The 272,724-nt window shown below is 48.2% G+C and overlaps 21 protein-coding genes, 1 long non-coding RNA gene and 1 other non-coding gene across 56 annotated transcripts; 12 read left to right on the top strand and 11 right to left on the bottom strand.

Annotated features, from left to right (window-relative positions):
• Positions 1-97,550: 97,550 nt before the first annotated feature.
• Positions 97,551-108,060, top strand: LOC119037244 (dehydrogenase/reductase SDR family member 4). 3 transcript variants are annotated; one of them, XM_037129354.2, is made up of 9 exons: positions 97,551-97,716; positions 98,723-98,900; positions 99,691-99,786; positions 102,630-102,731; positions 104,607-104,677; positions 104,780-104,831; positions 105,130-105,264; positions 105,873-105,928; positions 107,434-108,060. In XM_037129354.2, exons 1-9 carry the CDS (start codon positions 97,586-97,588, stop codon positions 107,546-107,548), a joined length of 936 nt encoding a protein of 311 aa, XP_036985249.2. In that variant the 5' UTR covers positions 97,551-97,585; the 3' UTR covers positions 107,549-108,060. The 3 variants fall into 3 exon arrangements, with proteins under 3 accessions (XP_036985249.2, XP_036985251.2, XP_036985250.2); XM_037129355.2 differs by lacking the exon at positions 99,691-99,786 and having other exon boundaries at positions 97,553-97,716; XM_037129356.2 differs by lacking the exons at positions 99,691-99,786; positions 102,630-102,731.
• Positions 108,061-108,792: 732 nt separating this feature from the next.
• On the top strand, positions 108,793-125,193 carry CARMIL3 (capping protein regulator and myosin 1 linker 3). Its single transcript, XM_037129345.2, is given in 41 exon segments — positions 108,793-108,867; positions 110,352-110,446; positions 110,752-110,802; positions 110,899-110,958; positions 111,043-111,158; positions 111,378-111,475; positions 111,716-111,786; positions 111,885-111,958; positions 112,163-112,238; positions 112,320-112,408; positions 112,854-112,948; positions 113,181-113,267; positions 113,476-113,585; positions 113,723-113,800; positions 114,360-114,436; positions 114,518-114,622; positions 114,718-114,787; positions 115,243-115,324; positions 115,451-115,547; positions 115,692-115,746; positions 115,825-115,997; positions 116,205-116,273; positions 116,483-116,576; positions 116,669-116,767; positions 117,149-117,277; positions 117,445-117,558; positions 117,951-118,126; positions 118,911-118,998; positions 119,132-119,269; positions 119,529-119,592; positions 119,709-119,917; positions 120,292-120,392; positions 121,002-121,317; positions 121,655-121,783; positions 122,412-122,478; positions 122,560-122,649; positions 124,086-124,204; positions 124,288-124,468; positions 124,622-124,743; positions 124,856-124,963; positions 124,965-125,193. Coding segments are annotated over 41 exon segments (4,266 nt in total). The 5' UTR covers positions 108,793-108,827; the 3' UTR covers positions 125,019-125,193.
• On the bottom strand, positions 116,761-117,955 carry LOC119037245 (uncharacterized). The gene is made up of 3 exons (XR_005080168.2): positions 117,755-117,955; positions 117,416-117,565; positions 116,761-116,883 (listed from the first exon to the last, which is right to left on the bottom strand). It is a non-coding gene; the product is annotated as an uncharacterized LOC119037245 (long non-coding RNA).
• Positions 125,194-127,129: 1,936 nt separating the features above from the next.
• On the top strand, positions 127,130-133,766 carry CPNE6 (copine 6). Of its 3 annotated transcripts, none has more exons than XM_037129466.2 (17): positions 127,130-127,579; positions 128,410-128,581; positions 129,006-129,185; positions 129,518-129,592; positions 129,765-129,839; positions 129,971-130,054; positions 130,144-130,233; positions 130,583-130,687; positions 130,919-131,005; positions 131,230-131,289; positions 131,552-131,685; positions 131,765-131,819; positions 131,910-131,961; positions 132,308-132,441; positions 132,578-132,814; positions 133,003-133,198; positions 133,299-133,766. In XM_037129466.2, the coding sequence occupies exons 1-16, from the start codon at positions 127,539-127,541 to the stop codon at positions 133,138-133,140; spliced, it is 1,719 nt and encodes a 572-aa protein (XP_036985361.2). In that variant the 5' UTR covers positions 127,130-127,538; the 3' UTR covers positions 133,141-133,198; positions 133,299-133,766. The 3 variants fall into 3 exon arrangements, with proteins under 3 accessions (XP_036985361.2, XP_053510871.1, XP_036985362.1); XM_037129467.2 differs by lacking the exon at positions 127,130-127,579 and adding an exon at positions 127,910-128,281; XM_053654896.1 differs by lacking the exon at positions 130,144-130,233.
• Positions 133,767-135,176: 1,410 nt separating this feature from the next.
• On the bottom strand, positions 135,177-139,678 carry NRL (neural retina leucine zipper). Its single transcript, XM_037129376.2, has 3 exons — positions 139,489-139,678; positions 137,432-137,839; positions 135,177-136,536 (listed from the first exon to the last, which is right to left on the bottom strand). Exons 2-3 carry the CDS (start codon positions 137,810-137,812, stop codon positions 136,204-136,206), a joined length of 714 nt encoding a protein of 237 aa, XP_036985271.2. The 5' UTR covers positions 137,813-137,839; positions 139,489-139,678; the 3' UTR covers positions 135,177-136,203.
• Positions 139,679-150,253: 10,575 nt separating this feature from the next.
• Positions 150,254-159,871, top strand: PCK2 (phosphoenolpyruvate carboxykinase 2, mitochondrial). Of its 2 annotated transcripts, XM_037129402.2 has the most exons (10): positions 150,258-150,480; positions 152,556-152,801; positions 153,296-153,480; positions 153,574-153,777; positions 154,137-154,324; positions 154,654-154,816; positions 155,082-155,300; positions 156,995-157,132; positions 157,410-157,505; positions 157,712-159,871. In XM_037129402.2, exons 1-10 carry the CDS (start codon positions 150,452-150,454, stop codon positions 158,164-158,166), a joined length of 1,923 nt encoding a protein of 640 aa, XP_036985297.1. In that variant the 5' UTR covers positions 150,258-150,451; the 3' UTR covers positions 158,167-159,871. The 2 variants fall into 2 exon arrangements, with proteins under 2 accessions (XP_053510855.1, XP_036985297.1); XM_053654880.1 differs by having other exon boundaries at positions 150,254-150,480; positions 153,296-153,777.
• Positions 159,872-165,853: 5,982 nt separating this feature from the next.
• On the top strand, positions 165,854-174,823 carry DCAF11 (DDB1 and CUL4 associated factor 11). 7 transcript variants are annotated; one of them, XM_053654868.1, is made up of 15 exons: positions 165,854-166,173; positions 167,395-167,574; positions 168,449-168,576; positions 169,047-169,174; positions 169,444-169,508; positions 169,779-169,879; positions 170,065-170,211; positions 170,423-170,477; positions 170,831-170,899; positions 171,221-171,278; positions 171,377-171,562; positions 172,031-172,184; positions 172,617-172,769; positions 173,762-173,868; positions 173,961-174,823. In XM_053654868.1, exons 2-15 carry the CDS (start codon positions 167,420-167,422, stop codon positions 174,090-174,092), a joined length of 1,638 nt encoding a protein of 545 aa, XP_053510843.1. In that variant the 5' UTR covers positions 165,854-166,173; positions 167,395-167,419; the 3' UTR covers positions 174,093-174,823. The 7 variants fall into 7 exon arrangements, with proteins under 7 accessions (XP_053510843.1, XP_053510842.1, XP_053510844.1 ...); XM_053654867.1 differs by having other exon boundaries at positions 167,371-167,574; XM_053654869.1 differs by lacking the exon at positions 165,854-166,173 and adding an exon at positions 166,661-166,762 and having other exon boundaries at positions 167,371-167,574.
• A 2,201-nt stretch (positions 174,824-177,024) lies between these two features.
• Positions 177,025-178,465, top strand: FITM1 (fat storage inducing transmembrane protein 1). Its single transcript, XM_037129453.2, has 2 exons — positions 177,025-177,460; positions 177,826-178,465. Exons 1-2 carry the CDS (start codon positions 177,195-177,197, stop codon positions 178,436-178,438), a joined length of 879 nt encoding a protein of 292 aa, XP_036985348.1. The 5' UTR covers positions 177,025-177,194; the 3' UTR covers positions 178,439-178,465.
• Positions 178,466-179,691: 1,226 nt separating this feature from the next.
• On the top strand, positions 179,692-182,478 carry PSME1 (proteasome activator subunit 1). Of its 2 annotated transcripts, none has more exons than XM_037129452.2 (11): positions 179,692-179,856; positions 180,457-180,489; positions 180,634-180,696; positions 180,816-180,926; positions 181,014-181,056; positions 181,177-181,274; positions 181,533-181,601; positions 181,687-181,754; positions 181,854-181,908; positions 181,988-182,074; positions 182,256-182,478. In XM_037129452.2, the coding sequence occupies exons 1-11, from the start codon at positions 179,818-179,820 to the stop codon at positions 182,334-182,336; spliced, it is 747 nt and encodes a 248-aa protein (XP_036985347.1). In that variant the 5' UTR covers positions 179,692-179,817; the 3' UTR covers positions 182,337-182,478. The 2 variants fall into 2 exon arrangements, with proteins under 2 accessions (XP_036985347.1, XP_036985346.2); XM_037129451.2 differs by lacking the exon at positions 179,692-179,856 and adding an exon at positions 179,892-180,202.
• EMC9 (ER membrane protein complex subunit 9) lies at positions 182,477-185,069 on the bottom strand. The gene is made up of 5 exons (XM_037129454.2): positions 184,654-185,069; positions 184,435-184,511; positions 183,048-183,117; positions 182,860-182,960; positions 182,477-182,713 (listed from the first exon to the last, which is right to left on the bottom strand). Exons 1-5 carry the CDS (start codon positions 184,849-184,851, stop codon positions 182,533-182,535), a joined length of 627 nt encoding a protein of 208 aa, XP_036985349.2. The 5' UTR covers positions 184,852-185,069; the 3' UTR covers positions 182,477-182,532.
• Positions 185,070-186,080: 1,011 nt separating this feature from the next.
• PSME2 (proteasome activator subunit 2) lies at positions 186,081-189,335 on the bottom strand. 2 transcript variants are annotated; one of them, XM_037129487.2, is made up of 11 exons: positions 189,222-189,334; positions 188,890-188,922; positions 188,386-188,448; positions 188,074-188,160; positions 187,939-187,969; positions 187,756-187,853; positions 187,132-187,200; positions 186,916-186,983; positions 186,711-186,765; positions 186,301-186,387; positions 186,081-186,208 (listed from the first exon to the last, which is right to left on the bottom strand). In XM_037129487.2, the coding sequence occupies exons 1-11, from the start codon at positions 189,267-189,269 to the stop codon at positions 186,128-186,130; spliced, it is 720 nt and encodes a 239-aa protein (XP_036985382.1). In that variant the 5' UTR covers positions 189,270-189,334; the 3' UTR covers positions 186,081-186,127. The 2 variants fall into 2 exon arrangements, with proteins under 2 accessions (XP_036985382.1, XP_036985385.1); XM_037129490.2 differs by lacking the exons at positions 186,081-186,208; positions 186,301-186,387 and adding an exon at positions 186,418-186,482 and having other exon boundaries at positions 189,222-189,335.
• Positions 189,336-189,406: 71 nt separating this feature from the next.
• Positions 189,407-200,586, top strand: RNF31 (ring finger protein 31). Of its 2 annotated transcripts, none has more exons than XM_037129430.2 (21): positions 189,407-190,533; positions 190,619-190,765; positions 190,915-191,070; positions 191,293-191,340; positions 191,454-191,529; positions 191,998-192,175; positions 192,676-193,063; positions 193,239-193,526; positions 194,024-194,272; positions 194,390-194,575; positions 194,685-194,891; positions 196,164-196,337; positions 196,421-196,519; positions 196,608-196,697; positions 198,142-198,256; positions 198,370-198,488; positions 198,766-198,879; positions 199,025-199,082; positions 199,784-199,880; positions 200,175-200,343; positions 200,456-200,586. In XM_037129430.2, exons 1-21 carry the CDS (start codon positions 190,342-190,344, stop codon positions 200,507-200,509), a joined length of 3,204 nt encoding a protein of 1,067 aa, XP_036985325.2. In that variant the 5' UTR covers positions 189,407-190,341; the 3' UTR covers positions 200,510-200,586. The 2 variants fall into 2 exon arrangements, with proteins under 2 accessions (XP_036985325.2, XP_036985323.2); XM_037129428.2 differs by having other exon boundaries at positions 191,293-191,361.
• A 549-nt stretch (positions 200,587-201,135) lies between these two features.
• IRF9 (interferon regulatory factor 9) lies at positions 201,136-206,134 on the top strand. 3 transcript variants are annotated; one of them, XM_037129443.2, is made up of 9 exons: positions 201,136-201,231; positions 202,018-202,198; positions 202,511-202,694; positions 202,904-203,034; positions 203,123-203,201; positions 203,301-203,372; positions 203,985-204,326; positions 205,228-205,343; positions 205,695-206,134. In XM_037129443.2, the coding sequence occupies exons 2-9, from the start codon at positions 202,019-202,021 to the stop codon at positions 205,821-205,823; spliced, it is 1,233 nt and encodes a 410-aa protein (XP_036985338.2). In that variant the 5' UTR covers positions 201,136-201,231; position 202,018; the 3' UTR covers positions 205,824-206,134. The 3 variants fall into 3 exon arrangements, with proteins under 3 accessions (XP_036985338.2, XP_053510863.1, XP_053510864.1); XM_053654888.1 differs by lacking the exon at positions 201,136-201,231 and adding an exon at positions 201,256-201,577; XM_053654889.1 differs by lacking the exon at positions 201,136-201,231 and having other exon boundaries at positions 202,074-202,154.
• A 3,385-nt stretch (positions 206,135-209,519) lies between these two features.
• On the top strand, positions 209,520-215,534 carry REC8 (REC8 meiotic recombination protein). Its single transcript, XM_053654892.1, is given in 18 exon segments — positions 209,520-209,845; positions 209,946-210,014; positions 210,134-210,276; positions 210,366-210,441; positions 210,548-210,668; positions 211,615-211,699; positions 212,056-212,135; positions 212,374-212,461; positions 212,593-212,665; positions 212,747-213,065; positions 213,403-213,537; positions 213,869-213,935; positions 214,047-214,210; positions 214,399-214,447; positions 214,693-214,759; positions 214,890-215,021; positions 215,095-215,201; positions 215,290-215,534. Coding segments are annotated over 18 exon segments (1,923 nt in total). The 5' UTR covers positions 209,520-209,789; the 3' UTR covers positions 215,382-215,534.
• Positions 215,498-224,032, bottom strand: IPO4 (importin 4). Of its 2 annotated transcripts, XM_037129427.2 has the most exons (30): positions 223,864-224,032; positions 223,698-223,784; positions 223,519-223,598; positions 223,393-223,434; positions 222,839-222,968; positions 222,571-222,750; positions 222,259-222,324; positions 222,048-222,149; positions 221,882-221,965; positions 221,468-221,632; positions 221,317-221,370; positions 221,045-221,154; positions 220,643-220,751; positions 220,379-220,508; positions 220,065-220,178; positions 219,865-219,978; positions 219,500-219,620; positions 219,259-219,370; positions 219,035-219,150; positions 218,842-218,919; positions 218,707-218,764; positions 218,503-218,608; positions 218,211-218,404; positions 218,026-218,073; positions 217,509-217,634; positions 217,201-217,409; positions 216,974-217,106; positions 216,792-216,896; positions 215,980-216,049; positions 215,498-215,853 (listed from the first exon to the last, which is right to left on the bottom strand). In XM_037129427.2, exons 1-30 carry the CDS (start codon positions 223,930-223,932, stop codon positions 215,723-215,725), a joined length of 3,243 nt encoding a protein of 1,080 aa, XP_036985322.2. In that variant the 5' UTR covers positions 223,933-224,032; the 3' UTR covers positions 215,498-215,722. The 2 variants fall into 2 exon arrangements, with proteins under 2 accessions (XP_036985322.2, XP_053510861.1); XM_053654886.1 differs by lacking the exon at positions 216,792-216,896.
• A 249-nt stretch (positions 224,033-224,281) lies between these two features.
• Positions 224,282-229,689, bottom strand: TM9SF1 (transmembrane 9 superfamily member 1). Of its 2 annotated transcripts, none has more exons than XM_037129439.2 (6): positions 229,571-229,689; positions 228,908-229,269; positions 227,545-228,166; positions 227,080-227,265; positions 225,475-225,748; positions 224,282-224,934 (listed from the first exon to the last, which is right to left on the bottom strand). In XM_037129439.2, the coding sequence occupies exons 2-6, from the start codon at positions 229,250-229,252 to the stop codon at positions 224,541-224,543; spliced, it is 1,821 nt and encodes a 606-aa protein (XP_036985334.1). In that variant the 5' UTR covers positions 229,253-229,269; positions 229,571-229,689; the 3' UTR covers positions 224,282-224,540. The 2 variants fall into 2 exon arrangements, with proteins under 2 accessions (XP_036985334.1, XP_036985336.1); XM_037129441.2 differs by having other exon boundaries at positions 229,595-229,686.
• Positions 229,690-230,261: 572 nt separating this feature from the next.
• On the top strand, positions 230,262-239,639 carry TSSK4 (testis specific serine kinase 4). Of its 5 annotated transcripts, XM_037129445.2 has the most exons (6): positions 230,262-230,612; positions 230,700-230,825; positions 236,485-237,556; positions 237,858-238,072; positions 238,454-238,835; positions 239,263-239,638. In XM_037129445.2, the coding sequence occupies exons 3-6, from the start codon at positions 237,320-237,322 to the stop codon at positions 239,443-239,445; spliced, it is 1,017 nt and encodes a 338-aa protein (XP_036985340.2). In that variant the 5' UTR covers positions 230,262-230,612; positions 230,700-230,825; positions 236,485-237,319; the 3' UTR covers positions 239,446-239,638. The 5 variants fall into 5 exon arrangements, with proteins under 5 accessions (XP_036985340.2, XP_036985343.2, XP_036985342.2 ...); XM_037129448.2 differs by lacking the exon at positions 230,700-230,825 and having other exon boundaries at positions 238,472-238,835; positions 239,263-239,639; XM_037129447.2 differs by lacking the exon at positions 230,700-230,825 and having other exon boundaries at positions 230,262-230,381.
• A 703-nt stretch (positions 239,640-240,342) lies between these two features.
• On the bottom strand, positions 240,343-244,952 carry CHMP4A (charged multivesicular body protein 4A). 5 transcript variants are annotated; one of them, XM_053654843.1, is made up of 7 exons: positions 244,507-244,952; positions 242,916-243,048; positions 242,176-242,440; positions 241,912-242,089; positions 241,386-241,500; positions 241,081-241,216; positions 240,343-240,662 (listed from the first exon to the last, which is right to left on the bottom strand). In XM_053654843.1, the coding sequence occupies exons 3-7, from the start codon at positions 242,348-242,350 to the stop codon at positions 240,604-240,606; spliced, it is 663 nt and encodes a 220-aa protein (XP_053510818.1). In that variant the 5' UTR covers positions 242,351-242,440; positions 242,916-243,048; positions 244,507-244,952; the 3' UTR covers positions 240,343-240,603. The 5 variants fall into 5 exon arrangements, with proteins under 5 accessions (XP_053510818.1, XP_053510817.1, XP_036985215.2 ...); XM_053654842.1 differs by lacking the exon at positions 242,916-243,048; XM_037129320.2 differs by lacking the exon at positions 242,916-243,048 and having other exon boundaries at positions 242,176-242,325.
• A 90-nt stretch (positions 244,953-245,042) lies between these two features.
• On the bottom strand, positions 245,043-246,516 carry MDP1 (magnesium dependent phosphatase 1). Of its 2 annotated transcripts, none has more exons than XM_053654844.1 (6): positions 246,324-246,516; positions 246,147-246,207; positions 245,964-246,074; positions 245,535-245,642; positions 245,333-245,428; positions 245,043-245,252 (listed from the first exon to the last, which is right to left on the bottom strand). In XM_053654844.1, the coding sequence occupies exons 1-6, from the start codon at positions 246,358-246,360 to the stop codon at positions 245,057-245,059; spliced, it is 609 nt and encodes a 202-aa protein (XP_053510819.1). In that variant the 5' UTR covers positions 246,361-246,516; the 3' UTR covers positions 245,043-245,056. The 2 variants fall into 2 exon arrangements, with proteins under 2 accessions (XP_053510819.1, XP_036985216.1); XM_037129321.2 differs by having other exon boundaries at positions 245,343-245,428; positions 246,324-246,514.
• A 908-nt stretch (positions 246,517-247,424) lies between these two features.
• Positions 247,425-256,903, bottom strand: NEDD8 (NEDD8 ubiquitin like modifier). Its single transcript, XM_037129322.2, has 4 exons — positions 256,791-256,903; positions 248,605-248,652; positions 248,352-248,434; positions 247,425-247,771 (listed from the first exon to the last, which is right to left on the bottom strand). The coding sequence occupies exons 1-4, from the start codon at positions 256,806-256,808 to the stop codon at positions 247,675-247,677; spliced, it is 246 nt and encodes an 81-aa protein (XP_036985217.1). The 5' UTR covers positions 256,809-256,903; the 3' UTR covers positions 247,425-247,674.
• Positions 250,479-250,661, bottom strand: LOC119037328 (U2 spliceosomal RNA). Its single transcript, XR_005080175.2, has one exon. It is a non-coding gene; the product is annotated as a U2 spliceosomal RNA (small nuclear RNA).
• A 71-nt stretch (positions 256,904-256,974) lies between the features above and the next one.
• GMPR2 (guanosine monophosphate reductase 2) lies at positions 256,975-265,873 on the top strand. Of its 5 annotated transcripts, none has more exons than XM_037129316.2 (10): positions 256,978-257,400; positions 257,758-257,871; positions 258,026-258,103; positions 260,235-260,318; positions 260,463-260,636; positions 261,725-261,806; positions 261,898-262,004; positions 262,193-262,235; positions 263,273-263,432; positions 263,633-265,873. In XM_037129316.2, exons 2-10 carry the CDS (start codon positions 257,785-257,787, stop codon positions 263,787-263,789), a joined length of 972 nt encoding a protein of 323 aa, XP_036985211.2. In that variant the 5' UTR covers positions 256,978-257,400; positions 257,758-257,784; the 3' UTR covers positions 263,790-265,873. The 5 variants fall into 5 exon arrangements, with proteins under 5 accessions (XP_036985212.1, XP_036985211.2, XP_036985207.2 ...); XM_037129312.2 differs by having other exon boundaries at positions 256,982-257,400; positions 257,984-258,103; XM_053654838.1 differs by lacking the exons at positions 256,978-257,400; positions 257,758-257,871 and adding an exon at positions 258,720-258,858 and having other exon boundaries at positions 258,015-258,103.
• Positions 261,998-267,869, bottom strand: TINF2 (TERF1 interacting nuclear factor 2). Of its 3 annotated transcripts, XM_053654835.1 has the most exons (10): positions 267,363-267,869; positions 267,108-267,212; positions 266,888-266,989; positions 266,702-266,809; positions 266,521-266,617; positions 265,897-266,359; positions 265,741-265,808; positions 265,095-265,186; positions 263,929-264,017; positions 261,998-262,244 (listed from the first exon to the last, which is right to left on the bottom strand). In XM_053654835.1, the coding sequence occupies exons 1-10, from the start codon at positions 267,552-267,554 to the stop codon at positions 262,088-262,090; spliced, it is 1,473 nt and encodes a 490-aa protein (XP_053510810.1). In that variant the 5' UTR covers positions 267,555-267,869; the 3' UTR covers positions 261,998-262,087. The 3 variants fall into 3 exon arrangements, with proteins under 3 accessions (XP_053510810.1, XP_053510812.1, XP_053510811.1); XM_053654837.1 differs by lacking the exon at positions 261,998-262,244 and having other exon boundaries at positions 263,929-263,992; XM_053654836.1 differs by lacking the exons at positions 261,998-262,244; positions 263,929-264,017 and adding an exon at positions 264,734-264,957.
• Between the last annotated feature and the right edge of the window lie 4,855 nt (positions 267,870-272,724).

Genomic DNA, 272,724 nt, shown 5'->3' with positions numbered 1-272,724 from the left:
AGGCAAATGTGAGCAACACTTTACCTACAAAAGCCATCCCTACATCAGCGGTCCATCTCCTCAGCACTGTCCCCAGTCTCAGGAGGGCCTTCCTCCACATTTGCCACTTGAGTGTGCTGAGATGCAGGTAAAGAGCAAGTCTTTGCCTGGGGAGTTAGGGAGGTGGTGGTTAAATGTCATGCTAAATAGCATGGACAACGGCCATGAGCCGGTCCCTCGGAAGGCAGTGGCTCTAAGAGGAGAGTCATTCAGCTGTCTCCTTCCCCACTTGGAAGCCATGGAAATAATCCTGGATTATGAACAATCATCTGAGTTCCTCCTCTGCCACCATTCTTACCTTTCTGGGCCTCAGTTTCCTCAACTGTTAAATAACAGGTTGCAATCATAATCCCCACTCCCTCCTCCTCTGGCCATCTGGCCTTCATGTCACAATGGTGTTGCTGGTTCCACCACCCCTCAGCATGTGCCACTCTAAGACCATCACAAAGGAATAGCCTGTCTCCTAACCAGGTTCCTTTAAGGGCACAAAGAAAGCAAGGGAAATCTAGGGCCCACATGGGATGGTAGCTCACATCCACACCCCCAACTTCACCCACTATGGGGTGAGTTCTTCTGGTCCAATCACGGTCACATTCTGGTCCTTGTCTACCTGCTTCGCTGAGCTCACACTAGCTCCACAGTTTGTCAGTGCCACACCATGACCCTTCCCTCACAGGCTTCCCTTGATTAGCCCAGTCCCCAGGTCACACACTGGTTTTCTTCATAGGCTTTTGAAAACTGCACCACTCTTTCCCCACAGCTTCACTTCTGTTCACTAAGCAATGACCTTGCTGCATACTTCACAGAGGGCAATGGAAGTAAGATGGCACTTGCCAACTGACTTTAATTTGCTTCTATTCTTACCTGAAAGCTCATGCATCACTGACAGATGTGATCTTCCATCTCCAGGGGAATTGTTTGAATCCACTTGGGATCTTATCTTCTCCCACCCGTTTGGACACCTCAGTTCCATAAACCATCTTTTTTCTTATCTGTAGCTTCAACCTCTTCAGAGCATTTTAAACACAAAACAAAACCATCCAACAAACAAAACTCAAACTCTCAAACTCTAGAGCCACCATATTATTTTGCTCCTTCCTGTAGGAGTCCCTCTCTCTTGAGTCTTTTGCAGGTTTTTTCATTATCAATACACTTGCTGAAGTTTTATTTGCCTGCATTTTGGGTGTTCAGGTATTTAACGTGCAAATCTCTGCTGTTCTCCACATACTCAGGTACTCAGTAGGGTCTTCAAGGATTATTTCCCAGTCATGACACCTTTAAGCTATAGCTATTTTATTGTTATATTTTTTCTTTTCTGTTTCAGCTATGATCATTTCTGCACTACTTCTACAACGTGGCTGTCACTGGGCGTTAGTGCCTGCCTAAACACCTATTCTATCATGTCAGTCCTGCTCCAAGGAAGTGTTTTCTGGTTCTTTGGGGGAGTGTGAGAGGAGGTATCTTCCCTGGTTTTTTAGGTTCTGTAGACAAGTTAGTATCACCTTCCAGATGAGCTTCTAGGATACTCTCATGACCCTTCCAAGAGAATTTAAAGTGCACTGTTCTCTTGGACAGCTCACAGAGAAACTGGACAGAGTCTCACTGCCTGATGTTTTGGGGCCTCAGTGGTACATCCCAGGGCTCCAACCAGGCAAAGATGTTTTTCCCTCTCCCCTCATTGATATCTCAAGGCTCTTGAAAGGGCGAACTATGAGGGTAAGGGTAGAGAATTAAAACTGATAAAACAAAAGAAGTAAACAGACTGCACTTTGTGAGGAAGGCAGGGGACTACTGTAGGATAAAATCAAATTCCTAGGAGTTGGGAAAAGTTGTGGGGGAAGGGAGGAAGAGAGGGAGAGACAGAGAGAGAGAGAGTCAACATAGCTGTGTATATGTAAGAAAATACAGTTACATGGAACTTGAAGGTTGCTTGGGGCCCAGAGAGTGAGCAAATTTGCATAAGGAGCCCAGGAGTCTTCTGAGAGGAGGAATAAAACACATATCCCTTCTTGGGGGACTTGAACAATTCATGTTACTGGAGTCAACTTGGCCAAGACCCAATAAATCTTCCAACATATAATATATGAGAATATGTTCATGATTTTCTGGTAGGGAAAGATTTCTTCAACAGGATGCAAGAATACCAGCCATAGAGAAAAGATCAATACATTTAACTACAGTAAAATTAAGAATTTTTTTTATCAAAAGACGTTATTAAGGGACTTCTGCCAAGATGGAGGTGTAGGTGGAAACACCTTGCGTCCTCGCGCAACCAAATCTAAAAACAATAAAGTTTTAACAACAATAAATGCAACCAAACCATACAGAAAATTGACAATACGGAGCCCGAAAACAACAAAATGCTCAGCTAAACCGATAAGAGGGGCGAAGCCAGCAGCAGAGCAGGTTGGCCAAAAAGATCCCCGAGAGGTGGTGCGCAGGCAGCTGAAGGCACAGATCCCAGGTGCTGGCTAGCTACGGGCGGACACAGGGAAGAGGCGTGGCTGGCTGTCTGTGGTCGGTCGAGCATTTGCGTGCAGATAAACCAGTGAAGAGGCAAGCATTCAGACCACACGGCGCAGGGCGGTGGGCTCACACATTTCCGCTCAGATAAAGAGGCGGGGGCGAGTGGTGGGACGGACTGGGCAAGCGGAGAGGACCACCATTGCTCCCTCTCTGACCTCGCCCCCACATACAGAGTCACAAATCAGCGACCTGGGTGGCCCCGCCCTGGTAAACAACTAAGGCTCCGCTCCTCATACGTAACAGCCATTAACAGATCAAAACATGGCTCAAGAACAACTCAGAGCCCCAGAGCACATAACTCTAAGCAATGAAGAAGTAGCAAAACTTTCAGATGCACAGTTCAAAACACTGGTGATCAGGATCCTCACAGAACTGGTTGATTTTAGTCACAAATTAGAGGAACATATGAAAGCTAAACTAATTGAAATGAATGGTAATGCACAGGAAACCAATAGTAATGGAAAGGAAACTGGGACTCAAATCAAGGGAGTAGACCAAAAGGAAGGAAAAAATGACCAAACAGAAAAGAATGAAGAAACAAGAATTCAAAAAAATGAGGACAGGCTTAGGACCCTTCAGGACATCTTTAAATGTTCCAACATTCGAATTATAGGGTTACCAGAAGGGGAAGAGGAACAGTCACGAGTGGAAACCTTATTTGAACAAATAATAAAAGAGAACTTCTTCATTCTGGCAAAGGAAATAGACTTCCAGGAAATCCAGGAAGCTCAGAGAGTCCAAAAGAAGTTGGACCCAAGAAGGAACACACCAAGGCACATCATCATTATATTAGCCAAGATGAAAATGAAGGAGAGAATCCTAGAAGCAGCAAGAGCTAAGGGGACAGTCACCTACAAAGGAGTTCCCATCAGAATGTCAGCTGATTTCTCAAAAGAGACCTTACAGGCAAGAAGGGGCTGGAAAGAGGTATTCCAGGTCATGAAAACCAAAGACCTACAACCAAGATTGCTCTATCCAGCAAAGTTTTTATTTAGAATGGAAGGAGAGATAAAGTGCTTTTCAGATAAGACCAAATTCAAGTTCATCATCACCAAGCCCTTATTATATGAAATGTTAAAGGGACTTACCTAAGAAAAAGAAGATAAAAAAGATGAACAGTGAAAGGACAGCAAACTCACAGTTATCAACAACCGCACCTAAAACAAAAGCAAATTAAGAGGACAGCTAGATCAGGAGTGAACCATAGAAATGAAGATCACGTGGAGGATTAGCAACAGGGGAGTGGGAGAAGGAGAAGGAGGGAGAAGGTACAGAAAATAAGTAGCATAGACAGTAGATAGAAAATAGACAGGGGGGCCTGGCTGGTGTAGCTCAGTGGATTGAGCGCGAGCCTGCGAACCAGAGTATCGCAGTTCGATTCCCAGTCAGGGCACATGCCTGGGTTGCAGGCCAGTTCCCAGTGGGGGACACATGAGAGGCAACCATACATTGATGTTTCTCTCCCTCTCTCCTTCCCTTCCCCTCTAAAAATAAATGAACAAAAAAAATAATAATTTTTTAAAAAGAAGAAAATAGATGGGGGGAGAGTAAGAATAGTAGGGGAAATACAGAATCTAAAAAACTTGAGACACGTGTTCATGAACTAAAGGGGGGAATGGTGGGGGAGGGGTGTGCAGGGCGGGGGGGAACAGAGGGGGGAAATAGAACAAATGTAATGGTGTAATCAATAAAGAAAAAAGACGTTATTAAGAGGATTGGAAAGTAAGCCACAGAGTGGGAGAAAATACAACCAATAAACAAAAGAAAATGGACAAGAGACTCCAAATGGCACTTAATAAAACAGGATTTCCAAATAACCCATAAACATATAAAAAGAGGTGTTCAGCCACATTAGTAATCAGAGAAATTCAAATAAAAAACACAATGAGATACACCAGAGAGTTAGAAAAAGCCTGGCAATATCAAGTGTTGGTGAAGGTGTGGAGCAACAAGTGAGCTAATACCCTTCTGGGGCAGTTGAAATGAGTGCCACCACACGGAAAACAGTGTGGCATGGTCTACTAAAGCTGAACACTTCTTAGGGAACAGCAACTCCACGTGCACATACCACTGTGACAGTGCACAACAGAAATGTGTGCACTGGTGTTGTTTCACTCATAATAGACCTAAACTGGAACCCCTGATATCCATCAACAGTAGAATGTGTAAGAAAATGCTGTTTTAGTCATATGGTGGCATAGTCTACAAAGGTAGAAAGGATAAAAAAGGAACATGGGCTGTTACTGGACAATGAATGAACATACAGTAACATGGACTATGTATATACTCAAAGGTAATATTGTATGAAATTAGCCAGTCACAGAACAGTACATATTTCTTGATTCCATTTATGTGAAGCTAAAAGAAAAGATGCAAAACTAAACCGTAGTGTTTAGGGATACACTGAGGGGTTAGGTGGTAGAAATATAAAGAGGTGCGAGGCAGTGATTGCTATAATGGTCAGAATATTGAGGAAGTGTAGTGGAGGGAAGGAGTGAATGTTGTTTGGGGGAGATGAAAGGGCTTTTACGGTGCTCACAATGGCTGTTTACTGGCCCGAGTGGTGGTTTTGTGGATATTTATCTTGAGGTAATCATTGTGCTTGCTGTACATTTTTGTTTGGGCCTCTTCTTTGTATGTGTGCTCTACTTCATAAATGTAAAGTTAAAAAATTTACTTTACCTTCATAGCAAAGAAGATATAAATGTTTGGAGTAGACCTGCTTGCAAAACTCTGGTAGTTGTAGGTGTGTGTGTGTGTGTGTGTGTGTGTGTGTGTGTGAGAGAGAGAGAGAGAGAGAGAGAGAGAGAGAGAGAGAGAGAGAGAAAGAGAGAGAAAGGGGCAGCCCTTGGTTTCCTGGTATTGCATTTGGAGCCACTTTTCTCTTTGTCTTTCTGTGGAGGTTCTTTAGCACCCATTTGGCAGCTAATGCTGGGAAACCTGACTCTGAAAGAGAATTCAAGGACCTGGTTATCCATCTAAGGAAAATCAAGTCTGATCAAGTTCGGAGTATGTATCAAGGATTCAGGTTCTCTAGATGCAGCATTTTAATCTGTAAATGTTGCTCCAAAGAGTCCATGAAGAAACCAAAGCCATCATTCCAGAGCCCCAGAGCAGCAGTGTGTGGACATGGAAGTTTGTTGTGCTATTACATGGCTACCAATGTTGGTTTTGTTGATACAGGTTGGAATCTCAGATCCCAGGCTTTAAGACAACAGAGTTAGGCATCAAAACTGCTAAAGATGAAGACAGTAAACCATTCTTAAAGGTTGCATGGTCTAGAATTCTTGGAAGTAGGAGCTATATTTTATGTTTTTTCTGCATGATGAATTATAATAACTAGATGTGGAAAGAGAATGAATTGATTTGGCATAATACTTAACATACATCATTAGGAACCATTGGCCAAAAAGATATCCCTTTGTGAATTGATTCTGGCCATGTCATGTTTATACAGTGTTTAGGGGAAACTCTGCAAGAGAAGATTGTGGTCAATTGTTTATACATTTTAAACTAATAGCCCAGAATACTTCTTGTAATCCAGTTTGGGAGAAAGTGATAAATAATAACTGAGTCCTTGGGGGACAGATTAGCTCAAGCAAGTTTATAGGCCATCACATTTATGAGCTATTTTTCAAAACCCTAAACTGTATTTATGGATTATTTAAAAACAAAATATCTGATTTGTACCTAAGCCGAATATTCAGTTTTGTATGGTTCAATTTCTAACAGTCCTATTCTGTTACATATTTTGCTATATATGTTGAAGCAAGAACAGGTTAGAAATTAGGTGTGGCATGAGGTCACCAGTGCCGATATTGCTCCCACAGACTTTTGCTCATCTTGTTTCTTTGTCCTTGATCTCTCTCAGACCATCTTTTCCTACTAGGAAGAGGCACACAGAAGCCCTGTCCAGGGTGCTCAGTTGGTTAGAGTGTTGTCCCCAAACACAAAGGTTGCAGGTTTGAGCTCTGGCCAGGGTGCATGCAAGAAGTAAACAATGAATGCACAAATAAGTGGAACGGCTAATCGATGGTTTTTTTCTCTCTCCCTCTCCCTCCTCCTCCTCTTCCTCTCTCTCTAAAAAATCAATACAATTTTTTTTTAAAAAGAGGCACACGTATGCCTCAAAAAGCTGATGTATTGTTAAAAAAGTATTGTAATCTATCAGTACATGCCTAACTCATCACCTCTGTCATTATTTGTTTTCATATCTACTGAGCTGTATGTGTTTCTATCCATCAGTCATATCAGTGTTTCTATTTATATATTCGTCTAGATAACTAGTAACTTCATATGGTCCAGTAGTTATTTATTCCTTCGTCCACCCTGCTATCTATTCAGGTAAGGACTTGTCCCTCTTACACTCATCTGATCCAGACAGTCATCACCTGCCCTCCTGAAAGGGGTTGTGGAGGGTGGATGGTGAAGGCCCATCTGAGTTTTAGTTCCAGGGCTGTTCCACCTGCCCAGTTTACACCTCAACCTGCCAACATGTGTTTGGCACTGCAGGTGACAAGTGACCAAACCGGAAGTGTCCAGAACAAGCAGGGAAAGATTCACACAGGCCGGATGGCTCTAGGAAGAGGAAGTGAAGGTGTATGTGAAAGGAAAGGGGTTAAGTGAGATTGTCTCCAAACCTCAATTCCCTTTCTCTGTGGCTGGCTCTCCGGATGGCAGGTCCTTATCAGAGGCTCCTTCTGCTTCTTTCTCTTCTGCATTTGGCTATTCCCAGGGCCAAGCAACCACATTCCCAACAACAGGCAACTAAGCTAACAAAAGCCATCATCTCCCCCTTCCAGAATAGCCCTGGTCTTCCTATGCTGACTGAGGGCAATGCTTTCAGATCAACACTGAAACCTTTGTGGTTTAGGGGTGGGGATGCCATAGTCTTAGGGCTTCCCCTTGTCCTTTTTGCTATAAGTGAGGTCAAAGTTCTCATTATGACTTTGGTCAGATGCAAAAGACTAGCCCAATTTGTGTCAAATTGGCCAAAATGCATAGCTAGTTCAAAAGCCTCAAATTTAAGGAAAGCATTTTTGTTATCTTTACTAGTACAACTTTAACAATTGCTGCTAAATCTTATATGTAATCAAGTGGAGATAAAGACTTAAAAAAATTTTTAGATGCTGTAACATTTCTAAATTTTTTCATTAGGGATACATTTAAAAATATTTTTAGGTCAGATGCTTGGTTAAATACAGGCTGCTTATCACAAACTTAACACAATCACATTTTCTTATACAAAATCAAAACATATGAGTTAGAAAATATATGCTTATTTGTGGGGAAATGGCATAAACACTGAAAATGGAACTTTTCTGGGAAACCTGGGTCACACATTTGCATATTCTTAGAGGATCCATGTGCCATCAGCAGAACCCAAACTGCTTAAGAATTTGAGCTTTTGGTTTTTCCTGGGCAACCCCAATGCCTCTGCTGCTCTGGGCTCGGGTGCAACTGAGGATAGTTTGGCTTCAGAAGCAAAAGGAGTGTCCTGCACCAGCAACTAGAAATGTAAATCTCTGATATCATGTTATATATTATATATCATTTTTAGTTGGTAGTGTTTAGTTGGTAGATATAGATCAGATATCTATAAATGCCAAGAGTAAAACAATTCTTCAACATATGTTGTTGTTGCTGTACTTACTTATTAGGCTTGGGTTTTTGTTAATTTACTGGTTCATTTATCAGTTTATATTGAGAACCACATAAGTGCCAAGTACTGTCATAGGGTTTAGGGATATGGAATACAGACTTGTCCCTGACCTCAGGGTGTACCCAATCTAGTAGGTAAACAGACATACTGACATATCAGAGTGTGAGAAGTGCTATGACAGGAATGAGCTGGGTCTGTGGCCATATGGAGGATAAGCACACAGGAGGAGTACTCCCTCCTACTCTAGGTGGGACAAGAATAGTTGCAAGCTAAAATGTGCAGAAATTAAGCCAAGGAAACAAGAAAGAGAATGGCATTCCTAACAGAGGAAATGGCATGAGTGAAATAACAATGCATTTAGGAAACTTGGTTTGGTATATCTGGGTCTCAGACACAAAGAAGGAGGAACAGTAGGAAATGAGGATAGAGATATGAGCAGAAACCAGAGCAAGAAATCCCTCAATGTCAAGCCATGGATGTTGCACCCAGTCTTGGAAACAATAGAGCCAAAGGAGGGAGTTTTTCTTAACTTTGTTTTATAAATGAGACAACTCTTTATGGCTCCTAGCTTTATGCAAGCTCAGATTGAGTTCTTGGCCATGTTCAGGTCCAAGGCATGATCTACTGTCTCATACAGTTGTTAAAACTCCAGCCTCTACACTTTGAGGAGCTTATGAAGTGTGTCCTTCCACTGCGATGACCACATGTACACAATCAGAGCATAATACATTTAAGAGATTTAAATTATGATGACTCCATCAGTCTTCCAGTAATTATTGAGCTTGACAGGGTACATCATAATAAAATATGTGACTAAAGTACAAATACAAGGCATAGTCTCCGTTCTTATTACTAACGGGATGGAAACACCAAATAGGCACCTAAAGAAAATAAATACAAATACCTAATGAACATCTGTCATATGCTGTATTGGACCTTTTGAATACAAGATTTCTCTAAACATGTGCCATGGGCAGAGGAGGCTAACATCAGATTCATCCGTGCTGGCTGTGTGAGTGTTTTCCTGCCTCTCTCCCTCCTGCTCACTTTAATTCTGGAGTAATAGAGGCAGCGTGAAGAGGGAGAGGAGAAGCCCTGGTTGGGGAAAGAGAGAAGAGGACCTGGTAAATCAGTGCTTCTGGGGTAAAGCCAACTTAAGCTGGAAAGGAAAGAAGCTTTCACAGAATATTTCTTATTACATTGGGCTGGACCAATTAATTACTAAAATGAGACTTCTCTTTTGACTGAAGAGAATTGGAGGGCTTTTACTGTCTAGAAGGAAATTCATCCAGCATCAGTGCTATGCCCCAACTTGAGATCACCACAGCCTGTGAAAGTCAGTTGTCTCTGCTGTTACAGTAGCAGCAAATTGAGGAACATGTGCAGTGCCTGTTTCATTTACTTCTGAATGGAAGTCTTGTGTGGGGTTCTCTGGCTGGTGGAACCAATGTCTGTGTCCTATGCAGAGGAGGCAGTGGAAGTCATTTTGTAGCTGGACAGACTGGGGTTGGGGATGGGGACTCATTAGACAGAAATTGTCCAATCATTAAAAGAGTCTTCAAAGAGCCAGAAGACATTCACTGGTTCAAGTTTTAACATGAATTTTTAAAATGTGTACATGTATCTGGGAAATGTTAGAGACAGTTGGGATAGTACAAAGATCAGTGGTTCTAAACTCAATAAGTAAGAGCCTCGGTCTAGGATCTAGACCTAGAGCTCACACTGAACCCCAGATAGGTAGATGAAATCCTGATTGTGACAACCTAGGTCACAATCAACTGTTCCAGAAAATCTCTGGTCTTGAAAACAGCAATTAGGGACTTCTGGCCAAGATGGAGGTGTAGGTAGACATACTATTCCTTTTCTCACTACCAAAACAAGGACAACAACAATTTAAAAACAAAAACAACCAGAACTGACAGAAAATCGAACTGTATGGTAGTCTGACAACCAAGGAGTTAAAAAAAGACACATTCATCCAGACCTGTAGGAGTGCCAGAGATCAGCAGCAGGGCAGAGAGGACTCATGGCAAATCAGTGGCTGGCAGACCCAGAGAGATGGTGGATTGCAGACTGGGCCATCCCACATTCACACGCAGATAAACTGGGAGAAACAACTGAGGAGTGGGATGAACTGCACAACCCAGGGCCCCAGTGTGGGGAAATAAAGCCTCAAACCACTTACTGAAAACACCTGTGGGGATTGAGGCAGTGGGAGAAACTCCCAGCCTCACAGGAGAATTCACTGGAGAGACCCATGGGGGTCTTCTAGGAATTCTCCTAGAACATACACAAACCCACCCTCCTGGGAATCAGCACCAGAAAGGCCCAATTTGCTTGTGAGTAACAGGGGAAGTCACTGAAATCTGAGAGTGGAGCGAGTTCTGTTGTTCCCTCCAGGAACCCTTCCCCACATACAGTATCACAACACAGCAACATGGGTTGCCCCACCCAGGTGAATACCTAAGGCTCCACCCCTCACTACATAACAGGTGTGTTGAGACAAAAAAAAAAAATGGCCCAAACTAAAGAACAGATCAAAGCTCCAGAAAAGAATACAACTAAGCGATGAAGAGATAGCCAACCTATAAGATGCACAGTTTGAAACACTGGTTATCAGGATGCTCTCAGAACTGGTTAATTTTGGTCACAAATTAGATGAAAAAATGAAGGCTACACTAAATGGAATGAAGGAAAATGTACAGGAAACCAATAGGGATGGGAAGGAAACTGGGACTCAAATCAAAGGAGTGGACCAGAAGGAAGAAAGAAACATCCAATCAGAAAAGAATGAAGAAACAAGAATTCGAAAAAATTAGGAGAATCATAGGAACTTTCAGGACATCTTTAAATGTTCCAACATCTAAATCATAGGGGTACCAGAAGGAGAAGAGTAAGAGTAAGAAATTGAAAACTTATTTGAACAAATAATGGAGAACTTCCCCAATCTGACAAAGGAAATAGACTCCCAGGAAGTCCAGGAAACTCAGAGTCCCAAAGAAGTTGGACCCAAGGAGGAACACACAAAAGCACATCATAATTACATTAGCCGAGATGAAAATGAAGGAGAGAATCCTAGAAGCAGCAAGAGAAAAGGAGACAGTTACCTACAAAGGAGTGCCCATAAGTCTGTCAGCTGATTTCTCAAAAGAGATCTTACAGGCAAGAAGGGGCTAGAAAGAAGTATTCAAAGTCATGAAGGGCAAGGACCTGTATCCAATATTACTCTATCCAGCAAAGCTTTCATTTAGAATGGAAGGGCAGATAAAGTGCTTCTCAGATAATGCCAAGTTAAAGGAGTTCATTATCACCAAGCCCTTATTATATGAAATGTTAAAGGGATTTATCTAAGAAAAAGAAGATAAAAAATATGAACAGTAAAATGACAGCAAACACACAACCATTAACAACCACACCTAAAACAAAAACAAAAGCAAACTAAGCAAACAACTAGAACAGGAACAGAAATGCAGAAAGGGAGATCACACGGAGGCTTATCAACAGGGGAGTGGGAGAGGGAGAGAGGGGAAAAAGGTACAGAGAATAAGTAGCATAAATGGTAGGTAGAAAATAGAAAGGGAGAGGGTAAGAATAGTATAGAAAATGTAGAAGCCAAAGAACTTATATGTACGACACATGGACATGAACTAAAGGGGGGTAATGTAGGTGGGAGGGGGTGTGCAGGGTGGAGGGGAATGAAGGAGGGAAAATGGGACAACTGTAATAGCATAATCAATAAAATATATTCAAAAGAAAACAGTAATCAGGACAATCCTCGCTGATAAATGTCTCTCTTTTCCCGTAAATGCCATTGTAAGCCATTGCCTGATTCACATCTTTGTTTGCCATGTTTTCCTCACGCTTCCCTTCACACACACTGAGCTGAACTGCCAGAGTCCTCTTTGGATGGTCTCCTCATGTCAAGAACTTACCCACCCTCATCTTCTGATTATATCTGACATACTCAGCAGGTTACAGGAAGAAATCCTCACAGACTCTAAAGAAGTGAGATTCATGACAGGTTCCACCTGCTCTACAATTAGCTACACTTACTTACCATCTTCAACAAAGGGAAACCTGTACAGATCCTCTGATCAGTTTGGAAAATGGACCAAATGGTCCAGCTCCCCACATCATTCCTGATTCAGTAAAACAGGGTTCAACTGGTATTCATTAAAATAAGTTCTCCCTATCTGACAAATAACATTCTGTGTGGTTTCTATATATTCAAAAATCTGTTCATCCACACTCTCCTCTTATTCATAATTATAATAATCAGAATCGAATAGGAATTTAAAAAGTAAGAAAGTAACTCAAGAGAAGTTAAATTTGGAAATCTAATTCCCAAATAAGAGGGGTTTCCAAATGTGAAAAAAACAGGCAAAAGGATCAAAATCAATACTTAAAGAAAACAAGAGAAAATATATTATACTTGAAAAAACATTGCAGAAATAACATCCAAAGTCCTAGGCAAAATCAGTAACAAAAGGAACACCATGACATAGTTTCATAAAAATGTAAAACTATAAGAGGAAAAAAAGAATTCTGCAAGTTTCCAAGCAGAAAAAGTAGGTCATTTTTAAAGAGCAAAATATCAAACTAGCTTCGCCTTTGTCCACTGCAATGAGTAGGGCCAGATGACAATGTAATGGCATCTTCCACAGAACAATGGACTACATCAAGCCATTTGTACAGGGAGACCACAGAGGGACATTCTCAGACATGCCCAATCTCGAAAAAAACGTGACAGCTGGGGCATCTTGGAAAAAGATTGCTCAAAGCTACAATATATAGTATGCAAGGTTAAAATTAGAGAAAGAAACTTGAATGGATAATGACTAAAAAATAAACCTGTGATCATTGTTAAAGAATTAAGGATAAATGTGAAAGGGTTATTTCTGATACCAGTATAATTATTTGAAGAAAAGTAAGACGCAGAAAGCGTAAAAGAAACATGAAAGAGAAAAGAGGAGAGAAATATTAAATTTAACTATGAATGGGAACTAGCTTAGATGAGAAAAGTAGGATCCTTTGTCTTCCATAAAGGAGAGTAGGAGAGTAGAGCATACTTTTTTTTTTTTACAGAAAGAGTGAGCAAGAATGCTTATAGGCCGCCCAGAGCTCGCTGCACAGCTGCGCCGCTCTCTGCTCAGAGCCTCAGCACCTAGCTCTACCCATACGTGGCAAAAATGTCTAGCCCTGCAGAGACACAGCGGTGCATCGAGACTCTCGATTGCTGTTTTCCGGAGATGTGCTGGAAAGGATAATAACAACTCTGCACTCTCCAAGACTGAGTTCCTAACCTTCATGAATACAGAACTGGCTGCCTTCACAAAGAACCAGAAGGACTCCAGTGTTTTTGATCGCATGATGAAGAAATTGGACGTAAACAGTGATGGGCAGCTAGATTCCCAAGAATTTCTTAATCGTATTGGCAGCCTGGCAGTCGCTTAGCTGTTCCCAGCCATGAGTCCTTTAGCCGTTCCCAGTACACCTGAGGAGCCCATGGAGCTGGCCTCCAGACCACCCCCTTCCCTTCCAGCTTCCCAGTCATCATCACCTCTTCAGGGACCACATGGACCCTGAGCCCAGTGCGTCCAGCACCTCAGGCATGTCCCTCCTGCTGGTAGCAATAAAACATATTTTTTAAAACACACGCGCACAATGGAATGCTTATGGAGTATTTTCAGACATTGACATGTAGCTTTAAAATAGTTATTTTTTGGCCTCCCAAAGCATTTAAAAAAAATAAAGGGGAAAATATATCCCATATAACCTAAAGACAAATAAAGATGCATACTATGCATTGAAAGGATTAAGATCAAATGTATAAAATACTAGATTTAATATAAATAACCTAAACCACCATTAAAAGCCTGTTTCTGCCTAAATCAATAAGCAAAATTAATATTTAAAAATATTAAACTTAGAAAGGTTAGTCTAAGATAGGTTATTTAAAACAATAAAAAATAAGAATAGACCTGGCTGGTATAGCTCAGTGGATTGAGCACTGGCCTGCAAACTGAAGGATCACAGTTTGATTCCCAGTCAGGACACATGCCTGGGTTGCAGGCCAGTTCCCAGCAGGGGATCTATGAGAGGCAACCATACATTGATATTTCTCTCCTTCTCTCCTTCCCTTCCCCTCTAAAGATAAAGAAAAAAAAAGAGTAAAAGTTTAGAAAAATTAATATCAGATAATAGAGTTGGAACAAAATTGATTAAGCATGATATAAAGTTTGAATAACAAAACTACCAATACCTGATCAAATGAAACTGTAAAATGATAGATATTAGAGATAGAAAAATTTTCCATTGCTTTCTCTTTCATCTTACAGACAACTGAGCCACAAAAGATTATTTTTAATTTTCATTAATTTATCAAAGGCCTTTTTTGGTGATTCTGTGGACAGAAACTAGTTATATAACACAACATATATTTTGGTTATTAATGTGTCTGCATACTTTCATGCTAACAGTACTGTTGTGAGGATCATGAGGCAGACATATACAAAACTTGTATTTGGTGACATTGACTTTGGTAACATTGACCAAAGAAGATTAATCTTGATAAAAACTATTAAGACATCATTGAATTATGTTTACCAGGTTTTTGGTGAACTTGATAGGTATTTCCATTAATTCTGGTTTGGTTTAGTGTAATGGTGAATGTGAATATTAAGGCTGGAGATCATCATTAGGTACTAATTTTCTTATGTGGATTAGTATTGAGGTAAATGGAAAAACAATATCATTAATAGTATTTTTTTGACAGGAGAAGAACATATCCTCATAGGAACAACCCCATTCCACTTACAGAGTTTACCAGAGAGTAGAGATTCTGCAAAAGAATTTGGCCCTGTTCCTCAAAAAGGTACTAGACTAATCGGGGTGATCACTTTGAAAGCTATATAAGAATCTAATCACTATGTGATACATCTAAAACTAATATAATATTCTATGTCAACTATAACTAAAAATGAAAGAAAATTTAAAAAGAAAACCTTTAATTTGAAAAAGCAGATGGCCCAGTAACTCATCATTTAGTAAGCCCTGAAGCATGTTCTCAAATAAGTGTGAATGAAGAAGTCTATCCAGGGCTCTGCATAACAAAGGACCAGGTCTGGCCTAAGGAGGGGTTGGGGAGCTGATGTTATAATCAGGAAACTGGGTCTGGTTATGAAAATTAATTTAGGCTGTAAAGTCTCTGAGAATCAATGTCTGTCTTTGGGAGGTACATGTGTTTTGTAAGCGTGTAGTCAAAAATTACCCACCAGATTTTGGGATCAATGAGAAGACATACAGTTCTCAGGATGGCAGGAGTCTTCAGGAGGGCATGACTTGGAGGTGAATGCTCACCCAACATTTCCACTGGCATTACTGCTAAAGACATTGTGATTATTTAGATGGAAGACTCCAGACTTAGGAAAGTGGACTGCATTATTACTGCATCTCACTGACATAGAGAGAAAAAGATTTAGACCCTAGAGCCAACTTTCTAACTGAGATTCAAAATCCAGAGGTAGTAAAATAAACAAATAAAACAAACCAGGGCTTCTAAGAGAAATGGTTGATTCCAAGACTGGAATAAGAGAAATATAAAAGGAGCCTGTAGTGTTTTATGGGAACAGTAAGTAAGAAATTGGTTTAAAAAAAAAAGAGTTGGTCATATGTTAGTATGTTGAAAGGACACAGAAGCCCATGTGAAGGAGCTTTCAGTGGCCAAAGGTGAAATAATTTCAGCAAAACCATAACTAATGATAGTATTAGAACATAACCCATAGAATAAAGTAAATGTCCATGACTCCATAATAACATAAATAAATGAATGAATACATAAATGGGTGAGCAAAGACAGAAAATGCAATTAATAAATGTCAGAGGAGTGAGGAATATGGAAAGTTATCACTAGGTAAACACCACCATAATAATTGCTACAGGCAAGATCCATTTACCAATGCTAAAAGTAGTGAGTGAAAGTTTGAAGAGGAATAGGATACTTGAAAAGTATTTTTTCATTACTGTGGAGAAATCCAGAAGACACAATTTTAGCCAAATGATCAAAGTTAATATCATCAGTAAGAAGACACATTGACATCAGATACCCCCTGCTAACATGCACTGGGAAAGACACATAATTTTCTGTGGTATTCTTGCTAAAATGCCCAATCTCATTTTAATCACCAGAAAGCATCAAACAAACTCAAATTGATAGGCATTCCACAAAACCTGAGGTACTCTTCAAAAGTATAAAGGTCATGGACTTCCAGTCAAGATGGCAGCATAGGTAATTCTGGCACTTGAATCCTCTCACAGCCATCATTCAGAATCACCTGAAATCTAGCTGAATGGAAGTCCTACAATCAGGGATTTAAAGAAAAAAAACACATCAAGACTGGGAGGAGGGTTGAAGATGCAAAAAGGCTGGTCTCACACCCATGTGTGGCAATTTAAAATTGGAAGGGATATCTCAGCTTTGGAGGTACCCCCTGATGAGTGAGAGGTCTCAGCCCCACATTAGGCCTCCTAGCCAAGGGTTTCAGAGCTAGGAAGAGAAGTCCCCATAACTTCTGGCTGTACAAACCAGTGGGGATTTTGACAAAGTGAGATGGAGGGCTTCTGGAGTCCCAGATAGCTCCTGTTAAAAGTCCTAAGCATGGACTCACTCCCTCAGAGCTTTAGAACTGGGGCAGAGGCTTGAAAGAAGCCAGGGACACACAGGCAGCAACTGAATTGTCTAACATCAGCACAAAACCTTGGGGAGGGGCAGCTTTCTCCCAGACAGAAGTGCTGGCAGAGGCCATTTTTCATTTTCTGAGCCTTCTTTCAAGAGCTGAAAGGGGGGGACCATATCTGAGTCTTCCACCACATGGCTATCTATCACTGTTTGTCCCACTCGGATGATTCCTTGAGACATCACCCACCCAATTCTTGGGCCCACTCAAGCCGTTTTCATACAATTAGCCTCTCTTACCTCATGCTTTGGACTTTCCTGAAATCTCTCAACAAACAGCATCTGGTTTCTGTGTACACTGTACCTCTTGTCAAGTGGCCCCAGGCCTAGCACTAGTAGCAACAAACTTTGGTTCAAAGCATGGCCTCTTATGGACACATCCAAGTCCAGCACAAGTAGCAGCCATCTGCAGATTGCACTGTAGCTTGTTCTGGGTGGTCTCAAACAGGGTATAAGTGGTGGCTGACCTTGCACTGCCCAGGAGTCCCCAGAACCATCACATCCAGTGGATAGTTTCAGACCATGTTGGATTACAAGCCTACCACTTCCAGAATGAGACACTCAAGGAGAGGACTCAGTGAGCACCAAAGACCAACTGAAGCAAGTCCTGCTCCATACAGCAGCTTCTCTTCTGTAGTTGCAGCCTGTCTCAGAAGCCAGTTGGCCTGGAGGAGGGGAGGGCAGTGTCAGTCCCTCCCAGTGATGCCAACCACAATCAAGGCTCAGCTACTACATGACAGTGCACACAGCCCACACAGGGGCACACTTGGAGCACCCAGCTTGAGTAACTGAGGAGGCTGCATCTACTACCCAAGAACACTCTACAAAGTCTGGGAACACAGCAGCTCTACTTAATACATAGAAATGAAAATACGAAAGCTGCCAAAATGTGGAGACAAAGACCCAGGTACCAAAAGAAAGAACAAGAGAAATCTCTGGAAACAGAACTAAATGTTGGAGGCATGCAAACCAGAGGCAGAGTTCAAAACAATGATTATAAGGATGCTTAAGGAACTTATTGAAAACTTCAAGGAACTTAGTGAGAACTTCAACATCATGAAAAAGGACATAGAACCAGTCATAAATGAAGGATACACTAACTAAATGAAGGATAATCTACAGGGAATCGACAGCAGAATATAGGATGCCAAGAATCAGATCAGGAATTCAGAATATATGAAAGCAAAAAAAATATTGGAACAACAAAAAGGAGAAAAAATTCCCCCCCCCCAAAATGAAGATAGTGTAAAGAACCTCTGGAACAACTTCAAGCATTCCAACATTCACATCATGGGGTTGAGGAAGGAGAAGAGAGGAAAACATTGAAAAGCTATTTGAAAAAATAATAACAGAAAAATTCCCTAACCTGGTGAGGGAAATAAATATACAAATGCAGGAAGCACATAGAGTCCCAAACAAGATGAATCCAAAGAGGCCCACACCAAGACACATCTTAATTAAAATGCAAAAGGTTGAAGACAGAGAGAGAACTTAAATGCAGCAAGAGAAAAGCAGTTACTTACAAGGGAGCTCCTGTAAGACTGTCAGCTGATTTTTCAACAGAAACTTTGCAGGCAGAAGGGATTGGCAAGAAATATTTGAGGTGAGGAAAAAGCAAGAATCTACAACCAAGATTACTCTATTCAGCAAAGCTACCATTTAGAATTGAAGGACATATAAAGAGTTTCCCAGTCCAGAAAAAGCTAAAGGAGTCCATCGCCATCAAACCAGTATTACATGAAAAGTAAAAATGTCTTCTTTAAGAAGAAGAAAAAAAGATAAAAAATATAAATAACAAAATGGCAATAAATACATATCTTTCAACAACTGAATCTAAAAAACCAAAATAAACAAATAAGCAGAACAAAACTACTCATAGATACAGAGAACATTTTGATGGTTGCCAGATGGGAGGGGAATTGGGGGAGGATGGGTGAAAAAGGTGAAAGGATTAGGATGTACAAATTGGTTGTTACAGAATAGTGATAGGCCCTGGCTGGTGTAGCCCAGTGAATTGTGTGCTGACTTATAGGACAAAGGGTCACTAGTTTGATTCCCTGTCAGGGACAAAGTACACATGCCTGGGATGCAGGCCAAAACCCCGGTTGAGGATGTACAAGAGGCAACAGATTGATGTTTCTCTCCCTCTCTTTCTCCCTTCCTTCCCCTTCTCTAAAAATAAATAAATAAAATATTTTAAAATTTTTAAAATATGTTTTAAAAACAATAGTCATGGGGATATAAAGTTTAGCATAGGAAATATAGTTAATAATATTCTCATAACTATGTAAGGTGTCCAATGGGTATAATATTTATTGGGATGATTACTTACTAAATTATAGAATGTCTAATCACTGCGGTGTATACCTGAAACTAATATTTTGTGTCAACTGTAATTGAAAAATTAAAAAATGAGTTTTAAAAAGTATCAAGGTTATGAAAGGCCAAGAAAGACTGAGGAATTATTACAGATTGGAGGACACTAAGGGGACTTATCAACAAAATACAATATGGGGCCCTGGATTGGATCTTAGGCCAGAAAAATCTGGTGGAATTTGAATGAGCTATTTAGTTTAGTTAATATTACTGCATCAGTGTCAATGACTTGGTCTTAATCATTTTGTTATGGCTCTGTAAGATGTTAACATTAGGAAAAGCTAGATGTAGGACACATTAACTCTGTATTTTTTGGCCACTTTTCTGAAAATTTGAAATAATTTCAGAATAAAAATTAAAACAAATCTAAAAAAATTAACTCTTCTGATTGACTCTTTAAAACATATTAATATAGTAAGCACTTGTAAATGGGAAGAAGTTCAGAGATATCTTTTTAAAAAATTTTGGTTATTTATTTTAGAGAAAGGAGAAGAGAAGGAGAGAAACATTGATGTTCAAAAGAAACTTCCATCAGTTACCACTCATACATCCTCCAACCAGGGACTGGCCCACAACCTAGGCATGTGCCCTGATTGGGAATTGAACTGGCAACCTTTTGGTTTGCAGGATGTCACTTAATCAAGTGAGCCATATTGGTCAGGGTGAAACTCAGGGATATTTAAACTATTTTTCTACTTCTTACACTTTAAATATGTAGTTCTCTAAAAAATGGTTCTTGGCAAAGCTGTATCAAAAAAATGAATTTAACTGTGAGTTTAATTCATAAGCTTGGTTACTATGAGGTCTGTCTGGAAGGAGTCCAGCCATTGTTAGTATCATGAGAACCATTTCCACGACATCAATGTAACCCAGCAGCCAAGGGGAGTGGACTGGAATGTACATGCGTGAACAATGATGATTACACTGTACTAGTCAGTAGGGGCAGTAGGTGAGCATGTGTACTTTGTGGTTGTCACATTCAAAATGACTTAGCAAGTAGAGCAATAGATCTGCATCAAATTTTTCATTAAGCTTGACTATTCCGCAACAGAAACTATTCAGATGATTTAGAAGGCTTTTGGAGACAATGCAATGAGTGCAGTTCAAATAAAAGTGTGGCGCAAATGTTGCAAAGATGGTCAAGAATCTGTTGAAAGTGATCCACATTTTGGAAGGCCTGCAACAAGCAGAACACCTGAAAATGTTGAACATGTACAGCCTGCAATCAACACAGATTGGTGACTGACAGTACAAGAACTAGAAGCTTATCTGGAGATTCCAAAAACTACTGTGTCTGAGATTTTGATACAGGATCTTGGCATGAAATGTGTCATGGCAAAATTTATTCCATGGTCTCTGCTACCAGAGCAGAAGGAACATCATGCTACAGTTGTTAATGACTTGATAAAAACCTCTACCAGTGAACCAGATTTCCTCGAGAAGATCATAACCAAAGATGAATTTGTGGGTCTACAGCTGTGATCCAGAAACAAAGACCCAGTCATCCCAATGGAAGTCACATGATTCTCCACACCTGAAGGTGTGGCAAAGTTGCAGCAAGATCAAGACCATGTTAACTGTGTTTTTTCATTGGAAAGGTATTGTCCATCATGAGTACTCCCCTCCAGGCCAAACAATTAATAAGGAGTACTACCTTGATGTTCTTTGTCAGTTGAGAGACACAATACAATGCAAACGGTTTCAGCTATGGGCAACTGGTGATTGGCGGCATCGTCACAACAATGTATCTGCTTATGCATCACTTGGTGTGTAGAAATTTTTGGCAAAACATCAAATCACCCAGGTGACTCAGTCCTCCTACAGCCCAAATTTGGCACCCTGCAATTTCTGGCTTTTCCCAAAATTAAAATCACCTTTGAAAGAGAAGATATTTCAGACTGTCCATGAGATTCAGGAAAATACAACAGGGCAGCTGATGGCAATTGGGAGAACTGTGTGAGGTCCCAAGGTGCCTACTCTGAAGGGGTCTGAGGCGTCATTGTCCTATGGACAATGTTTCTTGTATCTTCTGTCTTCAGTGAAGGTCTCTATTTTTCATATTACATGGCTGACTACTTTTTGGACAGACCTTTGCATGTTTTAAGAAGTAAATATTATGCCTTGGCCAGTGTGGCTCAGTTGGCTACAGCATCGTCCCATAATTAAAAAGTTGTGGGTTGATTTCTGGTTAAGGCATATACCTAAGTTGTGGGTTCAGTGCCCTGCCTGGGCAGGTTCAATCCCCTGTCCTGGCATGTGTGATATCTGGTCCTGGCATAAATGGTCCCCAGTCCGCTTGCATATAGTAAGCAACCAATCAATGCTTCTTTCTCTCACATCAATGTTTTTCTCTTCTCCCTTCCTCTCTTTCTAAAAATCCATGAAAAAATGTACTCAGTTAAGGACAAAAAAAAAGAAGTATAAATTACATATCATGTAAATAACCTTAAAGTTTTAATACCAGTAAATTGCACAAGAAACGAGAGCATATAATATTTATAATTAAGGTGTCTTTCTGGACAAATTAAACTGATTTAACAATTTTGATTTAAAAGCAGGTCTGTATCTTCTCCCTGACTTTTACCACGTAAAAACAGTTACATAACAATGCAGGTTATAAAATTCTTGAGATTATTTTCTCAGGAGAAGCTTAACTAAATTGAATTTTCTAAATTTTGTCTACCGGTTTTGTTGGACAAATGAACACCACTTTAAGTTTATAAAATAGCAAAATTATATGTTCAACTACATTACTTGATAATATGTATTGCCTTTATAAAAACATTAATTTTTATGATTCTACAAATGACTTAATGTGTCAAGAAAATATAGTTTCTAGATCCTTAGTTAATTTTCAGAATTTAGGTCAATATGTTTCAACAGATAATCATTGCACAACAGTACAACATAATTTCGAGATACTTACACTTCTATTTAATTCTTCACACAATAGCATCAATTATCAGATGTTTAAATATGCATAATTACCCTTGGGTTAAATACTGCTTATCAATTTTTTATTAATATATAGTTAATGTAAATTTTATAGTAGTTTCTAGTATAAACCTAATTATTCAACATTTATATAGCTAACAAAGTAACTGCCATGCTAAATCTAGTAATTATCAAGAACAGTCTTTACCACCCCAAGTGAGTCCTTGAGAGTAGATCTTCCCTATCTGGAGTAAAAAACAAATTTGAGGCTTTTCATGTGGAGGCTGGGCTTTGGGGAGGATATATAGGTATCCCTTAAAAATGAAGTCAGAAAGCCTGTAGTAATTGGTTGGAGATGTTCCAAAACAAAATTAATTTTGTTTGCATTTACATTATTAGAGTATCAAAGAAGAGATAAGGCCCCTACTATGTGAATGTCAAAGCCTCTCTTCCTGAAAGCAGGTACTGCGCTCCTTAGTGATGAGGAAGGAAGTTATCATAGCTTTTATGAGGAACCATTGGCAATATTTATTCTAATTAGTCTATTGAATGTGCTGGTCTCAATGGGGTGCAAACTGCAGGGAAAAAACACGATATGTATTCATATTGCTACTGTTCTTCCATGCTAAATTGCATTTCCATTTTCTACATTTTAATGAGTAGATTCAATAGCGTTTTTGGTCACTTTCAGTCATTAGTGATAGTCTCGTTTTCGAGGTATTAACAAGTTCGGACCAGTTTCATACCAAAGCTTTACTCTCACCTATTTTAAAGCTTCTCCTCAACCTCTGGCTCAGTCCTGCCTCAGGCTCAGACACCTGAAGTCCAGACAGGGAGTCCTGTTTGGCTTTTTCTTATTTCTGCCTTGTCCTTTTCCTCTGTCTCTCCCTTACTCACTCTGTGACCTCAGGTTCCTTGACAGCTGGCTCAGGGCCAGGGAGGACGGGTGTGGGTGGAAAGCATCTCTGGTCACTGGGATAATTACCCTCTGGGTGTGGCTGGGGATCCATGAGGCACAATGCTGGAGAAACTGCGAATACCAAGGGCCACAGTGCACCACTGGTCACACTCGGGCTGTGATGGGGTGTTTTTAACCCTTCCTCCCTATAGTACACACCCTCTGGGAAGGTGATCAGCTTCCGGTAAATTCCAGTGTCACCTGCTACTCTCATCCTGGACCCAGCTCTTCTCTCTGATCTGAGGCACCAATATTGGTCCTGGTTCTCCTTGCCCACATCCTACTCACACAGTGAATTCTCTTCTGGGTTTTTTGATGTCGGTCCCTGCGATCTGCCTCCTTCAACAAAGCTCCCCCAACCACTAGACATTTCCCTCTATGTCTTCATAACAGTCCCTCAGCTTTTATGGAAATAAATGTCTACAAGTAGATAGGAGGAGAGGTGTCATTCAATCTCCCTCACCTGCAACATCTGAGCTCCATTTGTTGGCCAGCCAGAATTCTGTTATGTGTTCAAAATGCAATGCATTGATCTAATGCTGAAGCCCTACTTAAAACAGAAACCTCCAAAATTATCACTCAAGATACTCTGGCAAGGGTCTATCTTTACAACCTTTCATCCATGTCCCTAATGTATCTCGTGCTCTGTTGATGTGTCTTCAGTCATGAACAGCATCATGCTCCCATGTCTGTTCCTCCAAGCCTGAAATGCTACAGCAGACAGCCAAATGTAGAATGAAAATTCTCTCATTCGATACCCCTGTAGTACTTTGATTGACCTTTAATATTACCCTCTTTTATTCTTGTCACAAATATTCATTGAGCAAAATTATTAAAAATCAATATAGCACAGTGACAAAGAACACTAGAGCTGTATTGCCTGTGTTAACAGCCTGGATTTGCTACTTACTAGTTGTATGAGGTCTGACAAGTTCCCTTGTCCCTCCGACTTCGTTTTCTGGTATATAAAAATGGAGATATCAAAATGCCTCTCTCTTTTGGTTATTATGAGAATTAAATCTATTCTTTTGTGCAAAGCACTTAGGATAGTGCCCATACAAGTAAGTACTCAATAAGTTTTAGTTATCATTATATATGTTTTAAAAACATAGCACCCACTATAAGTTCCCTCCCGATCACTTTTTCTGGGTCAACATATGGGACAAATACAAAAGCTTAATATCTGCCTTTGATCACACCGAGTCCAATGAGCTTTCTTGAAGAATGCTGTAATACCTTCAGTTGTAACAGCTTTTCTCCAGCAGCGAATTGTCCCAGAATTCTTGAGCTGAACACACTTTTTATTTTTTTGCCCAACTGCATCAAGTTTTTCTGGCTTTAGTTCTCCGCGCATTGTAATTATTTGGAACCTACTACACACCAGGGCTCTGCTAGGACTAGATATAAGCAAAATATGTGTGATCCTGTCCTCAGCACAACTTCAGGGAGACAAGCATTAAGTGCATATAAAAATAAATGCACAAATAAATGTATAATGACAAAACTGTGGTATGTGCTTGAAGAAACTGGGCAGAAAGGAAGCAAAACCAGAATCACCTATTTTCACTGGGAGGTTAATGAAGATCCATTTAAGGAAGTGATATTTAATCGGAGAACTGAAGTTTCAGCAGGACTAGGTGAAGAGTAAAAGGAAGAGTCCAGGTGTATGTGAAATTCAGAAGGAAGGGGAGTGTATTGAGGTCAAGAAAATAGATCTCAGCCCAGGGAGTGAATGAGACCGAGAAGGAGGTGAGGCTGGGTCACGTGGGGGCTGGCAGGCCACATCAGGGATCTGTGATTCAATTCCAAGAGTAGTGGGAAGCCACTGAAGGATTTCACTCAGCGGAGTGACAGTTGGATATATATCTTTTAAAGATTATTCTGGCTGCAGTGTAAAGTATGGATTGGAAAGTAGGGAAAACAGATGAATATCATCAATGAAGACAGATGATTCCCAAAACATATCGCTAAGCCAAAAAAAACCGAACCACAGAAGACTGCATTCAGATTGATTCCATTTATTATAAAGGTCTAAAAACAGGCAAAGCAAAGCAAAACATTAAGGATCTGTATATATATGTTATGAATATAAAGACACATAGGAAAACAGTTATCTCAAAACTCAGGGGAGTGGTTACTTCTGGGGTACAATGCAGAGTTTCTGGTGTAGAAGGGGCATATGGGAGACTCTAAGAGCATTTAGAAATATTCTGTTTCCTAAGTTGAGTAGTGAGTACATGAGTGCTTGTTCTTTAAAATGTTCACATACAGGACATGTACCCTTCCCTATGCATAATAAACATTTAGGTTACCCAACTTCAAAACACTGTGTGAAATGTTAAAATATGAAACAATGGGTGATAAATGCATGAGTGCACATTTTATTACTCTTTATATTTTTGTATTTGGTTATAATATTTCACTACTAATAATAAATAACAAAGGAAAAATTAGATCCCAGAAGGGAGGAATGAGGGAGAGCAGTGGGGTGGACTCACTGCACAGCTCCAAGGGCTCCTCGTTGTTTTCACCTACTGGGCAGGTAGGGGTGTGCTCTGCCAAGGCTACACTTACACAGACAGCAATGTGAATTGATGGATTTGTACCTAGTGCCATTTTATTGTTAGACTATTTTCCTCTTTTTTCTTTCTTTTTCTTCTTCTTAAAGCAAGCTGTTTAACATCTGCTGCAGTACTGTTTGGTGTTAACAATCTCCTTTAGCTTTTTTTTTGTCTGGGCAGCTCCTTATTTCTCCTTCAATTTTAAGTGATAGCCTTGCTGGGTAATGAAGCTTTCATTATATGTCCTTGCTTTTTATCACCTTGAATATTCCATGCCACTCCCTTCAGGCCCAAAATGTTTCTATTCACAAATCAGATGACTGTTTAATTGGTGCTCCCTATTAAAGCAGTATGTAACTAACTGCTTCTCTTGTGGCTTTTAGTATTCTCTCCTCATCTTTCAGTACTTACCATTTTGATTATAATGTATCTAGGTTTAGGCCTCTTTACATCCAATTTGTTTGGGACTTTCTGAGCTTCCTGGGCTTGTATGTCATTTTCTTTCACCAGATTAGGGACATTTTGGGTCATTATTTTTTAAAATAGGTTCTTGATCCCTTGCTCACTCTCTTCTTCTGGTATTCCATGATGTGAATCTTGCTGAACTTCGTGCTGTCTAAAATGTTTCTTCAGCTGTCCTCATTTCTTAAGAAACTTTTTTCTTTTTGCTCTTCTTTTTAAAAAAATATATTTTATTGATTATGCCATTACAGTTGTCCCATTTCGCCCTTCATTCCCCTCCACCCTGCACCCCCCTCCTCCACCATCCCCCCTTTAGTTCATGTCCATGTGTCATAAGTTCTTTAGCTTCTACATTTCCCTATACTACTCTTAACCTCCCCCTGTCTATTTTCTACCTACCATTTATGCTACTTATTCTCTGTACCTTTTCCCCTTCTCTCCCCCTCCCATCCCCCTGTTGCTAACCCTCTATGTAGTCTCCATTTCTGTGGTGCTGTTACTGTTCTAGTTGCTTGCTTAGTTTGTTTTTGGTTTTGTTTTAGGTGTGGCTGTTAATAATTGTTAGTTTGCTATCATTCTACTGTACATGTTTTTTTATGTTCTTCTTCTTAAATAAGTCCCTTTAACATTTCATATAATAAAAGATTGGTGATGATGAACTCCTTGAACTTGACCTTATCTGAGAAGCACTTTATCTGCCCTTCCATTCTAAATGAAAGCTTTGCTGGATAGAGTAATCTATGATGTAGGTATCTTTGGATTTCATGACTTGGAATACTTCTTTCCAGCCCCTTCTTGCCTGTAAGGTCTCTTTTGAGAAATCAGCTGACAGTCTGATGGGAACTCCTTTGTAGGTGAATGTCCCCTTATCTCTTGCTGCTTCTAGAATTTTCTCCCTCATTTTAATCTTGGCTAATGTAATGATGATGTGCCTTGGTGTGTTCCTTCTTTGGTCCAACTTCTCTGGGACTCTCTGAGCTTCCTGGATTTCCTGGAAGTCTATTTCCTTTGCCAGATTGGGGAAGTTCTCCTTTATTATTTGTTCAAATAAGATTTCCACTTGATGTTTCTCTTCCCCTTCTGGTACCCCTATAATTTGAATGTTGGAATGTTTAAAGATGTCCTAGGGGTTCCTACCTCATTTTTTTGAATTCTTGTTTCTTCCTTCATACTGTTTGGTCATTTTTTTCCTCCTTCTGGTCCACTCCCTTGATTTGAGTCCCAGTTTCCTTTCGTCTCTATTGTTTTACTGTGCATTTCCCTTCATTTCAATTAGTTTAGCCTTCATTTGTTCCTCTAATTTGTGACTAAAATCCACCAATTCTGTGAGCATCCTGATCACCAGTATTTTGAACTGTGCATCTGATAGGTTGGCTGTCTCTTGGTTGCTTAGAATTGTTGGCTCTGGGGGCTTTGAGCTGTTCTCAATTCATAATGTTTTGGTCTGTTCGCACCTGTTCCGTATGAGGGGCGGAGCCTTAGGTGTTCACCAGGGTGGGGCTACCCAGTCTCTGGGTTGTGACGTTGTATGTGGGGGTGGGGTCAGAGAGGGGCAATGGCATTTGTTCTGCTCTCTCTCGGATTTCGGTTCCCTCTGCTGCTTCGCACAAGCAAACCGGGCCCCCTTGTGCCAGCTCCTGGATGTGTGGGCCTGTGCACCCTCCAGGTGCACAGAACCCTGTGGGTCTCTCCGACAAACGGTCTGTGAGCCTGGGAGCTTCTCCTGGCCCTGGACCCTGAAAGTTTTTCCAATTGGTGCTTTTAGGCTTTAATTTCTGTCTCTGGGGCCCTGGTTTGCGTGGTCTGTCTCACTGCTTGCTCCTTCGCCTGGTTTATCTGCACGCGCGAATGTGTGACCACAGTCAGCCAGCTGCCTTGCACCCTCACTGGGTCCACCCGTTGCCACCCCATACCTGGGATCTGCCAACCGCTGCCTGCGGGCCTGGGTTGGTCTGGCCACTTTTTTCTGTGCAACCCTGCTCCACCAGCTGCTGACTCTGCCCCTCTTACCAGTCTGGCTGAATGGTTCCTTGTTGTTGGACTTCCGTACCGTTCAATTTTCTGTCTGTTTTGGTTGTGTTTTTGTTACTAAAACTTTGTTGTCTTTAAATTTGGTTGTGCAGGGAGGTACAGTGATTCCACCTACACCTCCATCTTTGGCCCCTCTTTTTGATCTTCTGCTTGTATTTTTTCTTCTTCGTCTTCCAAATTACTGATCAATCCTCTGCTTATCTAACTTCCTGTTTATTCCTTCCAGTGTATTATTTATTTATTTATGACTAGTCATTTTCCCTCTTCTTTTTTCTTGCTGTTGAATATCCTTATATTCATTGCTCTAAACTATCTGATGAATTGCTTGCCTCCATGTCATCTAGCTCTTCTTCTGGAGAATTCTCTTGTTCTTTCATTTGGGGTCTGTTTCTTTGTATTCCTGTTTTGGCTGCTTTTTTGTATTTGTTTCTATGTATTAGGGAGATCTGCAAAGAGTCTTGTGTAGGCCTTTGTCAGATGCTGCTTGTGACTGACCCAGGGCCATCTGTTCGGAGCTATCTGCAATCCACAGCATGTGGCTACCTCTGCTTGGCTTCTTTGTGTGCAGAAATAAGCAGGTTGTGTAGAAATTCTGGCCTTTACCATTGTCACCAGGCCTAGTGGAGGGTCTGCTATAATCTCAGGGCTCCCGGGGTTCTGCCTTAGTTGTCAAAGTTAATCAGTAGCCTGATATAACCTCAGGTTGTACTCAGCAGCCTGAATTAAGCTCCACAAGGTACAACAGAGTAATTCCTGCAGGCAGGGGGGGCTATTACTTCCTCTCAGGCTAATGCCACAGGGAGGGAACTGCTTTGCCTGAGAAAGATGACCTCTGCAGTATGGGGATTGACTCAGCACAGAGATCCTTGAGGCTAACCCTTCAACTCTCTCCCCAGAACCACCAATCCTAGACTCACTTTGCCCTCTTATGGCTGGGCCCAGGGTACGTGGCTGCAAATGAAATTTTGTGTGTTGGCCCTTTAAGAGTCTTTCTGTATCTCCAGCCATCTCTCCCTGGTGAACACAAACTCTGCTACTTTTCACTAGGTGTTATCTGGGTTCCTTTCCTGCTCTGGGGCTGTATGTTGGGGATCCCAGCTTAGGGTTTAGATGCCATACTGCTGAGGAGGAAACTACCCCCCAGCCACTGAAATAATCCCTCGGCACTTCAGCTGCTGCCTGTGGTAGCCCAGCTAGCCCTCTCGCACCTCTAGACTCCCCACCAGTCTCATTGTGGTGAGGTGGTTTCCTCTGTCTGTCCTTGCTTATAAGGCTTCTTTCCAGCTAGTGTTCTGTCAGTTATTCAGGATGATTTCTCTACAGTTTAGTTGTAATTTCAAATTGGTCCCAGAAGGAGGTTAGTGTAGCTTCCACTTACTCCCCTGCCATCTTGGGTCTCTATCACTACTTTTTAATATTGTGCAGGACATCAATTTAGTAGGTCAAGTTAAAAAACTCTAAAAATATTAGAAAAGAGACAAATTTTTCATTATTTTCAGATGTTACTATTGTTATCCTAAAAAATTCAAGAAATGAACAAAAAGTTATTAGAGAAATGAGATTGTAACATAGTAACACATTACAAAATAAATATTCTAAAATAAATAGCTTTTTATATATTGACAACAGCCAGTTAGAAATATCTGAGAAGACTCCATTCACAATAGTCACAATAAAATAGTAAAGTATCTACAGTGAGTGTAAATTAAAAAGAAATATATAAAATCTATATGAAAAATAAGATAGTTAAAAACTAACAGGGAGTTATAGGAGAACTCAGGTGTTAAAGAATTTAGCCTTATTTGATAGGCTTAAGTGACTAATACATGTGAAAAGCTGTTATTCCAAAATTGTGAAGCTTCTGAACAAAGACTCCTTTCTTTTATCACCCCCCCAAAAATCAATATGAAAAAAACTGTTTAATATTATTGAAAAAAAAAAGAAGAAAACCTAAATGTGTGGAGTGACGTACCACGTTTATAGACAAGAAAATTTGATATCATCAAGGTGGCACTTTTCCCTAAGTAATTTTTTTTAAATTCAGGGCAATTCCATTAAAAATATTCTAAATTTGAAGTTGTAAAAATTTAAATCTACAATAATCTCCCCTCAATTTGCCTGTCATTAACATTCTGCCTCCTTTGTTTTCTCATACACTTTTGTTTTCTAAACTATTTGAGTGTAAGTTGTAGACACCAATAGCACTTTGCCTCTAAATACTTCAACAGGCATCTCCCCAAATTAAAGCATTTAGATAAAGCCATAGTATCAGTTCCACACTTGAGACTATTAACACATTCTATAACACCATAAAAAATGGTGCTTATTTATACCCTGGCTGATGTGGCTCAATGGATTGGTTGCTGGCCTCCAAACCAAAAAATTGCTGTTCGATTTCCACTCAGGGCACATGCCTGGGTTGCGGGCCAGGTCCTCAGTAGTGGGTGTACAAGGGGCAAGGACACACTGATGTTTCTCACCATCTCTTTCTCCCTCCCTTCCCCTCTTGTCTAAAAATAAATAAATAAAGTCTTTTTAAAAAATGATGCTTATTTAACTTAACTTCATGCCAGCCACCTGGGGATCTTGTCAAAATGCAGATTCTGACTCAGCAGATCTGGGATAGGGACCAAGGTTCTACCTTTCTAACAAGTTGCTAGACGCAGCTGCTGCTGCTGCTACTGGTCAGCAGACCACACTTGGAGTTGCAAGAATCAACAAAGCAGTCCAGATCCAATTTTCACTAATGACTCCCTAAAAGCATTTTTGCAGCTGTTTTTTTTTTCAATTTAGCATCCAGTCAAGTTTCACATATTGCAATTGATTGCCACCTATTATTGGTCTTCTAAAATTTAGAATAGTGCCCCCATTTTTCACTGTTTGGAAAGTATAGGACAATTGTTTGGTAGAATGTCCTGTATTTTAGATTTCTTTGATGGTTTATTGATGAATTATATTCAGTTTAAACTGTTTGGCAAAAACACAGCATAGTTCATGTTACGTACTTTCTATTGCATAGCGGCAGGGTGCACACGTGTCAGACGTTGCTCTGTTGTTTTGTATTCTATTTTAACAAACTTTTAAATTTTAGAATAGACTTAGATTTACAGGAAAGTTGCAAAGATAATGCAGAGACTTTCCCTGTACCCCATACCCATTTCCTCTATTATTAACCTCTTACTTTCATGTGGTTCCTTTGTCACAACTAAGCAACCAATAATAATTTATTATTAACTAAGTCCATATCTGGGTTAATCAAATTGCCCTTTCTTTAATCAATATCTTCTTTTATGTTCCAGAATACCACATTACATTTAGTCATCATGTCTTCTTAGACTCTTCTTGGCTGTGAAAGTTTCTCAGACTTTCCTTGTCTTAAAGACCTCGGTATTTTTCAGGAGCACTTGTCAGGTATTTTATAGAATGCCTTTACTTGGGATTTTTCTGATTTTTTTTTTCATTATTAGACTGAGATCATGGAAGGAAAAGACCACAAAGAGGTAAAGTGCCATTCTCATTATATCATATCATCGGTATATACTATCAACTTTCTCCACTGTGAAGTCACTCGTTTTCTTCCTTTCCATGCTGTGCTCTTTAAAGGAAGTCATTATGCGCAGCCCACAGGAAGTGAAGAGTTATGTTCCACTTCTTTGAGAGTGAAGTATTTACATAAATTACTTGAAATTCTTCTACAAGAGAAATTTGTCAGTATGGATCTGTGGATATTTCTTTTACATTTTGGGTTCAAACGTAATACTACTTTATTTTGTTGCTCAAATTGACCAGTGGATTTATTGTTTCTCTCTCTTTTTTTATATTTTTAATTGTATTTTTCCATTACTATTTATGCCCTTTAAGTGTCTTTATTTTTTGGTGAAAATCGAAAAACATTCTAAATATTGTATAGAATTTCAAATGGCAAGAATAACAAAGAAAACACCAGTGATTTACAGAAATCAAAACATTTACAAAGCTACAATAATTAAACCAGTGTAGTATGGTGCACCTGTAGAAAAATATATCAATGGAAAAGGAGATGCCCAAAAGAGGTCTACACATATATTGTCACTCAATTTATGACAAAGGGTCCACAGCAATGAAGTTCAGGAAGTATGGTTCTTTCAATAAGTAGTGCTGGAGTAATTACATATTCAAGTGGATCTAAATGAACCTATTTCAAACTATATACAAAATTCGATTCCAGATAACTCATATATTAAATGTGAAAAGTAAAACAAGCAAGGCTTATTGAAGATAATATAGGTTCATAGCTGGTGCCTTCTCTCTGTGTCCTCACATCCTGGAAAAGGTGAGGGATTTCTCTGGGGTCTGTTTTATAAAGGCACTAATCCCATTCATGAGGGCTTTGCCCCCATGACTTAGGCATCTGCCAAAGGGCCCACCTCCTAATATCATCACATTTGCATTAGGATTTAAACATATGAATTTGGCAGGGACACAAACGTTTAGACCTCACAGTGTATTTAATGCCTATGAAGTTTTTGGGAACTTAGTATTTCCTTGTATTATGATTGGGCTTATGTTCATTATTTTATTCACTGAGTATTTATTGAGGTCCTATCATCAGCTAGAAGATACTGTATGAGGCATTAAAGATACAATGATGAACAAGTGGACCCCATCCCTGATCTCAAGGAGCATATAGTCTGGTTGTAAAGTAAGGGTCATATGTTAATCAAATGATAACATTGATTTATAAATGACAAACTATGATGATTATGGCTTATCTGGGTTGAGGAGATGAAACTAAGAGTTTGAGAAGACCAGCTAATTTGCAGGACAGGATTGGAGAGGAGAGGGCTGCAGAGAGAGAATTTCACAGACCTATAAAAGGTTCCTCTTGAGTGTTTAGAGGAGTACTGGTTAGCACATGCATGTGAGGAAACTAACCAAGGCTAGGGAAAGAACCACTAGAAAAATACCTGGGTGTTCTCACAAGGCCAAGAACAATGTCTATTCCCATCAGACAGCCTGTAAATCTTATAATTCATAAAGCATTGGGCATCACAGGGCTGTTCTACAATAGTAGAGAATAATTATTATTCCTAGACTGGGCACTGCTCTGATCTCATTTAACAAACCTTAAAAATAAGATCTAAGAGGATCAGTCTGTTCCCAAGTAACTTAACTGCATCCCAGAATAAAATTCGAGAGTATTAATGATAATACAAAAATATCCAGCACACAAGAAGATAAAATTTATAATGTATAGCTTATAATCTAAAATTACAAAGCATGCAAAGCAGCAAGAAAATTCAATAATAAGAAAAAAAAGCCGGTCAATGCAAACTGACATAGAAGTGACACAGAGGTTAGAATTAGCAGACATGGACATTAAAACAGGTATTATAGATATATCCCATATGTTCACAATGTTAGGAAAAGAAATGGAAGATTCTTTTTTTTAATTTTATTTATTTATCTTTAGAGGGGAAGGGAAGGAGAGAGGGAGAGAAACATCAATGTATGGTTGCCTCTTGTGAGTTCCCCTGCTGAGAACTGGCCTGCAACCCAGGCATGTGCCCTGACTCAAATTGAACCGTGATTGTGTGGTTCATAGGCCCGCACTCAATCCACTGAGCTACACCAGCCAGGGCCGGAAGATTCTTTATTAAAGGTCCAAATTGAACTTTTAGAAATTAATACTATAATGCATGAGATAAAAAATGTACTGGATATGGCACTGGCTGGTGTGCTTCAGTGGATTGAGTGCTGGCCTGTGAACCAAGGGGTTGCTGGTTCAATTCCTACTCAGGGCACATGCCTGGGTTGCGGATTGGGTACCCAGTAGGGGGCACATGAGAGGCAACCGAACACTGATAGTTCCCTCTTTTTCTTCCTCCTTTCCTCTCTCTGAAAATAAATAAATGAAATCTTGAATGAAACATATACTGGATACAAATAACAGCAGGGTAAATATTGCAGAAGAAAAAATAGTGAATTTAAAGACAGCAACAGAACTATCCAAGTGAAACACTGAAAAAAAGAATTTTAAAAAATGAACAAGCCCTGGCTGGTGTAGCTCAGTGGATTGAGCACGGGCCTGCGAACCAGACAATCGCGGTTCGATTCCCAGTCAGGGCACATGCCTGGGTTGCAGGCCACTTCCCAGCAGGGGATGCATGAAAGGCAACCATACATTGATGTTTCTCTCCCTCTCTCCTTCCTTTCCCCTCTAAAGATAAATAAATAAAATCTTTAAAAAAAATGAACAAATCATCAGTGAGCTACGAGACAACTTCAGGTGGCATATCTACATATTATCAGAGTTCCCAAACAAGAGGAGAAAAGGGGAGAAACAGGAAAAAATATTTAAAGAAATAATGGCTGAAAGATATCTAAATGTGATGAAAACTATAAACACATATCCAAGTAACTTAATGAAATGTAAACACAAAAAGCCTAAAGAAAATTATACCAGGCACATGATAGTCAAATTTTTCAAAATCATTGATAAAGGGAACACTGGAATTTTCATGAATGCAGCAATCATTCCATTAGCTCTGATCCTTTGGCTACAAATTCTAATGTAACCCAGTAACTCCCAGAATAAGTGTATGGGGGACTTCCTGGCTCCAATATTCAGAAACCTGCCCCAGGCTTCTCAGACTGATGAGGAGCCCTGGGGGAAGTGCTGTTTAGGAAAAGGAAGGAACCTATCTCTCTGCAGTCTTCCATTTCTCACAGGTCTCCTTAGGCTCCCATTGCAGGCAGTAGCTCTCCTACACCCCGCCCCCCTCCAGTGATTAAGTTGTCATAAATTTCAAATCTAGTTGCATGAGAGACCTTGTTTGTCAAAGGGATGTGGAAGACAAACACTATGCATTTTTTATTTACACCTAAGCAGGATCATAAACAATCCAACTTCTAGCCTTACTGGTTGAGTTATGATGATCTGGTTAGAAGACCATTTTGACCTAAATCAAAGCAATGGCATACTTTCCAGCACCTTCATCATCACACTTTTACAAGGAGAACCTGACATTTCCATGTACTTCAATATTTTGATGCACTACTGAGGAATTTGTGACCCAGACTAAAAGGAACCATCATAAAATACCACAAATGTTTTCCTTTGTCCCATTTCTGATTCCACAATGAGACCTTGGGAGCTGAACTGCATACATTGCTTAGGAAACAAAGCCCTTTGAGGAAGGGATTGGATGGGAGGTTCGGGAAGCTAGGGCTATGGGGGGAAGTAGTACTTGTTTACATTAAGAAAAACTGAGATAAAGCACCTTCTTCCTCTTCCCAAGTTTCAGGATGAGATTAGCAAGAAGGGACCATCTCTTTCAAAAGAAATCTCTTTAGAAATAGAGTATGCCCCTCTCTATAGTCATTTTCTCTCTCTTTTTCTTTTTCTTTTACTTATATCTTCAACCTCCATCCCAACTGGCAACCATCAAAACATTCTCAGTATCTATGATTCTGTTTCTTCCTGCTTATTTATTTTTATTTTTAGATTTAATGGTTGACAGCTTTGTATTTATTGCCATTTTATCATTCACAGTTTTCTTCTTCTTCTTCTTCTTCTTCTTCTTCTTCTTCTTCTTCTTCTTCTTCTTCTTCTTCTTCTTCTCCTCCTCCTTCTCCTTCTCCTCCTCCTCCTCCTCCTCCTCCTCCTCCTCCTCCTCCTGCTCCTTCTTCTCCAAGAAGACCCTTTATACTGGATTGGTGGTGGTGAATTCCTTCAGCTTTTTCCTGACTAGAAAGCTCTTTATCTGTCCTTCAATTCTAAACTTTGCTGGGTACAGTACTCTAGGTTGTAACTCCTTGCTTTTCCTCACTTTGACTATTTCTTGCCAGTCCCTTCTAGCCCCCAAAGTTTCTTTTTTTTTTCTTTTAAGAGTTGTGTGTTTATTTATTTATTTATTTATTTATTTTTATAAATTTATTTATTTTTTTTGAATTGATTATGCTGTTACAGTTGTTCTATTCCCCCCTTCATTCCCCTCCACCCTGCCCCCCAACCCCACCATTACCCCCCTTTAGTTTATGTCCATGTGTCTCAAGTCCTTTAGGTTCTATATTTCCCATACTATTCTTGCCCCCCATCTATTTTCTATCTACTGTCTATGCTACTTGTTTTCTGTACCTTCTCCCCCCTTCTCCTCCTCCCACTCCCCTGTTGCTAACCCTCCTTGAGATCTTCATTTCTATGTTTCCACTCCTGATCTAGCTGTCCTTTTAGTTTGCTTTCGTTTTAGGTGTGGTTGTTAATAACTGTGAGTTTGTTGTCCTTTCACTGTTCATGTTTCTTTAACTTCTTTTTCTTAGAGAAGTCCCTTTAACATTTCATATAATAAGGGCTTGGTGATGATGAACTCCTTGAATTTGGTCTTATCTGAGAAGCACCTTATCTGTCCTTCCGTTCTAAATGAAAGTTTTGCTGGGTAGAGCAATCTTGGTTGTAGGTCTTTAGATTTCATGACTTGGAATATTTCTTTCCAGCCCCTTCTTGCCTGTAAGGTCTCTTTTGAGAAATCTGCTGACAGCCTGATGGGGACTCCTTTGTAGGTGATTGTCCCCTTACCTCTTGCTGCTTCCAGGATTCTTTCCTTCATTTTAATTTTGGCTAATGTAATTATGATATGCCTTGGTGTGTTTCTTCTTGAGTCCAACTTTTTTTGGTACTCTCTGGGCTTCTTGGATTTCTTGGAAGTCTATTTCCTTTGCCAGATTGGGGAAATTTTCTTTTATTATTTGTTCAAATAGTTTTTCCACTGGTGGTTGTGTCTTTCCCCCTTCTGGTACCCCTATAATTCGGATATTGGAGCGTTTATAGATGTCCTGGAGGTTCCTAAGCTTCTCCTCATTTTTCTGAATTCTTATTTCTTCATTCCTTTCTGTTTGATCATTTTTTTCTTCCTTCTGGTCCACTCCATTGATTTGAGTCCCAGTTTTTTTTTCATCTCTATGGGTTTCCTGTGGAATTCCATTCATTTCCCTTAATTTAGCCTTCATATGTTTCTCTAATTTGTGGCTATAGTCCACCAGATCTGTGAGGAAGCTGATGACCAGTGTTTTAAACTGTGCGTCTGAGAGATTTGCTATTTCTTCGTCACTTAGTTTATCTCTGGGGCTTTGAGTTCTCCCTGCGACATTTTTGGTCTGTTCTGGCCCTTTAAGTGGGAGAAGCGGCGCCTTGGAGTCCCAGGTTGCTGGGTTGTGATGCTGTATGTGGGGGCGTGGTCAGAGTGGGGAAATGGCGCCGCCGCCGCTGCCAGTCCAACCGCTCACTCCCTCACCCGCGCGCAACCAGGCAACCACAGTCAACTCGCTGCCACCGCCTCCCCACTGTCTCCTCCGTAGTCGCTCACCCGGTGGGCCGCTCGGTCGCTCACTGGGTCCAATCCTGGGTTTGGAACCCGTGCGACTGGATTCGCGCGTCTGGATTCCGCGCCCGGGTCGATCGAGCCCTCCTTTGTAACTCCTCACCCGACGCCGGTTTCGCCCCTTACCGGTCGGGCCGAAGAATTTGTTGTTAGCGGACTTCCGAAAAGTTCAGTTTTCCGTGTTCTGGTTGTGTTTTCTGATGCTAATATTTAGTTGTCCCTAAACTTGGTTGTGTGAGGAGGCACGGCACATCCACCTAAACCTCCATCTTGGCGGAAGTCCCCAAAGTTTCTTTTGAGTAATCAGCTGACAGTCTTATGGGACCTCCCATGTAGGTAACTAACTACTTTCCTCTTGCTGCTTTTAAGATTTTCTTTGTATTTAAGTGTTGCTATTTTAATTATGATGTGTCTTGGTGTAGTTCTCTTTGGGTTCATCTTGTTTTGGACTCTCTGTGCTTCCTGGACTTGTATGCCTAGTTCCTTCACCAAATTAGGAAAGTTTTCTGTTACTATTTTTTCAAATAGGTCTCCAAATTATTGTTCTCTCTCTTCTCCTTCTAGCACCCCCACAATGTAAATGTTGAAATGCTTGAAGTTGTCCCAGTGGCTCCTTACAGTACCCTCATTTTTTAAAATTCTTTTTTCTTCTTACTGTTCTGATTGGTTGGTTTCTGCTTCCTTATCTTCCAAATAAATTGTTTGATTCTTGGCTTCATCCACTCTATTGTGTTTCTCTTTAAATTGTCCTTTATTACAGTTAGTGTATCCTTTGTTGCTGACTGGATATTTTTTATGCTACTGAGGTCCTTACTAAGTTCCTTTAGCATCCTTGTAACCAATGTTTTGAACTCTGCATCTTGTAGATTGCTCTTCTATATTTAGTTAGGTATTTTCTGAAGTTTTGTTCTGTTCTTTCATTTGACCCATGTTTCTTTGTCTCCTCATTTCAGCTGCCTCCCCATGTTTGTTTCTATATATTGAGTAGAGCTGCTATGTCTCCCAGACTTCATAGAGTGGTTTAATATAGTAGGTGTCCTATAAGGTCCACTGGCACCCCTATTACCCATGCTGGGTATTTAAGATGCACCTTCTGTGTGGGCTGTGTATATCCTTCTGTTGTAATTGAGCCTTGATTGCTGTTGACACATCCAAGGTCAGCCGCTACCTATGTTCTGTCCAGGGTCACACACACAAGCTACAAAGCAATCTGCAGGTGGCTGCTACTTGTGCTGGGCTTGGAGTTCCCCAGGTGCAGCCAAGCTGTGAACCAAGGCTGACTGCTGTTACTGCCAGGCTTGGGGTAACTTAGCAAGAGGTATAGGGCTCACTGAGGCCAAATGCTGCTTTCTGAGAAAATTTAGGAAAACCTGAAGCATGGGCCAAGACAAGCCATTCATTTGGAAAAGGCACTGAAAACAGCTTGGGTGAACCCAAAATTTGGGTGGGATTGGGCCTTAGGGAATCATCAGGGTGGGGCAAACAATGTGAGCCAAGTTGATGGAATTTCAGATATGGTGCCCCACTGCCCACTCTGTGGGGGGAGGGATCAAGAAAGGAGCAGTGGCCTCGGTCAGGATTTCTGTCTGGGAGAAAGCTGCCCTCCAGCACTTGCCCTGACACCAGGCAACTGAGTTCCTCCCCGTATGTCTCTAATGTATTTCAATCTGTCCCACTGCTAGAGCTCAGAGGGATTAAATCTGAGTAAGTCTGTGCTTGGGCCCTTTAAGAGGAACTTCCTGAGATTCCAGCAGTTTCTCTCTTCTGTAGCCCCAATCCCTACTAGTTTTTACAGCCAGAAGTTAATGAGACTTATCTTCCTGAAACACTGGAAGGCTGGCACTGGATAACTGGGCTGGAGGACCTGCTACGGGGCTGAGACCCTCAACCCTCAGACATCCCTCCCAACTTTTATCCACCACACAGGGATGTGGGACTAGCCCATTCTGTATCTCCACCCCTCTTACCAGTCTCAGTGTGGTTTCTTCTTTAATTCCATAGTTGTAGGTCTTCCCTTCAGCCTCATTTATGATGAATCTGAATGATGATTGTTCTATAGTTTAGTTGTAATTTTGAAGTGGTTGTGTGAGGAGGCAAGCTGTGTTTATCTGTGCCATCGTCTTGACTGGAAGTCCTCCCTCTCCATGTTCTGATTCCTTCTCTATGTCTTTAAGTTGAGAGAGGCTTTAAAAGTCGTCGAATGTGGGTTTTTTTTTAACATTTACTTAGAATATTATGGTGACTTGGCTTTGGGATTTCTCGTCTATATCTGGATGCTGTTAAAGTGAAATACAAATGGGCACCAGTTTTGAATATTCTCTGAGCAGACAAAACCAATTTAGTCTTAAATATAAAGCATAATGAGGCTTATTTTGCAAGATTAAGTTGAGCTTGATCATTTCTTGCTTATGCCTCTGAAAATCATAAGCAAAACAAAATGATTCCTAAGGTCGATACAAGGTAACCACTGACCAATTGCCTATCATTTAAGAAAATTATAGTATTATAACCAATCTCTATGATGAACAGTCACTGCTTTCTCACTATATAAACTGCTTTATGAAAATATACCCCAGAGCCTCATTCCATGTTTTGGTTTGAATGCTCCTGGTGTGCAAACTGTCTTTTTGGCGCATGCCCAATAAAGTTTTACTAATTACTATTTCAATGATTCCTTGGTTTTACTTTAGCTATTTATGAACTTTTGACAGTGATTTGATCAAAACTTCAATTTTAATATTGTGTTATATGTATGTTTTTAAAATTGACAGAATTACAAGGAAATAAAAGCAAATCCATAAACATAAGAGAAAATCTTAATACATTCTTTGGAAACTGACATCAAATGGACAACATCAGTAAATATATATGAAATATTTAGAAATAACCCTGCAAAAATATGCACAAAAGTCTTTACAGAAAAAACTTTATTGAAAGATATAGGGAAAAAAAGGTAAAAGTAAATAGATGTTTATGTTTCCAGATAAAAAAACTTAACATTATAAACATGCCAATTATCCCCAAAATTACTCTATAAATTCAAAGCAGTCGCAATTGAAACCTCAGTAGGATTTTAGGGAACTTGATTAGACTGTTCTAAAACAGCAGTGGAAAAATAAAGGCTTGTTAATATTTCAGATAAATTTAAAAGAGAAGAACACAGATATATGTGTGCCTTTTTGTCTGCATGACTCCACAGCCTGATAGCCTGGGAGACTTCTTCCTGAGACTTGCTGTTCAGAACAATGGCCTGTTTTCTCTCTGTTCTCAGACCTTAAACACTAGAGATAATTTTGTCATTGCCTTCTCTCTAGACTGGGATTTACACCACCCCCACTTTTCATCTTTTCTCCAAATTCTTCTCTCACACCAGTACATAGGAATTGTCTAGTCTGTTTTATTGGTTTGCATCTTTTCCTGATCTTGTTTGGTCTAAGACCTGTACCATGCTATTTGAACTTAGAAGCTGAAAAACATGGTACTTTATTCAATGAACTTGTCCAACCTTCTATTTCCTCACTCAGTGTGGTTTTCAAATATGTTCAAAATTTCATCGACACACCTTCCTTCATGTGGTGGAGCCAATGCCTGTCCCCTGGAGTGTAGGCTTGGCTCAGTAACTTGCTCCTAATGTATAGAATAAAGGGGAAGCAATGATGTGCAACTTGGGAGAGAGGTCATAAAAGGTACTGCAACTTACTCTCTGTTGCATCGTTCCCTCCAAGACAGGCCAACTGCCATAATGTAAGGTCCTTCCAGCAGCCTTCTGCTAACAGCCGCATGAGCAAACCATCTTGGAAACAGAGACTTTCTTTCGGCCTGGCTCACCTATTGATTGCAATAACTCAAGGGACTGTGAGCCAGATCTACACAGATCAACTGACCCACAGAAACTGTGAGTTAATAAATATACGTTGTTTTAAGCCACTAAATTTTAGAACAATTCATTACACAGCAAAGATAACTAATACACTGAGGGAGCTGGCAACCTCTCATTACATGGCCAGACTGCAGGTGACCAAAGAGAGAAGAAAAGAACATCCAGATTAATATTTTTATGGGCTGAACTGTGTCCCCCAAATTTATATGTTGAAGTCCTAACCCCCATTACCTGAAAATGTGACTGTATTTAAAGATAGGGTTTTAAGAGGTCATTAAGGTTAAATGAGGCCACTGGGGTGGGCCCTAATCCAGTATGTCTTGTGTCCTTATAAGAAGAGGAGATTAGGACAAAGACAAACATGGAGGAAAAGCCATGTGAAGACAGAGGGAGAAGCTGGCCATCTCTAAGAAAAGAAGAGGAGCCTCAGAATGAAACCAAACCTGCTGACATCAGAACTGTGAGGAAATAAATTCCTATTATTTAAGTCACCCAGTATGTGGTACTTTGTTATGGTAGCCTGATGCATGCACTGGCTCACAGTGCCCTCGGCATCGTGGATGAGACATGAGACAAATTCACACAGACTACAGAGTCCTGTGGAGAAAAAGGGACGGCACAGCTACTCCCTCAAGGAGGGAGCACCTTGGAGCGGCCTGGCCACTCTCTTAAGGGGAGAGAGTGCTGACCCTTGCCTACAGGCTTTTATTGTTTTTTGGGGTTTTTTTTTTTTGGCCAGGAGTTCAGGTACAACTTATTAATCATTGTCAGGCAGTAAACAGTAGACAGCATATAAAGAAAAATTAGGGCTTCTTCTGAGTCAGGGTCTATCAGCTAAAAGGCTATAAAACTTTGGGAAACAAACTCATTTTCTGCCCAGGCCTTTATCATTTAACCAAGAACATTCTTAGCAAAGCAGGCCTCACAGGATTTTACATATCCTTTCTCAGGCCTGATCACCCAGGGAGCCCACCATTCCCAGCACGGGGCTATAGCACCCTCTGTCATTGTTTGAGGCTTAAGTCAGACAGAGGAGGCAAATAGCCAAGGAGACTTCTCACGGACTCAGGGGAGTCAGGCTTCGTCAAAGCTGAGGGGCGAGGGTCCATCATCCCCTTTCTCCATAGCCCCCCAAGTCCTTCCCTGGGGCCTCCGTGTGATCATGCCTGTCTTAGGTGGTTCCCTCCTTGGGGAATCTTACCCGTCATTGGCTAACTGATCAAGCATTGGAGGCCAGTTATGAAAAAAGGAGCAGAACTGGCGCTCCTGCCAGGGAAATAAGCTTTGTCTTCTTAGTGGCTTATGGTTGGAAGGCTCACTCAGCCTTAGCCATGGGGGGTTATAGTTCCTGAAACCAGGCAGGGCAGTTCCCAACAGTAGCTTTAGAAGATTAATACAATATTTCAAATTATTATTGCATCACATTCTTTTATTGACAAAGATTTGCCTCCCAAAGCAAAGAACACTTAATCTCCTATAGAAGTTTCAAGCGCCTTTCCAAGCAGATAGAAATTAAATCTCTGTCTAAAATTGCACTATTCAATGCACTACCCACTAACCATATGTAACAGCTGAGAACTTGAAATGCAGCCAATGTGACTGAGAAACTAAATTTTTAATTTTAATTAATTTTAATCTTAACTTAAAACTGGTGCTCAGTTCAGTCACTGGAAATGTTTGGAATAGCTAGGTATGTGAATCTACTTTTTCCAACCATAAATTTTATTTTAAACTTAAATGTATACTGGATATTTTTTAATAAAAACTTGCATCTGAATTGAGATGCACTATCAGTGTAAAATATTTACTGAACTTCAAAATGTTAAGATGAAAAAAATGAATGTATAAAGTGCTTCCCAGAGAAGGTAAAGTTAAAGGAGTTCATCATCACCAAGCCCTTATTGTGTGAAATGTTAAAGGAACTTATCTAAGAAAAAAAAGAAGATCAAAACTATGAACCATAAAATGACAACACACTCACAACTATCAACAATGGAACCTAAAAAAACAAAAACAAATTAAACAAACTAGAACAGGAACAGAATCACAGAAATGGAGATCACATGGAGGGTTATCAGTGGGGAGGAGAAGCATGCAGAATCCAGGGAAAGATACAGGGAATAAGAAGCATAAATGGTAGGTACAAAATAGCCAGGGGGGTGGGGGGAGAAGGTTAAGAACAGTATAGGGAATGGAGAAGCTAAAGAACTTATATGTACCATCCATGGACATGAACTAAGGGAGGGGGAAGGTTGGAAGGGGGAGTGTAGAGCAGAGGGGGAAACAGAGGAGAAAAAAATGAGACAACCGTAATAGCATAACCAATAAAAAATACTTTAAAAACAGTTCTCAAAAAGTCACTGGGACTGGAGAAGAGAAACAGTATCAAGAGGAACATTTTTCTGTATAATCTTAATTTTTAACAAAAACATATTTATGTATTACTTTGTCATTAAAAATACATGAAATTGAATCAATTTTAAAAGAACATATTGTTTCACACTGTGCTGATGATGCCATCTGGGAATCAGACTTTTTTAGGTCTCCTGACTCAGGAGTGTGCCCGGCTGTTTTCAGCCGAGTTTGTCAAGTGAAGTTATTAGTATTTCAATCTATTTCCTATCAGTGCCATTTATCGTCTCCCCTTTGTCTTCTTCCCAAAGTTAAATCCTCAGGCCTGAAGCCCTATAACCCTCAGGATTATATATCCAATCTCCCTTTCTTTTACCTACCCCAACATCATGCCACTTTTCTAGAATTTACTATTTTCAAATTTTTAAATATTCCCAGGTCTGGCTGAGACCTGAGAATATTTAAATATATTCAGCATTAAATATATTCAGCAGTTTTTCTTTTTCTTTTTTTAAAACATATTTTATTGATTATGCCATTACACTTGTTCTATTTCCCCCCTTCATTCCCCTCTACCTTGCACACCCCTCTCCTACCATCCCCCCCTTTAGTTTATGACCACGTGCCTGAAGTTCTTTAGATTCTATATTTCCCATATTATTCTTGCCCTCCCCCTATCTATTTTCTACCTACCATCTATGTTACTTATTTTCTGTACCTTCTCCTCCCTTCTCCTTCTCCCACTCCCCTGTGGGGGCTAACCCTCCATGTGATCTTCATTTCTATGGTTCTGCTCCTGATCTAGCTGTCCTCTTAGTTTGCTTTTGTTTTAGGTGTGGTTCTTAATAACTGTGAGTTTGCTGTCCTTTCACTGTTCATCTTTTTTACCTTCTTTTTCTTCGATAAGTCCCTTTAACATTTCATATAATAAGGGCTTGGTGATGATGACTTTCTTGACCTTGACCTTATCTGAGAAGCACTTTATCTGTCCTTTCATTCTAAATGAAAGCTTTGCTGGATGGAGCAATCTTGGATGTAGGTCTTTGGATTTCATGACTTGGAATACTTCTTTCCAGCCCCTTCTTGCCTGTAAGGTCTCTTTTGAGAAATCAGCTGACAGTCTGATGGCAACTTCTTTGTAGGTGACTGTCTCCTTATCTCTTGCTGCTTCTAGGATTCTCTCCTTCATTTTAATCTTGGCTAATGTAATGATGATGTGCCTTGGTGTGTTCCTTCTTTGGTCCAACTTCTTTGGGACTCTCTGAGCTTCCTGGATTTCCTGGAAGTCTATTTCCTTTGCCAGATTGGGGAAGTTCTCCTTTATTATTTGTTCAAATAAGTTTTCCATTGGTGGCTGTTCTTCTTCCCCTTCTGGTATCCCTATAATTTGGATGTTGGAATGTTTAAAGATGTCCTGGAGGTTCCTAAGCCTGTCCTCATTTTGTTGAATTCTTGTTTCTTCATTCTTTTCTGTTTGGTCATTTTTTTTCCTCTTTCTGGTCCACTCCCTTGATTTGAGTCCCAGTTTCCTTTCCATTACTGTTGGTTTCCTGTGCATTTCCTTTCATTTCAATTCATTTAGCCTTCATATGTTTCTCTAATTTGTGACTAATCAACCAGTTCTGTGAGCATCCTGATCACCAGTGTTTTGAACTGTGCATCTGACAGGTTGGCTATTTCTTCATCGCTTAGAGTTATGTGCTCTGGGGCTCTGAGTTGTTCTTGAGCCATGTTTTGATCTGTTCATGCCTGTTACGTATGAGGAGCAAAGCCTTAGGTGTTCACCAGGGCAGGGCCACCCAGGTTTGTGATGCTGTATGTGGGGGCTGAGTCAGAGAGGGAGCAATAGCAGTCCCCTCTGCTCCTTCCTGTCACTGGGGCCTGCACAGTCTGTCTCACCGCTCACTCCTTCGCTGGTTTATCTGCACGGAGATGTATGACTGCAGTCAGCCTGCCACCTTGCGCCTTCACTGGGTCCGCCCATGGCTACCCCACATCTGGGATCCGCCCTTGGCTGCCTGTGTGCTTGGGTCAGGGGATCTTTCTTGCCCAACCCACTCCACTGCTGGCTCCGCCCCTCTTACCAGTCTGGCTGAGTGGTTCCTTGTTGTCAGACTCCCGTATTGTTCAATTTTCTGTGTTTGGATGCATTTTTTGTTGCTAAAACTTTGTTGTTTTTAGACTTGGTTGTGCAAGAAGGCACAGTGTTTCCACCTACACCTCTATCTTGGCGGAAGTTCAGCAGTTTTTCCATTGCCATTTTTTATGTAACTTTAGAGCAGTGTTTTTCAAATTGTAGGTCTCAGTCAGTAGTGGGTGATAAAACTAATGCAGTGGGTCTAACTCACATTTACTTTTTAAGAAATGAAAGAGAAGGTAAAAATATTTTATGAAATTTTGGGGGGTGTGAGTGTGTGAAATAGGTTATAATGGAAAATGTACTTCTATGAGTTAAGGTAAAGGGAGAAGGAGTGGGAAGAGAAAAAGAAAGTTTTAAAAATACTGCTTTAGTAAAAACATTTAAAAGGAATTTGATGCAATTTACCTTCTTTCTTTCTGATAGTTAGACAGTGTTAGTAGCCAACAGATTCTTAGCTATGAAGACCTAAATTGTTAAATAACTGGAACTTTTACAAATGATGCCATCCATTCAATTGATATTTATTTAGCATGTATTATGTTCTAGACCTCAGTGAACAGTCTTCAGAAATTTCCGGGGAAACCACCCCCAATCTCTTAAATGGAATAATGAATGAAAATAAACAAGATGTTTGCACAGGGATTTAAGTTGTGTTGTAACATGAGGAGCTCAGGGAGGTCTCCACAAGAAAGAACAGGGAGCAATCTAGCATGCTTACCAAGATTCACAGCCTCTGCCTTGGGGCCGGAGGGGGCTGCAAAGGATCGTAGGGACAGAACAGGCCACCATGACGCTAACACAGTTTCACCTCATTGTAGGAGTGATCCCCTCGGTGAGGAATCCAAACCTTCTGGGGCCAGAAAATATTTTCTTCACTTAGGCTGGATGCTACCCCATGTAGCAGTAACTTTGAACAAAGTTTTTTTTGTTTGTTTAACTTTGTCCAGGGAAATTTTTCCTTTAACACAGCCATGGTCTAGCCAGGAGAGAAAAATACTTGGACTGGGAGTCAGGAAGCTAATCAAGGTCCCTGCTCTGCTCAGAAATTATAGGAACTTTGGGGAAAACACTTCACCTCACTGAGCCCCAGCAGCTCTGTTTAGAAGTTGAAAAAGATTTTCTTCAAGATCTCTTCCAGAACCTAGGTTTTTTTATGGCTGGGTGTGCTTCATTGACACTAGGGAGAAGTATAAATGCCCAGAGTAATACAGAGCGATTTAAATCCAGGTGGGTGGTCACAGGAGCTGAACAATTAAAAACATTAAGGGCTAACTGGAGCGTGCACTGTTGTACTGCTCTTTCCTGGTCCTGAGAAGACTGAGAGGGTGGATAAAAGACTTAAACAGAAGTCGTGACACCATGTAAGTCCTATCAGAAAACATTCGTAGTGAAATTTCAGATATCCCATGTAGCAATATTTTTGCCAATATATCTTCTGGGGCAAGGGAAATAAAGGAAAAATAAAGAATGAGACTACATCAAATTAAAAAGCTTCTGCACAGCTAAAGAAAACATAATCAAAATGAAAAGGGAACTGACCATATGGGAGAACACATTTGCCAATGATATATCAGACAAGGGTTTTAATCTCCATAATAAATAAAGAACTCATACAGGGACTTCCGCCAAGATGGAGGTGTAGGTGAAAGCACTTCACCTTCTCGCACAACTAAGTTTAAAAACAACAAAGTTTTAGCAACAAAAATGCAGCCAAACCACATAAAATTGAACTACACGGAAGTCTGACAACAACGAACCCTTCAGCCAAACCAGTAAGAGGGGCAGAGCCAGCAGCAGAGTGGGGTCAGACAGGAAAGATCCACCGGACCTACCCGGGTGCACAACCCAGGTGCACCAGCAGCTGTGGGCAGTTCTCAGGTGTGAAGAAGTGGGAGGACCCACTGAGGGCGCAAGACAGTGGACCCACTGAGGACTGATCAAGGTCACACACTTGCATGCAGATAAACTGGTGAAGAAGCAAGCAGTGAGACGAACTGCGCAGGCCCCAGTGGCAGGAAGAGGCAGAGGGAACCGCCATTGTCCCTCTCTGGTCCCGCCCCCAGATACAGTGTCACAAATCAGCGACCTGGGTAGCCCCACCCTGGTGAACATCTAAGGCTCTGCTCCTCATACGTAACAGGCATGAACAGATCAAAACATGGCTCAAGAACAACTCAGAGCCCCAGAGCACATAACTCTAAGCGATGAAGAAATAGCAAAACTTTCAGATGCACAGTTCAAAACACTGGTGATCAGGATGCTCACAGAACTGGTTGATTAGTCACAAATTAGAGGAACATATGAAGGCTAAATGAATTGAAATGAAAGGAAATGCACAGGAAACCAATAGTAATGGAAAGGAAACTGGGACTCAAATCAAAGGAGTGGACCAGAAAGAGGAAAAAAATGACCAAACAGAAAAGAATGAAGAAACAAGAATTCAACAAAATGAGGACAGGCTTAGGAACCTTCAGGACATCTTTAAACGTTCCAACATCCAAATTATAGGGATACCAGAAGGGGAAGAGGAACAGCCACCAGTGGAAAACTTATTTGAACAAATAATAAAGGAGAACTTCCCCAATCTGGCAAAGGAAATAGACTTCCAGGAAATCCAGGAAGCTCAGAGAGTCCCAAAGAAGTTGGACCAAAGAAGGAACACACCAAGGCACATCATCATTACATTAGCCAAGATTAAAATGAAGGAGAGAATCCTAGAAGCAGCAAGAGATAAGGAGACAGTCACCTACAAAGAAGTTGCCATCAGACTGTCAGCTGATTTCTCAAAAGAGACCTTACAGGCAAGAAGGGGCTGGAAAGAAGTATTCCAAGTCATGAAATCCAAAGACCTACATCCAAGATTGCTCCATCCAGCAAAGCTTTCATTTAGAATGAAAGGACAGATAAAGTGCTTCTCAGATAAGGTCAAGTTCAAGGAGTTCATCATCACCAAGCCCTTATTATATGAAATGTTAAAGGGACTTATCGAAGAAAAAGAAGGTAAAAAAGATGAACAGTGAAAGGACAGCAAACTCACAGTTATTAAGAACCACACCTAAAACAAAAGCAAACTAAGAGGACAGCTAGATCAGGAGCAGAACCATAGAAATGAAGATCACATGGAGGGTTAGCCCCCACAGGGGAGTGGGAGAAGGAGAAGGGGGGAGAAGGTACAGAAAATAAGTAACATAGATGGTAAGTAGAAAATAGATAGGGGGGAGGGCAAGAATAATATGGGAAATATAGAATCTAAAGAACTTCAGGCACGTGGTCATAAACTAAAGGGGGAGTGGTGGGGGAGGGGTGTGCAGGGTAAAAGGGAATGAAGGGGGGAAATAGAACAAGTGTAATGGCATAATGAATAAAATATATTTAAAAAAACTCATACAACTCAACACCAGGAAGACAAACAATTCAGTTAAACAATGGGCAAAGACCTGAACACACATTTTTCCAAGGAGGATATACAGAGGGCCCAGAGACATATGAAAGGATGCTCAACATCACTAGCTATCAGAGAGATGCAAATTAAAACCACAATGAGATACCACTTCACACCGGTCAGAATGGCCATCATTAGCAAATCAACAAACAATAAATGCTGGTGAGGATGTGGAGAAAAGGGAACCTTAATGCACTCTTGGTAGGAATGCAGACTGGTGCAGCCACTGTGGAAAACAGTATGGAATTTCCTCAAAAAATTAAAAATGGAACTACCTTTTGACCCAGTGATTCCATTGCTGGGAATATACCCTAAGAATCCCAAAACACCAGTTCAAAAGAACTTATGAACCACTATGTTCATAGCAGCATTATTTAGAATAGCCAAATGCTGGAAACAAACTAAATGCCCATCAGTAGATGAGTGGATTAAAAAACTGTGGTACCTTTCCATAATGGAATAGTACACAGCAAAAAGAAAGAAGGAGCTCCTGCTTTTTGTGACAGCATGGATAGAACTGAAGAGTATTATGCTAAGTGTAATAAACCAGTCAGTGAAAGACGAACACCATATGATCTCACCTATAAAAGGAATCTAATGAACAAAGTAAACTAACAAGCAAAATAGAACCAGAGACATAGAAACAGGAAACAGACTGACAGTGACCAAAGGGGAGAGGGGAATAATGGTAGAAAGAAAGAGAAGTGACTAGTCAAAATACATGTATGAATGACCTGTGGACATGGACAAAGATGTAGGGGTTGACTGTGGGAGTGGGGGTTGGGCTGGATGGAAGAGAGCAAAGGAGACAAAACTGGGACAACTGTAATAGAGTAACAATAAAAACAATCAATCAATCAATCAATTAATTAATTAATTAAAATAAAGAAGACCAAGAGGCTCTTCAGGAAGCATGAATGTGGCCGAAGGTGGAAAGCCCTGTGTGTCTAGAGCAATGACAGACCCCAAGATGCTACCCATCTCAGACTCCCCAGAGACATTTGTTTCCAAGGTCACTTTGAGGCCATTTTAAACCACTGTGGAGGAAGAAGAATAGCCAGAGCAGAAATGAGGACCCAGATGATCAGTTAAGGGATTGTAATAACCACTTCATGCAACTTAACTCACTGTGCACTTTTACTGTAAACCCCCAGCATTATCAACTCATTCTTCTAAAGCAGAACTGTCATTCATCCATCCATCCATCCAGAAGAAACATTTGAGAACCTATGATGTGCCAAGCACTGAGCTGGGTACTAAGGACAAATTAATATAATTAAGATTCATGGTCTCTGCCCACAAAGACCTTACAGTTCAGTGGGGAGCCATACATTATCATAATTACATAAATAAAAATTATATTTCCGTATGATAAATTTATTGATGTCGCCATGGCTGGTGTAGCTCAGTGAACTGAGCATGGGCCTGTGAATCAAATGGTCGCTGGTTTGATTCCCAGTCAGGGCACATGCCTGGGTTGCAGGCCAGGTCCCCAGTGGGGGGTATATGAGGGGCAACCACACATTGATGTTTCTGTCTCTCTCTCCTTTCCTTCCCCTCTCTTTAAAAATAAACAAATAAAATATTTTTAAAAATTTATTGATGTCATGGTGGGGTCAGAGGAGGCTTCTTTAAATTAAAGAAGTTAAAAATAAGCAGTGGTGGGGAAGATGTGGAGAAATTGGAAAGTGTGTGTATTGCTGATCTGAACGTAAATGGTGCGGCTTCTGCGGAAAACAGTATGGAGGTTCCTCAAAAATTAAACGTAGGATCACCATATGGTGGTGAGGATCTAGCAATTCCTCTGCTGAGTATACATCCAGAAGAATTGAAAGCAGAGTCTCAAAAAGATATTTGTACATTCATGTTTACAGCAGCATTACTCATAATAGCCAGAGGGTGAAAGCAACCCAAGTGTGTATAGGTGGATGAATGAATAAGCAAAGTGTGGTATATACATATAGAGGAATATTATTCAACCTTTAAAAGAAACAAAGTTCTGACACATGCCACAACATGGACAAACCTTGAAGACATTATACTAAGTGAAATAAACCGGTCACAAAGGGACAAATTCATAGAGACAAAAAGTAGAATGACTGATGTCAGGGACTCGGAAGAAGGGAGAATAGGGGTTCTTATTCAATGGGGACAAAATTTCAGTCTGAGAAGATGAAAAAAGTCTTGGAGGTGGAATAAGGTGAGAGTTGCACAACATCGTTAATATGCTTAATGCCACCTTCCTATACACATAAAAATAGTTATAATGGTAAAGTTATGTTACATATCTTGCAACAATTATTTAAAAATAAGGTGAAGCTTAAAAGATGAGTATGAGACAGACAAGGATATGAAGAGACTTGTAGGCAGGGGACAGAATCTGCAGCCTTGGGTATAGAAGGGTTTTGATTATGAGAACGAGAAAGGAAGCCAGTGCTGCTGGAGGCTGCAGTGCTGGCAGAAGGCAGGGGATGTGGCAAGAGATGAAGCCGGGGAGGTAATCATTCTCACCACCAGTCAGTCAACAAACCCCACAGACCCAGCCAGGGAGACCTTCCCTGGATCTACACTGCTCCTGCGTAGTCAAAATTCTAAACTGTGACCAGCCTTAGACTGCTGCCAGTGGGAATGGTGGCACTGAAGGAAAAGGAATGGGGTGTTGGCAGTGTCTGCCACAGTGGTCCCCATGATATAACAAGGCTGGCATGCACTGAGACAAAATTCTCTCTTGGTAATAGAACTAAAACCACCTCTCAACTGGGTGCCTCCTGTCTTCTAGTCTTTCCCCGCTTGGCCACCAATTTACCACATGGAGAGGCAGACGGCCTCCGTGTGAATCCTGGCTTTGCCCCTAGTTAACTAAAACCTTGGTGAATCACTTGGCATCCTTAAATGCCCATGGTTAAATGCGGCAAATAATAGTCCCTGAACCGTTGGGTCTTTGAGAAAATCCGAAGAGCCAGTTACACAGGCAGCATGCGCAAAGCTCAGCCAACACTTTTAGGAATGCAAGAAATGTAACTTTATTCTCCTTTAGTAAAACAGTTTTTATTTTGAGCCATTCTGACAGCTGGTGGAAGTTGATCTCTGTCAACAAAAGGCATATCTGAGGCTTCATTTCAGAGGCTCCCCAGAGCCGAGGTATGGAGCAGGGCCACCTGATCAGAATCTTTAGGGTTGAGAGCGTGTGGTTTATTTCAGAGGTGATCCCAGGAAGCAGCAGCAAGTGAGGGCGATGTGGATCACAGAAGGGATGGAAGCCTTCGTGAGTAAGCCACTGCTTTGAGTTACTGGTAGTTCTGCCAGATAAAACACAGGACTCCTGGTTAAAATTTAATTTTAGATAAACAATGAATAATGTTATACTATGTGTATGCCCCAGTACTACAAGGAACAATATACAAAAAAGACACCATAATTTATCTGAAATTCAAATTTAACTGGGTATCTGCACTTTTTTGTTTGTTAAATCTGGTTTTGGGCTCAGCTGCCCTGAGAATCTCTCATAGAATATGCCCCAGAGTTGGAACATTCCTCAGAGTTGTCCCCAGTGATGGGTGAAGTGGAGGGGGAGTCATTTACCCACTTACTCTCATTCGTCACTGGTCTAGGACTCCCCTGGCATCTCTGGCTTCTCCTGCTCCCAAGCGGAATGTCCCCGGCCAAGTGGAATGTCCCCTGGCCAAGTGGAATGTCCCCTGGCCAGCCAAAGCCCTTGGGCGTAGTCACAGGTGCTTGCCTTAGACTGCTGCCAGTGGGAATGGCGGCACTGAAGGAAAAGGAATGGGGTGTTGGCAGTGTCTGCCACAGTGGTCCCCATGATATAACAAGGCTGGTGTGCACTGAGACATCTCATCCTCATGTTGCCCTTAGTTTCCTTTGCCCTGAAGGCCAACTTCCCCAAGAAAGTATTAGCTCAGATATCGTGCTAAAAACAAAGGCAATGTAGGTCCGTTGTGCTGACCAGGAGGTCCTGTGTGGCACACACACTCACATCTGTGTGCTTGAGGAAACAGTCCCTACATACCCCAAAACTAGAAGTGGACCTCTGCTCCTTTCTTTCAATATCATTCACTGCAGTTATCTCAGACTGCAGCCAAACTGTGCATTAGCCAACCAGCTCATCTTACATGAAGTGCCCTGGTCACACTGAGCTCCAGCAAATGGAAGGCCGTGAGAGAAGAGGCAGTGACTACTGACCCTATTTGTCCTTCTATATCAGGAGTGACTGCTAGTGCACAGCAAGGACCTCTAGTCACAGAGCTGAAGAAATTATCTAGAAGCTGCCTGGCTTACCACACTGACAAACATACCAGGAGTGAGAGCTGTCCACAACCACCATGGTGACCGCCGTCATGAGAGGCGAGGAGGCACTGAAGCAATGTTCTGTCACCAGGGTTCTCTTGGTGAAGGAGAAGCACTTCTGTATTCCAAGGAGAGAGGAAAGTAGCAGCTTACACGATGCCTGGAAGGCCGGGGAAGCAACATGGAAAAGCTGGTTCATGATTTCAGACTGTCAGCTGGCACATTCTCACCCGAAGCCACACAGAACAGAGGTACTGGGAAACGGGGCTCCAGCCCTACCTAGAGCTTAGGGGGCAGTGGAGAAAGGGGCGGGTGATACCGAATTGACACAGACAATCTGGTACAAACAAATGAAGCCAAACACCCTTGCTACAGGTGTTTGGCACTAGGCGGAAGGCACAAGGATGCCATCAAAGCCCATGACTCCTCATGTGTTAGTAAAGAACCTCGTGGACACCATGAGCCGAATCCCTAGGGCAAATCCAGCCCAAGCAGATGTGGTGGCTTAATAATACAGCTAGCTTCTACCTCCCTCTCAAGTGTCACACTGCCTGGAAGTCTCAGATATGGATCTGATACACACATCATTCCATACCTCCTGTGTGGCGCAGGCTATATTTCTCTCGGCCTGTTCATGCCCCCAGCATAACTTAGCCCTTCAAAGCTGAGGTCCAGAAAGAGAAAGGAGTGCCTTTCTCTTTTGCTTAGATTCCCCCTGGGGCACCCTTTTCAGGACCCAGAGCCTGCCTGATAATTGACACAAATATCCAAGGCCATCTGACACCAGAGGGGTATGGCCTGGACCTAGGAGAGCCACATCATTGTGAAAAAAAAAAAAAAAAAAAAAAAGACATTCATCATTTAAGTCATAAGCAAACACAATAGCAAGGGGGTCATTTTGTTACACTCCCAGATGTCTAACAGGTGAGGTGGTGGTATAAAAAGTGCAAGAGAAAATTATTTGGAGGAGGAAGGTGGATTCAGTTGGACAAGCTGAGTTTAAGCTGTCTGCAGGTTAGCCAGGTAGAGGCAGCCAATAGGGCCCCTGAGCCAGGATCCTGTTTGTTCTTCTTGTTGAGAATATGCAAATTCCCTAGCCCTTCCCAGGTTCACTCTTATTCCTTCAGGCATTTCACACCCTGAGGGTCACGCTGCTAAATCATCTCTCCAGGAGCCCTGCCCGTCTGTCTTCCTCATTTCCCCACATCAATAGCAAGTGTTTACCAATAGACTTCATGTTCCAGGCTGAGTGTGATAACTGAGTGTGATGACTTGGTCATCACAGAGCAGTCACTTGATAAATATTTGTTGAATTGATAAAAAAGGCTAAAGTTGTTTAGACCTTTATACCTTAAACTGTTCCCAAATCAGCCGGTCAGGGCCCACCTGAAACAAAAACAAGAAGGGACCGTTTATGTCTCTTTGTGCCGCCCCATCCAAGTCCACCAGCTCACTAATCCCAATTCACCAACTAACTGCTATGGTGCACAGAGAAGATGAGAGGAGAACACTCAGGTCAATTCTAGAGGACCAAGTCCTGGCTTAGAAGGAAACAACTCACTTCTTTCCTCCCCAGCCTCACACACTGGCCTGGTCTTGCTCGTCTAAGACAAAATGTGGTTAGTTTTCTTTGCCCCCTGCATCCTTTTCAATGTGGTGAGAGGGCCAACCCAGTGCTGCTGGCCTGGGTGCAAAATCATTGACCGTCTAGTGCCTGCCTCTTTTGAGGTATGAAAAACATAGGACAGAACTGAGCAGGATAGAACTTGAAAGGTTTAACTTTACCCTGTCGTTATGTAGAGAATCCAACCCCAGTCCAACACCAGTTAGTTATAGTGCTGTGTCCTGGTGGTTTCCTTAGAAATCAGAACTCCAGGCAAAGCTGACGTGCTAACACTTTTTGGAAGGGCAAGGCAGCAAAAGGGAAGAACAGAGGGCAGAGAGGGGGGAGGAGGGCAAGCAAATTCAAAGGGGCCTGTTACAGAGCTGCCCAGAGAAACGCTACCTCTCAAGAAACACTGCTAGATGAAAAGGAATGGGATACCCGGGGCGAAAAGTGAAAGTGTTGGCCTTACTGACAGTTTATCCACTGCAGCAGAAGGGAACACAGAGACCTGGGACCATATGCAGTGGTCAGTAATATTTTTTAGATTGCATCCATATTCTCCGTACAATTGCAAGATCATCAACAAAACATGAGAGAATGGGAGATGTTGGAAAGTTGAGGACCAAGGAGACATTATGAAATAATGATCTACATGAATATGAGAATGCAAATCTACTAGGGAAGTGAAGTGGGATTGAAGAACTAAAGACCCTCCTAAGGTTAGTGGCCATGAATTTAAAGGAAGACCCTTTACCCTTGTTCCACAAGAGAATATCACTTCCTTATTGTACCATCAGTCCCACTTCAATTTTTTCTGTAGCCAATATCATTTGCTGATGTGCTATGGGGGAGTGAATGAAGCGTTAACATACTTATGCAGTTTGTGGGTTTTTTTCAGAAAAGTTCAAGAAAAATGAGAGGGAAGAACTACACATAGTATAGAGAAGTGATCGTAAGAAGGAGTGTAGATTCTAAGCCAGATAAGGTAGGAGGTGAGGACATAGAGGGACAGGAGACATGAAAAATTGGTGGGTCAGTGGACAGCCGGCTCCATTACAACTGGAGAGTGACTGGTTCAGGCTACGGGAGGGAGTTTCACGTTTCCCCACTTGCTAGAAGATAAGTGGTGAGAGAGTGGGATGCCTGTCATCAGGGTATGGAGGGAGTGCTATTATTGGTAATGTGAGGTCTGGGGCATGAATCTGGGAGTGCGTGTGTTGGTGGAGAGAGAATGCTCACTGGGATTGAGGGGATCAGGAACTGATCATCCCTGTGGATATTAAAATATCTAATATTAAGATTGGGCTAGTACTGAGAGGCAATAAACCAGAGCTAAAATCTTCAAGGAATGAGGTGTGATAAGCTAAAGGTTAGATGACTACAAAAAAGTAGGGGTAAGGCCAGGAGACTACCGAAAACATTAGCATTCAGAATATGCAAATAACCCTTAGTAATCAATGAAAAACAGACAAATAATCCAATAAACAGTACACAGAGATGAACAGCCAATTCCCAGAAGAGGACCCCTGGAGTCATCAGATACGTAAAGAAAATTGACATCACTGGTAATCAGGAAAATGCAAAATAAAATGAGATTCTATTTTACAGTATCAGAATGACAAAAATGGAAATGTCTGAGAGCCCAGGCCTAGGAATGATATGGAGAAACAAGAGCTCTTAACAAGTGTAATCTGGCACAACAGTTTTGGAAAACAAATTTAGCAATGTATAGTAGAGATCAGGATACATATGCTCTTCGACTGGGCTTCCCACCTCCAGTACAAACACTAGAAAGAAGCTCACACATGTGTGGTGCAAGGAGATGTGCCCGGGGATGTCTGTGGCAGCAATATATGTAATAGGTTTAAAAACCTAGGACTGGGCATCTGTTCAAGGACCAGAGAAAAGCACTGAGTCCATCTGTCCCTGGTAGGGGTGTCTATTTCCTCCAGGGGTCCCCCTCTCTGAGAACATAGGGTTCTAGAGACCTCTTCTCAGCACAATCTCTACTCTGAAAGTCTTAAGCTTGGCTCTGAGGGGCCCAGTGGTCAGTTACCTTCACAGGTTATACCACCAGGAGGGTCAAATCATGGACAGGGAGAGCCTTAAGGTCAGAACTCAAGGCCATATCAGAAGGAGTGCTAATCTTATTTCTTTTGTGTCCAGAAATATCAGGTCAAACCTCATTCCTTGCTGTGGTAGCAAGTTTCAGCCACTGCCAGAGGCACCACTGGGCCAACAGGCCCCACCCTCAGAGACCCAGGCCAGCAGGGCCCTTGCAGGGCTGGTCCCAGGAGGGAAGGGAGGGCTCCATCTGAGCCCCCTTGTAAATCCCACTGCCTCCGAAGTGTCTAGAGGTTTCTTCAGTGACATTGGAACATATTCTTTTAGGAAACTTAACAACAGCCCTATTTCCACACAAGTCACATAAAAGCCTTTAGTGCACATTTATCTCAAGGTTTTGAAAACTTTAGCAACATGTTTTACTATTCACAACTTTAATAATCATTACCAAATTCTACATTCAAATTTAAGAAACAGTCTTTCAAAATTAACTAATTTAAAATGAATTAATTTAAAATTTAACTTTGTATTTTGGAATAATTTTAGATTTATGAGAAGTTGCAGTGATATACACAAAGAGTTCCTGTACCTCCTTCACCCTTTTCCTCTACTATTAACATCTTTATGAAGCAACATTACTTTCACCAAAACTCGGAAATGAACCCTGGTGTCTAGTAGCACTAAACCACCCACTTTGTTCACATCTCACCAATTTTCTCACAAATGGCCTCTCGCTGTTTCAGGATTCAGTCCAGGATCCCACATTGTATTTAATCCTCTTGTCTCCTTAGCCTGCTGCTATCCGTGACATTTTCTCAGTTGTGTGTTTTATGACCTTAACAGTTTTGCAGAGTATTGGTCAAGATGCTGTAGAGTGTACCTTACTTTGAATTTGTGTGACCACATTTTCTGGACCCAAATTAGGGTAGATATTTTGTTCTATGACCAATTTCAATAAAGTAGAGATAAAGTATGAAACCATAGACACAGTTTGTTTTTCTTAACCTCCTGCCATGTCACTGACTTGCTGATACCCTTTCACACTGCAGAAGCTCCATCCAGTTCACCAGCATCACCAGAGGCAATTTGCTGTCTTCAAATTTGTGTGTTATTCGTGTATCTGAGGTTCATGATTTGTTTTCCATTCTCTCTTTTCTCGGGTTGTTTTTGCTGGCCTGAAAGCCCTAGCATAACTTTTCTGTTTAAAGGAAGGTTGAAGGAGATTAACGACCTTGAGGTAGAGTGTTAAGGAATATTATTGAAGTTTCTTCTTATATTAGTTTGCTAGGGTTGCCATACAAAATACCACCAACTGGGTTGCTTGAAAACCAAAATTTATATCTCACAGTTCTGGGGGCTGGAAGCCCAAGATCAAGCTGTTGGCAGATTGGGTTTCTCCAGAGGCCTCTCTCCTTGGCTTTCATTGTCCTTGAATAGCTTTTCACTGTGCACACATCCCTGGCATCTCTTTTCTATGTCCAAACTATCATTAAGGACAGCAGTCAGAATGGGTTATAAGGCCTATCCCTAGAGATTTATTTCTGTTTATTCACATCTTTAAAGGTCCCAATTCCAAACACAGTCACCCTCTGACATCCTAGACATTAGGACTTCAACAAAGGTATCTGGGAGCAGGAGGACATAATTCAGCACACAACACTCCTTGAGATCAACAACATTGGCCTTGTTTGGAAACCCAAGAGATCTGAACTTATCTATTTTCAGAGCCCTATAATTTTGTTCCCTGGGAAGGGCTGGTTAGCTTTCAGTGTTAATTACCTACCTGTGCAGGGACCTCATACAGGTAGGAAGACTGGGAGAGACCACTCAGAAAATGGAATAAGAATTAAGACCAAAAAATGAACACTAGAGAAATAATGATTGTCTATTTTAGCCATTAAGGCCTAGAATAATGTTTATACCTCCCTGAATGTGATCATCATGCATTTACATCAAAATACCGACTTGTAAAAACCTCCACCACCTTTTTTTTTCCATAAGAGAAAATCGGAGTCCCATGGCTTTACCACACCATCCCGCCTTCCCTGGGCCGTCCGCTCCAGGCCTGTCAGCTGCCTGTCTGTTCCGCCCCAGGAGCAATCCCCAACCAGTGAGTGACGGCAGTGGAAATAGGCCCATGTGGGTAACCAACTGTCTGGTTCGCCTAAAACTGAGCAGTTTCCTGGAACGTTGGTCCTTCAGTGCTAAACCTGCAGTCCTGGAAACAGGGATCTTGGCCACCCTCAGTCTAGTGCCCTTGCCCTTTGAGTGGGATAGCTGTGAAACTCATAACTATGGCTCAGAGGTCCTCAGGAACTTCTTCATGGTCTACAGCCTCCCTGGTGATTGTCACTGGAATGGCCATGGCTTCTTCTTCTGGCAAAATCCCTCCTACTCACAAAGCTATGGCTTCACAGGTGGATGGTGGCAGCACCTGCCACCAACCTCAGGAAGAAGAACAGCTTTAGGGGAAAAGCAATGCAGAAACTCAGATGTCATAATAATACTACGGAGAGCTGGGAGCTCTGGGAACAGAGCCTGGGAGCCTATCTCCAGAGATCATCCAAGATGTGAATTAAGTAACTTTCTTTATTCCTCCTGTTTAGAACATTACCTTTCCCAGTCCTGGGCACCTGCTTAATTGTTTTACTATGGTGGTGCTGTTTACCAATGGCATATGTACTTTCTATGCCTAAGGCAGTGTGAGATCATTTGACCATCATATAGGGGTCATTAAAAAAACTTCTGTTGAATTAATAGGGACAACTGAGAGAGCTTGGATTAGAGGCACACCCTTAGCATCTCCAAATCAAATCTGAAAAGAAGCCAGTGGCCCTACTAATCCCAAGACAGTCCCACAGTAGGACCAAGGATACCATGGTCGACAACAGAGTCATGAAGTTCTGGTTTAGAAGGAAAAACCCTTCCCTTCTCCAGACCCATACACTGTCCAGTTGTTTTTCCTGGGTCTGGAAGAAAATGCTGGAGATTCAGAATCATTAACCTTTTCTCAGTCCCTGAGGAATTAGCACTTCCTTGAGAAGACACGACATTCCTGCAGAGACAAAGATAGACAGAACTTGAGGGCACTGACCAAACCTGATAATTCTGTGGAGAACCCAATCCTGGTTACCAGGGGCGTGACAGGATTTAACAACTGAGCAATTCATCCCTTTGTGTATTATTTGTACAGCAGTAAAAGGGTATTAAACTGAATGAGGGCCTGGGTTTAGACTCTATAGACAAATGGAGTCACATCAGCCCTTCCCTGACCCACCCGCTGGAATATGGTATATGGTTCTTGGATGCTACCAGGCACCCAAACAAACCCAAACATCTCTCTTTGCTCCCATACATTTACATGGAAGCAGAACTCCTGAGAGGAAAGAACCTGAGTCCCTTGGACAGCCAGTTACTACAGTGTGCCTGAAGAGTATTCCCAATGAAGACAAGCGAGCAGGACCACTGATGCAGCCCAAGAAGGAGAAAAGCCAGAGTCATGGTAGAACAAGATCTTAGCTGATGCCAGAAGTTGCCCTGACCTTGCCAGCCCAAAAGGAAGTTTGTACCCCTCCAGAGGGCTCAGGGAGGTGCTGTTGGTAATATTGGAGATGGTGTCAATTGTTACGCCACATCCCTTTGACCGAGGGTAACCTGGGGAAAAGGCATTACCCCTTCACACCACTCAGCACATACACACACATGCGTATACATACTTTATAACTAGATATAACCCAGTAAGAGAGGGCTCTCCTGCCTGGGAAGGCTGAGGGGGCAAGGAGCTGCCAGGCAATGACACACAAATGGATTCTTCACCAGCTTGCCATGTTGGGAGTCTTACATTTTAATTCACAAATGACTTGAAGCCCAAAGTGGGGGAGCAAAATATTAACCTACTCTCCACTCCTTTTTCTGATTTCTGAATGTTAGTAATAGCATTCAATCATTTTTAAACATAAATTATAAATTAAAAAATGTAAATAGCTTATAATACCATTTCCCAGGCATTTGCTATTAACTATTTATAAATAATTGCAATATGATACCTATTTGCAATAGGATATGGTTAGATAAGTCAAATATTCAGTTCCTAAAGGCAACCACTATTTTTAAAAAATGCTATGTGTCACTCAGAAAAATACCATGTGCATATATCAGTATGCATATTTATATTTTTATTTATTCAAAGGATTTATGTAGGCTCTTTTGCACACTAATTTCTGCACCTACTAGTACATCTTGGGGATGAGCATGTATAAAACTATTTCATTCTCTTAATAAAAGAATCGTGTCCCATAAAAAGGGTAGGCAAGCCATAACTGAAGTAACTACTGCTTATTAATAATATTAGGTAGTTTCCAAACAGGTTATTTTGTTGTGTTTTGAGTTTTGTAATATAAAGAATTCCAATACAAATCCATGTGTTGATACATACATGTTGGCACATTTTTGCAAGCACATCTATGAAGTAAATTTCTCTATCAGACGGGGAGAGATTTGTGTTTGAAGAGATTCCCCATGCTGCCTTCCTCATGAGACCCTCCGGCCCTCACTGTGCAACAGCAGTTCCCGCACACCCGCTGGTCAGGGCCAGTCAGTCCCGTCGGGGCTGTGAGTCCGCCTTATTTCCTTGCTGATCTTTGTCACGAGGAGCCCCAAATATCCAGATGGCAGCCAAAGCTTACAACTTAATACAATTGCCGCATTTTCCCAAATTAAAGTATTTCCTCTTTGGGAATGCTTTAAATTCACAAAGCCCTGAGATCCAGGGGTGAGGAAAAACCTCCCCAAAGTTGGTCACTGGGAGTGACAGTAAATAAGGCCAATTTTGCTTCTACTCCCTGGTTCTCAGAGGAAAGTGAGGATTCAAGATTCCAGAGGGTCAACACCGAGGGCCCATCTCAGCTGTAGGGTCCCATCCTTCCCGCCCAGGGCCCTGTCTTTGCCATAGCAGACCTGTCTTAGTTGACGGTTAGACCTTCAGTGGGGCTCCTCTGCTCTTATGCTAAAACCCTGAATCTGATTCTCAGCCCTCTGATTCCAGGAGATAAGAGCCACTTTATACGCCTCCAAGGCAGTCTTCCAGCTTTGATACTTAGTTTTTAATAACCGATTAGTTACTCTCAGCTCTCTTCCAGAACATGCGCACAGTTACTACTTCCCTCACATTTCCCAAATGCCTTGCAGCTAGTGGCTGATGCATTCCCTTCCACCCACACACCATCGCAGCTCATAACCAATGAACAGCTGCACTGCCACCTTCTGTCGGTGCTCCAACCGCCAGCAGTGATGCTGGCCCGGTGGCCAGTGATCCACCTCTAAAACCCTATCTCATCATCTGCTTTCTTAGAATTCTCCTGACACCCACTGACCCTGCGTGGGTCTCCCAGGAAGCAGACCCTGAGATGGAGACCAACATGCAAGAAGTTTATTTAAAAGTGCTTTTGGTATCAAAAGGGAAAGGAAAGCTGTGAAAGGGAAGAGAGGGAAGCAGGGTTGGGTGGACGATGGATCTAGCTGCAATGTAGTCTTCGGGGAACCCCTCAGTCATCTCTGCAGGGAGCCCTGAAGATGAATGAGCCTTCAGAGCTCTTCTGAGTTGGAATGAGAGGGCTGGGCTCTGTACCTCTCAGTAATCAATCACTGGATGTGGGCTTCTGGGAAGGGGTCTTGACCTTGGGCATGTCAGCCCTCTTTAGCTACAGAAATGCATGAGAGGTTTGGTTGTGGAGGGATTTCTGCCAGCAGCACCCCCAGAAGCTGGAGTAACAAATCTGCTAGTCCTGAAGGGTGACCCAGGCAGCAAATATTGCAACCACCACGTAACCTGCACTTTGGAACTAGCCATACCTATTACATAAACCCTTGGGTACTCTTTGTCAATAGAAAAATGAACCCAGAGACCATGTGCTCATTCCCAGGAACAAGAAAGAACCCTGAGAAGCAGAGTGTCCTGACATGAGAGAGTCTGTGCCCTTATAGGTAGCAGAATATATTATAATAATGTCTTTGCAGCTCAGTCAAATGGCTGTTACCAAGAGACCTCTGTTCCCCAGCACATGGGCCCCTCTGTAGGTCGACTCAAGTGTCCTCACAACATCAGCTGGCTTCCCCCAGAGCAGGTGGTCTGCAAGAGTAAGGAGGAAGGCTCAACGCCATTCAAACCCTAATCTCAGACGTCACTAATCATCCCTTCTGCCCCATTCTATGCTTTAAAAGTGAGTCACTAAGTACATCCTACATTTAAGATGTAGGGAATTAGGCTCCACCTTTTGAAGGAAGTAGTAACAAATCATTGTAGACATATTTTCAAACCACTACATATAGAGAAGAGGTTATTTCCCAAATCAACAATAAACAAGGGAGTAGACTGGAGGGGCCAAGGAACAAGAGCTTTATTTTTCCTGTGTTTTTTTTAAATCCTCACCCAAGGATGCGTTTATTGATTTGAGAGAGAGAGTGAGAGACATCAATTGGTTGCCTCCTGTACAAGCCCCGACCAGGAATTGAACCCCCAACCTGACAGGATTGAACGGGCAACATTTTGGTGAACTGGATGACATTTCAACCAACTGGCCAGGACTCCTGTGTTTTTTAATAATTAAAGTGTAATCTTGTCATATTTTTGTAATTAAAAACTGGAAATGTTATTGCCTATTGAAAACGGAGCAGCCAGTGAAACTGAGTAAGAAGCTAGATTCTGATCTAAGGGGCGGACGGTGACTTACTGCCCCTCTGTCACGGTTCCTCCTGCCTGTCTCTACCCAACTAGGGAAGCAGGGACAGAATGACCCCTGTTCAGAGCTCCTCGGAGGAGTCGTCATTCTCCAAGCAATAAACGAGGAGTCAGATGACCGCACTTTATTGAGAAATGGGAGGTTAGGAAAGAGCATTAGACCCATTAGTGTTTCCCGCACCCCCACTCTGTACCACAATTCCATTTAACACAGAAATCATCTTATTAGCTTTAATGGCTTGGTTGCAGGCTCTGGCTGGGGCGCAGGCATCCCAGGGAAAGTGTCTGAGAAGGCAGACTGGGCGATTCTCACACTCGGACCCCCCTCAATCCAGGCTCTTGCGCTCACTCCCTTTTCTGTATCCCATGTAGACCTCCAATCTCCAACGTGCAGAGTGCACCCCAGGCGGAATCTCCAGGCGGCTGGGGAAACGCTGCGGGAGGACCTGTCGATGTCCAAACAGGGAAACTCCACAGCAGCTAGGAAGACCCTGGGGTCTGATGAATTTTTTCTAGGTTGCTAGGAATTTTTTCTCTTCTGGGAGTTAGGATGACTCCACCCTTCCTGGGCCTTTGCTGACCCCTTCAGGCGAGGGGAGGAACTTCAGTCACCAGCATAACACTCCCACCTCCCCTGGACTGCCACCTCTCCCTTACCTGACCCTTTGCATAGGAAAGGTGGCCAGAGTCCCCGAGTTTCGAGTTTCGTGCTATACAGAGGAAACCCACCTGTCCGGGCAGCTATCAGGAACAAACAGGACCTCCCCTTGCCTGTGAGAGAGCACTTTGTAAACATGGCCTATCCCCTCATTGTACGAAGAACCATCCTGTGGGCCCCAAAGGCATCGCCAGAGGTGCCCAAAGTTCAGTTCTTCCATTTGTCATCTGCTGGTGACTCTCTCCCTTTTGAAGGAAGTCATACACTGGAGAACTCCCCGTTCGGAGAGCGTGAGGCAGCCCCCCCAGAGGCTGTGGGCAGCGTGAGTATCTGCCACCCCAGGGGAACAGGAAGAGGCAAAGTCGCTCTCTGCCCCCACTGCCCTGGACAACACACCCTGCCCCCAGCCTGCCCACTCCTCTGCCAAGGCTCACCAAGACCAGGGTTTGGGTCAACAAAGCCGGAGGGTCACCATCCTTTGGAATGAGACTCCATCCCGGCAGCTTTCCTTGCAGTATCTCTCAGTACGGACAACGGTGTCTGCTTCCTACAGAGCAATTACCATTTTGTTGTGTATAATGCGCACTCGTGGCTGAGATTTTTTGAGGGAAAAATAAGGGAGCGCACTATACACGGGTGTGATGATGGCGCACCAGGAGTATGGCAGTCCCCTGTGTAACGCGCACAGAAGCGTGGGTGCGCTTTATGCACAGCCTTTCCCAGCACTTCACTGGTCAGACTGGCAAAGACAGTGCTTTGATGGTGGATGCAATTAGAGGTGAGTTACCGAAGGGCAGATCGAAGCCTGTAAAATAGGGATTTGTTTTTGGCAAAATGGCAACATTTGTCTAAAAGGTTAGCCTTTTCCCAGCCACCGAAGCCCATGTGAAAACGAGCCTGGAATGTCCAGGCTGCTGCACTGGGAATGCCTTGTCATTCTGCACAAGGAGTAACAGAACCACCCTGACCAGTGCAGTTCCGCTGGTTGGGTGTCGTCCTGAAAAGCAAAATGTCAGCAGTTCGATTTTGCATCCAGGCGCACACACCTGGGTCGCAGGTTCGGTCCTGCTCAGGGCACATGCAGGAGGCGACGACTGGTGCTTCTCTCTTGCCATCAGTGTTTCTCTCTCACTCTCTCCTTCCCTTCCCCCTCCCTAAAAATAAATAAGTAAGATATTTTAAAAAATAAAGTAACATAGTCAATGGTTTCTGCACAGTAAGCTTTCTTGGTAGAATACAACCTGAAATGTGTCCTCTCTTCAAGACCCAGAGCTACTTATAAATAGCTCAGTGCAGAGCAGGAAGAGATAAGCCATTCCTAGACACTAAGCAACATGCATTTTGCAGAATGAACAATATACTATCTGAAGCAGTCTTCGTAACAGCCCCCCAGGGGTATCTCCATCTTAATCCCTGGAGCTTGTCAATGTTTCCTTTTACGGCGAAAAGCACATTGCAGGTGTGATTACACCAAGGGTCTAGAGGTGGGGAGATGATCTTGGTCTGTCTGGGTGGGCCCTGAACGCCATCACAAGTGTTCTCACAGAAGTGAGGCAGAGGAAGATCTTATGACAGAGAGGAGCAGGTGATGTGACGATGCCTATGGAGGTTTGAAGGTGAAGGAAGGGGCCACAGGCCAAGAAATACAGGTGTCACTAGAAGCTGAAAAGTACAAGGAAATAGATTCTCAACTGAGAACCTCCTAAAATAAAGCACAGGTAGCAAACACAAGGCCTGCGGGCTGAATCCGGCCCTCCACCGTGTTTTATCTGGCTTAGAACCTTGTTTCTACCTGGCGGCAGCACCAAGTTCCTCGCCCCTGGTTAAGAAGTCATTAATTTATAGTCCTAAAATTACATTCGGCCCTCTGAAGGCAACCGCTAAGCTGATGTGGCCCCCCATGAAGATGAGTTTGACACTCCTGTCCTAAAGGAACCATCCCACAAACACTTTGACTTTAGCCCAGTGAGACTGATTTTGGACTCCTGACTTCCAGAACTGTGAGATAATAAATGTGTACTGTTTTAAGTCACTAAGTTTATGGTAATTTGTTATAGCAGTGATAGTATAAACATATACTATCTTTAAGTCTATCATTATGTTACTTTAAAACATTTTATTGTGCCCTGGCTAGTACGGCTCAGTGGATTGAGTGCCATTCTGAGAAGCAAAGGGTCTGAGGTTTAATTCCCAGTCATGGCACAAGCCTGGGTTTTGGGCCAGGTCCCCAGTAGGGGGCATGTGAGAGGCAATCACACATCATTGATGTTTCTCTCCCTTTCTTCCTCCCTTCCCCTCTGTCTAAAAATAAATAAATAAAACCTTTTTTATTAAAAAAAATTATTGCAACAACTGACTAAATAACTGCCCACATTTGAAATGCACAATTTAATAATTTTTGACATATGTACACACCCATAAGGTCATTACCACCATCAAGATAGTGAACATTCTCAACACCTCCAAGAGTAACTCAGGCACCTCTGTCATCCCTCAGGGAGGCTGAGTCATCCCTCAGGAAGGCTGAGTAATCCCTTGGTCCCCACCCTCCCTGAGCCACCTCCCTGCCTCCCTTTCAGGCAACCATCCATCTGTCTTTTGTCAGTACGGACTGTTGGCTGTGTATAGATGAAATCATACAGTCCTTTTTGTCTGGCTTCTTCCATTCAACTTAGTTGTTCTGAGATCCATCTGTGTTGTGCACATACCGATACAGTCCCCCGCCCCTCATCTGCACTTTTTTGTTTTCTGTGATTTCAGTTACCTGCAGTCAACCACGGTCTGAATATATTAAGTGGAAAATTGCAGCTATAAACAATGCGTGAACAATTCATAAGCAGCATGCTACTCATAGTGTGATGAAATCTCTGTCCTTCCCACCCAGGATGTGAACCATGCCTCTGTCCAGCATCTCTGTGCTGTATACGCTCCCTGGCCAGCAGTCAGCTGGTAGCCATCACGGTTATCAGATGGACTGTGGTGGTATCACAGTGCTGGTGGTCAAGTCGTCCTTACTGTGCTTAATAATGACCCCAAAATGCAGGAGTAGTGACGTTGGCAGTTTCCATGTTTCAAAGACAAGCTGTAAAGTGTTTCCTTGAAGTGAAAAGGTGAAACTTCTCAATTTAATAAGAAAAGAAAAGAAACCTTATGCTCAGGTTGCTAAGACCTGTGGTAAAAATGAATCTTCTATCCGGGAAATGGTAAAGAAGGGAAAAAGAAGTCGTGCTAGCTCTGCCGCCGCACCTGAAACTGCAAGTGCATCTCTTGCAGGCATTTCTGCACGTCATATCACCATGAGAAGAAGGGTGGGCACAGGACAATAAGATATTTGGAGAGAGAGAGACCACATTCACATAACTTTTATTGCAGCTGTTGTTAATACATTACTATGCCTAATTAAAAAATTAAACTTTATCATAGATATGTATGTATAGGTAAAAACATACTATATATCCCTGGCTGGTGTAGCTCAGTGGGTTGAGCATGGGCTGCAAACCAAATGGGTGCCAGTTTGATTCCCATTCAGGGCACATGCTTGGGTTGCAGGCCAGGTCCCAGTAGGGGGTATATAAGAGGCAACCACACTTGGATGTTTCTCTCCCTCTCTCTCTCCTTCCTTTTCTCTCTCTAAAAATAAACAAATAAAATATTTTTAAAAAACATGGTATATATAAGGTTCAGTGGTATCCAGGTTTCAGGAATCCACTATGGGTCTTACACTACATCCCCTACGGATAAGGGGGGACAACTGGAGTTAATTCCCTTTTGCTGCTAGGTAGTGTTCCATTGCACAGATATGTTACAGAATGGACCTGTGCTGGGGCAAGATACTGTTACCAAATGAACACCCCCCTCCCTCAGGATCCTTCTGTATTAGGTTCGCCTTGCCCGCCACACTTAAGAATTGGACTTAAGGCTCTCAATGACAGTTTGGTGAAAAGGAAAGGAACTATTTATTCAAAAGTTATACAGGTTTAGGGTAATGACTTAATGTCTTCATTAAAATCTCAAAGTCTCTTTAAAACACCCACAAACACACACAGTCCTTCCTTCCCCCCTTTGCCTAGTCAGGGGTACCATATCTCAGGAAAAAATAACAATAACAGTTTGTGACTCAGCTCGCTCCCGGTTTCTCCCATCAATTCCTGCTCAGCCAGCAGGCCTCCCTCGGTTCCCAGCACCATCAGCTGTGTCACTGCGACCTCCAGCTCTTAATCCAAACTCATGTGGCACCTTCTCATGGCCAGCAGCAAGAGTCCTTTCACCCCTTTCCTTCCTGCAAGGTCTCTCCTGCATTCTACCAAACTGCTAAGAGAGGGCTCTGCATGGCTGCTACATTTTGTTTTCCTGCTTCCTAAGCTGCATGGTAAAGGGGGGCCCCAAACCACAATGTTCCCCTGCAAAACCATACAGTTTGCTCGCGTGGCTGCTGTGCCTGGGTTTAAATCCCAGCACCAATCTTCCTCTGCATCCCCATTTCCGACTCCTCCCACAATTGGCCACACCTGCCAGCACTCCGGCATATTTCCAGCTTTTCTGGGCTGCCATAGTAAGCCCAGGCAGTCATGGCCTGGTGGTATGGGGCCAATCATCTCTAATCTCTCATGCAAGTGCTGTAACCAGGGGGAGCTGCCTCCCAGTTATGTAATGGGAAAAGTCACTCCCATCTCCCTGGCTCAAAGCATGACCACAGCTACTATGTGGATACCCACAATGTATCTATGAAGCTAGTCAGCAGTTACAGGTATATAAATAACTGTTATTGCACATCAGGTATGAAGCTGGCCAACTCTTAATATGCAAAATAACTCCCAATGGCCCTGCTTCATGTGTCCCATCCCCCAGTTCAGACTTGTGGGGGCTAGAATATACTATATTTTTTATATTTCCTGGACACCCAAGTCTGGAGCCCATTATAAGTCCCTGTTTGGGGGGCCCTGACTGTACTCCATTACAGATATACTTTGTTTATACCCCCACCCATCTGCAAACATTTGAGTTGTCTCCATTTTGGTTATTACAAATAACTCCTACAAACGTCCATGTGAAAGTCTTTGTATGCTTTTACTTTTCTTGGGTAAATACCTATGAGTAGAATGGCTAGATCATATGATAGGTGTGTGTTTTACTTTTTAAGAAACTGCCAAACTGCTTTCCAAAGTGGTTTTTGGAAAGAACATTGGAGTCTCTCTTTTGGAGAGAGGAGACAGAGATAGAAATTGAAAATTGTAGTAAATGGGAGGCAATTGGAGAAGAGGAAAGGGGTATAGAGGAGAATGAGAATAAAAAGAGCCCTGGCTGGGCAACTCAGTTGCTTGGAGCGCCATCCCATGCACCAAACTGTTGCAGGTTCAATCCTCAGTCAGGGGGCATTCAGGAGGCAATTGATCAATGTTTCCCTCTCACACTGATGTCTGCCTGTCTCTCTCTTTCAAAATTAATAAAAACATATCCTCAGGTGAAGATTTACAAAAAAGAGAGAGAGGGAGGAAACACAAGGAAGTGGTATCAGACACAGCTCAGGCTAGCTGAGGTTTGATAAAGGGACTATTTTCAAAGAGCTTGTGAAACCAACAATGGTTATGGCAGTGCCTTCGTTACCACCTCTAGGCCTGAAGGGCCTCAGGAAAGGGAGATCCTGGGCACCTGCAGGGAGTAGCAACCAGGAGAGGGCCGCCACGGGAAGTGGGGTGCAGCCATCCCTCTTAAACTGGGAGACAGCTGCTGTAATAAACACTTCCCCCTCCCTCTGCACCCCCCTCCATGTTGTCTCCATCTCCTGCTGGTAGTTTCCGTTAGCCAGACCCAACCAGGAGCCAGAAGGCATCAGAGGATGGTGATGGCGTCTGTGTGGACCAGCCTGTCTGGCTGGAAGTGGATGGATGGAAAGTGGATGGGGACAGAGGGGGCTGCAAAAAGAAGACTCCCAGTACAGGAGCCAACAGAGGAAAGGGACGAAAAGCTAAGGTGCTTTTCCATCTGCCTTAATTAATGACATGAAAAGGCTGAGAAAACAATATATAATGATTTAGAACAGGCCAAGGGAAGGCAGTGCCTTGTGATGTGCAATGCTGGGCACCAAAATTTTTATTACGGTTTATCCACTCAGCCTTGGAATCTATTTTGAAAGAGTTATTAACAACAAACAAAATTACTCATTCTAAAACTGCTGCTGTTACAGATCTTAGCTTGATTGCATCCTCATTAAAATGAAAAAAAAAAAAAACCCTCTTCTAAATCATGAAACACAGTCCCCATGGATTTGTGTGAGTGTGGCTAAAAAAGCAGGTATCTGCTGCAGGAGAGCTGTGTCTGGAGACCAGAGACGCTTCACGGAAAGACACAACATGTCTTCAGACACAGAAACCTTGGTAGCACGTGTCCTCTTGGCAGATGGTTATTGTTTGCCTCTGTCAGATGACCTGTGCATTTGGGGGTAAATCATTGCCGTTTTATTCATTTCAACATAAGGGCCACTGGCAAAAGAACAAGATGATCAACGGAAGAACTCGGCATCTGTCAAATCCACTGGAGACTTTCTCTGCATCCTCTCTCATGTTTTTAATCTCATAAAACCCTAGACTTCATCTCCCTTAAATTATGTTTACATTTCATCTCTTAGGGAAAATCTTTGGGATGTCTATGACAAGCCGTTCATAATAAAATATTCTTAGAATTCTTTCTTATCTAGGTGAGAAAACTGAGGTGTTTTTTTTTTGTCTTACTGACTTGAGTAAAAATTGAATACATCAGTGCCCATTATGGAAGAGACCACCAGCCGCTTTTTCCAAGTGGACACCAAAGGGGAACTTTTGGAAGATCAGCAGCAAGGTTGAAATCTGGTTTTGTACTCAAGTTCTCTATAAGGATGCTTTCTGGTGATTTGTGTTTTTATTCTCTTGGCTCAGAACCTCTGGAGGGGAAAGTTAAGAAAAGTCAAGCCTTTTGCTATAATTGCTTTTTCCAGTTCCCACAGTCCAAGAATATAACGAGGTCTGCTATTTCACACATTTTGGTCGATGGAAAGATAATCAACAAAATTTTCTCTTTATCTGCTCACAAATGTGAGCCAATTCAGGGGTACAGTAGAAAGAGTGGTTGATTATGAGGTCAAGGGTTTGGTATTCTAATTCCACTGATTTTATTAACTAGCCACATGTGCTCAGGTAAAATTCACCCAGTTCTTCTATTCGTTTCCTGCAGCTTTCCAGCAGAATAATTATATGTGATGCAAATAATCCACCTGACAGTGGGCAAAGATCATTCCACAGAAACAGCCCAGGACAGATTAAATGGTGTGAACAGGAGGCATCTCAACATGCATGTAAGGAACAGCCTAGGACAGCACAGCAGTGAACAGAGAGGGAGAGAACACAGTATGAAGAAGCAGAGCGCAGAAGGCTCACCACAGGCAGAATAGCCATGCTACACAGGGGCAGGAGCCACCCCATGTCAATAAATTAGCAGCAGACATTTTGTGGGATGTCGTAGAGTCTCCTCGGGAACACAGTTGATGAAGACCCCAGAAAAGCAGACTTTCAGCAAGTGCATCAGCAAAGGCCCTGTATCAGCCTTTAACAGCTGCCAGAGCAAAAGTCCACAGGCTGGGGGCTGTGACAACAGAAATGTATTTCTCACCTGTAAAGCCTGGAAGTCCAAGGTCAGAGTGTTGGCAGGTCCACCTTGGCTTGCAGATGGTCATCGCCTCCCTGGGTTTCCTTTAAGAATGCACACTTCTAGTGTCTCTTCCTCCTCTCGCAAGGGCACCAGTCATATTGGGTTAGGGCCCCACCCTTGTGACCTCACTTAACGTTAATTATCTCTTTCAAGGCTCTACCTCCAAGTACGGCAGCATTGGGAGTTGGGGCTTCTACATATGAATTCAGTCCATAACAGGCCGTGCTGTCTGAGAGAGCTCTGTGCAGACTGACATGAGACAAGAATAATAAGAGACACAAAGAACATGGAAAACACAGCAGGGAAATCCAGACAGAGGAAAACACTGTCTTCTTGGCCATACCTGGGTAACAGTTTTTGCCAGTTCCCTAAGGACGAATTGAGAAACAATTTTTAATTCATTCAACAAAGGTATTTTGAGCATCCTCTATGTGCCAGGGACTTTGATAGGTGTTGGAAGCATTAAATGAATTAAGCGAGAAAGCCATTAGATTGATGTGGCTGTAATACCATGATGGCCTATGTAAGCAAACCCAAATCTAAGCCTACAATTGGCTCAAGGTTACAGAATTGAAACCTAAAGACAACCAATCCCAGTCAGCTAGGCTTTAAGCTATAGCCAATCAATAAATTCCTTGCTTTGCTTCCACCTTTTCTCTGTAATAGTCTCTCCCTGAGGTCTTGCAGGCGGAGCATTCCTAACCACTTCCTGTTTGGCACTGCCCAATTCAAATAGATTTTTGCTCAAATAAACACAAAAAAATCAATATGGCTCAGTTTATCTTTTAACAGGGGCTAAGGATGAACTTTGAGCACAAACAGCTCACCATAGAGCTTACAGCTAAGGGGGAAGACAGAGTGGGGTGAAGAGCAGGGGCCTCGGAGCTCCAGGAGCACACAGACCGAGAGGCTGAGGAAGGGACTGATTCAAGCAGAGAGACCAGCAGGGCAGAGGCCAAAAACAGCAAGCATGTTGCAGAAACTAAAGGCTGGCTCCAGAGAGCAAGGGGGAAGGAGTGTGCCAGATGAGTGTGGACACAGCCTGGGAGACCTGGGGCACCTGCTTAGAGATCTCACTCTTTATTCTAAGATCAGTCAGAGGCCCTTGCAGGGTTTCAAGCAGGAGCTGACTCCATTAAATATCAGTTTTGAAGAGATCACTCTGGCTCCTGTTTGGAAAACAGATCAGAACCCCATATATATATCATTTAAAGTTTGCTATATAAGACTGTGCCTGGTTGCCTGTATTCCCATGCCATGGTATAAGAGAGAGTTTGCCTGTCTTTGTCCAGGGTTCCTGGCACAGAGCTTCCGAAACCCTTGGACTGTCCCAAGGAAAAGAAGCGTATTTGTTATTTGTCAAAGTTCCTAGGTCACACCTGAGTTTATGCTAATGAGATGACTCTGGGGTCTCCCAGACAGCTTCAGGACAGAAACTGGTCACCAGGAAGACCAAACACCTGGTTAGAAGGTTGAGACTTCAAACAAAGTGCTATCAGCCCAACCTGTGTCCTGTTGCGGAGGGGGACTGGTGAGCGCATTCAGTCACTTGGTCTGTGATTTAGTCAGTCATACCTGTGTAATAAAACCTGAACACCAAACCTCAGGGGAGCTTCAGGTTGGGGGACAGGTTCAACGCACGGGGACGGTGACCGGTCCTGATTCCCCTGGACAGGGCAGGGATGCCCTGCACGCAGGGCCTTCCCACATGTTGCACCATGTGTCTCTGCATTGGACTGGTCATGTTCTGCATCCTTTGTAATAAAATTAAAATCATAAGTATAGTGCTCTCCTGAGTTCTGTGAGTCATTCTAGCAAATTATCAAACCTGAGGGGGCTGTGGGAACCTTCCAGATTTGTAGCCAATGGTCAAAAGTATAGGTGGCCTGGGGACCCCCAAACTGTACCTGGCATCTGAAATGGAAGCCGTCCTGTGTAGGACCGAGCCCTCAGCCAGTGGAGTCTGCAGTCAGCTCAGAGGGAAGTGCCAGATTTGGACTGAGGCACAGCAGAGGGTGACAGACCAGTGGGTTGAAACAGAATCCAAGCCATATTTTGTCTTGGTCATTCTCGATTTCAAATCAAAAAGCCTTTTGTCAAACGGAGGAAAAGAAAAAAAACTTGTCCCCAAATTAAGAAAAGGCAGATTTGTTCACTGTTGAGAAAAACCACTGGCTTTGGGCAGCTCAAAATTCAGACCTGGTTACCTGGTTGCGAGGCCCCCTGGGCTGATGCCATTCATGCTTCCTCGTCCTTGGCCTGAACGTAATCGGGGGTTAAGTTGTCCTTCCCATTTCTGGCCATGCTGCAACTGCTGGTCGTTTGCTTCTTCTTCTTTTTTATTTTCTGAGATAAATCTAATACCTGTTTGTTTTTTATTGTTGTTCAAGTACAGTTTTCTGTCTTTTCCCACCACCCCATCTCTCCCCACCTCCCTCGCTATCATTTGCTTCTGAGACATGCTGCTTTCACGGGCGCCGAGAGTCTGCAGGCTGCCATCTGAGACCGTCCTGCCATGGATTTCCTTCCCCACAGCCAATGTGCACCTGATGTTTTGGTGGCCTTTGACATGACACTGCAACCTTTTATAATTTTAAAAACCAGTTGCTACATGAACACCATTTGCCAATTCCCAAACCCCTCCTGTCATACCCTCTGTGGACCAGGACCTGCTGCTAACAAATCCGACATTGTACCACGCTAGACATCAGTTCATCTAAGAAAAGTTTTTGAATCTCTTCTAAGAATGACTACAGTAAAACTTCAGGCTAGTAGAGGGCAGGGGGAAAGAAAACTTCTCTTCCAGAAAGCTGCCTTAAAAAGGCCCATTTCAATCCAGAGAGCTCACAGGTTACATATTTAATACGCTCAAGAAAGGCACAGTAACTAGAAAGATACTGGTACTTATAATTAATACATCTTTTTTTTTAAAGATTTTATTTATTTATCTTTAGAGGGGAAGGGAAGGAGAGAGGGAGAGAAACATCAATGTATGGTTGCCTTTCATGCATCCCCTGCTGGGAACTGGCCTGCAGGGAACCTGCCTGCAACCCGGGTATGTGCCCTGACTGGGATCGAACCGCGATTGTCTGGTTCGCAGACCCGCACTCAATCCACTGAGCTACACCAACCAGGGCTAATTAATACATCTTTTTACCCGTTCTGCCACTAAAGGTCTTTTGGGGTTTTTTAATCATTTGTATTATAAGTTTGCTTATCAAACTTTTCATGACTAGAATGAAATCTCGTCACACACGATTCTCAGTAATAGTGCTTTTCCAAGTCACCCACCACAGCGGTGCTTCTGATCCTACCGCCGGACTGTGCAACAGCCACATCCTGGAGGGAAAGCCCGGACTGCCCGCTCTCCCTCCAGAGGCAGAGCCCAGCCCGGTCCCCAAATGCCCAGGCTCTTCCTCACACGCTGGAAGAACTCCACCAGCCACAAAGCCACCCAGTTGTCCCCATTCCACTGTAGCAAGTGCCTTTCTTTTCCCCCTCACCACCTCACACATTCCAATCACTCCTCCCAGAAAAACACATAAAAATAAATTTTCTTGATACTTAGAAGCTGAAGTTAAAATAGGAATGGGTTGGTGAGCCTTTTCCTCCTTGTTCTACGGGGTGCAGAGCTCTCGATACTTTACTGGAGAGTCTCTAAGCCTGATTCTGATTCATCTCCAGATTCCACACCACTTGTCACTCCTGTCACCTGCTCAGGCTGACTTTGGAAGAACCACAGGGTAGCGAGAGAGCACGTGGACACAGCCGCAGCTTCCTGGGCTGCCTCCTTTATTTTGTGCCACCAAGACTAAGCTTAACCACAGGGTCCCATTCTTGATCAACCTTATCGAGATTTCTAGGATGTCACTAGAAACGCATCACTACTAATTGTGTTCCTGGGTATACAAGCAAATATTCTCTACTGCAAGGTGGAAGGAAGAAAGTGTAAGGCGTGTGTAATTTATTTAGGCAGGTACATCCAGGCCTACACAGACACACACACGTTGTCTCTGTATTTTGGCCCTTTTGTTTCAGTTGATCTGGAATTATGCACTTTCTCATGTAACTTTCCACTTTCTCTAAAACATTTTTGCCTTACAGATAATATTTAGAGATATTTTTAGGTAGCAGTTACCAGGGGAAAAAAGTCAAAGTGCTTTAATAGGCATTTACAGTTTTCATCAAAATAAATGTTTTATTAATACTACTGGTTCTCATAATTATATACATCATACAGCATGGTAATGTCACTGATGAGATTTTTTTTTTGATCCCCAGTAATGGGACCAAGTACAAAGACAACTAAGATTTTTGTGTTATTTTTCATTTCCAAAGAAAAGAAACGAGAATAAAAAAGGTAAAATCTTCTGGGTCACAGCAAGAACCCAGAGGACTCTTTCACCCATCTCTTTGCATGAATTTTACCTCAAACGTACACATAAAATAATCTACTTCAAACAAACCACTACCATTAATGCAATCTGATCAATAAAGTCAGCAGAAGAAAGCCTGTCCCGTGTCATTACAGAGGAAACACACCACCATTATTTAGGACACCTGGGGACAAAGAGATCTAAGGGTTTTCCCATGGCTCAGCTGGTTGGAGTGTTGCCCTGATGCACCGATGTTGAGGGTTTGATTCCCAGTCAGGGCACATACAGGAATCAGCCAATGAAAACGTGAAGAAGAGGAACAATAAACCGATGTTTCTCAGTGTTTCTCTCTCTCCCCCCACCCCCACCACTTTATTCTCTAAAAAAGTAATGAGAGGAAGGAAGGAAGGAAGGAAGGAAGGAAGGAAGGAAGGAAGGAAGGAAGGAAGGAAGGAAGGAAGGAAGGAAGGAAGGAAGGAGGGAAAAGAAATAGGAAAAATAAATAACAGTCTTTTAGATTCTGTGAATGGGGGCAGTATGACTGAAACTGACTATACAGGATCTTTTTAAAATCCTTGCACCACTCTAGATTTAATGTTAGGCCTTTGTTAGGTCTGGTGGTGGAAACTATTACACCACATGTCTCATGAGATAAAACAGTCCATTGTCCTCTGCCAGCTGAAATGGATTTCAGTGCTGCTGGTCACCGAGCAGTTTTCCTCCTCAGCTACCGAAACCACTTGTAACTTCCTGAGGATCCAGAACAAGCAGCAGAGCTGTTCCTTACAGGGCTCAGAGGAACACCAACCGCGGTCACGTAGTGTGACTGGCACTCACGGGAGCGGAGTCAGTGGGGCCTCCGGGCCTCCTGTGGAGAGGTGTGCAGTGGAGATGCACAGCATCCTGTATGCTGCCACCTGTGAGATGTGCATAAAGGGGTCCCCCTGCGGGCAATAAGCAGTTTAGCTATGCACCCCAGTCCCAACCTTTGGTGCCCCCTGCTTAGGGGAATCTACTGGATGCCTCAGTGTCCAGACCCTGGAGAACATGGAGCCCTCTGTCCCCTGGGGCACCGAGTCTGAGAGCTGGATACTTAGAGAAAGGCCCAGGGCCAGGGCCAGGCACCCAGCGGCCCTGCTGGTCCCCACAGCACACAGCAGTGCACACTTGTGCACCTAGGCATACTCCAGTACACAGTTATGTGGGTTTGTGATCAACATATGTTCATTTTTAGAGGGGCATTAGGTTCTGGAAGACAGTGATGTGTTGATGCAGGTCCTTAAATGGTGACAACCGTGCCTCTCTGGGGGAGGATGGTAACGAGAAGGGGGCCATGCGTGCCTGCAGGCAGAGGGTATGTGGGAAATTGCGGTAACTTCTGCTCAGTTGTGCATTTTTAATGTTTAAATTGAAGCCAGTTTCCTTATACTTGCCTTTTTAGACATGCTCCTTCATTGAGATGACCTAAAATATATGGGTGAAAACTGTAAGGTGATTTTTTTTTAACCCTACCTTGAAAAAGGGAAGTCTCCCAGGTCAAGAGCACTGATCAGGGTGTTAACGATGACAGGCTTGCTTTCACACAAAAGGATGGAGGGGAAAAATCCTTCACTGAGCCCTTCGTACTGTGCTGTCGTCCTGAACTTTACCAAATTGGTTATTCCTCCTGTTTACCTTTATTTTTAATGGCTTGGCCATCCCCCTAGCTAGAAATCCTGAAGCCATCTATCTCCGTCCATCACTCCCCCCATTCCAACCAGTCAAAATAATCTCAAGCGACTTCACAAATCTCAAATGTCATGTCACCTCTTCTTCATGCCCTAGGCTACCTTCATTCACACCCTCTCACCCCAACCCCGACTACTGACAGCCTCCCCTCACACCCATCTGCACGCCAGAGCTGTGTTTGTCGTTCATTTACCAAATGTTGATTTCTTACTATGGAGAAGGTTTGTGTGTGTCTCACTAAAGACACAAGGGTAAATAAGACACCTCCCCTGCTCCCAAGGATCTCACATCTAAAAACCAAATTCCTGACTTCTGGCCAAGATGGAGGTGTAGGTAGACACATTGTGCCTCCTCACACAACCAAAATAAGAAAAACAAAAAATTTAAAACAAAATAACAACCAAAACTGACAGAAAATAGAACTGTATGGAAGTCGGACAGCCAAGGAGCTGAAATAGACACATTCATCCAGACCGGTAGGTGGGGCAGAGTTGGGCACCGAGTGGAGCAGGGTCGAGGCACAGGAAGCAGTGACACCAGGTGCAAAGCACCCTGGGCACACAAGACACAGCGGGCGGACCCTGGGTGCCCAGGCAGTGGCAGGAAGACCCTGGGCTCAGGGTGGCAACGGGCAGACCCAGCAAGGTGGCGATTGTGAAACGAAGCATTGCATGCAAGGTGGCTGGCTGACTGGGTGGCAGTCCCACATTTGTGCACAGATAACTGAAGAGCAAGACAGACCACACAACCCGGGGTCCCAGTGCCAGGAAATAAAGCCTCAAAATACCAGTTGAAAATACCTGTGGGGGTTGAGGTGCCAGGAGAGACTCCCAGCCTCACAGGATAGTTTGTTGGAGAGATTCACAGGGTCCTAGAACATACGCAGCCCACCCACCCAGGAATCAGCACCAGAAGGGTCCAGTTTGCTTGGGGGGAAGTGGCAGAAGGGACTGAGGTCCAACAGAGAGCAGAGAAAGCACCATTGTTCCTTCTTGGACCCCGCCCCCACATACAGAGTCACAACCCACAGACTGGGTCGCCCCACCCTGGTGAACACCTAAGGCTCTGCCCCTCACTAAGTAAAAGGTGCTACCAGACCAAAAAAAAACAACCAAACAGAAAAGAATGAAGAAACAATAATTCAAAAAAGTGAGGAGAGGCTTAGGAACTTCCAGGACATCTTTAAATGTTCCAACATCTGAATTATAGGGGTACCAGAAGGAGGAGAAGAAGAGCAACAATTGGAAAAGTTATTTAAACAAATAATAAAGGAGAACTTCCCCAATCTGGCAAAGGAAATAGACTTCCAGGAAGTCCAGGAAGCTCAGAGAGTCCAAAAGAAGTTGGACCCAAGGACAAACACACCAAGGCACATAGTAATTACATTAGCCAAAATTAAAATGAAGGACAGAACTCTAGAAGCAGCAAGAGCTAAGGGGACAGTCACCTACAAGTCACCCATCAGACTGTCAGCGGATTTCTCAAAAGAGACATTACAGGCAAGAAGGGGCAGGAAAGAAGTATTCCAAGTCATGAAAGGCAAGGACCTACAGCCAAGATTGCTCTATCCAGCAAAGCTTTCATTTAGAATGGAAGGGCAGATAAAGTGCTTCTCAGATAAGGTCAAGTTCAAGGAGTTCATCATCAGCTAGCCCTTATTATATGAAATGTCAAAGGGACTTATCTAAGAAAAAGAAGATAAAAAATATGAACAGTGAAAGGACAGCAAACTCACAGTTATTAAGAACCACACCTAAAACAAAAGCAAACTAAGAGGACAGCTAGATCAGGAGCAGAACCATGGAAATGGAGATCACATTGACAGTTAGCAACAGGGGAGTGGGAGAAGGAGGAGAAGGGGGTGAAGGTACAGAGAATAAGTAGCATAGACAGTAGGTAGAAAATAGACAGGGGAGGGCAAGAGTAGCATGGGAAATGGAAAAGCTAAAGAACTTAAGACACATGGACATGAACTAAAGGGGGGAATGTGGGTGGGAGAAGCTCTGCAGGATGGAGGGGAATTAAGGGGGGGAAATAGGACAACTAATAGCATAATTAATAAAATATATTTATTTATTTTTTAAATTTTTATTTGATTTTATTGATTATGCCTTACAGTTGTTCTATTCCCCCCTCCATTCCCTTTCATCCTGCACCCCCCACCCCCACTATTCACCCCCTTTATTTATGACCACATGTCTCAAGTTCTTTAGATTCTATATTTCCCCTACTATTCTTGCCCCCCTTATCTATTTTCTACCTACCATCTATGCTACTTATTTTCTGTACCTTCTCCTCCTCACACTCCCCTGTTGCTAACCCTCCATATGATCTTTATTTCTATGTTTCCACTCCTGATCTAGCTGTCCTCTTAGTTTGCTTTTGTTTTAGGTGTGGTTCTTAATAACTGTGAGTTTGCTGTCCTTTCGCTGTTCATATTTTTTATCTTCTTTTTCTTAGATAAGTCCCTTTAACATTTAATATAATGGAACTGACTGGGAATTGAACCTCAATTGTCTGGTTTGCAGGCCCACGCTCAATCCACTGAGCTATACCAGCCAAGCCCTAACATTAATATAATGTTAATCTCTGTGGCCTGAGAGTCATTCTGTCCCCTTAAAGTGACATGGCACTTCTCCGTTTTGATCTATTTTATATTGATTTTATAGTTTACAGCTCACAGAGCTCTTCTTTCTCCCAAGTTCCTTCAGGTACCGCCCTGTCGCCTCCTCATTCTGCCTCCAGATATGATGACCCGTATGTGAGCAATGGCAAAACAGAGATTAAGGCCACGGCTAGTCCCGGAAGCAGGACTTGAACCTGGGCCTCTGATGGCTACTTCTGTTCTTTCTACCTCACCAATGACCGAAGAGAAGAAACTGGGAGGATCCGCAGCTGCCCCACCACTGCCGGCCCCGATCTGTGGGCCCAGCCTGGCTGCCGTTTTCCCTGCCACCTCACGCTGGCCTCAGCCACGAAGCCTCCCTGGGGTCTTCACGCTAGGCACGCGGAGGGTCCAGCCAGAGCAACTCCCACTCCTCACCCTACACCTTGGCTCTTATCTGCGGTCTACCACAGCCAGGGGCCCTCTCCTCGCTCGCCACTCCACCCTGTGGCACCCACGACACTCATGCTTTCCCTCTGTGGATTTGCCACTGCCTCTGTTCATCTTTTGCTTTGCAGTTTCCTGCCCCTGGGCCCTCAAACCCCAGGTTCGTCCTGGCCCCCGCCACTTCTGTTGGGCTGCCAGATGGGCCCGCTCCCACCCATTGCCGTCCTCCGGCCTCAGCGTGGTCTCCAGCCCCCACCCTGCGGCTGTTCCGCACGCTGACAAGTTTTCTGGGTTTCCTAAGACTACACGGATCTCCACTCTTCTATCCCAACATCAGACCACGTGGTCCAATTTTTGGATCAGAAATGTATCCATGTGGATTCACTACACCTAAATGTCATTTTTAGAATTGGTGCCACGTGCCCAGGATACAAAATTCAAAGGGCATCAAAGGGTACAGAGTGAAAAATTAAGTCTCTTCTTAGGCCTGTGTCCCAGGCCCACGGACTCCCGGTTCCCTGACTCAGACACAGGGACTGTGAGCTGTTTCTTATTCTGCCAGACAGAGGCCGTGAATCCCTGACCTGGGGGACTGGCAATTTCTTAATGATTTATCAATTTTAAATTAATTTTTTAATTTTTAAAATTTATTTATCTTTAGAGGGGAAGGGAAGGAGAGAGGGAGAGAAACATCAATGTATGGTTGCCTTTCGTGCGTCCCCTGCTGGGAAGTGGCCTGCAACCCAGGCATGTGCCCTGACTGGGAATTGAACCTCAACTGTCTGGTTTGCAGGCCCGCGCTCAATCCACTGAGCTATACCAGCCAAGCCCTAACATTAATTTAAAGAAAGAAATCTTAAAAGTTCTGCATCAGTCCTACCACCCCAGATGAACACATGTGATTTCTCTAAATTGTGTTTCAATTTTTGACATGTGCAGGTTTTTCATTGTTTAATCACAATATTATAAAAAACTTAATTCTACTTCCCCTGATGGTTTCATATACTATTTTATTTTCATTGTTTTTAACAGCTACATAATATCCATTTGGACTAAAATGCAGTTGGGACTTGGGGGGGGTTATTTCAAACTTTCACTATTACAGATAATAACAGTAAAACCATCTCTAACTTCTTTTCCTTCTCTGAATTATTGCTTTGGGGCCACTTCCTGGGGTGGTGGATGTCACATTCAGTGGGGAAACTCTCTTAGAAAGGTGACAGCAGTTCACAGTGCGTCATACAGGCAGGACCAGGCATCTTTACTTCTATTTCATCGAATACCATAATTATACTTATCAGCAAAAAGTCCTTTCCCATGCTGTTCTCATTTATGTGTTTCTGTAACAGATAGTTCAGGTCAACAACATCTGTTTAGGTTCCTGTGTTTAACGCAGACTCCTGTGGAAGCAGTCCCCAGCACCTGTCGGGAAAAGGTTGGATTTCTAGGACCTTGGGAGCTGATGTGCCTTTGTCACATTCCCCATGAAGGGCAGTTTGGCAAGGTCAAGAATAAACGGACCCGTTCTTCCTCTCATCTCTTGCATCCTTGGTGGCATCGATCCACGTCCACCGAGCCCTGGTTATGTTCCCAGACGAGGCAACAGTCCTTCTAATTTACATCCTTAAGAGTGGTCTCTTCTTACACATTATTGCAGATGCATTTTCCTTTTCGTTTAAAATGCCACTTTGGAGAGCGAGACCCGGACTTAAACCTGGGCTCCTTACTTACCAGCTATAACCCTCAGGCAAATCACTTAACCTATTGGGATTCATTTCCATCAGTAAAATAGAAAAATAAAAATACCTGTCCTCCTCACATAGTTGTGGTAAAATCAAGCGACAAGGTGTATGAGTGTGAGAGCTGAGTAAACAGTAAGTCACTCCTCAGATGTTCATAAGTGTCCTTTTAGGCCACAGGACTCTGTTTCTAATCTAATCTCTTATTGGTCCTGGAAAAACATATTATTGCATCTTTAATTACTGATTTAGAGCCTTTTATTTTGGCTGCTTATTCAGGAAGTCGACCCATTCAGTGACTGAAATGCTAAACTCCATCCCCCAGATCCGCCTCTTGAAATGTCTCATTTCTCAATTTTGTCTCTTAAAAGTTTGTATCTATTGCTGCAAATTTTTTTACTGATTGAAGTGCCATTTCTGCCTGTGCAGTTTAAACAACACTTCACCTTATGTTTTGCAATGATCATTAACAAAAATTCTATCTAAAAAATTCTAGCTCAATTCTCTCAAAGATCATTAACAAAGATTCTTCACTCTTTTTTATTCTGACCTCTCTTACTGGAAAGGACAGTGTCCACTTCCTGTCTTTGAAAGAGACTCCAGCCATCTTCTGAATTCTGTGTGGTTTCCTGCAGTTGCTTTTTTTTTTTCAGGATTAATTAAAATAGAGTTTACTGCATATTCTTTGGTCTTTTTTTGGTGATAAAGCGTTTTCAGAGAGCACACATTAATTTTCTGAGTTGAGTGCATTCTCCCTTGTTACCTTAGCGACCAATCTCTGCTGTACTGCTGAAAATTCTCTAGTGAAATTTCTGATTGATTTAATAGCACTTGTGATTAGGAGTTTGATTGGGTTTCTATCATTCCACCATCTTCCTGGGTAATTTTCCTACCACGTCAGCTCCTTCTAGCCTCAGGCTCCATAGAGTCTAGAAAGGATCCAAAGACCCTTCCTAGGGTAGAATCAAAGAATCAAATATTTTTCAATAGCAAACTGAAAAAAAAAAGCCTCATTGTGTTCTATTGCAGCTTTTAAGGTTCAGGCTGGGCCTAAAAAAAGGAGGAGGAAGAATAGAATACCAAAATAAAATCTTATCACAAACCTCTTAATAAACTCTACTTAAGTAACTGCATTCTTGAAGTTTCTGAACCTTCCAGGCATCTTGCAAGCAGCAAAGGCTACACTGGTTTCTCCAGTTACAAATGAGGGTGATGCTAAATTCTTTCCAACATCTTTTTCCAGCTCTGAAGTTCTACATTATATAATATTTAAACTGCAGGATCAGACATAAATTGATGTGAACAGAATGTCCCCACTTCCTGCCACTGCACCTTCAAAATGCACACATACATACTTGTGCATTGCTCTCACACACTCGCACACACTCACTCCTATTTGGTTTCTCCATTTGGAAAGTTTTCAAATCAACTGTAATTAAACATAAATGAACCAGTGAAAGGGAAAATGAGGGAGGTGAATAGGAAATGCCTTCCGCTGGGACCAGGGCAGTCTCTGCTCCCCCGCATTTGCTCCAACGCGTGACGTACCTGAGAGGAGACCCTCAGGCGGCCAAGGCATGGGTGAGGCACAAGTCCCTGTCTGGACTCCAGGGAGGTTTGGGAGGAGGCGGTGGAGGGCGGCGGTTGGTGGCCCTCTGGTGGACGCACTCTCGAATTGCAGCCTTCTCTGCATGGGAAAAGGCAACTGAGCCCATGTGGGACGGCAGCCTCAGGTGGTTCCACAGGAGTGACATGAAACCCTGACCAAGGGCCTGCCTGGGAGGGACAGCCAGGTATTTGCCTCAGAAATGGTAACTTGTGTCATTTTAAGATGCATTATCCCTGTTAGATTTGAGGCTTAAGAAAACTAGGCTGGATTTCAAACTGTACAGTGTCAAATGGCCTATGTCTTTATTAGTATTTTGGGTACTCCCAGCAGGAAAAATAAAATGTTAGTTCAAGTGTTTCAGGATGAAGTTAATCAGAATAAAGTTGCCAGCTCTAGGGCTTGCCTCTCCTTTGAACTTCCACTCCTCTGGGTTTACACTGTCCAAACTTGTGTCTCAAGGACACGGTTGTGACAACTAGTGGCAGAGAAGTGAGGGATGGAATTGTTTTGACAGGCTCTGAGTGTGAGGCTTGTGGCTACTTTAAACTATTGATCAACCAGTATCTAATGTGTGACTATACATGTATTTATTTATGCAAGCAACAGACACTTGTTAGTCGCACTGTACCAGCCATTGCCTGTCTGATCTCGGGTCCCTTTTCTCCTGAGAACCCTGTTTCCTGTTTTTCCCTGCCAGGTAGCTTCCAAGGGGAGGCACTAGCGAGATATGGAAGGTTGAAAAGTAAAGAGAAGCCAGATTATGTTTCCGTCCTTCTCTCTGTTTCTTAAATATTTTATTTATTCATTTTTAGAGAGAGGGGGAAGGGAGGGATAAAGAGAGAGAGAAACCTCAATGTGTGGTTGCCCCCCTAGCGCCCCCCACAGGGAACCCAGTGGCAACCCAGGCCTGTACCCGTACCGGGAACCCAACCAGTGGCCCCTTGGTTCCCAGGCCAGCGCTCAATCCACCGAGCCACACCAGCCAGAGCTGTTTCTTTTCTTTCTTTTTTTTCCAATTGATTTGGGGAAGAGAGACACTGACGCATTGTTCCACTTGTTTGTGTATTCAGCGGTCGATTCTTGTACGGGGCCAACTGGAGATTAAACCCGCCACGTTGGTGTATCAGGACCACAGTCTGACCCACTGAGCTACTGGCTAGAGCCCTTCTCCCTCTGTTTTGAGCATCATTTTTTTGCATGACTCCAGGTCCCCATTAGACAGCCCCTCCATCCAGGGTCTTTGGAAGTCCCAGCCATGGTATAGCCCCCACCTCTGATTCTGGTGACACCATCCCTTGCCTGTGTCCTTTGAGCCCTTGTGGTGGCACCAGCTTCCTGCTGTCACTAATATTGGGTTGTTTCATCAGCCCATTCTACTTCCAACTCTGTCCACTTCCTGTGTAATCAGTTCCCTGATTTGAATTCCCTCTTTGAAATGCTCAGGCCGATTTTGTTGCACGTGATGATAAGGAAATGGCAGAGGGGAGACTGGTTCATTGTCTGATTTCACAGAGCTCACAGTCTGTTAGGAAAACCAAGTATTAAATAAACAAGCTTTAGTATGATAAATATTTCAAAGGAAAGTACCTAAGACCATAGAGCAGAGAGACCTAACCTGGAATAACACATTTTGCTGTCCCGTGGATAACACTAGAAACCCTAAGGAAATGGGTCTTGACACAGAGACACAGCCCCACAAGCTAGGGTTGCAGTTCAGCAAGTCTTCTTGCTGCCTCTCATCCTCTCTGAGGCCGGGGGGGGGGGCGGGGGAGGAAAGGACCCAGAAGAAGGGCAAGTTGAGGGTTTCAGGCAGGATTCAGTGCACGGTGGTAGCATAGAAGGAAGGGTGGAGTTATTTTGGCAGTCTGCTGGGGCCCAAGAAAGCCAGGCTCTGCCTGGTCCAGCCAGTGGAGAAAACCAGAATCTTGGAGGAATGTGTTGTCCGCCTGGAAACTTCCAAAACACAGGAGTTAGGCAACGTCCAGGTCAAGCGTGACTCGGAGAAAATGCTTTCCAACGTGACAGTATTTCCAGGGCCTCCTCGCAGCCCAGCGCCGTATGGGGATTAAGAACGGGACAGTCCCTAGGCTACTTTGCTCCTTTGTCCCAACAGGCTTCTGTTCTTGTCTTGAGGAGCTCACGGCACTCTTATCCTCCCCACCTACTCCCCCACACTGACAAACTCCAGAGTTACTCAACACCTTCACTCCTCTCGCCAAAGCATAAAATCTCCAAACTGATATATCAGATGGGGCAGGCTCACTTTCTTCACCTTTGCCATTTAAATCACTGTTTACAAGATCTAAAGTGTGTTTTTGAATGGACGTTCTCCAACCCATAGTACAGAGAAAATTCATCAACTGCTTGGCCATCCCCAGCCGCGCTGCCTTGCAGAGCTCCCTGATGTGGAGTGAGGGCGAGTGTCCGTGTCTTCTCCTCCTTCCAAGTTCTAGGTTACTCTGAGACATTAGTATGTTTAACAGTAGCCCTGGTCTCTCCGTTGAACTCCAAATGACTCAGCACTGTCAAAATTCATGACTCAAGAAGTCCTTACGGGTCAACTGTAAGCTCAATGGTAAGTTCCCTGAGTGCAAAGACTAGGTTTATGCTGTTCATCTGTAATCTCCTAGAGTGTTTAGCACAATGCTTCTCTTACAGGTGCTTAATCAGCGTGCTGTTGATTAATTACAATCCGCTTTAGGGAAAAATGGTGAATCCTCACAACAATTACAGCATAAGTGCTATATGAATATAATAAAGTGTAAAGCATTCAATGCCTGTGCCAGGGATCTCCCCACAGCCCGGCCCACCAGGCTCCATAGGAGCCACTCCACCCCACCCTGTCCGACTGAGGTAGAATCCTGAGCTAGGGAGCCTCTCGTTGCTGCCCACCTAGTTCTCCAGCAACAATAATACAGAAACTGGGGACAAAACTGACCCTCTACCTCCTTTCCACCCCTGCTCTACTCCCGACAGTCAAAGGTTTCTCTCACCCCACCTCCACGTGGGCACCCCCTTTATTGCTGACCTCCACAGTCTCCCCAACAGCTAAAGGCAGCCCCTTCCAGTCAGGAATCGGCGAGTGCCATCCACCCCCAGGGTTCCAGCTCAGCCTCAGGATCTTCTCTGGTGGGATCCTGGGGACCCTCTGTGGTCTTGGAACCTATGAGCTCTGATGCCCATTTCAGGCTGGCCTCACAGGGTCCTACCCTGAGTGTCTCTCAGACCATTCAGCCAGGAGCATGGACCGTCCGCATCTCAGCGAGGGCATGGTGCTGACCCTCCCAACCCAAACTCACATGAAATTGATTCAGTCCTAAATGCCAGTGGATTAGGTTTCATTGGGGAACAGTCTTTCCAGCCATGAGAAAAGGTGTTGCCCATGGTCCACAACTCCTACCCACAGAACAGTCAGGAAGCAAAGCAGTCGGCTGGTGAAGAACCTGTCAACTGGACCCTGGTGGTGCTGGTGAGCATCCACCCTGACCCTGCCGCACACCCGCAGGGAGAGCAGAGTGACTGTGGCCAGCAGAAAGCATGGCTCTTCCCTGGCACAACACTAGAGACCTTGTAAATTTGTAACTCCCAGCCATCTTCATCCTAAACTTAATGAGCTGAAACCTCTTTCCTTTTTTTAGTCATTCTACTGGATTTTCGACCTATGATTTTTCTTTTCTGAATATGGAGCCAATCTTACATCATGTTCTGACAATAAGGATCTTCACCTTACACCTCGATGGCCGCACGCCCAAGGCCTCCCTGGGACCCCACAGATCTGACCGGCAGAGACCTGACTGCCCTTCGCAAGGTCTCACTGGTTGTTAGTGAGTGTGTGGTGTATTATCTTCACTGCCTGTCTTCGGGGGTAAATGCAGAGCAATTCTGAAGACTTCACCTCCTTCTAACTCAGCCAGAGCTCGGGGATGACGCTGCCTTGTGGGCAAGCACACCTTCTGGCTTTGCTGCAAGGCGAACTTAGTCTTCTTGTTCTGTTAGTCTGCAAAACACTAACAGTCAGCCATCATGACCTTTACACCACACTTATCAACCTGAGTACAAGGAACTCTGCACTCTGAAAGCTATCTGGCCGGCTTGTAAGTTATATAAATATCTAACCACTGTGCTGTACCCCTGAAATAATAGAACATTGAATGTCAACTATAATTTTAAGAAAATTTAAATCGTTAAAATAATAATAAAACAACTTCTTGGTGTCGTGCCCCTCTGAATTATGAAAAAAAATAATAAAAGCTGTTTGGCAGGCTTGACTGACGAAAGAAGTTGAAAGAACAGCCTGGCCAACTGTGTCAAAGTTGATGGGTTCTCTAGGCCTGTGACTACACATTTTTACTCAATACATTTTAAGTTGCTGTACTCAGAAAGGCAGTGAAACCTGTAATCTGATCTGCAACTCTGCTTCTGGGGCATCCAGGAAACCTTCCAGCTTACTGAGCTACACACGAATAGAGACAGTTTAATGTGGTGTGGGACAGCAGCTTTCAAACTTTGGGGTTCCATAGTAAGAAATGCATGTTAAAGCATTTGTGTATTGTGTTGCCCAATACACAAATGCGTATTGTGTATTGGGCAACACAATACATGGACACACAGACATACGCACATGCCTATGAGGCTGAAACACATTTCCTGAAACAAAACTGGCTTATAGGAAGGTGCATGTGAAAGCCATTTCCAGGAAAGAGTTGGAGGAGTGCAGAAGTTGGACCAGGAAGGGTGCAATAGCAAGCTAAGTCACATAGAGAGTAATTTTGATTCATTTCCACAGAGGCCCTGGGGACATTGTGGGTCACACCTGAAAGTCATGCCAATGAAAGTCATGCTGAAAGACGTCTATCTCTGTCCCCATCGGTGGCTGGTTGTGGGCTATGGCGGCCAGGGAGGACACAAATGCCCAGGCCACTCTGGCTGTCCTGCACCTTCCAACAACATGCTGGTTTTGAGGGAAGACCTCACACTGGAAGTCAGATGGTGTGCACAGGGAAGGTGAAGGAACTCCCGGGTGACAGGGGCAGAACAGGGACATCACAGACTGTGCTGTGTTCTATTCTAGTGTTTGTTTGTCATGGATTTGAACCTCAGTGCAGCCACTTATAAGCTATTACTTAACCGACGTGAAGCTCTGCAACGTTCCTAAAATGGGAATAACAACACCAACTTTGCTCATTGTGGTGAAAATCAGAACTGACACAGCAAATAGGAGGTGCTCAACTTGTAGGTATTATGATTAATAAGTGTATCCTCAAAATGCCTTGAAATAGTAATGTGATCATTTCTGTTTGCTCTTGACTTTACCCAAGACATGACTGCATGTCTTTGCCCTGTGTCCTGCTGACTGATGTTGGCATCATTCAAGCTTTGTCTTAAACGTCCCTCTTTCATGAAGTTTTCCAAAAGTGCCCCAGCTAAAAATCTCCCTCCCACCTCTGAACTGCCATGCCTTTCTATTTGAAATTATTTCATGGCATTTTTTCCACTTCCCTTTTTCCCCTTTGCAATATCTATTAAAATCCTGACTTGGGAACGATGGACAAATCAATGGAATGAAATGGAATCCAGGAACAGGCTCAAATACGCATGGGAACAATAGAGAAACCAAGGCATGGGGGGTAACTCAGCCAGCGCTGAGGTAACTGGTCAACCATCTGGAGCAACACTAGTCCAGATGCCTCTCACGTCCCCTGCAAGAACAAATGTCAAATGGCCCAAAGATTTAAATGCACACAATACTGAATAACTATGTGAAAACATGAATTATTTTATATTCTTGGAGTAAAAAGACTTTTCTACGTGTGACATAAAACTCAGAAGCCATAGAAGAAAAAATAACTTTGACTCTATAAAAATTTAAAAACATTTACATGATATTGAAAAGACATACATTCAAAAGTCAGACTGAGAAAAATATCTGTAACACATAAGTTAAATGGTTAATTTCCTTTCACACAAAACGTGTAAGAATATGAAACATGTAAACAACTCAATAAAAGTGGACAAAAGATATGAGAAGGCAGTTTATAAAACAAGAAATACAAATACATGCAAACAATTGAAAAATATACAATCATCTCAATAAAGAAATGTGAATAGAAAAAAAATTTTTTTATCCAGGAGGGCAAAAATTAGAATGTTTGCTGGAACTGAGGGCCATGAGGCTGTGACAAAGTGGACCCCTTGCTACCGAGCTGCCCTTCCAGAAAGTGTCCACAGCCTGGAAGAGGGCACGGCTCTTTTGGAGGCAACCGGCAATTTCTATGTCAAAGGCACATACCCTTTGCCCCATCATTTCAACTGTTTACCTGGTCGTGCAGGTTCTTCCAGTGACATGTACAAAAATGTTATTGCAACATCATATGCCGTAAACACATCAACGACTAAAGTGAACCTGGCCAGGGGACGGATGCATGATAGTCCATCCAGATAATGAAAGAAAGAATAAGAAAGAAGCAGATCTGTACAGCCTGCTAGTCAAAGATCTCCAAGACATCTTAACAAGTTAAGGAGCCTACACGCGTGTGCTCACACGCACAGACACATGCAAATGAGTGCATGTGAAAAAAATGATGAACACTGAATAAGGCCTTCAGTCTAGTTTAACAACACCGCACTGATGTCAATGTGTCGATGTCCTGGTCTTGACACGGAACTACAGATGTTACCACCATAAGATGTCACTACTGGGGGATGTTGGAGGACAGGGACAAGGGATCTCTGTACTACTTTTGAGTCTGCAATTACTGTGAGTCTACAATTACTTCAAAATAAAGTTTTTTAAGTGCAGAACATGTATATTGTATGATTCATTGTTTTGTTATGCAGTAGCAATAGGTAAGAACAATCCCTGTGTCGTTATACTCAAAATGACCAAGCAGAGCCTTTGTAACTGAAAGCAGCCCGCCATTCCTTTCACTACTGAGCCTTTGCTTGAGGCAGAGGGATAATAAATTCCTAAACTGCCACCACCTTCTTTGCAGAGATTAAAATGAGTGCAGTTCTGCTCAAGAATTTGATCTAGCCCAACAAAAAGTACTGCTCTATCCTTTAGCAAGGTTTGTGATGGGCTCTATTCATTTCATACCCTCAGCCTCTTACACAGATCTCAGACAAGAGAACCGAAACCACTCTGCATAACAATGTCAACCATCTGCGGAGAGGGCAGGCCGGCACCTCTAGGGAAATGGTGCTCTTCTTAATGTGGATTTCCACTGCATTGTCCCTAAAAACTGTTGTTAGTTCTTGGGTGTGGGGGTGCATGTGTATGATCTGGATATTCCTCAGAGGAGAATGGAATACCTCAGAAGGGGTGGGGGAACAGTTCGTCACTTACCTCGTATTAGCAGGGAAATCCTGAAGGAAAACACATGGAGCTCCAGAACTGTACTCACACTGCCGTGCAGTCCTTAGACTGCCAAGGTCCAGCAGGCAATTTTCTACAAAAGCCTCCCATCAAATAATCCAAACTGGCGGGAACTGTGGTGACAGGATTTTTGCTTCAGAATGCCCACGGGGCGGGGGGGGGGGGGTCCTGCATTGGAAAGGTTCTGAAGAAAGGAGACTGTGAGTCCTCGGCAACAGAGATGCCTGGTTGGACTTAGGAGTCCAAGGTTTTAGTCAGAGCAATGCCTGTGAAAGGAAAAAGGAGGAAGCAGGACCAAAAAGGAGGAGCCAGTAGACCACAGGGTGCAAACCTGACAAAAGCCAAGAGGAGCTCCAAAGCAAACGTGGCCTCAGCCAAAAAGGATGAGGTCCTTGTACCACATCATGCTCAGTCACTGGCTGGGGCCACCCTGAGGAGGAGTGAGCTGTCTGTCAGCTGGAGGCTGACTGCTAATCGGACTCCCAGCAGCCAACCGGGTTCTTTCTAGAAGGAGGATCTGAGAGCTGTTATCTGCATCTCCATGTCTGCCACAGGGACTAAGGGAGGAAAGGGGGCAAACCCCAGTTTTGAAAAAGGGGCTAGGAATTTAATTGTGCCCATCAAGGACCCAATGGGAAGCCTTATTAGGCATCCTATTTGGGGGACTTGGGCCCCCTATATTGTACTTCACTCCACCCCCAAATCTTCAGTGAATCTCTCGGTCCAATGACATTGTGAGGAATTACAGGGATGAGGCAGCTGGGAAAGTGTGGCCTTCCCCACCTCGTCCCTGCATCCCAGCTGCCACCCAGAAACCACACTGCAGTTAAAGTCCTGGATTTCCCAGAAGGCAGCAGAGGACTGAGACCCAAGAGGGAGCCAACTGTGAAAACAGACTGAGGGATAGCCCTTCCCAAACACAGCAGTGGAAAGCAATCCTGCACCTGAGGGAAGAGATCAGCCTGTCTTTAAGAACCTTTTGCTTGCTGCTACACGGGGTTCCAGTAGAAGACCTATACAAACACTGGATGGATGATTTCTAAACAATGTCCACACACACCTGCCGAAGTACAGGGCCATCAGGAGAAAAAACAGAAATTGAATAAGCTGTGCAACAGAATTATGAGATTGTAAACAGAGCAAATCTCACAAAACTAATAATCCATTACATTTAAATAGGCAGAAACTGTGTTCGTCTCTGGCACCCACAGACCCAGTCACTGTTTGTTTTGTTGTTGTTGTTTAAATAAATTACTTGTCAACCATTAAACATCAAATATTTCCTATGGAAATCCAGATTCTATCTTTTGTTTAAAAATCCTAAGATCCGACGCTAAGTGAAATAAGCCAGTCGGTGAAAGACAAATACCACATGATCTCACCTTTAACAGGAACCTAAACAACAAAACAATCAAACAAGCAAAATATAACCAAAGAGACTGAAATGGAGAACAGGCTGACAGCGACCAGAGGGGGGAGGGGAGGGAATTTCAAGGGGAAAGAGGACGGGTTTACAGGAACAAGTATAAAGGACACATGGACAAAAACTAGGGGGGGTGGAAATAGGAGGGAGGGGGAGGGCTGGGTGGGCTGGGATGGGAGTAAAAGACAGAAAACTGTACTTGAACAACAATTAAAAATAAATTAATTAATTTTTAAAATCAACAATGAAAACTGACATGTAATGTCAAAAAAAAAATCCTAAGACCCGGCAATGCTAGACTGGCATTCTAAATGTCAAACGTGAGCGGAGCTAAGTGTGCCTCAGCTCTGTGGCTACAGGTCAGCGGGACCCACCCTCCCTCGCTGGCTCCCAGCCACTGAGGTCAGGTTAGGCCAACATTGTCACTGAGTTTACACCATCACCTGAAGTTGAAACCTGTCTATGTCAATGTGTAAGAGGTCAGGAGAGAAGATAAATTCACTGTAGAGAAACAAATCAAAGCACAACTGCTTTTAAGGTAATCTGACCATAGTCATCCATTTAAAACATTTGACCCAAGGTACAAACAGATTTGCCACACACACACACACACACACACACACTGTACATTCAAGGTTGTTCGTTACAGCAGTGTTTGAAATAGCAAAACACTGGTAGCCACCTAAATGTTCATCAGGAGGAGACTGGCCAAATAAATGATGGAATACCCACACCGTGGACTACTGCACAGCTATTTTTAAAGGGAGAGAAAATAGAGGAGATCTATTGTGCACTGCTCAGAACTGCCTCTGAGAGTGTATTTTAAGAAACAAAAGAAAGAAGGGGAAGGAAAGAAGAAAGAAACGAAACCAGCGATTTGACTGGACTAGTGAAGTACAGTGTCATTCCATTCATGGGAACATTTTTAAGGGGAAAATGCACATAAATTCGTAGGAAGTTTCTGGAAGAATACGCAAGATGAAGTGCTGTGCGCGCAGTAGGTAAAAGAAGCCATAGAGAAGAATTATTTTTTTACTTTTCACTTCAGAACCTTCTCTTTTTAAAATCACGAACATGTGTTATTTTATGACTTAAAGAATAGATGTTTTAATGATCAAAACAGAAACACATTGGTAATGAAAGTAAAATTCCAATTCACAGAAAGTTAATTTCTAAAAAAATTGTCATTCTCCAACATCAGAAAAGTTGAGTGTAGCTATTCGTAACCGACAGGGAGTCAGACTGTCATGAGTCAGTGTTATTTAACAGATGGAAATAAAAATGCCTACCTCACTGGATTAGAAATATTCAATACAGTTTGTAGAAAGCACCCAAACTTTGCCTGCATTTAGTAAGTATTCAATGAAAGTCACCATCCCCGGCCTTCCCCCACTACTCAATCCTGACTTGTGTCAAAGATGATACATGAACCAATAACCCATCTGGGATGACTATAGCAAAGACCATGATTTAAATTCCATTCCAGGTGAATTTCCTTCTGGACCACAGGTGACCCTTGAAGAAGACAGGAGTATGGTCCTCAATCACAGAAGCATTTCCTCAAGATCTGCAGGTGGTACCAGCTCCAAACAAGAGCAATCCCTTTGCCTATTAAAGTTCCCATTTCAGAGAGACTCCTACACACTCATGCATTTCCTCCCAAAATAGCCTACCCCCATCTCCAATAAACCAGCTTGATGAGCAGCAGAAGCTAGAGACCCCCCACACTTCTATCCTTTTCTTTTCACAGATTCCCCTCCCTAGTGTCCCCTGTGCTCTCCCAAATAGGGCTTGAGGCCAAACCTCAGCCCTGCCCAGATGAGGAGAGGCCAGGTTCAAGAAGTTCCCAAGACAGAATTCTCTTCCCAGAATCCTTTGCTCTCTGGAGTGTGGTCTTCCTCCCTCTCCCAGCAACCTCAGTTCCTGGATTTGGCTGCAGACTCTGGGCAGGTGAGGAGAGATCAAATTCTCCCTGCAGGCCTGTCCCTTTGAACCAAAAGTCCTCCTACACACCCTCCCCCCAGCCCCCCACACAGGTGGACGCTGCCGGGAAGGGTTCTCACAGTGCCTTATCTGGGAACAGGGGAGGAGGAAGAGCAGTGTCACACTATCCCGCCTGTTGTCAATAATTCATGAGTTTCAGACTGAGGGGCACCAGGCAGAGAGTCAGTTTTCTCCGGATATGGGGAATATTAGACTTAAGCTCTCTTATCTCCTTGGGATGTGCTGAGTACCGCATCTCGGTTGAGGAATAGACTATAAATCTTGTATGTTGTTGTACCATTTGCTACCCAAACACCCCCTTTTGACTGCTGAAATCCCTCTTTGTTTTAGCTGATCAACTGACCTATACACAGACTAAATAAATCTTTAGCAAGTATAAATCCTGTTTAAGAGCAAATCCCTAAAACTGAGTTTCACAGATCTGCATCCTCTCTCCTCTCACTGAAGGGACTGACAGGTTTGCCAGACTGGCGATTTCACCAACACTTTTCTCAACCCACCTATCTGCTCTCATCATCTTTTCTTAAGAAAAAGAGGACACTCACACACACAAAGAAAAGAGCAAAAGCCTGTGTCAGAATAAAGGAGTATCTGTTAAGTTAAATAAGCTTAGCTTTACGAACTTACTACATTTTCTTTGTTTTCCTCACTTTACCTTGAACTAGAGAATGCTTTGCCATGGGTCAGTGCTTCTTCTCAGTCTGGCTTTTGGAGGCTAAACCGATGCAGACGCTGCACTTGGGTCTGCCAGGGCCTTTCTGCAGTATATCATAAGCCATCCAGATCTATTAATTCTCCCAGAAACCTAGGAGGGAGATCATTTCAGCCTACTTGGCAGAAGTGGAGGCTAAAGTCTTGGACACAGAATTTATAGCTGGAGAGGACTTTAATCATCTACTCCAGCATCTCTGGTTTACAGATGAGGAATCTGGCCTGTAGCAGCAGTAATAATTACTTTACAGTGGCAATAATTACTATGTTTAGTAGTTATAGTTTATAAAGTGCTTTTATGTTCAACGAATATTTACTGAACTAGGATGAAGACTAAGACCCGGGGACTTGATGATTGTGGAGAAATGAGTGCCCCTGAGACCTAGTTTCTAACCCCACTGGTTCTCAGCCCTGTCCAGCTAGGATCTCCATCCCTGCACGCTGGTTACCACAGTGATCAGAGTCTTCCCTCCAGGCCTGTCAGGATGAAGGAGATTTTGAGCTACAGCGAAGGGCAGTGCCAGGACGAGCCCAGCTGCTCCCCATCATATCTCTCTCCCAGGCTCCTCCACCCTCACCCCTCCCCGTGCAGTGACTTCGCGGGGAGCGCAGGCCTCACCTCCATGGGCAATCTCAAACCATTTGCCCTGTTATGGGCTGTCACATATTTAGACTCATACTTTTTCGGAGAAGGTGGTCCATTCTGAGGTTCTAGGAAGCAAAAGCAAGCAACTCAAAGCTGCCTCTCCCCACCGCCACCCCTGGAAAATAACGTGAACAGGCAGATATGGAAGGAGGGGTGCAAGGAAGTCTGTGGGTTCCTGCAGGAAATCTGGACGCACAGCACTCCCATACCCACCAGAACCAAGCTGGGGGGGGCGCGGAGGCCGTGAGCCGGCAGGGGGCGCCCGCAGCCACGGCCGGCTCTCGGTACAAAGAGTCGGTGCTGAGCAGGAGGAGCCTTGCAGCCCGAGGGCGGACCCGGAGCCGGGAGCCGAGCACGCCATAGGAGGCGGCCTGCCACTGGCACCTCCCTCGGGGTGGTGTTGAAGCCTGCACAGCCATGTATAAGGCCGGGCTGCTGCTGGGAGGCTGTATCAGGTCGTGGAAGTCAATACGGATGGCCAGCTCCAAGGTGGCGCGCCGGGACCCGCTCTCGAATAAGGTGGCCCTGGTAACGGCCTCCACAGACGGGTGAGTGCCCAGGCCGGAGTCTTTGAGACTCCCGCTGTCTAGAAACAGGTGTCCTTTGCCTCTCGCTGCACCGGAAGTAAGGAACCACGTGGTTGGCCTGGGGTTGGCCCCCAACGAATACCACTCACTGCTGCCCGTGACTCAGCTGCCTGTGGCTGGACTGCACCAGCTCAGTACCGCCCCCAGCAACCCAGAGTCTCAGGGCTCTGGGCTGTCCCAATCAACTGGCCCCACTTTCAGTCTAGGAAGAGAAGACACCAGAAATTCAAGGCAGCTCCGATTTCAAAAATGTCCCACTGCCTCCATTGATTATGGAAATGTTCCGGACACCCCATCTGGACACCCCAACAAGTGTCCTAGAACCACGCCCCTTATCTAGACAGGACACAGATTCCTGTATCTGGATTTTTGTTTGACTGAGTACCTTTGGCCTCTCCCTTGCACAGCCTGTCTCTCACCAACTGCTCTTGTCTATACTGCACATTCCCACTGGATTTTGCTAGACACCAGCTGTACACAAATCTAGAATACAAATGTACTCGAAATGCTAATGGCTAACAGTTGCAAACTGTGTAACCCTTAGTCCCAGGAAAGTAATGTAAAAAATTTACATTTTTAACCACAGACCCACCCTTTCATATGCAGCCCAAAGCATAACTAATGATAGAATTTTGAAATGATGCAGTATAGCTAGAAAGTTATTTGGGGCAGGGCTCTTTTGAGTGAGACCCTCCAATCATGGAAATGGATGCTGCTACACCCCTAGCTCATTTCTTTTGCCTCAGTCCCTACAGCACATGGGGCCTGTCATCCATGGGGGGCCTGTAGAAGGCGATGTCATTTTCTGGGGACCTAATGTGAGGGTCAAAACCATAAGAAAATTAAGTAAATGAATGCCCAAAAGGAGAGCTAGAATTCACACAGGGGCAGTCTAACTCCAGGGCCCAGGCTCTCAACCTCTTCCTGGTACTTGGCCTTGACAGTGCATGTCTCTCTCTGCCCGCAGGATAGGTTTTGCCATTGCCAGGCGTCTGGCCCAAGATGGGGCCCATGTGGTTATCAGCAGCCGGAAGCAGCAGAATGTGGACCGGGCAGTGGCAGCGCTGCAGGGGGAGGGACTGAGTGTGACAGGCACCGTGTGCCACGTGGGGAAGGCCGAGGACCGGGAGCAGCTGGTGGCCACGGTGAGCAACAAGGGTATGGGCACAGAGCCAGGAAGTGGCAGAAGGGCACCAGCCTGAGCCTCCTTCCCTGCTTCCCGGACAACACTGATATGGTCCAAGCCAGCACTTATCAACTAAAACATAACAGTGTGCCCTGCAAACCCACACCAGTCCGTCTGCTGCACACTTTTATTGTGTGCCTTTCTGTTCTGTCTCCAAGAACTATCCCATCCCGGTCAGAGAATCAGTGAGTGCTTCAACCCTGCATCAACCCTTAAGGGCACCCCAAAAAATAGCGGGTCCTGGTTCTCCAGTAGTTTCCAGTCTAATTGGGCAGATGAGAAAGGTAGATACAATCACAAAACAGATGTTCCCACCTGTGAGAGGATCAGCAATCCATGCCCTGTCCCTCAGTGTAGAGGCAGTCTCTAGGAACCCGCAGGAGGCAGCCACCATGTTTTGGCCACCTACTGTGTGCCATTCACTGTGTTCAGAGGCTTACATAGGTTACATCCAAACCCGATAACAACCCAAACAAGGCAAGGACCGTTCTCCCTGTTCACATTCTTCTCAGAAAGGTGGAGCCATATCCCAAGGTCCCACAGCCTGTAAGAAAGGAGCTGGGAGTCCACCCAGGCCTGCCAAGCTACCAGGCATTTCCCCATTATCGTCAGGTCAGGCCTTGGATGCCCATTTGGACTTTACTCTCAAAGACAGTGTCTAAGCCAGCATCAGAGTTGGTACCTGCACCAGCTTTCCAGCTACACAAGAAAACACGAATATCTGGCTAATGAGCACCCCCTTCTCTCAGGCTCAGGGCCTACTCTTTGTTCCCTGGAGTGGAAAGGAGCATCTACCCAAGGATGGGAAGTGCATGAATGTGCTCCTGAAGGCTGGCAGAAATAATGTGGGTAATCTTAGAAGAGGGGGATGTTAAACAACGGTGGGTGGCGTAAGATCATCTGTATTTAACGGACCATTTAGGAGTGCTCAAACGCGCATTAGAGAGGGCCAAATATAGGTCCAGAAAGTCACCTTGTCTGGCACAGGCTGCTGGACAGAGCCTGAGATTTGGGACCTTGAACCCGAGGGTGAAGGGAGCTATCTGGGATCCTGGGCCAATTAGTGACTAGTCATTCGAAATGTATATAGCAACTTAATGTCAAAATCCTGCCAGGAAAACCACCTCTCACCCCATCTGTCCTGCAGCCCTTGCCCAGTGGGGGGGGGGGGGGCAGTTCGCAAGACCTTGAGGAGTGGGTGGGATAGAAAGATGGAATAGGACGGGATTCCAGATGACCCTGCAAAGTGAGCAGACAGCCAAGGGGGGGCCGAGGCAAAGAGGGGAGCACTGTCAGTTTCTAGCAGAGAGCGCAGGTTCAGGGGTGCTGGTGTAATGGGCTGGTGGGAAGGAGGGGGCACGGAGGCCTTCGTGGTCTCCCAAAGGAGAGTGGATGTCCTTACAGGAACTAAGAGGCCATGTGAGGTTTTGAGCAAGAGGCACATGGTTATAAAAGACAGAATCTGGCACTGGCAGGAAGGATGTATTGGAGTAGAGAAAGCTCTCAGCCAGGGATGTCAGTGAGGAAGTTGCTGTCATTCAAGTCTAGGGCGACGGTGGTGGGACCAGAATGGATATGCCCAAAGACGTTTAGTGGGAACCAACCAAGATATTTTGTCTAACCTGGTGTCAAGAAGTGGATGGGAAACTGGAGGGAGGAGTCAAAATGACCCTCAGGGCGAAGTCAGGATGGAGAACAGCAGGCCGCTGGTTCGCAGTGTAGGATGTGTTCTGTCTGTTGCCCGCCATCACCCTGCAGTGAGGAAGGCCGCTGCCCCCAGGGTGGTTACCACCCAGTGGCTGCCCAGTCTGCACCTTGAAGCTTCTCAAAAGTGTGGTGAGTGGAAACCAGATCAGACACTTCTCCACTTGATTATGCTTTTTCTAAAAAATGGACCGATCAGAACACAGAGCAAACAGCGCTTAACCACTTTTGTGCAGTGATGGCACAATTTAGAGAAAGACTTAGAAGACACCAGCTGGGTAGTCAGAGAACCTTTCTCATTCATCTTCTGTGGTTCTCAATATCTGTCCCTCAAAACCCAGCCTCCTCCCCTCTCTGTGCTGGTAGGCCTGGAAGGAGAGGGGGCCGAGATGCACAGCAGAAATGAAAAAGTGTTCCAGGTGATTCTGGTGCAACACCCCATCTTCTCCCCACGCTCAAACGGACGTGCACAGGGCACGGCACTCATCACTTTCTAACGTGCTCTGCGCTTTCCTCGTCACAAGGCCAGACTTCGGCAGAGCCAAGTGGCTGGGGCTTTGTGCCAGGACACCAAAATTTAAAGAGCACAAGAAAGTATTGATACCGATTTTAAGAGATTATGCAATTTCAAATTTTTGCAAAATATACACATTGACAGCTCAAGCGCTCCTTCAGCGGTATAGAAACATCTGAGCTTTGCACCTAGTTGGCAAGAATAATTAGTTAAAATGGAAGCTAGCAGATGGTGCACATTGTTAATGACACGCCTCCCCGAGCCAAATCCTGAAGCACAAAGTTGACCGAGGGCCCATTTACTGCTGCTTGCCCCAAGCGTCAAGATCGCCAGTTCTGAGCAAATGCGAACTCTGGTTTCAGGGTAGTGTATTGTTGGCAGATTCTCTCCGACCACTCATTAATCTGTGCATGACTGCCACCACCTCCTTACAACTTACTAAGGAAGTGAGGTGTTATCTTTCTTGGTTTTCCCAGTTTCCGTCTCAGCTCTGCCTTGAATCTTCTACGCCTCCAAGCCAAAAGAAAGGTGGGACGGTGGGGAGGGGGCGTTATAACCAAGTGTGGAGCTGGTTTAAGCCCAGACTGCTGTGCTCCCCATCAGACTGGTATCAGGTCTGCCACCACCAGCTAGCTTTGTGCCCTGAGCAAGTCCCTTTGCCTCTCCCAAAGACCGAAGGCCTCCTATTCCTGGCTATTCCTAATAGGTCATTCCTGAGCTATAAGGCCTTGAGAAATTCACTTCCCTGGACCCCAATGTCATCACCGTCACCAAGAGGACATGGGACTAGATGACCTAAGAGCTCCCCCACCCCCGCCCATGGTAACTATCTGTAGTCTAAACTAGTTTCTCTGTTCCAGTACGCATGGACTGGTTGAGTTTAAGGTAATGGTAACAGTAAGCACTTGGGGAAATGGGGCTGGGACTCAGTGTGAAAAGAGGAAGGGTCTAGAAATAGATTTTGAGGTGACAGCAAGGCTGTGAGAACAGAGAAGCTCCCCAAAGAGAAAGTGTAAAGAGTAAAGGGTCCGTGACAGCCTTAAAAGAAGTGGGGGCAAGAAGAAAAGATGCCCCTGAAGTTAGACAGCCTTCAGTGTTCAGCAGCCGAGGTTAGGGCAGCCTTGGAGAAAAACGTTTCGAGAAACAGAGATGTCATTTCGCCAGCATTTTGTTCCTAACAAAGAATTCTTTTTTTTTTTTAAGATTTTATTTATCTTTAGAGGGGAAGGGAAGGAGAGAGGGAGAGAGTGTCAGTGTATGGTTGCCTCTCATGGGTCCCCTGCTGGGAACTGGCCTGCAACCCTGGCATGTGCCCTGACTGGGAATCAAACCGCAATCCTCTGGTTCACAGGCCCGAGTTCAATCCACTGAGCTACACCACCCAGGGCCTAACAAAGAATTCTTTATCAGCATTGATAAATGCGCCTCCCCCACTGACCCGATGCCCCATTCAGCCCCGACTCTCTCCAGGCTGTGAAGCTTTGGGGAGGCATCGACATCCTGGTCTCCAACGCTGCTGTCAACCCCTTCTTTGGAAACCTAACGGATGTCACTGAGGAGGTGTGGGACAAGGTAAGAGGCGATTTATGCAGCAGGGGGCCGGGGGAAACAGCAAAAACTCAGTCTGCTTTTAGATTGTGTTTGTCAAGTGCGATGTAAAAGTGAAGGATCCTTGCAATTTGCCGTGCACCTGGAGTGCACCTGGTAAAAGCCCAGTGGGGGGTGGCTTCCTCTCTCCCTGCCCATCTCTTCTTTCACTGCTGCCTCTCCCAGTTTTGTCTGCTTCCATCTGCTCCTTGCTGACTGCCTTCCTCCCTACACCCTCAGCGCCACTCTGCCCTCAACCAGGCTCACCCAGGCTCTTCTTCCCAGTTAATTTCCAGCACACGTGGCAGCTCATCCGCCGACAACTAATACACTTAAATTTGTACACCACCCGTCCCTTTTTTCAGCTGCCAAAAATTAGTATTTCTCATTAGTTGGAAGACTTTACTTCCTACTAGCTAAGTGAAATACCAATTCTGGTGAAATGACCTGTTTATAATATGTTCCACACACCTACGTTTTTAATTATAAAGCTTTGATTAAATTATTTGTCTTTGTTTATTAAGGTTACTATTCCCTCATGATTTGGAAATGTTAGGTGTTTTGGGGATTGCCCATGGTTTTGCCTTTTTTCTGATGTCATCAGTAATATCTCGACTCTGAAGTTTAGAGCCCTAAAATATCACACTTTATCAGCGTTTCACAGAGATAGAGACCAAAGTGCCGAGTGCTTAAGTTCCTGATTGATATTCTTTAAAGTAGACAAACATCATCTTTCACGAGCAATGTGAATGGAGCCCACAGGAAAACAATTTTAAACCAAGTAATTTTTCTGTTTAGTTTGCATTTTTAAAAAGTATCATAGTACATCAAATCTAAATGCCAGCATTGATTCTTGATTGAACCTTGGATTTTTAATGTAAGGGCACTTGGGGGACAGTTGGGGAAACTTTATCATGGACAGCACCTTAGGTAAAAACCGTCATTCTCGGTGGTAAATTTCCCGGCTGTCACCATGGACTGTGGCCTGTAAGGGAACATTCGTTAAGTATTTAGGGTCAGAGCCTTATGACGCCTGCAACTCAGCCTTCAGTGCCTCAGGGAAGTAAAAACACGTAGACTGGCACATGGGACAAATGGGGACAGCTGCAGAATCTAGGAAAGGATATTCATCATACTTCTATTTCAACTTTTCTGTAAGACTGAAGTTTTTCAAAGTAAGAAGTTTGCCGGGGGGGGGGGGCGTGAGGAGGGACCACCCAGCAGCACCTAGAGCAGTGTAAACAGGGCCCTGTGCTTGTGGTCAGTTGTGGATGTGGGGCTTTGATTCCAGCCTGTACCCCAGCTTCCCGCAAAAGTGCCTCCTCATGACCCCACTTTCCAACAGATGTCCGCCCAGCAGTTCGTCCTGCAGGGCCAAGAGCAGCTCAGTCCCTGAATTCAGGAGGCAGGGGAGTGCTGGGACGCTTCACCGGACAGGGGGCAGGCCACATTTTCCCTGAGAAGCACGGCCCACACCCTGGCAGATCCCAGGAGACCAACCTAACTCCAGACTCTCTCTAGTCAGAGGAAACACAGAAAATCCAGCTCAAATCCAAAGTAGCCCTGAGAGTTTAGGCTCATTCTAAGCCAAATCATTCAAGTACATGGCTTTCTGGGAAACGAGATGGAGCAGGCTCCATTAGGTCTTCCAAACCTAATCTTTCATTCTCCAGCTGAACAAGCTGGGGAAAGGCACTTCTCCCTGAGCTCGGCTTCATTGGCAAGGTCCTGGGAAATCATCTCTAAGATCTCTGCCAGCCCTAACAAGCAGATCTCGGGGACCCTATTATGACTCCTCACCCTCCTGCCCTCTCGAGCTCTCTCCCCTCATGCCGTTTCCCCTTCCTCTCTCTGTTTCAGATTCTGGACATTAATGTGAAGGCCACAGCCCTGATGACAAAGGCAGTAGTGCCAGAGATGGAGAAACGAGGGTACAGAGAATGAGAGGGAGCCTGGGTGCGGCGGGCCACCTGTGGTCTGAGGGTGGGTTGTCTCTGCGGGGAAATGGGACATTCATTCTCTTCTTTTTCTAGAGGCGGCTCAATAGTGATTGTGACCTCCGCAGCAGCCTACACCCCGTTTGCTGTAAGAACCCATTCTTTGCTACTTCCTTCCCTTCCCGCATCCTGCACCTTTCCACCCTTCCTGTCATATTGGGAAATTCGTGTCCCCTTTTGGAATCACACCACCAAGTCCCTTCCCATAAACAGATGCTTTGCCCCCACGAACCCTAACCTAGGGGAGGTTTAGCCACGAGACAGTTTTCTACCAGGAACCCTCCCTTTCAGGAGATGCCCTGTTATCCACTGCCCTTTATGTCTTCTAATCAGGACCAAGAGAGAACCCGAAACAAAGAAACTAACCCATTTTCTTCTTTCCCCAGGGCCTGGGCCCTTACAATGTTAGTAAAACAGCCTTGCTGGGCCTGACCAAGAACCTGGCCAAAGAGCTGGCCCAAAGGAACATTAGGGTAAACGGCCTGGCACCCGGACTCATCAAGACTAACTTCAGCCAAGTGGTGAGCAGGGGGAGTCCCGCATCCTGCTGGGGAACCCTGGTGCCTGGGTCCTGAGCTCTCAACCACTCCTGCCTGCCTCCCAGGCTTTTCTCTAGTTCCCCTCCATGCCAGGCACCTGTCCAGACCAGACCCGCTCCTTTCTTTTTATTGATAGACTGATTGATTTTACAGAGAAAAACATTGATTTGTTGTTCCACTTATTTATGCCTTCACTGATTGCTTCTTGTAGGTGCCCTGGCAGGGGTCCAAACCCTCAAGCTTGGTGTAGCGCAACGATGCTCTAACCAATTGAGCTACCTAGCCAGGGCGACCTGCTCCTTTCTTGAGGAGTGCAGTGGCGACTGAGAGATTCAGACTCTGTTCACACCGGTCCATATCTCCATAAGTGGGTGGAAACTGGGAAGACTCAGGGAAATGCCTCACTAGAATCTGAAAATAATGAAACAGGAGAAGGCCATGGGGGAAGACCGGGGGCTAGGAAGGACTAGGAAGTGAAAGAGGGCGTCTCTCTACCCTTCCTCTGAAGTGATGTGAGAGTGGACAGTTTCTCCCCTCTCTGTTCCTCCCTTTCTTCTTTTTTCATGTAAAGAAATTCCCTTTTCCTGCAGCTTTGGATGGACAAGGCAAGGGAGGAGAAAATAAAAAAAGTCCTGCAGATAAGAAGGTAAGGCTGTCACAGAGTTAAGAGGAGTAAAGATGGAAAGGTCTGGTCCCTCTCCCAGCGCACATCTTGTGTCTCTTGGTTCCATGTTCAGCAGGGGCATGCTCTCCTCTGCATCAAACACACAATTCACAAGCTTGTGAACACTGCATCAGTAGAGTGGGGGGGGTGTAGAGCGGGTGCCCAGGTTTCAGCAGAGAAGAGCTCTGGGAGAGGCCCTGACTCCTCTCCCCAGCTAGCTGTTTGCCTACACCTCTAGACACCCCTAGCTCCCAGGGACCAAAACCAAAACATGTTTTTTTAATTCTCTTTGAATAAAGAATCATGTTTTCAAAGCTCAGGTTGATGACCCTGCAATCCAAATAAAAGGAATGAAGATCTTTTACTGAGCCCCAAGACTCCCTTTGCCCTAGAAAACCAACCCTTTCCCCAAGGGGCTGGATGAACTGGTCAGGTACTTTCATGTGTCTCTCTTTCCTCTAAGTTCCCTGCCTCTTTCCAACTTCTGCCTTCTGGGAACTCTCTGGGCTTTAACTTCCCCATTCATCCTTCAAGGGCTACTTGTGCAAACAAGGCCTGCTGAAGGACAGAGGCCCCTCCAATGCTCCCAAAGCCATTCTGACAGGCTGAGCTGCAGGCCCAGCTCACAACTCACTAATTAGTCAGGGTATTGTCATCTTAGAGGGCCATCTTTGGTGGGGCAGGGTGTTGAGCCTTCCTGATGATTACAATGTGCAGCTGGGATGAAGAACCACTAATCCAGGCCTTCTAGGTCTGAGATACCCACTCAGCCCCACTCTAGAGCATTTTACGGCAGTTATGTTAAAGCGTTCCCAGCTATGCAATCACTGATACAAACACCGAGAATTAGCACATTCTCACAAAACGAACCTGACTCTAAGGGACAAAAATAGATTCCTGAAAAAGCTGTCTGTGGATTGAAGCTGTGCAAATGCAATCATTTTAAACAAACCACTTACTGTCACGGACTCCCCGACACTTGACCAGCATGCACATGTGTGAAACAAATTCTTTGAAGTATGAACTAGCTACTCACCACTTCATCTGTGTAACTTTGGATTTTGGTGTCCTGAGCTCTCTAAAGCAGCAGTCCCCAGCCTTTCTGGCCCCAGCACCCATTTCTCTTGTGAAAGACGGGGTGGGGTGGGATATGAAGGTGGAGCTCAGGCCAGCTTTGCTCTCTGGCCCAGTTCTTAGCAAACTGCAGACTGGGGCTGGGGGCTGGGGGCCCCTGCTCTAAAGAACTAAGTATCTCTATATCATTTGAATGTAATTTACAGTGGTTTTTGCAGAGTATGGTATTTGTGTTTATACTAAGTTATAACTGCTTATCGTCGTCGTGATACCCCTATTTGATGGACTCATACACTGGTCCTGAAAAATCGTCTGATACTTTCTGATTAAGCAAACTTCATTCTCTGTGGGCCAGGTCAGTGGGCCCGGCCTCTTTGATTTTTACTCCCTTCCTTGTCTTCCCTATACTCCAGGACAGGCAAGCCAGAGGATTGTGCAGGCATCGTGTCTTTCCTGTGCTCCGAAGATGCCAGCTACATCACTGGGGAAACAGTGGTAGTGGGTGGAGGGGCTCCATCCCACCTCTGAGGACCTGGAGAGCCCACAAGGACAGAGATTGGGCTCCAACTTCTGGTCCAGTTCCCGCATTCATGGACTGGCCTTTCCCACCACTGCCTATGTACTGCTCACCTTATACCCTACTCCCACCCCTCCCCCAAATTAATTCTGCCCTGTGACAAGATCCAGCCTTCCCTGCTGTCAAGGTTTGGTCTTGAGAATTCCTGCTGTTGCCCCAGCCTTGAATAAAGACTTCCCCTGAGGACACAAGACAGGCCGGCTGAGCTTACCTTGACAAGGAACCACTGATTTTATATATATAACACATTATAATTATATATTATATATAATATAATGTAGTATAGTAGAATATATATATATATATACACCCTTCCCCACCCCACCCTGGCCTCCCAACTGAGAAATTTGAGGGAGATGGAAGAGAAGGAGCCTGGAGTAGGAGGGAGCTGGAAGGTTGGAACTTAACAATCTGCAAATGAGGTACAAATAAAATGCAGATGATCATGGTGGTTTTAAATCAATGTGTTCATTTTTTTTTTTAGTTCGGGGTACACAGATGTGGTAGCTGAGCAGAGAGCATAAGTCTGAGTGGACTGGCTGTCTGGGTCCCTCTAATCCTCCTCCCTTGTCTCCAGGATCTGAGCCTAATGCTCAGGGATGGAAGTATCTGCAGAGCTACCAGCTGGAAGGAGGTGGCAGGGGAACTCCCAGGTGCTACATCCGCAGGGATGGTGCCAAGGGCGCCACAGGAATCCCCAAGGCTGGGTGAGCAGGAAAGGAAGGACAAACTCCCCCAGATTTGGCCAAGTCCTCTCCCTGGAACCCGAGTTCCCTCACAGGTTAGCGAGGGCGAGATGGACCGGCCCAAACAAACAAAAAGGAACAGGCCGTGCAAGGATGACCTGGGGTACCAGGCCCACGAACGAGAGAAACAGGTTTTGCTCAGGGTGCCCTAGCACGATGTCCCCAGCTAGGGAGTTGGCCCGGGCTCAAGGTAACACGCACAGGGCGACGCACGGGAGCCTTTGGGAGGGGTGGGCACGAGCGCGCAGGGTCGCACCAGCCCGCGGCAGTGCGCATGCTCAGTCCGGCACTTCTCCGGTCTGGGTGGGGGACCCGGCGCTGGGAGGCGGGGGCCGGAGCCTCGCGCAGCCGCCCCTGACAGAAGCGGGCTCGGCGACTGCTGCAGCGCTCAGCGCTCGGGCCCTGCCGGAGCCGGATCTAGCATGTGCCGCGGCTCCCCAGCGGCGGCAGCGGCTCCTCTGCAGTGGCAGCAACAGCGGCTGCTATGGCCAAGTCCAGCACGGAGCTCACCCGCGAGCTGCAAGGTACGAGGCTGCGGTGGTCTCCGGGACGCCCGGTCTGGGAGCATCCCAGACCCAGTGCGTTCCTCTCCGCGGCACACCCCAGCCCCGGTGCCTCCTGCCCCCGCCCCAAGCACCCTGGTTGCGAGGCAACCCCTTGCGCCTGCATCTCAGCTCTGGGCATCTGTCCCAGGAGCTTCCTCCGCTGCCCTCCTCGCCTCACCCGAGCAGGACCTTACAGTCCCGGAGCCGCCTGTGCCGATCTTCCATGCAGTCCCCTTGCACTCCCTAAGGCTGACTCTCAGTGCTGCTGGCCCACCCCTCAGCAAGGCGTCCAGTCTCCCCTCTGGAGAGAACCCGTTTCCCCAGCGGGCGGAGCCAGGCCCTCCCGGCCGCGCGAAGGGAGCTGCCCCTGGTCCCGACCGCCTCTTGGCTTCACACCCTCCCTCTCCCAGCCCCGCCCCGGAACTGGCCCCGGAGATCCCCCGTAGCTGCCCAGCAATGCCCCGACCAGTGGGGCAAAGAAGAGAATCAGGAAAGAGGGACTGGTTTGGAGCTAAAAGCAAGAGCAGGGTCTCTGCGACTTGCCTCCCACAACCCCCGTCCCAGCCTGCCCTCTTTTGCATACCCTACACCCACACAGCTCAAGGCCTCTCGTGTTTGCACGGCCCTAAGACTCAGCCCAAACCAAGGCCCCACCCCCTAGCACTGCCACAACCCTGACCCCCAGAGGCAGGAGCACAGGCTAGCCCACGCATAGACCAGGACACTCAAGGATACTCAGGCATGCGGCACCTTGACAATTTCCCCCACCTCCACACACACACAAGCACAAATGCGCGATGTGTGTACACACGTCTTTATAGCACCCGCACCTCCACCTCTCATTCTCTCCCCCGACCCCACTCTTTCAGGATATTTGGCTGGGTACCATCTTATTTAAACACTAACTCCTTCTCACCTCCACCCCACACACACACACCAGAATCTTCTGGCTCTGTACCCCATTCACAACTGTGCGCACAGCGTACTCATTCACACTTACCCACGTCCACCAGTGTCATAGACGGGCTCCGTAGCACCCTCAGAAAGCATGCACACGCGTGTAGTAAAAGGCTGACATGCACACCCAGACCATCTAGAATATAGTCAAAGGGACACCCCCATGCCCCTCCGCACTGACTCACTGTGTCTGGGTTGGCAGTTGTTGGAGTGAATGGGTTAGCAAAATCCTTCTCACCCTCAGAAGTGTCAGACACACCCTCCCACAGAAGTGTCACTCAGTGACTGTCCCTTGACTCAGGAACATCAGGAGCCAGTTTTCTCCACACTCCTGTCCCTCTGTAATAGGAAGAGAAAAGTCACCCAAGAAGTAAAGGTCTGTGTCCCTATCCTTCTCTGTCTCTCTTTTTCTCTCTACTCCCATCTGCCCCTGCCCCTGGAGAGCCCTCGGGAGGGGCGGTGGCCAGGGTAAAGGGAGCTCTGAGCAGGCCCCTACCCACCTGCAGACAGCATCCGGAGGTGCCTGAGCCAAGGGGCAGTGCTCCAACAACACCGTGTGAAGCTGGAGACGAAGCCCAAGAAGTTTGAGGACCGAGTGCTGGTGAGGGCACTAGGCTTAGGAGCAGAGGGAGGTATCAAGGGCAGCTGGGCTGCTGAGAGCAGAGCCTGGGAGGCAGGGGAGACAGAGGTGGGGAAGAGCTGGGGAGAAACGGCCTGGGAGAGGGGCAGGCTGGACGGCTGGATATCCAAGAGGTTAGGAAGGGGCATGAGAGAGGGGAGGACCCCCAAAGCGGAGGGTCCTTACTGGCAGGGGTTGCACACAGGCTGAGGGAACTAAAGGAGGGGTCAATGCCCAGGAAACTCACCATTTGCTGCTGACTTTTTTTTTTCCCCCTTTCTCTGAAGGCCCTGACCTCCTGGCGCCTCCACCTCTTCCCCCTTAAAGTCCCAGCCAAGGTGAGTTGGGCCGAGGAGCAGCGAGCACCTTGCATGCTCCCTCCCGAGCCTGGCAGCCAGACCCTTACCACGAGCTGAGCATCCCCACACCCCCAGGTGGAAAGCTCCTTCAATGTCCTGGAGATCCGGGCCTTCAACACGCTCAGTCAAAACCAGGTGAGCACCAGGGCCTGGGGCCCCTGTTGGGCCAGCGGGAGGGAGGAGCCAATCACTGAGGCCCTGCTGCTCCCTGGCCCCCAGATCCTAGTGGAGACAGAGCGTGGCATGGTGAGCATGCGGCTGCCATCCGCTGAGAGTGTGGACCAGGTGACACGCCACGTGAGCTCTGCCCTCTCCAAGGTCTGCCCTGGCCCTGGGTGAGTGGCAAAGGAGCAATCTCTCAGGGGGTTGGACAACGAGGATCCTTCTTCCTCACCTCCTTCTCTCCTTCCCCTGCACCTGAGCTCCTAGGACACCAGGAGCAGAACACCGTTGTTTCTGCTCCTGTTTTTTTTCCTGGGGATTCAGAAGCCGTAACGGGAAGAATCGAGAGCCTCTTTTCACCTCTTTCTGGGATGGATTTGTTCGCCTGCCAGGTGTCTAATCCGGCGTGGAAATGCAGACACTCCAGAAGGGCCCCGGGACACGTCCCCCAACTCTGAGACTTCCACGTCGACCACTCACAGTGTCTGTGGTGAGCAGGGGCAGACTTGGCAGAAGTGGGACCTAAGCCACCCTGCCCCTTGTCCAGAGCCCTTTACATGTGAGAGTTCACCTGCCCAGAGGACTCCACAGCTCCCAGACCTCAGAGGTTCATGGTGTAGCAGGAACCCAGAATACTAGCACGTAAAATGACCTTGACTTTTCCTTGACCCCCAAACCTGTTCCTCACACCCTTGCCCCTCATGGAGCCAGCCCATCTACTGCCCCACAGGTGGCTTCTCCGAGACCTACGCCGCCCTGTGTGACTACAACGGGCTGCACTGCCGTGAGGAGGTGCAATGGGTGCGTTGGGCAGGGCCCTACTTGGGCACGTGGGACCTGGAGGGAGGGGGCAGAGGAGCAGGAGGGGAGCAGGTGTGACCCGGTCCCACCTCTCCAAGGATGTGGACACCATCTATCATGCCGAGGACAACCGGGAGTTCAATCTTCTGGATTTCAGCCACTTGGAGAGCCGGTAAGCTAATGGGGTGGAGACTCCCCCCACCACCCCAAATGCCCTTCTTGTCCCACCCACAGTCCCAGCTCTCTCTCCCCAACCCTCCCAACACGGCCTTCTACCTTTCCAGGCTTTCCCCAGCCCAACCACTCCGTCTCCAGTCTCTTCTTTCTTGCCCAACCACCCGCTCACCACTCTCTACCCCCTTCACTCTCCCCACAGAGACTTGGCCCTAATGGTGGCAGCCCTGGCCTACAACCAGTGGTTCACCAAACTCTACTGCAAGGACCTGCGGCTGGTAGGGACTTGGAGGGGTGGGGGAGGTGGGAGAGAGCAGTGTCCTCTCTGGTTCCCGATCACAGAACCCCTCTGTCCTCAGGGCTCTGAAGTGCTAGAACAGGTGCTACATACCCTGAGCAAGTCGGGGAGCCTCGAAGAGCTGGTGCTGGACAACGCCGGACTTAAGACGTGAGGCCAGCCTCCTCCTCAGGCAGCTGCGTCCCCTTCTAGTCTTAGGGCCCCAGAACCCCAGAGCATGGTACGGGCTTCTGAGCTGTCTCATCCAGCTCCTCACTTTACAGAACAGGAGACTGAGGCCCAAAGAGACAGAACACAAGCCAGTGGCCCAGCTGGGACTCAGACCTAAGCCTCCTGACCCCCAGCTCCACGGCCTCCCCCAGCATGCTCCATCAACCACCAAGCAGGGTGGGCTTCTCTAACCTCAAGGACCCAAAGCTGGGCTTTGTCTCAGCACACCTTCTCAGAGTGGTGACAAGCTCTGTGGCAGGCAGAGTCCGAGCTGCCCCCACCAGTGGGGCCTCTGGCCTTTGCAGTCCCAGCCAGACAGGCAAGTGGAAGAGGAGGGAAAGCCCAGGGGCTGGGACCAACAGATCCTTCCTCCCCTTGCCTGAAGGGACTTTGTCCAGAAGCTGGCCGGGGTGTTTGGGGAGAACGGGAGCTGCGTGCTGCATGCCCTCACTCTGTCCCACAACCCCATCGAGGACAAGGGTGAGCCCCGACCCCGAACTCTGCCCCTACCACAGGCTCCGCCGACTCCGCCCTCACCCCGAGTCCAGCCCAGGCCCGAACAGAGGCTCTCCAACCTGATGCCAGCCCTTGCCCCAACACTGTCACCCTTGACCCCGGGCCTGTGCCCCACTCAAGCCCCTGCCCGGACTCTCCACCACCTGCTGCCACTGCCCAGCCTCTCAGTGGGCACATTTCTCTCCCCATTTCCTAGGTTTCCTCAGTCTGAGCCAGCAGCTCCTCTGCTTCCCCACTGGCCTCACCAAACTGTGCCTGGCCAAGACTGCCATCTCCCCTCGAGGTATGTGTGCTAGGACCGCTGACCTTTGACCTCTGGCTCTCTCCAGTGCTTCCTAGCATGTTGAGCCCCCGCAGCACGACCCACACACCCACACAGCACCCCAGAGATCAAGGAAAGGAAAGGAGCCACGTTTTGGTGGGGAAGAGTTGCATACCTGGGGAAGAGGTGGGGGTGGGGGCCAACCCAGCCCAGTGCCCGCTGTGCTCAGGGCTCCAGGCGCTGGGCCAGACCTTTGGGGCCAACCCGGCCTTTGCCAGCTCCCTTCGCTTTCTGGACCTGAGCAAGAACCCTGGACTGCTTGCCACAGATGAGTCCAACGTGAGTCCACAGAGCAAAACCGTGAGCCCCTGCAGAAGCGCATTCACACTTTGGGGCCAGGGTCTCTGTCCCATAGCCTGGGGGTGGAGGGGCCCTATCACCCTTTCCCCTGTGACCCCTGTGTCCTTCCTTCACAGGCCCTCTACAGTTTCCTGGCCCAGCCCAATGCCCTAGTGCACCTGGACCTGGCAGGGACGGACTGCGCCATTGACTTGGTGAGGGGTTGGTAATGGCAGACCAGCCCGCGGTGATTTGGGGAGGCCAGGGTAGATCTGTGCCTCACCCCCTTCCTCAATTGTGGAGGTAGGCAGAGCTGGCAGGAAGACTTCATGTTCAGCTGAATTATAAAGCAACACTCATGGCTGACACCCGTGCTGCACTTGACCTGTGTCACTGCCCAAGGCTGTGCTGGCTGTGCCTAAAAGCTGGCACTCACTCCATTCCCCTGGCTGGGGGTGGAGTCCACCAGGAGGATAAGACGCTTTTCTTAATGTGAACGAGGCACCTTAGGACCCTGTACGGTGACCCTGGCTTTATACATCCACTGCCTATGAGCCTCCCTTCCAACCCTGGGGATAGGGCAGGGCGTAGAACCACTTTCCACAGAGGGGAAACTGAGGCAGTAAGCGGTGAAGTGGACGTCCATAGTGGTGCTCACACAGACTGACTGCAGAGGGCAAGAGCCAGGTCCTTGATGGGGAGGAAGGAGCCCCCACCCGCCCCTCTCAGCACCCCGCCCAGCCCCTGTGAGACCCACTGTGCCTCTCCCCACAGCTTCTGGGTGCCCTGCTCCATGGCTGTTGCTCCCACCTGACCTACCTCAACCTGGCCCGCAACAGCTGCTCTCACAGGTGGGGGCGTGGGGGGTGCGGGAAGGGATGGGGCAAGTGGAGGGTGCTCTCCTCCCTTGCTGACCTCAGAGGTCTCTGCAGGAAGGGCCGGGAGGCCCCACCGGCCTTCAAGCAGTTCTTCAGCAGCGCCTACACTCTGAGCCACGTCAGCCTTTCCACCACAAAGCTGCCCCTGGAGGCCCTCAGGTCGGGTGGGTGCAGGGTTGGGGGAGCTTCCGAGGGGGAACCATAAGAGAAGGGGCTAAGGGGTAAGCATGGGCCTGCTGACCTTCCTCCCACAGGGCACTGCTCCAGGGCCTCTCCCTCAACAGTCACCTCAGTGACCTGCACCTGGACCTCAGCAGCTGTGAGGTAAGCCCTCCGTCCCCCAAACCCCACTACCTGTCCCCCACCCGATGCTCATTTCTTCGACCTAAGTCAAACCCTGGCATCATCTTGTCTCTGCACTACTCCTCTGTGACCCTCAAACCTGGTCACACCTCCAGTTTCCCTTCTCACTCTGGTGCGTGTCCCTCTTTCCAGAGGTCATTTTCAGTCTCCAGTATCTCCCCCATTAAAGCTTTGTGGAAGGAGATACTAGGATTTCCCACCAGAGGGCAGGAGTGAGCTATCTCTGGTAGCAGAGCCTGGAGACTTTCTGACTGCAGGGAAGGGAGAGAGAGCCCTAAGGAAGAATCTGCTATGGAGGAGCCTCCGATTTTACACCCTGGACCTGACATGACCTTGAGTCCTGGGGTAACCACTTCGTCTCTGAGCATTAATGGTGCCCTGCCCGCACCCTCTTCCTACCTCCCTTGTCTCTGCAGCTCCGCTCTGCAGGAGCCCAGGCTTTGCAGGAGCAGCTGGGAGCTGTCACCTGTGTAGGCAGCCTGGATCTGTCGGACAATGGTGAGTGGAGGTGCTTTTCTTCCTGGGGGCAGCTGAGGTCGGGGCCTGGAGTGTGCGGGAGAAACCTTAAGGAGACTCCTGTAAGCTTCCAGCCTCAAGGCCAGGCCTCTCCCCTTTACTGGACAGGGTTCGACTCAGACCTCCTGACACTGGTGCCTGCTCTTGGCAAGAACAAGTCCCTCAAGCACCTGTTTCTGGGCAAGAATTTCAATGTCAAGGCCAAGTAAGGCCCTTCCCCATAACACAGACCCCACTCCGTCATCCACCTCTCGTTTTGGCTCCCTGGATTACCTCTGACTCCCTCCCTGCTCCCCCAGTAGCATGACCCCAGCCCCCTCCCCTCCGACGCGGCCCTCACTCCCCTCAGGACGCTGGAGGAGATCCTCCACAAGCTGGTGCAGCTGATCCAGGAAGAGGACTGTGTGAGTGACTGGGCCTGGGAGGGAACCACTGTGGCGGGGACTTTGGGAACGGGGCCCAACCCGCCCTTGCCCACACAGTCTCTGCAGTCACTGTCAGTGGCAGACTCCCGGCTGAAGCTACGCACCAGCATCCTCATCAATGCCCTGGGCAGCAACACCTGCCTGGCTAAGGTGGATCTGAGTGGCAATGGCATGGAGGACATCGGGGCCAAGATGCTGTCTAAGGCCCTGCAGATAAACTCTTCCCTCAGGTGGGCCCCCACTGGGCCCTCTGACCCCCTCCAAACCCATACCCTCGCTGCTTGCCTTGCCCTGTACCCTAGCTTCCAGGGGACCCTGAGTCCCAGAACCATCTCTGAGTCAGCCTCATTACCCAGGAAAGGAGGGGGGTGCTGTGTCCTGCCCCTTAACAGGGACCCTGAGGGTCGGGTAACCAGCTGTGTTCACCCTCTCCCCAGGACTATCCTATGGGATCGGAACAATACATCTGCCCTGGGCTTTCTGGACATTGCAAGGGCCCTGGAGAGGTGAGTGAGCCGGCCCTGCCCTGACTCAGCCCCCAACTTCCTGGGCCTGGGCCAGGCCTGCACTCACACCATATACCCCTTTGACCTCTTTTACAGAAATGTTTGGAAGGGCCATGGACGAGGGAAGTGGTCTGCAGGGGGTGGGCTTGGGGGAGCAGGAGCCCCTTCTCACCTCCTGCCTCACCCAGCTGTGCTCCTGTGTCCCACAGCAACCACACGCTGCGCTTCATGTCCTTCCCCGTGAGCGACATCTCCCAAGCCTACCGCAGCGCCCCCGAGCGCACGGAGGACGTCTGGCAGAAGGTGGCGGCCTGAGCAGGGCGGGACAGAAAGGGCAGGGGCCAGCCCAGTGCCCAGGCCCTCACCCACTCACCCACTCACCCCGTCACCTTCAGATCCAGTGGTGCTTGGTGAGGAACAACCACTCGCAGACGTGCCCCCAGGAGCAGGCCTTCAGGCTGCAGCAGGGCCTGGTGACCAGCAGCGCAGAGCAAGTAAACGTTTCCCTCGGGGACACTCGGGGTGTTCGAGGCACAGGTTTGATGTGATAGGGTGAGGCATGAAGGAGGCATCGCGTGGTGCCCGTGGCTGGACTCCATGTGTGGGGGAGCTAGGGGACAGGACATTCACAGAAGGGGTGAGAGAGCATGTGGGCAGACAGGAGGGACCCCCACCAGGGGTGCATAGGGCTGTGGGAGCTCCACTGGGCATTCCAGAAGGGCTTCCCCAGAGGGGAGAACAGGCGACATTATCACCTCCCTGTAGTGCTGGCACCAACAGTGCTGCCCAAGGAGACCCAGAAATGGGTCACCTAGGGTCCCACCTGGGAAGATGCTGTGTGGGGTCCCCTAACAGTCCCGCCGGCTGTACTCCAGATGCTGCAACGGCTGTGTGGACGAGTGCAGGAGGAGGTCCGGGCCCTGAGGCTGTGCCCCCTAGAGCCCGTGCAGGATGAGCTGCTCTATGCTCGGGACCTCATCAAGGATGCCAAGAACTCCCGGGCGGTGAGCCTCCATTGCTCCCCCTCCCCTGACAGCCCAAAGGACCGCTGGCAAAAGGCCAACCATGCTAGCCCACAAGTGCCCAGGCCCTGCCCTGTGCATCTGCCCTCCTAGCCCAGGGCAGCCGGTCCTGGTTCTCACCTTCTGGTCATAACCCCTCCCTCACACAGCTGTTCCCTAGCCTCTACGAGCTGGGTCACGTGCTGGCCAATGACGGGCCTGTGCGGCAGAGGCTGGAGTCTGTAGCCAGTGAGGTGTCCAAGGCTGTGGACAAGGAGCTGCAGGCAAGTCCTGGGGAAAGAGCCCAGTATTGACTCAGGCTCTAAGCTGAGGACTAAGGTCTTTGTGGGGGAGATTTTTGGGGGCAAGAAGGAAATGCAGAGCTGAGACCACCCACACTCCCACTGTGCAAAGACTTTGCTAGAAAACTGGGCTTGAAGTTTTTTCTCCTAGCTTCAGTCTTGGCCCCTGAACACTTACCTCTCCCCCCTGGACTGACTCTTCCCTGTCCATACGGTGGGGCAGGAGCCCAAGTGTCTGACGCTCTGCTGCCAGCTCGCCCTGTGACCTCAACAAGCCATGGGGGGCTGGAATAGACAGACTAGAGTCTCTTGCCTGTGGAGCCACCCCTGATCCTGCTGCCCTTAGGACCCTGGCCTCTCTTCTCCCATCCTAGGTGATCCTGGAGTCCATGGTCAGCCTGACGCAGGAGCTATGCCCCGTGGCCATGCGGGTGGCAGAGGGGCACAACAAGATGCTGAGCAATGTGGCGGAGCGAGTCACTGTGCCCCGGAACTTCATCCGTGGGGCTCTGCTGGAGCAGGCGGGGCAGGACATTCAGAACAAGCTGGAGTGAGAGGCAGATGGGCTGGGGCAGGGCTGGATTGGGCCCAGAGCACTTAGGGATTCGGGGCCCAGCTCTCAGCAATGAATAATGAATGGCGCAATCTCCATTACAAGGGATAAATCTTTAACCAACTGCAACCTTGCTCTTTAGGGTCAGACTGGTCTTTGCCCTAGAAATCTAAGTGCGGAGCTGGGGTTTAGGAGCCAGGCAGTGCACACACAGATGTGCACACACAAAGGGCACATACACGTGGCCACACAGGCACACCCAGATTCATCTCCTAAAAACAAAGCACAGCCTCCTCGGAGGTCAAAGAAAACTGGTGTGTGTGGACTACGCTCTGTCTGCTTCCCACTCTCCACTCCTAGACCTCCTCCACTCTGGGTCTGGGTGCCACCATTCACCAAAGCAAAGAAAAAGAAAAAGTATTACAAGAAGCGCTGGTGTCTGCTCTTAGAGCAGAGACCAGCAGATCTCACTGGGCACCCCACACACACCATTTACTCAGCTCTGTTCCACTGGAGCTCCAGGGGTCTGACCCTTTGCGCCTCCTTCCCCTTCAGTCCTCTTTGCCCACCCTCCCAACCCACACACTTCTAGGCTGGAGGTCTGTGGGTGGGACAGGCTGTGCCTTTATGGAGTGTGGTGGGCCTCAGGTGCCTCCTACCGCACGTGGGGGCCCGGACAGCCAGGCGGGTCGGCCCTCTCCCTGGGGCACCTGGGGAAGGGCGGGGCTGCGGCTCGGGGCTGGGGAAGGAGTGGCTGAGCAGCCCTTGCCTGTGCCCACAGCGAAGTAAAGCTCTCAGTGGTCACCTACTTAACCAACTCCATAGTGGATGAGATCCTGCAAGAGCTGTACCACTCACACAAGAGCCTGGTAAGGCTTCTGAACCCTGGGCAGGCTCAGACCTGCCCTGAATGTTGGGACCATACTATCTCCCCCAGACCCCTGCCCTCAGGGCTCTGGGAGGAGCACTGCTTCCTTGGGGCCCTTTGCACACCTTCCCCAGGCCCGGCACCTGGCCCAGCTAAGGACACTCTCAGATCCACAAGGGGGGCCAGGCCAAGCGCAGGATCCGTCCTCCCGGGGCCGGGGCCGTAACCATGACCACGAGGAAACCACAGATGACGAACTTGGGACCAACATTGTGAGCATCCCACCCTGATCGCCTTCCTAACCTGAGTCCTGCCCCCGAACCTACAAAATGCTGTCCCCTTCTTACCGAGCCTGGTCTCATCCCCCTGGCCCCAGCCGGCCCAGCCTCTTCCCGAATCCCAGTGCCCCAGCCACCTGAGGAGAGGGAGGCAGGAGGGACTTTTAAAAGAAGGACTTAGGAGGAAGGAAGGCTTCTGGCGAGGTTCCTGGGGTGCGCGGCCCAAACCCACTGTCCGCCTCCGTTTCTACAGGATACGATGGCCATCAAAAAGCAGAAGCGCTGCCGCAAGATCCGGCCAGTGTCTGCCTTCCTCAGTGAGTCCCCAGCTTCAAATCTGATGGCCCTGCTTCCCTCTCTTTTCTTTCTGTCTGACCAGCCTGCTTCCCCCCTGTCCCTCCTGCCAGTCCCTCTAATGCTGATGTCCCCACAGGTGGGAGCCCTCAGGACGTGGAAAGCCAGCTAGGGAGCCTGGGGGTCCCGCCTGGCTGGTTCTCAGGACTTGGGAACAGCCAGTCCACAGCAACTGGCTCCTGGGAAGGTCTATCTGAGCTTCCCACTCACGGCTATAAACTAAGGCACCAAACACAAGGCAGGCCCCGGCCCCCCAGGACCACCCCTCCGGGACCCGGTCGGCCCAGTGTGAGTCCCTAAGGCTTTGCGCGGGGGGTGGACCGACTGCACTTAGTAGAGCCAGAGCCAGGGGTTGTAGCTTTAGGACCCAAATGCCAAGGCACCAGCCTGGGGGATCTGGCAGGGGACCCAGCAGGCCACCAAAAGCGGGACTACCCAGTTTGGATGAGACCTCAACCTTGTAGCAGTAGGACGTCTGCCTGCCAGACGGTGGCAGTTTTCATGTTGGCGAGGGCTGCCCAGCTAGGGAGTTTCCAGGTGGACTGCAGCCCGCATTTCCTTGGGGGCGGGAAAGGCCAGTCCAAGTCCGAAGGGGAGGCCCTGAGTGGAAGGGAGGGTCTTCCTGGCCGGACGAGATTCCCTGCAGGACGCACCCCCAGCAGGTGCCAGTACCTGGGACTCGTCAGGAGAACGGGATGGCCACCCGCCTGGACGAGGGGCTGGAGGACTTCTTCAGCCGGAGGGTCATGGATGAAAGCTCCAGGTGGGGCACCCCGACACACGCCCATTTTCATCAGGCCCCGAGGCCCTGGAGGGACCTGTGTGTCTGCCCAGCTCCTGTGGAGGCCTCTTCCGTGACAGAGCCCCAAGCCAGTCTCTCTGGGACATTTCTCCCACATTCTCGCCCTTCCAGACCAGCCCTTATCTCCCATGTTCTCTCCAAAAGGATGGGACCACCCCAGTGGAATGGTGGGGATGGGCAGGGGCGGAGTGTGGCAGCAAGCCCTGGGTTGGGATGACCCTTAGGGTAAAAAGCCAGGAGGGAATGTTCCCAGTCACTGCTCTGTACAGAAGGAACTGGGTCACTTGGAGAGTCTGAGAGAAAGAGAGGGCAAGAGCAGTGCCTGGAAGGAAAGAGTTGATTTGCTAAAAAGGATTATGACAGGGAAGGTGGGGGCACTGTCTCTCCTGGGGTGAGTGGAATGGGCCCAGAGCGCCCGTCCAAACGAAGCTGGATGAGACGGAGAGGTGGGAGGTGTATGAGATCCGAGACTGTCTGTCACCAGCACCACCCTGGGCCCTGAGCCGCCTCTGCACCTGGCATTTGCAATCCCCCAAGGCTTTGTCATTTACTCACCTTGACCCCGCCCAGCTACCCCCGGACTCTGCGGACCCTGCGGCCAGGCCTCTCGGAGCCGCCCCTGCCTCCACTCCAGAAGAAGAGGCGCCGAGGCCTGTTTCACTTTCGTCGGCCCCGGAGCTTCAAGGGGGACCGGGGGCCAGGGTCCCCCACCACAGGGCTCCTCCTCCCTCCGCCCCCACCCCCACCCCCGACTCAGGAGAGCCCCCCCAGCCCAGAAACCCCCAGCGTGGGCAACAACTCCTCCCCCTGCTGGAGCCCAGAGGAGGAGAGCGGCCTCCTCCCTGGATTTGGCAGGGGCCGGGGGCCTTCCTTCCGCAGGAAGATGGTAAGTGGGGCAAGAGGTACTACGTCCTCCCTGTTTGCTGCCCACCCATACACAGCCCACCTGCCCACCCCACCCCAGGCAATTGATGGGAGGATGCTAGGAGTCGGGACTCCGGGGAGCTTTGGTCGTCCCAACTCCCTGCTCCTTGAGAGCGGGCTGGGCCTGGTGACCCAGAGCATGCTGGGAGTGCTGCACACGTATCTGGTCAGTGGAAGGACTGTTCAAAGGGTCTGGGCAGGGATTCCCCCACAGAGGCGGGGCAGGGGCCCTCCCCGACTCCCTTGCTGCTGATGGAGCCCCTTCTAACCGCAGGAACTGTTTGTAAACCTCGTTTCAGGGCATCGAGGGGTCAGAACCAGGGGAGGGGAGCCAGGCCCCTGGAACAGCACAGCAGCCAAAGGTCCAGGGTGTTGCCCTTCCTGGGTTGGGAAGAGCCAAAGGTTGGAGCTTCGATGGGAAACAAGAGGTGAGGGGAGCCCGAGGCTGCGAACTGAGGGTCTTGTGGGTCCCTGTCTACCACCCTCCACCTCCCACACCCCCGTCCCTGGTGAGTCAGTGGAGAGAGCCATGCTTTAGCGTTAGACGGTGTTAGCTGCAGCTCTGCCCATTCCAGACGCTGGCCGCAGAAACCTGGCCAGGTCGCTTAACCCCCTGAGCCTCTACTTCCTTATAAAGCGGGCAGTGTTCATAAAAGTACTGACCTGCAGATCTCTGTTTCCCAAACTGTGGCGACTTGATCACCACCTCAGGGACTGACTTTTTACCCTCTCCACATTCCATCTGTATTATTATTTACATAATATCTTAATTCAACTCACCTTGTGTAACCTAGTCTGGACCTGTGCATTATCTTTGAAACCAGTCATCTTTTCTTGTACACATAAAATTAACATATAACTATTAAAATAACAGTATTTTCATTCATGGGAGCTATTTCTTATGCCCCTAGGGTGGTCCGGGTGCCATCTGTGGGAAAAAACGGCCCAAGCATCTAGGGACTAATGACACGAAACACCAGGGCAGAAGCCCCTTGCTAACTGCAGCCCCCGGCTGGAGGGTCCTTTTCTGATGGCCTGACTCAGCTGTCCTTTCAGGGCACAGGCCCAGACCTGGAGGGCAGTGTCCAGGCTTGGCAGAGACGGCGCTCTTCGGATGATGCAGGTGAGAATGGTCACCCTCCCTTCCTTTGACCCCTCTCTCAGGGGACCCCCCTAATTTGCCCGTCCCCTCTCTCCCCTGCAGGGCCTGGAGCCTGGAAACCGCCCCCACCCCCCCAAAGCAGCAAGCTGAGCTTCAGCGCCATGCGCCGCGCGGAGGCCACGTGGCACATAGGTATGGCACAGCCCTTCTCAGGCAGCAGCGCTGAAGGCCCGGGGTACGTACACACAGACAGAGGCCATGCCCCCGGCGTCTGGGAGTTTTATGGCCGATGTGGGGCAGTGAGAAGTCGACACGGTGAAAATGCTTAAGGATATTTACAGAGCTATAACCAGAAGAGACAACCCGATCCAAACACAGCCCCTACAGAATAAAAGCAGCTTTGCCGAGATTGGCAGGCCACAGCAATGTGTTCTGGGTGATTCCAGATAATTCTCCAGGGCAGGGGCCATATCTGGTCCTGTCAGCAGAGTCCTAGTCATTCAAGGCCCACCTCACACATAGCAGTCTCCTCCAAACACAGCTTGCCAAGCCATCCTCAGCTCCTGCAGAAAGGTGCCCCGAGGAAGGGGCAAGATTCCTGCCCCAGAAGTCCAAAACCCTGGGCGTTGGCCCTGGCTCGGCCACCACCAGCAGTGCGGGCCTCACACAGGTCATTTACCTTCTGGCTTTGAGACTCTGAAGGAATAAAGGGAGGGGTTCATGGTATGACACTCCCTTTTGCTGGATTCAGAGCACCTTTCACTTACAGGGCCTCGAAAGGAGAGCTCAGCGTCAAGCTGTGTTCTCACGGCCCAGAATGGGACCCTTCAACCCCACTGACGTGGCCAAATCTCCCCGCAGGTGTAGACACGCCATAAGCTTCCTCCTCTCCCACCCCAAGGCTGGGGCGCAGGAGCACGGTGCGGCGCCAGGCTGGCCCTTGGCTTGGCTCTGCCTGTGCTCCTGCTCATCCTCCAAGGCCCAGCCAGTACTGGGAGCATCTTTGCTGGCTTCTTAGCCTCCACTCAAACTAAACACCCAAAGTGGGGCTCCATCCTCCGTCTAGGAGACCACAAGAGTCGGATGTTCCACTGCACACACACCACCGCCAGCACCCCACAGGTCCCTCTTGTTCATGTTGCAGATACACACAGACACCACCTTCCCAGTGGACTACCCACAGGCTCAATTTGCATAAAACCCCAGAGGCGGGAGGTGGGGGCGCCAGGGCACCTCTCCTTGAAGCTCTCATCATCTAAATCAGACTGGCAGGCAAAGTCCTGGCAGTGCCGGGCTGCAGCCTTGGCAGAGCCCAGGGGCACTGCAGCTCTGGATGGGCAGCCAGGCCTGTGGACCCAGACGGCCCCAGGCTCTGGCCCTGTCTCAGCAGGAAAGATGTCAGGCCCTGCTCTTCCAGAGGGACAGCCAGGCCAGAGCCCCCTCCAGAAGGTGACAGGCTCAGGACCATCCTGGGGACCTGGACCTTCACAAGCTAAGGAAGTATGAGAGGAAAGGAACATGTGAGGCAGGGGGTTAGGAGCAAATAGGCTTTCCAGGGGGAGTCCTGGGGGAAGGGTGGGGTGGGGTGGGGCCAAAGAATGCCTGTTTCTCTCCTCCCCATCCCCTAGCTGAGGAGAGCGCCCCCAACCACAGCTGCCAGAGCCCCAGCCCAGCCTCCCGAGATGGCAAGGAGGAGAAGGAGGGGGCCCTGTTCCCCGAGAGGACCATTCCTGCTAGGAATGCTAAGGTGACGGTTGGCAAAGTGGGTGGGGAAGGCACTTTAATGAGGCAAAAGGGCTAACCAACTGACCTAGCATCTTCTTCTGCCAGCTGCAGGACCCCCCTTTAGCTCCACGACCCCCCAAGCCAGTGGCTGTGCCCAGGGGCCGCCATCCCCCCCAGGAGCCAGGGGGCAGGGAAGAGGCTGAGCCTGGGGGTACAGCCCCAGGGCTGAACCAACCCCGGCTGCGGCTGGGCTCACAGCAGGACCAAGAGGAGACCGAGGTCCAAGGTCTGTTGCCTGGCTGGAGGGGAGCTTGGGGTGGCTCTGGGACCCTGCTGCCCACACCGGGTCCCCACCCCAAGCACAAAATGAGTCCCGGCCTGGATGAGCATGCAGCCTGTGAGCCCCACACATAGGCCAGACCTCCCTGGCTCATTTCAGGGCCCCTAGACCCTGGCCGCCGGACCGCGCCCCTGAAGCCCAAGAGGACACGGCGGGCACAGTCCTGCGACAAGCTGGAGCCTGATAGAAGACGGCCCCCTGACCCCACAGGTGCCAGTGAAGTGGGTGAGAGGGCAGTCCCCCTTCCTGCCCATGTGTCCAACGTGGTGCACCCCGAACTGGGCGGCTGGCTCTCCCTGCCCAGGAAACAGGACTCCCCGGATTTGCTCCCAGCAGGAGCCGGTGAGCCAGGAACGGACTGAGAGCCGCTGCAGCAGCCTCCCCAGCCCTCCTCGCGCGACATGTGCCTCACAAGGACCGACCCTCCCCTGCCCTCGACTTCCAGGCCCCTGTACCAGCCCAGCCCACAAGGGCAGGATGGCAGGATGAGGTGTAGGGACAGGAAGGGTGGGAGCAACCTGGAGAGAGGGAGGCTCTGAACGCCTGCTCCCTTGCAGGGTGGAGCGGCAGAGCACCTGGGGTGGGGGCCAGCTCCCTCCCTGGAGGGCGGATCTGTCCCTCTATCCCCAGGGGCTCTCTCCCCACTTGTGTAGAATAAAAATCAAAATCACTGCCTGCCTTGCGTCTTTGCCGTCTTCCCCCATTCACTGGCCCCGCAGCCCACCGTCTTCCCCCTCAGTGCTTGGTCTCAGTGGGGACAAGTGAGGGACACCTCACAGGGTTGGGGCTGGAGCTCTGAGCAGAGAGGGAGAGACCAGGGAAGTGAGGGACAGGTGGGAGGGGACTGAGAGGTCCCCAAGCCCCTGTGGGTACCGTGTATGGGATCTGAGCTGAGCTGGCTGCAGAAGGAGCCAGTGTGACAGGCACGGACACCCGTGTGTGTCTGCCCGACTTTGCCGGGTATGGTGGGATGGAAGGCTGACTCCAGGGTACCAGGAGGACACTGGAGAGCTGTGTGTGTGCGTTTACACACAGGCAGCCTCACTAATGGTGGAATTAAATGGTGTGCCATCCTGGGGTCACCATCAATAGTCAGAAATCTCACTAGTAAAGTGTCCTGAAGGTGAACAGAAGTGTCTGCAGTGTGAGAAGATCAACAATTAAATTAATTATTTCCCACGGGTGTACCACCAAATACCAGCTCAGCCTTCAAGACCCGCTCAAGAGCCTCTTCCTCCATGAAGCCCTTCCTGGTGCCTCACCCCCACTCATCCGAATTGAGCCCTCCCTCTCTGCGGCCCACTGCATCCTGGATAGGTCTGTGCCTTTGCCCCTGACACACTTACCGCCCCGTGTACTGGTTGGTTTACCATCTCTGCCTGTGGGCCTGTTGTTCTGTCCTGCCCACCTCCCCAGGGGCGGGGGCCATCGCAATCACCCGGACAGCCCCAGCCCCGGGCGCAACGCCTGGCGCCCAGGAGCTGCTCGGTGAATGGCTGCCGCCTTAATACATGAGCCGCTTAGGGGACGGAGGGTGAAGACGTTCTGAGCACTCACCCCAGACCACCGTGTACCTGAATGTCTTCACATGGCGCGTGCAGCTCCGGAGCAATGGCTCGCTTCCCCCGGTCTCACTAGGGAATGACTAATGTCTTGTTTTCCCAGATCTGTGCATGACTTGGCCCCTCCCGGGAGGGATCTCAGGGCAGAGGGTGAACTGTGGGCACTACAAAGATGCCTCCACAATCAGTCCTTAAGAATCAGTCCACATTTCCCCGCTGGGCAGCCATCTTCAGGGGTTGTTGTGTGACCAGGACGTGAGACTGTGCCCCTAAACAATTGTGTCCATGTCCTTGCATCCCCCTGCTCATAGGTGCCTGGGACACGGAACCTCAGTCTGAGAGCTATGAGGTTCAGCACAGTTTTGTGAAGATCTCCATTCTGTTGTATTTGGGTTGGTGCGGTGGAGTGTGTGTGTGTGTGTGTGACAACACAGCCCAGTGTTCTTGTATACGTGCAAATATCCGTCACTAGAATGATGTGGGGAGTGTTGTGAGGCGGGGCGTGCTTCCCTGTGTACATCTGTAGGGCTATAACTGTCGTGGTGTCACGGAGAGTTTATGTGTTGGCATCTGTGCGTGTCAAGATATGTGTGAGCCTGTGAGTCGTGGGTGCGTGTCTCCATCGTTCCCAGTGTGAATGTGTGTGCGCGCATGCACAGCCACGACATGTGCATCTCTGTGAAGCTGGGTGTGGGTGTGGTGTGAAGGGGAAGATGTGTGTCACTGTGTCTGTGGGGGGTCCTGCCTCTGAGCCGCCCCCAGCCCATCCTCCTCCCCCATTTCTGTGGCTCCCTCCCAGACAGTGGCCCTGCCCCTTCTCTCTTCTCCCTCCCAACTGTTCTCTGCAGGGGGTGGGGGGAGCTGGTGCTGCCGCCCCCCCTCCCCATCCAGGCCCCATAAATAGCAGCAGAGCTAGAGCCGGAGCTGGCGCCAGCGGCTGGAGCAGCAAGGGAGTCGGGGCCAGGGCCAGAACCGGAGAGAGGACCCCCGCAGCTAGAGCCCAGGTGAGCCTCCCCTTCCTCCCTAGCCCAGCCCAGCCCTGCCCAGCCCAGCCCGATCCAGCCTCTGTAACAACATCTCCCCCAGCCCCCAGAGAAGTCTCCGGTCCTGCCAGACCCCCTCACTACTGCACGTCCTTGCCCATCTCGGGGGACCTACCAGAACCGGAGACTGGGGCTGGAAGGCAGCGTCCCTGGCAACCCGGACCCTCCCTCACAGACCCAGAAAGTCACATGCTGTGGGGAAGGGGTCCGAAGCCAGAGAAGGGTCCCAGTTCAGAGGGAGGTACCTACAGGAACTGTCACACCCTCCTGGAGACAGACACAAGGCTAGGGGACAGACACACAGGGTGGGCACAGTCACACCAATGCACACTCGCTGGGAGAAGCAGGACAGGAAATCAGACAGCCTCACCCTGAGACGTGGACAGACACAGATAGATGAACTGACCGGCCATGAACTCGGGCCGGCGTGCCCCTGCCTGCTGCTGCCCGAGGTTTGGTGCCACTGCTGGGGGAGGGTGGCGTGCGTGCGTCCCACAGACAGCATGGAGGGGGCGCAGCTCCCCCAAAACCTCGTCGCTAAGAGACAGTGCTAGTGCTGCCAAGAAGTGTGAGAACAGGGTGGGGTGGGAAGGAAAGCGAGAGTTGTCATAGTGGGAGCCCCTGCCAGGAGCCTGGAGGAGCTTTCAGCAGGGACAGGGCTCTGCCTCTAACTCCCAGAGCCCACCGTCCCTCCCTCCCCGTCAGCCAGCCAGCTGGAAGGTGAGTGCGGGGAGGTAAACAGGGACAGGCGCCAGGGTACCTTCCGCCCTGCCTCCCTCTGCCCACCACGGCTCCATTCCTGAGACCCATCCTCTTTAGACCTCCAGGGCCAGTCCACCCCTTTCCCCACCCCCTTGCTTCAGTTCACCTCCCTCCTGCCAAGGCTGAGTGCAGCACTGGCTCAAACATCAGCTGGGAAATAGCAGAAGGTGCTGAGGCGGATAAAAGTGTGGATCAATCGATGGCCTAGGAGCCGAGGCTGCCAGCAACCCCACCCCCTGCCCCTAGCCCTGCCCAGCCCCGTCCGGGCACACTAGGCCGGAAGGGGTGACAGAAGTGCAGGGCCCTGCAGGCGTGGGAGGCTCAAGGCCTCTGTCCTCCCTGCTCAGAGCTTCAGGGGAGGCCAAGCCCGGAGAGGGCGGAGGAAACAGGAGGTCCGTGAGGTCCAGGGTCTCGGCAAGCAGGGGAAGGGAGGGTGGGGCCCAGGCTCCCGGGAGATAGACTCCCTTCCCCGGTATGTGTTCCCTTCCCAGTGTCCACACTATCCGCTCTGTCCCCACAGAGACATGTCGAACCCTGAGATGGAATGGGTGCCTGAGCCCTCAGCCATGACACTGGGGGCCTCTCGGGTGGAGCTTCGGGTATCCTGCCATGGCCTGTTGGACCGAGACACACTCACCAAGCCCCACCCTTGTGTGCTGCTCAAGCTCTACTCTGAGGAGCAGTGGGTGGAGGTGAGAGGGGGTCTTTCCTTCACTGACCTCCTGGCTGGGAAGGAAGGGGGCCAGGTGGGGGCAACAGAACCTCACAAGGGAATGTGAGGACCCCCAGGGGCCTCTTCCAGCCTGTGTGGGTAACCTTGAGAAGGATGTGGCATCACTGCAAACACAAACTTTTCCACAACGTCTAAAGCCCAGCATTCCAGCGGGTCCTGAGAGGGTCCCACAGACAGTGGCGCTGCTCCCAGGAGCCTTATGAGAGCCCCGGACAGCTGATAGTCCAGTGAGCTGGCGGCCCCCTGAGCCCAGGGGTTCATTCGAAGGGGGGGAAGAGCTAGTCGCTGGGGTTGCGCAAGCCCAAGGGAAGCTGGCATGATGGGTGGTCCGGGGCTGGGAAGAGTACCTGGGTTCCCAGAGGGCCCTGGCCTCCCTGTCACAGGTGGAGCGCACGGAGGTGCTGCGCTCCTGCTCCAGCCCCGTCTTCTCCCGGGTGCTGGCCCTCGAGTACTTTTTTGAGGAAAAGCAGCCCCTGCAGTTCCACGTGTTTGACGCCGAGGACGGAGCCACCAGCCCCAGCAGCGACACCTTCCTTGGCTCTACAGAGTGCACCTTGGGCCAGGTCTGCATTCCCAACCTGCCCCACCCCCATCAGCTTCTACCCCGGAAATCCAAAATAACAGAGGGCATGAGCTCCGGAGGTAGTAGTTCATTTTGGGCTTGGGCCCCATCTCCGCCATTCACTGTCTGCATCGCCTCGGACAAGAGACTTAACCTGTCAGAGTCTTAGTTTCCTCATCTGAACAGGAGGGGGTCACAGTGCCTACCTTAAGGCTGCTGTAGAAATGAAGCGCAATCCTAGCCCAACTGGCACTCATCACCTCTGTCCCTTATTAGCCTTGGCCAAGGCAGGTGGGGCCTCACAGCTGGGTCTCCCTTCACCTCCATCCCCAGATTGTGTCACAAACCAAGGTCACTAAGCCATTGCTGCTGAAGAATGGGAAGCCTGCGGGCAGGTCCACCATCACGGTAGGCAAGGTCACCCGTACTCGCCCTTGGGCAGGGCATCCAAGGCCCCCGCATGGACACCCATGGTGACATCATCATGCCCAGGACTGGGTCCCACTTAAGGGAAATGGCACAGGGCGGCCCTCGTGGGAGGCGGGAGGGGGGAGTGCTGCCACTTGTGCTCCCCTTGCAGATTGTGGCCGAGGAGGTGTCTGGCACCAACGACTACGTGCAGCTCACCTTCAGAGCCCACAAGCTGGACAACAAGGTTGAAACCCCAGAGCCCAGGCCCCTACTCAAGACAAGCCCCAGGGTCCCAGCACTGCTCCCTTCTCGGTGCTAGCCATCTCCCCCTGCACACCTCACCAGCCTCATGGGCCTTTCCCGCCATGTCCCCAGGATCTGTTCAGCAAGTCTGACCCTTTCATGGAGATCTATAAGACCAATGAGGACCAGAGTGAGCAGCTGGTCTGGAGGACCGAGGTGGGTGCCTGGGGGTCTGGGAAAGAAGGGAGGAAGAGCAGAGTAGGGAAACCTAGAGAGGAGATGACCGTCTCTTGTGCCTCTCCAAGGTGGTAAAGAACAACCTGAGCCCCAGCTGGGAGCCGTTCCGCCTGTCCCTGCACTCTCTGTGCAGCTGTGACATCCACCGGCCTCTCAAGGTGACGCGCACTCCAAGCAAGGGCAGCCTACTGAAGCACCCAGCCTGTGTTTGAGGCCTTCCCCGCTGAGTGTAGCCAGCTCCCTCCCCCTCCCCCATGAGATAAGATCTTCCCACTGTGGGGCAAAGAAACGGTCACAGTGCAATGTCCCTCCTGTGTGCCTTTTATCAGAAGCCAAACCCCTGCCAGACTGAGCCAAAGAACACAGTCTCAGCAGATGGCCTCTCTGGGCAGGTCGAGTTCCTCTTTTGGGGCCTAGAAACTGTTAGCTGCCCCCTCCCTGAGCCCCTGCCCCTGCCCCAGGAACCCACTGAACCTCCCTGACCCTGACTGCCCCCTACCTTCGCAGTTCCTGGTGTATGACTATGACTCAAGTGGGAAACATGACTTCATTGGAGAGTTCACCAGCACCTTCCAGGAGATGCAGGAAGGAACAGCAAATCCTGGACAAGAGGTGTCACAAAGATCCCCCCAGAAGGCCCCCCCAAGATCCCTGGGAAAATCCTGGGGGTGACACTGAAGAGGCCACTGTGTGTGATGGGAGTTGCGGAGTGTAGAAAGGCTCCCAGGCTCAGACTAAGGACTGGGCCGTGGAGGCCTTGCTCTGGGTGACTCTGCTGGAAGGGGAATGAGGGGTCGTCTGATGGAATCGTGACCTGGGCTGTTGGGGTATGTGGGGGTCTAGAGGCAGTGGGACTGCATCAACCCCAAGTATCGGGACAAGAAGAAGAACTACAAGAGCTCGGGGACCATAGTGCTGGCCCAGTGCACGGTAAATCCCGGTGCCAGCCTCAAGCCCTGCCCCAGGCCTGAGCCCCACTGCGACCTCACATTCAGCTCTCCCCTTGCTTCTGGGAACGGAAAACCCTTGCCCTATATCACCACCAGCTTCAACCTCAAAAACTCTATCTAGTTCCTCCACTCCCCCCACAGAGCCCCACCTAGCTCCCTCCTCAAAGGACCATCCCTTCACCTTACCTCTCCTGCTTCCATCAGGTGGAAAAGGTGCACACCTTCCTGGATTACATCATGGGTGGCTGCCAGATCAGCTTCACGGTAAAGGCCCAAGGGGTGGGGACATAGGCAAGAGGAAAGGGCTAAGCTCATAGTGAACAGAAGGAGCCCAGAATCCTCTCTGCCCTACTCAGTACTCTCATGACCTTAGCATTGTCGCCTGGTACCCCCTCACCCCACCCCATGAGGATGCTGCCTGTGGGCTCACCCAGATTCACCTTAGTCCCCTACAGACACGAGCTCTGGCCTAGCCTCTCTGTTGGTTCTCAAGGATGGAACAAGTCCCTTTTCCCATCACTACCAGGTGGCCATTGACTTCACAGCCTCCAACGGGGACCCAAGGAGCAGCCAGTCCCTACACTGCCTCAGCCCCCGCCAGCCCAACCACTACCTGCAGGCCCTGCGTGCAGTGGGAGGCATCTGCCAAGACTATGACAGGTAGAGGTGGGGGGCAGGGATGGGGAGACAGGCAGGGAGGCCTTGCGCAGTGGGCCCTACAGCCTTTTCTTCTCCCCAGTGATAAGCGGTTCCCAGCGTTTGGCTTTGGGGCTCGAATCCCTCCCAACTTTGAGGTAGGCTGGGTGCCAAGAAAAGGAAGGAGATGGTGGGGGAGTGAGACAGAAAGAAGCAGTCTCCTTGCTGTTCTCGCCCTATCCTCACAGGTGTCCCATGACTTTGCTATCAACTTTGAGCCCGAAAATCCTGAATGTGAAGGTAAGAGGGAAGGTTCCCACTGGCAGCCTGACCTCCGCCCAGTTCCCCCAGCCCTCCACACTTCCCATACAGCTACTGCACACTCCCTGCACCCCATGCCAGGACACAGACTGCATTCCCACGGGCCCAGCTCCCTGCCCCTTTACCCATCCAGCGCCTGTCTTCCTTTGGTAAGGCTTCCAGACTCTGGCCCAGCATCTAGCATCCACATGCCCCAGTGCCTGGACCATCCAACCCTCCTACTTACTGAGGAACTAGTGAGGGATGGGGCAGGACACCTCCTTGCTTTAAGGGGTGTCAAGAAGGGCTCTCTGCTAACCTCTGACAGCCTCACCTCTGCCCACAGAGATCTCAGGGGTCATCGCCGCCTACCGTCGATGCCTGCCCCAGATCCAGCTCTATGGCCCCACCAACGTGGCCCCCATCATCAACCGCGTGGCGGGGCCAGCCCAGCGGGAGCAGAGCACTGGCCAAGCCACGGTGAGGAGAGGAAGCAGGCAACCGGGTTTCTGCCCAGGTGTCCTTGAGTGGGGCCTGGGCCAGGGCCTGGGCCTGAAGTGGGTGCCAAGGCCCTTGCATACAGAGCCTACCCTTCCTTCTCTCCACCTGCCCTCAGAAGTACTCGGTGCTGCTGGTGCTCACAGATGGCGTGGTGAGCGACATGGCTGAGACCCGCACTGCCATCGTGCGTGCTTCCCGCCTGCCCATGTCCATCATCATCGTGGGTGTGGGCAATGCAGACTTCACTGACATGCGGCTGCTAGATGGTGACGACGGTCCCTTGCGCTGTCCCCGAGGGGTGCCCGCGGCACGAGACATCGTCCAGTTCGTGCCCTTCCGAGACTTCAAGGATGTAAGTCCCTACGCCCTCACCCAACAGGGCTGCTCAGCTCCTCATACCCCTGAATCTGACCTGTTTCTCCCACTGGGTCGGTGTCCTGAGAAGGACTCAGGAGCCCAGCTGGCCATTCCGAAGCCACGCCCACCCAACCCCGCCCCGTGCGTTCGGATGCCTAACCACGACCACGGGCCCCCCCGCAGGCCGCACCCTCTGCGCTGGCTAAGTGCGTCCTGGCCGAGGTGCCCCGGCAGGTGGTGGAGTACTACGCCAGCCAAGGGATCAGCCCTGGGGTGCCCAGGCCCTGCACGCCGGCCACAACCCCCAGCCCTAGCCCGTGACTGCTTCCCACCGGACCTACACTCCCTCAGCCTCTCAGTGAGTCCTGAGGGCCCAAAGGTATGGACACTAAGGGGTGCAAGCTGGGGCTTGGTGGAGCCCATTTTGGCCGGTTGTGGTTATAGAGGGGGTTGCTTATGACGATCCCACCCTCTCCCAGGTGCCTGTCCTGAACCTTGTGACTCCAGTGATCATTGCCTCTCCCTCTTGGATCAGCTGTGCCCCCTGAATCCTGGAAGCGAGTGGAGAGCCCTGCCCCATCTCTCCAGGCCCCATAGCTGTCAGCCTAGTGGCCCCTCAATGACTCCTCAGTGATCCTGACTTTCCGGCCATTAATAAAGGGAACCACTCCTAGCACCTCAGCCTCTACCCATCATGTCTCAGATGCCCATTGAACCGTCTGTAGTGTCCACACCATTAAGAAATGAAGGCCAGCACCTTTCAAACGCTGGGCCAGAGCTCATCAGACAGCCAGATGCCTCTAATTTCACCCCCACTATTTACCAGTGAGATCTGAGGAACCCTGATCCTCATCTCCTAACCCCAGGGGACCAGGCACCTTGGGGGTTAATCACTGGGTGGGGGACGTAATAAGGGGCTGTCAAAGGAGCAGGCTAATGCCTTTTTACAGCTGTCTCCAGAGAAGCCCAGCTGAGTCCCCAAGGGCTGAACTCCAGCCCCCACACAGCTGTGGGGTGGGGCCCAGAAGGGGTGTGTGGGGGTGGGACTGAAGGAGGGCAGCGGGTCTGCTAGTGAATTGTGAATACAAAGGGGGTGTAAAGGGGGCGTTTAAGTCTGCGCTGCCTGTTTTTCCTGGTGTGTAAATGTGTGCGTGTGTGTTCATGCACTGCACATCCCTGATGCTCTGTGGGTGTGGCCTTAATGGTTCAGGAAGTCCAGCTGTGTACTTAATAACATTAACAATAGCAGCATATATTGTTTAGCCAAAGAAGAAGCGGTAGCCTGGAACTTGAGCCCGGGCCCATCTGACTAACGTGCTCACACTCTTAATCACTAGCGTGCTACTTCTGTGTGGGATGTATCTGGGTGACCATCATCTTGTGATGCAGTATTTACCTGTAGCCTGATCGTGTGTATGAGTGCAGGTACCTGCGGATGGGAGTCTCTACCTCTGTGTGTGTGTGTGTGTGTGTGTGTGTGTGTGCCTCAGGCCCAACCAAGTAAAATGTGCAAGAACAGTGGTGGGTCTGAATTGCAGCTCCAAAGAGCAGATGAGACCCTCATGAGATCCAGAGTGAGGAAACAAGAGCTGGGCTCCCAAAGGGGTCCTCCCTGTCCCAGCCTCTCCCTTCAGTGATGTGTGTGGAAGGGGATGCAGGAGAGGCTAAAGGTGCCAGGAGCCAGCCACAGCCAGAGCGAGTAGCCAGTAGTCAATAGCCAATGGCCAATAGCCAGTGGTGGGAAAAGGAAAGGAGAAGAGAAAGAAATCCTCAGGGGTAGGGCGATGGAAGAGAGGCCTTCCACTGCAGGCTCCTGAGTGGAGGAGGAACAAGCCTGGGCCAGAGGAGGGGAAGGAAGGGACGAGAACTGGAATGGGAAGGAGCAGCTGGAGAGGGGGTGGCTAGAGGGGCCAGAAAGGAAGAGAGACATATGGGAGCCTCTTCTCCCACACCCGATTGACTCTCCCATTTATTATGTCCCTTAGAGTATCTGATGAGGTTGCTGCTCCCAGTTCAATGCCTCTGATCTGCCCAGATTCCCCACCCACTCCCACCATAGGCTGCTAAAGCAGAGGGCTGGATTTCCATGGCAACTGTAAGGCCTCAGGATAGCTATAAACAGGCCTGGCCCTGTCACTGATGCTCCTGGGCTTCTGTCCAGTGGCGGTGGGAGGGGGAGTCGCCATCTGGCCCAATCTCCACCCCTCCACCCCATTTTCATTAGGCCTCCAGAACGGAAAGGCACCAGTCAACCCAGTTAGGGGGCTTCCCAGTTTCTTTCTTTCTTTCTCTCTCTCTCTCTCACACACACACACACACAAGTCTGGAGCAAGTATAAAAAAACGAACACTTTAGCATAAAGTTCTGCCCAGACTTCAAGTTTAATTCACAAAAGCTGTGTTCTCTCAGCTCCTTGTCATGCTGGGGAAAGTCTCACCTCAGCCTCAGAAAGGCAGAAATTAGTAGGATTACCTTATGTAGGTCTGGAGGTCAAGGCAGCCTGGGCTCATCACTGCCAAGGCTGCAGCCAGGAAGCTGGAGCAGGACAGGAAATCCCTTTGGTGAGGTTGTCTTGGGGAGACCATTGGATTCCCACACTAAGGAGATGCCAGAACTGGAGAGGTGTCAGAAATCATCCAGTCCAAATGAGGTTTAGATGAGGTAACCAAGCCCCAGGGAGCAAACAATTTGCTCAAGATGACAGAGGTATCTTGTGGCAGAGCTGGGACTAGCACCCAGGTCTCCAGACTCCTGCCCACAGTTCTCTCCCAGCCCTCACTAACCACCCCCAGAGCTCCGCAGGGCTTTGCAACTCTGGGCCCCAGAGGCCACTGGGTTGGGTAGAAGGAAAGCCTCTTGGATAAAGTTCCTAGTTACTGGAAATTAGAATCTTGAAAATGCAATAGTCCTAAGTGGGGAGGTTACAGAATGGAAATACAGCCTTATTGCTAATTGCACTACATGTCGAAAGCCTTGAATTAAAATCTAAACTGAGGGGGAAGCAGCACCACTCCCTCACCTCCCACACACTGTCACCCAACCATCATCCACGCCCCCCCCCCCCGACACACACACACACACATAAACAGTGCCTGGCACTGGTTCCTGCAGATCTCAGTATCCTAGTCATGTGGATGTGGGCAGAAGGTGGTGGGTTTCTGTATGGCTTGCCTGAGGGGCGGGGAAACCCTCTCTCAGAAAATGACCATCACCTAACTTCGGAACATGCCTTGAGGGCCCAGGAAATTTGGGAATATTGCTGTGGTCATACAAAGGAGTGTCTGGCACCAGAAGGTGCTCAGTAACCACCTAGCGAATGGTACAGCTGCCTTCCAGACGACGCCTCCCACCCACCTCTTCCACCACTCCGCGGCCCCCAGCGGCTCAAATGAAGAAGTGGGAGTGGTCCCCGGACCCAAGGCCGCTGGAGGACAGTCTGTCACAACGAGCCTTGTAGAGGTCACGCTCCCTGGCCAGGCGGGCCACCTCGGCCCGCAGCGCGTCCAGCTGGGCGGCCAGGCGGGCGCGCTCTGCCTCCAGCCCGCGCCGCTGCTGCAGCCTCTTGGACCGACAGGCCTGCGCGTACCCGCGGTTCTTCAGCGTGCGGCGCCTCTGCTTCAGCCGCAGCGCCTCGTCGCGCCCGCAGCCCCGCAGCTGTCGGTTTAACTCCCGCACAGACATCGACACCAGCGCCGCGTCGGAAAAACGCTCGGCTAGCTGCAGAGGGAGCAGATAGAGACCGGGTCAGGACTGGCTCCCGCCCGCTCCTCACTCCGGTTCCAAGCTACGCTGGCCCCGCCCCCTGGGAAGGCCCCGCCTCCGGCTCTCAACTGGACCGGAACGCTCACCTTTCTACCGACTTCATCTCCCAGTCGCGACCCCGCCCCAGGTTTCAACACTTTCCGGTCACCCAGGCCTTTGCCCTGGGACTCCCGCCCCTCAGGACCCGCCCCGCGCTGCAGGCCCCGCCCACCTCCCACTGTCCCGAGAGCTAGTCCCGCACCCGAACACCCCCAGATACATCCTGCTCCAGACCCAAATGTCTCCGGTAGACCAGCGCCCACATAAACCCCGCCTTTCCAACGCACCTGGCTCTCCTGTCCTGAAAGCCACAACCCTGTGACCCTCAAAGGATTTGGATTACATCCTAATACCTTCAACACCCCCATCTGTGTCTGTAATTAATAGGATGAATCCCAATCCTTTCTGAGAAGGTTGGGGGCTGGAGAAGCACGAAGTCTTGAAAAGGCCAACCTCATTATCGTTCCCATAGTTTTAACTCCACTCTATCCAAGCGCAACTCTTTCCCTGTTTTCCACACATGGCACATCTATTGATCTATCACCCTGTCATCACCTGCTCCCCTACGCTTTTTAATTCTCAACTCTCTTTTTTCTGTCCTCTTCTAGCCTTCTCCCTCTTCCTCCTGGGTTAGCATATTCATTTCTCTCCATTTGAAAAAAGAAGGAGGGGCGGGGGTAGAACGTTGTTTTCTCTATGTGATTTCTTTCAAGGGCCCTTCTTCCCTTCTCCTGCCCTCTGTCTCTTTTCCTGCCCGGGAACTCTTTCCCTCACCCTGCCTCCTCTCGGAACCAGCTCACTGATCACTCACCTGGATATGCTGGGCTCCCGGCTCCTCTGGGCTCCCTGGGTAGTAGCCGTGGGGCCCCTCAACGGGGACTGGGCTCTGACTCTGCAGCAGCTCCACTGCCTCCTCAGGACTCAGCCCCAGCGCCTCCCCAGCCTCCAGCTGCTGCTGCAGGGTGGCCATCCAGTACAGCTCCTCAAGGCCTGGCCGGGATCCCTCAGGGGCCCCCACCATGCCTGGCTCACTGAAGGTGGGTGAAGGAGGCACTGAGCTGTAAGGTGTGGAGCCCAGCGAGGCTGTGAGGGGGCCAGATGGCCCCTCTGAAGGTTCCCTCTTTACCTCGAACTTCATTAAGTCAAAGTCATTGACATATTCCATGGCCAAGGGGCTGGGAGGCAGTGCCATTCTGGGGCTGGGTTGGGAGGGACACACCTGCAAAAAAAAAAGAAGAGGAAACTTGGAGCCCTGCAGGCCATCTGCCAATCTTCTTCACCACACCTGCTCCCCCAAAGCCCAAGTGCCCTGGAGGCCTAATTCTGGAAAGCAGGAGTGATGGTGCAGCCCTATTCCCTGCATAAAACCTCCAGGCTGGGGGCCAACTTTCCAGGTGGTGGGGCCTCCTGACTGGGGGCAAGTAGCTTAAAACCCTGAGTGAGGAAGAGGATAGCAGAGCCTCTAGCCCCACAGGTACCTCAGATCTATGAAAAACAGGAGGACTATGGCAGTGTTCCAACTCTAATGTTGGAACACCCTGAGATACTCTGTCATCTCAAGAGGCATCATTCCATTTCTAAGCAATTAAAAAATTTTGTTTAATTAACTGTGACAGAGAATGTGTATATTTTTGGACAATGGGAAGAATGTATGCTATGAATTTTAATATGTCTAAGGATAACATGCTATTATACCTCTCCTTTTCTCAGAGCACCCAAGACAATGCCTTGCATATAGAAGATCCTTACTGCACATCTGTTCTATGGTAATCAACCAATGAATTCCTTTTATAGGAGTGAGAGACTTTGCAAGGAAAAAAGAAAGATCCTACAATCAGTTTTAAAGAGAGCAATCAGATCAGGAGAGTGGTGACCTTCTTTCCTCAAGGTCAACCTCTCCACAGGAAACTGTGCAAGACTGGTTTTCCTCCTTGCATTCAGAACCCCCTGTGTTGTCTGATCTTAAGCAGATTCCCTTCCCCTTTCTGGACCCAGTTTCCCCTTCCGTTCAATGAAGGGAGTTAGACTTTATCATTCCCCAAAGAATCATCTGTGAAACACTAAGCAAGAGACACCTGAGGAAAGGTGTGTGCTCAGGAAACCTTGAGAAACGCTGCCTCCCATCCCCACCTCCTGCACATTCACAAAACCAGCAGCATATTAATCTAAGCAGTCCTTCAGTGTATTATCTGTCCAACTTCACAGAGTACCAAACTCAAACTTCCATCGCCGGGAACTCTCCTCCCTGTTACCAACCACGGAGCAGGTACTCACCTGAGGAATCTCTGGCTAGATGACCTCAAAGAGTCTTCCCAGTCTGGAAGCCCCAAACCCTAGCTCAGGTCCCAGTTCCAGCAACTGCACCCGAAGCCCCAGAAGGGACAATGCAGGGAGTGCTCATCCCCAAAGCTTAGAGTTTGGCTCTATCTTGATGCCCAAACCTAGGTATCCCCCTTTCCAATCATATCTCAGACCCTCAGGCTCTGCCCAAAGAGGCAGGAGGAAAGACAAGGCCTCTCCTCCTGTCCCAGGGAAGGGTGTTGCCCTATCGAACTCCTCACCCTTGAGAGGACAGAGGAGATAGAAACAAAGACACAGACTGAAGGAACTGGTCCTTGGCATGGAGAAGATGGTGAGACACTGAGGTGTCCACACAGAATTAGATGAAGAGATAAGTGAGGAGTCTTGTTTATCTCTCTGATGTAAGAGCAGTGAGGGACATAAAGCCAGTACAGGTGGGAGTGGGGCAGGGCACAGAAGAGTGAGGATTCCCGAAGAAAACAGACAACAGAGAGCAGACGGCTGGTATTGGGGGAGGGGGCTCTAGGTCAGAGGCCCAGCACCCAGGAAGGCCCAGGGCATACTCACTTAAGGGATAGCAGAGAGTCAGAGCCAGGCAGACACAGCTTCCCCAGAGGCTGGAGGCCCCATGGAGCCTGGTGCCTTCAAACTCAGAACAAGGGGCTGTGGGCACAGAGCCCACAGGGCGCTCTTAAAGGGATAGCTCTCTGAGGTCATCTGTGGTCCTTAGGCCTTCAGCCAATGAGGTAAGGAGATCATTTGCCTATCTCATTGGCCTGGGGGCGGGGTGGGGTGGGGGGAACAAGAGGAGAGGACAAGTATGCCTCTTCTCAAGGAAGGGAAGAAGACATCTTCCCTGACAAAGCTCCTCACTGATGCTGACTCACATGTACTCAGCTCCCTGGTACGGACCACCACCCTCATGTGAACACAGCCCTCAGCACTCAACCACTGAACGTGTGGGGCTGAAAAGAGAGCCAGACAAGCTCCCAGTGCCTTCGCACTCCCAGGCTCTGCAGCCCCTTGCCATTGTTTTGGGGGAGTGCAAGCTCTCCCAAACCCACTCTCACCTGGACTGTTGTGTGTACCCTGTTTTCAGAAATCCTCACATCTCTGCCCCCTGCCTCGTGCCCACTGTATCTGGCCTCATGATCCTAATAGCTATCCCATCAGAGAGAGAAGCCATCTTCTCCATGATGAATCTGCAGGACTCTACCATCCAATCTCAGTCTCTCCCAATCCTGCTGACCCAGCCCCGAGACAGGCAGCCCAGCCTAGGAGAGGGAGCAGGAAAAGGGAGAAAGGGAAATTCTGCCCCTTCCTTCTAGGCCACAGTGAGACACTGGAATCTAATCACCACCAATCCATCTAAGACTTTTGTAAATGCCCCCATATGCCCTCTGCTTCCTTCCCTCTCTTCCCTGTGTACATCTCTGTCCCACTCGCTTCGTCTCTCACTCGTCCTGGTTCCCAGATGGCTGGTGGATGACCTACATTTTCAGCCTAATCCCCTAACACCTCTTAGAGCTATCATCCCTGAGTAGAAGTGGAAACAGGGATACTAGGAATTAGCCAGGGAGATGTTTAAACCTGTCTGAAGCTGTTTAAATAGGGTCTGTATTGGAACAGAACTCCAAGAGCTAAGAGCTGTGCGCTGCCTTCTGAGGACGCCCAAACGCTCCTATGGGGTTAACAGATCCTCTTTCCCAGCCCAGAGAGAGACGTGGGTGTCCATCAGCCCCAGTGATTATCATTTATAAAAATTAACCTAAATAAATAAATAAAATCTTAAAGGAAAAAAATAAAAGCCCTGGCTGGAGTGGTTCAGTGGATTGAGTGCCAGCCTGTGAAGAAAAAGGTTGCGGGTTTGATTCCCAGTCAGAACACATGCCTGGGTTGTGGGCCAGGTCCCCAGTCGGGAGCATGAGAAAGGCACCTGATCGATGTATCTCTCACACATCATGTTTCTCTCCCTTTCTTTCTCTCTCTCTAAACACAAAGAAATAAAATCTTTTTAAAAATTAAAATTAAAACTAACCCAGCCTTAGGTAAAAAGGTGGGAGATTCATATGATTTAAGACAGTGGTTCTGAAAGTGTGGTCCCCAGATCGACAGCATCACCTGGGAGCTTGTCAGAAATCCAAATTCTCTCGCATCGCCTCACATCCACTGAATGAGAAACTCTGGGGGTGGAGGCCCAAAAATATGTGTCTTAATAAGCACTCTGGGCAATTCTGAGAACACAGAAGTTTGAGAACCACTGGTCTACAGAATGCGTACCATGAACTCAGCTTCCCTTGGTGCTGCGTGTGTGTGTGTGTGGTCTCCCCTGCCACGTTCTCTACATGTAAGAAGACATAGATCAGATGACAACTTTCTCTTCCCACACCTGGCCCCCATTTTGTGGCGCAGAGACCATGACCATCTTTCCAGAAGAAAGGCTTCTCAGTGAGATTGCCTGGATCTCGTGCTGTTTTGTGGAAGAACCAAAAAGCCTGAGGCCTGACAACAAAGCCACATAAAGGGACCAGGGATCCTAGAGACAGAGAACCAAGTACACACGCCCATGGTATGGAGCCCTAAGGCAGGAAAGAGACCCCAGAATTTCCCTGGTTGAAGAAGGAATAGGAAGGGTTGAATGTAGCCCCCTTTGTTATGCCGGCTCTGGCCTGGCCAGACACTTGCCCCACTCCCCACCCCCAGCAGCTGTCAGGTCTGCACTGATCCTCTTGTTTACTGGAGGGCTCAGAGGAGAGGTGGGAGGGCTAAGCTACTAATGGGCTAATGGAGCCAGACTAAATACTCTACTCTCAGATAGGCTGAGCTGCTGGGGCCTCAGACCAGGTGCCACTGACCAGGGAAAGGAGTCTGGGAGCTGAGGGCTGGGCCAGGGAAAAGGACAAAGGACATGGAAAGGGGAGGCTGTGGCCACCATTAGGGACCCAGGAGGTGGTTAATGGTTTCTCTGTGGGGAAGGGAAGGGATGCATGCTGACACTAACTGGCCCATGCACATCTGGGGACAAAAAAAACATGGGGATAAAGCCCTGGCCGGTGTGGCTCAGTGGATTGGGTGCCAGCCTTTGAACCAGGGGGTCGAGGTTCAATTCCTGGTCCCGGCACATGCCTGGGTTGCAGGCCAGGTCCCAAGTAGGGGGCACCTAAGAGGTAGCCACATGTTGATATTTCTAACCCTCTCTTTCTCCCACCCTTGCCCTCTTTCTAAAAATAAATAAAATCTAACCCCCCCCAAAACATGGGGGTGAAAAAGATGAAGCCAAGTGGACTGTAGGAATGACAGAACAGAGGAAGGGAGACAGAAATACTTAGACCAGGAGGTAATGGATACAGACCTGGGACAGAGAGCAGATAAAGTGAGGGGCTCCCCAGGGATCTAGACTGAGGGAGACAAGGGGACATAGGCACATGGAAGAGATGGGCAGAGGGCCACGGGGAACTAAAAGGAGAGGAAAGCTTCTGGGAGGAGGCCAAGGAGGGACTAAGAGTAACAAGTGATGGGAGGAAAGGACTAGAAGAGCAAAAGTAGAAGAAAGAATCAAAGGATAGTATCATTGAGGACTAAGAGCTAAAACGAATACAGGAGAACAAACAGGTAGATGGTCAGGTCACCAGTAAAAAGCAGTGGCCAAAAGACCAAAAGTTAGAAAGATAGGGATTGAGAGAAAGGGCCTGGAGCAGTGCAGGAGAAAACAAAGAGGAAACACAAGAGAAGAGTCAGAGCCAGTAACCTAGGATGCTGTCACTATCTCCTCTGTCCTGCATCCATTTTTGGAGCCCCGTAAGATTTATTCTCACCCCTACTTCTGGCTTTTGGTATCGAAGATCTTCACTAATGGATCCGAATCCTCACCTCTCTTCACAGCCTACCTCTCACATTCTCATTTGACGAATATTGTTAAACACCTACTCCACCTCGGGCACTGTGCTGAGCATTAAGTAGACCTCAGTAAATCAGACTGACACCAGCCCTACCTTCATGGAGCTTACAGACTGACGAAACGTCATTATATTGGTGGCCCCCACCTTGGGCCCTGTGCTTTGAGAGGTTCCATTCTGGTCCTGTTCCAGCTGTGTCCCACGGAGTGTGGTATCCAGGCTTCCGGTGCCCACACCCCCAATCCTCTTCTGGACCACACTCCAGATACCTAGGAATTCCCTGCCCCGAGGACCCCAAGCCCATTTCTAGGGCCCAAACTGACCTCTTCCCCGGGTTTGCCCACCCACGGGTAGACCATACTACCTGTATCCACATCCCTAGGCACAACGGGTGGCCAAGGGGTGGCTGTTTGCAGGAGGCTGTGGACACAATGGGATGTGTAGGCAGGCAGGTCCACATACATGAACTCGATGCCCCTCGCAGTACGAGATGGCGTCAGGGGTCGTGGCCCAAAGCTGGCTCTTCCCATACCACCACATTGTACTGTCAGATCCCGAGGACACCCAATAAAATCTAAACCTGAACCAGATTCCAGACCATCACGGATATGTTTGTCAAGGAAGAAGTATAGGACATATTTAACAGTTTGTTAGCTTGAGTTAATTCATTTTAAATATTTAAACACAAGGTTTGTGAGCCTCTATCTGTAGTCTTGCCCCAGGCCCAACATGTTAGGGACGGGGGCCTACCTGAAAACAGACCACTGTGACTGAGGTGAGGGCTGTGAAGGAGAAGAGCAGGTGCTACGAGATTTATTCCCTGAAGACCTAATCTAATGTGGGGGCACGGGATGGGGTGGCATAGTGGGGACAGCTTGCTGAAGACAGTCATGTTAAACTGAGACTGGTCAGGTGAGTGAAAAGTGACCATCCCTGGACATGTGGAGAAGGTGGGGATTGCAAGCTGTGCGGAGGATATATGCAAAGGCTCTGGGCAGGATAGAGGTGGACATGTTCAAGAAACTGAAAAAGACCAATAGGGCCAAAGAGTAGAAACCGGGAAAGGTGAGAAGAATGGTGGCAGGCGAGGCAGCAGGCCTGCTGGTGCCAGATTATACAGAGCCTTCTGGGCCATGATTAGGATGCGGGCTTTGTTCTAAGAGCAGTGAGAAGCTGGGAGCATTTGAGATCTTGCTCCCTGGTATATACATCATCAATTTGGATCAAATACATTCATATAAAAATTCTCTAAATAGATAAGTAAATATTGCCCTGGCTGGTGTGGCTCAGTGGATTGAGTGCTGGTCTGTGAATCAAAAGGTCACTGGTTTGATATGCAGTCAGAGCACAGGCCTGGGTTGTGGGCCGGGTCCCCAGTTGCGTGCGTGTGAGAGGCACCTGATCAATGTATCTCTTGCATGTTTCTCTCCCTCTCTTTCTCGCTCCCTTCCCCTTTCTCTAAAAGTAAGTAAATAAAAGCTTTAAAAATAGCCCTGGCTGGTGTGGCTCAGTAGATTGAGCAGGGGCCTGTGAACCAAGGGGTCACGGTTCAGTTCCCAGCTGGGGCACATGCCTAGGTTGCAGGCCAGTTCCCAGCAGGGGACGCATGAGAGGCAACCATACATTGATGTTTCTCTCCCTTTCTCCTTGTCTTCCCCTTTAAAGATAAATAAATAAAATCTTTTTTTTAAAAAGCTTTAAAAATAAATAAATAAATAAATAAATAAATAAATAAATAAATAAATAAATAAAAGCAGTGAGAAGCTACTGAAGAGTTTTCAGTGGAGACGTGACATGATCAGATGATTTTAGAAGATTGCTTTGGATCTAGTGTGGAGAAGGGCAAAAATGGAGTCACAGTCAGGTAAGAGGGCAATGCAGTATCCAACTTGAGTTTGGGGAATATCTTAAGCTGGAAACAAACTCTGAGACTGAAACTTGTATACAGATGGTTTATTTAGGAAGATTTTCAAAGGGAGTGACAGAAGCAGGACTAGAAGGAGGGAAAAGTTGAAATGCATTGCAATTGCAACAGAGGGGACTTCAGCTGATTCCGTAGGAGCTCTGGTGCCGGGATGGACCTTCGGAGTTGTTTCAAACTGAGACAAGGGGACCAGGCCTTTGAACCCCTACATCAACCAGTCGTTGGGTACTTGTTATCCCAGGAAAGGGGCATTGCATTTGACAATGCAGTTCTCCTCAGGCATAGGCAGTTCTCAGGGAAACATTCAGCTGTGAGCTATCAGGAGCCAACACTCAGTGGCTGGGATGCTGAACATCTGGGCCTGAAGTGGGCATCTGAGCAGCACACCACAGCATCCACCACAAGGGGTGTGTGAGCCATCCGACATCCCTCCACCCCTGCCCCCAAGGCCCTGGGAAGAAGAAAACACAGACACAAGCAGGGCTGATCACACCCTGCCCCCTGCTGGTATACAGTGGACACTGGGCCAGCTGGCAGGGCCAGAGAACTGAACAAAAGTGTGTGGCTAAAGGGGCATCAGCAGTGCAAAGAAATCTTCATAGGAGCCCCTAGTTCGGTCTGCCTAAAATTACAAAAGTAAGGAATGGGGAGGATTCAGAATGTGGGACTCGTTCATTCTTTTATTCAACTAACATTTATTAAGTGCCTATTATAGGCCAGATTCTGTTGGGAGCTAGGATAAAAACCAAGACTAAAATTTGGTTCTTTCTTTCAAGGAGTGAATACTCTGACTATAAGTTAAGTACTCACAAAACTGTAAGTTATGTGCACAGTATAGAACAACAGAGATGAGATATAGATGTTAATTCTAAGGGGCAAACTGACTTCATGTAGGAGGTGATGTTTAATTTAAGTCTGAGGGGCAGAAAGTGTTCACAGAAGTGCTCTGGAAACTGCAGAGTCCTGTATGGAGGAGGAAGGTGGGAAGTAAGGAGGAGGTGTGATAACATTGGATAAATAGGAAACAGATTATAAAGGACATCAGTTGCCATGTGATAGGAAGGAAGCCTTGAAGGAATTTTTAAGCCTTGGAGTGGTATGTTCTCACTTTTTAAATATATTTTTAATATATTTTATTGATTATGCCATTACAGTTGTTCTATTCCCCCCTTCATTCCTCTCCACCCTGCACACCCCCTCCCCCACCATTCACCCCCTTTAGTTTATGACCACGTGTGTGTCTCAGGTTCTTTAGATTCTATATTTCCCCTACTATTCTTGCCCTCCCCCTATTTTCTACCTACCATCTATGCTACTTATTTTCTGTACCTTCTCCCCCCTTCTCCTCCTCCCACTCCCCTGTTGCTAACCCTCCATGTGATCTTCATTTCTATGGTTCCGCTCCTGATCTAACCGTCCTCTTAGTTTGCTTTTGTTTTAGGTGTGGTTCTTAATAACTGTGAGTTTGCTGTCCTTTCACTGTTCATATTTTTTATCTTCTTTTTCTTCGATAAGTCCCTTTAACATTTCATATAATAAGGGCTTGGTGATGATGAACTCCTTGAACTTGACCTTATCTGAGAAGCACTTTATCTGTCCTTCCATCTAAATGAAAGCTTTGCTGGATAGAGCAATCTTGGATGTAGGTCTTTGGGTTTCATGACTTGGAATACCTCTTTCCAGCCCCTTCTTGCCTGCAAGGTCTCTTTTGAGAAATCAGCGGACAGTCTGATGAGAACTCCTTTGTAGGTGACTGTCCCCTTATCTCTTGCTGCTTCTAGGATTCTCTCCTTCATTTTAATCTTGGCTAATGTAATGATGATGTGCCTTGGTGTGTTCCTTCTTTGGTCCAACTTCTTTGGGACTCTCTGAGCTTCCTGGACTTCCTGGAAGTCTATTTCCTTTGCCAGATTGGGGAAGTTCTTTTTTATTATTTGTTCAGATACATTTTCCACTGGTGGCTGTTCCTTTCCCCCTTCTGGTACCCCTATAATTCGGATGTTGGAACGTTTAAAGATGTCCTGAAGGTTCCTAAGCCTCTCCTCATTTTTTTGAATTCTTGTTTCTTCATCCTTTTCTTTTTTTTTTTAAGATTTTATTTATTTATCTTTAGAGGGGAAAGGAAGGAGAGAGGGAGAGAACTGGCCTGCAACCCAGGCATGTGCCCTGACTGGGAATCGAACCGTGGTTGCTTGGTTCCCAGGCCCGAGCTCAATCCACTGAGCTACACCAGCCAGGGCTCTTCATCCTTTTCTGTTTGGTTATTTTTTCTTCCTTCTGATCCACTCCTTTGATTTGAGTCCCAGTTTCCTTTCCATTACTATTGGTTTCCTGTGCATTTCCCTTCATTTCCATTAGTTTAGCCTTCATATGTTCCTCTAATTTGTGACTAAATCAACCAGTTCTGTAAACACCCTGATCACCACAGTTTTGAACTGTGCATCCGAAAGTTTGGCTATTTCTTCATCACTTAGATTTATCGGTTCTGGGGCTCTGAGTTGTTCTTGAGCCATGTTTTGATCTGTTCGTGCCTGTTACGTATGAGGATTGAAGCATTAGTTGTTTACCAGGGCGGGGCTACCCAGGTCACTGGTTTGTGATGCTGTATGTGGGGGCATGGTCAGAGAGGGGCCACCCAGGTCACTGGTTTGTGACACTTGTATGTGGGGGCGGGGTCAGAGAGGGACAATAGCGGTCCCCTCTGCCGCTTCTGGCCACTGGGGTCTGTGTGATCCGTCTCACTTCTCGCTCCTTCACTGGTTTATCTGTGCGCAAATGTGTGACCATGGTCACCCCTCAGAGGGTCCACCCACTACTTCACACCTGGGATAACCCACGGCTGCCGGTGCGCCTGGGTCGTGCTCCTGGTTGGGTCTGATGGATCTTTCCTGCCCGACCCCGCTCAGCTGCTGGCTCTGTCCCTCTTACTGGTTTGGCTGAATGGTTCATTGTTGTCAGACTTCCGTATAGTTTAATTTTCTATGGTTGGCTGCATTTTTGTTGCTAAAACTTTGGGTTTTTAAAAAAGATTTTATTTATCTATCTTTAGAGGGGAAGAGAAGTAGAGAAGGAAGGAAATATCAATGTACGGTTGCCTCTTATGAGTCCCCTGCTGGGAACTGGCCTGCAACCCAGGTGTGTGCCCTGACTGGGAATCGAACCTCGATCGTCTAGTTCCCAGGCCTGCGCTCAATCCACTGAGCTACACCAGCCAGGGGAGTTGTTTTTAAACTTGGTTGTGTGAGGAGGTACAGTGTTTCCACCTACGCCTCCATCTTGGCGGAAGTTCCAGCTTCTTGTTCTCATTTTTTAAAATCATAACCCAAGGGGACAATATAGGACTGAGGGGGGTGGGGAACTACTTGGCAATTAGAGTCAGACTTGGATTCAGACACCATTTCTCAACCTGACCAGCCTTGTGACTTCAATCAAAGGGCTTAACCTCTCTAAGCCTCAGTATCTGTAATAAGGTTGTTGTGAAACTGAGTGAGATTATACATGTAAAGCTTCTGGCACAGAGCATGGCACCTAGGGTCTACACCATAAACACCACAAACATGCCTCTCCACGTGACTTTAAGTGCAGAGTTTGGAGGGTAACTTGGTGGGAAGGAAAGAGGGTAGCATTTGGAGAGGCAGGTGGCGAGGGGTGGCTTGGGAGCAATCACCTGAAACCAGGTGAGAGATAAGCCTGAACTAAGTAAGACAGTGGCTATGGGGATAGACACAGATTTGAGAGATAATTGTGAGGTACAGATCCAAAGGTGCTGTTGTCTGATTGGCCATGGAGGATAAAAAAGGAATTTAGACCGATTCAAATTCCTCTGGGGAAACTGAGGAGGTGGTGGAGCCATTGGCTGAGATAGGGAACCATGAGAGAAGGTGCAGGATTGTGGAAAAGATGATGACCTTCGGTAGGTTGACCAGTCCACCAGTGTGCACACCTTTAAGGCCAAAGGTGAAAATAGGTTGCTGTTTGCTGTGGGGTAGATGTGGACAGAGTTTGGACGTTGGGACTGGACGGATGAGTCCCAAATGCATACACCTGGGGTTGAGTGCAGGGTGGGGCCAGGGTGGAAGAGAGGAGGGCCAGCAGCAAGCCCAAGGCTGAAGGCCAGCTCTCTTCGTCTCACTGTGTTCCAGCACAGAACTCTGAGAAATCTTCGAATGAAGATCATTTCTGTTGCAGATGGCAGAAATCCACTTAAAGCTTGAGCAAGAAAAGAAATTGATTGACTCCTATAACTGAAATCACAAATCTGTTTCTCTCTATCCCTCTGCTCTGTGTTGTCAGGGCTGGCTTCTGTCTCAAGCAGCTTCCTGCTTTGCAGTACTAAGCTGACACCTGGAAGCTCCAGATTTACAGCCTACCAGCTCAGCAAACCCAGCAGGACGAGAGACCTCATGCCCATTCCTGAACATTCCCAATTGCTGAGGTCAGAGCAAGGAACACACAGATTGGTCAAGCTGAGAACCTACCCCCAGTAGACACACACGACCACACAGACTGAGAAGGAACAGCAGGGTGCTATTACCAAAAAGGCAGAGTGGAGGCTGAGCAGATGCCTCCCAGAGACACGCTGAGTTTGAGATGCTGTGGCATTTGGGGTGATACCCAGTGGCCTCAAGTTGAAGAGAAATGTCTGGATGGAGACATAAATTGAGAAATTACCTGAGGACTTTATGATGGTGATTGAGTGGGGCAGATGATTGCCCAGGGGAATGCGGAAAAATGACCGGGTCAGCACTGACCAGTGGGGCCCAGTTGGTTGGACATCATCTTAGAAAGTGAAAGGTCGCCCATTTGATTCCCAGTCAGGGCACATGCTTAGGTTGTGCCGCTCCCCCTACCCACCCCCCGGGGGGTGGGGGGCCGCATATAAGAGGCAACTAATAGATGTTTCTCTCTCACATTGATATTTCTCAACCTCTCTTCCTCCCTCACTTCCCCTTTCTCAAAAAAGGAAAGAGGGAAGGAAAGGGAAGGGAAGGAAGAAAAGGAAAAAGAAAAGAAAAAGACTAGATCAGAGGCCCAAAGAAGACTGGAGCACGGAAACATCACTGTTTGATGGTGAGGCAAAAGGGAGCCCTCAAGGTTGGAGAAGAAACGAGGATCTGGGAACTGGGGTGTGAGGGGAACTTAGCACTGGGGCCCTGCAAATCAGAAGAGCCTGGGGCTCAGAGTGCCGAGTCCCTAGGAATAAGGGGAAAGGCAATATATCCAATTCCCACGACTAGATTTTGAGGCCCCGCCGACTCCCGCCCCAGTCCTCGCTCGACGTTCCTAGCTTGTTTGCCACCTAAGGTCTTTAGTCACTGCCCACCCGGGGCAAGAGTCCTCAAAGTTACATCATGTGCAGTGGGCGGGGAAGGGGCGGGGCGGGGGCGGGGCCTAGAGGAGAGGACCCAGTCCCTCAAAGGCAGAGGTGGGCTTGGGGGTTAGTGAGGGTGCAGGGGGTGGGGCGGCGGCTTGGCGGGCTTGGGACTTGGAGCCCTAGGACTCCGAGAACTGGCCCACTGGCATGGTAGAAAGAGGGTCGCTGCGGCCCTGCTAGGTCCCGCCCATTCACCCGCCCACTCGCCTTCGTTTTAAGCGCCTCCCGCCCAGTCTTAGCTCCCTCAAGCTTCGCCGCATTCCCTTCACCCACCTTCCATCTCTCCCCTGCTCCGGTCCGTTCCCGTGGCCACCCCGCAGCCCCCGCCCAGGTGCCATGGCCGCTGTGTACCGCCCCGGCCTGCGGTGAGTGACCCCAGCCCCGGGCCGACCCACACCTTCCGCGGGGCTCGCACCCTCCGGGCTGCGGGTTGCGCCCTCCTGCTCGTCCGCCTCAGCCTGGCTTCCCATCAGATGAGGCAGCGTGGAGGGGGGCAAGTGTTTCTCGACCCCGAACCTCTCGGGCCTCGCGTCTCGCCAGAGATCAGGGGTGGCCGCTTCGGGTCTCACGGTTTCCGTCCCCTCCTACCCCTCCCTACTCTGCTGGTCTCTAACCGCGTGGCCTCTGTCTGCCATTCGCAGAACTTCCTTCCACCTCCTCACTCACCCCCACTGAGCCCGGTAGCCGAGTCTTTCCTCTTTCCTTTTTAGACGTAACTCTTGTTCCACAGGTTGCAATGAGGAGCAGTAGGGCCCTAGAGTCAAGGATGCACGGGCCCTGGGAAATGAGCTCAGAGGTCCCTAACCAAGGTAGAATGTAAACATCCATTCCCCATCCTCCCTCCTACTTGTATCTGGCGGGAAGCCTGACAGTCAGAGGGACCTGGGGCTAGGGGAAGAAGGGAAGCAGAGGAAGGAGCCAAGTTGCTTTCAGTCATTATACAACTGCTTTTGTCGCCTGTCCAAAGCGGGAGCATCTAGGCCCTGTTTGTCCACCTTCTCCCCCTTTTCACAGCTTCCTGTCTTACTTTTGTAGCTTCCCTTTTCCCCTGGTTTTGTCCCAGAATATGAGTTGACCCTGTATCGCTCCCCTGCTGGTTCCAATCGTCCAGCCCTCGTAGGTGGCCTCTGGAGCTGAGGAAAAGGAGAAGGTTGCACTTAAGGGGCTAGAGGGCAGTGGTGGAGTGGTGGAGCTTCACCAGAGACTTCCTGAGCCAGGCTCCCTCCAGAGAGAAGCTCTCCCCAAGACCATGTACCTTTAAAGTTAGTGTTCAGGGAATACCCAGGTCCCAGGTGCCCTCCTCCTCAGCCCTGGGACCACACTGGGTTTCCATCTCACCTGGCCCAGGGGGAACACACCCCAGTTCCCGCTCCAGCCAGGCTCCAGATCCCACATCCATGATCTCAACTTTCTCCCTTCCCAGGCTTATACCCTCTCTGAATTTGAGCTTCCTGCAGTCTGCTATTGTACCCTACCACCAACACCCAAAGTTCTGTGGGCATGTGTCCTCTAGGAAAGAGAGTCTGGAAAATACAATTATGTGGTCCTAGGTGTGTGGGGCACATTTTCCTATGCCTCCCTGGAACAGGAGGAGGGCAACTTCCCTCTCCTGGCCTTTGGTCTTTCTGGCTCACTCCACTCCAGGTCCAGGACAATCAGAGCAGACCCTGCTTCTCCTTCTCCCAGGGGTGTGAAGGGACAGCCAACAGGGACCCTGCCCTCCTGGGAGTCAGGATATGAACCCCAGCCAGTGACATTTCCCAATAGTCAGCCTTTCACACGGTTCAAAAGTACCTACCCAAGAGCAACATTTTTGCACTACTTTTGGACCAGGTGGGCTGCAGCAGGTCTGATGCCTGAAACCTAATAGTGGATCACCCACTCTCTGTGCAAGAATCCTAATCTAGAAACCTGGGACTACTATCTCAAAGAACAGGTTCTTTGCATGAGGTTTTCATAGTCTCACAGCATACACGCCAGAAGAAAATAAATAAGTAAAAATAGCTGCCTTTTTAACTTATAAAAACTAGACTTGAGAATGGAAAGAACAAGGATTAAAGCTTCTAACACCAGACACATGAAGCTGACACCTAGGCAGTTTATTTACACTTGGACCATAGGGCAACTGTTCATTTCTAAACAGTGACCAAACCTAGTTAAACATGGGCATGGACTAGGCCTGCAATAACAGCAGCATGCTTACACACACATACACTTCTACACAGCCTTCACGACCATATGGCAATACCTGCCCCTTGCTGACCAGGAGACACCCTCACTAAGCCTCCCAAAGGCCACAAGTTACACGTGGCCTGAACCCGTCCCACACACCTCCAGCCCTGCTTCTGCACACTCCCTAGCAGCCCCAGCTTCCTGTCCACCTGACTTGCCCATCCTCTGTGAGAACACCTGGCTCATTATCTGTTTTCTTCTCCCACAGGCTTAGCTGGCATGGGCTGAGCCCCTGTGGCTGGTCCTCACGGCGCAGCATCCAGACCCTGCGAGTACTCAGTGGAGACCTGGGCCAGCTGCCTGCTGGGGTTCGAGACTTTGTGGAGCGCAGTGCGCGCCTGTGCCAACCAGAAGGCATCCACATCTGTGATGGGACTGAGGCCGAGAACACTGCCACACTGAACCTGCTGCAGCAGCAGGGTCTCATCCGAAAGCTCCCTAAGTACAATAACTGGTAAGCCCTGAGCCCAGCGACCGTGCATATGGGGCAGCTGCTTGGACTGAGGCCACTTTGTCTTTATGAAGACAAAATCAGATTTAACCAGGCCGTCTCAATGGAATGAGCAAGAATGGGAGTTTTAGAAGAAACAGTCAGGAATTACTAGGAGTGGCATGCGTTTTTATGTTACGTGAAGAAGCAAGTACAAATAGAAACTTTTTTCATTTTTTTCTCTCAAATTCAGGGAGTTTTTGCCAGGAGAAGAGGTCTTTAGAGGGCTGGAGACCAAGGGAACTACATAACTAAACATGGGCCTGGGCCAAGCCCACGGTAACATCAGTGTGCCTACATGTGTCCCCTTACATGGGGCGAAATCTGGCAGCAGTGACTGAGGTGTGCAGGCATGGGAAAAACAGGAGACCCAGAGTCAAAGTTGGACTTGAAAGAGTGGGTCTAGGGATAAGGGAGCCTGCTGGCCACCATCTTCCTAATAATCCTCTCTTTCCCAGCTGGCTGGCCCGCACAGACCCCAAGGATGTGGCACGAGTAGAGAGTAAGACGGTGATTGTAACTCCTTCGCAACAAGATACAGTGCCCCTCCCGGCCGGTGGGGCCCGTGGGCAGCTGGGCAACTGGATGTCTCCAGTGGAATTCCAGCAAGCTGTGGATGAGAGGTTTCCAGGCTGCATGCAGGGTAACCAGGGCAGGGACACAGAGGCAGGGACACTGAGGGTATTAAGAGGTGACATTTCCTTCACCTTCATCCAGGTGACATTTTCCTCCACAGGCCGAACCATGTATGTGCTTCCATTCAGCATGGGTCCCGTGGGCTCCCCACTGTCCCGCATCGGAGTGCAGCTCACTGACTCGGCCTACGTGGTGGCAAGCATGCGTATTATGACTCGGCTGGGGACACCTGTGCTTCAGGCCCTGGGAGATGGTGACTTTGTCAAGTGTCTGCACTCCGTGGGCCAGCCTCTGACTGGGCCAGGTGAGCTCCTGCTCTGTCCATGAGAGGATGCAGAGGCCTGCTTACACTCAGAAAGAACCCCAAATCCTACCCATCCTCATCAGTGAGACACCCAATTCCCCAGATCCAGGCCAGCAGTCTGGGCTGGGGGTGAGCCTGTGTTTGCAGAGCAGTTTACACAACATTGAGAAAGTCAATTATCCATGTCTAAGAATAGGGACGTGAGGGCTGTTGGATACTATGAGGTGGGCAGCTTCAGCCACCCATTCATACTGCCTCTGCTCTCAAGTTATCTCTCCTGCTTACCCTTGATCCCTCCAGCCCCTGATACCCCAGCACCTAATGCCCCGCCAGCAGCCCCATGACCCCATTGTCCCCAGGGGAGCCGGTGAGCCAGTGGCCATGCAACCCAGAGAAAACCCTGATTGGCCATGTGCCCGACCAACGGGAAATCGTCTCCTTCGGCAGCGGCTATGGTGGCAACTCCCTGCTGGGCAAGAAGTGCTTTGCCCTTCGCATCGCCTCTCGGCTGGCCAGGGATGAGGGCTGGCTAGCAGAGCACATGCTGGTGAGGGCCTGGTGAGGATCGGGCAGCTGTGGGGGGCAAGGCAGTGGTGGGGCCTGGCCATTCTGCCTCAGCCTCGCCTACTGACTGCCAGGTGCCAAGCGGTGGGCAGGGTCTCTGCCCAAAGCCTGAATCTTTGACCCCAGGCTGCTGAATGTTGGGGGGCTTCCCCTTGCTGCCACCTCAGGCCCAGTGGCAAGGTGGTGCACCTGTTAAGTGAATAAACCTGTTAAACCTGTCCTCGCTGTTAACCCACAGCTGTCTTTCCCTTGCAGACTGTGCCCTGAACTTTGGTGACCTCCTCCTTATTCCCCCCTTTCCCCAATGTTCAGATCCTGGGTATCACCAGCCCTGCAGGGAAGAAGCACTATGTGGCAGCCGCCTTCCCCAGTGCCTGTGGGAAGACAAACCTGGCCATGATGCGACCAGCACTGCCGGGCTGGAAAGTGGAGTGTGTGGGGGATGACATCGCCTGGATGAGGTTTGACAGTGATGGTGAGCGGCCCTCAGATCATACTCGTGTTCTGGCTCTTCCCAGAGCATGACAGCCTCCCCTCCTCTGTCATGGTGAGCTTTGTCAGTAAGGACATTTTCCTGACCGGTTGACCTTGCCCTTCCCCCAGATCCTGGCAGAGACACAAAGCCTTTCTACATAAGATCTATGGTCCAGCTCACGGCAGAGGGGGGCAGAGCAGGAACTTCCCTGGCCCACCCCTCAACTTTTCCTGGTTGGTCCTTCCTTTTTCTCCACTTCTAACAGGTCAACTCCGGGCCATCAACCCTGAGAATGGCTTCTTTGGGGTGGCCCCCGGTACCTCTGCCACCACCAATCCCAATGCCATGGCCACAATACAGAGTAATACTCTTTTCACCAATGTGGCTGAGACCAGCGACGGTGGCGTGTACTGGGAGGGCATCGACCAGCCTCTTCCACCTGGCGTCACTGTCACCTCCTGGCTGGGCAAGGCCTGGAAACCTGGTATGTGGGGTAGGGGAGTCAGGACACATCCGCCAGGGCTCAGCACCTTGATGATGGCACCCACAGCCATCTTCCGGGACCTCTGGAAAGCACAGGAAGTTGTGAATGTTTGCAGTTTCCAAACCCAGGAAAGGTCTCAGTTCATATTCCAACTCCACCAGGTATTATTGGCTGTGTGATTTGGCCAAATTGCTTAACTTCCTGAGCTTCAGTTCCCTCATCAGTTGAATGGGAGTAGCACCTATCTCATAAGATTGTTGAAGGGTTAAATGCATATAATAGTACTGAACACATTGTAAATCCGCAATAAATATAAGCTGGGCATTTTTTTTAAAAGGAAAGGGAAGAGCTGTTTTGAAAATTATTACAGAAGAAATAGGGCTCAAAGCATAATCCATGAAGTTTGACCTACCAGGAAAGGAGGAAGCGTGCCCCTCCTCTTGCCACTTAGTTCCCACCATCCCTCTGGATAAGAACTACTGTCTAAAGTTCAGTATTGTTACCCTCATCCTTCCCCTGTCCCTCCAACACATACACTCTAAAACCTCTTCCAAACTGAATCTGACCAGTTCTTTAGCCTCTCCAGGAAGTTAGTTTCTCAACCCTGTCCATACTCCCCATGCCTGCAGTCCTGCCTCTCCCCCAACTGTACACTCTGACCTTCAGCTTTCAGTGGCCTTCAGCAGTCCAGGAGCCCAGAGACCTGGGGAGGGATGGGAGCAAAGAAGAGCAGGGTGGGGGAGGGCAGCCTTGTGGTCACTGAAGCCTGTATTCCCGTTCCCCAAGCTGACCTAGCAGTCACCCTCATCGTCTAATCACCCCTTCTTTTCTCTAACATCATCATTAAGCTCTCCTCAGCCTTCCTACCCAACTGAGAAATCCAAGAAAATTTCATATTTCCCTGCAGGCTAATTCCCCAACCCTTTCATCATCTCTGGATTCAGGGGTATAACTAGGGCATGTTGTGCCCAGCTTCAGTTCCCAGAATAACACTGTATGGTAGGGTCGTGAATGGGGGCTGATGAAAGTGCAGGAGAGAAACATCAAGGATGTCTCTTCTCTGAGAGGGGAGGCTGGAGCTAGGGGGTGGGAAGCAGGCAGAGGGTGCTGGCTCTTTGAATCCCTTGCCCACCAGGTCTGACTAGCAACCTCCAGCAGAGAAGGCACCATGTCCATTTTGGATACCCAGGGAAATCACCAAAATTCTATTAGTTTTAAAATCAATTCCTATTTGCACTTTGATAGCTCAGGAGATTTTTGTCTTATTGCATTTGCTGATGAAAGGTCAATTGTCTAAAATACTCACCAGAGAGACTCAATTTTTGCTTTAGGTTTGAGTATTTATTTAAATAATACCCCATAAATAAAGAAATCACTTCTGGGGGGAAATTATGCCAACATCAAACCCCACTCCTTTGAGCACTGGCTAATGCCACATGGCTATAGTTCGGCATAAACATTCGTGCCCCACTTAACCCCATTTCCTCTCCTACTCTTCCCACATATCTCAACTGGCAGTGCCATTACAGGTAAATAAGCTGATCTTTTAGGGGAGACGTTCTAGCTCCCAACTCCCTACCACGAGACTGCGGGGAGCTGATGAGGCAGAATGAAATTGTGCAAGAGTGCGTGCATACGTGTGTTAGGGGTGGATGTGCCCTTGGAAGTGATAGTATTTGTATTTCCTCTGCCAGGTGACAAGGAGCCCTGTGCACATCCCAACTCTCGCTTTTGTGCCCCGGCTCGCCAGTGCCCCATCATGGACCCAGCCTGGGAGGCCCCTGAGGGTGTCCCTATTGATGCCATCATCTTTGGAGGCCGACGACCCAAAGGTAAACATCGTGTGGGCTCCATGCCTTCTTGGTAAAGGATCTGGATCTATATCAGGGCCCATCCCCCTTTTGTACTTAAGGCTCCTGGACCCTCAGCCTGGACTGCCATGCTCCAGAGCTCTCTCCCCTGGAGAGTGCAAAACTGGGGGAAGGCATGAGGTTTGAAAATGGGATAGCTGAGGTCCTAGGAGAAAGAGATTAGGAGTCAGAATCACCAGAAGGGATGGATGAGTCCAATAAAAAGGACTGCCTGTGACCCCATTCACTGGTGTTCTAGGAGTGCCCCTGGTATATGAGGCCTTCAACTGGCGCCACGGAGTGTTTGTGGGCAGTGCCATGCGCTCTGAGTCCACGGCTGCAGCCGAACACAAGGGTGCGTACCTTCCGTTGCTCCTCTCCCGGGTACCCCATTGCCTCTTCTCTCCCTGCCTGAGCCACACCTGCCTCCTGCCCGGCCCCTCCTCCATCCCTTTTCATCCTGCCCCAAGGATATTCTAGAATCATGAACATTTTATGGCTTCCTCAAGCTGGCTGCTGGGCGCCCTTCTCTTTTCCTAACACATCTGCTCCCCTCCCCAGGGAAGGTGATCATGCATGACCCATTTGCCATGCGGCCCTTTTTTGGCTACAACTTTGGGCGATACCTAGAACACTGGCTGAGCATGGAGGGGCGCAAGGGGGCCCGACTGCCCCGCATCTTCCATGTCAACTGGTTCCGACGTGATGAGGCGGGCCGCTTCCTGTGGCCAGGCTTTGGAGAGAATTCTCGAGTGCTAGACTGGATCTGCCGGCGGCTGGAGGGAGAGGACAGTGCCCGAGAGACACCCATCGGGCTAGTGCCAAAGGAAGGTGCCTTGAATCTCAGTGGTCTGGGAGCCATCGATACCACCCAGCTCTTCTCCATCCCTAAGGACTTTTGGGAACAGGAAGTTCGTGACATTAGGGGGTACCTGACAGAGCAGGTCAACCAGGATCTACCCAAGGAGGTGATGACTGAGCTGGAGGCCCTGGAGGGACGTGTGCGTAGAATGTAACCTGGGGCTCCAGTCTAGCCAGAGAGCACAGCATACTCCTACCCTCCACTGCTACCCAGGAACAGAAGAGTGCCAGGGTTGCAGAAATTATGAGCAATTTGATATAACTAGCATCTCCTGGGTGACTTGAGGCCACATGCTATCCAATAAGACTCACGTTTATTTTATATAACATTTGTGTTTTCATTTCCCACTTATCTTTACAGGCTTCCCTCTAACACCAATTTCACGATCTTCCAGCCCCTCCAAGTAGCTGGTGTCCCACAGATAGCTCTACCTTTGGGCCACCTAAGTGGGAATCGATTGCTGGGAGAAGGCACTATCTACTCTGTGTCCTGAAGTCTTAAAAACTGGGGGGCTCTGGGAGCTGCTCAGTACAGCCTGCAGGCCTAAAATCACTGATCTTCCACTCAAACTAGCAGAAGCCTCTATAACCCCATTCTCCAGTGAAATGGGTCCATTGTCAATTCTCAAAACTGTTCCTCCTGGCTGACCTGTAATTGGGACTCACAAAGTATTCATGAATGCTTATTCAGTAGTTGGACAGCTAACACTTTGATAGCACTTTCTGTGAACCAGGCACTGTTCTAAACACATTACAAAACAAACTTTTGAGGCAGGTACCATTTTACAGATGGAGAAACAAAGGCAAAGAGAGGTCAAGTAATTACCGAAGGGCACACAGTAAACAGGAGAGCCATGGGTAAATGATAACTGCAGAGACATGTCTCTCACAGCAATGTAGATTTGTAGAGCTGTAAGGATCTTAGACATTACCTATGTCATGCTTCTCAAGACTTAAAAGTGTACATGAATCACTTAGGGATCTTATTAAAATGCAGATTCTAATTCAGCAAGTCTGGAGTGGCCCAAAGATTCAGTTTTTCTTACCAGCTCCTGGGTGAGGCTGATGCTGCTGGTCCAGGGGCCATATTTTGAGTAGCAAGGCCTTGGCTGAAACTCTGAAATCAATTTTAGTGGGAATCCACAAAAAGAGTGACAATCTTAGATAAATCAGGGGCATTAGCTGAGGATAACTTCACCTGTGATCTGGATCAGGCTGAGTGAATGTACAAACTGAGGGGGGTAAGACAGAAGTCTGTACCCAGAAAAATGAGAATCAACTTCAACGAACAAGATGGAATTACTGGGAAGTACCTCAAAACACTGCAGGAAGAAACACCAAGTGTTCTAGAAAATAGCTAATAACCTGCCACAATGTATAAGAGCAGAAAAGGCTCTAAAGGTCAGAGTGGATCACATGCAAAAAGACAGTGAGCAATAGAATCCATTGCACTTAAAAGTATGCAGACAAATCCTCAGTTTCATGAACAGCATGTGATGGCTGAAACATTATGATCAGAGGCAGCATAACAGACGTTAAACACATAGTAGACTCAGGCCAGTGGTGCCTCTCAGTTTATCTGTAAAATGCAGATGTGCCTATACCTCATAGTGTTGTTAAGATTAAGAGTCATGCCCTGACTGGTGTGGCTCAGTGGTTTGGGCATTATCCCACAAACCAAAGGGCCACAAATTTGATTCCCAGTCAGGGCATATGCCTGGGATGAGGGTCAGGTCCCTGATTAGGGTTGTGGGAGAGGCAACTGATCAAGGATTTTCTCTTTCACATAGATGTTTCCCTGTTTCTCCCTCCCTTCCCATCTCTCTAAAATAAACAAATAAAATATTTTTTAAAAAATGAGGACTCAGTGGTGGCAGGCACTCAGAACTACGCCTGGCATAGAATGACCTTTGAACATTTGTTAGCGCCCTCACCTTTCCACTCTATATGGATTAGGTTAGGCCGTATAAGCCTATATTATATATTGCTAACTGAAGTTTAAGAGTAAAATGAGCAATTTAAATAAAATTCAGAGGAGAAAGAAAATCAGTTTGGAAGTAAGTCCCTCCAGGAAAGAGGCAGGGAACTGGGGTTCCAGGCGGCTCTCTGATATCGAAATGCACAGTGATGTGAAGATGTTAACCTTAAAAATAATTTTGTCTGCCCTGGCTGTTGTGGCTCAGTGGACTGAGTGCCAGCTTGTGAACCACGAAGTCGCTGGTTTGATTCCTGGTCAGGGGGCATGACTGGATTGTAGGCCAGGTCCCAAGGTGGGGGTGTGAGAGAGGCAACCAATCAATGTTTCTCTCCATCTCTTTCTCCCTTCTTTCCATTCTCTCTGAAAGTAAATAAATAAAAACTTTTAAAGACAAAAAAGAGTTAAAAAAATTTTGTCTATTAGAATAAAACTGGGCTGCATGCCTATAGATCCAGATAAACAAGAAAAATTGATGACATTTTAATTAACCTTTATTTTAAAATAAAATAGGTACCAAAAAACCATACAAAGCTATAGCTTAGTAAACTAAAGGGAATACCCTTGAAACTATCACCTAGAGAGAAACAGCACTTTGCCAGACACCAAAAGTAGTCCCGCCACACACACGCCTCCTCACCCTGTTCATCTGTTCATCTCCATCGCAGTCCCCCTTCCTGGCATAAATGGTACACTACGGTGTACCATAATCATTTGCTTTTTTTTTTCCTGTAGTTTTGTCACTAAAATGTGCACCCCTAGACATTATAGTTTAGTCTTGCCCATTTTTCAAAAATTTCATATGCTTTTTAAGTCTCTTTCAATCTACAGATTCCCCCTCCATTTCTTTCTTTTACCTCAATTTAACCATTGAAGAATCCAGGTCTAGATGTTCAATGCTTATACTCATTAATTTACTAGGGATTTCAAAGCAGCCATATCTAAGCTCTATCATAACAGTTGGAATACTTTTAGAAAGGGACACTCCCTTTATCTTCTACTCACCACCCTGGGGTAAAGTTTATACGGGAACAGTAAGATAACTGCTTCTTTTTCTTTACATACCATCTTCAAAATAATTTGTTTTCTTATCCTTCCCAAGGTGACCAGTTAGTTGCACATACATACACATAAACTGTATTACGAACTCATAGATTTAAACATAATGGTTTTGTTTATTTGTTTGTTTTTTATTTACTGATTGATTTTAGAGAGAGGGGAAAGGAAGGACAGAGAGAAAGAGAGAAACATCAATTTATTGTTCCACTTATTTATGCATTCACTGGTTGATTCCCATTTATGTGCCCTGAAGGGGACAGAACCTGCAACCATGGTGTATCAGGACAAGGCTCCAACAAACAGCTATCCAGCCAGGGCTCCTAAACATAATGTTTATTAAATTATCCTTATTAATGCTCAAATTATCTCATCTTTGGCCATGAGAACTTGGCTCCTGAGTCCTTTTGGCATTACCCCAATGGTGCTTACTGACTTCTTCGCTATCTGGTATGATAGGTTGCTCCACTCTCATCTTGTACATTTCTGTCCCGGACCTGGAGTCAGCCATTTCTCCGATCTCTGGTTTGTTTCTGTGTGAGATGGTATTTTAAGATATGGATTGCAGGAGAGAGATCCAAGATGGCAGAGGAGTAAGTGGAAGCTACACTAACCTCCTCTCAGAACCAATCTGGAATTACAGCTAAATTGTAGGGAAATCATCCTGAACATATGGGTGGCAGGAGTATTCACTGATCCTGAATTGGTCATTGTGTCTAGACCTTTTCAGTGGATAGGGATAGAAAGATAAAACATCTCATGAGTTCATACTGATAGTGCCTATTCAAACTCAGGACTCAAGGCTTTTTAACTTCTTCTATATAACATGTGTACCTCCTATCCGACTGCCACACTGAAAATTCTGGTTCTCAAGGAGGACACAGGACATGAAAATTTAGAAATCCCATAATTACTCAATTGCTTTATTGTCAACATATTTTAAGTCCTAGGTAAATTGGCACACTTCCCCCTTTACGCTGCAAGAAGATAATGTATAAACACATCGTCAGTCACTTCAGAATTTTCCCTTGTGTTGCCTGGAGCTGTACACGTGTCCCAGGAGTCTGTGTAGTCACCAGGCTGGAAGCTGGCATGGGAGAGAGGGAGGACAGTGTGAGGAAAAGAAAAATTTGCTTTTCTCTCCTGTTTTTAGCTAAGTCCGCCCTCTAGTGGAGATGCTAATGAGCAGGAAACAGTCCAAGGCAGGTCAGGCAGGAAGTAGACTAGCTGATATTTACTTAGCAATGACCACAACTGTTCCTAAAACCGGTACTAAAGGTAGAAAACATCCTCGTGGCTTTAAGTATAGCTGGGGAGAGTAGAAGCTGCCCAAACAAAGAGCATTTTACAAACTGTCACCAAGCAACACGCCAAATTTCAAAATCAAGACAGGGAAGACCAAAAGAGTTTATCAAAACGACTTAATTACAGTTATTTTTCAAGAAATGCCATTTGACGATGGGGTAAAGACAGTATATTCAGCAAATGCTGTTAGGAAAATAGGACAAATACATGCAAAAAAAAAAACTAAACTAGACTCACCTCCTTACACCATATACGAGAATAAACTCAAGATGGATTAAAGACTTAAATGTTAAGCCCTGACCCGTGTGGCTCAGCTGGCCAGGTGTTAGGGTGCATACCACCACTCAATATTTCTCTTTAACATGATGTTTCTCTCTTTCTCTCTCCCTTATTCCCTTACTCTTCCTCTAAAAATAAAAATTAAAATTAAATCTTTAAAATAAATAAAATCTTCAAAAACAAGAATTAAATGTTAGACTGGAAACAATAAAGTTCCTAGAAGAAAACACAGGGAGTAAAATATTGGACATTTCTCAGAGCAATATTTTTCTGATATATCTCCACAGGCAACAGAAACAAAAGAAAAATAAACAAACGGGATTACAGCAAACTAAAAAGTTTTTACACAGCAAAGGAAACCATTAACAAAACAAAAAGACAACCTACTGAATGTGAGAACATATTCGCCAATGATACATCTGAAAAAAGGTTAATATCTAAAATTTATAAACAACTCATACAACTCAACACCAAAAAAACCCCACAAACAACCCAATTTTAAAAACAGGAAGAGGACCTCTTCTCCAAAGAGGACATACAGATGTCCAATAAATATATGAAAAGATGCTCAAGTAATTACCAGAGAAATACAAATTAAAACAATGAAGTATCACCTCACACCTGTCAGAGACTGGTTATCATCAAATCAAGAAATAAGTACTGGCCCTGGCTGGTGTAGCTCATTGGATTGAGTGCAGGCCTGTGAACCAGACAATTGCGGTTCGATTCCCAGACAGGGCACATGCCTGGGTTGCAGGCCAGGTAGTGCCCAGACTAGGGCATATGCAGGTGTTCCCAGTGGGGGACATACAAGAGACAACCATACACTGACATTTCTCTTCCTCTCTCCTTCCCTTCCCCTCTAAAACTAAATGAATAAAATCTTAAAAAAAAAAAAGAAAGAAAGAAAGAGAAGAAACAAGTACTGGCCAGGATGTGGGGAAAAGGGAACCACCATGCACAGCTGGTGGGACTACAGTTGGTGCAGCCACTACGGAAAATAGTATGGAGGGCCGTCAAAAAATTAAAAGTGGGACTTCCTATGCCCCAGAGATTCCACTCTTCAACATGTAGCTGAAGAAACACAAAACACTAATTTGAAGGAATATACTCATATGCACCCGTATGTTCACTGCAGCATTATTTACAATAGCCGACATAAGAATGCAAACCAAATGTCCCTCACAAGAAAAGTGGATAAAAAAGTGGTGGTACATATGTATAATAGAATGTTACTCGGCCTAAAAAAAAGAATGAAATCTTATCATTTGCAACAGCATGGATGGGCCTAGAGAACTAAGTGAAATCAAAGACAAAAATACCAAATGAAAGCCCTGGCTGGTGTAGCTCAGTGTACTGTGGGCCTGCGAACCAGAGTATCGTGGTTCGATTCCCAGTCGGGGCACATTGCCTGGGTTGCAGGCCAGTTCCCAGTGGGGGACACACGAGAGGCAACCATACATTGATATTTCTCTCCCTCTCTCCTTCCCTTCCCCTCTAAAGAGAAATAAATAAAATTTAAAAAACAACAACAAATGATTTCACTTACATGTGGACTCTAAAGAATAAAATAAACACACATACAAAATGGAAACAGACTCAGATACAGAAAAGACTGTTGATAGAGGGGTAGAGGTTGAAGGATTGGGTGAAAAAAAGTGAAGGGACTAAGAAGTACAAATTGGAAGTTACAAAATACTCATGGGGATATAAAATATAGCGTAGGGAACATTGAAATTACTATGTATGGTGCCAGTTGGGATATATCGGGGGAAACATTTTGTAAAGTATATGATCATCTAACCACTGTGCTGTACACCTTAAACTCACACAAAATAATATTGAATGTAAACTGTAATAATAAAAAATGCCATTTTCTTTCAATGGAACACATAGTACATCCTAAGATATAACTGGTCATATACACTTTTAAAGTATTATAAGTCACAAGTGACATAATCAGGTTCGTAGGCTTAAAAATCTTACATACAAAAATCAATCAGTGGATTCAGAGATGAAGTCCTATATTCTTTAGCATTTGACTGATGTTAAGACTCATTTTAGTCATAAAAACCTCACGGTTTTTAAAAAATATTTTAATGACTTTTATATGTTCATTCGATAATGTACAAATTCTGTATTTCAAAGATTTGTATTTGGATTTTACTCAGCTTAAAGTGCATTTATAAGTGCTATGGAGAAGAGGCCAAGGAGAAGAGGAAAGAGGTCATGAAAAAATGCATTATTAAGATGACTTGATGCCCTGGCTGGGTAACTTGGTTAGAGTGTTGGGCCAATGTGCCAAGGTTGTGGGTTCAATTCCCAGTCAGGACACATACAAGAATTAAGCAACGAATGCATGGATGGGTGAAACAACAAATTGATCTCTCTCTCTCTCTCTCCCCCCTCCTCTCTTTGAAATCAGTTAATAAAGAAAAAATTTAAAGATGAATTGAACAGCTTTTGTCTTTCGTGAACCTCAGGTGCTCCAGTTGTATTAATCATAATACAGTGCTCATGCTATACCTTTATCACTAATTCATGCAAGGCCTTTTCCATTTTGTTATATAATGATATAAAGAACCTGGGTATTTTCATGCAAAATTTAAAGCATATTGTTTTTGTTTACACCACAATATGCCACCAGAACTATCACCATTTTTAAAACCTAGCAATGTTAACTTGAAGTTTTCCATAGCATAAAAATAAATTACATTATCATTTTAATATCTACCCGGTATTTGTGTCCTTCCACATAGGCCATAACTTATTTAACCAATCCCGTTTCATACAGTAGTATATCTGTTTCTAGTGTATTGCTATTATCAGTAGTAAAATGAGTGTGGGTACGATCGCAGGCGCGTGAAGCTGGCCCTGGTAACCAGAGATAAACTCGGGTCTAGCAATCTGAAGACCAGGAGTCATCACCCAAAGGACTGACCACACCCTCGCCCTCCCGGGGACAGTGAAGCCCGGAAGAGAGGGCCCTCCTCACTCCCCTCCTCTGGGACTCTATCGGGACAGCTCGATGCACCTTCTAAGGAAGTGAAGGCCGGGGACACTGAAGTGCAGCTTGGACTCCGGACCTTTGCGCCCGGCACAACGAGTCACTCGACCCAGATCCTCCGCCCCCCGGACTGGGCGAAGATCCCGAATAGTGGCATGTCCCAACCTAGCACTTATCCGGGTTACTTATAAACCTGGAGAAGGGGGTAGGAAGCGCAGTACTTGCATATCTTAGCTAGGTGGCCGGGGACTGAAAGGTAAAGGCACTAGGGAAGGTCTGCAAATCCTTGACAGCCAAGGGGAACTGACGGAACCGGAAAGGCCCGTTGACGCCCAATGGTGTGTTAGGGAGCGTCTGCAAAGAACGCAGAGGGGAACCACGGGTCATCTAAAAAGTTATCAAAGAGGCTAAGGGGATGTTTAGGAACAGCAGTCCCCACAAGAACAACGCTTTCGGAAGGTAAAACCAGAATGAAGATTATGCAGGTCTGGGTCCCCATCTGTGATGTGAACACACCTTATACGCGCCGCCATTCCTAAGGTAGGCCCGCCTGAGTCCAGGAACGAAAAGAGGAATAAAGCTGGAGCCGGAGGGGAGGGGAGATGGGGGGGGGGGGCGGCAGGGAGATGAAGGCCTCGGAGATCGTCTGAAAAGTGCAAAGTCACATGAACTTTTAGGGACCGACAGCAAATTGTATCCCTTACTAAGACACCTCTCGGTAGCGAAATCCCAAACTTCTTTTTTGTTGTTGTTGTTTTCTTCGAACTTCTTTTGTAAACTCCATCCCTCACCCATTAATTGTAGTTCCGTTGTCTCCGATACCCGGCGCACCCGGTCCCCCACTTAGTCCTCCCAACAAATAGTGAACACCCTCCCTAGGTCGAGGGCGTTCTCCTCCCATCATGCCCTTTCTCCCACCCACCTGTCAATCACCAAGCCCTACAGTCCAGTTAGCGGGCCAAAGGGGCGGTGCTATCGGGGGAGTCGCTTGACGTCGACGGTCCGCGGGCGGCAGCCGGGAGATGAGTGACGAGGGTGTCGCGTGACGAAGGAACAGTTGGCCAATGCTGTGGCGGCAGTCGGTGTAAACAAGGCCTCTCCGCCCTGCAGATCCGACCGCTCCTGGCTGGTGGGTGGTCTTGTACGGGGTAGTAACCGCCGGCCTCAGTGGGAGGGGCTTCTCGGCTTGTACACCTTGGTGTACACGCCCCCTGCACACCACGTGGGCGTGAAGCTAGGAAGGAAGGGGTGTTAAGCCGAATTCTAACGTCATTGGTTATTGCTGCTGCCGGCTTTTGCAGGAGAGCACTTGATTGGCCGGTAAGGGGGGCGTCGGGGGTCTTTGAGTCCTAAGGCTTCTGATTGGCTAGATGAGATAAGCTTGCTTTCTTCCGGGAGGGGTTCTGCTTGGTCGACCAAAGAGGTTAAGGGGAATTGACTTTATCCAGGGACTTTGGTAGGTGAGTTTGAGGTAGAAAACTGAGAAATTCCTCTTCAAAGAATTCTCATTAGTGAGCTCGGGTAGTCTCCTAGGCTTCTCTGTCTTATTATTATTTTTTTTTTTTTGCTTCACAAACGTGGGGAAGTTTTGTGTTCCAGAAGTGTTGGAGTTGTCACAGGCTAAAGAAAAAGGGATCTCCTCGGCCCCTAGGAAGTGTTGATCTCCTAGAGATAGCTACCCCTATCTCAGGAGACCCTAGCATTTCTAGAGCAGGCTTTACTTTCACCAAACCCAAGGAGGTGATAGGAGTCCCCGCACAGGGCTTAAGGATGCTGTGACCAGAAGATGGGATCCCGGAACAGCAGCAGCGCAGGAACTGGATCAGGAGACTCCTCCGAGGGTTTGCCCCGAAGAGGGGCTGGCCTGCGTCGGAGTGAAGAAGAAGAGGAGGAGGATGAAGATGTGGATCTGGCCCAGGTACTGGCCTATCTCCTTCGCAGGTAACTTGCCCCCTGGTGTGTCCCCACCAGGTGCCACCACAGTCCCTTGATCCCAACTCCAGGCCAGGAAGTTACAGAAGATAGGGAATGGGATTAGCCCAGGACAGCTGTTCTGCTGGACACACAGCACTCAGCTCCACACCCAGTAAGAGTGGTTCTTGCCTAGGGTCACCAAGATAACTCATTCTTGTGTTTGAGGGGACTGTTCAAGGGAGCCTCTCTAGCTATGACTACACAAATGTAATGTATTTTCCAAGTAAGTAAAAAAAAAAAAAAAGGAGGGGGCTGGTGGGAAGGGAGTGATGTGAGGGGGTGAAGGGAAGAGTTGGGGAGGTGAATATTGAACTTTAGTGAAGTTAATTACATGTGATATGAGGTCATGTGGATTTACTTGAAAAAGAAGTTTAAGTTAACTCTGACCCTGCTGTGGAAGAAAGAATGCTTTGAGGAAAGTGACCCCAAGAATTGACTGGAAAGGTAGTGAAAATGGATTTGTTTCTTAGCCGTGGCTTCTTGAGGAGAAGACAAGTTTGGGGATCCCTTCAGAATACTATGTTCTATGCTGGACTCTAGGCAGAGGCTCAGAGGGAAATGCTGTCCAAATTTTTGACTTTTGGGGAAGTCAGCTTAGTAGGTCTTGTCAATTTTCTTGTAATTTTGTGGTTCTCTACTCCTGCCAAAAGAGTGATAATTAGTCTTACAGAAGACTGCCAATAACAGCCCAGGTCTAGTCAGCCTTAGACCTCAAAATGGGAACAGCATGAGGATTTGAGTCCCAGTGGTCTAAGAGCTGGATAGCTATTGATTCTGAATCTGGTTGGTTTGGGAAAGGGATCCTCCCCCTTTATCATGGGAGGGGGGGGTCTCTCCACAGGGGCCAAGTGAGGTTGGTGCAGGGAGGAGGTGCAGCAAATTTACAACTCATCCAGGCCCTCTCAGACTCGGAGGAAGAGCATGACAATGCCTGGGATGGTCGTCTCGGGGACCGGTACAACCCACCAGGTAAGAGGAAAGGCAGACCAAGACCCTAACATCAGAAGACTTTCATTAGCATTGGCTGGTGTGGCTCAGTGGACTGAGTGCTGGCCTAGGAACCAAAGGGTTGCGGGTTCGATTCCCAGTCAGGGCACATGCCTGGGTTGCAGGCCAGGTCCTCAGTAGGGGGTGCATGAGATACAACCACACATTGCTGTTTCTCTACCTCTCTTTCTCTCTCCCTTACCCTCTCTAAAAGTAAGTGAATAAATAAAATCTTTAAAAAGTAAAAAAGAAGAAAACTTTCATTAGAAAGACCTTTAAAAATTTTTTGGCAAAGAACAATTAAATTGAAAGAAGATAAGGTAATTCAGGGAGTGAGGGATTTCTTGCAGAGTCAGTATATGCAGCAGCATTGAGTGGGCTTGCACACAATTCTGCTAACTGCCCTATGGGACTGAAAGACCTAGGATGAAACTTCTCCTTGGTCCTCACAGTGGATGCAACCCCAGACACCCGGGAGCTGGAAAGCAATGAGATCAAGACACAAGTGGAATTGGCCACAGGGCAGCTGGGGCTTAGGCGGTCAGCCCAGGAACACAGCTTTCCTCAAATGCTGTACCAGGTGGGTCCCCACCTCCTGCCATCCTGGCAGCAGGCCTGTCAAGGTAGCCAGAAGCTCTGCTAGCCCTGGAGTAGAGGGAAGTAAACTTTCCAAAGAAACCTCAAGTGCTAGATCTAGAGAGTTCTTAGCCAACCTGCTTCAGTTCTGTGGGACGTACTTTGGGTGGTATCCATTTCTGTAACGAGAGCAATAACTTTGGAGAAGGGAGCTTGGTGTGGCTTAAGTGGCCTGTGTTTCTGCTAGAAATATTTCCTAATGCTTTCCTTTAGAGAGAACGGGGACTCTGCCACCAGGGAAGCTTCTCCCTTGGAGAACAGTCTCGAGTGATGTCTCAGTGAGTATGGGGCTTATCTTCTAAATTTTGAAGGAACAGATGTTAAAGGATCCTCGAGGGTATTAAGGTTAGGTTAAGTGGGGTTAAAACTTTGAGAGTAAACAAAGTGGAAAAGTCTAGAAATTGAGAGGATGATAGAATATATGAAAGAAAGAGGATCGTACCCAAAGCCAAAAGGGAATAGTACTCACATCCCGCTCTGGATTCTGCTAACCAGGACACTTCTCATCCTGAGCTCCCCTTACCCTCACTTTCCCTCTTCTTCCCCAGCTTCTTGCCCAATGATCTCAGCTTCACTGATACCTACTCTCAGAAGGCTTTCTGTGGAATCTATAGCAAAGATGGTCAAATCTTCATGTCTGCTTGCCAAGGTACCAGACCATGGTCCTATGAACCACCCTAGAACAAGGAATGTTCCCTCTGGCTGAAGCTAGAAAGGTTCAGTCCCTGACTTATAGATACTTAATCAAAGCACATTTTTCAGACACACTGAGGGAGGTTGATCTGGGGAGGATTCAAGGAATGCATTCCCTAATTTTGTCTGGTCCCTACACAGACCAGACAATCAGACTGTATGACTGCCGGTATGGCCGCTTTCATAAATTCAAGAGCATCAAGGCCCGGGATGTAGGTTGGAGTGTCCTGGATGTGGCCTTCACCCCTGATGGGAACCATTTCCTATACTCCAGCTGGTCTGATTACAGTGAGTATGCCCCAGACTTGCACTCTCTCTCCAGCCTGGGACCTGAGATCTCCAAACGCCCACCTCCTCTGTGCAGGACTCCACGCCTTCTCCTGGAAGCATCACTCCCAGGGTCTGACGCCCTGACCCTTTGGTCCATCTCCTCTCTAACTTCATCTCTACTGGCCTTCCCCTAGCCCTGAAAGATTCTTGTTTCTCTTGCTTCTCTTAGTTCATATCTGCAACATCTACGGGGAGGGAGACACACACACTGCCCTGGATCTAAGGTACTGGCTTCCCTTCCTGGTCAGACTCATCAGAAACTTCTCAAGGAAGGCTCTCCAGGAGCAAACCTCTTGAACTGGAACTCCTGCTTAGAGGGAAAAGTTCACTGGTTGCAAGTTTCTCTGTGTGGATTCCCGGGAGGGACCCACCCATCCTGTCAGCAGAGGACCAGGGTAAAATAGATGGTTGCAGGATTATTTCTGGGTTCTCCCTGAGGTGATCTACATTCTGGCTCATGTTGGCAGGACTTCTTTGCCCTCAAGAAGTGTGCCTTACAACTCTCATCAGATTCTGTGTGGATTAACAAAGGCTGAAGGGAAGTGCACTTAACCAGCTCCTCTTTTGCTCTTTTCAGGCCAGATGAACGTCGCTTTGCGGTCTTCTCCATTGCTGTCTCCTCAGATGGAAGAGAAGTGCTAGGAGGGTGAGTGTTTGTGGGAGACATTGCTCTTGGTTAATAGAGTCCTCCAGAGACTTGCTCTGCTATTATAGAAACCCAGGCAGCTATGGAAAACAATAACCCTTCTCCAAGGTCAAGATTTATTGCTTCACCTCTTGGTCACCATTTCTGCAGAATGAGATGGGAGGTCTCAGTCCTCCTCGCAGAGTTAACTCTTCTGTCTTCTGTATAATGGACAAGGGTTTGTTCCTCAGTAGGACTTCACAACAGGGATTCTCCAGAGCACACATAGCATTTGTCCTCTTGCTCCTGGCTCCAGTACCCTGTTTATTCCTTCCCTTTCAGGGCCAATGATGGCTGCCTGTATGTCTTTGATCGAGAACAGAACCGGCGTACCCTTCAGGTATTGCTCCTGAGACTTAGAGTCTCTTCCTCCTGGCCCTTGGCCTATTAGAAGACCCAGAAAGAGGGCCTAGATATCCTGGCCTCCTTCTCCCCTAGATTGAGTCCCATGAGGATGATGTGAATGCAGTGGCCTTTGCTGACATAAGCTCCCAAATCCTGTTCTCTGGGGGTGATGATGCCATCTGCAAAGTGTGGGATCGACGCACCATGCGGGAGGATGACCCCAAGCCTGTGGGTGCACTGGCTGGACATCAGGATGGCATCACCTTCATTGACAGCAAGGTGGGTAGAGAGGCAACACTGCACAGCCAGGCTACTAAGGTTCCAGTTGTCCAGGAGAGGGTGTCAAAATGGACTGGTGTGGGAGCTTGCCCAGGGTCCTTGTTAGCCAAGTTTGTAAAAGTCAGAGTTTAGGGAAGGGGTTTAAGCCAGGAAACATGAGATCTATTGGTACTCAACACCACTGGGAACCAATGAAGCAGGCCAGGGCTTTCTGTACAAGAAAAGTAGAAGACAGTTAACCCAGGATAGAATGGAGACTGAGTGACTGCCATGGGCAAAGAAGGGGAAGCCCAACTGGGATGGATTTTGGGATAGAAAACCAATGTGAGCCCACCTGGATGAGGAGAGAGGCAAACAAAATCAGATGACTGGCATTTTTAACCCCTCAACTGGAGAAGGGGGCTGGACTCACAGCACCAACATTTGCAAGCTCTGATGCTTCTTCGTTATCCATCTTGGGATTTATAGGGTGATGCCCGGTATCTCATCTCCAACTCCAAAGACCAGACCATCAAGCTCTGGGATATCCGGCGCTTTTCCAGTCGGGAAGGCATGGAAGCCTCACGCCAGGCTGCCATACAACAAAACTGGGACTACCGCTGGCAGCAGGTGCCCAAAAAAGGTGAGAGTGGAAGGTAGAGCCTGAGATCTGGAGTGTGAAGAGTTGGGGGTGGTCTTTCACCCCTGGAGAGGTCTGTCATGGGCATGGTGAATATTGCTAGAGCTTGGAGCTGAGTCCTGGAGTCCTTCCCCCACTCCCCTTTGCCAGGCATTAAGTCTTTGTTTGCCGAATCATGGGAAGAGTCAAGGGTTCCCAGGGTTGGGGGCTGGGGACCACTTTAAACTAACCTGTACAAAAATATTTCAGTATCTTAACAATCAGCAGGAGGCCCAGCTAATTGTTGGTGAATACCAGCTGACTGTTAGGTGGAGAAAGAGCCACTAGTTGAGGGTTGGAAAGATTATTGTCTGTGAGCATTGATCTTTGCTAAGGGCTGGTGATTTGAGAGAATCCAGACTCCTAACCTAGGGCTCTTCCTGCTTCCCTACCCAGCCTGGCGGAAGCTGAAGCTCCCAGGGGACAGCTCCTTGATGACCTACAGGGGCCACGGGGTACTGCACACCCTCATCCGTTGCCGATTCTCCCCCGCCCATAGTACTGGCCAGCAGTTCATCTATAGTGGCTGCTCTACTGGCAAAGTGGTTGGTAAGGATTGTATTAGAACAGGGGCCTCAGAAGGGCAGGAACGTTTCCCAGGCAGTCTACCTGTAACTACCAGTGACCACCTTAAAAAACTCAGGGACATGTATAAGTGGAATTTAATTTAGGTTGGTGCAAGGGAGGTTTAAACAAAGAAACAGAAAACATTCTATTCATCAGCATTTCAAATTAAGAGAAGGAACATAGAATTCTAGTCAGTAAATATAATAGATTGCCAAAATTATACCCAGTTCTGTTTTGTAGCCAGTCAAGTCAAGAGACTGCAGATGAAAGGTAGGAGGGAACAGAGATAAAATAGAATGACACAAAAAGAAAACAGCAAATAGTAAAGGACATACAGCCACTGAAGCAGGAGGAGTGCACAAACACAGCAGCATCTACAAGGAGCCTAAAACTGAACTCACATGGAGACCCATCCAGAAAGAGAAAGGTGTGCCCATGCAGACAAGGAACAGCAGGTTCATATGTCTTTGGAGATATCCATTGTTCACTTTTGTGGTGCTGTCCTTATGGGCTTTATAAAAAATCCTCACCTGAGGGTATGTTTATTGATTTTAGAGAGGGAAATATCAATTGGATGCCTCTCATATGCACCCTGACTTGGTATTGAACCCACAGCCTTTTGGTGCACGGGATGATGCTCCAACCACTGGGCCACCAACCCGGGCCAGATCTTGTGAGCATTTTAGAAAGTTGTTGCTAAAAGCTTTAAAGCCACATTGCATTATGTTAAGTGTAGACCTTGTGAAATTTAGCTGAGAGCCAGAGATACCCAAGTTCTGCAAGACCATACCCTCAATCTGAGGTGGGGAAAAGGGAATAGAAACTGAGAAAAACATTGTCTTCTGTGGGTTTTGTTCCCCCGGGGAAGGGGGAAGTTGCCTGAGAGGCATGTAAGTGGTATTGCCCAGGGGGAGATGAGGGGTGGCTAGAAGTTCCTGTGGTGGCCCCTCTCCACTCTGGCCTTTCCTGAACAGTGTACAACCTTCTCAGTGGACACATAGTGAAGAAGCTGACCAGCCACAAGGCTTGTGTGCGTGATGTCAGTTGGCACCCCTTTGAGCAGAAGATTGTCAGCAGTTCGGTGAGGTTGCAAGGGTTAGGGGGTGCCAGTGCATGTCTGGGACCTGGGAGGGAGCAGCACCCCCTGACTACTCACCACCTTCTTCCCTGCAGTGGGATGGGGACCTGTGTTTGTGGCAGTACCGTCAAGCTGAGTACTTCCAGGATGACATGCCAGAGTCCGAGGAATGCCCCAGAGCTCCTGCCACAGCGCCCCACCCCTCTTCAGCCTTTTCCTCGCCCTAGTGGATCTGACCTCTGGCCCGTACATGGCTCAGCCTCTTGATAAGCCCTCTGCCTTCTCTTCCCCTTCTCCCTTCTAGGGGAATTTTCGGGGAATTGTTGGCATTAGATGGGGAGAAACAGAAGCCCAGGCTTTCAAGGTCCTAAGTGACCCCTGGAAAATCCTCCTCATGGGTCTCCCCACATGCACACACCCCATTGCAGCTTGGCTGTCTGTCTCTGGCCAGGATCTGGCAGGACTGCCATTGTTTTACCTGGGGTGTGGCCCTTGTAAGAGAACTGTTCTGAGTGTTTTTAATCATGTTTGGATGTTAGGTGTTAGCTTCTAGAGTAGATGCCTGGGGCCAAGTCTGCACAGGCCTGTCGGCCAGGCCCCTTGCCCAGGCCTTCACCTTAAGGATTAGACTGGCCAATCAAAAGGCCAGGCATCCTGGCCTTCCTTCCAGAGATCCTGATGGATAGAGCTGTAGCCCTCCTGGGGAGGGTGGGATGGGTAAAACATGTCCTCAGCAGCCTCCTGGGGTGGGAATTATGTCCTTTCTCTCCTGTGTCTGGGTCTTCGGGGTACAACAGGCTGTGGTATGAGAGGCTCCCTGTGGCTTCTCACGAGGCAGGCCCTCCCACCCAGAACGTTCCATCTTGTAGAGGCCACAGCTTCAAGGAGGGATGTTGAAGTAGGACTCCTTCGTCCTCTCACTGGCTTTGGCTCCCTCAATAAACTCTGTGGGAACCTGGCTCAGTGTCTGTCTCTGTCTCCTTTTCCTGCCTGAGGTCTTTATCCTCTCACTTCAAGAAAATAGTTTCAACAAAGCCTTCAGATGTGCTGCGCTCTGGGGGAAAAAAAACACTCCTTTGATGCCTTAAGATGTAGAGAAATATCAAAATCATTTGTTAACTGAACTCTCCAATATATAGTCCCTCGCCAGCCTCAAGAAACTTCCCAGCAAGTAGAAATCAAGAGAACAGGAAATAACTGCATTTTAGACCCACACATGTGCATCCCCTCTCTTCTGGGGCTGGCCCTGGAGCTGGTCCAGCCTACAAGAGAAAGTAGCCCAGAGCCAGAGACAACCTGGTAGGCACTGATGCCGGGCCCCATCTGGGCACTTCACCCTCACAGTCACCCCTGGTGTAGGGTAGGAAGTGCAGATGTACAGAGGTCAGGCAGCATGGCCCAGAGCAGCCTGATGGTGTAGACAGTAGGCGAGCTAGGGTTCACGTCCAGCTCTGCTCCATCTTTCCACACGTTTCACTATCTCCAAGGCAATTTTCAGACCAGGATACACACCTATAGGGGTTCTCAAAGATGCAGCAAGAGGTAAAAGGAGTACCTATTTCACAGTGAAACCAGTCGTTTTTTAAAAAATGAATTGTTCAGATGCCCAGCCTCCATGTGTTCTCCAAGTGCTCTGCCCAGTGTGAAACTGCCTTCCCTCCAGCCCTCTTCATTTGCCCTCTGCTGCATCGCCCCCAAGATGCCCCCCATCTGACCCAGAACCTGTAGTTCCTCCAAGGGTGTCCAGGTTAGAAGCAAATTAAAACTATTACTGTCCTCAAAGCCCCATTTAATGAAAGCCCTAAAGACCACTCATTCTCAATAAGAGATGTATTTCCAATACAATTTCAGGTTGTTACCAAAATGTGTGAAATGTTTGTTGTATTAATAATGCATTTTATACTAATAATTATGCAGATTCAATTCTGAAGAAAATTTAAACTTTTAGAGCTTTATGAACACAAAGTGTTTAAAAATTTAATTTCAAAGTATATACTTTTTTTTGCAGTGAAGTGTGATCAATAAAAGACTTTAAAGAATAAAAACATTAGGTCCTGAGTGGTGTGGCTTAGTTGGTTGGGCATTGTCCCACAAAGCGAAAGGTCACCGGTCCCACTTTCTGTCAGGGCACGTGCCTGGGTTGTGGGTTCAGTCCGTGGTTGGGTCGGATAGCAGAGGCAGGTCAGTGTTACTCTCTCACATTGATGTTTCTCTCCCTCTCTCCCATCCCCTCTTGAAAGAGAGGGAAGGAGGGAGAAAGGAAGGAAAGAAAGAGGAGAGAAAAGAATAGAACATTAGGGTAAGTTCTTCGAGGGAAGTACAATGGCAATATATAATTTCAGACAAGATCTCATCCCCCACCAACTAGTGTAACTCAGTGGATTTGGCATCGTCCTGCAAAAGTCTGGTTCAGTTCCCGGTCAGGGCACATGCCTGGGTTGCAGGCCAGGTCCCTGTTTGGGAGCATGTGAGAGGCCGCCAGTCCATCAGTGTTTCCCTATCTTCCCCTCTGTTTGGAAGTAAATAAAATCTTTCCCCTGTTTTTTAAATGGATAACAGCTCTTGTGCCAGATCTGAGGAGGGGGCCTGGACCACACTGATGATGAGGCAGACACAGGTTTTTAAATAAATTCCATGGTTTGGTTAGTTTTACCTTTCTGACACTTTCAACCCACCTACATTTGCGCTTCGTTTTATTTGAGAGACCTCTGTAAATAGCTTAGATTCTTCTCCTACCTGCCTGCAGCAGGGCATGTTAAATCCAGCCTGTGAATAAATCTGTTTCACAAAAGCTCCCCTCAGATATGTTGACTTTCTCACTTCCCATTCTTAAGACATAATATTGCTTTAAAAGGTCAAACAGTAAAGAAATCTCAGGAGCCTCAGACAAAATTGTTTTAAATTTCCATGTGGATCAAACAGTAAAGTTGCGAGGTGGAGGGTGACTAAGTGTCTAAACAGAAACAGGCAGACCCAAGCAGGCTGTGCTCAGAGACAACCCTGAACAGCAGGCCTAGCCTGGAGACATTAACTAGAACTTGGTTAGAGCTGGGGACACAGGTCCAGAGGGCCAAGGGGACACTGGGCTAATTGGGAAGGACACAGACCGCAATCCAGACACACGCCAGAGGCTGGGACCCTGCTGACGTGGCAGCCCTCTGCCCTGGCCCCTTACTGCCCCCCGCCCCTCTCCCCCGCCTGCCAGCTGCCAACAGGGCTCTGCCCTGTGTCTGCCACACCTGTCACTGCCTGTCCTTGTCCAGGGGGGCCCCATCAGCCCCTCCTCAGCTGCCCAGCAGAGCAAGCGGTTAGTGGGGAGGGGAGGGAACATGGAGCGGGGGCCAGTAGTGGGGGCAGGGCCAGGGGCCAGGGCCCGAGTCCGGGCACTGCTGGGCTGCCTGGTCAAGGTGCTGCTCTGGGTGGCCTCTGCCTTGCTGTACTTTGGGAGCGAACAGGCTGCCCGCCTCTTGGGCAGCCCCTGCTTACGGCGCCTGTACCATGCCTGGTTGGCAGCAGTGGTCATCTTTGGGCCCCTTCTGCAATTCCATGTCAACCCTCGGACTATCTTCGCCAGCCACGGCAACTTCTTCAATATGTGAGTCCGCCGGAGGCCATGGGTGCCTCTCCCTGCACTCTGGGATCCTAGCTCCCTCCAGGCTTCTGTCCTCCTGCCAGTCCAAACACTAAAAATAGGCCAGGAGGCTGAGGAGAAGGTCAGAGGCGGGGGAGGGGGTGGCATCGTGGGGGTACGGAGGAAGTGGGAGCAGGGCTGAAGAGGAAATATGGACCCTACAAGGCCTAATGGGCCTATAAATGAATGGGGGTGGGAGGTATGAGACCCAAGAAATAGACAGCCAGTGATGAAATGTAGGACTGGGGACAGCAGTGATGGGAACACAGACTGGACAGGGGAGATTGGGCTGAGGGTTCTCAGTAGCCTCCCCTCTTTTCTGCCCACAGAAAGTTTGTCAATTCGGCATGGGGCTGGACATGCACCTTCCTGGGGGGCTTCGTGTTGCTGGTGGTGTTCCTGGCTACACGGAGTGTGGCTGTAACTGCCCGGCACCTGAGCCGACTGGTGGTGGGGGCGGCTGTGTGGCGGGGGGCTGGCCGCGCCTTCCTGCTCATCGAGGACCTGACCGGCTCCTGCTTCGAGCCTCTGCCCCAGGGCCTGCTGCTCCATGAGCTGCCTGACCGCCGCAGCTGCCTGGCAGCCGGCCACCAGTGGCGGGGCTACACAGTCTCCTCCCACACCTTCCTGCTCACCTTCTGCTGCCTGCTCATGGCTGAGGAAGCAGCAGTGTTCGCCAAGTACCTGGCCCATGGGCTGCCCGCGGGCGCACCGCTGCGCCTTGTCTTCCTGCTCAACGTGCTGTTACTGGGCCTCTGGAACTTCTTGCTGCTCTGTACCGTCATCTATTTCCACCAGTATACTCACAAAGTGGTGGGTGCTGCAGTGGGCACCTTTGCCTGGTACCTCACCTATGGCAGCTGGTATCATCAGCCCTGGTCTCCAGGGAGCCCAGGCCATGGGCTCTTCCCTCGCCCCCACTCCAGCCGCAAGCATAACTGAAAGAAATAAAGGCACATCAGGCCTGGCTCTGGCCCCTCTCATCATTTGGTTGGGGGATCTAGGAAGGTTGGGAAGGGTAAAAAGAGGCTGGTGGTCACTGAGGTTCCTCAGCCATTCCTTGCTGTCATCAACTTTGAATGTCCTTCCTTATACTCGATGGCCATTCTTCTTGCTGTCCTTTCAGTCTGTGAACCAAAAGGCCTGTGAACCAAAAGAGCACGGTTCAATTCCCAGTCAGGGCACATGCCTGGGTTGCAGGCCAGTTCCCAGCAGGGGCCAGTTCCCAGCAGGGGAGGCACCAGAAGCAACCATACATTGATATTTCTCTCCTCTCTCCTTCCCTTCCCTTCCCTTCTAAAGATAAATAAATAATAATTTTAAAAAAAGGGACATTTGAGCAGAGAATGGAATGCCAATATGATGCAGGGGAAGAGTGTGTCAGGAGAAGGGATTATTAGTCAAATTCGCCTTGAGTCAGGAATGAATGAACAAATGAAAGCCAGGTATTTTCAAGTGTAATGAAAGGGGAAGAGCAGTGTGAGGTGAAGCTGATTGGCAACTGATGCCAGACTGTACAGGTGGGCCTTTGGATTTCAGGAAAGCCCTCTGAATTTCATTCTTAGGTTAACAGGAAACAGAGAAAGAGTTCTAGGCAAGAAAGAGCCAGATCCTGCTGCTGTGTGGATAGCGGGTTACAGGGGAATGAAGTGCACAGCAAGGGTCAGGAGAGAGCTGACTGGGGCCTGGGTTGGCGTGGGCCAGAAGATGCCCGGGGGCGGGGGTCCAAGGTCTCAGGCTGGCAGGGCTACGGACGGGAAGCTACCTTCGTTCCACGGCAGAGGAAAGATGGAAGACTACCAGAGAATGCGTATCACTGTCCCAGGCCCAGTCCGTGAAGAAGAGGGCCAGTTCGGGGTCAGGACGCGGAGACGGGGGCGGAAGTCCCGAGGCGGGCACTGGCTGGGTGGAGGGAGTACCGGACTAGAGAAGCCGAAAGGCAAGAATCAGAACCTAGGGAAGGTAGGGGTGGAAAGAAAGCAGAGTGAGGAGGAGGAGGAGGAGGAGGAGGAGGAGGGGAGGGGCCGGAGAGGGCAGAGGAGGCGGGGTGTGGAGAGCAGGGAGGCGGGGTGGGGAGGGGGGGCAGAGGGCCTCCGTAGAAACGCTCCGCTCCGGCTCTAGGGGGAGCCCCGCTGGAGCCTCCTTTCCCGGCTACCCAACTCCCCCCGCCCCGCCTTCTTTAGGGCTTGTCCCCGCCTCCTCCCGTGCCTCCATTCCCCGCTACTCAAGAAAGCTGGGCCGGTTACGCGCGCTGCTTTCGCTTTCCCTTCTCCGTGCCCAGCCTTCGCTCCGCGTGCGGCGCTCGGGCCCCCGCCCCAGCCATGGCCATGATCAGGGTCCAGCCTGAAGCCCAAGCCAAGGTGAGCCCTACGAGGTCGAGGAAAGACCCATTAGTGAAGCGTGGCGCCTAAAAGCTGAGGACGTAGGTAACACGCCCTCCAGCTCCCCCGACACTTGTCGAGGTCACTCCTCCAGCCCGAGTAAGCCCCCATGCAGGGAGCACCCGGAGGCCCGGAGTACCGGTGGGGCTCGCCTGCCGGGAGAGAGGAGGCGGCCGAGGTTCAGCGGGGTGAGGTGAAGCGGAGAGCTAGCGTGGAGGGGAAGTCCGCTGACCCAGCGCCGGGCCCGCACACAGACGGGGTGCGGCACCTGCCTTGCCTCTTCATTGCCTTTCCCACAGGGAGGGCCCTGGGGCCCACTGCACAGGTACTCCGTCCCTGCCCAGTCTCAGAAGGCTCTTACACCTCTCCTTACACAGCCCAGGAGACCCGAAGGATCTGTTCTCGCCTGAACCACTCGCCCTTCACAGCCAGAAATATCCTCATTCCCCAAAACCAGTCCCACAGGGATCTGCTCCACCCTTCCCCAGACTGAGCCCTACACAACCCTGAGGGAACAGTACCCAAATTAACTAACTGGCCATAAAGCCAGGTATCTGAAGGGCTGCCTATGTCCCACAGGTGGATGTGTTCCGTGAAGACCTGTGTACCAAGGTAAGACTCTTGTCATAAGCGCCCCATCATTACCCCATCCCTACTGCTCAGCCCTTTCTTGTTGGGCAGGGCAAATGCCTGTCACTGCCTAGGAAGGGCATTTGCTTCCGACACCCATCTTCCCCACCCTTATCTCACTCACAGACAGAGAACCTGCTTGGAAGCTACTTCCCCAAGAAGATTTCTGAGTTGGATACATTTTTAAAGGTATTGGGGCTGGGCAGGGAGCTAGAGAGTAGAGGCCAAGGGGGAGAGTCTGGGGATCAGGAGAATGAGGAGGTGAGAGGGATGCCCTTGCCTCCAGCCCTCATCCTATCCTGTGCCAGGAGCCAGCTCTCAATGAAGCCAACCTGAGCAATCTGAAGGCCCCATTGGACATCCCAGTGCCTGACCCAGTGAAGGAGAAAGAGAAGGAGGAGCGGAAGAAACAGCAGGAGGCAAGCCAAAAAGAGCTGGGGGGAGGGACTCAACCATGGGAAAATTAGCCTTAGACCTGTCTCCCAAGAGCCCTTCTTTCTCTGCAGAAGGAAGACAAGGATGCAAAGAAGAAAGATGATGAAGACAAAGGTACCACTCTGGTGGGAAGGGACTTCAGTCTTATCTTTCAGGAGCTCTTCCTGAAGGATTCCTCTTCCCCACCCCTCACTCAGTCCTGGCCATGTGACTAACTTATTGGCCATTCTCTAGGTCCTCCCTGTGGCCCAGTAAACTGCAACGAGAAGATTGTGATCCTCCTGCAGCGCTTAAAGCCTGAGATCAAGGATGTTATTGAACAGCTTAACCTGGTGAGTCCTCCCACTTCACTTCCACCCCCAGGCTCTAGGTCAAACCCTTTGTCTTCCTTGATCCCTGCCATTTGGGGCATGGCAGCTGCCAGGTCTTAGCCGGAGAAGGCACAGCAAATGAAGTCGGCAGTTTAGGTTCTGTGCCTCAGGACAGACCTGGTATGCACCTACCCAAAGTAGGCCGGAAGCAAGGAAGGAGAGGAACTCAGGGAGTGGGTTGAAGGCTGATGTGGCTTTGCTGCCATTCCTTCCTCCCAGGTCACCACCTGGTTGCAGCTGCAGATACCTCGGATTGAGGATGGAAACAACTTTGGAGTGGCTGTCCAGGTTAGAGTGCTGCCTCACTCCCCCATTCTTCTTACCTCTCTAGTCCATGCTGTTTTCCATTTTCCCCCTTGCATTCTTTCCCTAGGAGAAGGTGTTTGAGCTGATGACTGCCCTTCACACCAAGCTGGAAGGATTCCACAGTCAAATCTCCAAGTGAGTGTCCAGCTGCACCTATGTGCACATCCTGCCTTAGTGTGGACAGAGGCCTGGGCTCTCTCCTTCTCCCACTCCACACCATTCTGTTTCCCACAGGTATTTCTCTGAGCGAGGCGATGCTGTGGCCAAAGCAGCCAAGCAGCCCCATGTGGTAGGTGAGATCCAGGTCAGGGTGCATGGCAGTAGGGAAGGACACATTTGAAGGCGGCCCTGATCCACGTCTTCCACAGGGTGATTATCGGCAGCTGGTGCACGAGCTGGATGAGGCAGAATACCGGGACATCCGGCTGATGGTCATGGAGATCCGAAATGCTTATGTGAGGAGGAGAAGATGGGGCAAGGGTGGGCAGAGGCAATTTTCCCAGGCTACCCATCCCCTGACCCTGCAGGCTGGGGGTAAAGGGTGACAAAACTCAGTTTTTCTACATGGTTTGAAAAGGAACACAGAGCCACAGGGGGTGACTGATGGCTGATCTCCACTCTTCCCTGGCCTTGTAGGCTGTGTTATATGACATCATCCTGAAGAATTTTGAGAAGCTCAAGAAGCCCAGGGGAGAAACAAAGGGAATGATCTATTGAGAGCCTCCTCTCACACTGCAGTGGGTCCAAGAGAGAACTTCCTGTCTTTGACAGAGAACTCCAGATTTTGTCCTACCTTCAGCCCGTTGAGGTTTCTCCCTCACTTTGATTCTCAGGCACAATAAATATAGTCGTAAAGGTATCCATCAGCTCAAGTCTCTTTATTGGATCCTGACCCTCCCACTCTGTCCCCGGCTCAGGCATTTCCATTGGTGGGACCAACCCACTGTGTGATTTGGGTGTTGAGCTGCTGGTTGGTCCAGTCCTGCTGGATGTCATCGAGATGGCAGTCAAAGTCCACGAGGTGCTGGTGAGCCCGGCTGTCCAGTAGTGTTCCCACCATCTGCCGTGACTCTTCCCAGTCCCTCCACATCACTCTGAAATAATAACCCCCATGGAGATCAAACTCAGCTGGCAGATACTTAACAGAAGTTAGGTCTAGAGAATGACCCTTGGGGCAGAACCAAGGACAGAGGCCCCAGTACTGTGGGTTTCCGAGAAGTAGAGGAAGTGGGGCACTCACAAATTCTTGTCCTTGGGGACCCAGCGGTTCTCTTGTCCATGGTTCTCCAGAACAATGACTGGGGGCACATGAGGCTGAGACACCAGGTTCTGATTATCCAGCTGTGTGGACAACCAGAGCAAGTGAGGGCTTCAAGAATCCCTCTTCCTATTTTCTTTCCAACCCCCTTCTCCAAACCCCAGCCTCACCATGATAAGTACTGCATCAGGGAAAAATTCTGCAATCCGTCCAGCAATTTTCAAGGCAAGGGGCCCAGGGCTGGGTAGAGGGAAGATCAGAGGAGTGAGGAGCTGACTGGAGAGACCCCGTCCACCTGAACTGTTGTCTCCTAGGTCTCATAGACATGGGTGCAGTGACTGCCTTTCCCTGTAGCTAAGCCGGGGGATCCGGTCTGCTTGATGCTTCATGCACAACTGCTTGATGCTTGAGTGCTGTGGGAAACATGCTCAGATTCTGCTGGTGAAAGTGAAAATCAAAGATCATCTTTTTGGGGGGTAATTTGGCATAACCATCCAGATTTAAACTGTATACTACACCTATGCTGACCCAGAAATGTCACTTAAAAGAAATTACTATAACCCTGCTGGTGTGGCTCAGTGGATTGAACTCTGGCCTGTGGACCAAAATCAAGTCGGTTGCCAGTTTGATTCCTGGTTGGGGCACATGCCTGGGTTGCAGGCCAGGTCCCTGGTTGGGGACATGTGAGAGGCAACTGATTGATATTTATTTTTCCAGAGGGGAAGGGAAGGAGAAAGGGAGAGAAACATCAATGTGTGGTGGCCTCTCACGAGCCCCGCACTGGGGACCTGGCCCACAACCCAGGGGACAGGGAATCAAACTGGTGACCCTTCACTTTGCAGGCCAGTGCTCAATCCACAAAGCCACATCAGCTAGGTCCTTTCCCTCTCTTTCTTAGGAGGGAAGGAGGGAGGGAGGGAGGGAAGGAAGGAAGGAAGGAAGGAAGGAAGGAAGGAAGGAAGGAAGGGAGGGAGGGAGGGAGGGAGGGAGGAGTTACTGTAATAATAGAGCAGGTTTATAACAAAGTATTGGAAACAGTCTCAGTGCTCAAAATAGGCGTTAACTAAACTACGGCAGATCCATATTCATATTACATAGTTTCAGGGTAAGGTAGGTCTTGGTGTAGAAATGGGAAAATGTCAGGTATTTATTAAGTTAAGGAAAAGCAAATCACAAAATAGTATGTATACTTTGATCTAGATACACAATATATAAGTAGATACATTTTTCTACTTATAGAAAGTAAATTTTTCTTTCTTGTGGTTTTTTTTTTAAGTTGCTGGTTGGGCTTCTGGGGTTCTGTCAGGAGTTTGGGGGGTCATTTTGGTTAAAACTAGTGTTAGCCTTTTCTTATTCATACACAGCTGTCCTCCCTACCCCTACCACAGCTCCTCCCAAGCGTCTTTCTATTTCCTCACCAGTACCCAGCCTTCTGCCTGGTATATAGTCCCTGCTCCTAAACCTTTGATTAAGGAAAGATTGAAGGAAAGAGGGGTTTTCTTGACTCCACCCCCACCCCATAACCCTTAGTCTTCTGTCTCTGGCTACCCCACTTACCTCTGGTCATGGAGAGCTGCATTGGCATGGTAGTACCCAGCCACTACCAGCCCGGCCTGCGCGCCCCACACATGCACCTGCCGTGGGAAAGGGGCCGTCAGTAACTAACCCGAACCGCCGGCCCTGAGGGTGTACGCTGCTGCTAAGAGGCCGGAGATGGGCTTGGGCTAGGGGTGCTAGGGGATTTCTCAGTATTTGGTGGGTAGCCAGTAGCAGCACCTGGTTGAGGGCGACCTCCAGCATGACAGACAGGGCCAGGTGGCTGTGGAACAGTGGCACACAGTCGACTAGACACAGGCATTCTCCCGATTGCGGCACCGGCGCCAACAATAGCCCATTGACTGCGGCGTGAGGGTACCGGGCAGCATGCAGGCACATCTTCACGTAGGCCCGGGCCGATATCTCCACCTCCCCCATGGCGAGCCTGGCCCCAGCTCGGGTCTGGGAAGCTTCTTCCAACACCTAGGCGCGTTCCCTGGCCCTTCCCGTGACCCCGTCACTTAGGTTTGGGGGTGACCCTGACTCGGCTGGAAGGCTCCTGGCCCCAGCCTGGCTGGGAATGCAGGCGGTGGCGATTGCATGCTGCGACTCCGGGCTCCGCCTCCGCCAGCCCCCAGGGGGCGGCCTCAGATTCACGCCTGTCTCTGGGACCGAGAACCTCCTGCTCGAGCCTGACCGCTTCTAGAGTACTGCCCACATGGTGCTACTTGATAGGTTTAGAGGTTCTCATTTTGTCCAATCACTAGCCTTGCCCACACCTTGCCACACCTTTATCACCAGCGGACTGGAAATAACCCACAACTGTAAAGCAAAAACTGCCAGTTTGCATATTGAGTAGGTTACTGACTTTGGCTCGTGATTGTGGGATGGCTTCTGTGAGCCTGTGCCGCCCTCAAAAGACCCACAGAGCCAGTGGGGTGCGCCCTGAATCAGGTGCCCGGGAACAGATCTTCAAGTTTAGGCACATAGCAACTACCTTGTTCCTACTATGGGATGAATGGATTTGTACTCTAGACTGATGCTTCCACTTAATGAGCTACGCTACTTTTCCAACTACAGGTTATCTGGCCCTTCATTTCCTTCACGTAATTATCTGTAGAAATGAAGACAGTGATTGGCTGAAGGTGGGTAAAAAAAAAACAACGAACAGACCCATTCTTCCCATAATGTCCTCTGGTGTGATTTCCTTCATCACAAATGCCTTGGGATTGTTTTTTAACCTCTCAGCCCTTGAGGAGTCCAACCATTCACCCATAATTCTTCCTGTGAAACCATTCTTCCTCTAGGCTTGCTCTGGGCTGATGAAGTGATGAAAGGCTTTTTCTTTCTTCATTCCCTGACTTCACCCACAGAGCTTTTCTTTTGTCCATCCAAAGCCTGATTCTTCCTATAAGGGCATTCTGCCCAAATGCCACCTCTTCCAGGAAGCACTCATGAGATCCCCAGATGGGAATAACTTGTGAAAATCCCCAGTATAGGTTATCTTCATGGCTGTCATGGCATGTAAGTTTCCACCCTGTTTGGCATCTAATTCATCTTTGTCTGCCTGGAACACTTTCCCTTTCACAGCACCACATTCACATTCAGGGTCTGGACAAAGGTGGCATGCAATAAACGTTTTTTAAATGAATGACACACACCAGAGGTAATCCACACAAAGTACTGGTAATTTATTTCTTTTCTAGCCCTGGGCTCAGTACATAGATGGCTTCTCTTCACCCTTTGGGTTGACAATTTTCTCCAGGTTTTTGCTGATGATATGATAAAGCTCAGCCTGGAAGAAAGCCAGAAGGACAGCAATCAGGTTCTTGGCCTTTGCTCTGCCCTCCCTCACCCAGTTCCCTGAGGGGCTTACCACACACTCACATAGAAGGCCCTCAGGTCCAGCACCATGGCCCTGAGTTCCCCATAGGCTGTCTCATCTCTTTCATGCACCAGGGCCCGGTAATCCATCTGGGATGTGGAAGGCAAAGCTGAGTCAGCCCCATGGGAGGTTGGGACATAGTCTGGTTTCCTCATACAGGGAATAGGTAACTTGAGGATGAGCCCTTCTCAGCACCAAGAAATGGGATTCCCATAGTTCCAAACAAACAAACAAAAAAAGGGGTCAAGTGTTTTTGAAGCCCAAATTAGTTTTCCTAGACAATGATATCGGCTTGATATTCCCCACATGGGGAAGGTCATAAACAAGACAAAGAGAACCTCTAACCCCCTTTCCTCACCCCACCCCACCCCCAGCCACCCTCAGCTGAAAGGCTGGTGGACAATCCACTCACTACATGGGTCTCCTTAGAGGCCTTGGCCACAGCATCCCCGCGTTCTGAGAAGTACCTGCCGGAAGCACAGGAATGGGTGTTCAGAGAGAGATATTCTCTAAGACCCTTCCCAAAGCCGCCCATCATCCTGATGGGACTGTCCAGGTTCCGGAGTCCCTAAAATGTTCCCATAGCAGCCCCGTGCTGGCCTTTCAGCTGCCCTCACTTGGAAATGGTTGTCTGGAAAGCTTCTACTTTGGTCTTGACCGCATTCACCCTCTCCAACACCTTCTCCTATGGTAACAAAAGAGATGGGAGGCAAAGAAAACACTTCATCTCTTCCCTTCTTCACTTACTACCTACCTCCTTCTCCCAGTTATGTCTAGCTCCTAACCCTCACTCCCCAAGCCACTCTTAAGGTCCTCACACACCCTTTTCTTACCTGGATTGCCACCCCAAAGTCATTTCCATCCTCAATCTTGGGGATCAAGTGCTGGATCCATGTAATCACCTATGTGAAGAGGCATCATGTAAGACTCATTCAACAAACCTACTGGGTTCTTCCTATTTCTGCTACTTCCTAATACTGGCTCTATTTAATGGAGCATTTATTATGTGCCAAGCACTATGCTATGCATTATACATTTAATTTACTCTTTAAAGTTTAATATTCTTTTATACCCTTTTAGCAGATGGAAAAACTGAGTCATAGAACACCTAAGAGACTTATGTGACCAGCTAGGCAAATCATAGAGTCATGATTTGAACTCAGACAGTCTTCCCCTAGGGCCCAAACTCTTAAGTCAACTTACTATATTATAGCGCCTGCACTGTGCACCTGCTACAGCAGTGGGTTCTGAGGTTATGGAGGCGGGTATAGCACGGTCTCTGATTTCAGGGATACCACTGTGATATCAGAGGTCTAACAGAACAAAAGGTGTCTACAACCACATCACAGATGGAAGTTCCCTACTTCAGGAATAGATTCCTGCATGAAGGACTTGCATTTCTGTAGGACCCCAGGGCCTGGCCTGTCTTCTCTATTTCTCTCAGTTCCCGGCCTTACCAGAATACATTTTTCTTTCAGAGTCCAGACTTCTGGCTTAACCAGGGCAAGCAGGGCCAGAAGCTTCTCATTCCCAGGTAGAAAGCCACATTTAGGGACTGTGAAAAAAGGGGATTTAGACCTCTTCTTATCTAGCAGTCACTGTGCCATTTCCCTTTCCCTAGCCACCCCTTCCTCTCTTACCTTCTTTCTTCTCCTGTTTATCTGTTTCCATCTAAAGCAGAATGGGGGAAAGTAGTTTCAGAAAAGTCATGGAGGTTGGAGGACCATCACTCCCATTGTGTTTATAGTCTAAACCCTACATTCTGAATGCCTCACCTCATCATCCTTGGGTGGGGGGTCTGGAATAGGGATGTCCAGTGGGGCTCGGAGAGAGGTCAGATTGGTCACGTTGAGGGAGTCCTCCTGCACAGAGCTTATTGTCAGGGGCTGCCCAGCCTTCCCTCCACACATCCCACTTGCCCTCTGCCTTCCATCCTCGGCTCAGGCCTCCAACCTCCATCCTAAAGTTCCTAGTCCATCACCCACAACTATTCTATGCATGCTGAGCCCAGCTGTTAGCTAGCTAGAGACAGTGGGTGGAGAAAATGGAGGCCATGGGATGGACCAAGAGGGGTTGACACTACTCACCTGCAAGAGCTGATTCAGGTATATGATTTTCTGTGGCAAGAATCTGTAGAGGAATTCCTCAGCCTGTGTGTTACATTGCAAGGGTGGGGAATCACAGAAGACACTCAATGAGCCATCTGAGCAGTGGGACTGGAAGGGCCCTTGAAAATTGTTGAACCCAAGACTGACAAATGAGGAAACTGAAGCCCTGAAAACTGAAGGGACTTGCCCGAGCTGGGAAGTGGCAAACACCAAGGTTAGAACTGTGGTATTCCTATTTCAGGGCCTTAGCGTTTCTCCCCACACCAAAAGAGGGGAGAGAAGTGGAAGGAGTGGGGAGAGTATTAAGAGGGGTCAAATCAAGGTAGAGATCAATAATTAGGAGCTTATCTTGGGTGAAGGCTTGATAAGGGGAGTAGGGTCAAGGTTTAGGATGGGTTTGGGGGTAACTCTAAGAGGTTGTGACCCTCAGGTATTGGTTGGTCTAAGATTCTCGGTCAAATCCCTTGCATTCAGAAGACTTACCTCCTGGAAAAGATTTTGCCTGAAGACATCCACCTACACAGAGAGCAGTACCCGGATGTTGGTTAAGGGTCTCATTTGTCGACAGTAAGATCCCACCCCCAATGGAATGCCCTGCAACTTAGCTCTGGCCCTTCCCACCACTTCTCTGGAAGTCCATGCTCAGTGCAGAGACTGGGCAGAGGGCTGGAATCTGGGAATTCCCGGGCAGAAGTGAAAGTATTAAAGAAAGAGGTTGGGGTAGTTCTCCGGCACGACTTGGTCCCCTGGAACTCAGGTTGGCCTCTACCACGAGGGCTCTCCAGCCCCCTCCTAGCCTCCCAGTCCCCCATTACCTGTTTGCGGGCTTCCCCGCTCAGGCGGACCCCACAAGGTTTGGCCATGCTGCTTCAGTGTACTAGATTTCGGTCTCCCGGCTCGCCTCCTGGGCTTTCGCTTTCACTCCCCACACCCAGGCCCGCCCCCCTCAACCCCGCCCCCTTCCCTTTTTTCCCCTCCCCCTGGCAAGCCACAAATGGTAGGGAGCCCCTCAACCATACTCGGCTAGTTAAGACTAGGAGAGGCGGTGCTGACTGGGTCCAAGGCCAGGGACTGCCCGAGGGAGGGGCTCGGGCGAGTGGGACCGCGGAAACTGAACTCCCGAGAAGGGGCGGGGCTTACAGGAAGTCTGCATGGGGGGTGAGAGAGGTGGGAGAGTGGGAAAGGAGGTGTTCGGTGGTAGGGTTCCTTCTGGAAGGCGTGACTGTGAGGAGAGGCCGGAGAGGGATCAGAGCGTTGGGAGTAGTAGAAGGGAGAGTCTGGGGCTGAGAAGGGCTAGCAGCCTATGATAGGGAGTAGGCGCGGGGGCTCCCAGCCTTCCAGACTGACGGGAGAAGGGGTGGGACTCGCTTGAGCCGGGCACAGGCCCACCAGAGTGGAGTCCCGGGCAGAGTGGGACTGCCCCAGTGGGGGCAGGAGCAAGACCTACTGGTCAGGATAGAGAGGAAGGTTTTGAGGGAAATAAGGATAACCCGGCTCCTTTGGCTACCGGGAAAGGGGCGGACTAGCTTGGAGAAAGGCGGGGAATAGCTCTAGAACCAAGTTAGAAGCAGTTAGGCTCCCGGGCGGAGGGGCGGGGAGACAAGGAACCATTTATTCTTCTCATTGGCTGGGACTACCCTCATAGGCGACACCCCGTTACTTCGTTACTCGGCCCTCCTAACCTTAAACCCCTCCTCTTCCTCTGAAACTGGGTGGCAGTCCCGCCTTCTATCCTAGTACTTCCTGTTCCCGACTAAGCTTGCCTGGGGAGTGGGGGGCTCAAGGGTGACCGTGGCCTGAGTGACCCTGGAAGGCGCGCCCGTCTGGGGCGGGTCGTGAAGTCAGACACCAGGCGGAAGGGGCGGTGCTCAGGCCGCGCACAGCAGGTGCAGGATCCGTGCCGGCGGCGGGGCTGGGGCTGACTGCTGTCTCGGGATGCCGGGAGAGGAGGAGGCGCGGGCCTTCCTGGCAGTCCGCGAGGAGCTCGTGAGCGCCCTGAGGACGGATTCTGGGCAGTCATTCTCCCTGGAGCAGCTTCGGCCACTGCTGGTCACATCTCTGCCGCCAGCCGCCCGCTACCTGCAGCTGGACGCCGCACGCCTGGTCCGCTGCAATGCTCACGGGGAGGTGAGGCCCAGATCCACTTGAAGGAAGACAGAGAACCTGAGCCCGGGGCGGGGCTCACAGCTCTCTGCTCTGTGACTGCTTTCAGCCCCAAAACTACCTCAACACTCTGTCCACGGCCCTGAATATCCTGGAGAAATATGGCCGCAATCTCCTCAGCCCTCAAAGACCTCGGTACTGGCGCGGGGTCAAGTTTAATAATCCCGTCTTTCGAAGTACAGTGGATGCTGTGCAGGTAAAGCCCCTGGAGCCCCTTATTGGAGAAGGGAACTTAGCCTGGGCCGGGGATTGGCTAGAAAGGGCCTGAGCTGGGCAGAATGGGAAGGGGTTCAGTCTTGTTGGAAAGGGGCTTGCTGGATGGTGACTGGTTGCGATGTGTGGCAGGGGGGCCGGGATGTTCTGCGATTGTATGGTTACACAGAGGAGCAGCCAGATGGGTTGAGCTTCCCTGAGGGGCAAGAGGATCCGGATGAGTATCAAGTTGCTACAGTCACACTGGAAGTACTCTTACTTCGGACCGAGCTCAGTCTGCTGTTACAGGTAAGTTGTCTCTGGTCCTGAGGACTTAAGCACCCGGGCTGGGAAGCTCAGCCTAACTCCAAAGCCAGCCTAGGGATTCCCACACTGCTAAGCCGTGGGCAGTCTCTGCAGCAACCTGGGAGTTCCCCTCACTGTTCTTTCTGTAAATGCTGGGGACCAGGGCTTTGAGGGAGGGCCTTGTTCTAGGGCTGTAGGTGGGAATTCTTTTTATCTTGTTTGCAGGGTTCTCACCCAAGAGAGCAAGCACTGGAGCAGCTGCTGAAAGACAAGGTTGATGATGATGCACAGAAGGCAGGAATGGGACTTTGGGACCTGGCGAACAAAGGGGGCAGGAGTTAGGGGACTCCCCAAACACTTACCCATACCCTGCCCTTTTTCCTCAGATGCTGCAGCTCTCAGAGTTTGCCCCTCTACTGAGAGAGATTGCTCCTGGCCCCCTTACCACACCATCTGCCCCAGGTATTATTGGTCCCATATTGGGAGGGGGGTTAGTTGCCATGTTGATGGAAATTTGGGGGCCCTCCTTTGTCTATCTTCTTGGTTATCTGCCTTTTTTAAAAAGACTTTATTTATTTACTTATATATTTTTTAGAGAGAGGGGAAGGGAGGGAGGAAGAGAGGGAGAGAAATACCGATGTTCAAGAGATATCAGTTGCCTCTTGCCCCTAGCTGGGGACCTGGCCCGCAACACAGGCATGTGCCGTGACTGGGAATTGAATCAGCAACCTTTTGGTTCTCAGGCTGGCACTCAACCCACTGAGCCACACCAACCAGGGCTGCCTTTTTTTGTTTTTAGAAATTAAAATGGTTTCCTTGAGTTCAGATATGTTGAGAAGTAGCCTGTAACTGATCCCCTTCAACAGCACATTCAGATATAACCTGGTCTTTTGCAGAAAGATGTTCTATTCTTTTTCTCCTGTTCTCCAGCCTCCACTTCTGGTCCCTGCTTCCTCTGTGGTTCTGCCCCAGGCACATTGCACTGCTCAGCCTGTAAACAGGCCTTGTGCCCAGCTTGTGATCGCCTGTTCCATGGGCACCCATCCCGTGCCCATCACCTCCGCCAGACCTTGCCTTGGGTCCCCCAGACTGCCCACTTGACCCCTAGGTGAGAGGCCTTCTCTTCTGGGAGGGAGTGAAATTAAGAGAACTTAAAATTACTTGAGTATCTAGTATGTACCACATTCTATGCTAAAGGCTGTTTTAGAGAGGGCAAGCAACTAGTTACCGCCCTCCAGGAGATCATAGACACACATATCAAACAAGTAGCAGTCATGTTACTGCTAGGTCTACAAGATAGACTGTCATGTTGCAAACATAGGTAGTAGGAGGATGCAGCCTAGTCTGAAGGATCAGCTTAACCAGTTGGCAGTGTTTTAAGCAGTTAGAATGGGTCAGGCCTTGTGTTAGGGATACCCATCAGCAAGATATAAACTTAAAGCTGTTATTTAAATGTTGAACAGGCTATGGGTATAGGAGTATTCTAGACAGAACAAAACGTACAAAGGTCAGAGCCATGTGTCATCACACAGAGAATGAGGGATACCCAGGGTGGGGGACCCAGGTACCAGGGCCCCCTCACAGGCCGTGTCTGCTTTTCCATTACAGCTTACCTGCCTCAGCTCCACCACGGCCCCAGCTAACCTCCATGCTGGCCCTGGGAGAAAACTCCCTTTCGTCCCCTGATCCTACAAGTGTCCGTCTTCCTTGGCACTGTGCCACCTGTGCCATGCTAAATGAATCTTGTGCCGTGCTCTGTGTGGCCTGTGATCGGCCCAGAGGCTGTAAGGGGTTAGGGCTGGATATCTTGGGTCCCCAAGGCTCTGGGAGCCTAGAACCTGAACTTGCACGGGGTCATTGGGCCTGCCAGAGCTGCACCTTTGAGAACGAGGCGGCAGCTGTGCTCTGTGCCATGTGTGAACGACCTCGGCTGGCCCAGCCTCCTAGCTTGGTGGTGGATTCTCAAGATGCCAGCATTTGCCTGCAGCCCCTTCAGGTAACCCATTCCTGGCCTTCCTAGCTCGTTATTTGTACCTGTTCCCATAAGCCATTCTCCACCTCCTCATCCCATTTTCCTTCAGTTTCCCCATATCTTCCAACCTGCCCGCTATATTTCCATCTTGAGCCTCAGCCAGCTTTCAATGGGATAATTCTTTCTGCCTTCCCAACAGGGAGATACTTTGCTCTCCTCTGCCCAGACTCCGGTCTGGTACTGTATTCACTGTACCTTCTGCAACTCGGGCCCTGGCTGGGTGTGTGCTGTGTGCAACCGGACCAGCAGCCCCATCCCAGTAAAGCATGCCTCCCGGCCCAGTGCCAGCTCATTGGAAGAGCGACTCCCGGAGCCAGGGCCTCAACGACGCCTCAGTGCCCCCCTGCCCAGTTCCTGTGGGGACCCTGAGAAGCAGCGCCAAGACAAGATGCGGGAGGAGGGTCTTCAGCTAGTGCTCAAGATCCGGGTGAGGATTTGGGCCTGGGATGAGGTGGGGCTGAATTTGTGGGGGAGGTACAGGCTGCAGCCAAATAATATGAATTCTTATAAATCTGGTCATTGTTAGTTACAGCTACCTGTTTTTTTGTTTGTTTGTTTGTTTCTTTTAAAGATTTTTTTTCATTTTTAGAGAGTGGAGAAGGGAGGGAGAAAGAGAGGGAGTGAAACATCAATGTGTGGTTGCCCGTCCCGTGCCTCCTACTTGGGACCTGGCCCACAACCCAGGCATGTGCCCTGACTGGGACTTGAACCAGCAAGTGTTTGGTTTGCAGGCCAACACTCAATCCACTGAGCCACACCAGTCAGGGCCACCTTTTTAAAAATACTTCCTGCATGACAGGTTTGCTTTGCTCTGTTCATATGATCATAGCCTGAGCTCAACCACTCAGCATTTTGATTTGGTTGAAGGTGGATAGAAGGCACCCTTCCTGATAGGCCCTCTGTCTGGGTGGGACTGTGCCTCAGGAAGGAGAAGCTGCAGGCGCCTGCCCAGAGGAGGTCTTCTCAGCTCTGCAGTACTCCGGCACCGAGGTGCCCTTGCAGTGGCTCCGCTCAGAACTGCCCTGTGTGCTGGAGATGGTGGCTGAGCTGGCTGGACAGCAGGACCCGGGGCTGGGTGCCTTCTCCTGTCAGGAGGCCCAGAAAGCCTGGCTGGATCGTCATGGCAATCTCGATGAAGCTGTGGAAGAGTGTGTGAGGGCCCGGCGGAAGAAGGTACCAGAAGTGCTAGAGGTGGGGCAGGGTTGAGGGTCGTGGGTCTCAGAGCCTCTCATATTCTCTCCTTGCTTACTTTCTCCTTCTTTATTCTTTCTTTTTACTTCCAACACTCAGGTGCAGGAACTTCGATCCCTGGGCTTTGGACCTGAGGATGGGTCTCTTCAAGCATTGTTCCAACATGGGGGTGACGTGGCTCGGGCCCTAACGGAGCTACAGCGCCAGCGCCTAGAGCCCTTCCATCAGCGCCTCTGGGACAGTGGCCCAGCGCCCACCCCTTCGTGGGACGATCCAGACAAGCAGGTGCTGGGAGGAGGTGAAGAGCCACATAGAGGGGTGGAGGGAAGGGTGAAGGGTAGGAGCCTTGGGTCTGACCAGCACTTCTTCCCTCTCTACCTGAATCACATTGCAGAGCTTGATCAGACGGCTCTTGGCAGTCTACGCACTCCCCAGCTGGGGCCGGGCAGAGCTGGCACTGTCACTGCTGCAGGAGACACCCAGGAACTATGAACTGGGCGATGTTGTAGAAGCCGTGAGGCAGAGCCAAGACCGGGCCTTTCTGCGCCGCTTACTTGCCCAGGAGTGTGCTGTGTGTGGCTGGGCCCTTCCCCGGAACCGGGTAAACACCTCCCACTGACCTGGCCTTAGAGAATGTTTCCTTTAGACCCACACTTCATCTCAGCCAGTCTTCAGTCTTGTCTTTTGCTCTGCAGTTGCCCATGTGCCCCTGAAGCTTCTGGGAAAGGGAGGGCAAAAATAGGCTACCCCTCAGCCCCCATTTTTTAATGTTCTATTATGGAAAATTTCAAACACACAGTGGTAGACGAAACTGTATAACGAACTTCCTCCTCCACCCTCTACCATATATTCATCACCAGGCTTCAGCAATTACAAATGTATGGCCAATCTTTATTTCACTCCACACACACAGGATTATTTTAAAGCAAATCTCAGGCATCATGGCTTTTCTGCTAATATTTAAATATGTATCTCTAAAGGGGAAAACTCTTTGAAAACATAGTCACAAATACTGTGTCCCAACAAAAAGTTTATAGTAATTCTTTAATGTCATCATCAAATCTCCATTTTGTAGGAGCAGACTCCCCTTATCTCCTGAAACCCCACTTAACTGGAGTCAAAAGTGGCAGTTCTTTGGCCAAAAACAGTTTGATTTAGTTAGGTTGGCTCTGTGTTTTTTGTTTTGTTTTGTTTTTACTCTTCATTTTAAAGTAATTATAAGTATACATACGTGTAAAATAATTATAGATTCACAGGAAGTTGTAAAAATAGTACAGAGATCTATGTGCTCCTCACCCACCTTCCCTCCCCTTGGTGACTTCTTGTAGAATTAGAGTACAATATGAAGACCAAGAAATAGACATGGATACAGTGTTAGCTAGAATGCAGACCTAGTTTGGTTTTTACGTGTGTGTGAGGTTCTGTGCTGTTTTGTCCCATGTAGAGATTTGTGTAACTGGCACCACAATCAAGATGCTGACTGTCCCATCACCTTGAAGGAACTCCCTCATGCTGCCCCTATATAGTTGTATATAAACAGATTCTTCCCTTCCTCCTGTCACCTGCCAACCACTAGTCTGCTCTCCATCTCTATCATTTTGCCTTTTCATAATTATTTGTGTGTTTGCTGTTAATCGAGTGTGAATACCTTTAGAGGGCATTCTTCCCTTTACCTTAGGTCTTACCATTGTCTACTTTCTTCCACCTGACTGTCTTCAGACATTTAGGTTGCCTGCCTGGCACCCGTTGGTATTTGAGGTTGCTTTCCCTGCCCAGTTGTTAATTAGTGGTTTCTCAGTGAACACCTGCCGGCTGTCCCTTCCCAGGCTGGCAGCTGTGGCTTCTGACTTCCTTCTCTCCCTCTCCCCTCTAGATGCAGGCCCTGACTTCCTGTGAGTGCACCATCTGTCCTGACTGCTTCCGCCAGCACTTCACCATCGCCTTGAAGGAGAAGCACATCACCGACATGGTGTGCCCCGCCTGTGGCCGTCCTGACCTCACTGATGACACACAGTTGCTCAGCTACTTCTCCACTCTGGATATCCAGGTACTGAAGTCTCTGGGACTTAGGGTGCCCAGGGCTTTGAACAGAAACCCTTGCCATCCTTCACTTGTGCATTCGGTCCCCAGCTTCGAGATAGCCTGGAGCCAGATGCCTATGCCCTGTTTCATAAGAAGCTGACCGAAGGCGTGCTCATGCGGGACCCTAAGTTCCTGTGGTGTGCCCAGGCAAGTGGCCTGCCCAAAGGAGCCGACTGAAAGGGTGAGGATGGTGCCTGGTCAGGCCTCAAACAGCTCTGTCCTCTTGTACCCACAGTGCTCCTTTGGTTTCATATATGAGCGTGAGCAGCTGGAGGCAACGTGTCCACAGTGTCACCAGACCTTCTGTGTGCGCTGTAAGCGTCAGGTAAAGCACATCCATCCTTCCAGAAATACTTGCTGAGCTGCTGCCAGGTACTCTGTTAGACCCGGAGTGTGCTGGAGAACAGAACAGACATGATCTCTGGGCTCAAAGTGCTTACAGGCTAGTCAGGGAAGGACGAAGAAAAAGTGAGAGAAGGAAAAAAGGGTGAGGGAGGAGTGGAGGGAGATGGAGAAGGTAAAGAGGAAGGCCAAGGGGAGAAGGATGGAGGGGGAGGAAGGGTGAAAGGGAGGGCGGATGAAAGGTAAGATAGAGGAGGAAGGAAGGAATGGAAATCAGGGAGGGAGGAAGAGCGTAATTACACATAAACATGAGTTCTATGAGGAAAACAAACAGGAACCTGAGATTAGGAATAATGGAATGGAACTGCTTAGAGAGGTCACGCAAGTCTACTCAAAAATGGTTTATTTATGCTAAGGCTTAAGTGAAGACGAAAGCTAAGGCGCAGAAAGTTAAGATGAAGTCAACTATGCAAAGAGTATTTGTAACAGAAAAAGCAACCCATGCAAAGGCCAGTCAGAAAACAACGTTGTGTGGTTGGAGACTCAAGAATGAGGGTGAGGGGGGCAGGCAGGTGGCAAGGGGCTGCCCCCAGGTCAGGAGAGGCCTTGAGGCCAAGTGAGGAAGGTGTTCGCTTTTCATTCTAAGATTAAGCAAGGGGTGACATGACCTCATTTACCTTTTAAAAAGTTTAACATTTGATCCCCCAAAATTGCATCTATATTTTGAAACATGATAGATAAACCCCTGAGACACTACCACTGAACCTCAAAACTAGGGCGCTCCCAGTCCAGCTGCAGCTGTCTGACACACACCTTCAAAGGCACTTTGGCTGCACGGTGGAGTTTGGACCATAGGAGAGCCCGAGTGGAGGCAGAGAGAATAGTAGCCGAGGCAAGTAATTGAGGCAAGACCTGACCTGGCCCAGTGTGAGATGGTCGCAGTAGGGATGAAGAGAAAGAGGACAGGGTGTGAAACAGACGTCGGTACAATGTGAGCTAGGCTTGTTAGTGGAATCAAGACTTGCTGGGAACGTACGGTGGTGTGAGGGAATGAAAGCACCAAATGCTGGCCTCTCGGTTTGAGATTAGAGCAGGGCTGTAAACTCATTTTCACCGGGGGCCACAGGAGCCTCGTGGTTGCCTTTAAAGGTCTGAATGTAATTTCAGGACTGTACGAATGTAACTGCTCCTTAACTAGGGGTGAGGAGCTCGGCACTGCCGCCAGGCAGAAACAAGGTGCCGGGCGGGTAAAACAAGGTGGAGGGCCAGATTCAGCCTGCAGGCCTTGTGTCTGCTACATGTGGATGAGAGTGAATGGTGGATGACAGTGCCATAAGCTAAGCCAGGGACACTGGGTATGAGTAGAGGGACCAGCAGGAAGGGCCTAGGATGGAGCTTTCATGTGACTCTTGCTTTCCTTCTGGCAGTGGGAGGAGCAGCATCGGGGCCGCAGCTGCGAGGATTTCCAGAACTGGAAACGCACCAATGACCCAGAATACCAGGCCCAGGGCCTGGCCATGTACCTTCAGGAAAATGGCATTGGTAAGGCTGCCCCACTACGCCTGTTTGCCCAGTAATCTATTGTAGCCTGCGGCTCTCGTTCTGAGGGTCTCAAAGAACAGTGGCAGCCCTAGCCCTGACCTGCTGTCTTGCAGATTGCCCCAAGTGCAAGTTCTCGTATGCACTGGCCCGAGGAGGCTGTATGCACTTTCACTGCACCCAGTGCCGTCACCAGTTCTGCAGTGGATGCTACAATGCCTTTTACGCCAAGAATGTGAGCCCAGAGAATGGGGATGGAAGGGATAAAGGGATAGAGGGCTGCCATTAGATGTGAGGGACAGAGGCCACTAAGGAGCAGCCCAGGGGAAAAGAAGAGGCTGGTGGGGGAACGGGGTAAATTACCTCTCTCTATCCCCTTTCCCCTCTGCTTGCTCCAGACCCGCCAAGTGTCTCCATCTCCCCCCACCCCTATACCCCTCACTCAAGGGTTCCTGAGAGGCCAGGACCCCAACAGTCTCCAACTTCCCCTCTTCCATCTGGGTTTCCGCCAGAAATGTCCAGACCCTAACTGCAGGGTGAAAAAGTCCCTGCACGGACACCATCCCCGAGACTGCCTCTTCTACCTGCGGGACTGGACTGCTCTCCGGCTCCAGAAACTGCTACAGGTAATGGGAGCCAACCTGGCTGGGTTCACGGGTCATCCAGGAGAGGGGTAGAGCCCAGGGTAGCAAGAAAGGAGAAACTCTGTCCTGGGAGATCCAGTGGGCTGACACAAAGGGGAACCTAACGCCCACCGTCTGCCTCTCTCAGGACAATAATGTCATGTTCAACACAGAGCCCCCAGCAGGCGCCCGGGCAGTCCCTGGAGGTGAGTGTTGGGACAAGTCTTGGAGAAGGGGAGAGGGTGGCTGGGTGCCCACTGTGAACTGGGTAAACGAGAGGCTTGGATCTGGGGTCAGAGCTGGGCTGAAGACCCATCCCCATGCTGACTGTGTGCCCGTTGGCGAGGTAACCTCCCTGGGCCTTGTTTCTTCCTCTGTGAAATGGGGGTAATATTCACCTTGCAGCTCAGCTATTTCACATGAAGCCACATTAAAGCATCTGGCACCTCAATACTCTCTTCTCTCATTCCCAAAGGATAATGATTCTTTACTTCGATGAATATTTAGTACGACTTGCTAGCTGCACTGTCTTAGGTTCTGTGAGGCAACGAGAGGTTACTTATGGTTCTAATGTACCCCACTTCTTACATCAAGATAGGGTAAGACCTTCACACAATAACCATTCAAAAGCTAAATCAAAAAAGAGCTGTCTCCAAGGGTATGTGATTATGGGCCAAGAGCCAGCTTAGATAAAAGCAGGGACAACAAAGTCCCTGCTTCTATGTCAGAGCTAGTCTGCCGCAGTGGCTTCTCTAAGTACACCCCCCACCACCACTGTTAGCGCTGGCCCTCCCATCCTCCAGCCCCTTCCTGGGGGCTGTCACCCATGCCTCCATCCCTGTTCTCCTAGGCTTTGCTGTCAGTGGCCTCTTCCCAACAAAGGGTCTTTTCCTGCCCTTATCCATAGGCGGCTGCCGAGTGATGGAGCAGAAGGAAGTTTCCAATGGGTTCCGGGACGAAGCTTGTGGCAAGGAGACTCCTGCGGGCTATGCGGGCCTCTGCCAGTAAGTGCTGGCAGGGAGCTTGGTGCTGGGGAGGGGGACAGGAGCGCTGAAGGGGTGTCCAGGCAGTAACATGCGTCTCTGGGAGCAGTGGGTCTTGCAAGGAAGAGGAAAGGGCTTTCTGGGCAAAGGCCTGGATAGGTAGTAGCAAGCAATGCGCACAGGTTGGCATACCTACACAGCCGAGGGTTGTTGATCTTGTTCATCCAAGTATGCCAGTGTTCAGCAAGGTGCCGGGCACAGTCAGTTACCAGTAGCCAAGCAGAAGAACCGATATCTCACCCTCTCATCTCTCAGGGCACACTACAAAGAGTATCTTGTAAGCCTCATCAATGCCCACTCACTGGACCCAGCCACCCTGTATGAGGTAGAGGAGTTGGAGACAGCTGCCGAGCGCTACCTGCACGTGCGCCCGCAGCCACTGGCTGGGGAGGATGCCCCTGCCTACCACGCCCGCCTGTTACAGGTGAAGCTTCCCTCCCAGCTTTGTCTCTGGCCCTGTGCTCTGGAGGTCCCCTATCTACCCTGTGTCTGAGCTCCAGATTCCCAGGATCACCGTCATCTCTTTCTCTCTGCAGAAGCTGATGGAAGAGGTGCCCTTGGGACAGAGTATCTCCCGCAGGAGGAAGTAGCTGAGGGTGAGGGTCCCATGGCCCCACTCCCTCAGGAGCAGCTCCAGCACCAATAAAGAGGCATCTCCTTGCCCAGGCTTCTTGGTGGTCCTTCTTCCTGACCCCACCATCTGGGGGCACCAGGGAAAGAGGGGGGTGTACAGAGCTTTACCGAAAGGGCCCCGTACAGCTCACCAGCTAACCCCCCCTGGACTCAGGATCAGAAAGGAATTGACACCATGGATGGCAAAGGGAGGTCCTCTCTATCCGGCCACTTGGCCCAGGTGGACTTCCTCCCTGCCTACCTCCTTTTCATCAAATTCAGCTGAGATTTGAGGTCGTCTTAATAGATACCAAGCCGGCACTGTGGGGGAACATAGATGCATAGGTGGTACAGGCCTACTTGGAGGCCCTGGGGCCAGACTACAGCACACTGTGGCCTCGCCAGGGAAGCAGCGGTGTCACAGACACGGCTGGACTTAAGGAGTATCGGACGGAGGAAGAAGGAGCCTGAGCTGGAAGGTTCCTCCAGCCGCTGAGATTCTCAAATGCTGCTTCCCCCTGGTGGTCACCTATTGCTTTGCAACTCGGAGGCCACGTGATTTCAGGGAAAAGGCCCTCCCAGGAGGGGAACTGAAACTTAGGGTGGGGACTGTAGAAATAGGGAGGAGTCAACAGGAAGCTCCCTAGCCGGAGCGGAGCTGAGGTCAGCTGAGCCTTGGACTGCCTGCACAGCCGCTCAGGTAAGATCAGCCAGGAATTGGTGGTGGCAGCCTGGGTATAGGGCTAGAAGGGCCGGCCAGATTGGTGGAGGGAGGGTCCTGGGGGCCCCCTTACTAGATGGGAATAGACTGAAGGCCTATGAGCCAGGAAGCAGGAGGTTGGCCAGAGTGAGAGGGCCAACCTGACTGGCCAGGGGCTGTGTCCCAAGCTCTACAGGCAAAGGTCAGGTGCATCTGCTGCCAGGCTGTTCAGGGAAGAAGGCTGTTGACTCCAGTCCGCTCACACTTTTGTTTTCTGGCCTTTTGGCCCTGCCTACATCTGCTGAAGCTCCGCCCCTGCCCCACCTACCCCTAGAGCGAGCAGAGGGTAAGGATGGGGGTCTTAGGAGAGATTGTGGGGGTGGTGGTTGAAGAAGGTTGATGAGGCATCTCAGAAGCAGACACCACCTCTGCAAATGTTTGGGAATGTAGGCTGGGCCTCTCAGCAGGAACAGGCCACCAAGGGCATGCTCTTTTCCAAACGATGGATGCCTGAAAACATCTTAAATTTAAGATGCCTAAGGTTTCCTTCCAGGTGTCACAGCTAGGGGTGTTAAAAAAAACTTTTTTTTTTTTGTAATTGCCAGTGATGGCAGGAACAAAACTATTTGGACTCAGAATTTTGAAATATGTCTGGAGAAGAAAGAGGGATGGGTTCTTTGGGGGGTCCTTGCCAGACAGAATATAACCCAAATGGCCAGAACTTTAGCAGATGTTACCTCCTAAAGTGTTGGTTCTACTGATGCTGCCTGCTGCTCTCATCCCCAGGATGGCATCAGGCAGGGCACGCTGCACCCGAAAGCTCCGGAACTGGGTGGTGGAGCAGGTGGAGAGTGGACAGTTCCCAGGGGTGTGCTGGGAAGATGCAGCTAAGACCATGTTCCGGATTCCCTGGAAGCATGCAGGCAAGCAGGACTTCCGGGAGGACCAGGATGCTGCCTTTTTCAAGGTGAAAGGCCCTGGGAACTGGCCACTCCTTCCGAGTGAAGGATAGAGTTGACACTGGAGCTCCAGGAGTTATGTCTGCTCAGGTGTCAGATAAAGGGGAGATCAGAGGGTTGAGCCAGCTATGTAATTGTCAGAGCCCAGTGCAAGATGAAAATGCAAATGTTAGTAAGGATTTCAAGATGGCGGCAGCCGAGCACGAACCCAGCACAGGCCTTTCTGTGCAAGTGCTCGGGCCGCACATCCATGACGCCGACCCTGGTGGTGTGTCGCTGCAGTCTGTAACATGCTGCTTCTCTTCACTTCTGTCTCCAAGGCCTGGGCAATATTTAAGGGAAAGTATAAGGAGGGGGACACAGAAGGCCCTGCCATCTGGAAGACTCGTCTGCGCTGTGCTCTCAACAAGAGTACTGAGTTTGAGGAGGTTCCTGAGAACAGCCATAGGGACGGGGCTGAGCCCTACAAGGTGTATCGACTGCTGCCACCAGGAACCCTCCCTGGTGAGTGTCCCCTTGCCCACCACTCCTAGAATGAGTCTTCTGGTGGGTGTTGGGACTCCCTACAGGCCCCTTGGTCAGAGTTCTACCTTGTCCCTGTCCTTGGGGAGCTGCTCCCCGGGTTCCCCTGCCCATCCTTTCACTGCCTCCTCTTTCTCCCCTACCCTCCATCCCCACCGAAGGCTCTGACCTTTCCCTCCCACATTCGGCAGCTTCACCAGCAACCCAGAAATCACCATCAAAGAGACACCACAGCTCTGTGAACCCCGAGAGGGAGGAGAACGAAGATACTGTGAAGAACTGTATACTCAGTTCCTCCTTGCTCCAGGACCCCCTCAGAAACGTAAGAGCTGGGAAGGGAACTTTGTGGGCCTGAGGGCAGGACAGTAACTAGGGGGAGAGGAGGCCAACGACAGGCACTATGTCTGCAGGAGGAGGTGGAGGCCAATGGGGGAGCTGGCCATTCAGACTTTGGGAGCAGCAGTAGCAACAGTCCTGAGCCTCAGGAAGGTACCACCTCCCCGGCCTCTTGTCATCGCCCTTGCCACACCCTCTGCCCCTTGAACTCCCCAGTCCCACTCTGAATGACATGCACCTTCTCCCTTTTAGGTGCAGACACAAATGAGGCCGCTTTCCAAGGAGAGCAGGTGTCTCTGGAGCTTCTGCCTCCTCCAGACTCAGGTACTTGGTGTGTCTGGCTTACCCCTACTCCCTGTCCCCACAGGCCATCTCCCTGGGACTATACAGGGCTTGCAGCGACCTGGGCTCACCTTACCCAGGCACAGGCACTGGTTTCCAGGCAGCACACCCGGCCAGACTCCAGACAGCTTGCTTCTCAGAATACCCCCTCTGCATTCTGTTTCCTGGCAATCCACTTTGAGACATTGATTTCTGTGGGTTAAGCAGAGGCCCAATCTCTAGTACCTTCTTGTAAACCATAAGACCCTGGGCATTAAGCCTTGAGGCCCCTGTGGGAATCTGTGTATCAGCAATTCTTCTGAGTGATAGGAAGGTCTGGCAGGAGGTCCCTTGCTGGTGAGGGTGAGGGGCATAAGGAGGAGGGAGGGCGACTTCTGAAACCTCAGAAGGTAGAGCTACTGCCCCCACCCCACAGCCTGCGTTGTCCTCCCCAACCCTTGCTTGGTTTTCCTGTCTAAGCCTCATGTCCCTCAGCAGCAAAATGAGGACACTGGATTTGCAAGGAGCCCCTCTTTGTCTTCCCAGAGTCCCCTGCTGACCAGGTGGGCCTCTGGGGAGAGGCACTTGGTACAGTTGGTTGTTCTCTGTCCACAGACTACTCACTGCTGCTCACCTTCATCTACAATGGGCAGGTGGTGGGCGAGGCCCAGGTGCAGAGCCTGGACTGCCGCCTGGTGGCCGAGCCCTCAGACTCTCAGTGCAGCATGGAACAGGTGGTGTTTCCCAAGCCTGGCCCACAAGAGCCCACCCATCGCCTACTGAGCCAGCTTGAGAAAGGTGTCCTGGTGGCCAGCAACTCCCGAGGCCTCTTCGTGGAGCGCCTTTGCCCCATTCCCATCTCCTGGAGCGCGCCCCAGTCCCCACCTGGTCCAGGCCCACATATGCTGCCTCCCAACAAGTGTGTGGAGCTCTTCAAAACCACCCACTTTTGCAGAGGTGAGGTTCCTGCAGCCCAGCCCCTGAGCCCCTCCCCTCCCCTCAGTCCCCCTGGGCCCTGCCCCCACCATGTGCTCCCTCCAGCAGACCCACCACCACAGCCCATGCATGGCACTCTGCACTTGCCGGGTGCATATCCTGTGCGGCCCTGTGCTCAGCCCTGACAGCTGTCCGACAGCCCTGCTTCCACAGCCCGTGCCACAGAAGACAGGCTCAGGTGGAGCCCAGCACACAAAAGTCACAGCTCAGAGAGCACCGCCACATGGAAGCGTGCAGCCATCATGGGAAGGTGCACCTTGTGGCTCTCTCCTACACACACACTGGCACACGCACCCATCCACATCTTCAGGGGAGCTGGCACTCATCACACATCCTGGCCCTGCCATACTCCAGGTGTCCTCTCAGGTCACCCTGTCCCATCCACACTTGGAATTCCACCTCCTGCCTCCACTCAACTCTAAACTTGGCCTTGGAGCAGGGGCCAGGAGTACAGAGGATGTAGAGCATGAGTGTTCCCAGGGCCATCGGTGCCCCAGCTTAGAGAGGATAGCATGAGCAAGCGACCAAGGTGTGGCCATGTCTGAGTTAACAGGGCTGCTGCTGAGGACTCTAAACTCTCCCAGCAGAGAGCATGTCAGGCTGTGTAACAGCTGGCTACCGCTAAATACAGTACTTCCTACTGGAGGAGGGAGTGCTTTTCCCCTTCTGCATGCGGGCGAGTAGCCACTTAGCCCCTAGAATTTCTCCTCACACAGGGCAGCAGCCTTGCGATCCTGCAGCTCATCCCCTGGCTTTGGTCTCCGAGAGGCCTCACTGCCACCTCTCTTTCTCCTCCCTCCCTGTCTGTGGCCCTCTCCTGTCTTTTTTCTTTTCCTCCAACCTTTGACCCTTTCTCTTTCAGACTTGCAGAGGTACTTCCAGGGCCTGGGCCCCCAACCCAAGTTCCAGGTGACACTGAATTTCTTAGAGGAGGACCCTAGCCCCAACCACACCCCACAGAGTCTTATCTCAGTGCAGGTAAGTTCAGGGCAGGGTAAGAAAAGCTGCCTAGCCCTGACTGGTGTGGCTCAGTTGGTTGGGTGTCATACTGCAAGGTGAAAGGTCCACCAGTTCCTGGTCAGGGCACGTGCCTAGGATGCGGGTTCAGGGGTGCAAACGAGAGGCAATTAATTGATCTTTCTCTCCCTCTTTCCCCCTCCCTTCCCCATTCTCTAAAAATACATACATATATACATACATACATACATAAAGAATAGCTGCCTATTCAGGCAAGGGGGTTCCAGGAGGAGAAGGGCCTGCCGGGGTGGGATGGGGGTAGTGCCTTGCCTGTTGTGCTCATGATACCCTCTCCCCCCACTTCCTGGACAGATGGAGCAGGCCTTTGCCCGGCAATTACTGCAGGAGACTCCAGAGGACCAGGCAGCCACTCTGTCCCTGGTGCAGAGCCTGGGGGACCTACCTTCCTCCTCTCCACTCTGTTCTTCCTATTTCCTTTGAAGGAGACTCATTCTCCACATTACTGACCTGCCTCCCTCAGTGATAATTCTTAGTGGTTGTCTGTGATGGTTATGTCCTTGAACTCCTCATGCTATCTGGCTGGTTTTTATCTTTTTTAAAAAAATTTGTTTGTTTTTGTTTTGTTTTGTTTTCAGATATACCCTCTTTTATCTCTGAGGAACTGAACTGGGAAATGGTGTGAACTCAGGGGGACAGACATTTCCTTTTCCCCCAACCCTAAAGCCACGCACTTTATATTTCTTTTTAAATCTTCACTAAGGATTTAAAATAAAACTGTATTGAAAAAGGAATCAGTATCTGATTTGTGGGAAGAATAAGGCAGCAGAGGTCACAGGGAGATAACAGATGTAGCTCGAGAGCAGGGCACTTGGGCTCTTTTCCTGCTCACATCCCCGGGCCCCTTTCCTCTCCGCCCACAGGTTCTGGTGAGGAAGCAGCAGCAGGCTGGGCACTGCAGATTTTGGGCCTGGCTCTCTGTACCCTGTATGCAACCAGGACTAGGGTCAGGGTCAGCCACCAAGAGGGGCACAGCTTACAGCCACTGTAGCCACCGACTTCAGCCACCAACTTACAGCCACTGTAGCCACCAACTTCACATGGGAAGATCCGGACTCCAGTTCTTTGTCAGAGGCGTCTGATTTGGGCCTTCACAAAAGGCCTAGGGTAGGACCCTAGATTGGAGGTCTGAATGAACAGAAGAACTTGAAATCAACCTGAAACCGTGGGCTAGAGGCCCTGGGGTCTGCTGGATCTTTTGTGCCCGGGGCAGACCAAGCCCTGGTGCCCTGTCACCTCCACTGGAGGGTACTCCCAAACTGGTTTCCTCACTCTGCCTGAGCCCCACAAGACAAGCTGGCCTAGGATGCCATGTCCCCAACACTGTCCAGAGCTTTGAGGGGTCGAAATCAGCTGACACTGCTCTCCCTCACCTGTGTTTATTTTGCCACCCAACTGGAAATTTTTTCTTCACAAGGCCACTTGTCATCCTTCCTCTCTGTAAGTTTAATTCCAGCAGAATAACTCAGACTTAAGCCACCTGACGACCATGGCCTCCAGCTTCCCCCTTCCTGTACATAATACCAGGTTAGAGGAGAAGGGGCCTCCCAGACCAGACTCCTTCCTGTCATGTCACCCTTATAAGCCTTCAGTGGCTGGTGAATTACCTACATGGTCAAGTCTAGATATGTAGATCCTCAAGGATCTTCTTGCTTTAGGGCTATTTGAACCTTTCTTCCTCCTCAGGCCTGCCTTCTCTTCCGTCTTTCCTACCCTCCTCCAGGAACCTACACGGGCATCTGCTCTGGCAGTGACGAAATCAGGTACTGCGTGCACAGGTGCACAGCCCCGTTGTGCCCTCCATTTGCTGAAATCCCTCCTGGGCCTTTGTACTCGCTACCTCTTTGACTTCATTTGTCTCGTACCCCACATGCAGTCCACCAGCCAGTCCTGCCACTGCCCCTTCAGAAGCTACCCAGACTCTCACCACCTCTCCTTGCCTCCACCAGCAGCACCTCGGAACAAGTCACCATCATCTCTCACACTTTTTCTTCCTGCTTCGTTCTCCATCTTCTTTTCTGCTTTCTCTCTTTCCACCTTCAGCCTATTCTCAATACAGTGGAGGTCCTCTTAACACATAAATCTCATTATGTCACTCCTGCTCAAAACCCCCCATTGCCTTTCACCTCAGGTTAAAAGCCCAAGTCCTTACAATGGCCTCCACAGTCCTTATGATGTGCCCACTATCCTCTCTAACCTCACCCCTTGTCATTCTCCTCAGTAACTTTGCTCCAGGCTTCTTGCACCCACCGCACACATATCTGCCCCAGGACCTTTACAGTTGCTGATTCTTTTGTCTAAAATACTCTTGCTTCAGGTAGGCACGTGACTTGTCCCCTTTCTTCCCTGAGTTCCCTACCTAACTAGCAGTCCTTGCTACTCTATTCTATGCTGCCTCATTTTCCTTCATAGCACTGACCGCTTCATATATTTCCACTTGTGTACTAGTTTATCTCCTCTCCTTCCTTACTCCATGAGAACAGGGACTTGCTCTGTTTGTTACTATATCCCTAGTGCCTAGAGTGGTGCCTGGCACATTGCACGAATGTAATAAATAGTTGATGAATGAATTAACAAATTATCTCCCATACTAGGTTCTAGGCATCTGAAGGGTGGATGCCCCATTTTATCATCTTTGTGTCCCAGTTTGAACATTGACAGCTTATGGACAGTGATGGAAACAACTGTATTTTGTAGAAGCCAATTCAGCCAAACACAGTGAAATGGGGATTGGGAACACTGAAATTCAAGAGATCAGAGTTCCAACCAGGCTGTCACTAAAAGCTGTGTGGTCCAGGAGAAAGAGTCTGTATGGGCCTTCATTTTCTCATTCTGCAAAGGCCAGGTTTGCACTAGATTTTAGCCTTGACATTCTCATTTTGTGGTTATAAGTTTAGTGTAATTGCATAGTCATTTGACAAATATTTACTGAATTAGGTTCCAGGCTCTAATTGAAAACACAAGACCCCAATCTCAAGAGCTCTCAAATTGAAAGAACAAAATAAAATAGGATCAGCTGGGCTGCAATGAGAACTGAGTCTTAAAAAGACTCAGCATGCCCTGGAGTTGAGGCTGGGAAGGTCATCTAGACTAAAGAAATGGTTGAGCAAAGAAAGGCAGGAGGCATGGAGACAGGTAAGTTTGTAACCAGAACATAACTTAATTTTACATGCATAATTGTTAGAGACAAACGGCTTTTAGATGCTGAGAATATATCCTGCATCCAAAAAGCTAAAATCTGTTTCAGCCAGGAGAACATTCACAACTGGAAAACAGGCAGATCAGGCATGCCCACAACCTAAACTGATCAAGTTTGGGAAATGACCAGGCAAGTCCCCTGTTACTTCCTGTGAGATCTGTCTTTTCCCCCATCCACCTCTGGTGGCTCTCAGGCCCCCTCACACTGTTTCTACCTGCCCAGCTCAAGGTAGACCCAAAGCTGGCACAAAGACAGACCAAACAATTGCTACCTGGTAGGTTTTGGTTGGGGGTAGGGCAAGGTCTAGCCGCAAGTCAGGCGCCTGTACAGGACCAAGGCCTTTGCCCCAGACTTGACCCCACTGGGTGAAATGCCCTTGTTGCCAGGGTGGATGAAGAAAAGGCTGGGATTTGCTCCCCGCTCATTGGTCGGCAGAGAAGCGTCTCCAAGAAACCCTTGCTACCAAGGGAACAAGACCCTATTGGTCAGGACACCTCACAATTGCCCAGGAGCGCGCAGGGTTCTGCCGATTGGTTCGTTCCTCCCTTACTCGGCTCAGGGTGTATGTATGTGTGTGTGGGTGTGTGTCTGTGTGTTGGGGCTGGGGGGAGAGTGGCCTATCTCCTAGACTCCTGGCAGGCAGCTTGGCGCCTGGAACCAGCTCAGCTTGGCATACACCCCTGTTCCCATTAGCTGTTCTGGGGGCCACCCTCTGCTGCTGAGGAGCGGGGCACAGAGTACCCAAGTGCATGCTCCCCGCGGCGGGATCTAGGCCCGCAAGGGGGCGACTGGGTGAGACTGTCGCTGCTCAAGCTGAGAGCAAAGGCCCAGAGCCAGACATCTTTGCGCAGGGCCTTCACGATCGGGGCCTGGTCTGGACCACCACCAGTACTCTCCTCAGGAGCTCTGCATCTCCAACCTGCTCCCGTAAGTTCGAAGCACCGACATGGTGTGAGAACCCTTCAAGGACTGACGCCTTACTTGTCCCCTAAATCATTTATCCGCCACATGTTTATCTGCTCGTTTATTTGCTCTGGATCCATTCTGGGTCCATCCGCTGCCCCACCTGTCCAAATCCTTACTTCTCTCCAGCGGTGCCGGTGCCAGTGCATCTGGTGTCCTAAAGAATTCGGATTGATATCCGAACACAGGAGTGGTAGACGACGAGAGGGTGAAACCTTGGAGGGACGATGTTCTACTATCCCAATGTGCTTCAGCGCCACACCGGCTGCTTTGCCACCATTTGGTAAAAGCTGGCTGGGCCAGGGTGGGTGAGCTGGGAGGGGTGCCCCAAGATCCCCGCCTGACAGCTCCCCGCCCCCATCCCCCACTCGCACCCCGTCCAGGCTGGCAGCAACTCGTGGCAGCCGGTTGGTGAAGCGTGAATACCTGAAGGTGAATGTGGTGAAGACCTGGTAAGGCCCAGAAAATGAACCTGGGGCTGGTGTAGGTTAGGGGTGGATTAGGGAGGCAAGGTTGTGGGGCTGGCTCTCCGCGCAGGCTTGGTGGTGATTGGGGCACATTGTTCTCCTAGTGAGGAAATCCTCAGTTACGTGCTGGTACAAGTGGAACCCCCGCAGCCCGGTCTGCCGCGCCCCCGCTTCTCTCTCTATCTCTCAGCCCAGCTCCAGATCGGCGTGATCCGGGTCTACTCACAACAATGCCAGTACCTCGTAGGTAAGACTGAGAAGGCTCTGCGAGGTGGGGCAGAGCTGGGTGACCCTCGGCTAGGCTGGCTCTCCCCATTTTGTACTCTCTGCCCACAGAGGACATTCAGCACATCTTGGAGCGCCTGCATCGTGCCCAGTTGCAGATCCGCATAGATATGGTGGACACTGACCTGTGAGTGTCCCCCTGGGCCTGGACCACCCAGCCTTTGCTGGGGAACCTCCCTGCTTGGTGTCTGCTCATCTCAGCCTCAGACCTTGACAGCCACATTCTTTCTCAGACCCAGCCTGTTGCTTCCTAACCGCCTGGACATGATGGAGATCCTGGAAGATGCTCCAGACCCCTTTTTTGGGATGATGTCTGTGGATCCCAGACTTCCCAGCCCCTTCCACATACCTCAGGTGGGGCTCATTCCTCCGGGACACCTCAGACTGATTGATGGGCTGACAGTACAGAAGGGAGTGCTATTCCTGCACCAGTCTGACACTGGGGTGAGGGCAGGGAGCTGCCACAGATCTGTCCCACAAGAGTCAGTGCTGCAGGACTGTTATGATGGACCAATCCAAACAAACCTGCTCCATTTACTTACTCCAGACCAGCCTAGAGGCTCTTCTTGTCCCCACTCATCTCCACTCTGTTCCAAGGCTCTAATCCAGGCCCTCAATATCTATCCTCAGCACTAGGTTTTCCTACCCATGTCCTTCTCCATCCATTCCTGACACCTATGCAACGTAGACACTATGTTATTCCCTTCCTTCAAAGACACCTCCAGCAGCTCCCCACTGCAAACAGAATACTAACATTTAGGAATCTCGAACACACCAGTCTAACCCCTGGTCCCAAAGATGCCACATTCAGTTCTTTGCTTGATCAGCCCATTAGGTCACCCCTTGTTCTTTACTAGTCAGATTCTACATATCCTTACAGACTTCACTCAAATGCTACCCTTTTCCATGAAGTTTCTATCCCACTCCTGGCCAAAACCAAATATTGTTCTGGATCTCAGCACACAGGGCTTTGTTTTAGCCTGTGTGTTGACACTTGCTAGGGTCATATACAAACTTGTCTCCTCACTAAACCAAACGCTCCTTAAGATCAAGAATCCTTTCTTTTCCCTCAACACTTGACACATGGATGCAGAGCTTCTTGCACAAGTTGTCAAAGGTTACATAACTGGTGTGTTGGGGTGATGGGGTCTATGAGGGCAGGAATGGGAGACCCGATGGCAAGTGAGTTCACTGCATGCTAATACCAGAATTAGGCATAAGGGGTATTAGAGTCCATTGTGCAAGACTGCAAAGTGGGAAAGCAAGGGACTGAAGCTGAAACCTATTTTTGTCCCCAAAGATTCGGCACCTTTTGGAGACTGTGACCCCAGAGAGAGTTCCTGAGAAGATCCCTCCTGAAGTCCCTACAGAGCCAGAGAAGCCGGGTGAGCAGAGGCCCTTCCTTCTGGCGAGAGGCATAGGAAGCTCTGACAGCTGAAGAAATAACCAGCTTTGAGCTGCTCTTAGGAGCCAGGCCCTGTGAGGGGCACTTTATGTGTGTAACCTCATCACTGCCTTGAAAGAGTCCTGTGAGATCAGAACCCCCATCCCCATCTCACAGGGGAGAAAAGTGAAGTCCGTAGTGGTTAAGCAGCATATCCAGGGTCAAATGGCTAGCGACTGGCCTGAGCCTGACTGGAACCCAGATTGACTGGACTCCAAAATCCATGCTTTTGCTTCATGTGGGTGTGGGAACTTGAAAAGAGATGGAGGGGCTGGTATGACTTCCCTGCCCCTTCAGACAGGATCCCGGTCACTGTCCTGCCTCCAGAGGCCATCACACTCCAGGAGGCAGAGCCCATACGCATGCTGCCAATTGAAGTGAGTTGTCCCCGCATAGACTGAGGCGGGAGTCCTGCTGCTGACAGCCCAGGCCCCCTTGTATCTACTCTGCCTTCTCTGTCTCCATTTCCCCTCTCCCTGCCTCTGGCACTTGAGCACCCACTGGGCTTCCTTGGCCTGGCCCTGGGGCGTGCTTCTCAGACTCATTCTCCTGGATCCACTTCGTTTTTTCGGAAATGGAAGGAGTCCCCTCTCCTTGTCCTTCGTCTTACAACAGGGTGAACCAGACCTCCCAGAGATTAGCCGTCGAGACCTGGACCTGCTCATTGCTGAGCCAGATGAAGCTATCTTGTTGGAGGAAAAAGGCAGGCCTGTCCGGCAGTATGGGGCCTGCCTGTCGCTGGACAGTCAGGCCCCGGGCATGGGCAGTCTGGGCTTGGGCTGCTCTTCATCTCTTTTCTTCCGTGCGCTGAACCCTGATCCTCTCTCTCTGCAGTGTCCAGGGAAGAACCCCGGGCCCCAGAAATGGAAATTGCAGTTCCCTCACTGTCACCTCCAGCTCTTCCACAGTAAGGACAGGAACTGCTGAGTCAAGTAGGGGGTTGGTGCTGGAATAAGTGGTCTCATCTTTCTTGCTCATTTTCCCTTAGGGTGGAAGGAGTAGCAGAGCTACTCCCAGGCCCAGTCCTGGCCCCAGAGGAGGAGAAGCCAGCAGTCTGGGAGCCTGAGGTCCCACTTGCTGGTGAGGAGCCCCCATGCCTGGATCCTTCCTGGGGGCATCTGCACAGCTGCTGCAGACAAGGGCCCTGTATACCCACATGCTAAAGACAGAACCCCCTCTATCTTCTTGCTCTGGGTGGCTCTGAGGGTGGAGGGTGTGAGGCGGCGGCAGGACCTAAGTGTGTTATTGCAGAGGTGACACCCCCACTCCCGGAGGAGCTGCGTCTCCCAGCCCCACCCAGCCCAGAGGTGAGTAGTAGCCCCTCCAAGCCTTCTCTTCACTCTCCTCACCCATATTAAACTTCCCCAAGCCCCAGGCCACTGCTAGCCTACACAAGCCTTCGTGCAAATTAGTAAAAGGTGCCCCTGCCCATACTACCATTTAACCAGCTGAACTTCCAGATGGGTATGCCCCTGCAGGGGTAGGAGTATGCCCCTACAGGGTAGGAGCTGCACATGCTCCTGGAGGGCCTGTCCAAGCCCTTTCCTCTGTGGTGACAATGCAGGGCCTGTTTGCAGTCCCTCAGGATGTCAGGAAAAGGAGTAACTGGTAGCCTTGCCCCCACCTCCCCTCCTCACTCAACAGAGGAGGCCCCCAGCTGTTCCACCTGTTCGCCGTCGTGGTCGCCGCCGCCAGTTACTGTTCTGGGACAAGGAGACTCAGATCTCCCGGGAGGATTTCCAGAAACAACTGCAAACCAGAGCTCACTGCTGGGAGTGTGTAAGTACAGCCCAGGCTTTGCAGGGAGACAGGGAGGGCCCAGAGCAGGTATATACTAGGCCTTGTAAACTGGGGAGGCACTGGGAACATCCCCTAAGTGCATGCCCTGGGGGGGTCTGCATATACATAATGCTCCATGCTCCTTCAGAGACCCTGCCCAGCACATCTACTGGCACCAGTTACAAGTCCTACTTTTAGCAATGAGCACAGCAGGCACAGGCGTGTGCCTGGAAGGGTTGGAAGGCCAGAGGCCTGGAACAAGGCCTTGCAGAGGTGATGGGGCAGTGCAGTGACTTCCTCTTAACTGGGCTCTGCCTTCCCTCCTACGCAGCCAATGGTGCAGCCCCCAGAGAGGACCATCAGAAGCCCCACGGAGCTCTTCCAAACCCCAACTTACTGTAAGAAGAGTGGTGGGAGTTGGCATATGGGGTCCTCTAACCCCATATTCCTCACTCTTGGCATTCCTCATGCCTCAACCCTGTCCCTGTCGCCACCTTGTCCCCACTCAGCTGGCTGGCTACCCCCAGAGCTGATGGCTGTCTGGACCCACTGTGCTCAGCCACCCCCAAGAGCACTTAGGCGAATGCCACCCCCGGAGCCCGAAGAGGAGGCTATGAGGGAGGCAGCAGCTGAAGAGGAAAGGAGAAAGATGGAAATTCCGAGTGATATCGAGGTAACTGCAGCCCCTCTCCTTCCCGAAGGACCTATTTCCCTCGAGTTCCGGCACTCTGTCTTCTGCCCGTGTGAGCCAATGGCATCAGGTCCTGTCTGACAGCCTAGGCTGGTTCAGGGTGGGGACCATTTCACTCCCGTCCCAAGTGCTTCTGTGATGTTGATGTCATCATTCTCTTTCACTCCCAGGTCCTGAGGGAGGCCCAGGAGCCCAGTGGGCCCCTTATGGTGTCCTCAGGTAAGCTTCTGAGGAAGGGGCGGTAAAGACCACCACCCTAACCACTGTCCCAGGAAACTGGTACCTCAACTGCTGACAGCTCGACAGAGGGAGTGTTTAACACAGAAAGCACACATCAGTTCTCTTCAGTTCTCCCTCCTGGGTGCTTGTCACAAGTCAATGCCCAGCGCTGGCATCCAGTCTGAATAGGTCCCAACTGCTGAGATCCAAGCAGATTGGATCAGGACCTCCCCCTCCCCCAACAGAGCTCTCCATAGAAGCAGCTGAGGAAGAGAAGACCCAGATCAGCCTCATTCCCCCAGAAGAGCGGTGGTAAGCAATCAGCCTGGGTGAGCTCAGGCAGCAGCCCTGGCCAGGTGGGGCAGTGGCTAGGATGTGTATGTCCCTGGTCACCATCACAGCTGCCACTTCCCTTCCCTATCTGCCTCCCACGTTCCCCCAGGGCCTGGGCTGAGGTGGAGCAGCCAGAGCCCCCTGCACTGCCCGTGGTGCCCGAACTCCCTGAAGTGCCCATGGAGATGCCTTTGGAGCTGCCTCTGGAGCCCGAGCTGCTCTCACTCCAGGCTGTGCACAGGTACCAGGGAGGGGGTGCCTCAACATGGTGGGCCCAGCATGGGGCCTTAGCTAATGGTTCTTGACCCCTACAGGGCAGTAGCACTGGAGCTGCAGGCCAACAGGGAGCCGGATTTCAGCAGCCTGGTGCCACCTCTAAGCCCTCGCAGGATGGCTGCCCGAGTCTTCTACTTGCTCCTGGGTGAGTGCGGGCATGTGTAGGGGGACACACAGACCAGAGGCCACTGTAGGAACTCCCCCTGACCAGCCCACTCTTCCTGTCTTGACAGTGTTGGCAGCCCAGCAGATCCTACGCATGGAACAAGAGAAGCCATACGGGCGCCTTCTGATCCAGCCGGGGCCCCGATTCCACTCTGGTTAGATCCGGTATAAGAGCTGCCAAGAAACCAGCTACCTTAACCCACCTATCACCTCCTGCCTTACTAGGCCCAGCCTGCCTCCTTTCTGGACATGAATTTCTATCTCTGCTCTCAGAGCTACTGTTTAAAGCAGAAAATGAACTGCCTTTATTACAGTATGTTGTCATGACTCCATTTGTATTGTCCCATAGCATAACAGATCCAGCCCCAGGGACAGCAGCCCCATAGGAAGCAAGCAGGGCTGGGTCTCCAGAATCTTTGGTAAGGCAGGAGGAGGAACCGGGCTGAGTGGTGGTCTTGGGGCCTGGTCAGGCTGTTCTCTCTGGCCTGGCTGCAGCCCAGTTTAGGTGAGGCCCAGGATGGCCTGGAGCTCCAGAGCTTGGTCTCCAGGTAGTGAGCCCAGTGCCGAATGGAAGCTATCGGTGTGCTGTTTGGCTAAGAATGTCAGGAGCAGCAGCAATGCAGCCTTGGTGTCTGGGTGGGGTGAGGAGAGAGAGAGAGATCCAGGGAGGACTGGCCCCCAACCCCTAGTTGCTCCAGGCCCTCTGAGCTACACTGCTCCTTGCCTCCCCCAGCCCAGCCCATGACAGCCACCTTTACCTGGTGGGATCTTGTCGTCAGTCTGAATGAGGCTGCAGATGCGCAGGAGCTCAGGAGCTGTATCTACCACCTGTGGGAAAAGACAGGCTGACTTGGGCAGCAGCAGCCCTGTGCCCTTTAGGACTGTGGTGGGTAGTAGGGGTCAAGGAGAGGCAGAGTCTCCCACTAGGGCTGTTATAGCCTGATACTAATTCACATGAATCTAAAATAATTGTGAAACATGAGAAGGACCCCTGAAACACCATGATGATAATTTTTTAGGCATAGTGGGAGAGGACAGGGGATTGTGACCAAAGGTGTGACTGAAGTCATGATCTTAAGATCAAAATCCCAGACACCCAGGAGCACCACCATAAAGGTGCATGACAAAGGTGAAAAACAGAGGAACACAGGGGTATCAGTCCAAACCTAGCCACTTGGTGCAGTCAAACCCAATAGAAAAACTGTTTTGATTGTAATTGATGGTAGATGAGGTGGCCACACCTGTACCCAGGCTCCATGAAGCACAGCCTGAAAGAACCCTCATCTAGGATATCAGCTTAGGAAAGCTGAGACTTCTGGTTCAGACCGGGGGATACACATGGCCAGACAGGATGGAGGTCCCTTTCAAAAAATGCTATGTGGTGAGAGAAAGGCCTTTTTCTCACATGATAGGCCTGGCTGCCAATCCTTGCAGACCAGTAAGAAAGCAGAGTACGAAGTGTCAAAGGGCAGCTTAAACCGTCAGTCTGCATCAGCTATAACTGATGCCAACTCTGCCTGTCTCTGAGAAGGGAGCATTAATCTCCCGAGAGCTCCAGCATGGAGGTTACCTGGTCAGGGGTGCTTTGGTACAGGAAGCTGAAGAGGCGCCCTATGGTGACCCACTCCTCCAAGTCCTCCTTTAGTGGCAGAGCGTGCAGCAGGGCAGCCAGAACCTGGACATACAGATGGCTCTGGTCTGCCCTGTCCTCTCCTTAGCTTCCAAGCACTGTCTCATATCCCCATCCCTCACCTGGGGCTCTGGTTTCCTCGTGGGACTGGCCATCAGTAGGCGAGCGAGTGCCCCACAGATGTTGTCATGGACACGATCATGGCGCTCCCGTGCCAGCAGGGGCAGCAGGAGTCCCACTAGCTTGGAAAAGTGTCTGGTCCACAGTAAAGGAAAAGGCACTCTCCCATCCCTGAGCCCAGGGACACTTTCCCAATCCCACCCCAGCCACTCTTGCAAGCCGAGGATACTCCTGGGCAGGGCGGCCCCCGTGCTCGGCCAGCACGCCCAGCCCGAAGATGGCATTGCTCCGCACTTCGGGGTCTGCCTCCCGGGTGGCGCTCAGCAGCACGGGGAGCAGACGGGACACAAACTGGGCGGAGGCAGCACCCAGACCCTGAATGCACTCTGCTAGTGTGCCCACCGCAAAAGACTTCTCTGCCACCGTGCAGCCCTGTTTCTGGAATGGAGAGGAGTGCAAGTCAGCCTGGGACTAGGACAGAGTGGGGGGCTGGGGTTTGGGTGGAATGGGGTTTGAAGTCAGGTGATGAACACTCACTGTCTTACACAGCAGTAATGGCAAGAACCCAGCAAAGAAGGGGGCAAAAACATCTCCCCCGGCTGCGGCTGCCAGGGCAGGAATGGCCTCGCCGGCGTACTCTAGCAGCATGGCGTCATATTCAGCCTGTGGGGCCAGATCAGGGGCTGGAGCACCAGCACCAGCTGTGACTGTGGCACCTCCCAACATGCTCCTCCACTGCCAAAGGTTCCCGTGAGGCCTGCCCTTGGTGACAGGACTGGCACCTCTCAGGCTGGGCTTGTTTGTAGTCCAGCTTTTTCTTCTGGCCCTCCTACTCCCACCTATCAATCCAAGCCCATCCTGAGTCCACACCTTGAGGAAGCCTTCTCTGAACCCTATCTGCCTGAGTGGGAGCATGGCTGTATCATTCAAAGTCATTACCGATCTATTAGCAGCCCTGGCTCGCCTAGGCCAAGCCCAAGTGCACTGTCCGCCCTGCCCTGTGGAGAATACCAGACACACTGCCTGGTCCCGGAGTTTGCATCCATGCTCTCACCTGGTCCTCCTCCTCCTCCTCCTCCTCTTCAGTGTCCTGACAGGCTGTCTGCAGGAAGAGGTAGGTCAGCTCAGCCTGGGCTCTCCTGCCCCTTCTCCTCTCCGTGGGGTGGGGATATGGGAGAACTGGACTTGTAGCCTCTGACCATCCCCACCTGGGGCCTGCAGTGCACCTGCCCCGCTCACCTTCCTCTGCAGCACAGCCTTGAGCATGTTGCAGAGCTCAGCCAGGCGCCCAGGGGGCTGCAGTGTGAGGGTCCCACAGCTGCGCAGCACCCCTGTCAGGGCCTCCAGCACTGCCATCACCACTTGGCGCTCCCGCTCCCTGTATACCGCCTGCATGTAGGATGGCACCACCTGGGCCAGGGTGGCCTGCAGAGCTGGGGACATGATTGGCTGATGTCCTGGTCAGGCCCTGCCCCTCTCCCATGCACCGCCTGGCCCAGAGGTACCTGCCCCACCCCAGTGCCCTTCTCACCAGCCGTGCTGGGCTCTGAGGGACAGCTCTGACAGGCTTTGTGCAGTGCGCAGCATAACTGACCCAGGGCCTCGTGGGCTGCCTTGCGCACATTCAGGTGCGGGCACTGCAGGATGAAGAGGAATGGAATGTGCCTCCTCTGCACAGGGTGAACACAGGGCCCCTGATCCTTGAACCTCACCACTCCACGGACCATGCACTCACCTCCAGAAGTTTGAATACTTCTTCAAAGACACTCTCCATGTAGGGAAGAAAGGCCACACTATGAACAGACACAAGGCCATGAAGAAGCTCCCAGGCAGGGTTCCCAGTGCCAGGTGGGGAAGGGCTGATGCTCACCTGGCATTCACAGAGATTTCCCCCAGGGCAGCGCAGGTGTCTTCCTTCTCATCGAAAAAGGCGTTCTCCACACTGTACCTGGAGTGAGGTGGGGGTAGCCGCAATCAGGCGCCAGCCAGAGCAAGTCTGGCACTGGGCCTTTGTCCACCACTAGGGTCCCTCTAACCATGCCTATGATGGCACCCCTCCGCACCCTGAGATCTCTGAGTCATCCTCCTCTTCCTCGTCCTCATCCATGAGCTCTTCCTCTTCCTCCCCATCACTCTCATCATCAAACAGAAGGAAAGAGCTGCTGCCGTCGTACTGAGGCTGGACAGTGGAGGCAGAGTGCAGACTCTGGCTCAGCTGTGATGGGAGGATAAATCCCACACCAGGGCTGGCCTTCTGCACTGCCCAGCCCACCTCCTCTCTGCTCACCACAATGCCCTCGGTGGAACGCAGTGACAACAGCATGAGTGTGGTGATTTGTGGCAGGTAAGGTGCCAGGGCCTCACCCATCAGCCCCGATAAGGCTGCAAACAGGCTGTACCTGGCGGAGGCAGATGGAAGCTGTAGAGTTTGGGCTATGATAGCCAGACAGGATGGGGGAGCCAGGGAAACCTATGGTCCAGAACCAAGGACTGAGGGCTGGAATGGGGAGAAGTGGGGGCTCACTCACGTGCAGCGCCGCAAGTCAGGGTCGTCTACCTGGTTGCACAAGCCCAGCCCCAGCTGGCAGCATTCCTCAGCCAGGGGCCTCATGGGCTCCCCCACTGCTCGTGCCAGCACCCCCAGTGTCTCTGTGGGGGCAAAGACTCCGGTCAGCACTGGGAAGTGGAACTGGGCCAGAAGAATGCAGGGCCAAGACCTGGGGACCAAAGGTGGCAGCTGGAGAAACCCCACCTACTCCTAGGTGCAGTGGGAACACGTTCTTTGGTGAGAAGGAAGACACCTGCGCCGCCCTGGGGAAGGTCTCTGTGAACGCCAGGTGAGCACCAGCCCTTCCCTGGCACTGGGAACCCTGCCTGGGAGCCCCTTCCTTACCCAGGCTCTGGATCCGCACAGGCTGAAGGTCCTCATGGCCTGCCACCAGGAACTCCCGCAGGTGCTCCATGATGGCAGGAAAGTAGGGCAGCAGGGAGGCCTGGGCAGCTGTGGCTGCAGGACAGAACCAACTGTGGGTAGATGGGTACTAGGCTTTCTGGGTGAACCCCATGCCCTGCCTCCTGCCCCTTTCTCCTCACCAATGGCCCCCAGGGCGCTCACAGCCAGCTCTTTGGCCTGGGGACTGCTGGGATTCCTCAGAGGTTGCAGCATACACTCCATAAGCTCCGGAAGGTAGGGCTGCACTTTAGGTCCTGTGGGAAAGGGTGCCCGTCTAACCAGCAACCCAGGTCTCTACATTCTAAGGGTCCACCACATGTCTCCAGGCTGACGGAGGCATGATGCTTCTTGTGGCCCCACCACACCCTCCTCCCGACCACAGGCAGTGGTTCAAAAGTTGCAGCCAAAGCTACAGCTTTGTGCCCTCCCTTGCACCCTCAACTGCCTTTACTACCTAGGTTCTCCACGAAATTCTCCAGGGCATAGCAGGCCTTGGCTAGGTGCTGTGTGTGCCTGGGAGGCACTGACTTCAAGTAGGCAAGGAGCAGTGGCATCACCTCCCCTGAATAGCTGCTGATATGAGGCTGTGGGAGAGAGTGGATCTTGAGTCAGCTCTACCGCAAGGCACACAGCTCAGTGCTCCCGAGGCAACAGGGGTTCCTGAGGACATGGATCTGGTCCTTGGAACCGGTGGCTACCCACATTCAGCGCCACTGACCTGTAGGTTCTCTGAGAACTGGCCCAGGGCAAAGAGCGCAGCATTGCGCACAACTTGTGACGGGTCCTCCAGACCCTTGCACACAATCTGCAGTAGCGGGGTCAGCAGTCTGGATGAGGCAGGGCAAGACAACATAGTCTGAGGGGCAGGAACTGAGAGCCCTGGGCTGGACTGTTCTCCTGTTCCCCCCGGACTTTCTCTGTCACCGGATGATAGGTACCACCCCCTGGTCCCTACAGCTGGGACTGCCTTTCATTTATCTTTCAAATCAAAATGCTCCTGAGATTAGAAGGTAAACACTATCAGTAATTAGGTACGAACGACAAGCACAGATCAGGACTGCTGTAGGTCACGTGGTCCTCATGCCATGGTTCACCCTCCCTGCGGGACAGGAATAAACACCTCTGCCTGATGTGGTCGCTAGCTCCGTCGGACAGCACAGCCAGCACAAGGAGGCCAGCCTTGCGCTGGTAGGGGCTTGCGCTCCTCAAGGCCTCTTCCAGCATGGGCATCTAGGGAAGCACAGGGTGTTCTCCTGAAACCCCAGCACAAGCCTGCCCGCTCTTGTGGCAACAGGCCCTCCACACTCACCAGGGCTCATATAGCTTCTGCTCAGGGGACTAGGCACACCTGGGGGTAGGGCCAATGGGCACTAGAAGGACGGAGGTACTTACTAGTGGCGTAAAGAGCTTCTCAGGGGGCAAATGTAGTGCCAGCATGTCCACAACCTAAAAAATGACAGGGAAACTTTGTTGGACTCCAACTCTGTCCCCCAACCTCCTATAGCCACCTAATGCCCCACCCCACCCTTGTCCCACACTGCACCTGTACAGCAAAGTGCTTGGGTGTCTCTCCCACCAGCCCAATCTCCAGGTCTTCCTCCTCTGAATCCTGGTCCTCTGGATCCAGCTGGCCCAAAGGCGGCTCAGCAGCAATAATGGGGAAAAGGGTGTGCAGCAAGGGGGGCAGGAGACGATTCTTTAGTAAGGCCTTGAGAGGAAGGGTGGAAAAGTGTCCCTGACAATCTGCTTCCAAGATGGACTCATATTAAAAATCCCAGCCTTTCAGGCCACAAAGGGCTCCAGCAGGAGTTTCACCTCTCAACCAGGAATCAGGGTGAGGCCAGGACAAGTCTTAAACATCTTAGTTATGGTACTTTGAATATTCCAAGATTGTCAAAAAGCCCCAGGTGTGAGATGAGGGGTGGCGGGGGGGTTGGGTGTGTCAGAGGACACTCACCTTGCTCTTGACTTTGACCAAAAAAGTGAGGCAGCAGAGAATTCGTACACGCACTGCATCACCCAGAGCTGTGTTTCTAGCCACCTGCCCAGAGACTAACGTGAATCAGAAACAGGGAAGAAAAATACAGAAAAAACAGCAGGGGCTGTGCCCACCCCTGGCTCACCCCCAGGCAAAATGTGAGGGTCTCAGAGAGGTGGGAGGTGATGACAGGCACCTCTGACTCCAGCAATTCATCCAAGGCCTCCATGGCCTCACAAGCCTTTGCCTGCCAGACAGACAGACAAGTCACAGGGTTACCATCCTCTTATTCAGTGGATCAGACTGGATGCTCCTATACCCTCCTTCCAACAGAGCTCCTGCCCAAACGTCCTCACCTCGTCTACAGAGATCAGAGTCTGCACGGCCATGATGAGCTTGGGCACCAACATCCGTGCCAGAGGCTAGACAACAAAGGATGAGTTGAATCAAGAAAGCATAATGCAGCCTATTCGTAGGCCGCAGAAGATGGCAACTTCCTTGAAGCCTAGACGCAGGAGTCCAGCCACAGCCACCCACACTCTCCCTTCTCAACTGTTAGAAAGGCCAACAGGCAGAGAAAGAGTCTAAAGTAGCTCTGTATCCTGCAGGGGTAAGGACCTAAAAGCCCAAGGATACTAAGCCAGGGAAAGTGAGGGCCCACATCTCACCACGTCATCAGTGCGGAGGTAAGGGGCCATGGTGGTCAGAGTGCGCAGAGAATAGAAGAGAAGCCCAGGAGACCCCACCTCACCAAGGGTCTCATTCAAAAGCCGAAGAAGTTCCCGGTGGTGGGGTTGGAAGGCCTCAGGCCGGGAGGTCACCACTACACTTAGCAGCAAAAGCCCCATCTGTCCAGGAGCAGGGGACAAGAGGGAAAAGCTTACACGGTCTATCCAGCCTCTCTGTCCCTCCCTCCTACCACCCATGTAACAGTACCTCTCTCTCAGGGATGTGGGGGCTGTGGGTACTGTGCTGAAGAAGCTGCATCAGCTGAGGCCAGGCCTCCAGGCCTTCCTTCCGAAAAATAGTGGCTGAGAGCTGGGCCAGGCTAAGGCTCACAGTGTGCCTGCAAACACCAGAGATTCCCCCGACCCCCAATCACCTTCCAGTACCCTCCCCTGCATATGATGGCCCTGCCTTCATCAGGTGGTCAGGAGAGAAACTTCCAGGTGGTGGAACAAGGTCTTTGCCAAGTTGGGACACATAAGATAGAGGCTCAAAGGGAAGTCAATAGCACGATGGGTGTATAATCTGGTGAGCTTGACCTCATTCAGACTGAATTTCAGTTTCATTTTTCTGGCAGAACATTACAACCCACTTTCAAGAACTTTAGTCTTAACACAGCTTTAGAATCTTTGCCCTACCCTTGGTCTAAAACTGAAGTCCCTGCCCCCAACTCCCAGCTTGGAGATGGAAGAGAAGGCAGAAACCCAGAGTGGGTATCAGACTGGAATTAGTCAGGATCCGAGAGGAGATGGGTGGGCACTTACTCTGTCTCTCTCTGGAGGGTCGTCAGAACCAGGGACTTGATGCTGGAACACAGGTGGCAGGCGTTTGGTTCTCTGCCTGCCCATCTCATCCTGGCCCCGCCCCACCCCGCCCCCGGCCCTGCCTACCTCTCCCGGTGATCCGCTGACAGCCGTCGCCAGCGGGTGCTCAATCGTCTGCGGGTCAGCACGGCTGCGAACTGGCGGATCTAGGGCCAGGAAGCAGGCGTGTGAAGGTCCGGGCAAGAGCGGGGGCTTCACCAGTGGCGTACTGTGGGAAGCTCAGCGGGAAGGGGCAGGAGCTTCACCTGAGGATCAGCCGCGGAGGCCAACAGGTTGCAGAGCTCGGACAGGGCGGCGGGGTCCCGAAGAACGGTCCGGAGCTGCTCGGTGGCCTGGGGGATGCCGGGAGTTAGAGTCGGGCTTTTCCCGAAACCTCCCGCTTGCCCCTGTTCGGCCTCGTCTGCCCCATACCCGGCGGATGCGCTCGGTGTCCGGCATCAGCAGCTCCCGCAGGATCAGTTCCAGGCCCGCGGGCTCCATGGCAGCGGCCGAGCCACCGCTACTTGGCCGGGAGGTGGGAGGGACAGCACGTGGAAGCTCTGAAATCCACTTCCGGCGGAAAGGGCGTTGCTCCGCGACCCTGCCGTCGCCAGGGTGATTCAACTCACTTCCTGCACAGAGCTCCAGTTCCTTGCCTTCCGTTGGACTGAGCGCGGCTTAGCCGCGGAAACTGCTCCCTGGCGAGGTAGGTTCCTCCAGCTGAGTTCCCAGGCTCTGTGGAGAACTCGGGTTCCGTTTATTTTGCGGCTGACCCGGCTTCCTAAGGGACACTGTGTGCAACAGCAGGGCTCGAGTTCCTGTATCCAGACCAAACCCTCCAACTACAGGATCCTTTTTCTTAATAAGTTTTATTTAGATAATTGTAAAAAGAAAAATCAGGACCAAAACTAAAGGCAACTTAAAAAGTTCAAATATATACTTCTTATATAATATTAATAATTTCCGGAACTTCCCTGGGGAAGGGAGTCCCAAAGGGCAAGGGGGAAGGCAACAATGCCATCACACAATTCAGTCAATCAGAAGAGATGTTGGTAAGAAATGGAGCGTGAATAAAGGGAGAGAAGAGCAGTAGTTTTGCCACCCAAAACTCAGTCCATTTTGAGGTTAACATAGATATAACGGATGAACTTTAGGGAAGAAAAAAAGGAGATGGTGCCCAGCATGAGGAAGAAGATATAACCAGTAAGTAAGGAGTAGCCAAAGAATTCCACCGTCTGTACCGGCCCTGACATGTTGGAGCGCCGGGCATAGTAGAAAACTGAGTAGAGGAAGATGAAGAGTCCAGTGGAGCCAACACTCAGCACAGATCGCCACCACCAGCGGTAATCCTCCCCTGACAACTGGAAGTAGGTGAGTGCGATGGAGATGCAAGCTCCCACACTCAGCAGGATGGCGAAGACGAAGAAGAGGATGCCATACAAAGTGTACTGCTCCCGACCCCACACAGTGGCAAAGATGTAATACAGCTCCACAGAGATGGCACTGTGAAGAGAAGAGACACTGCATTAAAGGGCTGTGCACTGCAAGCACCCCTCCGGCTACTGGGTCAGTGTGGTGCGTGGGTCCAGTCCACTCCCTGTCCTGGAGTTCCTGGCCTGTCGGGGTTTCTTTTGCCTATGATTAGCTGATTTCATTCTCAGAACATCTTCAATAAGTTGAGAATAGGGATCTTGTCTGTTTTCTTTTCCATTGTATTATCTGCCTGCCACTAAGAGGTACTCAACAAATTGATCAAATAATCAAATAGGCTTTTCCTCACATGGCATTTATAGACACTCAAGTCATAAACCAGGAAGATGGTGAAAGGAGCAATGCCTCTACAAGTGAGACACCTCACATTTGAATTGTTTCGAGCTTAGTCCTGCTTAGAGAAAGGAGGAATCATTTAGTGATCTCTTAATGGTAGGGCTGAACCAGAGGTTGTCACTGACACTAGGTTAAGGTGCATAGGGTGAGTGGGGAAAGGAAAAACCGAGGGCAGGAACTGAGAGTGACAAGGGCCGCAGGATAAAGGGAGGATACCTGAAAGGCAGGAAGCCTCCAACAGTCATGTGGATGAGAGTAGACTTGTACCATGGTTGAGGTGGGATTTCCCGAGCAATATTCTTGGTGCGACAAGGTGCATCGAAGGGGCTAGCATTGTTCTTCCCGAAGATACCTCCAATGACAGTGAGAGGAAAGCCCACCAGCAGCCAAACAGTCAAAAGCAGCAGGATGGTGGTGGCTGGTAGAGCCTGAGTCGAACCGTTGGCCCAGTGTACTGAGTTCACCACACTCCACGTCAGGAAGAAAGGCACTGCAAGGATGGGCCCCGAGAGGAAGGAGGGTCAGCACGAGGCACTATGCCCCTGGGGCACCCACTCGGACTAGGTCTAAAGGGGAGAGGGGTGAAAAAATCCTGCTCCCAGGTAGGTGCCAGCCTTTCACATCCCACTTCTTTTAAATATTTTATTTATTTATTTTTAGATTGGATGGAAGGGGGAAAGAGTGTGAGAGAAACATCAATGTGTGGTTGCCTCCCATGTGTCCCCTACTGGGGACCTGGCCTGCCACTCAGGCATACACCCTGACTGGGAATCGAACCAGTGACCCGTCGCTTCACAGGCCCATGCTCCATCCACTGAGCTACACCAGCCAGGGTACACACCCCACTTCTTATTCCTTATCTTACTGATACCCCTCCCCTATCCATTAGCTTTACACCCTTGTCTGGTGTGGCTCAGTGGATTGAGCACCAGCCTGAGAACCAAAGGGTCGCTGGTTCGATTCCCAGTTAGGGCACGTGCCTGGGTTGCAGGCCAGGTCCCTGGATGGAGGCACATGAGAGGCAACCACACACTGATGTTTCTCTCACTCTCTTCCTCCCTCCCTTCCCCTTTCTCTAAAAATAAGTAAATAAAATCTTTTGGGGAAAAAAAAGAAAGCAGCTTTACATAAGACCTAAGACTGACAGAAATCCACCTGCCTCCAAGGGCCTGACCTGCTGAGGTATCAATGATTCCTAGCATAAAACATTCCTTTGGATTAGGTCCTGTTTTCAGAAAACCTCAGTTCAACCTTAAATGTGATGGAATATAAATCAGACCCTTAGCTTTGGAACATGAAATGTTTAGAATGGCAACTACTACTGCCTTTGAAAGGACAAGCCAGCTTAAAGGCTAAAGTGGAGTAGCCCACTTCAAAAACAAGAAAACTAAAAAGAAAAGGGCAAGGGGAATACCTAAAAATAAACCTGAGTGTTATTTCAGTGTAATGGTTGAGAATACAGGCTCTAGAGTCGAACTGCCTGGGTCTAAAGCCTGGCTCACTACTTTTTAGGAGGATGTAATCTTGGGCAAGTTACTTAACTAGTCTAAAATTCCACTTCATCTGTAAAATGGGGACAATCTCACCTACTTCATATTGTTGTTATAAGGATCAAATGAGATGAAGGCATGTTGAGCACTAACTATGCTGCCTAGTACACTTTAAGGGCTTAATAATTTTTAACTATGCAAAATAAATGCATTCTTATCTTTTGAATGGTTTTCTTACTGTTTCCTTTGCCGATTTTCATTCCCTTGAAGCCTCACTCTGACTCTATCCCAGGTTCTATGACGCGCCCACCATGGAAAGGCCGGTTCTCACCAGAGAAGAGACTGGTGGTAAGAATGATGTTCCACACCCAACGCTCGCCTCCGATCTGCCGGTAGAAGTGGCTGGACACATAGCCAGAGATGCAGCAGGTCAGGGCATACAACAAGATGGCTGCCGAGTTAATGGCCCCGTGACGGTGCACATTGAACATGCCCAGCAGCGCCATGACAATAATGCCTGCAGGGTGGTAGTGGGAAATCTGCATTAGGTCTCATCTATTCCTCTGGCAACTTCAGAGGAATCAGCTTCCTCCTTTCAGACCCAAGGCCTCCAGCAAAACACTATCCCCCAATCTGTCCAGAAAACTCACAATTAGAATATATACATCCTTGCTGGAGCCACCCCACCCTTAGTTCTGCCCCTCACCTTGGACAGAGCTGCAGATCTTTTCTGAACAAATCACCTACTTACATTTAACCCTTGAGAAAAATCCCTGGTTAATTTGTATCACCTCACCAGTGCCAAGGGCCAGGAACTGGGCACCCACGCCAAGCACAGCACAGAGCAGACCACGGTATGGAGGGAAACGGAAGACATCGGTATGGATGATTTTCCAGCCATTGTCACCTTGGTCAAAGTCATCACCAGAACCTGCAGAGGTTGTCTCCTCATCCAAGTTGTACCGAGCCAGGTCATTCCGAAGCACACGCATGAGAATGACAGCCACAAAACCCACCAGTAAAAATACAAGCACCATGGAATTGATGATGGACAACCAATGAATTTCCAGTGTTCGGGGAAAGAAACCACCATCATCACCACGGCGCCTGTCACTCCGACGCTCCACTGAAGTCTCAGACCAGCGCACACTGTAGGTGTGGGTGAGGCCTAGGAACTCATCAGGTCGTAACCCGTCTAGACTATGGGGCTTGACATCCCGCACTGAGACATTGGCAAATATAATTCGATCTCCATGGAATTCCAGGTGGAAGTCCAGATGGGTCCAGAGTCCTATCTTGTGGCTGTGAGGCAGGAAGCCACTCTCCTCCATGTAGCCCACAAAGCCACGGAGTGGCAAGTCGTCCACCACGAATTCAAAATAATACAATTCCTCGATGGCCTGGCGCAGCTGTTCTACCTACAAAGAACAAGTCAGGAATCAGACAAGGCCTCCCTGGTCACAGGGTTAGAGCAGGGTTACTCAACTTTGGCACTGCTGACATTTGGGGCTAGATCACTTACTGTTGGGGGAATGGCCCTTCCCTGGCTTCTTCTCACTAGAGTAGCACCCCTTAATAGTGACAATCAAAAATATCTCCAAGCAGTGCAAAATGTCTCTTGGGAGACAAAACTGCTCCTTGTCCAAAACTACTGGGTTAGACCCTACTTACTATGTTGGGTTTCTCAAAAAAAAGTTTGATAGGGTTACAACCTAGAAAAAGGAGAGGTATAAGAAGGTCTAAAGTTGATTAAGGAAAGGTGCCCTAATATAAGATTTGCTAGTGAAAATAGCATGACAGGGAAGATTAGGCAGAGTGTAAAGGAGCCAGTTAAGGGCCAAGAGGGAAGTGTGGAAGGAAATAACTATGCAGCATTGAGTTGGGAGCTTATTACCAGCAGGGAAGCTTGGAATCAGGAGTCTCAGGCTCTTATATCAGCTCTGCAATTTGCTATCCATGAAGTCTTGAAAAAGTTACCTTTGAGCAAGTATGTTTCTTCATCAACTGAATGCAAATAATGCCACCTGCCCTGCCTGCCACATGTAGTTGAATCAAGGCAAATAGTTTCCATAAAGACTCTTTGAAAACCATACATATGATGCACTGTTATTAGTCCCTGGGAGGGAGGAATAAGTTCTAGCCAATGTAGAGAGGCTGACCTGTGCAGGACTGAGCTGCATGTGGCACAGAATTCTTCTTTCCACATTCTCCCGAAAGCGAATCTCATACAAAGACTCAGCCATTCGGTCACCATCCAGCACTTCACCCAGGCTAAGGCTTTTGTGACGAATCTTCTCAGGAGAGCAGACTGGAAGCTGATAGTAGTGGTAAGTCTCCTGAGGGTTATGGTAGGGTCCCACTTTGTTGACATATAGAATGACAGGATCGCCAGCCTTGTAGTGTGTCACACCTTCCACCCTTGGCTCATGGCCTGTGCTCAGCAGCAGCGTCAGGAATGGCAGCCACTGACAGCTCCAACTTCGAGGGTGTCCTAGGACTGTCATCCTTAAGGCAGCGGAACCTGTTTGGGGGAGTCCTGAGGTTACGGAAACCAGGGATCAACTCATAACACCCCAGGTCAAGTCTTTTGAACTGACTGAACTCAATGACTGCAATTCCTCTCCCCTTGGCCTCTCCGACCCTCCCTCAAGTAGCCACCTCCTGACCCCCACACCACATCACGTTTGTATCCCGAAGACTGGGCTGCACCTCTCCTCTTAGCCTCCACCCGGGTTCCCCTTGCTCTCAGTCTGTTTGTCCCAAACCTCCCCGCAAGCGCGCGCCTCATCCCGTTGCCATGACAACACCACGCGGCTTCGCACCTCCTGCACCTTCCCGCTGCAGACCTGGGGTCCAAACCGTGCGGGAAGGGCTGGCGGAGGCAGCGCCAGAGGCCTCTGCAGCCCCGGAGCTGCCCTTGGGCTCCAGCTGGGGTCTCCCCCAGAGCGGCGCGCTGGCGGCGGCCTGTTGAGGACCTGACGACCGACCTCCATGGGGTGGGCCGCCGCTGTGCCTGATTGTAGAAACTGAAGTTACACCACGAGGGATCCCTGCGCTCGGTTCAGTGAAGTGGACGCCTATGAGCTTTGTACAGCTGGAGGCCCAGTCCAGCTCCGGAGCCCACACAAGGCTCAGCGAGCCCCTTTCCCGCCGGGAGACCTCCCGGCAATCGGGAGAGCTGCCCAGGCCACGTCAGTCTTACCACTTCCGCCCTCCCCGGCTGTGTCTTCTGCCCCGCGAGAAGCTTCTTCTTCTTAGACCTAGAGGGGACCGTGGCCCGGCTGATGGTTCCCTGGGTGGGAGTCTGCGCTGGAGGCCTGGCTACAGGCATGCAGACACCTTTTCGGTCGAAAAGATTCGTCTCCGGGTCGTCTCTCTATCCCCGGGAAGGTTTGGGGCGGAGACCTTGAGCAGTTCCTGCCGCGCGCGCACCCAGCGACTGTCCAGGACCGGGAACCCGGGCGGTGGCCGTGCCCGTATCTAGTGGACGCCCCGAAGTGTTTGCTCCCTGCACCAATGGGACGCGCCACGGACTGCTGAGGGCGAGACCTGAGCAGTTCGTGATCCCCAACCCGGGCCGGGGTGAAGCTTTGAGCATCACTGTGCTAGGACGAGGGCACAGCCCGTACAGGGGTCTGTATCCCATCTTAACTCCTACGTGTCATGAAATGGTCTACCGCCAAAAAACAAATACGTAAATAAAATATCTCCTTGAGGCTGTATTGGAGGCCTCTCTGGCTGTATAACGGCCGTTCTATGGCCGACGATAGGCGAGCCTGAGCGAGGTCTGATGTACAAGCACACAGGAGATAGGGTGTCTGCCCTTTCACCCTGTAAATTGGGCAGCCTGACTGTTAATTGCAGGTAAAGAATCTTGCCATGCGTTCGTCTTTTTCCTGTTTTTGTTTTTATTTATGTTTATGTATTTGGACTTTTAATTTTGTATTGCAGATTATTCTGGAAAAGTTTACCTTTGCTTGTCTCAGCTCTATTTTAAGGGAAGCTGCCTTTAGGGGAGTTCCTCTGGAGAGCAGACCCAAGGGCAGTGACTTTCCTTTGGCCACCTGGGAGCAAAATGTAAGGAAGCTGGAAGTCACAAGTGGTTTCTGGCCTGAGAAGTCCACTTAGCTACATGTGCTCTCTCTGACCCAGTCCTCTCTGAAGGAAATGAAGTTCCAGGAAGTAGAGGGTTGAGTTTTTTAGACAGTGAATTTAGTGATTTAAAAAGTAGCAAGCCCTGGTGGGGTGGTTTAGTTAGTTAGAGCGTCCTCCCCTACACCAAGAAGACCAAGAAGTTGTAGGTTCAATTCCCAGTCTGTGGATGGGAGGCAACTGATTGATGTCTCTCTCCTGCCCCCTCTAAAATCAGTAAACATTCTCTGGTGAAGATTTTTTAATTTTATTTTATTTTTAAAAGGTTTTATTTAGTTTTAGAGAGAGGGGAAGGGGGGGTGAAAGGGAGAGAAACATCAATTTGTGGTTGCTCCTCATGCACCCCCTACTGGGGACCTGGCCTGCAACTCAAGTATGTACCCTGACTGGGAATCCTACTGGCAACTGTTGGCAGGCCTGTGCTCAATCCACTGAGCTACACCAGCCAAGGCTGAAAAAAAAATTTTTTTAAGTAGCTTAGAATGGCTTTGGATAGTCTAAGTGACAGCCACCCTGTCTGTAAAGCCAGAAACCTGGGCCTCTTTCTCATTACCACTACTCCCCAGATCAGTGCCACCAAGCCCTTTATGCTTATTTCCTGAATATCTTCCAAATACCTGCCCTCCATGGTTGATTTGTTCAGGTCCGTCCTCCCACCTAAATTACTGTGACAGCCACTGTGCTAGTCTCTTTGTCATCTCCCACCTTGGATCTATACCCACACTGCTGCTACAAGAATGAATATATACACACACTAAAGGTGTCTTTTCCTGCAACTGGTTCTCAAGTCTTCATGTGTATTAGATTCAGTGAACAGCTTATGAAAAACAGATACCTGAGTACTAGTAAATCAGGATGTTGGGGGCATGGCTGACTGGGCATCAGTATTTTTTAACAAGCTCTGATTTCAATGCATACCAAAACCTGACCATGAGTACATACCATAAAGTCAAAAAAACTGGCACGTGAGGTCTCTCAGGCCTGGATCTTAATGATTTCTTTAGGTACATTTTCCTTCTGGAATCCTATCTTTTTACTTTAAATATATTTTATTGATTATGCTATTACAGTTGTCCCATTTCCCCCCCTTCACTCCCCTCCACCTTGCACGCCCCCCCTTTAGTTCATGTCCATGTGTCATACTTATAAGTTCTTTAGCTTCTACATTTCCCACACTATTTTACCCTCCCCCTCTCTTTTTCTACCTACCATCTATACCACTTATTCTCTGTACCTTTTCCCCCTCTCTCCTTTTACTCCCTTGTTGCTAACCCTCCATGTGATCTCTATTTCTGTGATTCTGTTCCTGTTCTAGTTGTTTGCTTAGTTTGTTTTTGTTTTAGGTGTGGTTGTTAATAATCGTGAGTTTGCTGTCATTTTACTATACATATCTTTTATGTTCTTTTTCTTAGATAAGTCCCTTTAACATTTCATATAACAAGGGCTTGGCGATGATGAACTCCTTTAACTTGACCTTATCGAGAAGCACTTTATCTGCCCTTCCATTCTAAATGGAAGTTTTGTTGGATAGAGCAATCTTTTTTTAAATTTTTTAGACTTTATTTATTTATGTTTAGAGGGGAAGGGAAGAAGAGAGGGAGAGAAACAGCAATGTATTGTTGCCTCCAGTGTGTCCCCTGCTGGGAACTGGCCTGCAACCCAGGCATGTGCCCTGACTGGGAACCGCGCTCCTCTGGTTCGCAGGCCTGCGCTCAATCCACTGAGCTACACCAGCCAGGGCAGATAGAGCAATCTTGGATGTAGGTCCTTGCCTTTCATGACTTAGCATGAAATGGCAATACTTCTTTCCAGCCCTTTCTTGCCTGTAAGGTCTCTTGAGAAATCAGCTGACAATCTTATGGGCACTCCTTTGTAGGTAACTCCTATTGTCTTGCTGCTTTTAAGATTCTTTCCTGTTTAATCTTGGCTAAGGTAATTATGATGTGCCTTGGTGTGTTCCTTCTTAGGTCCAACTTCTTTGGGACTCTCTGAGCTTGCTGGATTTCCTGGAAGTATATTTTCTTTGCCAGATTGGGGAAGCTCTCCTTTATTATTTGTTCAAAGAAGTTTTCCACTTGTTGCTCTTCCTCTTCTCCTGGTACCCCTATAATTTGGATGTTGGAACGTTTAAAGATGTCCTGAAGGTTCCTAAGCCTCTCCTCATTTTTTTCAATTCTTGTTTCTTCATTTTTTTTTAAAGATTTTATTTATTTATCTTTAGATAGGAAGGGAAGGAGAGAGGGAGAGAAATATCAATGTATGGTTGCCTCTCGTGAGTCCCCTTCTGGGAACTGGCCTGCAACCCAGGCATGTGCCCTGACTGGGAATCGAACCACGATCATGTGGTTCGCAGGCCCGTGCTCAATCCACTGAGCTACACCAGCCAGGGCTTCTTCATTCTTTTTTGACTGGATGTTTCTTTCTTCCTTCTGGTCCACTCCATTGATTTGAGTCCCAGTTTTCTTCCCATCACTATTGGTTCTCTATACATTTTCCTTTATTTCACTTAGTGTAGCCTTCATTTTTTCATCCAATTTGTAGCCAAATTCAGCCAATTCTGTGAGCATCCTGATTACCAGTGTTTTGAACTGTGCGTCTGATAGGCTGGCTATTTCTTTGTCGCTTAGTTGTATTTATTCTGGAGCTTTGATCTGTTCTTTCATTTGGGCCTTTTTTTTTTTTCTTGAGGAGCCTGTTATGTAGTGAGGGGTGGAGTTTAGGTGTTCACCAGGGCAGGGCAACCCATTTGCTGGGTTGCGATGCTGTATGTGGGGCAGGGGTCTGAGAAGGAACAATGGCACTTGCTCCACTCTGCCAGATTTCAGCCCCTTCCCCCGCTTCCCCCAAGCAAGCTGAGCCCTTCTGGTGCTGATTCCCGTGTGGGTGGGTTTGTGTGCGTTCTAAGACCCTGTGGGTCTCTCCAGTGAACTCGCCTGTGAGGCTGGGAGTTTCTCCCTGCACCTCAGCTCCCACAGGTGTTTTCAATTGGTGTTTTGAGGCTTTATTTCCCTGTGCTGGGACCCTAGGTTGTGTGGTCTGTCTCGATCCTCAGTTTCGCCCGCCACCTTACACACAGCCTCCCTCCATAATCCACTGCCTCACTGGGTCCACCAGCTGCCACTTTGCCTGACCCCTCTCCACCTTGCCACCGGACTCCGCCCCTCCTGCCGGTCAGGATGAGTGTGTCTACTTTAACTCCTTGGTTATTGGACTTCCATACAGGTCAATTTTCTGTTGGTACTGGTTGTTTTTTGTTTCTAAATTGTTGTCCTTTTGGTTGTGCGAGGAGGCACAGTGTGTCTACCTATACCTCTATCTTGGCCAGAAGTGTGGAATCCTATCTTGTATTCAAACTGAAATTCTTAAAAAAATTTTTTAATTGGTTTTAGAGGAAGGGGGAGAGAGAGAGAGAAGCACCGATTTGTTATTCCACTTATTTATGCATTCATTGGATGATTTGGGAGTTCAAACCTGCAACCTTGGCATATTGGGACTATACTCTAACCAACTGTGCTAACTGGCCAGGCTCAAACTGAAATTCTAAATGTCACTCTGGCAGGTAGTTGGTTGGAGCATTAGCCTGTAACCTAAAGGTCACCAATTCGATTCTTAGTCAGGACACACGCCCAGCCTGCGGGTTCCATCCCTAGCTGGGCTGCATGCTGGAGGCAGCCAGTAGGTGTTTCTCACATTGATGTTCCTCTCCCTTTCCCTCTCTCTGGAATGAGAATAAGATAAACCTTTTTTTTAAAGTTCTGAACATGTTCTCTCAAGCCTGCAAGGCTCATGTAGTTCCCTTTGCTTAGACTGCCCTGTCTGCAGTTCCCACCTACCTGCCTGGAGACCTCTTTGGAACAGTGCGAGGGCCACCTCCTCTATAAAGCCTTCCCTTACATCTTTCCTGGCTTTGTAGTGCTTCATCTCACTACCGTTGTTTTATTTCTTATGTGTCAGTCTCCCTTGTTAACTGCTAACTCCTTTCATTAATTTATCCATCTTGGTGTCCTCAGGGCCTAGCAATGCTTTCGTACATAGTAAACAGTCTAACATTACTTGAAAGAACTGGTTTACTTCCCCCATTTGCCTCGTTCTTCTCCCCCACCCCCCGTATGTGATGAGAACAGAGGTGCCACCAAGCAACTTATCCAGGGGCCAACTGCGAAGCAGAAGACGGGCAGGGCTCTGTGGTACTCCCTAACACAGTGTGCCCGGGACAACTGCTCATCTTGATTAAGGGTGGAGACCTGCCTCCAACAGGCCTTGAAGCTGTCCTGCCAGCTGGGTCAGGCTGTCAATAAACAGGAATTTACCAGTAGCCTGTGGCATGATCTGTTGGAGTTTTCACTGTATTTTGGGCGATAGATGATACAAGACATCTGGTTCTTCCTTTGTTTTTTCCTCTGCCTGCCCCCTCCCCTCCACCCCCCATTCTTAAATCCAGACTCCCCTTCTATGACCACAACCTCTAGTTCTGTCATTCCCACCAAATTCCCACCAAAATTTCACTGAGACCTACAACCCTTCCCCCGGCCTTTTCACCTTGTTTTTCACCTTGTTTGAACCCATCCAGTTTAGATTCTGTGTTCCATCATTTCAGCCACATTCTTGCCTGTGTCCTTGAAGACTCCATTCCTTCATTGCAGCTGCCAAGGGGAACCTTAATCTTGCGTTATTCATCTATCAATGTCCATCTACCTATATCCAGGATGCTAAAAGGATCTTAACACTGATGTGTTCAGATCATGTATCTGTAAATTGTGTTCTCTAACCTCTGTTGGGTCCTCAGTGCTGCCCAGTGACCCTGCTCATTTTCCAGAATCAGCTCTCTTCCACTCTCCATAACCCATTTTCAAACTCACTTCCTCTCCTTGTTAGCTGACCTCCCTCATAGCTTAGTGGGGGATGCAATAAGAAAAGCAATTATAGTCACGCCGGTAGGTGTTGTGACAGAGGAAGTATTGGGGCTTCCAGGAGGCAGGAACATCTAACTTGGGCTTGGGCAAGCTTCCTTAAAACAGGTCATCAGTTAAGTCCTGAAGGGAGAGTAGGAGTTTGCCAGAACAGAGGGAACAATGAAGGAAAAGCAATTCTGTTTGGCTGGAGCGTTACATATATGTTAGAAGGAGAAACTGGGGAGGTAAGCAGGGTCAAGTCTTGAAGACACAAAAGCATTTGGACTTGATCCTGAGATTAATGGAACACATTAAATTGTTTTAAATGGGAATAAAATCAGATTTATGCCTTGGACTTAAGGATGAAATACAGAGTTTAGGGTCATGGAAGGCAAGATAATGCATTTCACTAGCCACCTGGCTGGGTAGCTCAGTTGGTTAGAGCATCATCCCAATATGCCAAGGTTGTGGGTTTGATCCTTGGTCAGGGCACATGTGAGAATCAACCAATGAAGGCATAAATAAATGGAACAACAAATTGATGTTTCTCTCTTCCTAAAAAAGTGAAACAAAAAAATACTGAATAAAATTTTTTTAAAAGAATGAATCTCAAGGTTAAGAGACGGAGACTACTACTACACCCTTCAGTCTGCATGACCCTTATAACCTTGTAATTGTCTTTATTCCTATAGAAAGTATGGAAGTGATACTTTGTGACATTGGAGCCTGGCTGTAATTGATCATGCAACTTGTGACTTTTTCTCTTGAAATTCATTGCCACTCTGTGAGGGAATTGAGGCCAGTCTGCTGGATAGTGAGACCAATATGCAGCAGAAATAAACCATCCCAGCTGAGATGAGACCACCAGATGAACCACTCAACTGAGTGTAGCTCAATTTGCCAAAAAGTTTTTGTAAGCCAAAAAAGAAAAAAAAGTATGAATTTTAAAGTTAGACCCCTCAGAGCATGCTTCTGAATACCTTGTAAATTCTCTTTAATATTCTCACACTCATGTGTTTCTCATGCTGGATTATAAAATCTAGGAGCACAGGGTCTACTAGCTTTATTACTTATTTTATCCCAGTATTCATCACACTGTGTGACCCATAGTAAGTACTCAATAAACATGAATGGTTGTAGGGACCAGATCTATGGACAGAGTCTCACCAGCTTGCAAAAGGTGCCTCCAGGAATGACTGTGTTCCAAACTCACTTCATTCTCAAGCCTTGTGGCCAATGGTCGGATAGAAGGTGAATTGTGATGTGTGTGGAACATGGGACCTTGGGGAATTCCGTAACCAAGAGGAGAAAGACATAACAGCTGCTGGAGACAGAGAATTGCTTCTCCCTTTTCTCCCCTCCAAGTTCCTAGTGAAGAGCTGAACCTACCATTCCAGACCTGTGTGACTACACAGGCAAACATTTGGAGACTGACTTCACTTTGGTACCCTGGCTTTCAGTGGCTCAAGGTGTTAGCTTTCTGAGCAGACAGGAGGCTTTTAAGTAGCAAAGCTCCCTGCTCTCAGCATGCCCAGCACCATGGGGAAGGGAGACACCCAGGAGGTAGCTCCACCCACCTCAACCCACCGCTCTGTCATGGAGGAGTATGGTTATGAGGTCGGCAAGGCCATTGGCAATGGCTCCTATGGGACAGTATATGAAGCTTACTACACAAAGCAGAAGGTCATGGTGGCTGTCAAGATTATCTCAAAGAAGAAGGCCTCTGAAGACTATCTGAACAAGTTCCTGCCCCGTGAGATACAGGTTGGAAAGGGGACTGGAACAGGGAACTGGTACCAAGTTGCTTAAGGCTTCTCACAAGGGATATAGTCAGGAAGGGGGAGGGCCAGAAACCCCCAAACCATAACTGAATGCCTCAATAAGCAGCTAGGAAAGTTATCTGATATAAATCCAACTCTTTCCACCCACCCATTCACCTCCAGCCCCTCACAAATTGAAAGGGCAAAGGACAGGGTTTGCTCCTGTTGCAAAGTGAGTAGGAGCTCTGGGAACACAGCCAGGGTTCTCCCTTCTCAGGTTTGATGGGTCACTGTTCTGGGGCCAGGTAATGAAAGTACTGCGGCACAAGCACCTCATCAACTTCTATCAGGCCATCGAGACCACATCCCGAGTGTACATAATTCTGGAGCTGGCTCAGGGTGGCGATGTCCTTGAATGGATCCAGCGCTATGGGGCCTGCTCTGAGCCTCTTGCTGGCAAGTGGTTCTCCCAGATGGCCCTGGGCATCGCTTACCTGCACAGCAAGGGCATCGTGCACCGGTGAGTATGCTGCCACCCAGACCGGGGCCTTTGGGCTTTCAAGGGGGTTTTGTGCATGTCTCTATTTCCTGCCCTGTTTTTCTCCTCCTCTGACCTCCCTGCTCAGTATCTAGGCCCATTTACCCACTCTATTGTAGTCACCTGGTCAAGAACATTTATTAAGTACCCACTCTGAGCAGAGCCCTTTACGAAATGGTGAACTCCCTGGGCTCCCCAGGTACCATTGTGTCTTTTTTGGTCTCTGCTCACAAGCCCATGGCTTTCCTTCCTCTCTTGCCTTGGGTCTTCATAATGGCATTTCTCCCATTATGCCTTTCCTCATCTCTAGCCTCTGGCTCTTCAGCTCTGGGTCTAATACTAAGCCCTCTCCCTGACCCCCAGCCTTTCTGCTGCTGGTAGGGACTTAAAGTTGGAGAACCTATTGCTGGACAAGCGGGAGAATGTGAAGATATCGGACTTTGGCTTCGCCAAGATGGTGCCTTCTAACCAGGCTGTGCGTAATAGCCCTTCTCACGGACAAATGAACTGCTTTAACCACCTCAGCCAGACCTACTGTGGCAGCTTTGCTTATGCGTGCCCAGAGATCTTGTTAGGCTTGCCTTACAACCCTTTTCTGTCTGACACCTGGAGCATGGGCGTCATCCTCTACACTCTGGTGGTTGCCCGTCTGCCCTTTGATGACACCAATCTCAAGAAGCTGCTGAAAGAGACTCAGAAGGAGGTCACTTTTCCAGCTAACTTGTCCATCTCCCAGGAGTGCAAGGTGCTGGCTCCCCCAGTAGGACTGAGGTTTCAGGGATGCCCCATGGGGAGGGAACCCAATCTAGGTCTCCCAACCCTGGAGAAGGCTCTTCCCTACCAGAGCCAGCTCACACTCTGGCCTCTGCCCTAGAATAGTGGGAAGGACTTAAAGGACCAATCACTGGGCTCCATACCTTAGATCTGTGCGGTGAGCAAGATTCAACTTCTATCTTTTTAGGCCAGAGGGGAAGAGCCTTTTTATGCAAGGCTCTTCCTTCCCTTTCCCTCCAGCGAGTTAAAGGCCTGGCTCTTCAGGATAAAGTGAAAGCCACACCCTCTTCCATCAGAGTGGTGTGATGGGCTGTCCTGCTTCTTTCTTAGGTCTCCTGCTCATTGCCTGGGTGGCACAATGGGAGGCTCAGCCAAGACCTCTCTCTCCCCTGCCTTAGAACCTGATCCTCCAGATACTACGCCAAGCCACCAAGCGAGCCACCATCCTGGACATCATCAAGGATCCCTGGGTGCTCAAGTTCCAGCCTGAGCAACCCACCCATGAGATCAGGCTGCTTGAGACCATGTGCCAGTCGCCTAGCGTGGCAAACCGTCACAAATCCATGGAAATCAGTGTCTGAAAGTGGCTGAGGGGCAGGGGGTTGAGAGAAGGGCAAAGCAGGAGGCGTCTGGCTAAAAATCTTTTATACCAAAAATAAATCTAAGTCTGATTTAGTTTCATGAGCTGGGGTCAAAGACATTCTTTCCTGAGGGGAACCTTAGCAGGTAGATTTCTGCCCAGAGCCTATAACCAGTCATCTCAACAGCTGTTGAGTCCACAGTGTCACTCAGTGCAGCTTCCATGTGGCTCACGGGGGAGGGGTGCTCAGGTGAACACCTACCTGCTTTAGGGAGTTTCACTATTCTGGCTAAGTACATGGTCATTATTTTACAACTCTTTGCACTTCAAAATGTTCAAGCCATAGGGTAGAGGACCTTTAAGAAAAGGAACTATCTTAAGAACAAACCTGGTTGTTTGTTCTTAAGAAAAGGAAATATCTTGGTCTCTTTTTCCTCCTCTAAATTTACTATTGAAACAATCCTAGTGAATCACAGCACCTCACTGACTCCAGACACAGAAGTGACAGTTCGAACCAAATCTACTAACTATGGATTCCAGCAAAGGAAAGTTACTTGCCCCTTTATCTCTGTATTCTCCCTCCCTGTCCTTGAAATGGGCTTTGCAAAGAGAAAATGGGCAATAAATCATGAGGCTGTCTTGGCAGAGGCCGACTGGGGGGGGAGTGACGTGGGAAGACGCAGACACAGCGCCACCTTCTGGGTAAGTAATCGACTGCAGTTTCCTCAGCCTCAGCACTAGGCAACTCTGGGGCAAACTGACTTGAAAGATGAATCTAGTAGGTAAGATATTAGAAACATTTGTTCTATATTCCAGTGCCCCTTTGTTATTGTTATTATTCATGGCCTGAAAAAATCTCCAAGGACCAGGGGAAGAGTTTCAGGTATAGACAAGGCAGTATAAATACCAGGGTTCCATCTACCCAATTTTATTGAGGACAAGAGCACTGTAACTACTAGTAGGGAGCTCGGAGGCTCCTCCTGCACCGAGATCCTTCTTTACCGTTGAGCCAGGGAGGGTAACAAACCCTTTCTCAAGCAGGGCTATACCACACTCTCAGCAGGGCCTCCCAAAAAGGCTACGTTCCTTTAGCTTAGTGCTTGGCACTTAAGGAAAAGAGACCAACGAAGGCAGCATCAGGAAGATATGCCCAGACTCATCAGGATACCCAGTCAGTCAACTGCTTTAGTGCTTCTTCATCTTCATCCTCTTTGGGAGCTTTGGGGCAAGAATACCCAGAGAAAGACATGTTAACGCCTCGGCACCTTCCAACCACCCCTGATACAACACTCAGAACTTGCTGAATTTTCTCTCCCCAGCAAAGAACCCAAAGGTGTGGCCCTTCTGCTTGCTGGGCTGCTGCTAACCCCATATCTTTGTGTAACTTAAAAAAAAAAAAATAGGCGCCTGTTTCTCTCAGCATTTGCAGCCCTAAAGCAGGGCACACAGCTTGCTGAGTGGAGCACAGGCTGGATTTCGGTCCCCACTCCCCTTTAGCCAGGTACCTTTATGCAGTCGACAACCTGTGCAACCTTTCTGCCCGGTTCCTTTGTGGAACCAGGGGATGAAGAATGATCTTGCCTCGTATCTGTCCCACCCCCTCAAGTCCTTGAGACATGAGAACAGCTCTGAGTACCTGGCCCTGAAGGCAGATGTGCAGAGGGTACACTGGGCAGGTGGACTGGGGGTTCTTCCTCCTTGTCGCCCACATGTAACAACTCCTGGGCCAATTCCTCCTGCTCCAGCTCCTCTAGCTCCTCCAACAGCTCATCCTGGATAGGGGACGACATGACTGTTCAAGACCAAGAAAGGAAACTTCTGCTCTTAAAAACATACCACTTTTGGAGTTCTCCCTAAGATTGCCCCACGATTCTCCTGGACATTGGTTTTGGCTGGTCCCATGCTTTCTCTAAGACTTCCTAACCCCTCTCCCCCAATCACCTCATCCACATCATCTCCAAAGCCTACAGGCCGAGAAATGGCATCAGAGATCTGCTGGGCCACCTCCTGTTGTTCTGTGATATCGGCCATCACTTCATCCACCTTGTCGATATCCCTGAGGAAAAGATATACAGCCGAGACATCAGGCAACTACCCCCCTGACTTTCTCATCTCACATGAATGAAACCCGTTCTGCCGGTGGCTTCAGACTGATAAATCCATGGCCAACAGGTGGAAGAGATTCCTGGAAAATTGTAACCAGGCAAGATCCACACTGGGCAGGGACTGGGGCAGATTGCACTCCCTTCTCTGAAGGGTCTTTACAAATTAGTAAAATCATCTTTTTTTTTGCTAGAATGCCCCAGCCAGAAAAGAGATATTCTTTCGGAAAGCAAGGAGGCTGAAATAAATGTAGCCACCACAGGTACCTGTAAATTCACATTCAGAGGTTTTAAGACCCAAAGTACAACACCAAGCTAATCACCCCAGTACTTGGGCCCCCTCCGCCCCTTTCCCCCATACCCACATGTCCTGATAGGCTTTCTTCATGCTACAGGCAGCAAGCTCCATGGTGCGAAGCACTTCTGCATTGGTGGTGGCGTTCTCAATGGCCTCACGCTGAAACTCCAGGGTAGACAATGTCCCATCGGTTTGTGCCAGCTGCTGTTCCAATCTTTTCTTCCTCCTCAAAGCCTGTAGGGCAGCTGACCCAGGCCACACCGTGAACATCAGAGTCAGAAGCCCCTACTTGGTACCTGGGTCCTCCCTGTTGGTACCTTACCCCTATTACCTCTCTTGTTCTTGGTCCCATGCTTCTTGGCTGTTTGCAGCTCCTGTTGAATCTTCTGCTCCAGAAACTCCTGTTTCTTGATCAGTATCTTCTCAGTCTCCTTCAGTTTTTGTATTGCCTCTTCAGGGCTTGGCCCCTTCTCCTTCTTCCCTGGAGTCCAATGGACAAGGCCCATATTGTGTGAAGAAAAAAAATTCACCACCAATCATGGAGTGCATACTATGTGGTAGGCATTTGGCTGTTATTCTAGTCCCAAAAGGACTCTCTGCAATGAATTATATTATTTTTAGTTTACAAATGTGAAACTAGGCATGGAGATACTTTTTTTTTTAATCTAAAATCACAACTAGTAAGAGACTGAGCAGTAATTGAAATGTGGCAACATGACTCGCAAAGCCAGTATTCCTTTGCTATCCAAGCCTGGCTGGAATTTCAAGTCATTTCCAGTCTTCTTAAAAAGTTTATCGACTCTTTTATAAAAGATTTTATTTATTTATTTTTCAGAGAGAGGTGAAGGAGAAAGAGACAGAGAGAAACATTGATATGAAAGAGAAACTTTGACCAGTTGCCTCTTGCAGGTGCCCTGACTGGGGATGGAACCAGCGACCTTTTGCTTTGCGGGACAACACGCAACCGAGCCACACAGGTTAGAGCTAGACTTTATTTCTTAGAGCAGTTTTAGGTTCACAGCAAAACTGAGCGGAAGGTACAGAAATTTCCCATATCCCTCCTACACTCACATATGCGCAGCCCTCCCGTTATCACTCCCCCGCCAAAGTCCAGCCGCTCTTTATAATCACTGTTCCACTTGCTGTCACAAGAGATAACCCAAGGTCCTGACACCACAGGCTCAAACCGAATGAAGTACAGGGGCTAGAGAAAAACAAAAAACTGATCATAGTTTTCCTTTCATCTTCTGCACTTCAAACAGCTATTTCCCTCCACCCCCCACATCTGATGGCCCTTGCCTGCTTGAAATCCTTCCATACTCTCTACTGCTTATGAATAAAACCCCAAACTTAAAAAAAAGTGCTTATTGATTTGAGAGAGGGGTGGGGGAGAGAGAGAGAGAGAAACATTGATTTGTTGTTCCCCTTACTTATGCATTTATTGGTTCATTCTTGTATGTGCCTTGACCAGGAATTGAACCACCAACCCTGGCATATCCAGATGACGTTGTAACCAACTGAGCTATCCAGCCAGGGCAAAATTCAAAACTTAAAAGAAAAATTGCCCTGGCTGGCATAGCTCAGTGGATCGAGGGCTGGCTGGGAACCAAAGTGTCGCTGGTTCGATTCCCAGTCAGGGCCCCAAGTGTGTTCACTTGGGAACACACAAGAGGCAACCACACATTGATGTTTCTCTCCTTTCCTTCCTCTCTCTGTAAATATAAATAAAAATAAAATCTTTAAAAAATGTAGAATTAAAAATAATTTTTTATCCTTACCCAAGGATATGCTAATAGAGGAAGGGAGAGAGAAACACCGCTGGGCTGCCTCCCACATGCACTCCCACCAGGAATGGAGCCTGCATCCTAGGTACGTGTCCTGACCAGGAATCGAACCAACAACCTTTTCGGTGTATGGGACAGCGCTCCAACCAATTGAGCCACCTGGCCAGGGCCAAAATCCAAAACTTTTTAAACGGGATTTACAAGGTTCTTTTGGCCCTTGCTTACCTCTCCAACCATACTTCTTTTTACTCTCCTCTCCCCTTCGGTGCATAGGCAGTCATGGGGCAACCAGAACTACTCTTTCTTCTAAATATAACCGTCCTTTTTCCAGCCTCTGTTTGCACACACAGGTATCTCTTCCTGAGGTACCTTGATTCTCCACCTGATATACTTCTAGCCTTCTGAAGCCCCAACAGCTGCTCCTCCTGTGCTCCTCTGGTTTTCAGGAACATCTCCATCATACAATGCTACACTATACTGTAAATGCCAGTTTTGCTGGTCTTCCCCCATTGGATGGGAGCTTTGAGAAATCTCCTTTCTCTGTCAGTACAGATTCCCTCTTGCCCAGCATTAAGTAAGCACCAATGTTTTGGAAAAAACTGGAAACTGGTTGCCAAATCTAAACAGTGGGATCCAGCACAGCACACCTCTCCTGTCCCTTCCCCGGCCTCAGCTCTTCCTTCTGGTGGAGTAGGGAAGGCTGACACAGCCTGGCTGCCTGACAAGGTGGACCTCCTGGCACTGGAGGCCTCGCGGGGCCAACACCAGGATTGCGGTGAAGCCTGTCTTCCTGGGTTTCTTCTCCGCCAGGGGCCGTGGTCTCTCCCCCACTCCCCGTGGCCAGCGCCTCCCGGCCGACCGGTCTTGCCCCGGCTCACCCTTCCCAAAGAGTCGCCCCAGACCACTCATTGCAACCCTGTCCTCTCCAACCGCGGGCCCACGGCGTCCAGCACACTTCCGCCTTGTTCCTGAGAGCGTGCATCTCCTCGCTCAGACACCAGCCTCGGCCAATCGCTCCCGGGGCACCACAGTGACATCATCAACAGGCACCAAGGAGGCCACTTCTACCACGTGATGACAGCCACCGGCTCCAAATTCACACGTTCCTCTTAAAGGGGCTGCTTCTTTTTCAAGTATAAAAGGGCCGCCCCCATCCCGCCTCAAAACAAAGTATTTGTTTCCTAGAAGGAAATGTGCAGGGTAATACATCCCGTTACCTGGGGACAGTGGAAGATTTAGTCCTTTATGCCCTTAACAGCTCAGGAGAGAGAGTGAGGATGCCGCGAGCAACAAGGGGTTTGCCACAGGTTCTAAGGCAGAACTTGATGCTGTCTAATGCCTCACACTCTGGTCTTGGCCCCTCTGAATAGCCAACCCTGGTTCACACGCAAGAAAAACAACCCCACACTGTGGGTAAGATTTCTTCTGTCACACACAAACACATTTTAATAATTTACACATGCACCTGAAAATGCCTTCCTGATTTCCTTCAGTTTTATGCCTCAAATGAGGCTCATCCATAGGACTGGACCTCAGGGTCCAGCTTGGGCCTTTGCAAATGTCTCTAATCCTTGAGTTAGAACCTGAAGACTCATTCCATTCTGGACATGAATGCAGGTAACACCTAGAAAGAAAAAGAGATCTCATTTTATACCTATCCCTCCTAGGCACCTTTTCTCCCCATTTCCCAAATGGTATTCTCACCACTCAGTACCCAGTTTGCTGACATCTACAATATTCCGCTTCTCATCATCAAAGAAGAGCATCTGGGAGAAAGGAACTCCAGTCTTCTGCCGCAGCCTGTGCAAGACAGGGGCGGGGGGGGTAACCACACTGGCTTCTTAGCTCCTCCAAGTCTCTGCTTTTCTCTTCCCCTGCTTCTTCTACCCTCATCTCCGGCGCATACCTCTCAAAGTGTGTGACCTTGCTGCCTGGATAGATTTCCCGCTGAACAAAGTATCTGTCAAGGTCAAAGAGCTCCAGTAGCTGGTTGGCCCCTTCAATTTCACCTGTCCTGCAAAGAGGTGTAGTAGCTGGGATTAGGAGAGTGGAGGGCCAGAGCTGCAAGTGAAGTTAAGTATAACTAGGGGTAAATCAACTTGTTTTTCCAGGGGATGGATAGGCTTCCTGGGCTCTTATTCTACTCCATATCCTTCCTTTCTGACACAGGTGGCCCCAAGGCAATGTTCAAAAAATAAAAGGCACGGGCAGTCATAATTTTTAAAAAATGTACAATACTTGCAAATTTACACCGTCTAAACTTTGGAGCAAGAGAAATCTTACGCATGCATCTGTCAACATTAGGCTGACAGTTTTTTTCAGTTGCTCTTCTTACCGTGAGGCGGCTGCAACGGGCACCCCGAGCTCCCGAAATCGGTCCAGGACCTCGGGCACCTCTGGATACAGCCGGATAGTCTGGCCTCGCCTATCTCGTACAGTTCCATCACTGGAGAAAGCGAGAGTGCCCTCAGCGCCGGCCCGACCGGCCTTTTCCCAGTCCTCCCCAGCCCTGCCTCACCTGCTCTTATGGAATGGGGGGTCTACGTGCGTGTCCACCCAGAATGGCCAGAGCGTGTAATCTGAGAGAGGAAGAAAGTGGAAGGTTCAATCTGAAGGAAGCAGAGCCTCGAAAGCTGCGACTGGGGTTTGGAAAAGGAAAGCACCCTACGGAATTCTATACAGTCGGGCCCCTCACCCAGATCGAAGACAGCGAGCTTCGGTAGCCGCTCCATCCTCTGCGCCTGGAAGTTGCTTGCCAGAGGCGTACGGAGGCGGGGCCTTCTCCAAGGCCATAGAATGCTCTATACTCACGCAGCGCAGGGTCAGCCTTAGGGAAATGGCGGTTAGAGAGTCCTTACGGCAAGCCGCTGCCCTGTGAGCCTGGAGACGGCACACAAGCGCCATCTGACGGTGGAAGGGGAGAGGACTGCAGCAAGTGCCAACACGCTGTACACGGGACCACAGTGGTCTCCAAGTTTCTCCTTCGCTTCTCTGCACCTCCTAGTCTCCCAAAATTCTACTAGAGACATTAGGGAAAAGAAGCCCTTTCTTCTGGCACTGGTCTCTCATTGCACCTTACAAACCTAAGTCACCCAGCATAGCTTGTGTCATTCCTGTCTTTTTTTAAAATGTATTTTTAGAGAGGGAAATTATCAATTTGTTGTTCAGCTTATTTATGCATTTCATTAGTTGCTTCTTGCATGTGCCCTGGAGATCAAAACTGCAACCTTGGTGTGTAATGACATCCCTCTAACCAACTGAGCTACGGGTCCAGAGCTCCTCACCCAAACTGTGTATCAGCGGCTTTCTAGCGTGTAGAGCCCAGACCCCTCGGCAATATTCCAGCCATAAAGAATATGGTATCTGTAAAACCCTTCTGGCCTTTCTCAAGTCAGGCCCTAATGTCCAGTAGAGCCACAATGAGACTTTGGTTTCCTGGTTTCTACCACCCATGTCAGTAGTTTGATAATAGATGTGTAATAACCAGTTTGGATGATGGATTGATTTGTATTGTTTGCCAATTTCTATAAATATTCCTACTTACCATGGCCAATTTCAAGCTACCAACATGAGGTTATTTAACATGGGGTGGGAAGGAGACACCAATAATCAGGTCTCATGGACTGATAAGAGCTGACTCCAGTACACCACTGCCACTGAGCCCGGCGACCATTTCTAAGGACACTTCCCTTGCATTGTCCTGTTCCTTCGGTCTGGTAGAAGAGGGTGTGCATCTGGTCCATTTTGATTTCAGTCATATTTGTGCAACAGGAGAAAGATTCCAGGAGGCCAAGAATCTTTTACATTTTATTTTATTGAGAAACAGAGAGGGAAGCACAGAGATCTGCAAACTAAAACCCAAGAGCCGGCAAGGGCCCTTTGGGCCAGAAACACTGCATCCTGGGGTCTTCAGTCTCCCACCAGTAGACACACAAGACTGGGCATCCAGGAGAGGGGCAGTCACTCTGGTGTCCCAGAGAGTGATAGGATATATGATGCCTCATTACGAGGAACAGGGTAAAGAGGTAAAATGGAGAGAGGGACCATCACTGCCTAAGACCACCTCCTCCTCTTAGTGCCAACACCAGATGGAGGACTGAACCACCTAGGATTTTATAATCAGCCGCTGTCTTCTCATCATTCCTGCAGGAAAAGGAGGCACAAAAAGGATTAGAGATATCATGTAGAATAGGGCTCTCAACCTGGGTCTCATGGATCTTTCTGAGGGTCTATGAATTCAGATGACAAAAAAAATTACATCTTTATTTTTACTAACCACAAATTGAAATCTGGTTATTTCTTTAAATTGTGAAGATAGGCGAAAAACCACAGTGGTATAAGCAATATGGGTAACCTATTAACAACATAAATTAAATATATTCATACCATATTACAATTACTTGTAGGTATCTTGAAAATATTTAGAAATTATGGTAGTATTTGGCCCACCATTCAATATTAATATATTAATAAAAAGCACATATATTATAAAGTTGCCTTTTTAGTATTTTGATAACTGCATCTCAATATAATTAGTTTCTTCTGTAATTCGATATATTTTATGTCTGCTAAAATATTATTCTGAGAAGGGGTTCATAGGCTTCATCAAATTGCCAAAGGGTGTAGGCGGGCAATAAAAAGAAGCGGGCCTGCTCTATCCCCAGGGTCTGCTCCCTCATCTTCACATACGGCCGCCGCAGCCTCATTCCCATTCCAAACTCACATCTGTTTACCACTGTAGATGAGCCGCTGCTGCTGTGGGGGGATTCCCTCTTTCTCTTCCACACGTTCCTTGATTCGCTCCACCTTTAGGGGTACAAGTAGTCAGGGGCTACTCGTGGTAGGTAGGGGTAGGACCATGGAAGTGGAAAGAACAGAGCTATGCAGATAGCATGAAAGCAAAGGACTAAGTCCATCAGCATATCCAAACAAATGCACATGCAGGGAGGTAGGTATGAAGAGGTGCTGGGCATTACCTTGTCTGTGGGTTCAATGTCAATCTCAATCTCCTTTCCGGTCAGCGTCTGAAACAGGCAAAGATTTCATGAATCCTATAGCCCAATATACAGTTTATCTTCTAGGTAAAATGTCCTCGCAGTGCCTGGTGTGGCTCAGGGGACTGAGCGCTGGCCTATGAACCAAAGGGTCGCCAGTTCGATTCTCAATCAGGGCAGATGCCTAGGGTGTGTGAGAGGCAACCACACATTGATGTTTCTCTCCTAATCCTTCTCCCTCCCTTCCCCTCTCTCTAAAAATAAGTAAATAAAATCTTAAAAAAATAAAATAAAATGTCTTGTCCTAGTCTCTGGGGCTCTACTATCTTCTGAGAGTTGCACATTCTTGGCAAAGCTGCTTTGAAGAATCGGAAGGCTTTGATCGTACCTGTATTGATCAAACATTTTTACGCTCTGGACTAGTTTGAGTGGGAAAGACTCTGTGAACCATTTGACCTTACTCCCCCAGGTCATTTCATATTCCCTTTGCTTGAGACAGCAGTGAGAGATGTCCTAAAGAAAGCATTCTTTTGAGTCAGAAGGACCTTGCTTTATACCAATGATAGAAATTAACATTCAGATAATTTAAAGAATTCTCAAGGAATTCTTCAAGGACACCAGAGATCACCTCCGACCAAGCTTCTCCCGTATCTTCTCCAGACTTCTATGTAAATCCTAAATTGCAGCCCTCGTCTTCTTCCATAGGCTAAGAGCCGCTGGTGTCCAAATGCAACATGCTGACTGCACACTTTAAAATGCTGTGCTCCATTCAGTCTAATCTCTCATCCATCCTTGTTTGAAAGCTTGTATCTACACCAGTCTACAGTAATCCAGACAACAAACACACAATGCAGGGTCCAATTTGGGGGCATTTCTTTCCTTTTACTGTATTCCTTTTTGTCATACCCTTCACCACTTTTTCTCAAACCTTCAAAGACCCTTTAAAATAAGATTGATGACTTGTCCCCAATGCACTTTAATACTCGTTACAGCTAGTTGTTTAAGTATCTTACTCTCCAACTTCCTTAAGGACAGGAATTGTTCTAACTGAAGCACAAAGCACAATATTTGACATATAAGCATCAAAAAATATTTGTGGGAGGGCTAAATACACTGATGATTATGTTAGAATCACAGCCAACATTTACTGAACACTTTACAAGAATCGGAAACCAGACTGAGTGTCTTACATGTATCAATACAGTTAATCCTTGCTAGTCTTCCTGAGATAATGAACTATTTCTATCACCAATTTATAGATGAGAAAAATGGGGCTTGGGCAGGTTAAAAAGTGTGGTTATGGAATCAAAAGGAGGGTGTGGATCTAAACACAGACTCTCCGGCCTGAGCTCTGTACTCAGTACTGCCTGCGCTGGACTGATCTAGAACTGAGGCTCAATCTGTGCTTTTGTGGTAAGTTCACAAATAACACACTGCGTCTACTTATGGTGTTCACACAGACCAGCATGAAGAAAGTACTTAGGGCCTAATTTTTCAGGTACGAGAATGGTTCAGTCCTAATATATAGTATTTCCAAAAATGCAAGACTAACTCCTTTGGCTTTACTTGTTTGGATGCAAAAGAATCAATTACAACGACTCTCAGGTTTCTACCCCAACCCAAGCTGGAATGTGTGAACATTTTCTGTAGTCTATGATAAAATGAGAAAAACACTGACAGCAATGAGATTTTCAAGAAACTAAATATATTTGGGTGTTAAAATGTCTTTTTATGAAGCAACAGTAAAAATATTCGGTAACTTTTTTTAGGCCCTTTCCTGACAAATGAAAAGTATGCAATTCTGTGTTGTACAAAAATTATTTCACTTTACTGATTGCAATACCTTTTGGGGGGCCTGGGGGGCCATTCCCAGAAGTACTGCAATACTGGGTCAATGTGCGGAGTGGACAGAGCAAACTCCCATTCCATCTCCTGGCTCCAAAAATCCATTTAATACATTGTCCTCAGATAGAGGACGTGTCATATTAAACTGAGACCAAATACGACACTTGATCTCAGCTGAAAGGCTGAGAAGTGATTGAGCATAATACTTTAAATGCAAAAACTCTTCCACCAGACAATTCTATTTATAGGTGAGTAAATTGGAGGAAAAACTTAGGCATGTATCCAATGAGGAACATGTGCACCTTTTGTAAAAGCAGAACACTGGAAATAACTTAGTGCTTAATAAAAAAAAGAAAACTATTAAACTATGGTACATACACAGAATGATGATATATTTGTTACGCAATAATTTACACACTAAAATGGAAAGATCTAAAGAATGTATAATTATATATTTTTCTACATGAAAACACGTACATGCACAGAAGAAAGGATTAAAAGTATACATATCTCGCCCTGGCTAGTGTGGCTCAGTGGACTGAGCACCAGCCTGAGAACCAAAGGGTCAGCGATTCGATTCTCAGTCAGGGCACATGCCTGGGTTGCAGGCCAGGTCCCCGGTGTGGGGTGCATGAGAGGCAACCACACATTGATTTTCTCCCCCTCTTTCTCCCTCCCTTCCTTCTCTCTAAAAATAAATAAATAAAATCTTTAAAAAATGCATATACATATCTCTTGTAATGGTAGTTATCTTTGAGAAGGGAGTGATACTGAATGAAGGGTTTATCAAGGGTAACTCTTCCTTTATCTGTACTACTTAAATTTCTAATAAAAATAATTTCTTTATCACATGAATATTAATAAACAGATATTTATTCATTCTGATTTCATTATAGACAATTTTAAAGAGTAAAAAAGATTCTAAGAGAAGGCCTAGAATGGTTTTCCCAAGAGTAAAATGCTTAGACTTTATGACATCTAAAAAAAATAATTGGCCTGTAAAAATCTAAAACTCAGGAGTGACCCTTTATTTCTGAAATTGACTGCAGAAGCCCATGAATGTCTCCAGAAAACAATCTGGTCTCCCAGCAACAGCACTTTTGAAAAATAATCATAACTATGTACAAAAATATACCTTTAACACTGTCCATTGAGCCTTTTGATACTGAAAAACTAGAAACGCGCACTAAATTATCAAACAATTGAGGGTTAAATAAATTATAGTACAAACACAGAGGGAAAATCACGTCTTCTAGTCCTCAACGTCTAGAATAATGGTATAATTCCAATTTTGTATTTAAAATACCAAAAACAAACAACAAAACCCCTCAAATATTGTTTCTGCTTTCAAAAAGTTGGGAAGGATATATATATCAGTACTTTTATCTTGAGTTGTGAGGTTATAGATACTTTAATTACATTATTTGTACTTTTCTGTATCTTCCATTTTATATACCATGAGTACAATGTAGTGAGAAAAAAATATTTTTAAAACAAGGTCTTGAGTCCTGGCCGGGTGGCTCAGTTATTTGGAGTACTGTCCCGTACTGTGGGTTCACTCCCCAGTCAGGGCACACACATAGGCTATAGGTTCAATTCCAGGTTGGGGGACTGTGGGAGGCAACTGACCAAAGTTTCTCTCTCACATTTCAAGTATTCAGCAGCCCATGTGGTTAATGGTTACTATGCCGGACACTGTTTAAGCATTCCAGCTTAAACAACAATAAAATAAGAATACCCCCATTTTGTAACCTCCAATGAAATAATAGATCTAAGATCATGGAAAGGAAAAGAACCTAACAGATGTACACACCATACCACTACCTATGAATTATTTTCATACATGAACACACAGAAAAGATTAATCAAGCCTCAAGATCTTATTACCAATTCACAAGAGAAACAGGTTGAAGAGGAAATGTATATTCTCCATGTATTAAAGACAACATGGAGAATATAACCAGGAAATCCAAACCATACAAAATTCTATGGGACAAACAACACAGTTTATTCGATAAAAAAAAAAAATAGAGAAAAGGGTGCATTATAGATATAAAGAGGCTTAAAATACATATCAACCAACTACGATGTGTGATCTTAGTTCGCTCCAGATTAAAACTAACTGTAAAAAATAAATGAGACTATAGAGTATATCTGATGACAGTAAGAAATCATTGTTAATATTTTTTTCATTTTTAGAGAGAGGGAAAGGGAGGGAGAAAGAGAGGAAGAGAAACATCATTGTGTGGCTGCCTCCTATGCACCCCCCAAGGAACCTGGCTGCAACCCAGGCATGTGCCTCTGACTGGGAATCAACCAGCGACCCCTTGGTTCACAGGCCGCATTCAATTCACTGAGCCACACCAGCCAGGGCTCACTGTTAATATTTTAGGTGCAATAATTACGGTTATTTTAGAAAAAAGGTGTTATTTTTAATAGCTAAATACTGAAACATGTATGAGTAACATGCTGCGATTTATTTCATAAAACGTCAGGTGAGGAGAGTTGGTGAGTATAAACAGGATTGACCGTGAAATGATAGCTTTTGAAGCCGGGTAAAGGGACTGTCTCTGTGCTGCTGTATATGCTTGGAATTGTCCATAATTAAAAATAACTAAACAATTTTAAAAAATATTCTTGATCTATCATATGGTGATTGCAGATACTAGGTTTCCTCAGATCTGCTCCTTGTGACCCAGGAATGCATTCAATGCTAGTTGGTAAGTCTATGATGAACCTCAGCCCACATACTGCTTTAGGCACCGTAGGGGATATAAAAGAAATTGCGTGACCCAGCCTTTGCCAACAATCTTTTTCAAGTGAAGATTTACAACCAAGAAACAATGAGCCATACAATTAATAGAACCAACCTATGTAGCATACAAGGAAGTGCCATACTGAATATTATTGTCCAAATACAAGGTGCAATGACAAAGTGCTATGACGACTAAAAATCTATGCTAATTAATTTCACACCCTTTATCATAGCTAAAATAAAAATGACTGACATGACTAAAAGTTAGCAAGGGTGCAAAGCACCTGGGATGTTCATCACTGCAGGTGGCAATGTAAAATGGAACAACCCTTTGGAGAACTGTTTGACAGTTTCTTTTAAAGCAATATATATCTATCACATGATCCACTAATTCCATTCCTAGGTATTTATTCAAAGGAAAAACCTATGTCCACAAAAAGTCTTGTATAACAATGTTCATAGGAGCCTTATTCATAATGGCCAGAAAATGAAAACAAGCAAAATGTCTATCAACAGGAGAAAGGATAAACAAATTGTAATATAGCTACTCAATGGAATACTACTCCATTGTAAGGTACGGACACCCTTAACAACAGATATAATATGCTGAGTGAAATAAGTCAGACATGAAAAGTATATATTGCATAATTACATTCATATGAAGTTCTAAAATAAGCAAAACTGACCTATGGAAACTTTCAGAGGGTATGAGTGAAAATATTCTATGGAACACTACTCAGCCATAAAAGAGAAAAATTTACCCTTTGCAACAGCATGGATGGACCTGGAGAACATTATGCTAAGTGAAATAAGCCAGTTAGAGAAAGACAAATACCATATGATTTCAATCATATGTGGAAACTAGTAACAAACTGAACTAACAAGCAAAATAGAGACAGACTCATGGGTAGAGAGCAGGCTGACAGTTCTGGGGTGGGGGATGATAGGAGAATTTAGCAAAAAGGAAAAAGGACTCACGTACATGGACAACAGTGGTGACTACAGGGGGAAGGGGCATATAAGGGGAATAAATGGTAATGGAAAAAATTTTGTTTAATGTTCTAGATCTTATGGTTACATGAGTAGGTGCTGTGGTAAAAAAAATCACTAAACTGAAGCCTTACGAACTTTATGTTTCATTCTGTGTTTAAAGAAAAAAAACTTGAATGAGAAAAATGGTGTTTAGATAGTACAGACAGTTGTCCAAAGTAATCTGCTAAGAGTGTACCAGTGCAGCATCTGGGGTCAGAGAGCGATATGATGAAAAAGAAGTTTAAAAGATTTGTACACTATGATATTGTATATCATGCTTGGGTTTAGACTCTAAACTTTAGAAGGGGTATGGCCATACGAAAACCTGGTTGAAGGTATCATGCAGAAATAAAGACATAAGTTAATGAGACCCAAGAATAAGGGTATATAACTCTCATAAGTTAATGAGACCCCAGAATAAGAGTAATGGGAATAAAAAAAATCAAGCACACACACACACACCCCAAACAAAACAAACCAAAAAACCAGTATCAAAGGGAAAATTATGTTCTGTAAGAGAAAAATGACTCTAAAGAACTGAGTTCCAGATACCTGGTAGATTTGCAGGATCAATACATAAGATGAGTACTGGGGAGATGACTTAAGACAGAAGATGATATATTTAATTTTAGAACAATGATGTATCACGAGAAGATTTGTCAGAAAGATTGGTAAAGGATTGCAGAGAGAGATATGGAAGTAGTCAGCTAGGAGGAAAGGAGTCCTGCCAATAAACACCTATCACATATAATAATTAACAGCTACTAATCACATTCATATGTATTTAACATATAGAGAAGTGCAGCAAACAAAAAAAAAAAGAGACAGAGGACAGAGAAACCTGTTTAAAGGCAGAAAGGAAAGTGTTGCAGAAAAGGAGACTGACGATTTTAGAGAAGTAGTAAATAGAAGTGAATTCAGAGAGACAAAATCTAGAACCTTGCTACTTAAGCAGCATCAGCACCACATTAGAAATGCAGAATCTTGGGTCCCATCCCAGACCCACTTAATACTAGAATCAGTATTTTTACAAGGTCCTCAGGTAATTCTTAAGTACTTTTGAGTTGAGGAACCCATCTACAACACAGGTGTTTAAACTGTAGATCTCAACCATCAGTGGCTTATGAAGTCAACTTGGAATAGAATTGTAAACCTGCGCACTGAGACTCGAGTACATCACACATAGTAAGTGTTTTTGTGTCTGTCTGGAGGTAAATTTTTTTAGTGTCGACTGGAATTTTTCAAAAGGTTTACAAAACACTAAACACCAAGTATAGTGATAACCTGTTCTTTGGACTAAGAAAGTACTAAGGGGACACAAGAAACCTTATTAATTGAAAAGAAGATAAAAGCATTAATCTGCTAGTGTTCCTTACACTTTTTTGACAGTGACCCACACTAAGAAATACATATGAACTAGTAACACATATACCCGTGTAATATGCACATAAAATGAAACAATTCACAAAACACTGTTACGCACAAGTATACCCTGATATTTCTATTTTCTTCTTTTTATTTAAGGTTGCTCATAACTCATTGAACCGTTAAACTGACTTCACGATTAGTAACTCTTACAGGTCACTATTCAAAGTTTGAAAAAACAATGGCATTTGGCCATGCTGTTTGGCCTCAATCCCTGGCTAAGAGATTGTTTGAAAGAATTGAAGAGGTTAAGAATGGCTATTTTGTATGGTAAAAACAATAAGGAACTGGTGAAATAATGCAACTTACTGAGCAGTAAAGAAGCCAAACTAATGTTGCTCTGCATCAATTCAAAAATCAGATTTTTGTCTTTGCAGGTAGAAAAGAGTAAATAGCAGATAAAGCTAATGAGGGTTGGGAATTGAAGAACCCCGGAAGTTGAGAGATGGAGCTGAGGAGATACTGCTATTACCAAGAACTAGGGCCCTGGTAATCAACCTGCCTCAGTGAAGGAAATGAGAGTGGTCCAGAATGCCTGGCTCAGAATGGCAGGTGCTGACTGAACACACTCCTAACTTTGGTTCTTGAAGGCTGCCTGAGATACTACACCTTGGCGACAACCAACAAAGGCTTACAGTCTAGCCTCCGGAGGAGCCCCATTCCCCATGCTAACGTTTTTGTGCTGTGCTCAGAGGCAGCCTGTGTTAGGGACTGGGAGAAGCAGGAAACCTGCGCACTGAGACTCGAGATCAGAGCTTATTCCAAGAACCTAAGAGAAAGTGGAGCCGAGCTGCTGCTAGGCCTCCCTCACAGTGAGGGTTCGAATACACCGAGAACCGGGACAAAAGAGGCCTCCTTCTGGGTCATGGCACTGTACTGGCGAGAAAGCAGGAATGGCAAAAACCCCCGCGGTCGTCCGGCTGGGCCAGCTCCCCGCAATCAAAGACCTCTTAGAGTCCCCCTACTTCCCATCACCCCTCGAACAGAGCCCTGAGGTTGTCATCGCCCTCCAGGCTCGGGAAAGGCGTGGCTTCCCTTCCCCGATTCTCCCGTAAGGTGCAGAAGCCAGCCCAGTACCACTGCGTCTTGGCAAAGCTGGAGGTGCTCCCACCTTCACTTTAATTAGCATCTTCTTCCAAGATGTAGGCTGCACACAGATTAGTTGCCGCTTCCACCGCTGCGGTCGCCACTGCCGCTCCCTTGCACTAAGCCTGTGGGAGTCACTTCTTCTTCCGGGTCATTGTATGGCTCCGCCCCCTTTTCTATCCCGGGATTCCAGAAAGGCTCAGAAATGCTTCCGCGTTTTTTTTTTTGTTTTTTTTTTTCTTCCTGTGGCGTCGTAAAGAGAAAGAAGGCCGTCCGCTTAATTCCAGCAGAGATGACTCTGCGGCGATTCTGCGAGTCCTTAGCGAGCCGGTTGTAGTGGAAAGACGCAGCGAACGGACTACTGCCACCGCGCTAGGGGCAGCTCCGCGCGTTCCACCCTGGGAGTTGTAGTCTCCTGCCTCTCAGATCTAACGGTAACCTTTGAGCGCGAACTCTGTCAATCAGAAGCTCTCGCACGGCCTGCTGCCGAAGCTGGAATTCCTTGGGTAATCGTTTTCGCCCACAATTAGCGGGACCTGTTGGCTTGGACTGCAAGGCATAGCGGGGCTGCACGAGGTTAGTTGCTAAGCAAGGAGAGTTTCGGTCAACTGCCACCTGGACTAAGGTGACAGGAAGTGAGTACTCCTATTATGGAAACTAGTTGTGGGACTCCCCTCAAGTTCCTTCTCTCACCCAAATCACCCTCTTAGCTCAAATTACTTTTTTTTGCAGGGTCTGGAAAAGGAAAAGTAGTGGGGTAGCCCTTCCTTAGGGCTACTCAGGACTTCATCCGAGTTCTCCCCTCGGATGGAGACAGCGGGAGTAACAGTAACCATGGGACGGGTCAGAGGTGACAGTCTTCAGGGATCAACCACATCCTGATTTTCCACAATTTAGGCGAGGAGAGAGATGAGCCCTGCTGAAAGCCTTAACAGGGCATTAAGGCTTGTTGTTGATTCAGCCCTCTTCTCATGTCTTTCCTTCCAACTCAGATTCGTTGCTACTTCGAGGCCCCTGCCATGCCTCACATCGACAACAGCATCAAACTGGACTTCAAGGATGTCTTGTTGAGGCCCAAACGCAGTACCCTTAAGTCTAAAAGTGAGGTGAGCCAGCTTGCCCTGGTGGACCAGGACTGAGAAAGATTCTTGGTCCTTTTTCAAGTGCAGTACTTGTTTTTTGGATGAATGAAATGCTGTTTCCTGTTCATATCTGCAGGTGGATCTCACAGTATCTTTTTCATTTTGCAACTCAAAGCAGATGTACACTGGGATCCCTATCATTGCTGCCAATATGGATACTGTGGGTACCTTTGAAATGGCCAAGGTTCTCTGTAAGGTAGGACTTCTCTTATGCTGCTTCCTCAATGGTGTCCAGTTATGTGAGCTGACTTCAGAGTTATTTGCATCCGCATCCGCATCCTAGGTCAACTCAACAGCAATTACCAGTCTGGATGCTACAATTTACTATTTTCTCCACTACTAAGGCCCCTTTATCTGGTTAGTTTAAAGAGCCATGTGAGTTAATGAGCTCTGAAGCTAAGTTTTGCTGCCATTTTTCTGATATATAAATAGAACTTGCCCTTTCTCCTGTCCAGCAGTTTATACACCTTGCCAACTTTTCCCAGCACCCAGGTCACCCTCTCCAAATAACATGCACCTCTCCAGTTGCAGCATTGTTAGGAAACTAAACATTTACTGTTTTAGTCCAGAAACTAAATACAGTTCGAGCATTCAAAAATTCCTAACTAGAGGACCCTAGAGAGAAGAAACTTACTCATTTTTATTTTATGCCTTTTAAATTTTTTAAAGAAAATCTTCAAGTCCTAGGTATATAGGAGTTTCTGGGATGTGCCCAAAATGGAATGTGTTTTTCTTATATGCAGGTTATTGTTCACTTTCAAAATAGAAGATGCTACTCTTGTCAGTAATGTTACCTGCCTCTGTACTTACAGCTGAGAAGGTAGATAGTTATTCTGGGCACTCCGAGAACATATGCACTCTTCTGGTTATCCATAGTTGATGGATTCTGCTGCTGAGTATGGCTCTGTTAGCCTGAAGGACTTCATCTCCTTTTCTCTGTTTTTGATTGCTGTAAGTCTTTGTGGAATGTCTGCTGTCATTTCTCTGAGGTCGATGGTTATTGTTTTAGTATTGTATTGTATAGTATTGTATTGCTGTTGCCATGAATAGTCCTAACTATTTAGGACTCCTGCTGATGCCTGTCTAGGTGAGGAATGGTGAATCTGACTGCAGTGTTAATAGACATGCTGTCATATATGTGGGCACTTGCTTGATCTTTTATGTTGAGACTGGCTTTTCAGTACTGCTGATGCATGCCAAAGCAATCAGATTTTAGAGATAGAGCCAAGTCTCAAAAAAATAATGAAACAGTTGGATGCAGGCATGCATCTTTTTCTAAATCTTCAGCTTGGTAAGTATTTGGACGTGCTTATCATGCCACACTGTACCAATGTATCTCCAAGGTCTGTTGACCTCCTAGAGTGATTTTGTCAGCATGTTGATGGCAGAGTGTTGCTGAGAAAGCAGAATTCAATACCAGCTAGGTAGTATTGATCTCTGACTGCGCATAGCGTAACATTGTTACTGCTGGCTGATACATGACTTCCTTGGATTTCTTGCCAGTTGCAAGACTTGAGTTGTCTCAGTCAACTGCTGTCTCATCTGTTTGCATGTCTGTGCTTATATTTTTATATTTTTAATTATAGTTGACATATATTATTGTATTAGTTTCAGGTGTGCATGTGTACACTTTTAAAACACAAACACCAGCATTCACAGTGGCCTTTGAATGCCTTTCTCAAAGTATTGTGATATTGTTTGTAATTTGTTGAACTAGGAAATATGAGTCCAATGAGTCATTATATCCTTGAACTTGGTTGACTGAAATAGACTGAATGTAAGTTTTCAGATTGGTCTGTGTCTATAGAAAATCTGTTTCTTATTACAGTGGAGATGGAGAAAGGATGGGGTGATACCTTATTGTCTTCATTAACCGTAAGGCTTTAACCTTTTGTGAGCATTTAGACTCACGGAATTACTGCAGGTAAATCACTGAGAAGATACCATAAATAATAGGTCAGGTGTTCTACTGGGTTACTGTAGAAGGAAGGGCTGAGATGGTATAGGGAGACACTGGCTCTGTCTGGCGTCTGCATGGTTCTTTCTTGTCTTACTACTTGTCCTGCTGCACCAACAGCTTGTCCTAGTCACCTTTTAAGTCAGTAGCACTGTATGCGTTAGCAGGTGAAATCTGAACCATACAACTTAGTACTTGGTGGGAGTATCTGGCAGCACTAGATTATGGTAAAAAGTCCTACTGGATTTTGTAAAAGTTTTTTTTCCAGACTTCAGTCTTAGTCTCCCTCAGAATAGTATAAAGGTCTGTTTCTAGAAAAAGAGACCCTATTAAAGTTCTCCTTTTTGATGACTCTCTTTCATCTTCTCAGTTCTCCCTCTTCACTGCTGTCCATAAACACTACAGCCTCGAGCAGTGGAAAGAGTTTGCTAGCCAGAATCCTGACTGTCTAAAGGTAATAGTGGTCCTCCCCGATCCTTTCCGCATTCAGTTTTCCAGGAACCTCTGCTTGGCTTCCTGGGTTCAACCCTTACCGCCCCAGCCGTGTTGGCTGCCCAGCAGGTCATTTCAGACATGCCAATGCCCGTTTACTCCACAGCATCTGGCTGCCAGCTCAGGCACAGGCCCTTCTGACTTGGAGCAGCTGGAGCAAATCCTGGAAGCTGTTCCCCAGGTGAAATATATATGCCTGGATGTGGCAAATGGCTACTCTGAACACTTCGTTGATTTTGTAAAGGATGTGCGGAAGTCCTTCCCTGAACACACCATTATGGTATGTTTGGTACCTCCATCTCCTTACATCCTCTTTTGTGCCACTCCACTTTTTGTTATATCAGTTCCTTTCTCCTCTTCTGCATTATGATTTTCCTGGTCTGCTTAGTCGTGTCACTGGGTGATTATCCATGGTTCTGTGCTTCACATGTTTGGTTGCTGGTCGTTGCAGTCTCCGACCCTGATACACAGTCTTGGAGATCTGGTGTTCCTGCCGTCACTCACCAAACCTTGTGTTTATGCGCTGTCCGCACCTGTGATATGTGTGCACCTGCCTACTGAAGTGGATCTAGTACTATAATTCCATTAAAGGGATCACGTACAACAATGTTTTAGTTTCGTTTTTACAAGCTTAGGAGTGATGACAAGGCCCCATTTTCTTCATTGCATTGAGGAATCTTTTTCCCATCCATCAGAAACAAATACAGCTATGTAGATGAGTATTTGGCCTACATTACTATGTCTTTCCCCAAGCCAAAGAGGTTTTATGACCAACGGCTTAAGGGCAGGATATGTTTGGGTCTCTTGGGGAGATAACTTCACTGTAAATCAGATTTAATCTTGGTCCAGTTGGACCCCAGCTTTACCCTAGTGCAACAGTGACACTGGCCACTAACCCCTTACCTCAGCTGGGGAAGCAAGGTCCTTTGAAGTAGCTAGTCTAAAAGCTCTCAGAGGGTCCCGTAGAGGGAACCCAGCTACCCACTTCTTTTTAATAATGTTGGAAGGTCTGGGTCCAGGCATGCTATAAATGAGAGTACACAACTTTCTCATTTCTTTTTTTAAAGCATTTTCTTTACTACTCTCTTATTTTTCTTTTTAAAAACATTTTATTTATTTTTGGAGACAGGAGTAGGGAGGGAGAAATCGAGGGAGAGAAACATCTAAGTGTGAGAGACACCCGCTCAGTTGCCTCCTGCATGTCCCCAACCGGGGACCTGGCCCACAACCCAGGCATGTGCCCTGACTGGGAATCAAACGGGGATCCCCTTCAGTCTGTGGGATGACACCTAACCCACTGAGCTACACTAGTCAGGGCTCCTCTTCATTTCTGACCCTAAGAATGCTGTTCTGATTGCTCTGTTCCAGGCGGGAAATGTGGTAACAGGAGAGATGGTGGAAGAACTGATCCTCTCTGGGGCTGACATCATCAAAGTAGGAATTGGACCAGGTACGCTGGCTCACTGGGGGACCACTGGCTACCTCTTCGGTGGCAAAACCTTATGAACACTTCACTCTCATCCTCATCACATTCTTCTCAGGCTCTGTGTGTACCACCCGGGAGAAAACTGGAGTGGGGTACCCACAGCTCAGTGCAGTGATGGAGTGTGCAGATGCTGCTCATGGCCTCAAAGGCCACATCATCTCAGTAAGGCCCACGGGCAGGCTAGGGTGTGAGGCTGCCAAACATCTGGGTGTTCTGTTGGGTGTGGAAGCTCTGATAGAGGTGGGTCAGGACTTCTGGGTTCCTGTCAGCTTTGAAGTGGGCTGTTGAGACATCGCTGAGAGGGCTAGGGAAATCCAGGCAGTCTCTTTACATTGCTTCTTTCTTGGTAGGATGGAGGCTGCAGCTGTCCTGGTGATGTGGCCATGGCATTTGGTAAGGGCACTGGGAGGGCACAGAAGGATCCATTAGAAGAGGAGGAGTCACCTTTGAGGGTCTAGGATCAGGCTGAGAAAGGCTGAGGAAGCCATTCAGATTCTTTCATAATATGAACTCGTGACCCAGAAGCTTGTGATGTCCTTTGTGGCAAATCAGCTGAGACTCTGATACAGACTCTCCCAAATGTGGGCCAGGGCCATCTGCACCATCTCCTGGACTGCTGGACAATGTAAATGACTAAACCTCAGACTTAACAGAATCCAGGTCTGGAGAATGGGGCTGCACATCTGCATTTTTTACAGCTTCCCAGGTGATCCTTGTTCACAGTAAAGTTAGAGACTTTTTGCTCTTAGAACACTTGAAATGAGTCTTACTCAGCTGAGCACAGTAAAAGAAATGACCAGAAGATGGCCAAAACCAGCCAAAAGGAGAGAGCAAAGCCAAGCAGGGAATCTCTGTGCCACACTGGAAGAGTTGTCTTGGGCTACACATTAAATACATCATGACATGTAATCACAAAAAATCTCATAATGCTTTAAGTAAATTTAGGATTTTGTGTTGAGCTGCATTCACAGCCGTCCTGGGCTGCATGCAGCCCATAGGCCACAGGTTGGACACTCCTGTTAGTGGCTTTAAAAAAATTATTTTTAAAAATATTTTATTTATTTTTAGACAGAGGGGAAGGGAGAAAGGGAGAGAAACATCAGTGTGTGGTTGCCTCATGCAGGCCCCGCACTGGGACCTGGCATGCAACCTAGGCATGTGCCTTGACCAGAAATCGAACCAGTGACCCTTCGGCTTACAGGCCGGTGCTCAATTCACTGGGCCACACCAGCCAGGATGCTTTTTAAAGTTTTGTGAAGTCAGGAACAGAAGCCAGGGCAGAGCAGGCCTCTGTGAGTTATAGACCAGCTAGGAAAACAAAACCAGGGAGACGCTGGAATCAGGACAGAATTTGGTGTGGGTTGCTTCTGAGCGAGGGTGGGTATGTGGGCATCTGAGCCAGATTCATCTGTTTCCTGCCTCACTGATAGGGGCAGGGGCTGACTTCGTTATGCTGGGTGGCATGCTGGCGGGGCACAGTGAGTCAGATGGTGACCTCATCGAGAGGGATGGCAAGAAGTACAAGCTCTTCTATGGAATGAGTTCTGAAACAGCCATGAAGAAGTATGCTGGGGGCATTGCTGAGTACAGGTATGTATACAGGCCCAGGAGCTGAGGTTCTTGGAAGGTGTGACAAAGTAGGGTGGTGGCAGAACTCAGGGTTGCTGGGAGATGGATGGTGTGGTTGAGAGAAAAGTGGTGAACTAGGGTCAGATGCAAGAGACTGGGGAAGAGTCACTGAGCTTAAGGAATTTGGAAAGAAAACGTCAGAAAATTTTTCCTCCTCAAAGGGCCTCAGAGGGAAAGACGGTGGAGATGCCCTTTAAAGGGGATGTGGAACATACCATCCGAGACATCCTTGGAGGCATCCGTTCCACATGTACGTATGTAGGAGCAGCTACGCTAAAGGAGCTGAGCCGGAGAACCACCTTTGTCTGTGTCACCTAGCAAGTGAATCCAGTCTTCGGAGACGTGAGCTAGGCCTCAGCAGTTCTGCCCTCCCAAGGCAACAGCACCTCATCACAGGGCCTCCCAAGACGGCCCCTCATTCATCCCAGCTACTATGACTACTACTTGGTAATCTCACCTCTGAGAGTTCATGCAGTAATGCTGTACTTCTGTCTGCATCCGCAAAATGCCCAGCACGCTCACTGGGGAGGAAGCAAGGAAGGCAGGCTGAGAAAACAAAGTTGAGATAATCAAATGGGAACTGGGGGACCCAGCTCCTGAAGATTATTGAAAGAAGAAGATACTGATTCATATGCAAGTGATTTATGTATAGCCACGGTCTTGTAAGCTTTTAGAATCATGTTTTGCTAATCAGGTTCATTAAATAGGATCTTTGAATATTTAAAAAGCTCAGAAGTGTTTACATAAATTTAAGTATCTCTATAAAGAGAGATCCCAATGACTGTAAAGAGATTCCGGGGTTTTCTGCACAAGCCTGGCATCTGGGTGGTGCTCCAGGGCAAGTAGAAGTGGAGGTGGCACTGACCCAGTGGAGGTGATGACAGTGAGTACTTTTCCCTTGAAGTAACTCCATTCGAGTGCCATGTGCTGCCCCCCTGCCCCCCGCCCCGGGACCTGGCAACATGAGGATTTACAGAGTGTATACTCTGGCATCAAGACAGATATTTTCAGAATAGCGAAAGGAGATTTCTCATCCAGGTTCTCAGCCCCGGAAATCTTTCTGACACTTCTCAACAATGCTTTCCAAGGGAAGTAAAGGGCAAAGGAATTCTTTTAGACCTGGAGAGTCCACTTCTGTTTCTAAGGGATGATCTACACTGACCTTACAGAAGTCTTAATTCCCCCTCCTTCATACCAACACAGTGTTTTAACAAATCCAGAGTTTAATTCCCAAGCATTACAGAGTGATTTGGGCAATGTAGTCAGGCAATCCAAACTTGGGCTTCCACTTTATTTCCACTAAACTGCCTGTAGAGGTGAGGAGGAAGACAGGCAGGTTACAGATGGCATTCCAGGCCTATTAGAGGAGTCTTGTATGGTTATGGGAAGGGACAGACACAGCACTGGGGCTAGAAGCGGGGAAGTATTCACAGAAGGTGGGGATTAGGGTGTGAAACTTTGTCTTCTCATAGTTTTCCAGAGACTCCTGCAGAGAAGAGAGCAAGGAGATCCTATCATCATCTAGAACAGTGCCTGAGCCCTCCATATTCTGGAGCACAGGGATTTCTGCCTTGTTCTGCCCCAACCCCTTCCTTCCTCAGCTTTCTGTTCCTTCCTACTCACCATTCCTTCCCTCTGGCCATTTTCTTCCTCGTCAGAGTCCAAAACCAAGTCCCCTATGGTAATGACAGGGCTGCACATAGATGGAGGACACACTGCAGGACGGAAACCAGAGTCAGAGTACTCTTCTAGGTGAACACAGGCCCTTAAGAATCCTCAAACCCTGATGGGTGTAGCTTAGTTGGTTGGGTGTCCTCCCGCAGAGTGAAAGGTTGCTGGTTCAATTCCCAGTCAGGGCACATGTCTGAGCTGCAGATTCAGTCTCCACAAGGGGACTGTGTGAGAGAGACCTGATCAATGTTTCTCACACCAATGTTTCTCTCCCTCTCTCCCTCCCTTTTCATTCTCTCTTAAAAGAAGTCCTCAAGCCCTGGCTGGTATAGCTCAGTGGATTGAGCACAGGCCTGCGAAACAAAAGGTCGAGGATCGATTCCCCGTCAGGGCACATGCCTGGGTTGCAAGCCAGTTCCCAGCAGGGGCCAGTTCCCAGCACGGGATGCACCAGAAGCAACCATACATTGATATTTCTCTCCTTCCCTTCTAAAGATAAATAAATAAAAAAATTTAAAAAAGACTAGAAATGTAAAAGAAGTTAAAAAAAAAAGTCCTCAAGAGGCTGTCTGATCCAGTCCTGACTCATTATACCTACCTGGCTTCCTGGCCCTAGGAGATGAAAGTGACAGTGTCGGGGGCTCCAGGGGGCAATCCCAGCAATTCCTGGGGTGGTAGCAAGCAAAGAAGATTCAGTGAAGGGAAAGCAAGTAGGGCATGGGCTGCTAATAGGGAGAAGCAACTGTTTACTCACTCCTTTTGCTCCATGGCAGACAAGTCAACTGGGTTCTCCTCCATAGCACTTCTGCCCAGGGTCTGGGGTGGACTCCTAGACTTTCCAGTGGGGATTGCTCTCGTGTGGACGTCACCTGCTGGAACTGCCACGTGTGTTCCTTGTTCTCCTCTGTTGTCAGGTTTAGATATGACCTGAGTTGGTGAACCCAGATTCCTAAAGGGTAATAGCATGGCTGTGGGGCGCTCCTTATTGCCTACCCTAGTGTTTGCCCACTGGGAATGGATTCTTCGCTGGCCTAGAGGGGCCAGATTGAAGTGGTGGCCAACCAAAGGTTCTGGGTGCTTCCTTGAGGCTGGTCCCTGAGGAAGGTATGGGCCAGGCTTGGTTTTTGGCAGAGGATGGTGGAGTGCTGGTCCTGGTTGCTGAGGAGGACTTGGCTCCATGGGCTCTGTCATGTTCACTGAATTTGTAACAGGGCACTCTAAAAAGAAAACAATGTTCTTTATAAAGAGAACACATCACCTTAATCTGGTTTCTTATGTCTCTGGCCCATGTAACCCTTCTAATGGGCTGGTTGTCTCAAAAGGTCTCAGGCTAAACACTCCACCCCAAAATTCCTAATTCTCCCAGATGTCCTAGTACCTGGAAGTGGCCACCCCATGTCCACACCATACTGGCTCAAAGCAAAAGAAGAAGTGATAGAAACTCCAGGCTGCATCCAACTCAGCACATCCTGAAGCTGTGGGCAGAGGAAGAGGCATGAAAACTACAGTCTTTCATCCAACCAGCCTGCACTCTGCCCTGTGTTTTGCCCCAGGAAAACCTGCTGAGTCTGTGGTGCAGGCAGTGCTTTTTCCAGTTGACACAAGTATTCAAAAAACAGCTTTTCCAAAGCAGTCAGAAAGGGTTCCCCATACTCTTGTTCAAGTTCCTGACAACAGAAAAAAGCAGGTCAGAATAGGACTAGAGAAAATAGCCACATCATAGCTTCCAAACCAGCCAGTCTCACCTGCAACTTCCAAGCCAGATCCACAGGGGCTTCTGCCAGCTGCTTCACCTGCTGGCGAAAGGCTTCCTGTGCCTCCGAGATCTTTCTGAGATCCTGTTTTGTCTGTTGAAGGTAAAGAAGGCAGAGAGACCAGTTAGGAGAACCAGGTGACTAGGAGGAGGAGCAATTTTGTTGCACAAAGGGTTACTGGGGGGTGGGGATTATTCCAGGGATCACTCACCGCTTTAGGATCCCTCACTACAGGTCCAGACTCTGGGAAGTGCTGATGCAGGGTATTCAGAACCTGGGCCCAAGGCCGGCCCTGGATGATCAGCTCCACCACCACCTGTGAATGGTACTGAGCTCAGGGTCCTCACTTCGGGACAAACTCCTCTTTGGCAACCGTTCTCACCCCCAAAGCGGTCGTCTGCCCGGTCAGGTCCCTGCAGCCCGCCTCTTCCCCTGGTCCTTTCCCTGGTCCCAGTGGCTCTAATACCTTGGCCTTTAGGCCCATACACAGGCGTTCGTGGTGACGGTAGCGAACCAAGCCAGGTGCAGCAGCGCGCAGGGACTGAAGAAACTGCAATACTCGTGGAAAATGTTCCACGCAGCGTCTGCGCAAGACTATCCAGCTGGCAGCGGCTGCAAAGCGCAGAGAAGCCGGACCCGCTCCCCGGGGCGTAGCCATGGCCCGGGTGCTCCGCCCCGAGGCAGCACTCAGATCCTCTCCTCCACCGCGAGATTTTCTAGCTCCGCCTAGGGGCGGGGCTTCCAACCGCCTTTCGCTGCTGGGACGTTTCGTTGGCGCCTTATCCTTCCTATCCGACTCAGCATCCTTCCATAGACCACCAGAATTTTGGAGATCTCTAAGTTGGGCAGGAGCCCGAGCGGAGAGTCTAGCGGGCTTCAATGGCACCAGGTCACTCGTTCTGCCTTAAACGGCACCGTTGTCTCCACCCGAGAGCTACCGCGCTTCCGGTCCTGCGACCAGTTTTCTCTACCCGAAAAACGGGTAGTAATGGATAACCAATGGGCCGCGGGCAAAGGAAAACGTGATGTCGCGTCATAAGGCCCCGCCCCGCTGGTTCCGGCCCCGCCTGCTGTCAGATTCATTGGTATGTTGCTAGGCTGCTTTGACAGGGGGTCTCCTGCGCATTTTCGCGGGCCCTGCGTAGAAGTCGCGTCCCTCTCTAAGGTTTTACATTCTTGTCTGTAAAGCGGCATTATGCTGCTTGTCCTCTCCATCATCATCACCCACTGAAATACGATTCCTTAAATCCCAGTCCCCAAACTGGAGCTACAAAGCCTCCCTGGGTGGCGCGCAACTTCTAGTAAGAATTCAACTGTTCCTTTTACAAAGCAGGAGAGGGCGCCACCTTTTAAAAGTTTGAAAGGATACATAAAGGGCTAAATGGTAATGGAAAAAAAAATACAGTAAAGATTAAATAATTTAAAAAGATATATGATATTGTTAAACTGGTCTTCTCTGGATGGTAACACTGTAGGTAATTTATGTGCTTTTCTGTATTTTTTTGCTATCATGTAATTTGAAAATAAGAAAATGTAAAATAGTTTCCTTTTCCAAATTTCTGTTTTGCATTCACTCTAGACATCTAATGTAATTGATTGTTTTGTCTCCTCGTCAGCTTTCCTGATGTCTACTTATTTCCATCACCAAGTACAGAACCTGGCGCACAGTGTATATTCTTTGTCGGTCGAATGAATCACCTGCCCTGATTACCTTACAGGGCTTTTGTGAAACTATCCTTTCCATGGGCTATCTCCTCTCCTGGAGTTATGGTTCCCATTTTCCTCCCTGTCTCCAGGACCTCCAAGGTCTGAGGTGATCCACATACTCAGCTGCCTGTGGGACATCTAGTTGGAGGTCCTAAAAATATCCAAATTGGCTAGTTATTAAATTCTAGTTATTTCCCTTTTAATTTTCCCTTTATCTTTTTCTGTGAAGTCCTTTTTGATGTAGATCTGAGTTTCCGACCCATACTATTTTCCTTCTTTCTGAAAAAATTTAACATGTTTTGCAAGTCAGGTCTCCTGGTGACACATTTCCCTGGTTTGTGTTTGAGGAAGTTTATTTCTCCTTCAATTTTAAAAAATAACTTTGCTGGTTACAGAAGATTAGTCTGCTGGGCATTTTTCCTTCAACGTGCTAAATATTTTCTTCTTATTTGTATGCTTTCTGAAGAGAAGTCTGATGTAGTTCTTATCCTTCTTCCTCTGTAGGTAAGGTGTCTGTGCTTCTAACCCCCAGGCTTTAAGATTTCATCTCAGTTTTCTGTTTTCTGAGGTTTGCATATGATATGCCTAGGTGTAGATTTTTATTTTTTGGTTTTTATCCTGCTTGGTGTTTTCTGAGCTTCCTCTATCTGTGTTTGCCATTAATTTTGGGAAATTCTTGGTATTATTACTTGAAATATTTCTTCTGTTCCTTTTCTCCTCCTGGTATTTTCATGTGTGTTCTACACCTTTAGTAATTGCCCCACAGTTCCTAGATATTAATTTGTCTTTTTCTTTGCATTTCAGTTTTGGAAATTTCTATTGACATTTAGCTGGTTTACCGATTCTTTCCTCAGCTGTGTTCCTCTCTTGATCAGCCTGTCAAAACCGCTCTTCACTTCTATTAGTGTCATTTCCAGCATTTCCTTCTGGTTCTTAGTTGATACCTCTCTGTTTATACTACCCACCTGTTCTTACATGTTATACACTTTGTTCATTAAATTTCTTAACATATTGATCATAGTTTTAAATTCCTGCTCTGATAATTCCAGTATCTCTGCCATATCTGAGTCTGGGTCTGATGCTGAGTCTGTCACTTCAAAGTGTATTTTTTGTCTTTTAGTATGCCTTGTAGTTCTTTTTGGAAGTTGAATGTACTGGTAAAAGGAACTGAGGTAAATACACCTTTAGTGTGAAGTGTTCTGTTCACCTGGCCAGGAGTTAGTCTGAGTTGTTTACTGCAGCTGCAGGTGTCAGAGGCTAACATGTCCTGCGGTGGCATCACCGTCTCCCCTGTTGTTCTGGGTTCTCCAGCAATGTCTTTAATAAGATCTGAGATGCGCAGGTCCTTCCGTTGTATCCTCTGGTACTGTCCAGGTCAACCACCATCATAGTGACTATCAGGAGGTACGGGAATATGGCCCGAGGATCACGAGGACTAAGAAATCAAGATGGAGAGGTAAAGGAACAAAGGGCACTGTCATGGCAGTGTGGTTTTGACTATTTCATGTTGGCACAGTGGTCAGCTTAAGGAATTTTGTGGTTTTTTAAAATTTTTTGTGGTATTTTTTAAGAGGAGATTTAATGTAACGATAGTATAGAACTGCTTTGTTTTTTAATCCTCAGCTGTAGATATGTTTGTTGGTTTTAGAGAAAGAAAAAGGGAGAGAGAGGGAGAGAAAGAGAGAAACATTGATCAGTTGCCTCCTATATGCACCCACTGGGGATCGAACCCACAACCCAGGTATGTGCCCTGAATGGGGATTGAACCTGCAACTCTTTGGTGTATGGGAGGGCGCTCCAACTAACTCAGGCACCTGGCTAGGGCCTTGGGGATTCAATATTTTGACTTTGGAAATATGTTTTTAGTTCCATTGACCCTATCTGACATAAACAGTCCTTTCTGGCATTGTACTGAGGAAGAAATAAAACTTATTTATGCTTTACATCATTACAACCTAAAGATATTTCCAAAGTACAGGGACAGGCTGGCTTCACACTATCACAGAAAGCTTTCACTAAAGTGGCAGTGATACTTGACACTTGTTAAGGGAGCTCCCGTGGACCTGTCTTGTATAGGACCTGAGGTCCTCAATGAAGACTCCAGAGCAACGTGCTCTGAAGACCATCAAGCTGGCTCTGTCGGGCTGCAGCGCCCTCTGAATGCGTAGCACTGCAGGGACAGGCCCCTCAGTGCTGAAACAGGTCAGTGGCTGATTGAATAGGATGTAATCTGCTCAGTCAAAATTGAGGTGCTGTGAGGGAGAGGAAATCTATTGCCTATCCTACAAATATCCCTGAATCAGAACAAAAGACATTTCTTCTGTAATATACATCCTTTTATTTTGTATGGGGAGTTCAGCTCCATTATAATATTATGGGACCGCTGTCGCATATACAGTCCTTCATTGACCAAACATCATTGTATGGCATAGGACTTGTCTTGTTTACTCATCCAGACTCCCTCCCACCACAGGATCTTTGCACAGGCCGCTCCTGATCTTGCTTCCCTCTCTGCATATCTTCCAGGGTCATCTATTTAGGTAAAGCTTTCCTGACCATCAACACCAGGCTAGGTCCTATGCCTTCACTGTAAACTGCAGAGCTGGCTACTCTCTTTTGTCTCATGCATTTATTATTTTAATATTTCTCAGACTAAATTCCATAGGGCAGGAACTAGATTTGCCCTGTGTTCAAGCACTTGCCCAGTGCTTGGTGTATGTCATTAAATGTTGGTAAGCGGGTGAAGAAATGGGCCCATTAGCCTTCCCCGTACCTGGACCCTACCAGTCAGAGTCACCGAAACAGTTCTGGTCCAACTGTGGCTGAAAATCTCTTTCTGGAGTGGACCTTAGAACAGCTGAAGCTAGCCATTGTTTTAAATGTTAACTTTATTTAAATAAAGTGCAATCACTATAGTGTGATCCATACATCTGAGAAACCTAAGTCATATTTTATAAATTAAAAAAATATGTTATTGTTTATGCTACAGCAATTGTCCCAATTTTCCTCCTTTGCCCCCCCAGTGCCCCACCCCAATTTTGTCTATAAATTTGTGATTAGTTTTGCCTTACTTGTTTTTTATCAGGAACATAAAAATCTTCCTTTTGGTGTTTTTAACTCTCCCAGAATTTTCCAAGAAACCTCACCAACAGTGCAGGCCTTACCGCTTCCGGGCTTGCTGGGGAGAGGTCTGCTGCCCTCAGGGTCCCTGTACTTTTTCCACCCACTTGGTGTTTTCTTACAAAACCGGCGGCAGGGGTTGGTACCTGAGCTCTCAGAATTTTACCCCCAGATCCAGACTTTGTTCCATGAGTAAAGAGGCTATAGGAACTTCCAGTGTTAGCCACGGGCTTTGCCAAATCAAACCTACCAACATAGTGTGGCGTTGGTGGTATCATGGTGAGCATAGCTGCCTTCCAAACCCACCAACGTGAGGTTCAGGGACCCTCAAGTCCAGCCCAGTTTTCCAAGCCTGGGATGGTCCCCTGCTCTGCTGTTGGGCTTCAGTTGAAGTTGCCATAGTCCACACTAATCTTCTTAACTTTAAATCTTGAGGCAGAAAGAAACAAGGAGAATATTGGTTCTTTATACTCAAGAAATGGGCAAAGAACCCACCTTTTCCCTAGGGATGAACTTTGTATACTGGGTGTCCCAGGAGAACCAAAACAAGTTACCGAGACTCAGCAAGTGACTGACTCGTCACTGCCCAGGGACACTGACTAAGGGGGCAACTCTAGTCAATTTCTTGAAACCAAGACTAAGAACACCTTCTTTTTTAACAACAACAACAACAACACACACTCACACATTTGCTTTGTATATGTGAAGGAAATTATCATATAAATCTACATTTTTATAGAATAATTTTTTATGGAATAAATAATTCATATAAAGTGGTATAGAATAGGTTTTCCTAGTAAGTTTTCTGAGGTACAATCCCAGTAGGAGCTCTGCTTGGATGGTCATTACTGGGCCCCTTGGGGTGCCCATGGATCTCCCTCTTTCCCTCTTGCTCCTGTCATCCATCATGCATTTTTCCTACAAATGCTCCAAAACACAATCCTCCGTTGCTCCTCCCAGCTTCCAGACTCCCCATCACCATCTGCTTTAGTCCATCTTCC

The sequence above is a fragment of the Artibeus jamaicensis genome, unplaced genomic scaffold (assembly GCF_021234435.1).
Source record: "Artibeus jamaicensis isolate MK-2021 breed Jamaican fruit bat unplaced genomic scaffold, CSHL_Jam_final contig_887, whole genome shotgun sequence".
Lineage (NCBI taxonomy): Eukaryota > Metazoa > Chordata > Mammalia > Chiroptera > Phyllostomidae > Artibeus > Artibeus jamaicensis.
Note: the sequence above shows the minus strand (reverse complement) of the source record. Positions and strands in the feature narration are given on the sequence as shown.

What these genes read in the sequence shown, in the direction of transcription:
- LOC119037244 (XM_037129354.2), top strand. Translation starts at nt 97,586, where the DNA reads ATGTATAAGGCCGGGCTGCTGCTGGGAGGCTGTATCAGGTCGTGGAAG. An exon ending in GTAACGGCCTCCACAGACGG is followed by an intron (nt 97,717 to 98,722) that starts GTGAGTGCCCAG and finishes CTCTGCCCGCAG; the next exon opens with GATAGGTTTTGCCATTGCCA. An exon ending in CTGAGGAGGTGTGGGACAAG is followed by an intron (nt 102,732 to 104,606) that starts GTAAGAGGCGAT and finishes TCTCTGTTTCAG; the next exon opens with ATTCTGGACATTAATGTGAA.
- CPNE6 (XM_037129466.2), top strand. Translation starts at nt 127,539, where the DNA reads ATGAACTCGGGCCGGCGTGCCCCTGCCTGCTGCTGCCCGAG. An exon ending in TAGTGCTGGCCCAGTGCACG is followed by an intron (nt 131,006 to 131,229) that starts GTAAATCCCGGT and finishes TGCTTCCATCAG; the next exon opens with GTGGAAAAGGTGCACACCTT. An exon ending in GCTGCCAGATCAGCTTCACG is followed by an intron (nt 131,290 to 131,551) that starts GTAAAGGCCCAA and finishes CATCACTACCAG; the next exon opens with GTGGCCATTGACTTCACAGC.
- NRL (XM_037129376.2), bottom strand. Translation starts at nt 137,812, where the DNA reads ATGGCACTGCCTCCCAGCCCCTTGGCCATGGAATATGTCAATGACTTT. An exon ending in CGGGAGCCCAGCATATCCAG is followed by an intron (nt 136,537 to 137,431) that starts GTGAGTGATCAG and finishes CTCCCTCTGCAG; the next exon opens with CTAGCCGAGCGTTTTTCCGA.
- PCK2 (XM_053654880.1), top strand. Translation starts at nt 150,452, where the DNA reads ATGGCCGCTGTGTACCGCCCCGGCCTGCG. An exon ending in CCAGCCTCTGACTGGGCCAG is followed by an intron (nt 153,778 to 154,136) that starts GTGAGCTCCTGC and finishes CATTGTCCCCAG; the next exon opens with GGGAGCCGGTGAGCCAGTGG. An exon ending in GGCTGCAGCCGAACACAAGG is followed by an intron (nt 157,506 to 157,711) that starts GTGCGTACCTTC and finishes TCCCCTCCCCAG; the next exon opens with GGAAGGTGATCATGCATGAC.
- DCAF11 (XM_053654868.1), top strand. Translation starts at nt 167,420, where the DNA reads ATGGGATCCCGGAACAGCAGCAGCGCAGGAACTGGATCAGGAGACTCC. An exon ending in TTCCTCAAATGCTGTACCAG is followed by an intron (nt 169,175 to 169,443) that starts GTGGGTCCCCAC and finishes GCTTTCCTTTAG; the next exon opens with AGAGAACGGGGACTCTGCCA. An exon ending in CACACTGCCCTGGATCTAAG is followed by an intron (nt 170,478 to 170,830) that starts GTACTGGCTTCC and finishes TGCTCTTTTCAG; the next exon opens with GCCAGATGAACGTCGCTTTG.
- FITM1 (XM_037129453.2), top strand. Translation starts at nt 177,195, where the DNA reads ATGGAGCGGGGGCCAGTAGTGGGGGCAGGGCCAGGGGCCAGGGCCCGA. An exon ending in CACGGCAACTTCTTCAATAT is followed by an intron (nt 177,461 to 177,825) that starts GTGAGTCCGCCG and finishes TTCTGCCCACAG; the next exon opens with AAAGTTTGTCAATTCGGCAT.
- PSME1 (XM_037129451.2), top strand. Translation starts at nt 179,987, where the DNA reads ATGCAGGGAGCACCCGGAGGCCCGGAGTACCGGTGGGGCTCGCCTGCC. An exon ending in GTGAAGACCTGTGTACCAAG is followed by an intron (nt 180,490 to 180,633) that starts GTAAGACTCTTG and finishes TCTCACTCACAG; the next exon opens with ACAGAGAACCTGCTTGGAAG. An exon ending in GAAAGATGATGAAGACAAAG is followed by an intron (nt 181,057 to 181,176) that starts GTACCACTCTGG and finishes GCCATTCTCTAG; the next exon opens with GTCCTCCCTGTGGCCCAGTA.
- EMC9 (XM_037129454.2), bottom strand. Translation starts at nt 184,851, where the DNA reads ATGGGGGAGGTGGAGATATCGGCCCGGGCCTACGTGAAGATGTGCCTG. An exon ending in TGGAGGTCGCCCTCAACCAG is followed by an intron (nt 184,512 to 184,653) that starts GTGCTGCTACTG and finishes TTCCCACGGCAG; the next exon opens with GTGCATGTGTGGGGCGCGCA. An exon ending in CTGATGCAGTACTTATCATG is followed by an intron (nt 182,961 to 183,047) that starts GTGAGGCTGGGG and finishes TTGTCCACACAG; the next exon opens with CTGGATAATCAGAACCTGGT.
- PSME2 (XM_037129487.2), bottom strand. Translation starts at nt 189,269, where the DNA reads ATGGCCAAACCTTGTGGGGTCCGCCTGAGCGGGGAAGCCCGCAAACAG. An exon ending in CCCCACCCAAGGATGATGAG is followed by an intron (nt 187,970 to 188,073) that starts GTGAGGCATTCA and finishes ATTCTGCTTTAG; the next exon opens with ATGGAAACAGATAAACAGGA. An exon ending in TGGACCTGAGGGCCTTCTAT is followed by an intron (nt 186,209 to 186,300) that starts GTGAGTGTGTGG and finishes GCTTTCTTCCAG; the next exon opens with GCTGAGCTTTATCATATCAT.
- RNF31 (XM_037129428.2), top strand. Translation starts at nt 190,342, where the DNA reads ATGCCGGGAGAGGAGGAGGCGCGGGCCTTCCTGGCAGTCCGCGAGGAG. An exon ending in TACCACACCATCTGCCCCAG is followed by an intron (nt 191,530 to 191,997) that starts GTATTATTGGTC and finishes CCTGTTCTCCAG; the next exon opens with CCTCCACTTCTGGTCCCTGC. An exon ending in TCTCCACTCTGGATATCCAG is followed by an intron (nt 196,338 to 196,420) that starts GTACTGAAGTCT and finishes TTCGGTCCCCAG; the next exon opens with CTTCGAGATAGCCTGGAGCC.
- IRF9 (XM_037129443.2), top strand. Translation starts at nt 202,019, where the DNA reads ATGGCATCAGGCAGGGCACGCTGCACCCGAAAGCTCCGGAACTGGGTG. An exon ending in AGGATGCTGCCTTTTTCAAG is followed by an intron (nt 202,199 to 202,510) that starts GTGAAAGGCCCT and finishes TCTGTCTCCAAG; the next exon opens with GCCTGGGCAATATTTAAGGG. An exon ending in TCCAGGACCCCCTCAGAAAC is followed by an intron (nt 203,035 to 203,122) that starts GTAAGAGCTGGG and finishes CTATGTCTGCAG; the next exon opens with GAGGAGGTGGAGGCCAATGG.
- IPO4 (XM_037129427.2), bottom strand. Translation starts at nt 223,932, where the DNA reads ATGGAGCCCGCGGGCCTGGAACTGATCCTGCGGGAGCTGCTGATGCCG. An exon ending in AGAAGCTCTTTACGCCACTA is followed by an intron (nt 221,155 to 221,316) that starts GTAAGTACCTCC and finishes GTGCTTCCCTAG; the next exon opens with ATGCCCATGCTGGAAGAGGC. An exon ending in GAAATCTCTGTGAATGCCAG is followed by an intron (nt 218,765 to 218,841) that starts GTGAGCATCAGC and finishes GTCTGTTCATAG; the next exon opens with TGTGGCCTTTCTTCCCTACA.
- TM9SF1 (XM_037129439.2), bottom strand. Translation starts at nt 229,252, where the DNA reads ATGACAGTCCTAGGACACCCTCGAAGTTGGAGCTGTCAGTGGCTGCCA. An exon ending in GTTCCTGGCCCTTGGCACTG is followed by an intron (nt 227,266 to 227,544) that starts GTGAGGTGATAC and finishes ACCACCCTGCAG; the next exon opens with GCATTATTGTCATGGCGCTG. An exon ending in GGAGGCTTCCTGCCTTTCAG is followed by an intron (nt 224,935 to 225,474) that starts GTATCCTCCCTT and finishes TTCTCTTCACAG; the next exon opens with TGCCATCTCTGTGGAGCTGT.
- TSSK4 (XM_037129447.2), top strand. Translation starts at nt 237,320, where the DNA reads ATGCCCAGCACCATGGGGAAGGGAGACACCCAGGAGGTAGCTCCACCC. An exon ending in AGCAAGGGCATCGTGCACCG is followed by an intron (nt 238,073 to 238,453) that starts GTGAGTATGCTG and finishes CCTGACCCCCAG; the next exon opens with CCTTTCTGCTGCTGGTAGGG. An exon ending in CCATCTCCCAGGAGTGCAAG is followed by an intron (nt 238,836 to 239,262) that starts GTGCTGGCTCCC and finishes CCCCTGCCTTAG; the next exon opens with AACCTGATCCTCCAGATACT.
- CHMP4A (XM_053654840.1), bottom strand. Translation starts at nt 243,899, where the DNA reads ATGCACCGAAGGGGAGAGGAGAGTAAAAAGAAGTATGGTTGGAGAG. An exon ending in AAAGAAGTATGGTTGGAGAG is followed by an intron (nt 242,326 to 243,853) that starts GTAAGCAAGGGC and finishes ATTGGACTCCAG; the next exon opens with GGAAGAAGGAGAAGGGGCCA. An exon ending in TGGGACCAAGAACAAGAGAG is followed by an intron (nt 242,090 to 242,175) that starts GTAATAGGGGTA and finishes GGCCTGGGTCAG; the next exon opens with CTGCCCTACAGGCTTTGAGG.
- MDP1 (XM_053654844.1), bottom strand. Translation starts at nt 246,360, where the DNA reads ATGGAGCGGCTACCGAAGCTCGCTGTCTTCGATCTGG. An exon ending in CCCCCATTCCATAAGAGCAG is followed by an intron (nt 246,075 to 246,146) that starts GTGAGGCAGGGC and finishes CGCTTTCTCCAG; the next exon opens with TGATGGAACTGTACGAGATA. An exon ending in CCCGTTGCAGCCGCCTCACG is followed by an intron (nt 245,643 to 245,963) that starts GTAAGAAGAGCA and finishes ACCTCTTTGCAG; the next exon opens with GACAGGTGAAATTGAAGGGG.
- NEDD8 (XM_037129322.2), bottom strand. An exon ending in ACATTGAACCCACAGACAAG is followed by an intron (nt 248,435 to 248,604) that starts GTAATGCCCAGC and finishes GTACCCCTAAAG; the next exon opens with GTGGAGCGAATCAAGGAACG. An exon ending in ATCTACAGTGGTAAACAGAT is followed by an intron (nt 247,772 to 248,351) that starts GTGAGTTTGGAA and finishes CTTTTCCTGCAG; the next exon opens with GAATGATGAGAAGACAGCGG.
- GMPR2 (XM_037129312.2), top strand. Translation starts at nt 257,785, where the DNA reads ATGCCTCACATCGACAACAGCATCAAACTGGACTTCAAGGATGTCTTG. An exon ending in TGATGTGGCCATGGCATTTG is followed by an intron (nt 262,236 to 263,272) that starts GTAAGGGCACTG and finishes CCTCACTGATAG; the next exon opens with GGGCAGGGGCTGACTTCGTT. An exon ending in GGGGGCATTGCTGAGTACAG is followed by an intron (nt 263,433 to 263,632) that starts GTATGTATACAG and finishes TCCTCCTCAAAG; the next exon opens with GGCCTCAGAGGGAAAGACGG.
- TINF2 (XM_053654835.1), bottom strand. Translation starts at nt 267,554, where the DNA reads ATGGCTACGCCCCGGGGAGCGGGTCCGGCTTCTCTGCGCTTTGCAGCC. An exon ending in CTGCACCACAGACTCAGCAG is followed by an intron (nt 266,618 to 266,701) that starts GTTTTCCTGGGG and finishes CTCTGCCCACAG; the next exon opens with CTTCAGGATGTGCTGAGTTG. An exon ending in TCCTAGGGCCAGGAAGCCAG is followed by an intron (nt 265,187 to 265,740) that starts GTAGGTATAATG and finishes TCCGTCCTGCAG; the next exon opens with TGTGTCCTCCATCTATGTGC.